We start from the raw sequence: 278,239 nt of genomic DNA, 5'->3' as shown, positions 1-278,239 counted from the left end.
TCCTCTTGGAGAATGCCACGGTGGTGGCCTATGTCAATCTTCAGGGGGGAACCAGGAGTCATCTGGTGGCGCAGGAGGCAGCTCTGCTCATGGCCTGGGCAGAGCCCAGATGTCTCATCTTCAGGACATCTTGGCTTCCCACATAGCAGGAGTGGAGAATGTTTAGACGGACTTCCTCAGTCATCATGTGCTAGATACCGGAGAGTGGTGTCTTGGTCCCGCAACCTTCGAGTTAGTTGTGCAGACTTGGGGTTGGCCAGTCATGGACCTGATGGCCATGAGTGTTAACACTAAAGCCCCCATTCTTCAGTCGGCGCAGGGATGCTCAGTCCGAGGTCTGGCTGCTCTGGTACGGCCTTGGCCAACGGCGGGCCTTTTGTACATGTTGCCGATGGTGGGCAGAGTTCTTCAAATTGCTCTGCACCCCAGCTGCATGATCCTGGTGGCCCTGGACTGGCCCAGGCACCCAGTTACGTGGATCTGGTTTGTCTTCTCGTGGCAGATCCTTTTTCACTGCCCCTTTAACCCGACCTTCTGACTCAGGGCCCCTTTCCAATGATCGATCCGGGTCCCTTTTGTCATATGGCTTGGCTGCTGAGCGGCAAACACCAAGGTATGAAAGGTTATTCAGCTAAAGTGATCTCTACTCTCTTGGAGACCCGGAGGGGTTTTCCTCTTATCGGGCTTATGTGCGTGTTTGACACTTTTTTTTTGAGGAGTGGATTCCTTTCACACCTTTTTGCCTCACATCTTGGAGTTCTTGCAGGATGGCCTGGACAGGGGCCTGGCCTTGTTTTCTCTCCAGGTTCCACTTACGGCTTTGTCTGCTTTTTGTGGGTTGCTGCTGGGTAGGTACTTAACATCTATTCTGGATGTGGTTCGCTTTTTGAGGGTGGCCAAATTGCTTCGGCCTCGGTGTGGCCTTCTGTTCCAGCTTGGGATCTCAATCTGGTCCTGTTCATGCATGTGCGCTCTACCTTTGAGTCCCTGGGTTCCTGCTCGTTGAAGGACCTTATTCTTACAGTGGTCTTTTTGGTGGCTATTTCTTCTGCAAGATGCATTTCTGAGTTGCAGGCTTTTTCTTGTAGGCCTCCCTTCCTGAAGTTTTCTAGGGAGCTTGTTGTGCTGCGGCCTGTTCCTTCTTTTCTGCTGAACGTGGTTTCACTTTATCATGTCAATCAGTCCGTAATCCTCCCAGTTTCAGGTTGTCGGGATGGCTCTTTAGAGCAGAGGCAGTTGCGCAAGTTGGATGTCTGCCGGGTCCTTCACTCTTATGGTCAGTGGACCCAGGCCTTCCGGAAGTTGGATCATCTTTTTGTCTTCTTAGCGGGTCCTTGTAAGGGGGATGGCGCTTCCAAGGCTATTATTGTTCACTGGATCAAGGAGACTATCGCTTTCACATATCTTCTTCAGAAGATGTCTGTTCCAGAATTTCTGAAGGCTCATTCCACTCAGGGTTAGGCAGCTTCTTGGGCTGAATGTTCGCTTGTGTCTTTGTAAAGCTGTGGTTTGGTCTTCTCTGTATTCCTTTGTATGTCATTACCATGTGGAAGTTCTTTCCCCTCGTTAAAAGGTGTCATGTATGCAGGTAAATTAGGGAAATCCCTTTTCTTCAAATTCACTGAGCTTTGGAATAACCTCCCTGCCCAGCTGCGGAACCTAGGCTCATTCCAATTATTCCGAAAGCATCTGAAAACCTGGCTTTTCTCTAAAACTTAAAGCTATCTATTTAAAATGTAAAGCTAGCTATCCTCTTCATAATCTCTTATTTCTTATTATGTCCTTCCCTCATTTATTGAATTACCTGTAAACCGTGTCGAGCTCTATCTTTATGGAGATGATGCGGTATACAAACTTAAGGTTTAGTTTAGTTTAAACCTGTGGTTTGGTCTTCTCTGTATTCCATGTGGAAATTCAGGCGTGTCGGGATGTGGTGTTTGGTGAGCGTGTTCTGGTGGCGGCCCTCCGGGGGGTCACACTCATGATGGCTGTACTACACATCAGTGAGGCTGTACTAGTCTGGAAAGGTGATAAAGGAGGAGAAATTAGGTTCTTACCTGCTAATTTTCTTTCTTTTAGACTTTCCAGACTGGTACAGCACCCCACCCTATCTGTCTGTCTGTTGTTCTTTCGGTTTTCGCGTGAAGAGTGGGATTTTTTTGCGAGTTCTAGTATTTTTCTAGGGCTGGGGAGATAGCAAGAACAGCAGCTTTGGCTCAGCTGGCGAGCTGTGGGGACCTTTGTTGAAGGGGCTTCTCTCTGCATCTTCCAACAGTATTGCCCTATGTTCATTGTTACTCCTGTTCAGAGTGTTGATACTGTTATAATTAGCACTGTTGAGTTCTTCTTGGCTATTCGGCAGACTGGTCAGATTAGGGGGAAGCACAACTACTTGTATTGCAACCAAAGGTTTTTGTCTCAGTCTCCACCTGCTGGTAATAATGAGGTATTACCCATCAGTGAGGCTGTACCGGTCTGGAAAGTCTAAAAGAAAGAAAATTAGTAGGTAAGAACCTAATTTCTCCTTTTTGGTATTAAAAAACGTAAAAAACAATCCAAGAGGGGGCAACATTGATGACACGCTTTTGAAAGTGAAACAACGTACAATTCATGATCTGCAAACTCTATATCCAAAAGGTCTAAATACTGATATAGACTATACTGTATTCCTATGATTTAATCCTTTCTGCAATATCCAAGTATTTTTAGTTTACAGTCATAAAGCATAGAAGTACTTGTTCCAATTTTTATACATTGGATAAAAAATTGTAATCCACCTATTTCCTGCTCTTTAACTTACATAGTAACATAGTAAATGACGGCACATAAAGACCTGAATGGTCCCATCCAGTCTGCCCAACCTTACCCTCTTTTTAAATTACTGATTTTAATTTTAATTTTAATTTTCCTTCTTCTTAGCTATCTCTGGGCCAGAACCCAAAGCTCTGCCTGGTACTATGCTTAGGTTCCCATCTACTGAAGTCTCTGTCAAAGCTCAATCTAGCCCATCTAAACCATCCCAGCCCATCCCATCCTCAACCAAAGACCATGCAAGTCTGCCCAGCACTTCTTCACTATTTACCATTATTTTCTGATTTGAGATCCTCTGTGTACATCCCACGCTTTTTTGAACACCCTTTTCCTCTCCACTTGGGAGTGCATTCCAGGCATCAACCACCCTCTCCGAAAAGAAGAATTTCCTTACATTACTTTTGAGTCTACCACCCCTCAACCTCAAATTATGTCCTCTGATTTTACCATTTTTCTTTCTCCGGAAAATATTTTGTTCTATGTTAATACCTTTCAAGTATTTGAACGTCTGAATCATATCTCCCCTGTCTCTCCTTTCCTCTAGGGCAGTGTCCCGCAAACTTTATCGAACTGCGTCACATTAAAGGTAATGGCCGTGGCTCGAGGCACCTGAAGGTGTGCGGATATCGCTGTGATGACATCACACATATGCGTGACAACCTTGATGTCCACGTGTGTGTGAAGGCCCTCCAGGCGGGCCCTAAGACGCCAATGGAGGGAAAGGGGGGTGCCAGAGAGAAGAATAAGTGCTGGCGCCCACTGATTGCATACAGGACGTGCCTCTCGCCATGAGACACACATCCTGTAGGCAGTCAGCTGGTGCTGGCACCACTCCTCCCCAGTGTACCTGAAATCTCAGGAGGCACACAGTTTGAGATACACTGCTCTAGAGTATACATGTTCAGAGCTTCCAGTCTCTCCTCATAACGTCTTTTGGCGCAAACCTCCTATCATTTTTGTCGCCCTCCTCTGGACCGCCTCAAGTCTTCTTATGTCCTTCACCAGATACGCTCTCCAAAAGGGAACACAATACTCCCTATGGGGCCTCACCAATGACCTGTACAGGGGCATCATCACCTTTTTTTCTTCTAATGCAGGGGTAGGGAACTAAGGTCCTTGAGAGCCGTATTCCAGTCAGGTTTTCAGGATTTCCCCAAAGAATATGCATTGAAAGCAGTGCATACAAATAGATCTCATGCATATTCATTGGGGATATCCTGAAAACCCGACTGGAATACGGCTCTCGAGGACCGGAGTTCCCAACCCCTGTTCTAATGGTTACGCCTCTCTTTATACAACCCAGCATCCTTTTGGCAACAGCCACCACCTTGTCACATTGTTTCTTTGCCTTTAGATCTTTCCTCATCCATATATATCAGCCTCTCACCTCCCAGCACATACAGCTCCTTCCAATTACTAATCCCCAAATGCATTACTCTGCATTTCTTTGCATTTAATTTTAGTTAACATAGTAGCATAGTAGATGATGGCAGATAAAGACCCGAATAGTCCATCCAGTCTGCCCAACCTGATTCAATTTAAATTTTTAAACTTTTTTTCTTTTTAGCTATTTCTGGGCAAGAATCCAAAGCTATACCCGGTACTGTGCTTAGGTTCCAACTGCCGAAATCTCTGTTAAGACTTACTCCAGCCCATCTACACCCTCCCAGCCATTGAAGCCCTCCCCAGCCCATCTTCCACCAAACAGCCATATACAGACATAGACTGTGCAAGTCTGCCCAGTACTGGCCTTAGTTCAATATTTAATCTTATTTTCTGATTCTAAATCCTCTGTGTTCATCCCACGCTTCTTTGAACTCAGTCACAGTTTTACTCTCCCCCACCTCTCTCGGGAGCGCATTCCAGGCATCCACTACCCTCTCCGTAAAGTAGAATTTCCTAACATTGCCCCTGAATCTACCACCCCTCAACCTCAAATTATGTCCTCTGGTTTTACCATTTTCCTTTCTCTGGAAAATATTTTGTTCTACGTTAATACCCTGTTAATACCCATAGTACAGTGTCTCCCCTTAGAGTGATATTCTCAATGTCTTCAATTAAGTCTGACATGGACACAGACTTAATTGAAGACATTGAGAATATCACTCTAAGGGGAGACACTGTACTACTTGGGGACCTCAATATGCCTGATGCAGACTGGAGCACACTTTCAGTGACAACCAGCGCTAGTAGGAGGCTATTAAACTCCATAAAGGGAGCCCGTCTCAAACAAATGGTAATGGAGCCCACTAGGGCCCAGGCAATCCTCGACCTGGTACTCACCAACGGGGAAAGCGTCTCAGAGGTCTCAGTAGGAGATACGCTAGCCTCCAGCGACCACAACATAGTATGGTTCAATCTTAGGAAAGGCTTCCCTAGATCAAACACGAAAACAAAGGTACTCAATTTCCGCGGCACAGACTTTGCACGCATGGGAGATTTTGTCCATCGGACGCTGCAGGACCAAGTGGAGACTGATGATGTAGAAGCTAAGTGGTTAACACTGAAATCAACCATACATGAAGCAACTAGCCGCTTCATAAAATCAGTAAACAAACGACAAAGAAACAATAAACCCCAATGGTTCACCGCAGAGATCTCGCACCTTGTTAAGGAGAAGAAAAAAGCATTTCTTTCCTACAAGCTTACGGAAACAAGAGAAGCTATCATGGAATATAGGACCAGATCTACAGCGGTCAAAACAGCAATTAGGGAGGCCAAACTTCGTGTGGAAGAAACTCTAGCAAAGAACATTAAGAAGGGGGACAAATCCTTCTTCAGGTATATTAGTGATAGGAAAAAGAACACAGACGGGATAGTACGCCTTAGCAAACTGGATGGCAATTACGTGGAAGCAGATTCAGATAAAGCTGAACTACTAAACGAATACTTCTGCTCGGTCTTCACTTGCGAGGCACCAGGACATGGTCCTCAGTTAGAGGCTAAGTCAAGTGCGGACGACCCGTTTCAGAATTTTGAGTTCACACCAGGTGAAGTTTACAGCGAACTGTCAAGACTAAAGGTAAATAAAGCCATGGGACCAGACAATCTGCACCCAAGAGTGCTCAAAGAGTTGTGCGATGTCCTGGCAATAGCGCTAGCCGCACTCTTCAATCTCTCCCTAAGCACGGGGAGAGTACCCTTGGACTGGAAAACAGCCAACGTCATTCCTATGCACAAAAAGGGTTGCAGGGCAGAGGCTGCGAATTACAGACCGGTGAGTCTCACATCAATAACATAGTAACATAGTAACATAGTTACTATGTTATTGATGTGAGACTCACCGGTCTGTAAGTCTCACATCAATAGTAACCCTTTTTGTGCATAGGAATGATGTTGGCTGTTTTCCAGTCCAAGGGTACTCTCCCCGTGCTATGTTACTATGTTACTATGTAAGCTAGACTTGGGAGAGTCTATGGACATCGTGTACCTGGATTTCAGTAAAGCATTTGATAGTGTCCCACACCGCAGGCTGTTGAGCAAAATGAAATCGATGGGGTTAGGAGAAACACTAACTACTTGGGTCAATGATTGGCTAAGTGGAAGACTTCAAAGGGTAATGGTTAACGGTACCCTCTCTAAAACATCGGAGGTGACCAGCGGAGTACCGCAGGGTTCAGTCCTGGGCCCACTCCTTTTCAACATATTCATAGGGGATCTGACTCAGGGGCTTCAGGGTAAAATAACATTATTCGCCGACGACGCTAAACTATGCAATACAGTAAGTGAATGTAATTTACAGGATAGTATGGCACAGGACCTGCTTACATTGGAAAGATGGTCCTCGACCTGGCAGTTGGGCTTCAACGCTGGGAAATGTAAGGTTATGCACCTCGGTAGCGGTAATCCATGCAGAAATTACACCTTGAATGGAGAAACTTTAACTAGTACTTCGGCGGAACGAGACCTAGGAGTACTCATCAGTGCAGACATGAAAACTGCCAATCAAGTGGAGAAGGCTTCATCTAAAGCAAGGCAGATGATGGGATGTATCAGTAGAAGCTTTGTCAGCAAGAAGTCTGAAGTCATAATGCCATTGTACAGAACCATGGTGAGACCTCATCTGGAATACTGTGTACAATTCTGGAGGCCACATTACCGTAAAGATGTGCTTAGAATTGAGTCGGTTCAACGGATGGCCACCAGGAGGATCTCGGGTCTCAAAGGACTCTCGTACGAGGAGAGACTAAACAAACTACAGCTCTACACTCTAGAAGAACGTAGGGAGAGGGGAGACATGATTGAGACATTTAAATACATCACAGGACGTATCGAGGTGGAAGATGATATCTTCTTTCTCAGGGAACCCTCTGTCACCAGAGGGCATCCACTCAAACTCAGGGGCGGGAAATTTCATGGCGACATCAGGAAGTACTTCTTCACAGAAAGAGTGATTCCAGCGCAGGTGATCGAGGCCAGCAGCGTGCTGGACTTTAAGAATAAATGGGATACCTATGTGGGATCCCTACAAGGGTCGAACGGGAACATCAGTCGCTATGTATAGACTTAAGAGGATGGGTCAGCAGACTTGATGGGATGATCGAGACCTGCATCGTGTTGGACTTTAAGAATAAATGGGACTTTAAAAATAAATGGGATGCCTATAGGGGATCCCTAAGAGAGTCAATCTGAATAAATAGTCACTAGGTATAGACTTAAGAGGAAGGGACAGTAGGGTGGGCAGACTTGATGGGCTATAGCCCTTTTCTGCCGTCATCTTCTATGTTTCTATGTTTCAAGTATTTGAATGTCTGAATCATATCTCCCCTGTCTCTCCTTTCCTCTAGGGTATACATATTCAGGGCTTCCAGTCTCTCTTCATATGTCTTCTGGCGCAAGCCTCCTATCATTTTCGTCGCCCTCCTCTGGACCGCCTCAAGTCTTCTTACGTCCTTCGCCAGATAGGGTCTCCAAAATTGAACACAATACTCCAAGTGGGGCCTTACCAATGACCTGTACAGGGGCATCAACACCTTCTTCCTTCTACTGACTACGCCTCTCTTTATACAGCCCAGCATCCTTCTGGCAGCAGCCACTGCCTTGTCACACTGTTTTTTCGCCTTTAGATCTTCGGACACTATCACCCCAAGGTCCCTCTCCCCGTCCGTGCATATCAGCTTCTCTCCTCCCAGCATATACGGTTCCTTCCTATTAATTCCCAAATGCATTACTCTGCATTTCTTTGCATTGAATTTTAGTTGCCAGGCATTAGACCATTCCTCTAACTTTTGCAGATCCTTTTTCATATTTTCCACTCCCTCTTCGGTGTCTACTGTGTTACAAATCTTGGTATCATCTGCAAAAAGGCACACTTTTCCTTCTAACCCTTCAGCAATATCACTCACAAACATATTGAACAGGATTGGCCCCAGCACCGAACCCTGAGGGACTCCACTACTCACCTTTCCTTCCTTCGAGCGACTTCCATTAACCACCACCCTCTGGCATCTGTCCGACAGCCAGTTTCTGACCCAGTTCACCACTTTGGGTCCTAACTTCAGCCCTTCAAGTTTGTTCAACAGCCTCCTATGAGGAACTGTATCAAAGGCTTTGCTGAAATCCAAGTAAATTACATCTAGCATATATCCTCGATCCAGCTCTCTGGTCACCCAATCAAAAAATTCAATCAGGTTCGTTTGGCACGATTTACCTTTTGTAAAGCCATGTTGCCTCAGATCCTGTAACCCATTAGATTCAAGGAAGTACACTATCCTTTCTTTCAGCAACACTTCCATTATTTTTCCAACAACTGAAGTGAGGCTCACCGGCCTGTAGTTTCCTGCTTCATCCCTGTGACCACTTTTATGAATAGGGACCACATCCGCTCTCCTCCAATCCCCAGGAATCACTCCCGTCTCCAGAGATTTGTTGAACAAGTCTTTAATAGGACTCGCCAGAACCTCTCTGAGCTCCCTTAGTATCCTGGGATGGATCCAGTCTGATCCCATCGCTTTGTCTACCTTCAGTTTTTCAAGTTGCTCATAAACACCCTCCTCCATGAACGGCGCAGAATCTACTCCATTTTCTCATGTATCTTTGCCAGACAATCTCGGTCCTTCTCCAGGATTTTCTTCTGTGAACACAGAACAGAAGTATTTGTTTAGCACATTTGCTTTCTCCTCATCACTCTCCACATATTGGTTCCCAGCATCTTTTAGCCTAGCAATTCCATTTTTCATCTTTCTCCTTTCACTAATATATCTGAAAAAAATTTTGTCTCCCTTTTTTACATTTTTAGCCATTTGTTCTTCCACCTGTGTTTTGGCCAAACGTATCTCTCTCTTGGCTTCTTTCAGTTTCACCCTGTAGTCCTTTCTGCTCTCCTCTTCTTGGGTTTTTTTTATATTTCACGAACGCCAACTCTTTCGCCTTTATTTTCTCAGCCACTAGGTTGTTTTTATTGATTTTCTTCACATAAAGGTCCGTAGCCATTTTTATCGCTTCTTTCAGCTCAGACCACTGTCTTTCCACTTCTCTTATGTCCTCCCATCCTAACAGCTCTTTCTTCAGATACTCTCCCATTGCATTAAAGTCCGTACGTTTGAAATCTAGGACTTTAAGTATCGTGCGGCCTCTCTCCACTTTAGCCGTTATATCAAACCAAACCGTTTGATGATCGCTACTTCCCAGGTGAGCACCCACTCGAACATTAGAGATACTTTATCCATTTGTGAGGACCAGATCCAATATAGCTTTTTCCCTTGTGGATTCCATCACGATTTGTCTGAGCAGAGCCTCTTGAAAGGCATCCACAATCTCCCTACTTCTTTCCGATTCCACAGACTGAACATTCCAGTCCGCATCCGGCAGGTTGAAATCTCCCAACAGCAGAACCTCCTCTTTCCTTCCAAACTTTTGGATATCCACAATCAGATCCTTATCAATTTGCTGCGATTGAGTCGGAGGTCTGTAGACTACACCCATGTAGATAAAAGTTCCATCTTCTCTTTTCAGAGCGATCCGTATCACTTCTTCCTCTCCCCAGGTCCTTTGCATTTCAGTCGCTTGGAGCTACTCCTCTACCTTTTTGACCATCTCTGTCCTTCCTAAAAAGATTATATCCCGGTATGTTTCCATCCCATGCATGTGATTCACTGAACCATGTCTCTGTGATAGCGACAATATCTAGATATGCCTCTAACATCAGGGCTTGCAGATCATGAACTTTGTTGCTTAGACTGCGAGCATTTGTTATCATCGCTTTCCAGCTATTTTTCAGCGATAATCTCTTTTTTCGAATGGATTTTTGTTTCGTTTCACTTTCCGTTGCAATACTAAGAAATGAGTTGCTGATATTGTTTATGTTGCAGTCTTTACTAATAGCATATATTTTCTTTTGCCGGGGGTGGTCTCTATAATTGTCCTTCGTACATACACCACCCCCACCTTCTAGTGTAAATGCCTAGAAAAATATTGTCTAAATTTCTCTGCAAGGTTTCTTTTTCCTGCTGTAGTAATATGTAGCCCATCAGTGCAATATAGCTTCTTGTCCTTCCATGTATTTCCCCATCCTCCTATGTACCTGAAGCCTTTTTGATGACACCAGGCTTTGAGCCATCTATTAAAGTCCTCTGTGTTTTTCACTCTTTGCTCTCCCTTTCCATATGCAGGCAGTATTTCAGAAAAAGCTAAAGTCTTTACAAGTTTCATGCCCTCATCAAGCTCTCGAAAAGCTTTCTGTGCTGCAAGTGTGGTGTTGTTGGCCAGGTCATTTGTTCCTAGATGGATAACAACATCAGTGTTAAAATCTTTAGTTTCTTCCTTAATTATAGTCTGTATTTGCCTGGAACTCCTGGTAGCTGAGGATCCTGGAAGACATTTCATTATTTTGGTCTCCTCGCCTTGTGTTCCAAGGTTAATGCCTCTGATGATAGAATCCCCTAACAGTAATAATTTTCTGTTTTTGGCCTTTTTATTTGTGCTTAGGGTGCGCTTGTTCTCTTGAGTTACCTTCATTGGTTCCAGTCCTACCTCCCTTCTGTTTTCTTGAGTATCGCAGTGCACTAGTGGAGCGAAGGAATTCTGTAGGGGTAATATTTGTGAAGGTGGATGTTTCTGTGTTACATGTCGCAGTGTTCCTGAGCCTACTGTGACCCATTTATTCTTTGTTTTATTCTTTGAGGTAGAGGTGGTGAGTTGGTATGATTTTGTGAAGTGATGGAAGCTGCTTTAATTGTATTCAATTCTTGTTTAAGTTTGCAGAGCTCCTCCTTAATACTAGCAAGTTGAAGACAGATAGGGCAAGCCTTAAGCCTCCAAATAGTATGTCTTGGAATTAAAGCACCACAGTGATTGCATAGAATAAAGGTCATCTTGATTGGTTGTGAAGTGACTTGATTGAGTAGTCCTGATTATTTGGGTCTCTATATATGGTGGGACTATAAGTCTTACCCTTATTCCTATGAAGGGAAAGAGGAAATACGATTTAACAAAGGAAAGGCAAGGGTTTATTTTTTTTGTGTTTTTTAAGTAAGAAACAGAGAGGAGAAGAGCAATTAAGCAGATATAATGCTGAAAAACAGTGAAAAGAGCAGAATATTAAATGCTGAGTAACTTAGCTTTTAGAAGTTCACAGGGCAGCCTTGATCACAGCACTGTCCCAAAGATATTGCCAGATATTAGACCATTACTCTAACTTTTGCAGATCCTTTTTCATGTTTTCCACTCCCTCTTTGGTGTCTACTCTGTTACAAATCTTGATACCTTCAAAAAGGCAAACCTTTCCTTCTAACCCTTCAGCAATGTCACTCACAAACATATTGAACAAGATTGGCTCCAGCACCGAACCCTGAGGGACTCCACTACTCACCTTTCCTTCCTTCGAGCAAATTCCATTAACCACCATCTTCTGTATTCCCTCTCATAGATGTTTTTCCTATACTATACAACTATGCACATTGTTTCCAATTGCATCTTTTCTCACAATTCTTCCATAATATATAACCATCTACATTGTGTTTTGTTATATTCTCTTATTCCTCACAGATGATTTTTCAATACTATATAACCATATACAGTACATTGCATTTAGTTATATTATTTTTCATCTCATATACCATAGACCAGTATATTCCCCCCACAACACTAATGCTCCCATTACACATCCAAATTTCTGTCAGGTCTTCCATTGTAATCAATAACATGTCTCCATTGTATATCATGTTTTGAAAACTTTCCATGGGACCACACATTAGGATATTATTCCTGGGCAATTTTTTTTATTTCTTTTTTCCCCCTTGTTTTAACCGTTTATTTTCAAGCACATTTAACTCAATTATTTTTGTTTATCCTGTATTCAGGCTTGTCTTTCTCTGGTGCCTTGCACGTAGTCTAAACAAATGACGTAAGCACGGTTTCAGCTTTTGGTTTCAAGTTTCATTTTCAACATTCACCCTTTAAAGCCACATTCATCTTGTTTTACTTTTCTAGTCAGCTTATTTCAGTCTTATCTTACAGTCTTCCTTTATTTTTGTTTTGTTTCTTTTGTGCCTCTCACAGAGCTACATCTCTGACGTCAGCACTTTCTTAGATCCGGGTTTCAGCCCTACTCATTTTTCGCGCCCTTCACCATGTCACAGGGATGTTTTTCCTTTTAAGAAGGTGCCACGTCAACTCAGTTTTTTCACTTTTGGTTTTACTGTTCTGTATGTTGAACTACAAGTGCCACTGCGACCCAACTTCTGTAAGTTTTTGGGCGTTTCTAACACTAGTACTTCCGCTTTTCTCATATACAATATCGACCTCCCCTTTTCAGCACATTTCAAATTTGCTCTTGTTATATTCCAATTTAGGGTTTTTTTCCCCATGTCTGACATATTGTCCTCTGTGTCTTTTACTAACATTCATTTTTCAATCTAGTCAATAGCTGTTCTGGCGCTTGTGCCTTCCTCCTTTTAGACATTTAGATCATGCAGAGTAATATCTTTTTTGTGAGTTTTTATAAAGGGGTGTGTTAGAGGCATGTTTTGAACGGGCTTATGCCTTGGACGTTTTGCAGGAACAATCAAACCTTTAACAAAATGTCCAGGGCTTTTTTTTTTTAGATGTTTAGAGCTAGATTTAATTTAATTTAATGTGGTGTCTTAATCTCCCAAAGGATTCGAAATGGTTCTGTTTTAAAAATGAATAAAGATCAAAAAGGTGTCCAAACTGACCAGATGATCACTAGAGATTAAGGCATGACTCCCCTTACTCCCCCAGTGGTCACCGACCCCCTCCCATCACCCAAAGGAATGATAAAAAACTATACATTCTAGCCAGTATTACAAGGGGGTGCTGAAAAGTTCTCAGCTCAACCAACTTCCAAAATTCTGAGCATTTTGCCACTGTAGCTGAAAAGAGTGTTATCTTAATTCATTAAGTGTCAAGTTGCAGGAACAAAATTCTATGTTTTGACATTGTTTCAAGATTATTGATTGAATTGTATCCACGTCCTTCTTTTCTTTGTTGAGCTGAGAACTTTTCAGCACCCCCTCTTACAGCTTCATATGGACACACAGACAGCTGAGCCCAGCAGAGTGGCACTCTAAGGGGTACTGCAGTGAATTTCACATTTAAAAGTTCCAGGTACATATCACTATAACTTGCTTATATTGTATAGTGAGCCCTCCAAAACCTACTGTACCTACATAAAGATGACACCTGCAGGCATAAGGACTATTGTTGTGGTGGACAGATGGGTACAGTAAGTTTTGGGTGGGTTTTGGAGGGCTTACCATATATAAGCAGGTTATAGTGACGTGTACCTGGGACTTTTAAATGTGACATTCACTGCAGTACCCCCTAGAGTGCTCTTCTGCTCAGATATCTGTGTGGCCAGTTTGCTAAGCATGCTGGCTGCTTGAAAGTCCAAAAAGCTTGCTATTGTGCGTTTTCATATGGATATCTTTACATTCGAGAATGGCCAAAAAAGATAGACGTGCTAAGGACCAAATGTCTACAGAGGTCATTTAAAAAAAAAAAAAAAAGATAGGCATCTTGTTCTTTTGGACACTTTCTCTACTGGATTTCAGGATGTCTTTCCCAAAACGTCCAAACACAGACATCCTATCAAAAATGTTCCTTTAAGGCTCTATGTCCATCAGTCCTTTAGGAGGAGTACAAGCTAGAGGACTAAGAGACTCTAGTTGAAGACAAAGAGTGGGATTCAATCCCAATAGATATCTAAGTTATTAAAAGTTTGTCCATCAGACCTACTGTAGTGTAGATACTCGAACCTTGGCTTTACATTTACCCATAATAAAAAAAAGTATCTTGAAAAACTTGAAATATGGCACTCTCAGCAAAATACCGTCTCCTCAGGTCTCCAAGGCCACACCTAGCAGCTGCACATCATTGTGGCATCAGAACTTTATAAGAGCAGCAAATGCCCCTGATGACATCAGAAGTAGGCCCAGAGCTTAACTGTAGGAACGCCGACTCACTGCAGCCACGTGTCATTTGGCCACATGATGGAAAATGGCCACAGCTCCCCCTCGCTACAAAACACCCAGGTATGCCTTCTCCCAGTAGAAGGTTTTTTATTCAAGAGACATTTAGATAGAAGCAGCTTGAAAAGGAAAAGAACTATTTGGAATTCTTTGCCTTTAGAGTTTTAGTCCAAAGCTTCTTACATAATGACTACCCGATTATTAAATCTATCAAATTTCTGGGAGTTACACTAGACCGATATTTAACACTAGCAGAACACACAAACTTAGTGGTACAAAAATGCTGTTTTACATTGTGGAAATTAAGAACCATAAAAAAATATTTTAATCCTTTATTGTTCAGACTATTGGTGCAGACATTAGTTTTATCTATTTTAGACTATTGTAACATCTATTTTAGACTATTGTAACATCTATTTAGGAGCACCCAAAAAAATTCTAAGGAAATTAAGAATAATTCAGAATACAGTTGTTCGATTGATTTTTGGTTTAAAAATGAACAACCCTATTAGTCCATATTATCGTTTCCTTCATTGGCTGCCTTTGGAGGCAAGAGTATTATTCAAATTTTCCTGTATCTGCTTTAAGCTGATATCGGGATTGTCTCCAGCTTACTTTTTTCATCATTTTGTGTTGCATAGACCATCAAGAGAAACTAGCAACTTCAACTTATTTGCTTATCCAAAAATTAATGGGTGTAGATATTAGACCTTCTTAGATAGGACCCTAGCATTTCAAGCTGATAGGCAACAATCTTGGTTAGGTAAATGTATTTAGCAAGTTATGTTATTCTATTGCAGTTTTCGGAAATTAATTAAGACCACTTTGTTCGATAAGTTTATTACTTAATGAGTTCTATTATTGAAATTCTATTTTTCAAATATTTGTATTTTTTACTGTATTATTGTATTTCACTGATTGTCCAGCTCTTTTTAGTGTAAACTGCCTAGAACTTTTGGTTATGGCGGTATAAAAGAATAAAGTTATTATAATATTTTGTAAAAAACATAAAACTTTTATTTAATACATTTTTATTAATTTTTTAAAATGTAGTTTGTATTGTAACATTCGTGAAACTTTGTATACTGCTTGGGACCACCTGGAATAGGCAGTTAACAAATGCCTGAATTAAATTACTCACTCTGATCTCGCAAATTCAAACCTTTAAAAATTGTCTCTATCACTAATGGCAGCTATGAAATCTCTCTCCATTTATTGAAAAGATGAATCTGACCACCGTGGTCCAATGACCAGTGTTCCCGCTAAGGTGCGCTGGCCTGCGCGCGCGCACAAAATATTACATCGCAGCGCAAAGTTTCTCTTCACAGCGCACACACGCGTCGCAAAGGTAAGGGGAGGTAAGGTAAGGGGACGCATTGGGGGGATTGCACTTCCCCACAATTGCCATGCTTCGGTTCCTCTTCTTCCTTCCTTCCTCCCCCCCCCCCCCCGCGGGACCCTGCGGCACCATCAACTCTTACTCCCTCTAATGTCGGCCCTGCAGCTCCAGACTTCCTCGCACCTTCTCCCCTCCCCCTTTGGATCGCTATTATTTTAAATGTTATAGCCGCGGAGCTGTATCCATCAGTGGAGATGTCTAACCTCGGCCTGCCCCGGAACTCTTACTGCAACAGTGACTTCCTGTTCCTGCCTAGACGGGCGGCTGCTGCAGTAAGAGTTCCGGGGCAGGCCGAGGTTAGACATCTCCACTGATGGATACAGCTCCGCGGCTATAACATTTAAAATAATAGCGATCCAAAGGGGGAGGGGAGAAGGTGCGAGGAAGTCTGGAGCTGCAGGGCCGACATTAGAGGGAGTAAGAGTTGATGGTGCCGCAGGGTCCCGCGGGGGGAGGGGGGGGGGAGGAAGGAAGGAAGAAGAGGAACCGAAGCATGGCAATTGTGGGGAAGTGCAGAGCTGCAGGGAAGAGTGTTGCGGTACCCAGCTGGAGGGAGAAGGAAGATGAGGGAGGGAATTAAAGGAGATGCCAGGGCTTGGAGCATAGGAGGAAGGTATGCCAGTCTAAGGGAAAAGGAAGGGGGAGATGTGAGAGCATGGAGGGGGAGCGAAAGATGGAAGAAAAGGAAAGGAGAGAGATGCCAGAGAATCAGGGAAGGGGAGATACCAGACTATGAGGAGAGGTGTGGGAGAGGGAAGGCGAGGAGAGAGATGCCAGACCAATGGGGTGAAAGGAGAGATGGAAGGGGGAGGCATACAGTTTCTGGAAGGGGCATAGAAGGAGAGAAGATGCCATATAGGGGAAGAGAGACGGCAGACAGTGAATGGAAGGAAGAGAGTTACAAGAAGATGAGGAAAGGAGAAACCACAGAAGACAAAGGTAGAAAAAAATTTCTATTTATTTATTGCTTTAGGAGACATGTGTCACTGTTTCTGTGAAGCATTGTATGCAGAGTCCAGCTTCTTGCTGGTTCAATTTAACCTTTGTCTATGTATTTTTATTTTATCCCCCCTTTTACAAAACTGTGAAGCATTTTTAGCACCAGCCTTGGTGGTAGCAGCTCTGATGCTCAGAATTTTATGAGCATCAGAGCTGTTACCTCCGTAGCTAAAATCCACACTACAGTTTTGTAAAAGAGGGAGGGGTTAGTTTGTGATTACATATTCCTTACTAGGCGAAGGTGTTTTCTGTGTTCTGTGTGTTCGAAAGACATGGTTTTCTGTTAGGATTGACGGTGTAGGATTGATCTGTGCTGGTCTGGCTTGTTTAGTTTTACAATGGGTGTATTGATGTACTGCTCACTGCAATATGTAAGATGCTGCCTTTTCCTAGGTACTCATGTGTGACGTGTGGTTTGTTACTAAAAATCATGTTTTTCTTACAGATGGGGGGGGGGGTGCCAAAAAATGATGGGCCCCGGATGTTACATATGCTAGGTACGCCACTGTATGTAAAGATACCAGAAAGCTGGCGTAGCAAAAACTTCTAAGTTTTGAGTATTTAACCCTCCCACAATCTCACGGGCACTCGTTTCAAGTTTATTGAGATTTTGATTTAAACGCAATATCAAATATTTTCAATGCGTATAACAAAAATAAATTTGGGGAAATAAATAAAACCATTTGAACCAGTGTTCCCGCTAAGCTGCGCTGGCGTGCGCTGGCGCACAAAATATTACATCGCAGCGCACACGTTTCTCGTCACAGCGCACGATCGGAAGAGGCGTACGGCAGATGGCAGGGCGGCGAGAGGAGAATCGGGCGAGTTGGCTCATAACTTGCTGGCGCCCGATATTTTTGGCTCACGGTGAAAAAAGTTTGCTCACAACACCCGCCCGCTTAGAGGGAACACTGCCAATGACACGGGGAAAAAATTTATCACCAGTACAGGCAGCGTCCCGTTGGACTGGAGGACGGCTAACGTCATTCCACTCCACAAGAAAGGCTCAAAGATGGAGACAGCAAACTACAGACCAGTGAGTCTAACATCGATAGTGAGCAAACTAATGGAAACTCTAATCAAACACCAATTAGATAAGATCCTGGATGAGGAGAATCTACGGGATCCCCGACAACATGGATTTACTAAGGGGAGATCCTGCCAATCCAACCTGATCAGCTTCTTTGACTGGGTAACGGGGAAGCTGGATATTGGGGAGTCCCTGGACATAGTATACCTGGACTTTAGCAAAGCATTCGATAGCGTACCACACCGCAGGTTACTGAGCAAGATGAGTTCTATAGGATTAGGTAACACATTGACGAAATGGGTTGGGAGCTGGCTTGGAGGTAGGCTCCAAAGGGTAGTGGTGAACGGCACCCCCTCCGAAATGACGGAGGTGATTAGTGGAGTACCACAGGGCTCAGTCTTGGGCCCAATACTATTCAACATCTTTATAAGAGACTTGGCAGAAGGGCTTCGAGGTAAAATAACATTATTCGCCGATGACGCCAAACTGAGTAATGTAGTGGGCAAATGCACAACAGACGAAGATTCAGTGCCCGACAACATGATGCACGACCTACTCCTACTGGAGCGATGGTCTAGGACATGGCAACTAAACTTCAATGCCAAAAAATGCAAAGTTATGCACCTGGGCAGCCAGAATCCATGCAAGTCTTATACCCTTAATGGCGAGATCCTAGCAAAAACGGTAGCAGAACGAGACTTGGGGGTAATCGTCAGTGAGGACATGAAGTCTGCCAATCAAGTGGAGCAGGCTTCGTCCAAGGCAAGATAAATCATGGGCTGCATACGAAGGGGTTTTGTCAGTCGTAAGGCGGAAGTCATTATGCCATTGTATAGATCCATGGTGAGGCCCCACCTGGAGTACTGTGTGCAATTCTGGAGGCCGCATTATCGCAAGGATGTGCTGAGACTGGAGTCGGTGCAAAGAATGGCCACCCGAATGGTCTCGGGACTCAAGGATCTACCATACGAAAAACGGCTTGACCAATTGCAGCTATACTCGCTCGAGGAGCGCAGAGAGAGGGGGGACATGATCGAGACGTTCAAGTATCTTATGAGCCGCATCGAGGCGGAGGAAGATATCTTCTTTTTCAGGGGTCCCACGACAACAAGAGGGCATCCGTGGAAAATCAGGGGTGGGAAACTACGAGGTGACACCAGGAAATTCTTTTTCACTGAAAGAGTGGTTGATCGCTGGAATAGTCTTCCACTACAGGTGATTGAGGCCAGCAGCATGCCTGATTTTAAGGCCAAATGGGATCGGCACATGGGATCTATTCACAGGACAAAGGTAGGGGAGGGACATTAAGGTGGGCAGACTAGATGGGCCGTGGGCCCTTATCTGCCGTCTATTTCTATGTTTCTATGTTTCTATTACCATAAAATGAGCGATAAGGGGGGAAAAGGAGATGGCTGACAGATTTAACATGTTCTTCTCATCAGTCTTCACAAGCAAGGACACATCCAATATACAGGAATCTGAAGAAATCTTTAACGGAGACCCAGAAGAAAAACTATCGACATTAGAGGTAATCCTCAAAGATGTCCTCCGACAGATAGACAGATTGAAAACCGACAAATCTCCGGGACCGGACGGGATCCACCCAAGGGTATTAAAGGAACTGAAAACCGAAATAGCGGAAATACTCCAAAAAGTTTGCAACCTGTCCTTGAAAACAGGGGTGATCCCGGAGGATTGGAAAATAGCAAATGTCGCACCTATCTTCAAAAAGGGATCGAGAGATGATCCAGAAAACTACAGACCGGTGAGTTTGACTTCAGTGCTGGGCAAGATGGTAGAAGCACTGATTAAAGACAGTATCTGTGAGCATATAGAAAGGAATAGGCTAATGAAAACGAGCCAACATGGCTTCTGCAAAGGAAGATCATGCCAAACAAACTTACTACACTTCTTTGAAGGGATAAACAGCCAGATGGACAAAGGGGACCCCATAGACATCATATCTCGACTTCCAAAAAGCCTTTGACAAGGTACCTCATGAGCGGCTACTTAGGAAACTGGAACCACGAGGTGGAAGGGGACGTCCATAGATGGGTTAAACACTGGTTGGCAGACAGAAAGCAGAGGGTTGCAGTGAAGGGCCACTACTGGGGCTGGAGAAGGGTAAAGAGCGGTGTCCTACAGGGGTTTGTACTCGGGCTGCTGTTGTTCAATGTATTTATAAATGACCTGGAAGCAGGGACAAAGTGCGAAGTTATAAAGTTTGCAGTTGACACTAAACTCTATAGCAGGGTTAAAACTATAGGAGAATGTGAAGAACTGCAAAGAGACCTGACAACATTGGAGGAGTGGGCGAATAAATGGCAGATGAACTTCAATAGAGAAATGCAAGGTCATGCGTATAGGAAAAAAGAACCCGAGGTTCAGCTACAAAATGGGGGGGGGGGGTCAGTACTGGGGGAAAGTAACCTTGAAAAAGACTTGGGAGTGTTGGTGGATACAACAATGAAACCAACGGCGCAATACACGGCGGCCTCAAGGAAAGCAAACAGAATGTTGGGTATTAGGGTATTACAACAAGAACGAAGGAAGTCATCCTGCCGCTGTATTGGGCGATGGTGCGCCCACACCTGGAGTACTGTGTCCAATATTGGTCACTGTACCTTAAGAAGAATATGGCGATACTTGAGAGGGTCCAGAGGAGAGCGACACGAATGATTAAGGGTATGGAAAACCTTTCATACGATGAAAGGTTAGAGAAACTAGGGCTCTTCTCCCTGGAAAAGCGGAGACTCAGAGGAGACATGATAGAGACTTACAAGATTATGAAAGGCATAGAGAGGGTGAAGAGGGACAGGTTCTTCTGCATACTGGGAACTACAAAAACAAGAGGGCACTCGGAGAAATTGAAAGGGGACAGGTTTAGAACCAATGCTAGAAAGTTCTTCTTCACTCAGAGGGTGGTGGATACCTGGAATGTGCTTCCGGAAGATGTAATAGGACAGACTACATTAAGGGGTTTCAAAGAGGGACTAGATAAATTCCTGAAGGATAAGGGGATTGAAGGCTACAGATAAAGGAGGACACAGGAGAAAAAAAAAGGGAAAAAGGGGTTTTCAAGATATAAAGGAGTATGAATCAAAAGATCACTCTACATGTCATGGACCTGATGGGCCGCCGCGGGAGTGGAGCCACTGGGCTCGATGGACCCTTGGTCTGACACAGCAGAGGCAAATTCTTATGTTCTTACCACCCCGTCCCCGTGAGCTCGCCCCCATCCCTGCTCCGTCCTTGTGAGCTCAGTCCCCATCCCTGCCCTGTTCCCCCGCATGCTCAGTCCCCATCCCTGCCCTGTCCCCGTGAGCTCAGTCCCCGTCCTGCAAACTGTCTGATCCCATCCGCACAAGCCTCAAACAGTTATGATTTTACACTGAACTTATTTTATTAAAATATAAAAAGACATTATTCTATACAATTGTCATTGTATAGACACAAATAATACAGAGCAAGGATCAACAAAACCCCTGTCTCCCCTCCCTTTCTCAAATATCCCCTCCACTATTGTGAAAACTGAACAAACCAAATTACTACAGAATGCTACATAGAAAAATCAAGCTAACAGAATACCACAGTTACACATGACAGGAATAGTGTTAGGTGAGAGCAACTAGGGCAACTGCCCTCTGGTCAGAGAGAGAGCCTTAAGCCAGCTGGAAGCTAAAGAAGCACAGCCTGGGCTTTGTGGTCCCCAATTATGTCTAATACCAGCTCTAGCAGGAAACATATTTCAAATCTGAAATATTCTAATCACAAAATATAAAATAAATTTATTTTTTTCTACCTTTTGGTGTCTAGTAATTTTATTCTTCAAATCACATTGGTCTCAGGCTTTGGTTTTGGGTTCCTTTTGTCTTCATCGTGGCATGGCTGGCTCTTGAAGGTATAATAGGCGCAATTTTTTTTACCACAGGAACAAGACTTTTCACCGCTTCCATGGGGTGGTGAAAGGTCTTGTCCCCAATGCCATTCCTGCGGGGCAGTGAAAGGTCTTATCCCCATTCCTGCAGTAAACCAGTTGCAAATGTCACCATTACTGAGGATTTACTGTGGTGACCCACGGTTTACCGTGGTAAACCGTCCCCTTGTCATTCTCTAGTCCATGCCATGATAACATCACGACTAGATTGTGGTAATGCCCAGTACATTGGTCAAACCAAAAAGAATTTGCATCAGCTCCAACCAATTCAGAATGCTGCAAGCAACATGACCACAGCAAACACTACACTACCAGTACCTTGCAAGGCTAAATTTAAAATTCTTCTTTGATTTTCGAGGTCCTCAGACAAAATGAGCCAGAATACTTAAATTTAAAGTTAGCCATCTATACATGTTCATGTTAATTTATGAGCTTAAAAGTTACAGATTTAGGCCTGCCTTTCATCTGCCTAGATTTATGAGCCTAGAAAACCAGTGCTAAGTTCTTAAATCCCCTAATATTAAATTAAATCTTGTTGCCACCCACTTTTTATGCTCCTAAATTTAGAAGTTTAGTTAAATTTTGAATATAAACAGACACAGACAAGTAAATTTTCCAAAAAAGCCAATTTAGGAGCACAAGTCTCAAATTTAGAAGCATAAATCCTTTAAACTATCAAACCCTACTTTGCTGATCAATTATAATGCTGGCTTTCGAATTAGGGGTTTTTATTGCAGGCCATTGCAGTAAAAACTCTGACACTCATAGAATTCCTATCAGTCAGAGCTTTTACAACAGTGACCGGCAATAAAAAAAAAACCTAACGCGGCTTGATAAAAGGGGGAATAAATTTGCACTCCCTATATCTTCACTGTAATGAGCTTTATTTTAGCATTAATAAAGCATTTGTCAAAATCTGCTGTATGCGGTTTTAGGTCCTTCATCAGTTACTTTGCAAGAAGCAGAAGTGGATATTCTCTCTAATTCCCTTTGTAATATATCTGGATGGTATGATGGACTACTTACTTTCAATATGCTTTGTGCTGGTTATGAAGAAGGTGGTGTTGATTCTTGTCAGGTAAAAATAAATTTGTATTTATTTATTTAGATTTAGCCAGTCCCTTTTTCAGTTATTCCTCAAGGTGAGTTACATTCAGGTATACTTTGTATTTTCCTGTCCTTGGTCTAGGCAGCCATTCTCTTCGCAGTGCTTGGGGCACATCTAGTCCCATCCAGTTTTCAGGGTATCCACAATGCATCTGTGCTTGAGAGAGATTTGTAAGTACTGCCTCAGTCACATGCAAATTTAACTCATGAATATTCATTGTGGATATCCAGAAAACTTAATGGGAATATGTGTGCCCTAATGACTGGATTGGGAATGGCTGATCCGATGAGTTCTTTTACTAAGCTGCGGTAAGCACTAACGCATGCTTAACATAAGTATTGCCATACTGGGACAGACCAAAGGTCTATCAAACCCAGTATCCTGTTTACTAGTGCTGCCTGATTTCTGATTCGTATCGATTCACTTCGGCCGATCCGGTGACCGACCCTCCTCCTTGTGCCTTCCTAAAGTAGGAGCCTCTTGCTAGCCTGCCGCTGCCACTCCTGCTTTAGGGAACGAGGGTCAGTCAGGAAGAGCTGCAGAAATCCTGATTTTTACCTTTTTTCTGTGCTTTGGCGCTCTTTGCTGCATCCTCCGGCTTCCCCCCGCCTGCCCGCAATTACCGCAGCCTGCAGAGGATCACCGGTGCTCTAAGCGATCCTTGCAGGCTACCACCGTCCTCAGAAGCATGTTCCCTCTGACGTGGTCCCGCCCCTCCTCAGATCGCGTCAGAGGGAACGAGTCAGAGGGAAGATCGCGTCAGAGGGAACGAGTTTCTGAAGATGATGGTAGCCTGCAAGGATAGCATAGAGCACTGGCAATCCTCTCTGCAAGCTGTGGTAAGAGCGGGAGGCCCGGGGGTGGGGGGAAACTGGAGGATTTTCAAAGAAGGGGGGGGCCTGGTCTACAAGTACAAGGAGGGAGGTAAGGGAGAAGGGGTATTGCTGGATAGGAAGAGCAGGGAAGGGAAGGGAGAAGGGGTATTGCTGGACAGGGGGAGTAGGGAAGAGAGAAGGGGTACTGCTGGACAGAGGGAGTAGGGAAGGGAGAAGGGGTACTGCTGGACAGAGGGAGTAGGGAAGGGAGAAGGGGTACTGCTGGACAGGGGGGAGGTAAAAGGAAGGGAGAAGAGGTGCTGCTGAACCTGGCAGAAAGGGAAGGAAAGGTGCTACACACTGGAGGAGAGGGTGCGATGGTACATGGGGAGAGAACATGTTGGGTTGGGGGGTGGGAAGGAGGGAAGAGGCAAGGACTCTCGAGAGAAGAGGCAAGGACAGAGAGAGAAAGCGTACAGGAGGCAGAAATTATTGGACTCATGGAGAGGGCGATATGGATGGGGAGGCAGAAAGGAGTGAAGGAGAAATGTTACACTGGGGAAGGAGGGAGAGATGCTGGATGAAAGGGTAGTTGAGAAAAGGAGAGTTGGTGGATCTGGGGATGGTGGGTTCCATCACTGCAGCTGTGTTGATGGAGATGAAAAAAGGGAAGATGCCAGACCTCTGGGGGGAGGGAAGGGAAACAGAAGGAGAGGACAGAGATGGAAGATGGATGGTTAGCACGGAGAAAGGAGGAGACCCAGAAGACAACCAGATCCTGGAACCAACAAGATTTGAATAATGATCAGACAACAAAAGGTAGAAAAAAATAATTTTATTTTCTGTTTTGTGATTACAATATGTCAGATTTGAAATGTGCATCCTACCAGAGCTGGTGTTAGACTGCAAACGTGAGCTAGGATTTAACAGAGAAAGGAAAAGTCTTTTTGTTTATTTTGTTTACACCACAGCGCCAGAGTGAGTAGGAGAGGGCAAAGGGGGTGAAAAGACTATAAAATAAACCCACCAGGATATTCGAAAAAAAACTACCCACTTGGGCAAGAAAATCGAATCAAAAAGTTGATTTGATAGGCTGAATCGAATCAAAAATTTTTTTTCTGAATCGGGCAGCACTACTGTTTACAACAGTGGCCAATCCAGCGTGTGCTCAGGCATCCTGAGGTAATTTTAGAATCAGTGCACACTACCAACATAAAATTTATTTTTTAGCGCTGGGGATAGACAATGGGCCTGTTTTGTGTTAATTAATTAGTGCAGCTACATTGCCACATGCTTATTAACATGTGAGAGCACTTAGGCCCTGATTCTCCAAAGTGCCGTCCCGATTTTAGGCAGCTGTAGGCGTCCTACAGCTGTCTAATCAGCCAATCGGGATGCACGTTTTTTAAAAAAAATGCTCCCCAGGCAGGCCTGAAGGCGCCTCCGGGAGCCTAGGGAGACCCGCAAGATGCCTAAGCTCGCCTAAAGGCCTTAGGCGAACCTACGCGTCTCCCTAGTAGAGGAGAAGCTTAAAATGTAGGCCAGCAAAATGCTGGTCTACATTGTAAGTAGACGCGGCCGCTATACTTATCGCGGCAAGGGATCTCTCTGCCGCGATAAGTATAGCGGGCCGCGGCCTGTCCGATCGCTGGCAGGAAGGGTGCCCAATCTCTCCTGCCCGAAGACGCACCCTCCCTCCCCCCCCCCGACAATATCGATCGCTGGCAGGAGGGTGCCCAATCCCTCCTGCCCGAAGACGTACCCTCCCCCCCGGCGCTAACAACCCCCAAACCTCCACCCCACCAAACTAACCTGTTCTTACAGCCAGATGGGTCTTGCCCGTCCAGCCGGCAGGCACGCCGGGTCGAAATGAGGCGGGCCCGCCCCTTCCCGGCCCATTCCGCCGAAGTCTAAGGCCTGATTGGCCCAGGCTCTAGAAGCCTGGACCAATCAGGCCTTAGGCATAGCGGGTCCGCCCATCCCCACTTAATCTAAGGCCTGATTGGCTTTTGTTGGCTGGGATGGACCACATGGCGGATGGCTCCTATGACCTTTGGAAGGTGCTGGCAAAGGTGTCAGCATATTCTATTTCAGCCCGCTGAGTGTTCTGGGTTTGGCAGTGGGCTGGTGATTTCACCTCCAAGGCAACTCTGGCATGGCTACCTTTTCAGAGGAAGTTGTTTGGCATGGGTTTGGTTGACCTCAGGAATTTAGTAATGGACCATCACCCGAAGACCTTGCCGGATAGTAGAGCACGCCCAAGGGTGACAAAAATTTAGTGACTACAGGCAAGATTCTCCATCCTCTTCGCAGAGATTTTCTCAGGGTTCCAAACGTCAGGCGAGCCCTATCTACCGCCACCCTTCCTGCCTGACCTACCTGTACGACCCAATGACGCCAGGGAGCTGAGAGCCCCTCTGTGGATAGGGGGTTGGTGCTCAGAGTTTCAGCCTGCCTGGATGCACATTTTTACAGTCCAGTGGATCATGGAATTTATTCAGTTGGGCTAAAAGCTGGATTTGCCCAGCCTTTGTCAGACTGGTTCGTGGCGGGAGTCCAGACACAGCGAGCTCACTCCAGGTTGCTGGTTCAGTGCTTGATGGATATTCAAGCAGTAGAGTCTGTGCCATGCGAACATTCGGGTTCAGACAGATACTCTGTTATTTTATTGTTCCTAAGAGAGGATCAACAGATTGGAGTCTGATTCTGATTTGGCAGCACTTCCATCTGGTTCTCAAGCTTCCTTGGTTCTGGATGGAGACCATGTAGTTGGTCCTTACAGCAATGGCTCTGGGGGAATTTCTGGCCTCCCTGAATCTTACGGAGGTGAATGTGCACATTCCCATTTTTTCAGATCACCGCAGGGTTCTACAGTTTCATGTGCTGGATCAGCATTGTTAGTTTTTGGCCCTGCCTTTTGAGCTGGTGACAGCACCCTAGACCTTCACCAAAGTGATGGTGGTAGCAGCAGCTCCTCTGAGGAAGATGGAGTTGCAGGTTCACCCTTATCTGGCTGTCTGGTTGCTCAGAGCGCCCTCAGAAAAGGGGTGCACTACGATAGTGACAGTGCTGTGCGTACTGGAAATCCTGGGCTGGACCCTAGCGCAGTAGGCATTTCAGGTGTTTGAGAGGTGCTGGGGCAGCCCCGCTTCGACCTCATGGCTGTGGCACAAAGCAAGATGGCTTAATGCTTCTTCAGTCGCAGATCCGGCTCAGAAGCGAGAGACTTGATGCTCTAGAGCAACTGTGGCCTCCGGAGATTCTTTTTTCTGCCTTGGCCACTGATCAGCTGGATCCTTCGGAGGATTGCAACTCACACTGGCCTTGTCATTCTGGTGGCGCCTGATTTGCATCGAAGGCCCTGGTGAGCGGATCTGATGCAGCTGCGGGTAGCATACATTCTGCACATGAGTGTCTTTCCTGACTGGAATGCTTTTCTGGAGGCCTCTATAGGGGAAAACACCCTCCAGGGATTCAAGACAAAGTTAGACAAGTTCCTGCTGAAGCAGAACGTACGCAGGTAGGGCTGGTCTCAGTTAGGGCACTGGTCTTTGAACTAGGGGCTGCTGTGAGAACGAACTGCTGGGCATGATGGACCACTGGTCTGACCCAGCAGCGCCAATTCTTATGTTCTTGTTTCCCAGGCCCAATTACCATGAAGGATCTGGGTCATTTTGCTCTGACGGCTTAGCTCTTGAGCGCGCAGCTTTGGGGGTGTGATTCCGATCGCCCTCAACTGCTTCTCGACGCTGAACAGCTTCCTTACTGGCTAATTCGTGGGAGCCAGTAAGGAAGCTGCTCAGCGCCAAGAAGCAGCGTCAAATTGCACTGCTGCTCGTGCTGCTGAGATGAAAAAAAGTGGATCCACGCAGCTGGTTAGCAGCAGGGCAGGAGTTCAGAAAGCCTGTCCTGCCTGCTGCACCTCCACCAGAGATTGGCAGAGGACCCGCTGCACCTCCATCACGGATCGGCAGAGGTATTAAGATAGGGAGGGGGGAGACAGAGGACAGAGTCTGGGAGGGAGAATGCAGAGCCTGACAGTGGAAGGAAGGAAGGGTGCTGGGCGCAAAGACTGACAGAGGAAGGAAGGAAGGAAGGGTGCTGGGTGCAGAGCCTGACAGGGCAGGACACTTGAATATTAAGCCGCCTGACTTATATTTGAGTCAACCATTTTTCCTCCTTTTTGGGGGGGGAAAAAGGGGGTTTCGACTTATATTCGGATCAACTTATATTTGAGTATTTAAGGTAGATGCAATCCCCACTTCCAGACCTCTTCCACATAATTTATGAAGAGGTGTTACTGAGCCTTGAAGGAGACCTGTGTGATTGCACTACAGGCAAAATAAAAAAATTAGCAAATAAAGATCAAAGTGAGAGCTAGGGCAAAACAGTTTAGGTAAAGATGCAGGTAATAATTAGCAATGTATTAAAAATATTTTATTTTTATTTGCTTATAATGTCATTTGAAAGCTGCTTGATGTTAATACAACTTTAATTTAATTCTTTATACTGCCGGGGGAGGGGGGGGGGGGCAACACCACTTATGTCAATAGTAAAGTTAGAATAGGGTCATTAAATCCAGTGGTGTATCTAGTATACAGTACATGACAGCCAGTGCTGATCATTTTTTAACAACCCCCTCTATATAAAAAAAAGTTATTTTTAGTAATAATCCATAAATCACACAACAAGGGTGCACCTAGGAAAAGGCAGCATATTAAACACTGCAGTGAGCACTAGAACACCAACACACAAATTGTAAAACTAAACAAGCCAGATCCTGCAGTCAATTGATCCTGTACAGTCAATGCTAGCACAAAATATAGACAGTAGATGTAAATTTGAAAAAATTGCTACAGAACAATTAGCACTTTACAAATTAACAAATAGAAATAAAACAAATAATGAGAAATAAGAAAATACCATTTTATTGGACTAATCCATTTTTCAATTAGTAATAATTAGCTTTCAGAGGCCAAATCTTTCTTCAACAGTACAGTATACTGCTGTTATGGTATCCTGTCCTGACCTGAAAGGGGTTTAGTTCCCCCAAAATCGCCTTATTTCCATTTCCTTTTGATAAACTTTAATCAATACAGTTACAATACTACTTGATTCTATGTAAAGCAACAAAATTTTTTTTTACCTTTTGTCATTTCTGCTTTAATCATCTTCTCTTCGTTCTCTTTCTATTCAGCGTTTGTCCTCTCTCCCTTCCATGCAACATCTGTCCTCTCTCTCTTTGCCCCTTCCACCCAGCCTCTACCCTCTCTCTCTCTCTATCCCTTCCATCTACTGTCCACCCTTTCTTTGCCCCTTGCATCCTGTCCACCCTCTCTGCCCTTTCCATCCTGTGTCCGCCTTCTCTCTCTCTTCCATATGGCATTTTCCCTCTTACTATGTCCCTTCAATAAACTGTATATCCTATGCCCTTTCTCTTCTTTGTACATGATTCATTTCAGCTTCAACCCCTCTCCATTTTTTTGTCTCCACCTCTCCCCTATGCTCTGTCATCTCTCTTCTTCTTTCCTTCCCTCCCCCATGCCCTGGCATCTATCTCTCCCTTTTCCTCCTTGCTCTGGCACCTCCTCTCCTTCCTTTCCCTCTGGTCTGGCATTTTATCTCTCCTTAGTTTCCCTTCCCTCCATGTCCTGGCATCTTTATCTTTTCCTTCCATCTCCCTCTCCCACTCTATTATCTGGCATCTCTTCTCCTTCCTTACTCCATTTCTTTCACCTGGCCTGGCATCTGTATCCTTCCCCCCCCATATGCCCTGACATCTCTCTCTCCCCTCCATGGTCTGGTATCTCCTTTCCCTCCTTCCCATGGTCTTGGTATCTCTTTCCTCTCCTCTCCCTTCCCTGTCTTCCTTCTCCCTCCTTCCCTCTCCCCAACAGGTACAGCAGCAGCATTTCTCTTCTCCCCCCCTTGGGTGCAGCAGCAGCATTTCTCTTCCCCCTCCAATTGGGTGCAGCAGCATTTCTCTTCTCCCCTCCCTCCCACTTGGGTGCAGCAGCATTTCTATTCCCCCCTCCCTCCCAATTGGGTGCATTTCTTTTCTCCCTCCCCAATTGGATACAGCAGCATTTCTCTTCCCCCTCCCCCCCCAATTGGGTGCAGCAGCATTTCTCTTCCCATCCCCCCATCTCACACACCCATCAGTAGATTCGCTACAGACAGACTAAGGCAAGTTATAAGTTTTCCTCTGTTGCTGACCTATCTCTCATAGGTCAGCAATGGAGGGAAGCTTACAACTTGCTGCTCTTGCTTGGTTTGGGCCTTCCTTGTTGCCGTGTCCTGCCTTCGCGGAAGCAGAAAGTAGGCAGGACCCGGCAGCCAGAAAGGCCCGAAGTAAGCAAGAGCAGCAAGTTGTAAGCTTCCCTCCGTCGCTGACCTATCTCCCACATGCTCCGGGGCTCTAATAGTACCACTGTCTGTGCCAGCTTCCCTTCCCTACCCCCCTTTGGGACGTAACTTCCGGTTTCAAAGGGAAGAGAAGGGAATCCAGCATGCACAGTGGTACCGTTAGAGCCCCAGAGCACGGGTTCAAGTCGCTTGCTGCCATTTAAAAAGAAAAGTCAGGCAGGAACTTTAGGCATCTCTTCAGGCTGTGCTGAGTCAGCCCAAGGAATCCCCAAGCTGGTAAGAGAATTAAAAAAAAAATGTTGAGTGGCAGCAGGATTCACGACAGATGACAGCCGGGCGCTCACCTAAATTAGCCGGGCAGAGCGCCTGGCTAAAAAGCAGTAGGGAGAACACTGCATACCATATTGTTTCTTATACCCTACAAATATCAACTGGGAATCATTGCAGCTTACATAAAAGATTTATAAGGTTAGTAACATAGACATTATGAATCATAGCAAGACTATAATGAAAACATGCATTTTAGCACCTTCTTAAATTGAAGATAGGAGGAGGTCCAACGTAAGCAGGTCAGGAGGGACGAGAGGGCTCCTGAAAAGGTACCTCTGCTGCTGGTGCAACTGGTTTAGAAGAAACCGATGCACCCGCCTTCTGCATCCAATCAGCTGAGTCTGAAGAATACACTTTCCAGAGGAGCCCCCAAAAAGTTTGGTGACAGTTCACACCGTGTGCACTGCAGGGCCCTGCCGAGGGGCTCATACTGCCCTAAAGAGTCTCCAGACTCAGAACACAGGCATTTGGACCATACTCCAGTCAAAAGACTTCTGCATGGATTGCTTGCAGAAATTGAAACTGTAGGGGGCTCTAACTCACTAAGGTAGGAGGAGCACATAGCTCAAAAAAGTGTTTGGATTTCTGCAGCTCCTGGATTGCTGGAAGGGATTGAACATCTAGCATATGTAATCAAACTATCTCAGCCAGACATATGAACCAAACTACCTCAGTCAGACATAGAAAAACACACACCACATTCATACACCCCTTGATCAAAGAAGTAAAACAGAAAAAACTATACGATGGCCCCCTAGCCACTGAAGCAGCTAAACTAGATAACCAAATCTCCAATCTACTGATAACGACCCCAGACTACAAAATGTTCAGAAAAGAAATAAAAACTATACTCTTCAAGAAATTCCTGAAACAGTCCTAACATTAAACTTACCGTCCTTCCTCCCTCCCTTTTCCTGCCACACAGAAACCACATGACCTACTCTTTACCTCTCTAGAAATGACAAACGATCTTCCATTGTAACCATTTTTAACTCTTTTGTAATCCGCCTTGAACCGCAAGGTAATGACGGAATAGAAATCTCTAATGTAATGTAATCCGGAAGGGATGTAACAGAAATACTGTAGATAACTATCAGAGTACCATACATACTCGTGTAAATGTCAAGGACAGGTTTTGGAATAAAAAGGGCCAAAAAGCTGTACCCAAGTACTCTCCCTTTCTCACCTGGGTCCAGCATGCATCTCTCCCTCCCCACAAACAATGGTTCCAACATTGCACTCACTCTCTTCCTTACCTCCACCCATGGATCCAACAAGGATTCAAAGGTGGAGGAGAGAAACCAACATCTCTTCACTCCCATTATTCTATTCTTTATAACATTTATAGCCCACTCTAACCTCCAATTGGATTCTAGGCAGATAATATTTTAAAAAAGATACATCAAGGCAGATAACAATATTAAAAAATAATGCATCAAAGTTCTCATCAAATTAATAAAACAATTAAAATAATGAGTTTTAAAAAGTTTTCTAAAGATATAATATGAAGAAATTTTCCTTAATTTATCAGGAAGATCATTCCAAAATTTGGTTCCTACATATTAAAAAGGTTAACTCAAAGGCACCAAATGAATATATTTACTTGTTGAATAACTGAGCTTCAAAGTATGCTGGAAATGAGAAGCAATCCTACTTACTGGAAAGGATAAATATCTTAATAAACCTTCAGGTCCCATACCATATAGCACAGTTACTTACCGTAACATGTGTTATCCAGGGACAGCAGGCAGCTATTCTCACATATGGGTGACGTCATCGACGGAGCCCGGATGCGGAAGCCTCGCAAGCAGACTTGCTTGTAGAAACTAGAAGTTTGAGTCGACCTTACCGCGCATGCGCGAGTGCCTTCCCGCCCAGCGTAAAGCGCGTCTCAGTTCAGATAGCTAGCAGAGAAGCCAACCAGGGGAGGTGGATGGGTTGTGAGAATAGCTGCCTGCTGTCCCTGGATAACACCTGTTACGGTAAGTAACTATGCTTTATTCCAGGACGAGTAGGCAGCCTATTCTCACATATGGGTGACCTCCAAGCTAACCAGAATGGGATGGTGGGAGTGTTGGCAATTTAGGAGAATAAATTTTGTAATACTGGCTGGCCAAACTGGCCATCCCGTCTGGAGAAAACATCCAGACAATAGTGAGAAGTGAAAGTATGAACCGAGGACCCAGTAGCAGCCTTGCAAATTTCCTCAATAGGGTTAAGGGTAATCCAGCCTGGGTATAGCAGAAAGAAATACAAGCAGCCGTCCAGTTGGAGATGGTATGCTTAGAGATCGGATGTCCCAACTTGTTTGGATCGAAGGAGACAAAAAGTTGAGGAGTTCTGTGTGGTTTGGTGCATTCCAAATAAAACGCCAAAGCACGTTTACAATCCAGAGTATGAAGAGCTGATTCTCCAGGATGAGAATGAGGCTTTGGGAAGAACACTGGAAGAACAATAGATTGGTTGAGATGAAATTCTGAAACTACTTTAGGGAGGAATTTAGGATGAGTACGGAGGACCACCTTGTCATGATGGAACACAGTGAAAGGTGGATCAGCAACTAAAGCTTGCAGCTCACTGACTCACTGGAACACCATTTTCCAAGTGAGATACTTCAGATGAGCCTTGTCAATTGGTTCAAATGGAGGCTTCATCAATTGAGCAAGGACAACATTGAGGTCCCAAACCACAGGAGGCGGTTTGAGAGGAGGTTTGACATTGAAAAGTCTTTTCATGAATCTGGAAACCACCGGATGAGCAGAGAGGGGTTTGCCTTCAATAGGCTAATGGAAAACCGTAATTGCACTGAGATGGACTCTGATCGATGTAGACTTGAGGCCAGAAGTGGTAAGTGCAAAAGGTAATCCAAAACAGAAGATAAGGAGGAATGTTGAGGCTCCTTATCATGAGAAAAACAACACGTAAAAAATCTAGTCCATTTTTGGTGATAGCATTGTCTAGTGATAGGTTTCCTAGAAGCCTCTAAAACGTCTCTTGACAGGTTGAGAAAACTGAAAAGGAGTTATGTTGAGAGGTACCCAGCTGTCAGGTGTAGAGACTGCAGGTTGGGATGAAGCAGAGATCCCTGACTCTGTAAGCAGAGAAGGAAAAACTGGTAGAAGGTATGGCTCCCTGCTGCTGAGTTGAAGTAGAAGAGAGTACCAAGGAGCCACCGAGGAGCAATCAGAATCATGGTGGCATGATCGTTCTTTAACTTGACCAGTCTTGAGAATGAGAGGGAATGGAGGGAATGCATAGAGGAAGAGATTCGTCCATTCCAGAAGTAAAGCATCTGCCTCGAGGCGATGAGGAGAGTATATCCTGGAGCAGAACTGAGGGTGTTTGTAGTTGTGAGGAGCTGCAAAGAGGTCTATCTGAGGTGTTCCCCACTGTGCAAAAATGTGATGAAGAGGCAAGGAATGGAGTGTCACGAACTCAAGTTGTCCGCCAAGCAATTCTTCGCCCCTTGGATGTAGACTGCTTTGAAGAAGGTGTTGTGGCGGATTGCCTAGTCCCAAACCTTCAGAGCTTCTTGACAAAGGGAGGCAGATCCCGTCCCTCCCTGTTTGTTGAAATAATACATGGCGATTTGGTTGTCCGTCCAAATGAGGACTATCTGGTTGTGAAGATGTTGAAAAGCTGTGAGAGCTTTGAAGATCGCTCTGAGTTCCAACAGATTGATGTGACATTGACGATCTGTACTGGTCCAGTGGCCTTGTGTACCGAGACCATCGAGATGAGCGCCCCAAGCGTAGGTCGAAGAATCTGTCGTGAAGACCTTCTGATGGAGGGAGGGGCATTTGAAAAAGCAAGCCTGGAAGAGAGCATCCACCAATGGAGAGACTGCTTCAATGAAGGAGTGACTGTTATGTGTCGAGAAAGTGGGTTGCAAACCTGCGTCCATTGAGATGCCAGGGTCCACTGAGAAATTCTGAGGTGAAGTCTGGCAAAAGGAGTCATGTGTATTGTGGAGGCCATGTGATCTAGGAGTACCATCATGTGTCTCGCTGAGATGGAAGAGCGGAAATACAATGTATGACAAGAGTTGAAGGAGAGCTTCCAGACATTGTTGGGGAAGGAGTGCTCTGAGTTGGACAGCGTCCAGAACAGCTCCAATGAATTGTAGATTCTGTGAGGGCTGAAGTTGGGATTTGGGAAAGTTGATTTTGAATCCCAAACTTTGTAGGAACCACATAGTCCGTTGGGTCGCTACAATAACCCCTTGAGACGTAGAATATTTGATGAGCCAGTTGTCTAGGTAGGGAAATACCTGAAGACAATGGTTCCGTAGAGGTGCTGCTACCACTACCAGGTACTTGGTGAACACTCTGGGAGATGAAGCCAGGCCAAAGGGCAGCACTCTGTATTGATAATGCAGATTCCCCACCCAAAATCTGAGATATTGATGGGAGGCCGGATGAATGGGAATATGAGTGTAGGCCTCCTTGAGATCCAGAGAGCATAACCCAGGGGTAGGGAACTCCGGTCCACGAGAACCGTATTCCAGTCGGGTTTTCAGGATTTCCCCAATGAATATGCATTGAAAGCAGTGCATGCAAATAGATCTCATGCATATTCATTGGGGAAATCCTGAAAACCCAACTGGAATACGGCTCTCGAGGACCGGAGTTCCCTACCCCTGGCATAACCAGTCATTCTGCTCAAGAAGGGGATAAAGGGATGCCAGGGACAACATTCAAATTTTTTCTTTGACCAGAAATTTGTTGAGAGCCCTGAGATCCAAAATGGGCCACAGATCGCCCGTCTTCTTCGGAACAAGAAAGTAACGGGAGTAAAACCCCCCTGTTCTGCTGTTCCAAAGGAACTGGTTCGATGGCATGGAGACGAAGCAGAGCTTGAGCTTCCTGAAGAAGGGCGGTCTGGGATGGACTGGAAGGATACTCTCTTGGAGGAAGCTCTGGTGAAACCTGAGTGAAATGAAGAGAACATCCTTCCCTGATGATGGACAGCACCCAGAGGTCGGATGTAATTGTCATCCATCGGTGGTAAAAATAGAAACATAGAAATAGACGGCACATAAGGGCCACGGCCCATCTAGTCTGCCCACCCCAATGACTCTCCCCTACCTTTCTCTGTGAATAGATCCCACGTGTCTATCCCTTTTGGCCTTAAAATCAGGCATGCTGCTGGCCTCAATAACCTGAAGTGGAAGACTATTCCAGCGATCAACCACCCTTTCAGTGAAAAAGAATTTCCTGGTGTCCCCGTGCAGTTTCCCGCCCCTGATTTTCCATGGATGCCCCCTTGTTGCCGTGGGACTCTTGAAAAAGAAGATATCTTCTTCCACCACGATGCGGCACGTGAGATACTTGAATGTCTCGATCATGTCACCCCTCTCTCTGCGTTCCTCGAGTGAGTACAGCTGCAACTTATCCAGCCTTTCCTCGTATGGGAGATCCTTGAGTCCCGAGACCATCTGGGTGGCCATTCTCTGGACCGACTCCAGTCTCAGCACATCCTTACGGTAATGCGGCCTCCAGAATTGCACACAGTATTCCAGGTGGGGCCTCACCATGGATCTATACAATGGCATAATGACTTCAGGCTTACGAAACTCCTGCGTATGCAACCTATGATTTGCCTTGCCTTGGATGAAGCTTGCTCCACTTGATTGGCAGTCTTCATGTTCTCACTGACGATCTCCCCTAAGTCTCATTCTGCTTCAGTTCTTGTTAGGATCTCGCCATTAAGGGTGTAAGTCTTGCATGGATTTTGGCTGCCCAGGTGCATGACTTTGCATTTTTTGGCATTGAAGCTGAGTTGCCAGGACCTAGACCAGCGCTCCAGTAGGAGTAGGTCGTGCATCATGTTGTCGGACATTGAATTTATGTCTGTTGTGCTTTTGCCCACTACATTGCTTAGTTTGGCGTCATCGGCGAATAATGTTATTTTACCTCACAGCCCTTCTGCCAAGTCTCTTATAAAGAGGTTGAATAGGATCGGGCCCAGGATCGAGCCCTGCGGCACTCCACTGATTACCTCCATCATTTCGGAGGGGGTGCCGTTCACCACTACCCTCTGAAGCCTACCTCCAAGCCAATTCCCAAACCATTTTGTCAATGTGTCGCCCAATCCTATAGAACTCATCTTGCTCAGCAACCTGCGGTGTGGTACGCTATCGAATGCTTTACTGAAGTCCAGGTATACGATGTCCAGGGACTCCCCAACATCCAGCTTCCTCGTCACCCAGTCAAAGAAGCTGGAGATGGAGATGACCTCCTATGGGGGAAGAGAAGTCAGAGACAGAACGATGGAGGTTATGCTCTTTTGTAAACAGTCAAAAAGGCTGTGAAGCCTTAGGTGCAGCAGAAGGTTGAGATTTTTGTTGCTTCTGAGGCTGTTTCTTAGGAGGAGGACGAGTGTAAGGAGCCGCCCTTGGAGCAAAACGCTTCTGGTAAATGGGAGGAGGACATGTAGAGTTGGCTTTGGCTTAGGTCTGACAATAGAAGCGAAAGATTTTTCATGTTCAGACAATTTCTTGGTGGCTGCCTCGATAGAATATTCATCGAAGAGGTCATTGCCTGCACAAGGAATATTAGCCATGCGGTCCTGAAGATTAGGGTCCATGTCAATGGTACGAAGCCAGGCAAGGTGACACATTGTTACAGAGCAAGCAGCCACCCGGGCAGACAACTCAAAGGCATCATAAGACGAATGAAGTAGATGTAGTCTGAGTTGTGATAGAGAAGCGAAATTCAAAGTGTTTTTGAGTGTCTAAATAGGTAAAAAATTTAGGCAAAAGAGCAATAAGGAACTCAAAATAGTTGACAAAATGGAAATTATAATTGAGGACTTTAGATGACATCATGGCATTTTGATAGATGCGACATCCAAATGTGTCCATAGTTTTCCCTTATCTTCCAGGAGGAACTGTGGCATAAACCTTGGAAGGATGGGACCTCTTCAAGGAGGACTCCACAAGTAGAGATTGACGAGATAACTGTGAATTCTCAAATCCATTACAATGGAGTATTTTGTATCTGGAGTCCAATTTTCCTGGAACAGCTGGAATTACATAAGGAGTCTCCAGGCATTTGGTAAAAGTTTGAGACAAAAGCTTGTGAATAGGAAGCTTGTGACTCTGCTGGAGGTTGAGGAAGATGCATGACTTCGAGATACTTCTTAGAGTATTTGGAACCAGCATCCAGTTGAAGGTCCAAGTCCACAGCCATCTGATGAAGAAAACATAAGAACATAAGAATTGCCATCTTCGGATCAGACCCTGGTTCCATCAAGTCCGGTGATCCGCACATGTGGAGGCCCCGCCAGGTATACCCCATATCACTGTATGCTTCTCAAGGGAGATGTGCATCTAATATACCCTTACCTGTATCACTCTATGCCACTCTTAAGGAGATGCCATATAAGAAAAAATTGTTCCAGTTAATACTAATCTCCAAGGGTCATAAGGAGAAAGTTAGATACTCGATCCTCAGAGGGTGAAATTACCCACAGGTTCAAGTGAGCAGCTCTCACCAGAACCCCGATCTTCACTGGATCACAGGCGTATCTTATTTTGTCTCTTTTTAACTATATATATTTCTTTAACACGTTTCTTTTTTATCCATCAATTATTAGTTTAAATGATTCAAACGGTTTACTTAACTTGCTAATTTATAAAGGGGAGCACCTCCACCAACATGTCCATGTTTCACACGCTTTCCTCAGGGTCGAGGCTCCCTATTATATTCATGCACATAGTAGAAATCGCTCCATTCGAATAGATCATGCACTATGTGCATGAATATAATAGGGAGCCTCGACCCTGAGGAAAGCGTGTGAAACATGGACATGTTGGTGGAGGCGCTCCCCTTTATAAATTAGCAAGTTAAGTAAACCGTTTGAATCATTTAAACTAATAATTGATGGATAAAAAAGAAACGTGTTAAAGAAATATATATAGTTAAAAAGAGACAAAAGAAGATACGCCTGTGATCCAGTGAAGATCGGGGTTCTGGTGAGAGCTGCTCACTTGAACCTGTGGGTAATTTCACCCTCTGAGGATCGAGTATCTAACTTTCTCCTTATGACCCTTGGAGATTAGTATTAACTGGAACAATTTTTTCTTATATGGTACTGTTGATTATTCCAGTTGTTTGCATAGCCATTATCTTGTTGTTCTACTCTTAAGGAGATGAGCATCTAGTTTACCCTTAAATCCTAGAACGGTGGATTCTGCAATTACTTCCTCTGGGAGAGCATTCCAGGTGTCCACCACTCGCTGCGTGAAACAGAACTTCCTGATATTTGTCCTGGACCTGTCCCCCCCCCAGCTTCAGTCTATGTCCTCTTGTCCGTGTCACATTGGACATTGTGAATAACTGCTTTCCCTGCTCTATTTTGTCAAATCCTTTCAGTATTTTGAAAGTCTCGATCAGATCCCCTCGCAGTCTCCTCTTCTCAAGGGAGAACAACCCCAGTCTCCTAAGTCGTTCCTCGTAGTCCAGGTTCTCCATACCTTTCACTAGCTTCGTTGATCGTCTCTGCACCCTCTCTAGCAGTTTTATATCCTTCTTTAGGTATGGAGTCCAATGCTGGACGTAATATTCCAGGTGCGGCCTGACCATGGCTCTGTAGAGCAGTATTATTACTTTCTCTGATCTATTCGTAATTCCCTTCTTTATCATGCCTAGCTGATCTGGTAATGCTTTGCCTCGAGAAGGACTCGAGGTCGTTGAGGCAGCTTGGGTCGAAGATGAAGCTTCAGCTGGAAAAAAGGCCTCAAAAGAATAGGGAGACTTGGACAAGGCTATGAAAGCTGCTGAGTCCTTAAGGTGTGGAAGTGGAGACCTCGAATGGGGAGTTGGCGGTCTAGTAGAAGTAGGTGTAGATCGAGGCTTAGTTGAAGAAGGACGCTCCTTAGAAGAACTATGCCTGGAAGGATGCCTCGATGAAGGTCTCGATCGTCGATGAGAACGGTGCTTAGAAGCAGATCTCGAAGATCAAGGAGACTTCGCCTCGGAGACAGTAGCAGCCGATGCCACCAAAGAATGGATAGTAGAGAATGACACGGGGAGCAATCCCTGCAGCGAACCGCTGCGTGGCTGCGGTTTGGCTGCGGGTTATGGTGACCTCATTAGCAAATCGCCGCAGACGCGGGGACAAATCCTTTCACCGACCGCAAAAACGGTGAATAGATTTGTCCCCGCAGGCCAATGTCCCCCCCTCTAGGAACCGCAATTTACCTGTGTTTTCACCGTGCTCATTTGTCAGATCAACCCTTCCTGCCAATAGAACCCGCCCCCCCCCGACGATCGCCCTCACTGGTAGGAGGGTGCCCAACCCCTCCTGCCGGCACCCCCAATGGCCCCCTATATCGCCAATAGGAGGGTGCCCAACCCCTCCTGCCGGTCCCTCCCCCAACAAACCCCGCCATCCTGAAACACCACCCTTAGTCTTACTTTCCAAGTTGGACCGGACAGCTCCTCGCTCGTCTGGCCAGCAGGCCTGCCTCCGTCCAAATGAGGCGGGCCCGCCCCTCCCCTCCCCTGCCTAACCCACAGGATCCTAGGGCCTGATTGGCCCAAGCACCTAAGGCCCCTCCTATAGCGGGAGTGGCTTTAGGTGCCTAGACCAATCAGGCCCTAGGATCCTGTGGGTTGGGCAGGGTAGGGGCGGGCCCGCCTCATTTGGACAGAGGCAAGCCTGCTGGCCATACGTGTGAGGAGCCGTCCGGTCCAACTTGGAAAGTAAGACTAAGGGGGTTCCGGGGTGGGAGGGTTCGTTGGGGGGGGGGTCCAGCAGGAGGGGTTGGGTACCCTCCTGCCGGCGATCTTAGGGGAGGCCATTGGGAGGACCGGCAGGAGGGGTTGGGTACCCTTCTGCTGCGATTGTCGGGAGGGCCGTTGGGGGGGTCTACAGGAGGGGTTGGGTGCCCTCCTGCCGTGATCGCTGGGGGGAGGGGAGACTTGCAGCCGTAGCCGCGGTCATTATGCTAATCACGGCAGGGAGATCTTTGCCGCGATTAGGTACAGCGGCCGCGTCTACTTACCATATAGGCTAACATTGTAAGCATTTAAAGTACATGTCGTGTTTGTTTTTGCATTGCTAGCCCCAGGGGTGGTGGAAGATTAGTGATTGAAAAACTGTATGAAAAATAACTATTTTAAATTTAGTGATCAAAATGTGTCAGTTTTGAGAATTTATATTAATTAATTTTTTCTCTGCGTGTTTTGTTTTTGTATAGTTATTAACTAATATTTAACTAAGTTTTAAAGTTTTAAAGAATGTTTCCTTTATACGTAAATAAAGAAAAGTGAATGGGATTGCAGTGGCGGTGACGGGGCGGTAAAGAGGATGGTGAGACGGGGACGGGGCGGTGACGGTGGGACGGGGCGGTGACGGGGATGGTGAGACGGGGACGGGGCGGTGACGGGGACCAATTTTTTCACCGTGTCATTCTCTAATGGATAGGACTGGAGGCTGTGGATCGAAGTTCCAGAGGCTTGATGGAGGAACCCGATGCACTCCCAAAGACTCTACTCCTTGTATGGAGTGTGAGGATTCCTGCCGAGGCACTTGCAAAGAATCTGCTCCTTGCTTCACATGCTTAGATGCCAGACCAGACACTCGCAGAGACTCTGCTCCCTGCATAGAGTGTGTAGACTCAGACTGAGGCATAGGAAGAGGCTCGACTTCGCTGGAGTCTGCAGAATGCCCAGGCTGGATTAGAGTCGCTAGCTTCGGTCCCATTTTGGTGAGGAACTGAAGAAATTGCTGCTCTAACATGGTCTGGAAAGAAGCCAGCAAAGATGGATCCGTATCTGAAACCGGACCACCTGCCTTGGCTGGAGGTTACATCAAGGCAGTGGAAATGTGCTTCGACTTAGAAGTCTTAGGCACCTTAAGCACTACCGGTGGAATGGTCTGCTGAGCTATCTTACCTGAGGAAACGGGGGAAGATGTAGCAGATGTTGAAGAGCCGCTGCAAACAAAGGTCTGATGAGGCTCGAAGTCGAAGCGGTGGAGGCAGGAGGGCCCTCGGTCAAAGGTGAGACCGAGGTGGGCTTCGAAGTTGAAGATGTGGATGAATCCATCTGGAAGAGCTTCTCCACTGAAAGTTGACGACGTTTAAGGGCTCGAGGTTGAAGATTAGCACAGCATTCGCACGATTTTGGATGATGTGGCCCAAGGCACTTGAGGCACCTAGTGTGAGGGTCCGTGAGAGAAATCGAACGTTGACACTGGCTACACTTCTTGAAGCCTGTCGCTGGTCGGGACATAGAAGGAAAAACAGCCGCTGCAAGGTTGTAACCCCTGGGCTGCGGCCGAGCGGCCTGCCCTGGCAGCCAAACGGAAGAACTAAAAATTTATTTATTTTTTTAACTGGAAATAAAATAAAGAACGTACGAACAGCGATTCGTGAAGAAAAAAAACGTGCAGAGAAGGCACGAAGTGAAAAGTTAAACGCAGAGAGTCAAAGACGGACTTCTTGGCTCTGTGGAAAATTGAGAACTGAGGAGATGCGCCCTACGCTGGGCGGGAAGGCACATGCGCAGTGCGGTCGACTCAAAACTTCTAGTTTCTACAAGCAAGTCTGCTTGCGAGGCTTCTACATCCAGACTCCATTGATGATGTCACCCATATGTGAGAATAGGTTGCCTGCTTGTCCTGGGATAAAATATTTTATATACCACTTTAAAATTTTCTCAACCAATACAATGGATTTAAAAATGGAGTCACCCAATCATATTTATCCAGCATTAATTTCTCTCTCTCTCTTCATCCCTCCCAGTACATAGTCCCTCCCCTCTATCCCATCCCACTTCCTCTAACTCCATTTCCTGTTTCTTATATGGATGGGACGAGTCTGAGGGAGCACTTCAGAGCAGGTGGCCTAGGTGTATTGCTGAACTGGTGTTGCTCTGTAGAAGACAAGGTTGAAGCTACATGGCAGGGGAGAAGGGGAACTGAGGCCTAGATTCTCAAAAATTTGCATGAAAAACTGATGGGCCACTGTCACAGCCATTATAGTAAAAAAAGCGAGTCATTCTCCCAAAAAAATGTTCAGGCAAATGAGGTTGGCGGAGAGTAGCAAAGATTCGCTAAATTTACATATGCCCATCACCGGTGATTGAGATGGGGACATGCGTTGAATAAACAAGCAAAAAAAAGAAAACCCAAAAACAAATCTAGCCACCGAAGTCAAGACCTCCACCTGACAACGGGAGAGATACCCACTAGAGCAGTGTTTTTCAACCGCTGTTCCGCGGCACACTAGTGTGCCGCGAGATGTTGCCTGGTGTGCCGCAGGGCCGCCGGGCCCGGAGCTGACAGGGGGCCCGAGGCAGGGGCGCCAGTAGCTCGCCAAGGCAAAGTGAGTCGATCACCCAGGACTCACTTTGTCTTGCCGATCTAATCTATCGAGCCGATAAGTCTTCTTCTCCCCGACGTCAATTCTGCAGTCGGAGAGGAAGTTCGGGCCAGCCAATCGCTGCCTGGCTGGGCGGAACTTCCTCTCCGATTGTAGAATTGACGTCAGGGAGAGCATGCGTCGGCGTCGGCTTTGGGGCCTGTTATCCATTGGTGGGTCCTGTTCCCCGATGGCAGCGGCAGTGGCAGTGGCTTGGGGAACGACAGGGAGAAAGAAAGAAAGGGGGCAGGCAGGGAAACAGAAGGAAAGAAGAGAAACAGAAAAAAAGAAAGAAAGGTCAGGGAGAGAGGAAGAAAAAGTTGGGGGAGGGAATGAGGTGTGGAGGAGAGAAAGCATATAGGCTGATAGAAGGGAAGAAAGATTGGATGCACAGTCAGAAGAAGAAAGTGCAACCAGAAATCACCAGACAAGGTAGGAAAAATGATTTTATTTTAAATTTAGCAAAGTGGAGGCAGTATTACCACAGTTTTCAAAGGAATTTGCCCAAATAACTTAATAGTTAACTGGGTAAATTCCCAGAGATGAAAACTTCCCTTCACTTACTATGCACAGTTCTGAATTTATATCTGCTGTCTATATTTTACAATATGGTCACCTTTTACTAAACCGCAATAGTGGTTTTTAGCGCAGGGAGCCTATGAGCGTCAAGAGCAGCGCTGGGCATTCAGCGCAGCTCCCTGCGCTAAAAACTGCTATTGTGGTTTAATAAAAAGGATGGAGGGTATATTTGTCTATTTTTGTATGCTATAAAAACCAAATACAGAGAGAGACTGAGAGCTGTTGACGAAGAGCTACGTGTGTGTCTTTCTTCGATTCCAGCCAGAATATCAGCTTTGTGTTCAGCCAAACAGGCCCAGGTTTCGCACTGAATAAAGTATTTTATAATTTTTATTTCGTAATAAAGTAATTATAAAATACTTTCTTTGTGTTTATTTGATTCCTATTCAAGAGAATTACTTTATATATAGTCAATATAGGCAGAGAGTTAAATTTTTTAACATTTTCTAATGGTGGTGTGCCTCGTGATTTTTTTCATGAAACAAGTGTGCCTTTGCCCAAAAAAGGTTGAAAAACACTGCACTAGAGAATGACATGGGGACAAATTTTTCTGTCCCCGCAAAAACTCAATTTTTCCGTCCCTGCAAGTTTTGTCACTATCCCTGTCCCATTCCTGTAAGCTCTGTCTTAACTGCACAAGCCTCAAACACTTATGATTTTAAAGTGTTTGAGGCTTGTGCAGATGAGGACAGAGCTTGCATGAATGAGTCAGGGACAGGAAAAGAGCTCACCGGGATAGGACGAGTTCCCGTGGGGACGGGGTATTTGTCCCTGTGTCATTCTCTAATACCCACTCTCTCCTGCCACCAAGTAACAACCCCCCCCCCCCCCCCGGCAGCTGGAGAGATGCCCACTGTGAAGTGTACAGGCACAGTGGTTAGAGCTATAGCCTCAGCACCGAGGTTGTGGGTTCAAACCTCATGCTGCTCCTTGTGACCCTGGGTAAGTCACTTAATCCCCCATTGCCCCAGGTATATTAGATAGTGTGTGAGCCCACCAGGACAGAGAGAAAAATGCTTGAGTACTTGAATGTAAACCACTTAGGCATAAATGGTATATAAATACTAAAAACAAATAAAATTATTTTCTTTATTAGATTTGATGGCTTGCTTTCAGAACTTTTCAAACTGAAAATATTTGTAACCATACAGAGAATAATTAGACAAATATTTGAGGGACTCTATTGGATATGTCAATATATTTTTTTGTGAATCTATGCATGTATATGACCTTATGATTTTCCTATATATTGATACAGATTGGATATATCAAGTTACCATATGGTAAAAACAACCCTTTTTTTTTTCAGGGAGATAGCGGAGGACCTTTTGTGTGCTATATTACAGAATACAGTGCATTTTATCAGTTTGGCATAACAAGTTTTGGGTATGGTTGTGCCCAAGAACACTATCCTGGAATCTATGCCCGGGTGTCCAACTATGAAAACTGGATTAAAAATACTATCTTAAATATTACCATCCCTTTTGGCAATATTGGTAAAACAGATGTAAATAATGCTAACTACGTAAAGACAGTCCCTTTTCTGGTTCTCCTTGCTGTTGGTTATGTTATTTTATTATGAAGGGAACTCTAGTGCACATTTTGTTCTAAAGTGTTTATTCTTATATTTAATAAAATAAGCTATTGTTTAAAAGTAAGATATTTGATTTTTAAAAATATAACAACTATTTATAAAATGAAAAACAAACCTGTTAATTCAAATCCATTTGTTTTACATTATATAAGAACTGAAGTTTCTGCTTATTTTTCCTACCATTTTCATTGTGTCAATTAAGTAATGCTTTCTTTAAATGACCATAAAAGTATGAAGCAAGAGCAAAAGTGGAAATGTCCAATCAGAATGGTGCACAAAAAGTGTCTTTCAACTCATCTGATAAATCCAAATGTCTTTATTCATCCAAAATAACTCATTCATCCAAAGTAACTCAATGGCTCGACATGATCATGTTTCGGCCACCTGGCCTGCATCAGGAGTCTATAAATTATATACATAAATAACGGTTTGATCGTTGTGTTTTAGAGCATATTTATCCAATTGATACCCAAAGACTCCTAAGGTATAATCTTTTTTTGTATCTTTTCATTTTTGCTTTTTTAACAAATGTATGTCCCTTTATTGTTTTTATTGAACAAGTTTATATGTGTTTTATACAATACAGGTTTTTTATACCCCCTTTCTTAAGTTTTTTCATACATATATTATTCTTTCCATCCATTATGTGTATCAACACTGGTGTTTATTTATCTCATAATACTGTAAATAGTTTTATCCTTTTTTATATGTCCGCTTATTCATTGTTTTATATTTTGGCTCATATTTTTAACATATTCTCAGTTGGTTTGTGACACATACTCTCTATCTTATTGAATCCATAGGTTATTTATTATATTTTCATTATATATTTTTTATTGGTTGATAATCAATAGTTTCAATGCAATTTTCCTGTAAGCATGATTAGTTATATCTTTTTAGTGTATTATTTATGTAGAGTTATATATTTGGTTAATTTATATTTTGTATAAAGCCTTTTATGTTTTTTATAATCTGTGCAGATATGGATAGGTCTTTATTTTTAACCATGCTGGTCTTTATACGTGTTTGTTGTTTGGTATTCTTTGCTGTTCTTTTACAATATATTTTACACATAACATTTTCTATATAATATCATTCATATTTTTAACATTTGTTGGTTTTGGTTTTATATATGATTATGTTTATTTAATAATTATTATTTATGTATATAATTTATAGACTCCTGATGCAGGCCGGGTGGCAGAAACATGATCATGTCGAGTCATTGAGTTACTTTGGATGAATGAGTTATTTTGGATGAATAAAGACATTTGGATTTATCAGATGAGTTGAAAGACAATTTTTGTGCACCATTCTGATTGGACATTTCCACTTTTGCTCTTGCTTGTTTGATTTTTGTGGATTTGTTTCCCCTGTTTTAGTGTGCATAAAACTATGAACCAGCCCAAATGTTGCAGAGGAAAAGGAAATTTAAAAGACAGGGTGCACAGCCATAATAAAAGGTGCAAATGTTTTATTCTGAAAACAGTTAAACCATAAGTGAAACGGTTGTGGAGAGAACAATTCACATGACCAGATGGTAAAGGGAAAGCAAACAGTCAGATAAACAATTAAAAAATAGATACTTTGGGAAAATAGGCAGCCTTGATGCTTTCACAGTAAAGCAGCAGGCACTTTCTATGATTTCACTTCAATATGAAAGTTTATAAAACTAGAAGGATCTCTTACCAACATTATTATAAACTCTAGAAAAGGGCAAGTGCATTCTTCAGAACAAAAGGGAGTCCCAACTTTTTTTCTACCATTTTACTCTAAATTAATTTGGCTATGAGACACCCCAAAATAAAAGTCTCGCTTGCAAAGTTAATAAAGATATCCGATAGACTAATGTCTAAAAATTACTTTTAATAAAAAAATATCATCTATTCAACTTTAATTATAAAGCAAGTCAGTTTAATTATAGTATGTCTTGCATAAATACACAAGAATTCAAATTTATGTCAGTTTTTAAGCTGAACTGAATCATGACTGGACAATTTCCAATACAAGAGTATTTGTACGGTAATCATTAGTCCAGGTTCAGAAAAGAAAGTTAATCACTTATCTACAGATGAATACAAGTTGAAAATTAGTTATGAATTTTGACAGATAATTAGACTATTTTCAACTCATTCCCAATTCCCAAAAGGTTAAATAGGTTAAGGCAGTCAAAATTTAAATTGTAATTTTAAGCTCACGAATGAAATGGCTTAGAATAACAAAGATATACTGGGATCTGTATCTGCATCAGCTGCTTTCCTATTTTTTAGACAGCAGTCAGAGCTATGGGTACTTTAAGAAAGGACAGAAAGTAGTAAACAAAGACACTATAAAGGGGCAAAGATTATATATGCAATAACTTTTCAAAACAGATTTCTCAAAAAAGATATTTTAAATCTGGATTTTTCATCAATGTGGCAGGTAAATGCAAAAAAATAATCTGAATTAAAAAAAAAATTGTCCCCAAATAATTATGCTCCATTGCTGATGTCATAGTTAAACCCTGTGTTGGGACAAACAAGAGACACTAACTGCATGAAGATGCACCAGCTAGGTATATCAGATGAGAAAGATTAGATGGCAGCCTTTGGGGGAGAAATAACGAACATTAGAAACACACAGAAAATACTCAGTTTCGAAAGATTAAGTTAATTGCAAAAATATATCAGTCTAAAATTTTCTTCAGAACACTTATAAGTATACCATAATGTACAAAATATTATAGCAAAAATTACTGTATTTTTTTTTATAAATCTTGGATAGCCTAATTACAAAATCCCTTTGACAATGTATTCAACTCACATAAGCCTTTGCTGAATTATTCATACAGCTTCTAGTCTAGAAATATACTTCTCAAAAGAACTAGTTTATTCCACAGAATAAGCAATGAATTTTCAATCCTATATATAATCACACAATTTATTATATATTTATAGAAATTCCATCACACTCAGTAGCAAAGAACAAAATGTATAATGGCATGCTTTCTTTCTATATATACATATATATGTATGCATATATGTATATAAACAAACACTTTGAACTTGTACCCACTCAACCAAAATCTTGGCTTGAAGTAACTTGGCTAGTAGATTATTTTTATGTTTAATTTGTTTTGGATGTTCTCTAGAAACAGACCTGAAAAATAGTTATGTTGCCTAATAGAAAAATTTTGTGTTTTTCTTAACATTGAAAAAACGACCCTGGTAAATATGGCTACCTGTACTCTCTCTCTTTGCCTTAGTGCCTCTATTTCCCTCTCTTCCACTACAGAGTATGTCATATTTCTGCATACTTGACGATAAAGATGAAGTGTGCTAAATGACAGATAAACATAAATAGGGAAATTAAAGAGCTTGCCAGCTAAGTAAACATTTATAGCAACAGATTAGCTCTCCTTTTTATCTTATAATTCATAGGCAGAAGCCAAAATATTTACAGATAAATTTGAGAATAAAACAAAGAAATTAAAACCTATATGGTTATATATATACTGTTATACATTTCAGTTAATGGCAGAGATTCTTATTTTTTATATTCTTGTATTAGTTAGCTTATGTTCCTAACTTAACCCTGAAAACTGCTCATCACAGATTTGAAGCATAGAAATTTGCATTACTTATTACTCCAGACATGATCTGGGGCTTCATTTGAAGTAGCCACTTAGCGCAGCAAGAGCTTTTCTCAGGTCTCTTTCATTTTTGAACTTTGTCCCCCAACATGTTGCATATTGATTCTTTACTTTCTTTTAAAGTTGTGAAATCTAGATTTAAAAAAAGTTCTCATGTTGACCTTTCGCTTTAAGTTTTTAGAAAATTCAGTATAAAAAAATAACCCTCTCAAACTCAAAGTCCACAAAAAAGAGATTTTCTCCATGGTCCCTTTTTCTTACACTGTTTTATGACAGTAAAGATCTTTTAAAGTCTTTAGCTCTTCAATCAGAGTTTTGTTTTGATTTTCAAGAACTGCAACTCGATTTTCCAAACATTTAACATATTCTTTCTTCTTTCTGCGGCATTCCCGGGCAGCTTCCCTAAAATAAGAAACAACATGTTATTAAAAATATGTTTCTTTTATTTTGGACACAGAAATTCAATCTTGCCCCTGTCAACATCTTAACCCCTATATCCCGGTTCAGAAAATGTATTATCTTGGGATGTTTTCAATCATTATCATATAACCTGGCTCTGCTGCTTCCCTTTGTCTTCCACAGAAAAATCTTGGGACTTCAAAATACTGTACTAAGAAAGCACGTTAATTAAAAATGGCAAGACAATATAACATTCCCAAAAAAGAAATTAGGTTCTTACCGTGCTAATATCCTGTCTAGTAGAGGTATATCATTCTAGGCAGTACAGAGAATGCTGAAAAGTTCTCAGCTCAACCAAGAAGAGAATGACATGGAGCCATGAAACTTACAAGTTATTCCACATATTCACCCCTAAATTTAACATACTTGGCATATCATATCTGAAGTTTCTGTAAAACTTCCAAAAATACTGTCTGGTCACTGAAATACTGCTCCATTGCTCAATCACCTCCGAATCACTTGAAATTGTTGCCCTTTCAAACTCTTTTTAAGGTTTGGAAACAGAAAATAATCAGGTGGAGCAAATCTGGTGAGTACAGTGACTGGTCTTTGCACAAAAACCCTAACTGTGTCAAAACATCCATTGTTTTGCCAGCAAACAGTCGGCACAGCAAGTTATAGTAGTATTCTGTATTAACTGTTTGGCCCTTGGAAAATAGTCATTACAACGCCTTCCTGATCCCAAAACACTGTAGCCATGACCTTTCTTGCTGAATTTTGGGTCTTTAACTTCCTTGGCCTTGGAGAATCTGAGTGGAGACATTGCATGGACTTGTCTTGTTTCAGGATAATGATGTAACCATGGGCTCCTATTATGAAGGCGCGTTAGCGGTTTAACGCACGTAATAGCGCACACTAAACTGACAGATGTGCTAGCCGCTACCGCCTCCTCTTGAGGAGGTAGTTTTTCGACCAGCGGGAGAGGGGAAGAGGGGGGGTTAGCGCGTGATGAAAAGTCACATGCGCTAAACCTGCTAGAGTGGCTTCATAAAAGGAGCCCCCATGTTTCATCAACAGTAACTAGTTATTCCAAAAGGCTGGCACCAGCTCACTGAAAATGTTGTGAAATCAACTTGGAAGTATTCACTTGACACTTTCTCATCAGCATTCAAACATTTGGGCACCCACCTGGTTGGCAGCTTCTGCATACCCAGCTGCTCATGGTTTATAAACCCACCACATTTCCTGGATATCTGTAGTGTCTCAGCAATTGTTTTAGCTAATATTTACCTATCTGCCAAAATCAGATCATGGACATGCGGCCTCTTTTACAAAGCTGCGCTAGCGACTGCCACGTGGCATCAGCCCCAAAGCCCTTTAAATCTCTATGGGCTTTGGGGCCGTTAGTACAGCGCAGCTGCTAGTGTAGCTTTGTAAAAGAGGTCGATGGTCAACAATTTCTGGAGTTGACACAATTTAAGGTCTAACTATCAATAAATCATAGTGACAATACAATCAACAATTTATGAAAATATCACTCACCAGCAGTGGACTTAATTTCTCAGATCTCACATTTAATCAAAAGGTGGAGAAAAAGCCTCAATTAATATATCACGTAGCAACCATTGATGATTTTTAAGCTAACGTTTTTGTCATCGGCAAAAAACTCACCCCACAAAGAATGTCAGGATCTAGAGAAGTATAAAACCACTACTGTGCACAGTAGAAAATAGTATTTTTATGGTTTTTCATTTTTTTATCATTAGTTTATCAAAGCCCATATTTTAAAGGCATCTTTATCAAAAAAGCCCAGATAAGAACATAAACAGTGCCTCTGCTGGGTCAGACCAGAGGTCCATCATGCCCAGTAGTCCGCTCACGTGGCGGCCCATTAGGTCCAGGGCCTGTATAGTAACCCTTCTATCCCCTTTCCTTCAGGAAATCATCCAATCCCTTCTTGAACCCCAAAACCATACTCTGTCCTATCACGCCCTCTGGAAGCGCATTCCAGATGTCCACCACCCTCTGGGTGAAGAAGAACTTCCTAGCATTGGTTTTGAATCTGTCCCCTTTTAATTTTTACGAATGCCCTCTTTTCTTGTAGTTTTTGAAAGTTTGAAGAATCTGTCCCTCTCCACTTTCTCTATGCCTTCATGATCTTTTAAGTCTATATCATATCCCCTCTAAGTCTCCGCTTCTCCAGGGAAAAGAGCCCCAGTTTCTCCAATCTTTCAGCATATGAAAGGTTTTCCATACCCTTTATCAAGCGTGTCGCTCTCTTCTGAACCCTCTCGAGTATCGCCATATCCTTCTCCCATGTCTTTCTGCATCTTTGGTCTCAAAATCTCCACGTTGAAAGTTTGTACACCACTTCTTCACTTTGGAGTATGATGGGCGTTTGTCACTTAGGGCTCCTTTTATCAAGCCGTGCTAGCAGTTTAACACGCGTAATAGCAGGCAGTAGTTTTTGGCCAGTACAGGGGGTTAGCGCGTGATGAAATGTCACGCGCGTTAACCCCCGCTAGTGTGGCTTGATAAAAAGGAGCCCTTAATGTTTGCATCATACATTCATGGTTTTCCTTTGGAGTTTTCTTCTGCAGGAATAGGAATTTCACGATGGCTCAGAGTCTACACTTGAAAATTCCACACTTTTTGTTGACATGGTTCAATCAATGATCTGAAACAATGTCAAAACATAGCATTATGATTCTGCAAATTGGAAGTTTGTAAAATAAAATAGCTCTCTTCACCTACAGTGGCAAGTTGGTTGGGCTGAGAATTTTTCAGCACCCAGATGTAGGGTAATTCTCCCCATGCTCATGAGCCCTGCAGAAGGAATCAATTCCAGGTTTTCAATTCTTCTTCCTTCTGTAGAGGGCTCTACTGCCCCCTTCAGTTTGCACCAAAGTAGGAGATACCCCTATATAGGAACATATAAGATGGAGGGGTACAGGGAGACTTGCCAAACTACAGATCTGTTCTGCTCTGAAAGTATAACAAACATGTTAAACATTTTAATTGAAAAAAATCAAAACATTAAAAGAACCAATCAAACATTTATGGAACTCAAACATTCCAGCAATGTGTTATAACAATAAATAATTCCCCTAACTCAAAGCAGATGACTATTTTTTTAAAAATGGCACTTTTTGTGCCAATAGCTATATAGGTATGGTAATCTTGGATTGTTATGCTTAGTGCATGTGTATTTTTACGTTTTTATGTATGTAATTTTGGAAACCGCTGAGATTTTGGCGGTATAGAAACTTTTTTTTTTTTAAGTTTTAAATATTTATTGAAAAATTGCAAATACAAGTGTATCAATGAGCAATACAACCATCATCCCATAAAGACAAATCCCCATCTCCTAACAGTCATACTGGAATCCTTCAGTACAAGGCTAAACAGAACAATCCAAGACATAACCTTCCCTGCCCCACATCCCCCTCCCCCTTCCTATGTGTGTGCAACAAACAAAATACAAAGCTCAACAGGATGAGACTATTAGGGAGTAAATGACCACTTAATATATGGGTTCCAAACTTTAAGAAAAAGATAGAGGCTACAATGCATTAAAGCTGTCAATTTGGACATTCGGAAAATAAAAGCTAATTTCTCCAATAAGTGCTGCCTGGTGGGTGAGTGTATCTGCTTCCACTGCACAGCCAACAATAATCTACTAGCTGTAAACACATGAAAAGCCCGGGTCTGACAAGAACGGGGCAATGCCCCATGAGGCATATGCAATAAAGCACTGCCCATAGATTTATGAATGGGCTTGCAAAAAATTTCTGAAAGGATATCAAACACCATAGACCAATATGGGACCACTTTTGAACAATCCCACCAAATATGCAAAAACAATCCCCGTTGCCCACATTGCCTCTAACACAAATCAGAGGTCTGCGAGTACATACTATGCAATCATACAGTAGTAAGATACCACTGGTAGAGAATCTTATATCCATTTCCCACCAAGGAACTAACAATAGTCTATGTGGTTTTCTTTCAAAAAAGAAGCTGGCAAGTATAAAAAATAACTTTAAAATCAAATCTGTAAAATCCAAGATGGCCACTGAGTGCCTGTTTTGACTAAAAATAGCCCAGGAATACCACAGAAAACCTTCAAAAACAGAGACTTTAGGATTTTAAGGGGGAAAGCACAGGGCATGCAGGAAAACCACCTAAAACCCCTTTTTTAAAGACCCCCCCCAAAAATCTCTGATTCAAGCTATTAGCTTGTACTCACAGAAACATCTGCTGACAGAGAAACACTGCAGCCTGTAATCACTGTGACATGTGCTGAATGAGAGAAACTGCAGACAGAGCTGAAAATAGCTCACAGGGAGATCCTTTGCCTCAGTGAACTGGAAATCTGGATTTCAAGTCTTCTGACTGCCATACCGGCCTGACCACCATGGCCGGAGACCTCCACCATCCTCGGACATGCCGCACAGATGCCCGGTGGAGGAATGCAGTTTGGCTCTGATCCCGGTCGCACCTCCACAGAACTGCTCAGCCTGCGCTTTACCCACTAGCGGATGAACCTGGGGTGAGCAAGCTCTCAAGGAAACAGTCCTTGATCCTCGGTCTGATGTGCAGGCTGTCTAGGGGGAAAAGCAGGGAACCCCCTAAAAGCAGACTTTTTCTAAAGGTCTGTGATCTCCCGCAGTCAAGGATGTCCCCATAGGGAACCTCCATAGCACGGGTGAAAAACGCAAACAAAAAACACTGAAACTATGTGAAATAAAACAAGAACAGAAAAGATAGACTCCTACATCCTGGCTTGTAGGAAGGAAGACTGAGGAGCTAGGTTACTTGCACAGTGATGAGAGGGAGGGGTTTAAGTCTATGAAATTCTGAGGCTTCCTACAAAGTCCTGGTGGGTAGAGGGAAATAACCCACTGGCTCTGGAATAAAGTGGGATTGTACAAGAAGCAGCACCTGACTGTGAATGAAGGGATGCGGTTTGACTTCTTCATAACCATACTGCTTCAGAAGTTTATACCACAAACTTCATTCCACTGCCTTGCATCTCTCTCTACCTATAGCCTTCTCTGCCAAAGATACAAGCACAACTCTATATTAATGTACTTTCAGAAATTACAGAATTCTTTAAGTGAACTCAGGGTTAATCCTAGCGTGATTTTAAAGTGCTTGAGGCTTGTGCAGATGAGGACACAGCTTGCAGGAAGGGGGCACGATCAGAGCTCATGGGGACAGGATGGGGAGAGATCTCATGGGGACAGGAAAAATTTGTCCCCATGTCATTCTCGAGTCTAGTGAATACCCAAGCAATACAGGCTGCGAAGAGCTCCTCAAACAAGGAGTTCGGGTGCAGTAGATTCCCTCAAAATTTGGAGGAAGAAGGGAAGATTCTCAGTTATGGCAGGGTACATCCTTTGGGTCTCTTCTAGCACCACCTGAAACTTGCAACATTCCAGGTGAGGCTACATGGAGTCAGATTCACTTCTTTTCAGCACAGTTACTTACCGTAACAGTTGTTATCCAGGGACAGCAGGCAGATATTCTCTACATGTGGGTGACATCATCTACGGAGCCCCGAGCAGACAGTATTGCAAGCAAACTTGCTTGAAGATCTTGAAGCTTGCGAGTGTACCGCGCATGTGCCTTCCCGCCTGAGTCAGGGCGCACGTCCCCTCAGCGTGGCCTCGGTTCAGATAGCAAGCAAAGAAGCCAACCAGGAGAGGTGGGTGGGTTGTGAGAATACCTGCTTGTTGTCCCTGGATAACACCTGTAATGGTAAGTAACTGTGCTTTATCCCAGGACAAGCAGGCAGCATATTCTCTACATGTGGGTGATCTCCAAGCTAACCAAAAAGGGACGGAGGGAGAATTGGCAATTTAGGAGAACAGATTACGCAAAACTGACTAGCCAAACTGACTGTCCCGCCTGGAAAAGGTATCCAGACAATAGTGAGAGGTGAAGGTATGAACCAAGACCAAGTGGCGGCCTTGCAGATTTCCTCAATAGGAGTTGATCTGAGGAAAGCTACAGACGCCGCCATCGCTCTGACCTTATGCCCCATGACCCGACCCTGCAGAGGGAGACCAGCCTGAGCGTAGCAGAAAGAGATACAAGCAGTCAACAAGTTGGATAAGGTTCGCTTAGACACGGGATGCCCCAACCGATTTGGATCAAAAGATATGAAGAGTTGAGGAGCAGTCCGATGAGCCTGAGTATGTTGCAAGTAGAAAGCCAACGCACGCTTACAGTCCAAAGTGTGACGTGCCACTTCTCCAGGGTGAGAATGAGGCTTAGGAAAAAATACTGGAAGAACAATGAATTGGTTGAGGTGGAAATCCGAAACCTTAGGCAAGAATTTAGGATGGGTACGGAGGACCACCTTATCACGGTGGACATCCACCGGAGGAGGTTTGAGTGGAGGATGAACATTGAAAAGACTCTTCATAAATTGGGAAACTACAGGATGCATAGAGAGCGGTTTCCTGTCAAGCGGCTGATGAAAAGCATCAATGGCACTGAGGTGGACTCGAATAGATATTGATTTGAAACCAGACCGAGACAAGTGCAACAGATATTCCAGGATGGAAGACAAGGTGGCAGACTGCGGCTCCATGTGGAACGTAGCGCACCAAGAGGAAAATCTGGTCCACTTCTGAGAATAACACTGTCGAGTGGACCGCTTTCTGGAAATCTCGAGAACATCCCAAACAGATTGAGAGAACTGGAACGAGGCAATTAAGTGACGAGGTACCAAGCTGTCAAGTGCAGAGACTGCAGGTTGGGATGAAGAAAAGAGCCTTGACTCAGAAAGAAGAGAAGGAAAAACCGGAAGAAGCAGAGGCTCCCTGGCACTGAGTTGAAGCAGCAGGGAGAACCAGGTTTGTCTGAGCCACCGAGGAGCTATCAGAATCATGGTGGTGTGGACGGACTTGAATTTGATGAGAGTCTTCAGAATCAGAGGGAATGGAGGGAACACATAGAGAAACAGGTCCGTCCAGTCCAGAAGGAAAGCATCCGCCTCGAGCAGGTGAGGAGAATAAATCCTGGAACAGAAACAAGGCAATTTGTGGTTGAGGGGGGATGAAAACAGATCCACTTGTCGGGTCCCCCACCGAGCAAACACCTGATGCAGAGTCAATGAATGGAGGGATCATTCGTGAGGTTGTAGAAGGCGTCTCAGTTTGTCCGCCAAGCAGTTCTGCTGGCCCTGAATGTAGACGGCTTTGAGAAAGATGACAGGGAAAAAGACAGGGAACCCGTACCCCCCTGCTTGTTGACATAATACATGGCCATTTGGTTGTCCGTTTGGACAAGAATCATGTGGCCGTGAAGCAGATGAAGGAAAGCCTTGAGGGCGTTGAAAATGGCTCGAAGCTCCAACAGATTGATGCGACAGCACCTTTCCTCACTGGACCAAGGCCCTTGTGTCCGGAGGCCGTCGAGGTGAGCCCCCCCAAGCGTAGGCAGATGAGTCCATCGTCAGGATCTTCTGTGGAGGGGGTGAATGAAACAGAAAACCTCTGGAAAGATTGGAAGAGAGCATCCACCAGCGGAGAGATTGTTTCAATAAAGGAGTCACCACAACCCAGCAAGAGACCGGATCACGATCCTGACGCCACTGTGAGACCAGGGTCCACTGAGGGACGCAAAAGTGAAGTCTGGCAAAAGGCATCACATGAACGGTGGAGGCCATGTGCCCCAGCAGAATCATCATGCTCTTGGCCGAGATGGTCGAAAGAAGAGACACCTTCAGGCAAAGGTCTCCTGACGAGGCCGAGGCAGAAACGAGTGGAGACGAAGCGAATCCCACACCGCTCCGATGAACTGGAGAGATTGGAACGGACACAACTGGGATTTTGGGAAGTTGATCTCGAAACCCAGACGTTGAAGGAACAGAACAGTCTGTTGGGTCGCCGAAATAACCTCCGGTCGAGACGGTGCTTTTATGAGCCAGTCGTCGAGGTAAGGGAATACTTGAAAACCCTGTGTCTGCAGGGCTGCGGCAACCACCACAAGACACTTCGTGAACACCCTCGGGGAAGACACGAGTCCGAAGGGGAGAACACGATACTGCAGATGGAGATTCTCCACCTGAAATCTCAAGAACTGGCGAGAGGTCAGATGAATTGGGATGTGCGTTTAGGCCTCTTTGAGATCCAGGGAGCATAACCAATCCTCATCCATTAGGGGTTACAAAGTCGGCAGAGAGAGTATGCAAAACTTTTCTTTGACCAGGCATTTGTTGAGAGCCCTCAGGTTCAGGATGGGACGCAAGTCCCCGGTCTTCTTGGGAACCAGAAAATAACAGGAATAAAATGCAAAGTTCCACTGGCACACAGGGACCTCCTCAACGGCCTGGAGACGGAGGAGAGCCTGAGCATCTCGAAGTAGAAGGGGAAGTTGCCCCCTTTAGGGGCTGAACTGGAGGTACATGCCGGAAGAGAAGAGAGTACCCCTCTCGAATAATGGCGAGAACCCAGGAGTCGGTTGTTATCAACTCCCACTGACGATAAAAATGACGGAGCCGACCCCAGATGGGCAGGGGGGAACGCTGATGGACGAAGGGCACTGGCATGCTCCGACTGGAATAGTCAAAAAGATGGCGCTGGCTTCGCCGCCGCAGGCGTCTGAGGTTTAGAGGGATGCTTCTGCTGAGGCCGCCAAGGAGGCGGATGGGAGAGAGCCAGGGTGGACTTCTGCGGGTAGCATAGCGGGGGTGGCTCGCACCTTAGGCCACACCAGGGAGGCAAAGGACCACTCGTGCTCCAAAAGATGTTTCGTAGCCGCCTCAATCGAGTCGTCAAAGAGCTCATTCCCCACACAAGGAAGATTTGCCAAGCGATCCTGCAAATTGGGGTCCATGTCCACGATGCACAGCCAGGCCAAGTGACGCATCGCCACCACAAAGACCATGACCCAAGATGACAGCTCAAAGGCGTCGTACACGGCCTGGAGCATATAGAGACGAGTTTGGAATAACGTCTCCAGAACTCCGGCTGATGGCGAGTGGGCAAGTCAGAAAGGAAAGACTACAGGACCTTCAGGCAGTGCTTGAGATAGGAGGTGAAAGTAAAGTTATAATTAAGGACCCGGTTCGCCATCATTGAGTTCTGGTAGAGCCAGCGACTGAATTTGTTCATCGTCCACCCCTCCCTGCCTGGGTAGGGGTTAGACTTTTTCAGCGAGGATTCCACAACCAGGGACTGATGGGAAAGCTGCGCCTTTTCAAAGCCCTTACACGGGACCGTCCGGTATCGAGATTCCAGTTTGGAAGGGATGGCAGGAATGGCATAAGGGGTCTCCAGATTCCGGAAGAATGTCTGTTTAAGAACCTGATTCAGAGGAAGACACAAAGACTCCCTATGAGGATAAGGGAGCTCCAACTCATCCAAATATTCTTGGATGTACCGGGATTCAGACTGGAGGTCCAGCTGAAGAGCCTTACCCATGTCAGAGACAAATCTCGCAAAGAAGGAGGTCCGAGAAGAAGGACCTCGTGCAGCGAGGAAGACCCAGAGTGTTGAGCCACCGAAAAGGAAGGGGACGCTTCCCTAGAATACATAGCTGGCAAGTCCGAATCCCGAGAAAAGGACAACGATGAAGTCCTGCTCCAAGGCCCTGGTGAGGTCGAAGAATGCCCGTGCTACATCCTACTGGGAGAAGATCCTGGGGTTTGAGGAACCGGAGAAGAGACCAACTTACCCGACGGCTTCGAGGGAGGGGGTCCTCGACCTACCTTGTACCGGAGAGACATAAATGGAGGTCCACCTTCGAGAATGAGAGGTGTGTCTTGACAGCACCAATGCCTCGAAGTGCCTTGAGGTCCGTGGGGTAGGGGACCTACCCTGTCGAGGTGAGTCCCTTGGCCGCTTCAAGGGGGGTGCCTCGAGGATGAAGCAGACTTCGTCAGGTGTTTCGAACGAGGCACATGGGCCGGTCTCGGAGCAGAAGGGGAAGAATCACTAGAAGACAGCTGGCGAGACCGATCCCGAGGGACCTCGAGTGGATGCCCAAGCTGGCCTGCTGAGATCAGGGTCGAGGCAGGGGCAAGCTGGCTCAAGACAGAGGAGATCTGAGTCTTCAGGATGGCCTTCAGCATGTCCTTGAACATCGGTACCGACACCAGGTCATACAGGTGCAGCAGTGCGCTCCAACGAGGGCGACCTCGAGGAAGAGTATTCCCGTTGTGTGGAGGCACGCTTGGAGGAAGGTCTAGACGGGGCTTGGACCACTGCACCCCCCTGAGACCCCAAGGAAGGCTTCTTCACTAGCGAACCTGAGGGAGGAAGAGGAGACTTACCCATAGCCACAGCTCTCGACGGGGCAGCCACCGAAGCCTTGGTGGAAGAGGGCGACTTTGACGAGGTCGAGGCCTTTGAGGCCAAGGGCGACTTTGACGAGGTCGAGGCCTTCGAGGCCAAGGCCGAAGTCGAGGCTGGTGTCGAGACCGAGGTTGCACAACCGAGGGATCCATGGCCCCAAAAAGGTCGATGATCTTCGCCCATCTTCTACAAAGCGCCCATTGCTGAAGGGTAGCACAGCGCGGGCAGGATTCAGTCCGGTGATCGGCCCCGAGGCACTCAATACACCAACGGTGAGGGTCAATAATAGAAATAACCCGACCGCACTTAGTGCACTTTTTAAATCCAGTAACAGGCTGGGACATAAGGCCAAAACCATCGCCGCAGCCGCGCGAGGTCTGTCTGCCCAGTCGGACCCGGAGCCCCGGGTCAACGACGAACTGGATGAAGAAGGACTAGTTGTAAATTTTTTTATAGGAAATGCGCCGCACAGCGGCTGACCCGATTTAAAAATAAAAAAGAAGCAAGCCGCGGTGCAAGATGAAGATCACGCAGAGCAGAGGAACAAGGCTTTTGACTTTGTGGAAAATGAAGAACTGAGGAGACGCGCACCATGACTCAGGCATGAAGGCACACGCGCAGTACACTTGCAAGCTTGAAGATCTTCAAGCAAGTTTGCTTGTGAGACTGTTTGCTCGGGGCTCTGTAGATGACGTCACCCACATGTAGAGAATATGCTGCCTGCTTGTCCTGGGATAACTACTTGTAGCAGGATGACTTTGTATGCTTGTGATATAGAAATCTATATATATATTTCAAACAGATAGGATTACCTGTTTCAGAGCTTTGTTATTGTTGCATATCAATGCAAATTGTTCTGTTTTCCTAAAATTAATTTTCTTCAACTCCTAGAAAATTGTTTTCAATACATGAAAAGTACTAAAGGTAAACTCTCTTGGTTCACATAAAATCCAGAGTTTACTTTTGGAATATAACCTCCACAAGTTAACACCATTTTATCCTGAGAGAAATAAAGAAGTAGAAACTATATAAAATAAAGCTATTTAATGCCCCAAATTCTAATATTGAGAAAATAAGGCAATATGAAGAAGGCAATCGAGAAGGCTTTAAACTGAAAGATAGGGGAAAGCCGACAGTCGACCACCGGTCGATGGCACGGATAGCAGGATGCCCCGACGAAGAAGCCAAGGAAAACTACTCCTACACAAGAGAAGACGACCTCACGGCAAAAAAGGGAGAAAAAGCAGGAAGGGACAATTCAGACATAGGAGGGGACGACCACACAGCAAACAAGGGTGATAACACAGGAGCAGTAAAGGATATCGTAATTGAAACTACAGGGACGGCCAAGAGTAGAAGGTCCAAAAAGGTAACACGTAGGGAACTTAGATGTATGTATACGAATGCTAGAAGTCTAGGTAACAAAATGGGGGAACTAGAGACAATAGCAAGACATGACATATTGGATATCATTGGCATAACAGAAACATGGTGGAATGAAGAAAACAAATGGGACACAGTACTACAGGGATACAAGCTGTATAGAAGAGATCGAGTAGGGCAGAAAGGTGGAGGTATTGCTCTATATGTTAAGGAGGGAATAGATTCTGTTGAAATGGTTACAACAGAAATGAAAGAGAAGCTTGAGTCACTCTGGATCAAGATTCCTGGTCAATTTGGAGCAGATACGAAAATTGGCCTTTACTATCGTCCCCCAGGACAGGCGGAGGAAACTGACTCAGAAATGATGGAGGAAATCAAACAAGAATGCAAGACAGGCAATGTAATTATATTGGGAGACTTCAATTTCCCAGGGATAGACTGGAAACTAGCAACCTCCAACTGCGGCAAGGAGGCCAAGTTCCTGGAGGTGCTAGGGGATTGCTTCCTGGAACAAATGGTAAAAGAGCCGACAAGAGGCAACGCCACCTTGGACTTGGTCCTAAATGGCCTCACGGGACCGATAACAGTAGTGGAAGTCATGGTTCCACTGGGAACGAGTGATCACAATGTAATTAACTTTAAACTTGACATCGGGAAAGGGAAACATGCCAAAACCTTAACCACCACATTGAACTTTAAAAAGGGTAAATACGACAGCATGAGAGCCATGGTAGAAAAACGACTCGAAAAGAAGGTGGATAAACTTGAAACGGTAGATCAGGCATGGTCCCTACTGAAAAATACTATCACAGAAGCACAAGATCTCTACATTCCGAGGATTTCCAAAGATCGGAGATCAAAGAGCAAAAGAGAACCGGCATGGCTTACCAAACAGGTGAAGGAAGCCATAAAAGAAAAGAAGGACTCTTTCAAAAAATGGAAATACATAAAGACAACCGAAGCCTGGAAGAAACATAAAGATGATCAGAAGAAATGTCACAAGGCGGTGAGGGATGCAAAACAGGAATATGAGGAAAAAATAGCCCAGGAGGCCAAAAACTTCAAGCCCTTCTTTAGATACGTGAAAGGGAAAAAACCTGCAAAAGAGGCAGTCGGACCCTTGGACGACCAGGGAAGAAAAGGGTACATCAAGGAAGATAAACAAATCGCAGACAAACTAAATTCCTTCTTTGCGTCCGTCTTTACGAAGGAGGACACCTCAACAATACCTGAAGCGGAGAAAGTGTTTGCAGGAGATATAGAAGACAGCCTCACCACAGTTGAAGTGGACTTAGACCAGATATACTATCAGATCGACAAACTTAAAAAGTGACAAATCCCCTGGACCGGATGGAATTCACCCGAGAGTCTTAAAGGAATTGAAGGTTGAAATCGGAGAGTTATTGCAAAAACTTGCAAACCTGACAATCAGAACTGGACAGATACCGGACGACTGGAGGATAGCGAACGTCACCCCAATTTTCAAAAAAGGGTCGAGAGGGGAACCGGGCAACTATAGACCTGTGAGTCTTACGTCTGTCCCCGGCAAGATGGTTGAAGCACTGATCAAGGATAGCATGGTCCGGCACTTGGACGCACACGACTTGATGAAACCCAGTCAACACGGATTCAGGAAAGGGAAATCATGTTTGACGAATTTACTCCAATTTTTTGAGACCGTGAACAAGCAAATTGATAGTGGGAAGTCGGTGGACATAATATACTTGGACTTCCAGAAAGCGTTCGACAAAGTTCCACACGAAAGACTTCTCAGGAAACTACAAAGCCATGGTATAGAGGGGGATATACAAAGATGGATAGGCAAATGGCTGGAAAACCGAAAGCAGAGAGTGGGCATAAATGGGAAATTCTCCGACTGGGAGAAAGTGACTAGTGGTGTACCCCAGGGCTCGGTACTTGGACCGATCCTTTTTAATATTTATATCAATGATCTGGAGGAAGGAACATCCAGTGAGATCATCAAGTTTGCAGACGATACAAAACTATGCCGGGCGATCAGATCGCAGGAGGATAGAGAGAAACTCCAGAGCGACTTGTGTCGGTTAGAAACATGGGCGGAGAAATGGCAGATGAAGTTCAATGTGGAGAAATGCAAGGTAATGCATTTAGGCAATAAGAATAAGGAATACGAGTATACAATGTCAGGTGCAACTCTGGGGAAGAGTGAACAAGAAAAGGACCTGGGTGTACTGATAGATAGGACCCTGAAGCCGTCGGCACAATGCGCGGCAGCGGCAAAGAAGGCAAATAGAATGTTGGGCATGATAAAGAAAGGAATCTCGAGTAGATCGGAGAAAGTTATAATGCCGCTTTATAGGGCAATGGTCAGACCACACTTGGAATACTGCGTCCAACATTGGTCTCCCTACCTAAAGAAGGATATAAAACTGCTGGAGAGGGTGCAGAGACGAGCAACAAAACTGGTGAAGGGTATGGAGAAACTGGAATATGAGGACAGACTTATAACACTAGGGTTATTCTCCCTTGAGAAAAGGAGACTGCGTGGGGATATGATCGAGACCTTCAAAATACTGAAAGGAATCGACAAAATAGAGCAGAGAAGATTATTTACATTGTCCAATTTGACACGGACAAGAGGGCATGTAATGAAGCTAAGGGGGGACAGGTTCAGGACTAATGTCAGGAAGTTCTGCTTCACTCAGAGAGTGGTTGACACCTGGAATGCCCTCCCAGATGAGATTATTGCGGAATCGACCGTCCTAGGCTTCAAGAGCAAACTAGATGCATATCTCCTTAAGAGAGGCATGTAAGGATATGGTGGACTATAAATTACGACAGGTGTACACCTGGCAGGGCCTCCGCGTGTGCGGATCGCCGGACTTGATGGACCGAAGGTCTGATCCGGAGATGGCATTTCTTATGTTCTTATGTTCTTATATATAAAAATAATGCCCCACAGCAAGACATTAAACACCAAAATCAGACACCTCTGGAAATAAATTGAACAAACTCAACAGTGAGAGAGTAATAATAAAATTTCACTGGGTCAATATTCAGCCTGTTGCGATAAGCAGCTTGCAAGCAACTTCCAGTAACAGGTTGACAGTTAACCCCAGGTATTCCATGACGAGGCATGCATGACTCTCAATGCAGAATATATGGGTATGTCCACTAATCCAGAAGTTAACTGGCTGCCAGCTGATATCCAGACTGGTGCCCAGTTAACTCACTACACTGACAGCTGTTTTGCTAGTTTTAGAATAGATTTGGACATATTCTTGGAAGAAAAGTCCATAGTTTGCTATTGAGACAGACCTAGGGAAAGTCACTGCTTGTCCTGGGATCAATAACTTGGAAATGTTGCTACTATCTGGGATTTTGCCAGGTACTTGTGACATGGATTGCCGCTGTGGAAACAGGATACTGGACTAGACCATTGGTCTGACCCAGTATGGCTATTCTTATGTTCTTAAGCTGTCCTAACTTTATATACTTAGTTAGCAGACATAATATTGCCACTAACCAGTTAAGTTATCACTCCACCCTAACTCTGTCCTCAGTCTGCTCCCAACCTAACTAGTTAAGGAATTGCTGGTTAGAGGTATTATTCAGAAGTACTAACCAGTTAAGTGCTTCTGAATATCAGCAGTTGTCTTAGCAGGATTTAATCAGGCAGAAAAACCTCTCCTGCCTGGTTAAATCTTTTTGAATATTGACCTCAATGATACTAGGATGACATGAAAACCATTACAGAAAAAAATATTTTATTGCTGTATTAGAGCTTTTAGAAATATAGAAATAAAAGCCAGAAAATAAATTACAAGCAATAGTAGTTTTCAAGTCCAAGTGATTTGTTTAAATTTTAAATTCTTGTTTTCTTTCCCATTTATTAGGAAGTTGTTTTTATACCTTATTTGTTGTTTAATACCTTATTATTTATACCTTATTTTAAAACAATATAAAAGATGATAATGTATAAATTTAGTTCAATAAAGAAAATCAGCTCTCAACTTGACACCAACAACTTTTTTCTTCTTATGGAAGAACATAACATAATCAACAAAAAATAAATCCTCACCATAAATACCAATAATAAAAATATAAATAATAGTGCTCAGTAGAAAAACACCACTTTATACCGGCAACGGCATATAATAAGCAGTGTACCACACATCATTGCACCCATCCTGCCTCTATAAATACTAAAGATCTCAAAGTCAATCAACAATGTAAAAGAAATTGTACTTATCTTGATTCAAGGTGGGCTTTGTTGTCACAGTAGGTAGTACAGTTGTTTAATAAGCTGTTCTGTTGTCCGGTAATTCCAATAAAGTGATGGAACATATCAGTGAAAAAAGTGTCTAAAAAATTTCACATTCAAATCTCAAAAAATGTGGATTAAAAAATCCAAAAAACATATGTTAAATATTAGGCATTATCCTAGAACAAGCAGGCAGCATATTCTCACTGATGGTTGATGTCACCGACGGAGCCCTGGTATGGACCACTTTAAAAGTGCATTGCTACTTTAAGAACTTAGAAAGTTCATGATAGCCCACACCGCGCATGCACAAGTGCCTTCCCGCCCGGAGGCGCGCGGTCCCTCAGTTTCTTACTTTCCGCGGAGCTAAGTCGCTTGTCAACGGTCATTGATATTTTTTGCTGCTTTCCCGCTCATGCGGCTTTTTTCTGACTTTTTTGTCAGCTTTTGTTTTCTTTTAGTTTAAAGTTTGAAAAAAGAAAAAAAATTTTTTTTTAACTTTTTCTCTTTCGCGGTCGCGGCCCGGCGGGGCCTGTTCCACGCCTCAAACCTTGACTTCTGATTTTGCCAAGGACATTTTTCGATCCATGTCCCATCCACAAATGGGTTTTAAAAAGTGCAAACGATGTGCTCACCCTATTTCTCTCACTGACCCGCATCGCTGGTGTCTCCAGTGTTTGGGGCCAGACTACATGGCTGATTCGTGCACCCGTTGCTCTTCCCTTCAAAAGAAGAACCTCAAGAATTATCAAATTCAACAGTGTTTGCTTTTCGGGTCCAATATGGAGGGAGATTTGGCACCAGTTCCGGCGTCGGAATCCATACTGAAGTCAACGTCGCATCACTCAATGTCGCTGGAATCCACCTCTATGTCGCAGCCAGTGGGTAAGCCGGCTAAGAAGCCTTCCCCCACACCTTCGGGCACTCAGGTCACTTCCGCAGTGAGCCAAGTCCTGCAGACCTCGAGGCACTCTAAGAAACACTCGGCTCCGATTGAGATGAGTGCCTTGTCATCGGCCTCCTCATCTCCGGAGCGCAGAGCAGCACTGAAGCTACTAGTGAAAAAGCCAGTGGTACCGGTGCAGACTCTTAAGCAGCAAATACAAGAAGTGCTGCAAGTCAAGCTAAGGGAGCAGTTACAAATCTTACTCCATGTCATGGCGACACCAGCTCCTCCGGTGCCGGTCCGGTCTGAGCCTTTGCTATCGGCATCGACCCTTGTGGCACCGGTTCGGTCTGAATGTTTGCTGCCGGCACTGACCTTTGCGGCACTGGTGTGGTCTGAGCCTTTATTGTTGGCATCAACTTTTGCGGAACCTGTGTCTACTGCCTCAGCATCAGAACGAAAGCCTTCTTCGGTGCCGGCGGGCTTGCTTCAATGTTCGATGTCAGATGCAGCTCGATATCGTTGTTCTTCACACACATCTCACGAGACGATGTCGGTCAAATTGGGGAAATCATTGAAGAAGATGAAACATGTTGAGCCATCGACATCCAGTTCTCGACGTTGTCTTCCACCGACACGGAACTCGGATCTCTGGGAAGATTCTGAAGAGCCTATTTTGACTGAATGAAGATCCTTCTTCTCAAGAGCCTGTTGAAAAACCAGAACAGACATCTTTCTCCAAATTTTTGAGGGAAATGTCAGAGACTCTTTCTATCCCTCTGGAGGCGGATTCAAAGAAATCTAAAGCATTTTTAGATGCATTAGATTATGAGCAGCTACCTAAGGAGTTTCTTAAGCTCCCCTTCATGATATTCTAAGGGCGACATTTTATAAAAATCTTGAAGCTCCTTTGACTGTTCCTGGGGCTCCTCAAACTTGATTCCCTTTATTGGGTGGTTTCAATTCCGGGCTTTGACAAGCCTCAGCTCCCTCATAAGTCTCTCCTGGTGGAGTACACTCTTAAAAAATCTGCAGGGGCCAGTGTTTACACTTCTGTTCCTCCTGGCAGAGAAGGAAAGACAATGGACCGATTTGGCAAGCATTTATTTCAAAATGCCATGCTTGCCAACCGGTCCGGCAATTATGCTTTCCATTTTTCTTTTTATTTTAAACACTTAGCCAAGCAAGTGTCTACACTACAGAAATATTTACCTGAGCGTAAGGTACCTTTTTTACAACAGTACATTTCTAGTTTGCTGCAACTGAGAAAGTTTTTTGGTACGCTCTGTTTATGACACTTTTGAGCTCACATCCCGAGCTGCAGCCATGTCTGTAGCTATATGGCGCTTAGCTTGGCTTAGGATGTCTGAGCTGGATGTTGACCACCAGGATCGTCTGGCCAATGCTCCTTGTTTGGGCGATTAACTTTTTGAAGAGTCTTTAGATACCACCACCCAAAAGTTATCAGCTCATGAAACCAGGTGGGATACTTTGGTTAAGAAGAAGAAAAAGCCTCCACCTGCTCGTCCTTTCAGACAACAGTCTTCCTATCAGCGTCATTTTGCTGCTAGGCCTCTGCAGCCATCTCAGTCTCAACCTCGCAGACAAAGGCAGCAGCAGCAGCAACAACCACGTCAACAACAGCAGAAACAACAAGCTGCGCAACCTAAAGCCACACAGCTTTTCTGACCTGTTTCTATGGAGCATAGCCAGTCTCATCATTTCTCAACCTTTACCTCAGCCCATCGGAGGTCGTCTTCAGTTGTTCATCAATTGTTGGGACTCATAACCTCGGATCTTTGGGTCCTCAACATCATTCATCAGGGTTACTCTCTCAATTTCCAGACTCTTCCACCAGACAATCCTCCAAGAGAGTCTGCTTTGGACGCTGCTCAGTCTTCCCTTCTTCTGCAGGAGGTGCAATCCTTTCTTCTCCTGAATGCCATCGAGGAAGTTCCTCTCGATCAAGAGGGCCGTGGATTCTATTCCCATTACTTCTTAGTACCCAAGAAGACCAGAGGACTGAGACCCATCTTGGATCTCAGAGCTCTCAACAAATTCTAGTAAAGGAGAAATTCAGGATGTTTATCCTCTCCTCAATCAGAACGACTGGCTATGCTCCCTAGACCTCAAAGAAGCCTATACACATATCCCGATTCATATGGCTTCCAGCAAGTACCTCCAGTTTCAAATTAATCGTTGTCATTACCAATACAAGGTACTTCCCTTCAGCCTGGCATCTTCTCCCAGAGTATTCACGAAGTGCCCGATTGTAGTGGCCGCATCTCTCCGATCACACGGCCTTCAAGTCTTTCCTTACCTGGACGACTGGCTGATCAAGGCTGTTTCATCTCAGGAAGTGGTCCAAGCAACATCTCAGAACATTTCTTTTCTTCAGATTCTGGGACTCGAAGTCAACTTCCCCAAATCACATCTCATTCCGACTCAGCGTCTTCAGTTCATTGGGGCAATCCTAGACACCACTCTCATGAGAGCGTGTCAGATCGACTTCAGACTCTCATCCATCTCTGTCAGCAATTGCTTCCTCTTCAAACCATCTCTGCCAGACACATGATGGTTCTTCTAGGCCACAAGGCTTCCACTGTCCATGTCACACCACTGGCAAGACTCCATCTGCGCACTCCCTCAGTGGACTCTGGCTTCTCAGTGGTCTCAGGTGACAGATCGTCTTTCACAACACATATCTGTGACATCTCTTCTGCAGTCGCTTCAATGGAACAGACCTTGTAAATCCATTCCCATTAATAAGATTTCTCGCTCTTCCGAACGTTTAGATATTAAACTAGAACCTTTGTTCTCTGATTCTCTAAATAAACTTTTTAATATAGGCCTTATAAACATCCGCTCTATCAAATCAAAATACCATTTGATACATGATATCATTATACAACAAAATTTGGACATACTTTGTTTAACAGAAACTTGGCTCACCACTGGTGAAGAAGCCTATTTATCCTATGCTTGTCCTCAAGGCTATTCATTTTTCTTTAACCACCGTAATAATAAAAGAGGAGGAGGATTAGCAATCATCTTCCGAAACTCATTATTAATACAGATAGATTATTCCCAAGCTAATTCTACAATTGAATTCTTACAATGTTCCTTATTGACCAAACCCAGAACGGATATATTACTAATATATTTACCACCCCCACTATCTACTGATATTATAACCCATCTTCAATTTTTACTTCTTGATTTCAGTAGCTCTTCTTTAAACCCTATTATATTGGGAGACTTTAATATCCATTTCGACGAACCAAATAATAATAATACCAAAACTATCTTATCACATTTAAATCAACTGGATCTTCACCCTGTAATAACCCAACCCACTCATCAGGCTGGTCATACATTAGATATGGCCCTAATATCAACAAATTCAAAAAATAAACTTTTCTTGAATAATTGTGTTCCTGTTCCATGGTCCGATCATTACTTACTATCGTTAACATATAGTTCTGTTCATTGTACAAATCAACCAAAACATCAGATAATAAATTTTAGAAACTATAATAAAATTTCTGTTGAGTCAATTCTTTCCTCTTTTGAACTTGATTTTTCGCAATCCAATACTAATTCTCCAGAAGAATTAACTAATTTATGGAATATAGCCCTTTCTACATTCTTAGAAGATGTGGTTCCACTGCAAACAAAGAAAATTTCCACACGTAGCATTCAGAATCCCTGGTTTTCAACAGAATTAACTCTTATTAAGCAACAGGTCCGATCACTAGAGCGTGCATGGAGAAAAAATAAAACCATAATAAATCTACAATTATTTAAAGAGCAAACTGCATACTACAAAACAAAGATAAATCAAGCAAAAAGGAATTATTATTCAGAGAAAATAATTAGGGCTAAAAATCCATCGATTCTATATAAAATACTAAAAAGAATAACATTCTCAACCAATAAGGAGAAATTAAATGAAACAAATAATATTCTTACAGCCCAGAAATTGGCAGATTACTTTTCAGATAAAATTAAAACAATCAGAAAATCTTTTATACAAAATCAACAAGGTTCATCCGAACATGAGCAGAATAGATCGGACTCTTTGACTTCCAAATGCTCCAAATTCAAACTTCCGAGTCAAAAAGATATTGAGATGACTTTTAAAACCATTAATGTTAAAAGCTCAAAAGCAGATCTTATCCCTCCTTTTATTTTGAAGCAATACTTTCAGATTTTTGGACCATTTATTCATACTCTAATTACCGAAAGTTTGACCCAAAGTATAGTACCAAGAGAATGGAAAAAATCAATTATACGTCCAATTATTAAAGATCATAATGCAAGTAATACAGATCCAAGTAATTACAGACCCATATCTAATATTCCCTTTCTGGCTAAGCTAACAGAAAAGATCGTCTTCAACCAAATCTCTGACTTTGTAGAAAAGACTAATGTTCTCCATCCCAATCAAACGGGTTTTAGAGAACACCACAGTACTGAATTAGCATTAATAGGTTTGACCACATCTATCCATTATTTCCTTGATCACCACCAAACTACTTTACTAATCTCACTTGATCTTTCGGCTGCTTTTGACACAATTGATCATCAACTTCTCATAAACAGACTTCAATCTATTGGGATCACAGATCAAATACTTTCTTGGTTTATTTCCTATTTTACAGACCGCTCTTCCTCTGTTTTTTACAAAGATTCTAACTCTAAATTCACATCAACTACTTTCGGTGTTCCACAAGGGTCTATTCTTTCGCCTTTATTATTCAACATCTTTCTATCACCATTAATTACATTGTGTCAATCTATAGGTTTCCATGTCTTCTCATATGCAGATGATATTCAGCTTTTACACCCTATAGACACCAACAACATATCTGCCATCCAGGAGATCAGTAAGAAACTCGATAAGGTCTATCAATGGCTGAACACAAACAAACTGGCCCTTAATATAAAAAAGACAAACCTAATGATCTTTCCATGGAAAGAAAACCCGACGTTAATTGCTCCCATTACTATAGATAATGTTCCACTACAGATAGTTAATAACGTAAAAATCCTAGGAGTAATTTTTGATCCTAAATTGAACTTCCACGATCATATTAGCTATATTGTTAAAACGTCTTTCTATAGATTACGACGGATTAGATCTATCTCAAAATTTCTTTGCTCAAAATCACTGAATATTCTCATTCATTCCTTAGTAATAGCCAAACTTGATTACTGCAATGCTCTCTTTAAAGGAATAACACTAACTGAACTTAAACGTTTACAAATTATCCAGAATGTTGCCATAAAACTCATAACTAAATCTAAAAAATTCGATCATGTTACCCCTCTGCTAAAAAACGCTCATTGGCTTCCTGTCATTCACCGAATATCGTATAAACTTTGTCTACTCACGTTCAAGACATTACTATATAAGACACCTGCTTTCATTTATAAATTGTTAATACCGTACCAACCAACTAGAACATTAAGATCTATTGATCAAAATTTACTTACAGTTCCTTCATTAAAATATATAAACACAAGACGACAATTCATTTTTTCTGTAACAGCCCCACAAACCTGGAATGCTCTTCCAATTTTTTTACGTAATGAACAAGACCTGGTAAAATTTAAAATACAATTAAAAACATTTTTATTCAATGATGCTTTTAATACTTAACTTAACCATATTCAAATCAATAATCCCAATATTTTTATACAAATCGTTTTAATGTTTCCCCTTTTGTTTTTTCCTATGTATTTCTTTTATTTAACAAATGTATTTCTTAAACCCCTCTTTCCCTATGTATTGTAGTTTATATTATCCATTGTAAGTATTTAAAGTCTGTATTGTATGTATTGTATGTTTTCTTTTAATTATTATTATGTACATCGCTTTGAATTTGATAAAGCGATTAATCAAAAAAATTAATAAACTTTGAAACTTTGAATGGTGGATGACCTCATCCAATTTTTCCAGAGGTCTCCTTTTTCACTTGCCCCCTCATCACAAGATCATCATGACAAACGGGGCACATATGGATGATCTGCAGACTCAGGGTCTTTGGTCCACCAGACAGCGGAAATTTCACATGAATTTCCTAGAACTCAGAGTGATGTTTTATGCCCTCAAGGCTTTTCAACATCTCCTCTTTCCTCAAGTCTTCCTCCTTTACATGGACAATCAAGTAGCAATGTACTACATCAATAAGCAAGGAGACCCAGAAAATCTGGTCTTGGGCGACAGCTCACAATCTATTCTTAAAGGCTGTCTACATTCAAGGAGAGAATTCGCTAGTAGACAACCTCAGCAGGATTCTTCAGCCTCACGAATGGACTCTCAACTCTGCAACTCTCCAGTCCGTATTTGCTCAATGGGGCACTCCACAGGTAGACTTATTCACAGCTCCTCACAATCACCAGCTGCCCCAGTTTTGCTCCAGACTTTGCTCTCTTCTCCGTCTGGCAGCGGATGCTTTTCTTCTGGATTGGACGGGTCTGTTTCTATATGCATTCTCTCCACTGGAAATGGAAGCCGAGATGAAGCGAGAATGCAAAAGTGGTAACACGATTATTATGGGAGACTTCAACCATCCCGGGATAGATTGGAGTCTTGGAAGCTCAAAATGCGCCAGAGAGACCGGATTCCTGGAGGCTATACAGGATTGCTTCATGGATCAACTTGTTAGAGAACTGACGAGAGGGAATGCCACTCTGAGAGCTAAACCTAAATGGGCTAGGGGGACCTGCGAAGGAAGTGGAAGTAGTGGGACCGTTGGGAAACAGCGATCACAATATGATCAAGTTCACAGTTGAAGTAGGAATACTGAAGGGAAAAAGAACCATAGCGACAACTTTTAACTTCAAGAAAAGAGACTACAAAGCGATGAGAGTAATGGTAAGGAAGAAACTTAGGAGCACCTCAAAGAAATGGCAAAATGTAGAACAAGCCTGGTCTTTATTCAAGGACACGGTGATCGAGGCGCAAAATCTGCATATCCCAATATTCAGAAAAGGGTGCAAAAAGAATCGAACAAAAGACCCAGCGTGGATAACCAAAGAAGTGAAGAAAGCGATACGTGATAAGAAGAATTCATTCAGGAAATGAAAAAAAAGGCAAAACTGAAGAGAACTGGAAAGAGCACAGGAAGTATCAAAAAGAATGTCACCGTGTGGTCAGAAAAGCAAAAAAGGAATATGAAGAAAGGCTAGCCAAGGAAGCACGAAATTTCAAACCGTTCTTCAGATATGTTAAAGGGAAGCAGCCGGCTAGGGAAGAGGTGGGACCGCTGGATGACAGAGACAGAAAGGGAGTGGTGAAGGAAGAGAGAGAAGTGGCGGAAAGACTAAACATGTTCTTTTCGTCTGTATTTTCAAAAGGAGGACACATCCAACATACCGGAACCTGAGCAAATCTTCAAAGGAAACCAACCAAATAAATTAACATCCATGGAAGTAAGCCTTGAAGACATACGTAGGCAGTTAGAAAAATTAAAAACCGACAAATCGTCGGGCCCAGACAGAATCCACCCTAGGGTACTGAAAGAACTAAAGGAGGAAATAGCGGAACTACTACAGCAAGTTTGCAATCTATCCCTGAAAACAGAAGTGATCCCGGAGGATTGGAAGATAGCCAATGTTATGCTCATCTTTAAAAAGGGATCAAGAGGTGACCCGGGGAATAACAAACTGGTGAGTCTGACCTTGGTTCTGGGGAAAATAGCAGAAGCGCTGATAAAAGACAGCATCGATAAGCATTTTGAAAGAAATAAACTTCTAATCACAAGCCAACATGGCTTCTGCAAGAGGAGATCATGTCTAATGAACTTACTACACTTCTTCAAAGAAATTAACAAACGGATGGACAAAGGGGACCCCATAGACATCATCTATTTAGATTTCCAAAGAGCCTTTGACAAGGTACCCCATGAACGCCTACTTCGAACTGAAGAATCATGGGGTAGAAGGAGACGTACATAGATGGATCAGGAATTGGTTGGCGGGTAGGAGTGAAGGGCCACTACTCGGAAGGTAACGAGTGGTGTCCCACAGGGGTCAGTGCTCGGACCGCTGCTATTCAATATATTTATAAATGACATAGAAACAGGGATGAAGTGCAAAATAATAAAATTTGCAGATGGCACCAAACTATTTAGTGGTGCTCGGACTAAAGAGGACTGCAAAGAATTACAAAGGGACCTGAACAAGCTAGGGGAGTGGCGACGAGATGGCAGATGAAGTTCAATGTAGAGAAATGTAAAGTATTGTATGTAGGAAGCAAAAACCCGAGGTACAGCTATACCTCGGATGGGAGGGATGTTATTGAGTGAGAGTACCCAGGAAAGGGACTTGGGGGTAATAGTGGATAAGACAATGAAGCCATCGGCATAGTGCGCAGCAGCCGCTAAGAGAGCAAATAGAATGCTAGGTATAATCAAGAAGGGTATTACAACCAGAATGAAAGAAGTTATCCTGCTGTTGTATTGGGCAATGGTGCGTCCGCATCTGGAGTACTGCGTCCAATATTGGTTGCCGTACCTTAAGAAGGATATGACGATACTCGAGAGGATTCAGAGGAGAGCGACACGTTTGATAAAGGGTATGGAAAACCTTTCATACACTGAGAGACTGCAGAAACTGGGGCTCTTTTCCCTGGAGAAGAGGAGAATTAGAGGGGATATGATAGAGACTTACAAGATCATGAAGGGCATAGAGAAAATAGAGAGGGACAGGTTCTTCAAACTTTTGAAAAATACAAAAACGAGAGGGCATTCAGAAAAGTTGAAAGGGGACAGATTCAAAACCAATGCTAGGAAGTTTTTCTTCACCCAACGGGTGGTGGACACCTGGAATGCGCTTCCAGAGGGCGTGATAGGACAGAGTACAGTATTAGGGGGATTGGACAATTTTCTGAAGGAAAAGGGGATAGAGGGGTACAGATAGAGGACTACTACACAGGTTCTGGACCTGTTGGGCTGCCGCGCGAGCAGACTGCTGGGCACGATGGACCTCTGGTCTGACCCAGCAGAGGCACTTCTTATGTTCACTGCCTCTCATGTTGAGAACACTGTTCAAGCTTAAGAGAGAAGCAGCCACCATGATTCTCATTGCTCCACGGTGGCCCAGACAGCATTGGTTCTCCCTTCTTCTTCAGCTCAGTTCCAGGGAACCCATACTTCTTCCAGTATTTCCTACTCTGCTTACTCAGAATCAGGAATTGCTTCTACATCTCAACCTGCAGTCTCTACACCTGACAGCTTGGTTTCTCTCGGGCTGGGTTCTCAAAATTCTCCTCTCTCAGCCTGTCCATCAGATTATTGATGCCTCCAGGAAACCAGCCACACAGCAATGTTACCAACAAAAGTGGACTAGCTTTTCTTCCTGGTGTCTTCTTCATCATCATGACCCAACTACCTTGGCAATGGAATTGGTGCTGGATTATCTCCTTTCTCTGTCTGACTCTGGACTTAAATCTACACCCATTAGAGTCCATCTCAGTGCTATTACTGCTTATGAACCAGTACAGGGAAAACCTCTTACTGCTCATTCATGAAAAGGCTTTTCAAGGTGAAACCACCTCTCAAGCCTCCACCTGTCATCTGTGACCTTAATGTGGTTCTTTCCAGTCTGATGAAGCCACCATTTGAACCAATGACCACAGCTCATCTCAAATTTCTTACCTGGAAAGTAGTCTTTCTTATTGCACTCACCTCTGCCAGGAGGATCAGTGAGTTACAGGCACTAGTAGCAGATCCACCCTTCACAGTTTTCCATTATGATAAGGTGGTTCTGCGTACACATCCAAAGTTTCTTCCAAAAGTTGTCTCTGACTTTCATCTCAATCAATCAATTGTTCTACCAGCATTTCTTTCTAGGCCTCATTCTCATCCTGGAGAAGCAGCCTTGCATACTTTGGACTGTAAACGAGCTTTGGCTTACTACCTTGATCGCACAAAGCAACACAGAACTTCTCCCCAACTCTTCATCTCATTTGATCCAAATAAGTTGGGGCATCCTGTTTCTAAGAGAATGATTTCCAACTGGCTAGCTGCCTGCATCTCATTCTGCTATGCTCAGACCGGACTGGCACTGGAGAGCCATGTCACAGCCCATAAACTTAGAGCTATGGCAGCTTCTGCTGCTTTCCTTCGATCCACTCCCATTGAGGAAATCTGTAAAGCTGCCACCTGGTCCTCAGTTCATACCTTCACTTCTCATTACTGTCTGGAGTCATTCTCCAGGCGGGATGGGCACTTCAGCCAATCTGTATTACAAAATTTATTTTCCTAAAGGCCAACTCTCCCACCATCCTATTAGAAACATAGAAACATAGAGGCAGAAAAGGGCTATAGCCCACCAAGTCTGCCCATTCCAAAGTATTCGCTCCCGAATTTACTCCCTTAAAGATCCCACGTGAGCATCCCATTTACTCTTAAAATCTTTCACGCTGCTGGCTTCAACAACCTGCAGTGGGAGTTTGTTCCACTGATCCACCACTCTTTCGGTGAAGAAGTACTTTCTGGAGTCTCCTTGAAACTTCCCTCCTCTGATCTTCAGCGGATGCCCTCTGGTGGTCGAGGGACCCATAAGACAGAAGATATCATCTTCCGACTCAATGCGACCCGTGATGTACTTAAACGTTTCAATCATGTCTCCCCTTTCTCTTCGTTCCTCAAGTGAGTACAGTCGCAACTTCTTTAGTCTTTCTTCATACGTTAGATCTTTTAGCCCCGAGACCATCCTGGTGGCCATTCGCTGAACCGACTCGATCCTCAGCATGTCTTTACGGTAGTGTGGTCTCCAGAATTGAACACAGTACTCCAAGTGAGGCCTCACCATGGATCTGTACAATGGCATAATGACTTCAGGTCTCCTGCTGACAAAACCTCTGCGGATACAACCCATCATTTGTCTTGCCCTGGAGGAAGCCTTCTCCACTTGATTGGCAGCCTTCATGTCATCACTAATAATCACTCCTAGATCACGTTCTTCCTTGGTCCTAACCAAGGTCTCTCCATTTAGTGTATAAGTTCTGCGCGGGTTTCTCTTGCCCAGGTGCATTACCTTGCATTTTTTAGCATTGAAGCCCAACTGCCAAGTCGTTGACCATCTTTCCACCAGTAGTAAGTCCTGTGTCATATTGTCAGGTAATAAGCTGTTGCCTACAATGTTGCAAATTTTGGCGTCATCGGCGAACAGTGATACCTTTCCCCTAAGTCCTTGCGTCATATCTCTTATGAATAAGTTGAATAAAATCGGACCCAAGACTGCTTGGGTTAGCTTGGAGGTCACCCATCAGTGAGAATATGCTGCCTGCTTGTCCTGGGATAAAGCACAGTTACTTACCGTAACAGGTGTTATCCAGGGACAGCAGGCAGATATTCTCACAACCCACCCACCTCCCCTGGTTGGCTTCTTAGCTGGCTTATTTTAACTGAGGGACTGCGCGCCTACGTCAGGCGGGAAGGCACTCGCGCATGCGCGGTGCGGGCTATCGCGAACTTTCTAAGTTCTTAAAGTGGCAATGTGCTTTAAAAGTGGTCCGTACCGGAGCTCCGTTGGTGACGTCGCCCATCAGTGAGAATATGTGCCTGTTGTCCCTGGATAATACCTGTTACGGTAAGTAACTGTGCTGTATCTGCAATATGGTCCATTTAGAACTCATCTATAATCGACCTCTTTTCTTAACACCGATCGTGTTTTGCTTCAACTTTATCAAGAAGAAGAACTCAAATTCTGTCTATCAGGCAAAATGGCAGCAGATGTTGCCTGGTAGACGGAATTTGAGTTCTTCTTGATAAAGTTGGAGTGAAACACGATCAGCGTTAAGAAGAAGAGGGGTTGATTATAGATGAGTTCTAAATGGACCGTATTACAGATGCTGACTAGTATTTAACATTTTTTTGGATTTTTTTAATCCACATTTTTTGTGATTTGTATGTAAAATTTTTTGGACACTGTTTTCACTGAGGGGATATTCCATCACTTTATTGGGATTACCGGACAATGGAACAGCTAATTGAACAACTGTACTACCTACTGTGACACCAAAGCCCACCTTGAATCAAGATAAGTAAAATTTCTTTTACATGTTGATTGACTGAGATCTTTAGTATTTATGGAGGAAGGGTGGGTGCAATGATGTGTGGTACACTGATTATAATATGCCGTTTCCTGTATAAAGTGGTGTTTTTCTACTGAGCACTATTAATTTATATTTTTATTACTGATATTTATGGTGAAGCTTTCTTTTTTGTTGATATTTATGAAGTGAGAAAATCCTGTCTTTAAACTTATTCTTTTTTTTTTTTTTTTTAATTCTTTATTAATTTTTCATCTTACAACAAGTACACAATACTACATCATATAACTGTTACAAATCACTTGATAATCATACAATTCTAAAAAAATAAGAATATCAAGTTGAATGCTCCTTAAATAACTTATTTCAACATGCACTCAGGTATCACAGAACAGCAAGACAACCACCACAGAAATTTTCATATATCAGTGGAGAAAAGACCTCAGCATCACAGAAGGGAGAATAAAAAAGATCATTCCTCTGGACATAGCAGCTTCAAAATAATTTTTGTAAGTGCAGACACAACCTCGGTCTCAAAAACTCCACTTTTATCTATTAATTTTTGCTTGAGTAAATTTAAATTTAATAGTCATTTTGTAATTATTTTGTATAGAACATAAGAATAGCCATACCAAGGGCTAGATGCACTAAAGCAGGGATCTCAAAGTCCCTCCTTGAGGGCCACAATCTAGTCAGGTTTTCAGGATCCCCGATGAATATGCATTGAAAGCAGTGCATGCACATAGATCTCATGCATACTCATTGGGGAAATGCTGAAAACCCGACTGGATTGTGGTCCTCAAGGAGAGACTTTGAGACCCCTGCACTAAAGTAACCGATCATCCTTAAACCGGTTTGCCGACCGATCGTATTTGCCGACCTGATGCACAATCGGCTCACCACGTAGTTTTCCGTATGATCGCTCTTCTGGCATGCAAATAAGGGCATTAATATTAAAACTAGCCATCCGACTGATGCTCTAACTTTGAATGCCAGAATAAGATTGGAAAAGCCGACCTCTCGGTAACTGTGTTATTGACAGGTCTACCTGGTTTTTTCTATGGGCACCCCTACCCCTACTCCTTCCTGCCGTGGCACCCCACCCCCACCCCGCTGAAATTACAGCCCTGCCATACCTCCTCCCCAATACCCACCCACAACCCCGGTACTAAAAGAGGCAGGAGGGATGCCTACTCCTTCCTACCGCAGCGCTACCCCCCCCCCCCCCGGGGCCAGGCACCCTAACCCTCCCCTCCCATTCATTAAAAAAAAAGACTTCCGATGACGTTATGTGGTTAAGCACATGCTGAAAAGCACTGCTCCCGTCCTCATATACCCTATCATCACTTTCACTCCTCCAATTTGCGGGCGACAGTTTCAGTGGCACAGCTGGTGTCCCTGCAGTAGGATTTGTAATCGGGGGTGTTCTGGGTGGTTCCAATGGCTTCCAAACCCGTTCAAAAAGATCGGGAGCGAGGTAAGCCATAAGACCCCCAAGATAGCATTGGACGCTAATCCACCCAGCCCGTCGGCCTGCCCTGCGTGGACTGCAGAGGTGATAGCCGAAGTCAAAGCAGAAGTGGAGGCGGCCCTAGATCAGAAATTGCAACAGTTCTTGGACAAAATAAATACAGCCCATGAACGTCTCGATAGCATGGGATTGGAGCTGGATGATGCCCAACACAGGGTCAGGTGCTTCAGAGGATCGCTTGCAGCCCCTGGGAGCGGGTGCCTCAAAATTGGACAAACAGCTAGCAGCTCTTACCCAGAAGGTGGACGACCTCGAGAATTGGGCTAGGCAGAATAATTTGCGTCTCATGGGCCTCCCGGAGCACATTCTGGATGCAGAGCTGCCGGTTTTTTTGGAGACCTGGATCCCTCAGTCACTTTCCTTGGACTCCCAATTGGGAAAGTTTTGGGTGGAATGGGCGCACCGGCTGCGGCCTCGTGGTCCTGAGGGCTCCCGCCCCCGTGTGGTGATCTTTAAATTGTTGAATTTCACCCACAAGACTGCGATTTTGCAAGCTATCAGAGCGGGTCGAAGTTTGTGACATGATAATAAAAACATTCTCTGTTTCCAAGATTATTCCACAACTGTGGTGGAATTTACTCCCATCTGTATGCTAACAAAGTGAAATTTGCTCTCCTTTATCCGGCCAAATTGTGTATCAAGAGAGAGGGTCGCACTCAAACTTTTGACTCCACGGCCACTGCACTCACTTTTGTGAATACTTTGGGGATCATTGTGGTTCCGCCAATGGACAGGAGGAGCCCTTGGGGGCCACAGACACTGTTGCGATCCCTTAGAGTCCCGTCTCCTCAGGACTCAATGGTATGGTGGTGGTCTGTAGTTGGGTAATATGCCTAGTGTGTGTGGTGGGCAGGATTGTTTGGTGGGTCAGTATCACAAAGTTTTGCAGCAATTTCTTTGGAACAATAGGAAACCCAGATTGACTCTAGTGCAACTTTCTCTGCCAGTGGGGAGATGTGGCCTGGCATTGTTGGATCTGAGAAGATATAATATTGCCTGTCTTCTTCATCTGGTCAACTGGATTAAGCATACTACCTACTACACCCCTGTTTCTCTTCAACAGCAGTTGATGGTACCTATGCATCTGTTATTTTACCTTCATGCAAAAAGGCCTTATCGGAATTTCCCTACTCGTTCTCACCCCTTGTTGAAATCTATGCGACAGTGCTCTGTAAGCGAATGGATTTGCTTTTTACTTCCACGCTCCTTTTGCCCTTATGGGGGAAATCAAGACTTGGACCTGGATGGCACCAAACTTTATTTGTAGAGATAGACTGCCCTTGGATTATGCTAAGTGTGGGATGTGGTGTCTGAGCATGGCCTCTTCTTTCCTGTCAGGACCTTCAAACTCGGGGCCTCTTGCAGGCTCAAGACTGGTTTTCTTCATTCTTTGGAACCCACCACCTTGAATGAGGACATGGAGGATATGGTCAAGGAAACATTGACTGTCTCGACAGCCCAGAACCAGTTTGTCTTTTCATCAGGTCAGTCTAGGCAGTTTCAGTGCTCCTTGGGACTATGATGCTGTGGCGCTAGTGTGAAATCAGGATCTTGCCTCCTCTGAACAAATCATTGGTGAAGGCTTGCGTCTACTTATGAAACATCTCCCATGAATGACTCATTCCGTAATCCTGCAAGAACAGCAGTCTGTTGCTCTAAAACAGTGTATCCCAAACTTTGTGTCGTGGCACACCACTGTGCCTCCTGAGATTTCAGGTGTGCTGTACACTGGGGAAGAGGAGAGGTGTCGGATGACTGTTTACAGGATATGCCTCTTGCAAAGAGAGGCACGTCCGGTAAGCAATCTTTTTATTTATTTGCGCGTCGTCTAGTACAAGCTGCTCGATTCCCCTGGCCGTTCGCTCTCCATCTTCCCTCCTCTTTTGCAAAAAAAACATTCTTTGTCTTGAGGCGCCCAAGGTGCGGGATTGGCCCTGGCTGTCTTGCGTGCGCCGCCCATTAGATGCGGGCAGGCGCTGATGGCAGCAGCGGTGCCCAGTCATTGGCCCAGCTGTGAAAATTGTCCGGTAACCGCTGTTTGCGCCCTGAAGCCGCAAACTGAGGCACAGACGAAAGGGAAGGCTAGCGGAGTGTGTAGAGAATGTATTGCCCGGTACCAGCCCCTGAGGGAAGGGGTGGCCCACGGAGCCTGGCAGCCAATTTATGAAGGTGAAGAAAAGTGGCGCAGAGCCGGGATGTGATGGTCACAGGTTTTGACTATTTCCCTTGTGGCATCTGTGTGGGAATTGCCACACACTCACCAAAACAACAGCTTTTGCTTGCATTTTCCAGTGTTTCTTTTGTCAGCGAGTTCAGTAAAGTTGTAATTCTTCCAATACCAGCCCTCAGCTGAATGAAGAACACCTGCAGAAATGGTAAAAATGACAAAATTAAAAAAAAACCCTTTCCAGGCTTACCTGCCAAAATGTCACAGAACCTACAGCTATATTCACTGTAGAGCTCATCTAGCCAATCATGATGAACTCATATCTAAGTCTTTTCAGGGAAGCCAAGGACAAGCCTCTGTATACCGGTTCTTCCAAGGGAGCTCAGAACGATTTACATGAATTTATTCAGGTACTCAAGCATTTTTCCCTATCTGTCCCGGCAGGCTCACAATCTATCTAATGTACCTGGGGCAATGGGGGGATTAAGTTACTTGTCCAGGGTCACAAGGAGCAGCGTGGGTTTAAACTCACAACCTCAGGGTGCTCAGGCTGTAGCTTTAACCACTGTGCCACACTCTCTCCACTCCCCCGACGCTGGCACCTCTTCTCTCTGCTGGCCCTTCTCTCCACCGGAGGTCTCTTCTCATGCTGATGCCAGCACACATCCAGGTATCTCGAGCTGGGGACACTAGGTTTAGTGTGCCCCGGCTCGAAAAAGTTTGTGAGACACTGCCCTACTGGCCCATCTGGAAAGCCTCTGCGCATGCACGGATGCTGACGTGATGATACCACACATGCATGTGATGTCATCACGGCAACATCCGCGCACTTCTGGATGCCTCAAGCCGTGGCCACTACCTTTAGTGTGCCCCGGCTCGAGAAAGTTTGAGAAACACTCCTCTAAAACATTGGTGGTAGGATGATGCTGAAGAAGCTTGTGTACCTCTAACAGGCTGCCTATTGATAGTAGTCTGTGCTATATGTAAGATGTGCTGGAAATTGAATCCACAACCTGTGGAAGATGAGTACAGGACTTTTACACAGTAAGCCACAGCTGCTTCCACGCTGAGAAATCGTTTGAAGTTGTTGGCGGTACAATGGAAGCAAGATGCTGAAGAAACAGAGAGTTCATCCAACAGGCTGTATACTGATTGGAGGCTTTGCTATATCATGCCTTAAAATATTGGTTTAAAAAACAGTGTTCCTCTGAGAGGCTGTATACATTATATTACATTGGTATCTTCTATTCCGCCAATACCTTTCAGTTCTAGGCGGTTTACAAGAGTTGGCCTGGGCATTTCCAGGGAGAATATATGGTTAATAGATGTAGTATGCGTTGGGATCTGTGGAGGGTTGATCAGGTTTAGTTAGATCATTTGATAAATTTCTTGAATAGAAAGGTTTTAAGTTCTTTCCTGAATGCTTTGTAGTTGGGCATTATAGTCAGCAGATTGGAGAGGTGGCGGTCTAGTTTCGCTGCTCTGGTGACTAATAGTCCATCGTATATTTTTTTGCTTTAATAGCTTTGATTGGGGGGTGGGTAAAGTGTGCATGAGTTCTCCTTGGGCTGGATGTGTTTTTCCTGTTTAGGCGGTTGCTCAGATAGCTTGGTCTGTCTACCCTGATGGGAGGCTTTGCGATGATATGCCTGAAAGCACGAAGTGTCCAAATGTTTATAGAAGGTGTGCTTGAGAATACCATTCATAGGAAGCTTCAACAAGTCCTTAGGAGGATGTTTGATCTCCAAGTCCTCCATGTACATTGGTTGAAGAAGCAAAGAGAGCCTCTGACAGGTTGTACACTGATGGGAGGCTCTGCGATATCATGCTCGAAAACATTGACTGAAGAATCGGAGGGTTCCTCTGATAGGCTGTAGACTGATGGGAGGTGGGTGAAGACATTGATGGAGCAGTGGCGTTCTGATGTCTAGAAACATGGCTCAATGATGATGAGTGGTGGTGTCGAAGCCCACCCACACTTGGTATGGAGCGACGCTGAGGCTGGACCTGTACTGAAGAAGTCCACATGAGAGTGAGCCTGTTAAATAGGCTCCCAAACTCTAACTGAAAAAAAGCATCGATCTGGTTGGTTCCGTAACTGACCGATGTATGAGGGAATAGTTGAAGAAATGCAACCTAACCCCTACAGACATGGTAGCAGAGATAATCCAACAGCTGCCAGGTAAAAATCAGGAAGAGGATATCAATGTTACAGAATAGGCAATCCCCTATTGAATGAGAAATGTCCAAGCAGCCTGAAGACAGAGCTCATTCATTTTTATTTATTTTTTTAAGGTTCTTAATAGACCAATGAAGTGAAAAAAATTAAAGTTCATATGGGATTACTCATCAACAAAAACAAAGGGAAAAATATAATTTTTTAAAGATGGTTTTAAGGAAGGTTTGGACAAGTTCCTGGAGAAAAAGTCTGTTATTGAGAAAGACATGGGGGAAGCCACTGCTTGTCCTGGATTGGTACAGAATATTGCTAATCCTTGGTTTGGCCACCGTGACCTGGACGTGAGAACGGGCTACTGGGTTTGATGGACCATTGGTCTGACCCAGTAAGGCTATTCTTATGTTCTTATGTACCCTCTGTACGACATCATACCACTGAAATATGGGAAGAGAGAATGAAACTGCTTCTGAAATGCCTGTCCCGATATTTGGGACTTGAATACTCATACTGGTGTCGCTGTTATGATCAGGAGCACTGATACCAGAAGTCGCAAGATTGTTGGCGGTATATAAGAATAAAGTTATTATTATTATTATACCATTGTTCTCAGAATGAATATTCTTCGGTACCCTTGACAGCATCAGTACCATCGACATCAACCCCCAGTAGATACTGATGGCAGATGTAAGACACTGATATCCCTTAGGCTTGGCTGCAGGTACTCAAAGTGTCGCGTCTCGCCTAAAGAGGGTGCTAAGAATGAGTTGCAACCCTTCTTAAATTAGGCGAAATGCAAGGTGATTGCAGTAAAGTCGGTATGAATGCTTTCAATGCCATAATGACATGCGACATAGTCTTCTGTTGTTCTAGAAGACAGGTGAAGATTCCCAAAAGAAACAAGACATCGATGAGGAAGCCGCCGCAGCCAAAATTTAGTCAGAGGCTCAGGAGATGGCAAGAGACCTCACTGACAAGAAGCTTGTGAGGGAAATAAAAAACTAGTATCTTTTGGTTTTTTACCGAAAGAAAATTAAAAGAAATAAGAATTAGAAAGAAAAAATACAAGTAAATGGGAAGGGAAGGCAACAATACGAAGAAGAGCATTTGAAAAGCCGACTTCTTAGCTCTGCGGAAAACAGAAAAATGAGGAGATGTGCACGCAGCGTCAGACGGGAAGGCACTTGTGCAAGTGTGGTCAGTTGCAAATTTTCTACAGTTCTTAAAGCAAAAATGTTTTTGCAGTTGTCCGCATCGGGGCTCTGTGGACGTCACCTATACGTAAGAATATGATGCCTGCTTATCCTGGGTAAAGGCCAAATGGCTCATCTAGTCTGCCCATCTGCAGTAACTATTATCTCTTTCTCTCTCCGAGAGATCTCACGTGCCTATCCCAGGACCTTTTGAATTCAGACACAGTCTCCGTCTCCACCACCTCTTCCATGCATCTAATACCCTTTCTGTAAAAAGTATTTTCTTAGATTACTCCGGAGCCTATTACCTCTTAACTTCATCCTATGCCTTCTCATTGCAGAGATTCCTTTCAATTGAAAGACTTAATTCATGTGCATTTAAATTACGTAGGCATTTAAATGTCTCTATCATATCTCCCCTCTCCCCCCTTTCCTCCAGAGTATACAGATTGAAATCTTTAAGTCTGTATCCATACACCTTATGATGAAGACCACATACTATTTTAGTAGCCTTCCTCTGGACAGACTCCATCCTTTTTATATCTTTTTGAAAGTGTGGCCTCCAGAATTGTAGCGGGGTTGCTGAATAGACCGCCGCTGAATCCAGCCATTTTCTTCGGGAACCAGCCCTAGAGAGGCACACGAGCACCGCGCTGCCCCTCCCCCGAACCAGCGGGGTTGCTGAATAGACCGCCGCGTCAACGGCACGCAGCTAAGGCGCATGGCAAAGGCACATGGCAAAGGCGCGTGCACCTTAGCACACACCTTTGTGAAGCGTCCTCAACTACTACCGACTGTCAGCTAAGTTTCCCTCTTTAAGGTCCAGCCATATCCAAGTTATAATTGCCAGTTCTTCCATACATTTATAACTGTTAGGAGCTTAATTAAGCGCTAGTAGCATAAATAACCATTAGAGACATAATTAACTGTCAGAGGCAAGCCTAACTGTTAAGCTGCATGAGTAATTGCTATATACACGCGCAATTATTAGTCGCTTGAACTAGGACTCCCTATAGGCCCTCCTAAAGAACCGCCTATCAACCAAGTATAATTATTAGATACACATACCCTCTATCTGTTAACCACATGAATAACTGTTAGCCACATTCTTAACTATCAGAGACTGTTAATTGCATGTACAACTGTTAGTCACATGTACAACTGTTAACTGCATGAACAACTATTAGTCGCATGTATAACTATTAGACACTAAAGTAACTGTTAAGCGCATATGTAATTCTTAGACAACTAGTTAGTTGCATGTATTAGTTGCATCTGATCAACCGCACGAGTCAACTGCAAGTGACACATTAATCAGTCGCAGGAATAACTATTAGAAACATGGGCAATTATTAGTTGCTACTACCTGGACCTCCTAAGAACTAATCCCACCTGGATCAGCTAGCCAGGACTCTTTGAACACTTTCTCCTCCCGGGTCACAATAAATTAAAAAAAAAAACCCAAAACAAAACGCCAATCAGCCAACCAATTTAATTCAATAATCCAGAATTGTACCCCTCTATTCAACCACATATTCACAAATCAAGAATTCTAGGGAAACAAAAACATCCCCTGCTTCAGGACATCAGGAATATTCAATCTACCTCCCAATCATGAATCTCCTACTAATCCTATTGATCTACCTATTAAGCGTTAACATCAAAGACGTTCACTCTCTCTACCCTCAATTACAATCCATCCACCACCCAGTTCTATCCTTCCCCCACATCACCAACCTGCAAGAAGACACTACAAATCATATTAATGTTATCTCAAATAAAAAAAGACATCACCGTACCCTTAAAAAAAAACAAGGGAAATAAAAACCATCAAAACCACTAACTCAACAGTAATTGCTGCAACCACCTCCATCCCATGTGCATATCTTAATACCAGATCTGTTAGAAATAAGGCATTCCTCATAAATGACTGGATCACCAGCAAACAAATAGCCTGCCTCTTTCTAACTGAAACTTGGTTACTGTCTGAAGATGATCCTATTATATCTGATCTTCTACACAATTTCAAAATCCTTACGTTAAACCGCACAGACAAAAAAGGAGGAGGATTAGCCATAATCCTTAAAGAAGGATTCGAGTTCGAACTTCTGGATTCTAAATTGACCGACAACCTAGAAATCCTAGCCTGTAAAATCAATACTACCCAGCTAGAAGAATCCTTATCCAGCATACTATTCTACATCCCGCCTAAAAGCTGGCCCAAAGCCAAAGAAGACTTCTGTGAATTCGTCCTGCACAATTCTATTAGCCCCAACTACAACATCATCACAGGGGACATAAATTTACACCTAGACGAAGAGAACACAATAGAGCTTAAAAACTTCCTAACTCTACTCAACTACAACATCCCCGTACCCACACAAACTCACGAAAAAGGCCATCATTTAGATCTGTTTGCCATGTCCACAAAGGAAAACCTTGACCCAATCATCTCTCTGACTGAAGGCACCTGGCATCACGACATCTGGTCCGACCACTTCACCTATTATTTTAAGCTGATCTGGTCACACCAAAAATCTAAAACACGTCCGATGATAAAAAAAGAACATCAAACAAGAGGTTATATTAATCCAGAAGAATATTGGTCAGAATACGAACCGCAGACAGTAATAGAGGAAGGAATAGACTTCTGGGACCACTGGAATACAACTAGCACATCCATCCTAGATAAAATCGCCCCCATACATAAAAGCAATGCAAACAAATACAACAAATGGTTCGACGCCGAACTACTAAAAATGAAACAAATAGCTAGGCGATTAGAAAGAATTTGGAATAAAACAGGAGAACTGACAGACCGCAACAAATGGAGAGCCTACATAAAAACCTACAAACAACTGATAAAAGACAAACGCAAAGCGTTCTGCTCTACCAAAATTAACCTATCCTGCAAAGGTTCACAAGGAATCAATACAAAAGAGTTATTCAACAGTCACAAACCTATTTGACATCACCCGCCACACCACACCTGAGCATAACACGAAGTTACCCACTGCAAATGACCTAGCTCTATATTTTGATTCCAAAATTAAAAACCTAAAAAATAACTGTATAAGCAATAATGATGTAACAATCATCCCCAGCAACTACCAAATAGCTAACTCATACGACAATGAAATACCTACAGACATGATCTGAAGTTCCTTTCTAGATCCAGAATGGAATACCTACACCAAACTATACAACAAATACTCTAAATCTCACTGCATCCTAGATACGTGCCCTCCGGAGATTATGAAAGCAGCACCACCAGAATTCAAAATATCACTATTACACTACCTAACCTAACCTATAACCTAAAAAATGGGACTTTCCTCACTAACAACGGCCACATAATAATAACCCCCATCCCAAAAAATAGAAAAGAATCCTCAGCGCTAATAACCAACTACAGACCAATAGCATCTATCCCATTCATTGTAAAAATCATGGAAGGACTAGTACACACCCAACTAATGGATTACCTTAATCAATTCTCTCTCCTGCATGAAACTCAATCCGGCTTTAGACCCCTATTCAGTACGGAGACAGTAATTGCTGCCATCCTAGACTATCTGCGCCTATTATTTAGCAAGGGCCTCAACGCCCTGATCATGCAATTCGACATGAGCTCTGCATTCGACCTGGTAGACCATGAGAAAATGATGCAATGCTTAGACACCATTGGTATCAGAGCTGCGGTACTGAACTGGCTTCGTGGCTTCCTCACATCCCGTTCTTACCAGGTACGCTTTAACAACGATCACTCCGACACCTGGAGCAACTCATCCGGAGTGCCACAAGGGTCACCGCTTTCCCCACTGCTTTTCAATATCTACATGTCCTCATTAGGTGTGAAACTAACCCAACTAGGAATAAAACTATTCAGCTACGCAGATGACTTTACGATCATCATCTCATTTGCCAACTCTATCTCGGAAACCATTCCCAAGGCATCCGATGCCATAAATGAGATGGAACAATGGATGACAGATTTCAAGCTCAAACTCAACCCAGAAAAAAAAAAAAAATTCTTCATTGTCTCCCCTCACCCGCTTGACAATAAAACCCCATTATGCATCAATAAACTCAACTACCCTATCCAGCCCACCATGAAGATACTAGGTGTTACTCTAGACTAATGCCTAACAGTGGATTCCCTATTCAGAAAAGGTTTCCTTACTCTCTGGAAACTCAGAACCATTAAATCATACTTCGATACGTCAACATTCAGAATCCTAGTGCAATCCCTCATACTGAGTCAACTTGACTACTGCAACATCGCCTATCTAGCAATCTCACAAAAGAATATGAGACGTCTCCAAATAATGCAAAATGCTGCGGTCAGACTTATCTTCGGGCTGAAGAAATTCGACCACGTGACACCCTACTATTGGCAGCTGCACTGGCTACCAACGGAAGCCCGAGTAAGGTTTAAATTTGCCTGCCTCTGCTTCAAAGTACTATACGGCCTTACCCCCAAGTACATAACGGACCTTTTCTCATTTTCTAATAACAAACTCAAGAGAAACACACACTCAAAATTCATTTCCCTTCCAGTTAGAGGCTGCAAAATGAAAAAATACCACGAACACCTTCTCTCTCACCAAGCAGCCCTATGGGGCAAAGACCTAGACCAACTGCTTTCGCCCACTACTTACGGGGAATTTAGGAAACGCCTAAAAACATACCTGTTCCAGAAATACCTAAACAATTGACCCGCTCTTCCCTCTCCCTCCCCTTCCCTATTCCACCAGAATTTACAGCACTGTTATATATATAATTACATTACATTACATTACGGATTTCTATTCCGCCTATACCTTGCAGTTCAAGGCGGATTACAAAAGATTTGACTGGACATTTTCCAGTGAAGATACAATTTTTTTTTTTTTTTTTTTTTTTGACAGAAGAGAGATAGCTAGATACATTCCTAAGGGGAATTAGGGGTTGGATAGTAAAATGACAGTGCCGAACTGTGTGATATGGACAAAGAGAATATAGTTAGAGTAGGTAAGATTACCATCTAATTTTTGGGGTCTGTTTGCTTGGAAGGTGTTTAGGTGGGTTATTTGGGGAAGTAATATCTTGAGGTAGGTGAAGAATGGTTAAGATATTTGGATGAATTTTTTGAAAAGCTGGGTTTTGATTTCTTTTCGGAATGTTTTGAAGTCGTCCGATGTTATCAGCAGATTGGAGATGGTATGGTTGAGTTTTGCTGCTTGTGTTGCCAGAAGGTTGTCAAACAATTTCTTGCGTAGTGTGCCTTTGAGTGGGGGAAAAGTAAAAGGGTTTGGGGTTCTTCTGTGTCTTGAGGTGGAGATCTGGTTTAAGCGGTTGTTTAGGTAGGAAGGGGAAGAGCCATGTAACGCTTTGAATAATAGGCAGTGGAATTTGAATTGAATTCGTGCTTGTATGGGTAACCAGTGGGAGTCTAAGAAGGCAGTAGTTATGTGATCATATTTTCTGAGTGAGTAGATCAGTCTGAGGGCGGTGTTTTGTATGGTCTGGAGTCTTTTTATCATAGTGGCTGGACAAGGAAGATAGAGGGAGTTACAGTAGTCCAGCAGACCTAAGACTAGGGATTGGACAATTAGTCTGAATTGTGCTGGGTTGAAGAATTTTCTGATTTTACGTAGATTTCTCATGGTTAGAAAAGCTTTCTGGGTCGTCTTGTTGATTTGGGACTGCATTGTGCAGCATCTGTCTATTATAACTCCTAGGAGTTTTAGTTCGGGTTGTATTGGGTATTTGGTGTTTTTGATTTTCAGTTCTGTGATGGTAGGCGTTTTGGCCTGTTCGAGCAAGAGGAATTTTGTTTTTTCTGAGTTTAGTTTTAGTTTGTGATCCATCATCCATTTTTCTACTGTATCTAAGGTTGTTTCCAGCTTTGTTGTGGTGGTGGTATCTGATGGGTCGAAGGGGAGGAGTATGGTGATGTCGTCTGCATAGCTGAAGGATGTGACATTTAGGTTATCTAAAGTGGCTCCTAGGGAGGAGAGAAAGAGGTTGAAGAGCATAGGTGAGAGTGGTGATCCTTGTGGAACTCCGCAGGGGTTTGCCCATGGCTCTGATTTTATATCATTGTACTTTACCCTGTAGGTTCTTGATTTGAGGAACCCTTGAAACCAATTGTAGACCTTGCCTGAGATCCCTATGGTGTCGAGTATTTGTAGTAATATGGTGTGGTCAACTAGGTCAAATGCTGCGGAGAGGTCTAGTTGTATTAACACCATCTTTTTTCCCTTACTGATGTGTTGCCGGGCTGTATCTAGAAGTGAGACAAGTAGTGTTTCTGTACTATGGTTAGTTCGAAATCCTGATTGTGAGGGGTGGAGTAAGTTATGTTTTTCCAGGTAGTTAGTGAGGTATTGAGCTACTAGACCTTCTATTATTTTAACGTATATTGGTATTGAAGCAATAGGTCTGTAGTTGGCGGGGCTATCTATTGGGCCTTTGTGATCTTTCATGATTGGGGTGATTAAAATCTCTCCTAGGTCCTGTGGGAATTGGCCTTCTGTCAATGTGGTTTGAATCCATAGCATGAAGTTAGTTTTGAATGTGATGGAGGCGTTTGATAACAGGTAGGTGGGGCAATTATTTAGGTCGCTGGAGGCATGGCTGTATTTATTGTATAGTCGGTTCATATCCGACCAAAGTAGGATTGGGAAGTTAGACCAGCTTCTGTCTGCCACAATGGCTTCCCCTGTTGATGGGTTTGTTGTTATCTTTTCGAGATGGGTGTGTGTGTTGATGAATGCGGTTCTGATGTTGGTGATCTTGTTTTTGAAATGGTCTGCTAGGTGGATTGCTGTCGGTGGGTGGATTCCTTGTGTGGCAAGGTAAGGTTTGGTATCAGTGAGGTTCTTTACTAGGTTGAATAGCTTTTTTGTGTCTGGGGTTTTTGTGCCTATCATTTTGGAGTAGTAGGTTTTCCGTTTTTCCTTGAGTTTGGTTTTGTATTGGTTAATTTGATTTCTCCATGCTGTTTTAGAGTGTTCAGAGCTCTTATATATAATCTGTTATCTTCATCTTATCGTAATTTTACGTTGCTATTTATTCCCAACAGGTCCTATCGGACATTACCTACTAAAATGTACATCTTATATTTTTGATCAGCAAATTGTATTTCTATATTATTGCCTCTTAAGGTCTCTGCTCTCTATATTTCCTCTGAATATCTGCTTATTGTATTTCGCTGAATGTCCAGCTCTCTTGATTGTAAACCGCCTAGAAGTTGCAAGATTGTGGCGGTATAGAAGAATAAAGTTATTATTATTATAATTATTATAATTGTACACAATATTCTAAATGATGTCTTACCAAAGTCTTATACAGGGACATCAATATCTCCTTTTTCCTATTGGCCATACCTCTCCCTATGCAACCTAGCACCCTTCTAGCTTTTGCCATCACCTTTCAACCTGTTTGGACACCTTAAGATCACATACAATCATACACAAGTCCCGCCCTTTTGACATGCACATAAGTTCTTCACCCCCTAAACTGTACCATTCCCTCAGGTTTTTGCAGCAAAAATGCATAACCTTGCATTTCTTAGCATTAAATTTTAGCTGCCAAATTTCATAGTATTCTTCAAGCTTTGCCAGGTCTTTCTTCATGTTATTCACACCATTCAGTGTGTCTACTCTATTGCAGATTTTGGTATCATCTGCAAAGAGGCAAATCTTACCCAACAACCCTTCAGCAATATTGTTCATAAAAATGTTAAAAAGAACAGGCCCAAGAACAGAACTTTGAGGCATATCACTGGTAACATCCCTTTCCTCAGAGCAATCTCCATTGATCACTACCCTCTGTCACCTTCCACTCAAGCAATTCTTTACCTAGTCTGTCACTTTGGGACCCATCCCGAGGGCACTCAGTTTATTTATTAGACGTCTGTGTGGAACACTGTCAAAGGCTTTGCTAAAATCTAAATACACCACATCTAGTGCACACATCCTCTATCCAATTCTCTGATCACTCAGTCAAAGAAATTGATCAGATATATCTGATAAGACCTACCTCTAGTGAATCCATATTGCCTCCGATCCTGGAATTCACACCATTCTGTGTTTTAAAAGCATTTCCATTACCACAGAAGTCAGACTTACCGGCCTGTAATTCCCTACTTCTTCCTTATTTCCACTTTTATGGAGAGGGACCACATCTGCCCTTCTCCAGTCCTCCAGTACCACTCCCAACTCTAGAGACTCATTGAAAAGGTCAGTCAGCGGAGCTCCCAGAACTTCCCTAAGTTCCAGATATTTTTTGCCTGTCTTCCTCTTTCTGCGATCTTTTGTAGTTTATGAAGGCTAACCTCTTATGCCTTACCTTCTCAGCTACTACTTTTGAGAACTCAAGTGGCCTTCTTTTCCTCTTACTTTTACTTACTTGCCTCACAAAAAGGTTTCTCACCCTTACAATCGCTCCTTTCAGTTTTGCCCACCGCATTTCCACTCCTTCCAGACGTTACCATCCAGATAATAATTCCTTGACATAAACCCCCATCCAAAGTTAGTTTTTTTTAAAGTCTAGAACCTTTGCTTTTGAAAGAGCCCTCTCTATACCCATATTAATATTAAACTGTACTGTGCAGTGATCACTAGATGCCAGATGATCACCCACTGTAACATCAGAAACACTTTCCCCGTTTGTAAGCACTAAGTCCAGTATGACCCCCATCCCGTGTGGGTTCCATTACCAACTGTAACATACATAGTAACACAGTAACATAGTAGATGACGGCAGATAACGACCCGAATGGTCCATCCAGTCTGCCCAACCTGATTCAATTTAAATTTTTTTTTTTAATTTTATTTTATTTTTTTTAATTTTTCTTCTTAGCTATTTCTGGGCAAGAATCCAAAGCTTTACCCGGTACTGTGCTTGGGTTCCAACTGCCAAAATCTCTGTTAAGACTTACTATAGCCCATCTACACCCTCCCAGCCATTGAAGCCCTCTCCTGCCTATCCTCCACCAAACAGCCATACACAGACACAGACCGTGCAAGTCTGTCCAGTAACTGGCCTAGTTCAATATTTAATATTATTTTCTGATTCTAAATCTTCTGTGTTCATCCCACGCTTCTTTGAACTCAGTCACAGTTTTACTCTCCACCACCTCTCTCGGAAGCGCATTCCAGGCATCCACTACCCTCTACGTAAAGTAGAATTTCCTAACATTGCCCCTGAATCTACCACTCCTCAACCTCAAATTATGTCCTCTGGTTTTACCATTTTCCTTTCTCTGGAAAAGATTTTGTTCTACGTTAATACCCTTCAAGTATCTGAACATCTGAATCATATCTCCCCTGTCTCTCCTTTCCTCTAGGGTATACATATTCAGGGCTTCCAGTCTCTCCTCATACGTCTTCTGGCGCAAGCCTCCTATCATTTTCGTCGCCCTCCTCTGGACCGCCTCAAGTCTTCTTACGTCTTTCGCCAGATACGGTCTCCAAAACTGAACACAATACTCCAAGTGGGGCCTCACCAATGACCTGTACAGGGGCATCAACACCTTCTTCCTTCTACTGACTACGCCTCTCTTTATACAGCCCAGCATCCTTCTGGCAGCAGCCACTGCCTTGTCACACTGTTTTTTCACCTTTAGATCTTCGGACACTATCACCCCAAGGTCCCTCTCCCCGTCCGTGCATATCAGCTTCTCTCCTCCCAGCATATACGGTTCCTTCCTATTATTAATCCCCAAATGCATTACTCTGCATTTCTTTGCATTGAATTTTAGTTGCCAGGCATTAGACCATTCCTCTAACTTTTGCAGATCCTTTTTCATATTTTCCACTCCCTCTTCGGTGTCTACTCTGTTACAAACCTTGGTATCATCTGCAAAAAGGCACACTTTTCCTTCTAACCCTTCAGCAATGTCACTCACATACATATTGAACAGGATTGGCCCCAGCACCGAACCCTGAGGGACTCCACTAGTCATCTTTCCTTCCTTCGAGCAACTTCCATTAACCACCACCCTCTGGCGTCTGTCCGACAGCCAGTTTCTGACTCAGTTCCCCACTTTGGGTCCTAACTTCAGCCCTTCAAGTTTGTTCAACAGCCTCCTATGAGGAACTGTATCAAAGGCTTTGCTGAAATCCAAGTAAATTACATCTAGCATATATCCTCGATCCAGCTCTCTGGTCACCCAATCAAAAAATTCAATCAGATTCGTTTGGCACGATTTACCTTTTGTAAAGCCATGTTGCCTCAGATCCTGTAACCCATTAGATTCAAGGAAGTACACTATCCTTTCTTTCAGCAGCACTTCCATTATTTTTCCAACAACTGAAGTGAGGCTCACCGGCCTGTAGTTTCCTGCTTCATCCCTGTGACCACTTTTATGAATAGGGACCACATCCGCTCTCCTCCAATCCCCAGGAATCACTCCCGTCTCCAGAGATTTGTTGAACAAGTCTTTAATAGGACTCGCCAGAACCTCTTTGAGCTCCCTTAGTATCCTGGGATGGATCCCGTCTGGTCCCATCACTTTGTCCACCTTCAGTTTTTCAAGCTGCTCATAAACACCCTCCTCCATGAACGGCGCAGAATCTATTCCATTTTCTCGTGTAACTTTGCCAGACAATCTCGGTCCTTCTCCAGGATTTTCTTCTGTGAACACAGAACAGAAGTATTTGTTTAGCACATTTGCTTTCTCCTCATCACTCTCCACATATTTGTTCCCAGCATCTTTTAGCCTAGCAATTCCATTTTTTATCTTCCTCCTTTCACTAATATATCTGAAAAAATTTTTATCTCCCTTTTTTACATTTTTAGCCATTTGTTCTTCCGCCTGTGCCTTCGCCAAACGTATCTCTCTCTTGGCTTCTTTCAGTTTCACCCTGTAGTCCTTTCTGCTCTCCTCTTCTTGGGTTTTTTTATATTTCATGAACGCCAACTCTTTCGCCTTTATTTTCTCAGCCACTAGGTTGGAGAACCATATCGGCTTCCTTTTTCTCTTGTTTTTATTGATTTTCTTCACATAAAGGTCCGTAGCCATTTTTATCGCTCCTTTCAGCTTAGACCACTGTCTTTCCACTTCTCTTATGTCCTCCCATCCTAACAGCTCTTTCTTCAGGTACTTTCCCATTGCATTAAAGTCCGTACGTTTGAAATCTAGGACTTTAAGTATCGTGCGGCCGCTCTCCACTTTAGCCGTTATATCAAACCAAACCGTTTGATGATCGCTACTACCCACTCGAACATTAGAGATACTCTCTCCATTTGTGAGGACCAGATCCAATATCGCTTTTTCCCTTGTGGGTTCCGTCACCATTTGTCTGAGCAGAGCCTCTTGAAAGGCATCCACAATCTCCCTACTTCTTTCCGATTCCGCAGACGGAACATTCCAGTCCGCATCCGGCAGGTTGAAATCTCCCAACAGCAGAACCTCCTCTTTCCTTCCAAACTTTTGGATATCCACAATCAGATCCTTATCAATTTGCTGCGATTGAGTCGGAGGTCTGTAGACTACACCCACATAGATAGAAGTTCCATCTTCTCTTTTCAGAGCAATCCATATCGCTTCTTCCTCTCCCCAGGTCCCTTGCATTTCGGTCGCTTGGATATTGATCTTTACATAGAGAGCTACTCCTCCACCTTTATGACCATCTCTGTCCTTCCTAAAAAGATTATATCCCGGTATGTTTGCATCCCATCCATGTGATTCACTGAACCATATCTCTGTGATAGCAACAATATCTAGATCTGCCTCTAATATCAGAGCTTGCAGATCATGAACTTTGTTGCTTAGACTGTGAGCATTTGTGGTCATCGCTTTCCAGCTATTTTTCAGCGATAATCTCCTTTTTCGTATGGATTTTTGTTTCGTTTCTCTTTCCGTTGCAATACTAAGAAATGAGTTTCTGATATTGCTTATGTTGCAGCCTTTACTACTATCACATCTTTTCTTTTGCCGGGGGTGGTCTCTATAATTGTCCTTCGTACATACACCACCCCCATCTTCTAGTTTAAATGCCTAGAAAAATATTGTCTAAATTTCTCTGCAAGGTTTCTTTTTCCTGCTGTAGTAATATGTAGCCCATCAGTGCAATATAGCTTCTTGTCCTTCCATGTATTTCCCCATCCTTCTATGTACCTGAAGCCTTTTTGATGACACCAGGCTTTGAGCCATCTATTAAAGTCCTCTGTGTTTTTCACTCTTTGCTCTCCCTTTCCATATGCAGGCAGTATTTCAGAAAAAGCTAAAGTCTTTACAAAAGGTTTCACGCCCTCACCAAGCTCCCGAAAAGCTTTCTGTGCAGTAAGTGTGGAGTTGTTGGCCAGGTCATTTGTTCCCAGATGGATAACAACATCAGTGTTAAAATCCTTAGTTTCTTCCTTAATTATAGTCAGTATTTGCCTGGAACTCCTGGTAGCTGAGGATCCTGGAAGACATTTCACCCTGTGTTCCAAGGTTAATGCCTCTGATGATGGAATCCCCCAACAGTAATAGTTTTCTGTTTTTGGCTTTTTTATTTGTACTTAGGGTGCGCTTGTTCTCTTGAGTTACCTTCATTGGTTCCAGTCCCACCTCCCTTCTGTTTTCCTGAGTATCGCAGTGCACTAGTGGAGCGAAGGAATTCTGTAGAGGTAATATTAGTGAAGGTGGATGTTTCTGTGTTACATGTCGCAGTCTTCCTGAGCCTACTGTGACCCATTTATTCCTGGGCTGTTTTATTCTTTGAGGTAGAGGTGGTAAGTTGGTATGATTTTGTGGAGTGATGGAAGCTGCTTTAATTGTATTCAATTCCTGTTTAAGTTTGCAGAGCTCCTCCTTAATACTGGCAAGTTGAAGACAGATGGGGCAAGTCTTAAGCCTCCAAATAGTATGTCTTGGAATTAAAGCACCACAGTGATTGCATAGAATAAAGGTCATCTTGATTGGTTGTGAAGTGACTTGATTTGAGTAGTCCTGATTATATGGGTCTCTATATATGAATAGTGGTCCCTGGGGTTGGTGGGACTATAAGTCTTACCCTTATTCCTATGAAGGGAAAGGGAAAGAGGAAATAAGATTTAACAGAGGAAAGAGAAGGGTTTATTTTTTTGTGTTTTTTTATATTTTTTTTAGTAAGAAACAGGGAGGAGAAGAGAAATTAAGCAGATATAATGCTGAAAACCAGTGAAAAGAGCAGAATATGAAATGCTGAGTAACTTAGCTTTTAGAAGTTCACAGGGCAGCCTTGTTTACTGGTGCAGTGTGGTATGGTGCAGTGGTTAGAACTACAGCCTCAGCACCTTGAGGTTGTGTGTTCAAACCATGCATTGCTCTGTGTGATCCTAGGCAAGTCACTTAATCCTCCTCTGCCTCAGGTACATTAGATAGACTGTGAGCCTGCCAGGACAGATAGGGAACATGCTTGAAGTACCTATATGTAAAACCACTTTGAATGTGGTTGTATAACTACAAAAAGGTGGTATATAAGTCCCAATCCCCCCTCTCTTCATTTAAAAAAAGCTGCAGGAACAGTTCTCCTTGTAGAGAATCCAGAATCTCCCTACTTCTAGAAGACCCCGCATTAGGGATACCCCAATCAACATCTGGCATGTTAAAATCACCTATTAGCAAGACTTCTGAATGTCTACTATTAAATTTCTATCTACATCTTTCATCTGTGAAGGAGGCCTCTATATCACACCAATGTAAATATATTTACCATTCCCTCTTTCCAAATTGATCCACAGTGCCTCTTCCTTACACTGCAGATCCTGCAATTACGTGGCTTTAATATGATCTTTAACATACAACGCTACTCCTCCTTTTCTTCCTACCCTGTCTTTCCTGAAGATTATAGCCCGGTATAACTACATCCCAGTCATGGTTCTCTGTGAACCATGTCTCTGTGATTGCCACTATATCCAACTCTTCTTCCATCACAGCTTCTACATCCAGAATTTTGTTTCCCATACTTTGAGCATTAGTATATACTGCTTCCAAGACATTGCCCCCTTTTCCCATCCGTGTAGAGGTATTCAGTGATTTACTTACCTGAGGGCTTATACTCACCCAGGAGCTTTGATCCCCCTGCCCCATCGTTTCTCATTTAAAGGCCTCTTCAATAGATTAGCCAGTCTTCTGGTGAAGACACTTCTTCCCTTCTGTAATAGATGCACACCATCCCTGCTCAGCAGCCCTTGGAAGATCATCCCATGGTTCAGTAAGCCAAAACACTCTTGACACCACCATCCACGTAGCCACGCATTCATCTCCAGGATGCGAGCTTCTCTGCCCTGCCCTTTACCCTGGACAGGTAGGATGGATGAGAATACCACCTGCACACCTGACTGCTTCACCTGCTCTCCCAGAGCCACAAAGTCACTTTTGATACGTTCGTAGGGGTAATATTGTTAGTGTCAATGTGGTTTAGCAGTATCGGATATAGTCATCAGGCTTGATGAGTCTCGGCAAGCAATCCATAACATCTAAGATTTTGGCACCAGGCAGATAGCATACCTCTCATGACATCATGTCTGGTCTACAGATGGATGTTTCTGTACCCCTTAGAAGGGAATTGCCAACTACCACTACCTTACGCCTCCTAGTGGTCATGGATCCAGTTATTTTTGGGATTTTAAGTTTTGGTCCTTCCTCTCCTTGGGATGCACTCATCTCCTCCACTTCCAGGACAGTATATCGGTTCTTCAGTTCAAGGGCGGGAGGAGTCACAATACCAATCTTGCAATGTTCCGTAATCTGAGTCCAGCTGCCTTCCCTCAGCACAGAGCTTAAGGTCCTGTCTCAGACGTTTAGGCATTTGAGCCAATCAAGGCCTTATGCTCCTCCTTCTGTGTCCCTGGATACAGAGGGAGGAGCCTAAGGCCCCTCCCATTGCATCACATGATGCACCAGGAAGTATAAGGCCCACCATTTTGGAGTGGTGGGCCTCGAAGCAGGAGGCAACGGGCATTCCTCCTGCTGTCAACTTCTGAGACAGGTATAGAGGAAGTTCAGTGGGGTTTGGGGGAGGCTGGGGGGGAGCATACGGTGCAAGGAGGGAGTGGGTATCCTTCCTGCCAATGTTTTTTTTACGAAGGGGAGGGGATGTTTCGAGGGGAGGGGGGCAGGAGTCCTAGCACGGGAAGGGGGCATCCCTCCTGCCAATTTTCACTGGTATGGGGTGGGTGAGATGTTTTCTGTGGTAGGTGGGAGTGAGCATCTTTCCTGCCTTCATTTCGGTTTGTCGAGGGGGTTGGTGGAGAGGGCTATCATCGGCAGAGAGGAGGGACAGAACAGTTTTATTTTTTTTTATGGGGCACACACAGCATCTGTGTCATTAAAAAAAAGAAAAAAGCCCCAACAGCTGAGTGATATGAGGCTGGCTTCCCCTGCGACTTAGAACTTCCCCCAAACCAGCTCTCAAGAGTGACTAACCAGACGGGACCTCTGTGCAAATAATTTGCATACAAACTTTTTGGAACATCAATTTGTGTTCCAGAGTCTGCCAAAAAAAAAACAGCCAACAGTGACCGTGTTTTGTGCATCTAGTCCTGAGTCAAAACAATGGTCCATCTAGCCCAGTATTTGCTTCCAACAGTGGCCAATCCAGGTAACAGGTATCTGGCAGAAAACCACAGCAACATTCCATGCTACTGATCGCAGAGCAAGCTATGGTTTTCCCCCATGTCTATCTCAAAGGAAGGAAAGAACTGCTGTAATTCCTACTTTGAGCAGACACATTCTTTCATATGTAAACCTTTCAGCACAGTATTATATAGCCCATGTATTGGATCTTTTCACAAACACACAAGACTTGCCCAAATGGAAATGCATAGCCTATTTGCAAAACCCTTTCAGATTTCAAGATAAATTCCACAAGCTGCTTAGAATTTTCCTTCTTTATAAGATGATCCTTTCAAATTCCAAGTTATTGGCTTTAGAAAGCATAAATTGTTATGCAAAACTGGGCTTTTAGTACATCTCTTGATATGGTAACATGCAGATGGTCTTGCTGAAAGCTCCACTAATCTACAAAACCAATACTATTTTGGCCAATAAGGAATTGTTAATTACCTCTGAAATTCAACTCAATTTTGTATAAAATATAAAGAGCTCATGCTCAATCGAAGAAAACAATCATATTCTCCAGTTTCATGTGCCAACTCAGGGTTAGACTCTAAAAGTAAGTTAGAAAAATTTTGTTGTACTATATTACAAAACTTTGTAACTGTAAATATAGCAATGTTACTTACCGTAACAGTTGTTATTTAGGGACAGCAGGCAGTTATTCTCACTAATGGGTGACGTGATCCAACGGAGCCCCGATGCGGATGCTTCACAAGCTTGAAGAAAAACTCAAAGTTTCGAGTTGCCCGCACCGCGCATGCACGAGTGCCTTCCCGCCCAGACCAGGGCGCGTCTCCTCAGTTCAGATAGCTAGCAGAGAAGCCAACCCAGGGGAGGTGGGTGGGACGTGAGAATAGCTGCCTGCTGTCCCTGGATAACAACTGTTACGGTAAGTAACACTGCTTTATCCCAGGACAAGCAGGCAGGTATTCTCACTAATGGGTGACCTCCAAGCTAACCATAGTGGGATGGTGGGAGAGTTGGCAACTTAGGAGAATAAATTTTGTACTACTGTTTGGCCAAACTGTCCATCCAGTCTGGAGAAAGTATCCAGGCAATAGTGAGAAGTGAAAGTATGAACCGAGGACCAAGTGGCAGCTTTACAAATCTCCTCAATCGGTGTCGATCTGAGGAAAGCTACAGAAGCTGCCATAGCTCTGACCTTATGGGCTGTGATTTTTTTGTCAAGGGGCAATCCAGCCTGGGCATAGCGGAATGAGATGCAAGCTGCCATCCAGTTGGAGATGGTGTGCTTGGAAACGGGGCGTCCCAACTTGTTCGGATCGAAGGAGATGAAAAGTTGGGGAGCAGTTCTGTGAGGTTTGGTGCGTTCTAGGTAGAAAGCCAAAGCACGCTTACAGTCCAGAGTATGAAGAGCAGATTCTCCAGAGTGAGAGTGTGACTTCGGAAAGAACACTGGCAGGACGAATGATTGGTTAAGATGGAATTCCGAGACAACTTTCGGGAGAAATTTTGGATGGGTGCGGAGAACCATCTTGTCATGATGGAAGACTGTAAAAGGTGGGTCCGCGACCAGGGCTTGGAGCTCACTGACTCGTCGAGCGGAAGTGAGGCCAATGAGAAACACCACCTTCCAAGTGAGGTACTTCAGGTGAGCCTTGTGAATTGGTTCAAATGGAGGTTTCATAAGCTGTGAGAGAACAACATTGAGGTCCCAAACCAATGGAGGCGGTTTGAGGGGAGGATTGACATGAAAAGGTCCTTTCATGAATCTGGAAACCATAGGATGAGTAGAGAGAGGTTTCCTTTAAGAGGCTGATGGAAAGCAGCAATTGCACTGAGGTGGACTCGTATGGAGGAAGATTTGAGGCCAGACTGAGACAGGTGCAGAAGATAGTCCAAAACTGAAGGCAAGGAGGAATGTTGAGGCTCCTGACGCTGAGAAACACACCACACAGAGAATCTATTCCATTTCTGGTGGTAGCATTGTCTGGTAGTAGGCTTCCTTGAAGCTTCCAAGACGTCCCTCACAGGTTGGGAGAACTGTAGAGGGGTTACATTGAGAGGAACCAAGCTGTCAGGTGTAGAGACTGCAGGTTGGGGTGAAGTAGAGATCCCTGATGCTGTGTAAGCAGAGATGGAAAAACTGGTAGAGGGTATGGCTCCCTGCTACTGAGTTGAAGTAGAAGGGAGTACCAAGGTTGTCTGGGCCACCGTGGAGCAATCAGGATCATAGTGGCATGGTCTGACTTCAGCTTGACCAGAGTCTTTTCAATGAGAGGAAATGGCGGAAACGCATATAGAAAGCGACTCGTCCAGTCCAGGAGGGAATGCATCTGCCTCGAAGCGCTGAGGGGTGTAGATCCTGGAGCACAAGTGAGGCAGTTTGAAGTTGTGGGGGGCTGCGAAAAGGTCTATCTGAGGCATCCCCCACAGGGAGAAGATGTGATGAAGGGGCATGGAGTTGAGGGTCCACTCGTGAGGTTGTAGAAGACGGCTCAAGCTGTCTGCTAAGGCATTGTCCGCCCCTTGAATGTAGACTGCTCTGAGGAAAGTGTTGTTGCAAGTCGCCCAATCCCACACTTTCAGAGCTTCCTGGCAGAGGGAGGCCGATCCCGTGCCTCCCTGCTTGTTCACATAGTACATGGCGACCTAGATGTCTGTACGAATGAGGACAACCTGGTCGCGAAGGAGATGTTGAAAGGTCTGGAGAACTTTGAAGATCGCCCTGAGTTCTAGGAGATTGATGTGGCACTGGCGGTCCGTGGTGGTCCAGTGACCATGGGTGCGGAGGCCGTCCAGATGAGCCCCCCAAGCATAAGTCGACGAGTCGGTCGTGAGGACTTTCTGATGGCGGGGGGTTTGGAACAACAAGCCTCTGGAGAGATTGGAGGATAGCATCCACCAGCGAAGAGACTGTTGCAGAGCAGGAGTGACCTGGATGTGTTGAGTCAGAGGGTCAGACGTCTGGGACCACTGAGGCGTCCTGAGGTGAAGTCTGGCAAAAGGAGTCACATGTACTGTAGAGACCATATGGCCTAGCAGGACCATCATCTGTCTTGCCGAGATGGAAGGTCGAGAGGACACTGAATGGCAGAGGTGAAGAAGAGCCTCTATGCGTGGGGGAGGGAGGAACGCTTGGAGTTGAGTTGTATCCAGGATCGCCCCGATGAAGGGGAGAGTCTGAGAGGGCTGTAAGTGGGATTTTGGGAAGTTTATCTCGAATCCCAGATGTTGTAATAGCCAGATTGTCTTCTGGGTCGCGAGGGCGACTCCCTGGGACGTGGAATCCTTGATGAGCCAGTCGTCCAGGTAGGGAAACACCTGGAGGCCGTGGTTCCTGAGTGCTGCGGCTACCACTACCAGGCACTTGGTGAAGACTCTGGGGGATGAGGCCAGGCCGAAGAGAAGCACTCGGTATTGAAGATGAAGATGTCCCACTCGGAATCTGAGGAATCGGCATGAGGCTGGATGAATGGGAATGTGAGTGTAGGCCTCCTTCAGGTCCAGAGAGCATAACCAGTCATTCTGCTTGATGAGGGGATATAGGGATCTAATCTAATCTAAACCTTAGGTTTGCATACCGCATCATATCTACATTCATAAAGCTCGATGCCAAGGTCAACATACGAAACTTTTCTCTGACCAGAAACTTGTTGAGCACCCTGAGGTCCAAAATGGGTCGCAGATCGCCGGTCTTCTTTGGGACAAGGAAGTACCGGGAGTAGAACCTCTTGTTCTGTTGGTTCCGAGGGACCGGTTCGACAGCTCTGAGCTGCAGCAAGGCCTGGGCTTCCTGGAGAAGAAGGGTGGTCTGCGTCAAGTTGGAAGGATACTCTCTTGGAGAATGTTCCGGAGGGACCTGGTGGAATTGAAGGGAGTATCCCTCCTTGACGATGGAGAGGACCCAGAGTTCGGTGGTGATGGTCGTCCATCGATGGAAAAAATGGTGAAGGCGACCTCCGATAGGTGGAGTTGCTGAAAAAGGTAGAAAGACAGAGGTTATGCTCTCTTTGAGACAGTCAAAAGGGCTGAGGAGCATTAGGAACAGCAGATGGTTGAGGCTTTTGCTGATGTTTCTGAGGATGCTGCCTCTTCACAGGCTGTCGGATGGGGGGAGCATGTTTCGGGGGGTAGCGCCGCTGGTAGATCAGTGGCGGGCATGATTGACGAGGAGGAGCAGGCCTGGGCTTCGGACACAGGATGGACTGGAATGACTTCTCATGGTCCGAGAGCTTCTTGGTTACCGCCTCGATGGACTCATCAAAGAGGTCGGTGCCAGTGCATGGAACATTGGCAAGCTTGTCCTGGAGGTTGGGGTCCATGTCGATTGTCCTCAGCCACGCCAGCCGGCGCATAGCTACCGAACATGCTGCGGCCCGAGCCGCGAGCTCGAAGGCATCGTAGGAGGACTGCATAAGCTGCACCCGGAGCTGGAATAACGAAGCCAGCGCCTCCTGGTACTCGAATTGTGCCCTAGGGTCCACGTAGGGCAAGAAATTCTGGAGTACGGACAAAAGGAACGCCAAATATGTTGTGAAGTGGAAGTTGTAATTCAGGACTCTCGAGGCCATCATGGAGTTCTGGTAAACTCTCCTGCCGAACCGGTCCGTCTTTCCCTCTCTACCAGGTGGGACGGAGGCGTAGACCTGGGGGGGTGGGACCGCTTCAGTGAGGACTCCATTAGCAGGGATTGGTGGGAGAGCTGAGAGCCATTGAACCTCTTACGATGAATAGTGCGGTATCTGGTGTCCAACTTACCCGGCACCGCGGGGATCAAATAAGGTGTCTCAAGACACCGTGCAAAGGACTGGTCCAGTAGCTTGTGTAAGGGAAGCTTTAGGGACTCCGTCGGTGGTTGAGGGAGGCGCATAGTCTCCAGGTATTCTTTTGAGAATTTGGACCCCGTATCCAGGGGGATGTCCATGTCATCAGCCATTTGTTGAAGGAACGAGGAGAAGGACAGTTGGTCGGCCGTTGCAGGGCCTCGAGACGGGCTCGAAGAGGTCGAGGCCTCCGGATCCATTGGGGACAGGGATCGAGACGGTGAGAGAGATCCCATTGTGTCCTCGAGCTCCGGCATCGGTGGAGGAGTAGTGGTCGGTGGTGAATACTCCAGGTATGCTTGCTTCCGATGAGGTGAGGCTGCCTGGCGAGTGCCTCGAGGAGTGCCTCGATCGGTGATGCGGACTGTGTCGAGAGGTTGGCCTCGATGGGCGAGGCGAGTAGGTCTTCGCTGAGGCCCCCAGGTAGTGGATGGGGCTGGAAGCGGTTGATCGAAGCAGGGGTTGTTGCCGTCCAAGACACCGAATACAGCGGCGATGAGGATCCGTTAGCGAAATCGCGCGCTGGCACTTGGCACACTTTTTAAAACCGGTGATAGGCCGGGACATAAGCCGAAAAAGCTCCGCCGCAAGATCGAAGCCGCGGGGCTGCGGCCACGTGGCCTGCCCGGTCGAATGGGATGAAGAAATTTTTTTTTTTTAAACAATAAAACACGATGAAAAATCAGCGATTAAGATCAAATAAAACCAAAACCGCGGACTTAGAAGGCACAAGTGAAGAAAACTTCACGCAGAGAGTCGAAGATGGACTTCTCAGCTCCGCGGAAAAGTAAGAACTGAGCAGATGCGCCCTGGTCTGGGCGGAAAGGCACTCGCGCATGCGCGGTGCGGGCGACTCGAAACTTCGAGTTTTTCTTCAAGCAAGACTGCTTGTGAAGCGTCCGCATCGGGGCTCCGTTGGATCACGTCACCCATTAGTGAGAATACCTGCCTGCTTGTCCTGGGATAATAAATAATACAACTTTGTATTTTTACATTATAAATTAACATTTTTGTATATTGCTTGGATCTGTTTAATTTATATTTTTGAATGGGGAAAGGGATCTCAAAAAAATCAGCACAGGGAACTGGATAAGAGAAGAGATGAAAATTACAGAAACGAATTTGAAATCTCAGAGAACAAAAGGAGAAAGAAGACTGGGAGGAGGTGAAGCAAGTGTTGCAGAATACCATAGAAACCTAGGATCACAGCAGAAAGGATATGGATTAGGAGAGAGGATGTAGGCCATGTTTCCCTTTAGATTCCATCAAGGACAGAGCAGGTAAATGTATATGGTCAGCCATCCTTCTACATGAACCACTTAGTTCACATAGGGGAGGTGGGAGAAGGAATTATGAGGGCAATTTTACACATCCCTGCAGGGGGAGGACAGTTAAGAGGGCAACTACACATACCCAAGAGCAAATAGGGAGAATAAATCTACCTCTCTTCCTCCCACATTTATCAATGCTACATAACACACATACACAATAGTAATCCCCTTTTCTCATATTGTGGCAGGATGCTTGGGCTAAGCCGGAGTGATCCACCCGGGGCCCCGTGCCACAAGGAATAAAGGTTTTGTGACCTGCACTCTGCCAGTGGCTCCCACTGATGTGTTCTGGATATGCTTTTACCTGAGTGCATAAAATAAGTTCGCCACACTGAGTTTCAAAAACAACCAATGCTCAGTTTAATTAGTGTGCATTAATTAAATCCAAATTCATGTCAGATGGCAAAAATGAGCAATTCACAACAAAGTCTTGTGCTTTAAGGCTGCCAACAATTCAAAATAAGAACCTATATTTTCAGGCTCTGACAATCTTATAAACTTTTCCAAACAGAGAAGAAAAAACTCAACACATATGGGGGGGGGGTTTCCCTTCCAAATCCAGTGCTAAGGCAGCAGCCCCGCCCTAGGCTTGCCGGTAGCTCTGCTTTCCAGAAAAAAAACCATCAGGCTAAACTGAGATACTACTCCCTCTCTGTAAGGCTGCACTGCTGCAGTCCTTTATGGCACAGTTGGAGAATAAGCAGTACTGGAGAATATAATTTTAACCCCCAGATAAACACTAAAACTTAAAAATCTTTTTCTTTCTCTGGAACCCTTTCCAGAGTTCCCATTCTCTGGAGATATCAATTTGGAAAGTCCTGTTCAGGTTTTGTAACCACTTCCCTGGGTCACACAGTGTATAAGCAGAAAAAATATAAAGAAACATAAAAAGGCAAATCATTGGCTTTTATTTTCTCTTGGTCACTGTAAAATAGCAAAAATAACCTTCTCAATACTTCTGGTCCTCTCCTGCATAAATACAGGCTCAATTATTTGAGAGAAAAAAAACATTTAAAAAACCAAGCTTCTCTTAATGTCCCACAAATTGCATGAAGCTTCTGGCTTTACTTATACTGTTCAGCTGAGTCCGTTTCAAATGGCATTACTCATGTGCCCTGGGCTCAGGTTTCAGCACAGAGAGAATTAAACACAGTCAGCAAGCAGAGCAGCAAACTTTCTTCATGGTAACTTTGAAACTCTGACCTGCTTTACACACTGTGCTACAATGCATGGCTTCTAGCATAGGCAATTCCTCAGCAGGAAAATCTCCGTCCTTACTGTTATCATTCCATCAGCTCCCAGGTCTCCTCCCCTGGACTCTCCAGCTATTGCTCCTCGGCCCTTCTCCCAGCTCTCCTTGCTATCAGGAGTAAAAAGGGTTTGCTTTACCACGCCCACCTCCCTTAGCTAACACAGGAGAATTCTTAAAGGCACCATCCCCCCTCTATCAAGGGTTCCTCCCTGCTCTTTCCTATTGGCACAGGAAGAAAACTAAAGGCTCTTGGGATGTGCAGTTTTCCATACTGCAATGTTTCTGGTTTAAACCTAGGTTCTGTGGAGGGACTAGGGACCTGCTGGGCGCTTGGCACAGGATTTCTATCACACTACATAGGGTCCCTGCCACAATACACACCCTTGCCACTCATCCCACTTTGTTTATCCCAACCAAAACCTCTGCTACATTTGATTTATAAATACTCACTAGATGGTCAATCTTCCAAAGAATAAAATGTCTAAAGGAAAAAGACAGATCAAAACATTTCACAATGCAGGGCCAACTACCCTATTTCTCCAAGCATCTTGGCCCTCTTCTCCTGCTAACCACACTACACATAAATTAAATTTAAAAGGCCAACTCAGTCAAATTTTACAAAGTGTTTTGGGGAAAACTCCCCCAGTTCTGTAGTAGGCATACCTCTCCAAAAATAGAGATGAAGATCCACCTGGATTTGCAATTTTTGCAATAAATATCAATCAGCCAATCTAGTTGTGTATTGCTGGCACACATTAGTGAATTGTACATACTGGTTTGCTGCAGATACCTAGACTATTCTTCCTTATATTGTACTTTTCTACCCCTGAGGAAGACTCTTGAAACATGGCTATTGACAGATTAGGTTTCTTACCTCTGCTAATCTTCCTTCTTGTAAATCTCCTCTGGAGGCTGAACTAGAGGGTTCTTGTATGTCTGATAGCTTCAGCTGCAGGGCAACTAAAAGATGATCCCTCCCCTTTGGGTTACCTGCCCAGGAGCTTCCTGTCTTGCTCAGTTAGTAGAAAACCATGAAGATCTATGACAACAGGAAACTGAAGAAAAGAAAGAGAGGGCGCGGGAACTCCCACTACCAGTGAATTCTGCTCAAGAAATTATTATATGAAAAACTACGGCCAAAAAAGGCCAACTGGAATCAAACACATAATGTAAACATTATAAAACTGCAAAACACAGGAAATGTATGAAACGTAGACAGCCTGAAGATCAGAAGGGGCACCCCCCCATCAGAAACCCCCCCAACCCTTAAACCTTACAAAGGGGAATATGCATGTAATGCTTAGTGAGGCTGGTCAAAGACAGAAATGCAGCTTATCAGTTATTGAAGAGGCGACCTGCGAATTGGACAAAACAGATGGGTGGGATTTCAGCTTCCAGAGGAGATTTACAAGAAGGAAGATTAGCAGAGGTAAGAAACCTAATCTTTCATTCTTGTGTAATCCCAATGAAGGCTGAATAGAGGGACGTATCAAAGCAATCCCAAATCTTCAGGGGGGGGGCGATGAGCCTACCACCAGAACAGAAAGCCAAAGGCCCCATCACCCTTAGCGGCCACATAAAGCCGGTAAAGCCTGGAAAAAGAATGAAGGGAAGCCCACATTGCTGCCTGACAAATCTCAGGCGAGACCGCATGAGATTCAGCCCACTAGGAAGCCACTCCTCTGGTAGAGTGAGTCTTCACCCCAAGGGGAGGCTTCTTTCCCGCCGCCACATAGGACACGGAATGGCCGTACAAAACCAACGCGAGATGGTAGCCTTGGAAGCGGGCCGACCCTTGTGCGTGGGGTCCACCAGGACAAACAGAAGGCCCGACAGACAGAAGTCGTTAGGGGTCTCTAGGTATCTCAAAAGGAGATGCCGTACATCCAGAGACTGCAAAACATGCTCCTTAGACAAGGAATAAAGGCTGGCAGCCGAATTTCCTGGTTGACGTGGAAACCACTTCTGGAAGAAAAGAAGGCACAGTCCTTAATATCACCGCAGACTCAGTGATGCGAAGAAAAGGATCTCTGCACGACAAAGCCTGAAGCTGTGATACTCGCCATGCCGATGTGACTGCCACCAGAAAGACGGTCTTAATGGTAAGATCTTTCAGAGAGATCCCATCCGGGGGTTCATAGGGTGGACGAGTCAAGGAGTGGAGGACCAAATTCAGGTTCCAGGATGGGCAAGGCAGGCACAAGAGAGACCTCAGTCTCCTGGTCCCCCTCAAGAATAGGACAACATCCGGGTGAGAAGCCAGAGAACCCCTGAATGAAGAGAGACCTAAAGAGGAGAGTCCTGCAAACTGAACACGCAGAGAAGAGACCGCCAGATACTTCCTGAGGCCATCCTGCAGGAAGTCCAGAACATGAGCCACCAATGGTACTAAGTGGTCCACCTGAAGCCCCGCACACCAAGCCTGAAAACACCTCCAGGCTTTTGCGTAGGCTGATACCGGAGATTTCCGCTTGCTCTGCAGGAGCGTGGCGACAACCAGAGGAATAACCCCTGGCCATTGAGCATGGGTAATTGGACGCCAGCAGACTCATAAAGCTGCAGTTGCCAATTAAGCTGCTAGCTTTCACTCAAGGTGTGCAAAATAACAAAAACATGGAAAATGACGCATTAACGCAAGGTTTACCAAAATACTTATTTATTGCTTTTATTTTTCCATCATGGAACTCAAAAGGCTAGTTGCGTTAGCGGGAGGTCGTTATAGTTGCCAAAATGCTGGCCTTCTGATAACGATCTCAACCCAATACTTCGAAGCTCCCCAATATATACCTTCAGTCCAGTGTGACATCATTGGCTGTGGGCCAATCAAAAACAGAGGTGGTCTTTAAATTTAGACAAAGAAAATTCCTTTACATGTTTAAAAGTTTCAGAAATCATATTTGTTTTTTACATTCATCCTTGAATACACATTAATATTTTATAACATATCCAATATTCTTTTTGTCCTTTTCAAAAAGGTATATTAAGAGAACCTGCATTTGTTAAAAAGTGCTGAGAAATTCTCAGCTCTCCCTGTCAGCCTCAGAGAAAAAGGAGAAGGAGGGGCTGTTTCCCCCTCTCCCTGAAACCTAACAGCTTCAAATTTCATTGGCATACAGATTCTGAAGCCTTCCTATGCTGGAGACTGTTACAGCAGTGTCTGACTCTAATTATTTCCAGATGTTGCTTTAGGATTTTTCCTTAGTTTTCCTTATATAAAACATTTCACTTTAAGTACCTCTTCTTTTACAAATCATTCATATCACCACATATCACATATTCAGGGGCCCCTCCATCCATTCATACCATGTATTTCATTCATATTTAATACATGTTATATCTCAGGTTGGGATACGTAATCCAATATGCTATTCCTAACCAGCCTAAGGCACATCTGGTATCAATTAGAACCACGAGGCTAGAAGCGGGAAAAACCTGAACAAAGACTAGGGATATAGGCTGAACACAAAATGGAGTTCACTGCCTCAAGATGGAGTTCATGTATATCCAGATTTCCTTTATGATCTAGCTTAATAGCAAAGTATATAAAAAGAATATTATTATGCTTTTCCTTAATATTAATCTGTAGTGTGTTTTTCTGGCCTTGGCTACATCCATATTCAGATTTTTATTCACCAATTTTTCGTACGCTTCTATTGGGTGTAGCCTTAACTAATACATATGCTTGTATCTGACTAGAGTTACCCAGAATCATATGAAAAGCAGGCGCTTTTGTAGAAAAACACAAAATACTTCACTATCATGTCCTGACGTCCATTCCATTACCGTCCCATAGACATCACCCCCTACTGGCCACAAGCCACTACCGCTCACCATCAAAGCTGCCCACTCAAGTGCAAGGCCGTAGGACCAAAGCAGTCCGGATCTTGAAGTGCAATCGGGCCCTGTGTGAGCAACCTCCGATGGCAAGGATAACACAGACCTCTCTCCAAGCTCAGCCTCACAAGGTCTGCGTACCAAGGTCTTCTGGGTCAATCCAGTTCACCGGGCCCCTGTGAGAGTACACCCGGCGCAGTATGCGCCCTATCATGGGCCATAGGGGAAAAACTTACAGAAGGCCCCCTGTGGGCCAAGGTTGAACCAGAGTCAGGTCCTTCGTTGCCAACCTCTCGTCAGCAGATGGCGAATCTGTCTGCCTTTCTGTTCATTGATGACACCATCAGATCAAAGGTGGGACGACCCCGGCGGCGCATTATCCACTTGAACGCCAGTCCTGACGGACCATTCTCCGTCCAGAGTCTGACTGAGAAAGTCTGCCTGAACATTGTCTACACCGGCCACATGAGCCACGGATAAAGCCAAGAGATGACGCTCTGCCCAAGCAGAGAGCATCCGAGCCTCCAAACCCAGCATGGAACTCCTCGTGCCCCCTTGACATAGGCAACAGCCATCGCATTATCTGAGAACACACGACAGCCTTCTGGTGGAAATTCCCTTGGAATTTTAGCAGAGCCAACCAGATCACTCATAGTTCAAGTTGATTGATCGATCATCTGCTCTCCCTTGGCGTCCATCAGCCCTGGACCGTGATGGACATTCAAACTGCTCCTCACTGGAGAGACTCGCGTCCGTAGTCAGGGTCAACCAATCCAAGACCCTTAGAGGGAGCCCTTTGGTCAGAGTGACTGGGTTCAACCACCACAACATACTGCTGCGCATCGCTGCCAACTAAGGCAGCTGTATCCCCAGCGCATCTCTCAGAGAATTCCACCGTGTCAGAAGTAAAAACTAAAGAGGATGCAGGAGAGCTCTTGCCTACGGAATCACATCTATGGTCGCCACCATGAGACCCAATACTTGCAGGTACTGCCAGGCCGTCGGTGCTGGGACTGCTAACATGTCCCGAACCGCACTCCTGAGTTTCAGTTTTCTGGATTCCGGAAGAAACACTCAGTTCAGACCCGTGTGGAACCGGATTCCCAGGTACTCCAATTCCTGGGTCAGCTCGAGGCGACTCTTCTTCAGATTGATCACCCATCTGAGACGTTCCAGCAAAGACACCACTTGGATAACTGCCAAGCAGCCCAGCGCCCATGAGGGAGCTCTGATCAGCCAGTCATCGAATGTACTAGCACACCCAGAGATCGCAAATGGGCAGCCACCACCACGATCTTGGGAAAAGCTCTTGGCACTGATGCCAAACCGAAAGGGAGCACCGCAAACTGAAATGCCTCCTCAGAACATGAAACCTCAGAAACCTCTGATGATCTGGGAAAATCGGGATATGGAGATATGCTTCCATGAGATCAAGGAAGCCAAAAACTCACCGGGTGCCACCACTGCTATGACAGAACGCACTGTTTCCATCCAGAACTCGCAAGAATGCATTCACTGCTTTGAGGTCCAGAATTGGTCTGCAATCAAGTAACTCCCGGAACCCAAGACGTTCCATGGGATAGGCTCTATGGCCACCAGATCTAGTAACAGGTGCACTGTAGAGCTCACCTTGCGGCCCCTGTCCGGATTGCCCTCGGAAGACGTGAAGAAGTCCGCCGGCGGCCGGACGAACTGCAGTTGAAGACCTTCCCTGAGTACCTCTGACCCACTGGTCCAAAGCCATTCTAGAAGGAAGGCCGAAAGCCACCCCCAATTTGTAGAGGTCTCACCAGAGCCCTGGCTTCATAATTTTCTCTTGGAAGAGACAGAAGGTCGAGAGTTGGAAGACTGTTGGCGTGCTGAACCTACACAGAGAAGTCTGTAGGACCCTCCGAAATGCTGTCCCACCACAGGGGGTCTGGCGTACTGTGAGGTTCTCCGGAAGGGATGAAAATTTGGCCATCCCGACCCCCTGGTCAGATGAGATCGAGGGCCAGGAAGCGCTTTAGGCTTACAGTCCTGCACACTTGCCTAAGGTCATACAAACCCTGGCCAAACAGCAGCAAACCTTTGAATCACCCAACCACTGGTGAATCTATAAAACTCTCCTAGCAGAAACTGAATAAGCTCCCAGAGCTTAGCAAAAACTTTCAAAATATCATAGAGTGCGTATGCCAAATAATTCACTCCAACAACCAGGAAATCGAGATCCCGAAGGACAACCTCCTCAGGATCCTGGCAAAGTTTAGTGTGACATGCCCGGGCCACAAAGGAAGTGGCCACTGCAGCTCGCACCCCCATTGCAGTGGAATCAAAAATACGCTTCATGACACAATCCAGTCTTCAGTCCTGGACATCCTTCAGGACAACCCCTCCATCCGAGGGTAAGGAGGTACGTTCAGAGACCTGAGCCACCACCGAAGCCACCCTCGGTGGGACTAGGCGCTTGGAAAATTCCGAAGCCATGGGATACAATTTAGCCATGGCCCTAGCGCACTTCAGGGAACCCTCCGGGGCCTCCCAAACCTCCAAGAGCATTTCTGCCAAATCCGTGTGATCCAGAAATGAAGCGGAAAGCAGGGGCTTAGAACTCATGACAGAGCACTCCACCTGAACTGCTGAGTCTAAATCAAGTTTCAATGTCCGCAGGGATTCAGAGAGAAGATCAGGAAGGTGACTGGACTTAAATAAAGAGCCTGTGCACTGTCTGATCCTCCCCCATTTCAATGGCAGCCAGCAATACACAGTGCAAGCATAGGGAGCTCAGTACCTCAGGAGCTGATTAAACTGGATTTTTCAGGTCTTCTGGCCATCTCACCTTTCCTGTCACCTCAGATCACGACCACCAGGACTCCTCAGGTAAATCGGGGAAGACACACAGCGCGGTTCCGATCCCGGCATACCTCTTCGGAACCGCAGCAGCCCGCGCTCTACCCCTTTGCAGATGAACCAGGGGAGAGATGGCTCCCGATCCTGGAGACCCGATCTAATCGGCAGGCTGTCCAGAGGGTTTACTGCAGTTTCAAGCTTACAAAGCACCTTCCAGAAGCAGACAAAATATAAATTGTATGCGATCTCCCGCTGAAAGATCACTCACACAGAGTTGATCCGCAGCGAAAATTTTTTTTTAAAAACCCCACTAGGAATTGAAAACAAATCACGAGCAGAATTAAATGATTTCAACCATACAGTGAAGCTGCAGGAATAAAACTGGGCAAGACAGGAAGCTCCCGGGCAGGTAGCCCAAAGGAGAGGGATCATTTTTTAGTTCCTTGTAGCTGAAGCTATCAGACATACAAGAACCCTCTAGTTCAGTCTCCAGAGGGATTGCACAAGAAATTGGGTTTATGTTAGATCAAGCTAGTTTCTCTGAATGCTTCTAATGTGTTTGATAGGCATACCTTTTTTAGAATAGAATTCCATACTTAGGGTACATCTCCAGTTGATCCCTCCCCTCCAACAATTACAGCCACAGGGTTTCTTTTACCCTTTTAATCCCTAAAAATGTACCCCCCCTTTTTTTTTTGTTTTTTGTTAAAGTGGCCCTTTTGGCAATAATGACCCTCATATTTAGTTTGGTTTATTTTTCTACTACCCCTTTTACAAAACCACAAAAGCAGTTTTTAGAACCTGCTGGCGCACTGAATGCTGTGCGCTGCTCCGATGCTCATAGGAAGTCTATGAGCGTTGGAACAGCAAAGAGCATTCAGCGCGCCAGCTGGAACTAGAAACTGCATTTGTGGTTTTGTAAAATTAGGGGGGGGCCCTTAGTTTGGCAGTAGTAAGCCCATCTGGGTTGGCTGTCAATCATTCCCAAATGCAGCCCAACTGTTTGTCTTACAGATACAGTACAGACTGGATATTTTGCTGAAGATTATTATTTTTTAATTTTACAGTAGGTTAGAAAAGGCAATTTTATTTATCCAGAAGAACAGTTGTAACTTTTACCAGGAATTTGAAGGTTTTTGTGTTTGGATGCAGAAGGAACAATGAGATGGCAATTAATATATCAAGCATTTTTTTAACTTTTCATCTCAAATTTAAATTTTTCATTTATGATCATTTTAATTTTATTTGGATTCCTAGAGGCATTAACCCCTTGAAGAACCAAATATCTGATCAGAAATTTGTGGTTATAGGCCTAGATGCTGAAAAGGCCTTTGACCGTGTCGAATGGCCTCTTCTGTTCCACATCCTAGCCTGGTTTGGGTTCATAGATAATTTCATAAAGATGGTCAGGATACTATATTCCAATCCTACTAGAATTAATATCAATGGTATAATGTCCAATACTTTTCATCCTTCCAGAGGAACCAGTTATGGGTGCCCATTATCACCTCTATTATTTGATTTGGCTCTTGAACCTCTGTTACTGGCCATTTGACATGCTGCTTCTGTAACTGGTTTCAAATTAGGTGATATTGAAATTGTCAGCTTATACAGATGATATCTTACTATACCTCACTCTGGATCCCATCCCCTCTCTGCTTAGTACTATAGCAGAATATTCTGCCTCATCAGGTTATAAGTTGAACACTATGAAAACAGAGGTAATGGCCATCAATTGCCCTGAAGTTAAAATGGAAACTACTGATTATGGTTTTCAATGGTCAGACAAGAAGCTTAAATACCTGGGTATGTTTTTTGTCCCCACCATAGAAGAATCTAGATCATACACCGCTGATTATATTTTAAATATGGTTAAAGATCTTACTACCAGATGGTCACCTCTTAATCTCACCTAATGGGGTTGCTTAGAAACCATAAAGATGATGATCTCTCCAAAAATTAATTATGTGCTCAATATGCTACCTTTCCTTTTTCAGAAGTCATTTTATTCTAAACTAAACTAAACCTTAAGTTTATATACCGCGTCATCTCCACGGAAGTGGAGCTCGACACGGTTTACAGGAATTAAAACAAAGAAAAGGAACTCCAATGGAAGGAAGAAGGGCTTGGTAAACAGGAAGGAAAGAGGGGACTTAGAATAATGTGGGGGGGTAGTTACATTTTGGAGAAAAGCCAGGTTTTCAGATGTTTTCTGAAGTGTTGGAGGGAGGTCGAACTCTGAAGATGGGCAGTAAAGCTGTTCCGCAGCTCGGTGATTCTACTCTTGAAACGCTCCTTACCAAGTTTTTATGGAACAACAAACAACTGCGCATTGGTGTTCATAAACTCAAGCACTGGAAAGTTAGATACAAAGCGCTGATAAAGACAGCTAAGAAAGAATATGAAGAGAAACTTGCAAAAGAGGCAAAAACTCATAGCAATTTTTTTAGGTACATCAGAAGCAGAAAACCTGTGAGGGAATCTGTAGGACCGCTGGATGATCAAGGAGCAAAAGGGGTCCTCAGGGAGGATAAGGCCATAGTGGAAAGACAATGAATTCTTTGCTTCGGTCTTTACAAAAGAAGATGTAAGAGATCTACCTGAAATGGAAATGGTTTTCAAGAGTGATGATGTGGAGGAACTGAAAGAAATCTCGGTGAATCTGAAGATGTACTGAGCCAAATCGGCAAGTTAAAAGGTGATAAATCACTAGGACCGGATGGTATACATCCCAGGGTACTAAAAGAACTCAAACATGAAATTGCTGACCTGCTGTTAGTGATCTGTAACCTGTCGCTAAAATCGTTTGTAGTACCTGAAGATTGGAGGATGGCCAATGTTATGCCGATTTTTAAAAAGGGCTCCAGGGTAGATCCGGGAAATTATAGACTGGTAAGCCTCACTTCGGTGCCAGGCAAAATGATAGAAACGATTATAAAAAATAAAATTGTGGAACACATAGACAAACATGATTTAATGAGACAGAGTCAGCATGGGTTCAGCCGAGGGAGATCTTGCCTCACAAATTTGCTTGACTTCTTTGAAGGTGTGAACAAACATGTAGATAAAGGTGAGCTGGTTGATATAGTGTATCTAGACTTTCAGAAAACTTTAGATAAAGTTCCTCATGAGAGGCTCCTGAGAAAATTAGAGTCTTGAGGATAGGTGGCAAAATTCAGTTGTGGATAAGGAATTGGTTATCAGATAGAAAACAGAGGGTAGGGTTAAATGGTCATTTTTAACTTATTTATAAATGATCTGGAAATTGGAATGATGAGTGAAGTGATTAAATTTGCAGATGACACTAAACTGTTAAGAGTTGTTAAAACGCATGCGGATTGTGAAAAATTGCAGGCAGACCTTAGGAAATAGGAAGACTGGGCATCCAAGTGGCAGATGAAATTTAATGTGGACAAATGCAAAGTGATGCACATTGGGAAGAATAACCCAAATCAGTTACCAGATGCTAGGGTCTACCTTGGGGGTTAGTGCCCAAGAAAAAGATCTAGGCATCACTGTAGACAATATGATGAAACCTTCTGCCTTATGTGTGGTGGTGGCCAAAAAAGCAAACAGGATGCTGGGAATTATTTTAAAAAGGGATGGTTAACAAGACTAAGAATGTCATAATGCCCTGTATCGCTCCATGGTGCGACCTCTTCTGGAGTATTGCGTTCAATTCTGGTCTCCTTATCTCAATAAAGATATAGTGACGCTAGAAAAGGTTCAAAGAAGAGCGACCAAGATGGTAAAGAGGATAAACTCCTCTCATATGAGGAAAGACTAAAATGGTTAGGGCTCTTCAGCTTGGAAAAGAGACGGCTGAGGGGAGATATGATTGAAGTCTACAAAATCCTGAGTGGAGTAGAACGGGTACAAGTGGATCGATTTTTCACTCCGTCAAAAATGACAAAGACTAGGGGACACACAGAAATACTTTTAAAACCAATAGGAGGAAATTCCTTTTCACTCAGAGAATAGTTAAGCTCTGGAACGTGTTGCCAGAGGATGTGGTAAGAGCTGATAGCGTAGCTGGTTTTAAGAAAGGTTTGGACAAGTTCCTGGAGGAAAAGTCCATAGTCTGTTATTGAGAAAGACATGAGACCAAAATGATTTGAATAATGACCAGACAGCACAGTTACTTACCGTAACAGGTGTTATCCAGGGACAGCAGGCAGATATTCTTAACACATGGGTGACGTCACCGACGGAGCCCTCGGTACGGACCTTTTTAACTAGAAGTTTCTAGTTGGCCGCACCGCGCGTGCGCGAGTGCCTTCCCGCCCGACGGAGGAGTGCGTGGTCCCCAGTTAGGATAAGCCAGCTAAGAAGCCAACCCGGGGAGGTGGGTGGGACGTAAGAATATCTGCCTGCTGTCCCTGGATAACACCTGTTACGGTAAGTAACTGTGCTTTATCCCAGGACAAGCAGGCAGCATATTCTTAACACATGGGTGACCTCCAAGCTAACAAAGAGGGAGGTGGGATGGTTGGCCATTAGGAAAATAAATTTTGTAACACAGATTGGCCGAAGTGTCCATCCCGTCTGGAGAACGCATCCAGACAGTAGTGAGTAGTGAACGTGTGAACTGAGGACCAAGTGGCCGCCTTGCAGATTTCCTCGATGGGCGTGGAGCGGAGGAAAGCTACAGAAGCAGCCATAGCTCGGACTCTGTGGGCCGTGACAGTTCCTTCCAGTGAGAGACCGGCCCGAGCGTAGCAGAAAGCAATACAGGCAGCAAGCCAATTGGAAAGTGTCCGTTTGGAGACAGGATGACCCAAACGGTTGGGGTCGAAAGACAAAAAGAGCTGAGGGGCTGTTCGGTGAGCTCTGGTACGATCAAGATAGTAAGCAAGGGCACGCTTACAATCCAGCGTGTGCAACGCCTGTTCCCCAGGATGCGAGTGAGGCTTAGGGAAGAAGACGGGTAGCACAATGGACTGGTTGAGGTGAAAAGCTGAGACCACCTTGGGAAGGAATTTAGGGTGGGTACGCAGAACAACCTTCTCATGGTGGAAAACAGTGAAAGGTGGGTCGGCAACCAGTGCATGCAGTTCGCTAACCCTCCTGGCAGAGGTGATGGCAATTAGGAAAAGCACCTTCCAGGTAAGAAGCCTGAGTGAAGTTGTGGCAAGAGGCTCAAACGGAGGTTTCATGAGAGCTGAGAGAACCACATTCAGGTCCCAGACGACAGGAGGAGGCTTGAGAGGCGGTTTGATGTTGAAGAGCCCTCTCATAAATCTGGAAACCAGAGGATGAGCCGTGAGGGGTTTTCCGAGAATAGGCTCGTGAAACGCAGTGATGGCACTGAGGTGGACTCTGATGGAGGTGGTTTTGAGGCCAGCGTTGGACAGCGAGAGCAAATATTCCAAGACAGGTTCCACCGCCAAAGAGGTGGGTTCTTGATGATGCCGGAGACACCACGAGGAGAATCTGGTCCACTTCTGATGGTAACATTGGAGAGTGGCCGGTTTCCTGGAGGCGTCCAAAATGAGGCGGACCGGTTGAGATAGATTCTCTGGAGAGGTCAGCCCGAGAGAAACCAAGCTGTCAGGTGGAGGGAAGACAGATTGGGATGCAGTAGAGACTGATGCTGCTGTGTAAGCAGAGTAGGAAACACAGGAAGAGGAATGGGCTCCCTGGAGCTGAGTTGAAGCAGGAGGGAGAACCAGTGTTGACGAGGCCACCGAGGGGCGATGAGAATCATGGTGGCGTTGTCCTTGCGGAGTTTGGACAAGGTCCGCAACATCAGAGGAAGTGGAGGGAAGGCATAGAGGAACCGATCCCTCCAGTCGAGCAGGAATGCATCCGGAGCCAGACGGTGAGGAGAGAAGAGTCTGGAACAGAATTGGGGCAGCTGATGGTTGTGAGGTGCTGCAAAGAGGTCCACCTGCGGAGTGCCCCATCGAGCAAAGATGGAGAGCAGAGTCGGAGGGTCCAACGTCCACTCGTGAGGTTGAAGGATGCGGCTGAGATTGTCGGCCAGAGAGTTCTGTTCGCCTTGGATATAGACCGCCCTGAGAAAGAGATTGCGGTTCGTGGCCCAGGTCCAGATGCGCAGAGCCTCCAAACAAAGGGGGCGAGATCCGGTGCCGCCCTGCTTGTTTATGTAGTACATGGCGACTTGATTGTCTGTGCACAGGAGGAGGACTTGAGGGCAGAGAAGATGTTGGAAAGCCTTGAGGGCGTAGAACATGGCTCTGAGTTCCAGGAAATTTATGTGATGACGACGCTCCTGTGGGGTCCAAAGTCCCTGGGTGCGTAGGTCGCCTAGGTGAGCTCCCCATGCGTAGGGGGACGCATCGGTGGTGATGATCATAGAGTGAGGGGGCAGATGAAAGAGTAGACCCCTGGAAAGATTTGAGGAGTTCAACCACCATTGGAGAGATTGCTGAAGAGATGATGTCACAGAGATGGGATGAGAAAGAAGATCTGTAGTCTGTGACCATTGGTTGGCGAGAGTCCATTGAGGTGTCCTGAGGTGGAGTCGCGCCAGAGGAAGGACATGCACTGTCGAGGCCATGTGACCCAGGAGGACCATCATCTGTCGGGCAGGAATGGAGGGATGCATGAGTACCTGACGGCAGAGATGGAGCAGGGTCTGCTTGCGATCTGAGGGGAGAAAGGCCCTCATCAGCGTGGTGTCCAGGACTGCTCCGATGAATTGAAGTCGCTGGGTGGGAAGCAGATGCGACTTGGGGTAGTTGATCTCGAACCCCAGGAGGTGGAGGAGAGAGATGGTGTGATGAGTAGCTTGTAGCACGAGTTGAGATGAAGGTGCTTTCACCAACCAATCGTCCAAGTAGGGGAACACCTGGAGGTTGTGAGACCTGAGGAAGGCCGCCACCACTATCAGGCATTTGGTGAAGACTCTGGGGGAGGAAGCGAGGCCAAATGGTAGTACTTTGTACTGGTAGTGGTGGTGTAGTACCTGGAACCGCAGGTAGCGGCGAGAGTTCTGATGGATGGAGATGTGAGTGTAGGCCTCTTTGAGGTCCAGGGAACATAGCCAGTCGTGTTGAGAAAGAAGAGGGTAAAGTGTGGCAAGGGAGAGCATCCTGAACTTTTCCTTGACTAGACACTTGTTGAGGTCCCTGAGATCGAGAATGGGACGGAGGTCTCCCGTCTTTTTGGGTACAAGGAAGTAGCGGGAGTAGAATCCCTGACCCCTTTGATCTGGAGGTACTTCTTCGATGGCATTGAGAAGGAGGAGGGATTGAACCTCCCTCAGGAGGAGGGGGGTTTGAGAGGAGTGAGAAGCAGACTCTACGGGAAGGTTGTCCGGTGGAAGAGTCTGGAAGTTGAGAGAGTAGCCGTGGCGGATGATGTTGAGGACCCACTGGTCTGACGTGATGACTTCCCAACGGCTTGAGAAAATGGTGAGACGACCCCCTATAGGCTGTGGAAGAGGCAGCGAGGGTGGATGACTGGCTATGCCCTGGAGAGAAGAGTCAAAAGGGCTGAGATTGTTTAGCAGGCTGAGAAGGCTTAGAGGGTTGAGTGGCCTGAGATCGAGCCTGGGCATGGTGCTGCTGTTGGCGGGGTCGCCGAGATTGTTGAGGAGGCGGATTGAGTGGCCTGGCTGAGAACCTCCGCTGGTAAGATGATTGAGGCCGATAGGGTCGAGCAGGCGGAGCCTTCTTTTTCGGCTTGATTAGGGTGTCCCACCTGGTCTCATGGGCCGAGAGTTTCTGGGTGGTGGAATCCAGTGACTCTCCAAAGAGTTCATCCCCGAGACAGGGGGCGTTGGCCAAACGATCCTGGTGGTTGATGTCCAGGTCGGAGACTCTGAGCCAGGCTAATCGACGCATGGCTACGGCCATGGCAGAGGCCCGAGAGGTGAGCTCGAAGGAGTCGTAGATTGAGCGGACCATATACTTTCGCATCTGGAGAAGACCAGAGATGTGTTGTTGGAATAACGGGACCTTGCGCTCAGGAAGGTACTTCTGGAGGGCAGACAGTTGTTGGACCAAATGTTTCAGATAGAAAGAAAAATGGAAGGAATAGTTGTTTGCCCTGTTGGCAAGCATGGCATTCTGGTAAAGCCTCTTGCCAAACTTGTCCATGGTCTTACCTTCTCTGCCAGGAGGGGTAGAGGCATAGACACTGGAGCCCTGAGTCTTTTTTAAGGTGGATTCCACCAGAAGGGACTCATGGGGCAATTGAGATTTGTCGAATCCAGGAATAGGAATGACACGGTAAAGGTTGTCCAGTTTACGGGGGGCTCCCGGTACCGTGAGGGGATTTTCCAAGTTTTTATAGAACGTTTCCCGTAGGATGTCATGCACGGGAAGCTTGAGGAACTCCTTAGGAGGTTGTTCAAAGTCTAAGGCCTCTAGAAAGGCTTGAGACTTTTTTGAGTCAGATTCTAGAGGAAGTGACAGGGCAGCAGACATTTCTCTCAGAAATTTAGAAAAAGAGGACTGCTCTGGTTTGGAGGTGGCATCGGGTGCCGATGGTTCCTCATCAGATGAGGAGGGATCCTCCTCGGTACCGAGAGGAGTGTCCTCCCATAAGTCAGGGTCCCTGACCTCTGGTGCATGTCGAGACACCGGGGTGGAGGGCGCGGTATGGCGAGTCTTGGACAAAGACTTTCCAGAGCGCACCGAAACGGTACCAGGGGAGGAAGACCGGCGTCTATCTCGGTCCCGAGAAGAGTGCCGTACCGCCTGGTGCCGAGGAGGATCCAATGTGGCCTGAGAATGAACCACTGGATCGCTATGAAGTTGTTGGGCCGAGAGGATCGGCATGGAGGTGTTCACCGGTACCGAAGGGGTGGACACCGGGGGCTCGGTACGGGGCTCGGGCCGGTCTGGTACCGGAAGGAGCGGTGCCAGGATAGTGGGCAACAGTTGTTCAAGTTGTTTCTTCAACTGCTCCTGGAGTTGAGCCTTTAAGATGGCCGAGATACGGTCATCGAGGGGTGGCATCGGAACCGCTTTCTTTTTCTTCGGTTCCTTAGATGCCGCTCCACGCCCCGGCGATGAGGAGGCCGATGACGAGGCACTCACCGAGATCGGGGCGGAGCGTTTGCGGGACCGGTGCGATGCCGGTAAGGACGGTGTCGCCACCGTAGCTGGAGGGCGCTCGAGGGAAGAGGAAGGCTTCTTAGCCGGCTTACCTGGCGCCAGCGGCGCCGATGCGGGGTCGGTCGGTGTCGAGGTCGACGGTGCCGATTTTTGAGGTACCGCCGTTGAAGGTGAGGAGTCCATCTCCGACTCGGTACCGAAGAGAAGAGTTTGTTGGATTCTTCGGTTTTTAAGAGTTCTCTTTTTAAGAGTGGCACAGCGGGTGCAGGAATCCGCCCGATGCTCCGGACCCAGACACTGCAAACACCAATTGTGTGGGTCAGTTAAGGAGATCGGGCGTGCACACCGCTGGCACTTCTTAAAACCGACCTGCGGGGGCATGAAGGGGAAGATAGCCTACGCAAAATCGAAGCCCGAGGCCTGTATACTGGCAACAGGCCCCGCCGGGGCAAAACGAAAGAAAAAGGGAAAAAGCAAAGTTTTTGTGTTTTTTTTTTTTGCAAATCAAAGAAAAAATAAACCCGAAGGTAAAGAAAGAAAAAATAAGGAAAAAAGCGCGAGCGGGAAGGCAAAAAAGTGGTTTCAACGGCCGTTGAAAAAACACACGCGTCTTCTTCGCTCCGCGGAAACGAAGAAACTGGGGACCACGCACTCCTCCGTTGGGCGGGAAGGCACTCGCGCACGCGCGGTGCGGCCAACTAGAAACTTCTAGTTAAAAAGGTCCGTACCGAGGGCTCCGTCGGTGACGTCACCCATGTGTTAAGAATATGCTGCCTGCTTGTCCTGGGATAAAACAAAGGTAGGAAAAATGATTTTATTTTCAATTTAGTGATCAAAATGTGGCCGTTTTGAGAATTTATATCTGCTGTCTATATTTTGCATTATGGCCCCCTTTTACTAAACCGCAATAGTGGGTTTTAGCACAGGGAGCCTATGAGCATCGAGAGCAGTGCAGGGCATTCAGCGCAGCTCCCTGCGCTAAAAACCGCTATCGCGGTTTAGTAAAAAGGGAGGTGGTATATTTGTCTATTTTTGCATAGTTGTTACTGAGGTGACCAGTGTTCCCTCTAAGCGGGCGGGTGTTGTGAGCAAACTTTTTTCACCGTGAGCCAAAAATATCGGGCGCCAGCAAGTTATGAGCCAACTCGCCCGATTCTCCTCTCGCCGCCCTGCCATCTGCCGTACGCCTCTTCCGATTGTGCGCTGTGACGAGAAACGTGTGCGCTGCGATGTAATATTTTGTGCGCCAGCGCAGCTTAGCGGGAACACTGGTTCAAATGGTTTTATTTATTTCCCCAAATTTATTTTTGTTATACGCATTGAAAATATTTGATATTGCGTTTAAATCAAAATCTCAATAAACTTGAAACGAGTGCCCGTGAGATTGTGGGAGGGTTAAATACTCAAAACTTAGAAGTTTTTGCTACGCCAGCTTTCTGGTATCTTTACATACAGTGGCGTACCTAGCATATGTAACATCCGGGGCCCATCATTTTTTGGCACCCCCCCCCATCTGTAAGAAAAACAAGATTTTTAGTAACAAACCACACGTCACACATGAGTACCTAGGAAAAGGCAGCATCTTACATATTGCAGTGAGCAGTACATCAATACACCCATTGTAAAACTAAACAAGCCAGACCAGCACAGATCAATCCTACACCGTCAATCCTAACAGAAAACACACAGAACACAGAAAACACCTTCGCCTAGTAAGGAATATGTAATCACAAACTAACCCCTCCCTCTTTTACAAAACTGTAGTGTGGATTTTAGCTACGGAGGTAACAGCTCTGATGCTCATAAAATTCTGAGCATCAGAGCTGCTACCACCAAGGCTGGTGCTAAAAACGCTTCACAGTTTTGTAAAAGGGGGGATAAAATAAAAATACATAGACAAAGGTTAAATTGAACCAGCAAGAAGCTGGACTCTGCATACAATGCTTCACAGAAACAGTGACACATGTCTCCTAAAGCAATAAATAAATAGAAATTTTTTTCTACCTTTGTCTTCTGTGGTTTCTCCTTTCCTCATCTTCTTGTAACTCTCTTCCTTCCATCCACTGTCTGCCGTCTCTCTTCCCCTATATGGCATCTTCTCTCCTTCTATGCCCCTTCCAGAAACTGTATGCCTCCCCCTTCCATCTCTCCTTTCACCTCATTGGTCTGGCATCTCTCTCCTCGCCTTCCCTCTCCCACACCTCTCCTCATAGTCTGGTATCTCCCCTTCCCTGATTCTCTGGCATCTCTCTCCTTTCCTTTTCTTCCATCTTTCGCTCCCCCTCCATGCTCTCACATCTCCCCCTTCCTTTTCCCTTAGACTGGCATACCTTCCTCCTACGCTCCAAGCCCTGGCATCTCCTTTAATTCCCTCCCTCATCTTCCTTCTCCCTCCAGCTGGGTACCGCAACACTCTTCCCTGCAGCTCTGCACTTCCCCACAATTGCCATGCTTCGGTTCCTCTTCTTCCTTCCTTCCTCCCCCCCCCCCCCGCGGGACCCTGCGGCACCATCAACTCTTACTCCCTCTAATGTCGGCCCTGCAGCTCCAGACTTCCTCGCACCTTCTCCCCTCCCCCTTTGGATCGCTATTATTTTAAATGTTATAGCCGCGGAGCTGTATCCATCAGTGGAGATGTCTAACCTCGGCCTGCCCCGGAACTCTTACTGCAACAGTGACTTCCTGTTCCTGCCTAGACGGGCGGCTGCTGCAGTAAGAGTTCCGGGGCAGGCCGAGGTTAGACATCTCCACTGATGGATACAGCTCCGCGGCTATAACATTTAAAATAATAGCGATCCAAAGGGGGAGGGGAGAAGGTGCGAGGAAGTCTGGAGCTGCAGGGCCGACATTAGAGGGAATAAGAGTTGATGGTGCCGCAGGGTCCCGCGGGGGGGGGGGGGGAGGAAGGAAGGAAGAAGAGGAACCGAAGCATGGCAATTGTGGGGAAGTGCAGAGCTGCAGGAGCTGTTATAGCCGCGGAGCTGTATCCATCAGTGGAGATGTCTAACCTCGGCCTGCCCCGGAACTCTTACTGCAGCAGCCGCCCGTCTAGGCAGGAACAGGAAGTCACTGTTGCAGTAAGAGTTCCGGGGCAGGCCGAGGTTAGACATCTCCACTGATGGATACAGCTCCGCGGCTATAACATTTAAAATAATAGCGATCCAAAGGGGGAGGGGAGAAGGTGCGAGGAAGTCTGGAGCTGCAGGGCCGACATTAGAGGGAGTAAGAGTTGATGGTGCCGCAGGGTCCCGCGGGGGGGGGGAGGAAGGAAGGAAGAAGAGGAACCGAAGCATGGCAATTGTGGGGAAGTGCAATCCCCCCAATGCGTCCCCTTACCTTACCTCCCCTTACCTTTGCGACGCGTGTGTGCGCTGTGAAGAGAAACTTGTGCGCTGCGATGTAATATTTTGTGCGCGAGCGCAGGCCAGCGCAGCTTAGCGGGAACACTGGAGGTGACATTGCATAAAGTCATCTGCCTTGATCTCTTTGAAAAAACCCTCGAATATAAATGATAATTAACATTTTTTCTGCGTATAGTGTGTTTGTGTTTTTTTTAAATTTTATTGTTGGTAGATCATTTTGACTTGGTCATTTTAAAAGTGCTTGCAAGCCCAAAAAGTGGGGGCACCCCTGCTTTAAGGCCTTGCCTTTCTCTTGGACCCCGCAGGGTGAAATTTATTTATTTGGTTTAATATCCCGTCCTCCCAGGGGAGCTCAGAACGGGTTACAAGTTTACATACAAGGTGTTGGCAAGTTTATACAAGGTGTTGGCTAACATGGCAAGCCAGAACGTTGTCTGATGGATGGCAAAACGGTCAACAAAGCATGGCAAAACACAAAATAACATAACATAGTATGGTGAGACATAGCATAACATTGTATTACAAACATGGTTAACATAGTTGACAAACCTAGTATTTATACGAGGGCTGTTCAAAAAATATCAGACCTTAATTTTTCTTGCATACACAAATAAAGCTAGGGAGGCGTGATTTGGTGCACATATGTAGGCGACCCTAATGTGCATGCTTGAATTTTTTCCCGCCTACAGAAGCTGTCAGTTGCCGGCAAACCGCCGATGAGTGAGGAAGTGTAAGTGAGCGCTGTCCAATTTTCATTTTTGACCAAATGGCAGAAAAAGTTGAATAACGCTACTGCATTAAATTTTGTGTAAAGTTTGGTGATTCCCAAGTGGAAATGATCCGCAAGATTCAACAAGCCTTCAGGGAAGAAGCAATGGGCACCGGACGAAGCAATGGGCACCATACAGATAAAGGAGTGGTACAACCGCTTCAGAGATGGCAGCATATCAGTGGAGAATGAAGCATGTTCTGGTAGGCACTCAACATCCAGAAATGAGATAGTCATTGATCAAGTGAGGACTCTGGTGACGCAGGATCATCGAATCACGATCAGAGAACTTGCAGACGAGGTGAGCATCAGCGTTGGATCCGTTCATTCCATTTTTACTGAGGATTTGGGCTTCAGGAGAATTTCAGCGAAGTTTGTGCCAAAGCTGCTAATGATCGAGCAGAAGCAACTCCGTTTGGAGATCACATGGGACATGCTGGAGACTGTGAACCGTGATCCCAACTTCCTCAGCACAGTGATCACTAACGATGAGTCCTGGGTTTATGGGTACGACCCTGAAAGGGACCAGATTTCAGTCAAGAGAAATCATGCAGAATGTGACGGACCAGTTGCGAGCAATCTCAAAAGAGTTCCAGCGCTGCTTCTGACAGTGGCAGAACCGTTGGAAGAAGTATGTGGCAGCCCAAGGGGACTACTTTGAATGAGATTAGTATAAGATTGTTGAATCTGAATACATGTATTTTTTATGAATAGAGGTCTGATACTTTTTGAACAGCCCTCGTATATACATGCAAAGCATGGCAAACCTAGTATTATATATACAAAACATGGTAGATATAGTATACAGGTGTGGTTAACCTAGCATGATATGACAGTATGGTATGTTAGAAGGTAGAACCTAGCATGGTAGATATGGGATGGCAAACATTGTGTAGTGGGAATAGCATGAGAATGTAACATAGTGTGGTAATCACAGCATGAAAAATACAATGAAAGAGTGAAAGAGAAAGGTGTACCAGGCCATGGTGCGCCCTCACCTGGAGTACTGCGTCCAGCACTGGTCGCCGTACACGAAGGAGGACACGGTACTACTCAAAAAGGGTCCAGAGAAGAGTGATTAAGATGGTTAAGGGGCTGGAGGAGTTGCCGTACAGTGAAAGATTAGAGAAACTAATCAGAAACTAATTAGAGAAACTCAAACAGAGATTGAGAGGGGACATGATCGAAACATTCAAGGTACTGAAGGAAATAGACTTAGTAGATAAAGACAGGTTGTTCACCCTCTCCAAGGTAGGGAGAACGAGGGCATTCTCTAAAATTGAAAGGGGATAGATTCCATACAAATGTAAGGAAGTTCTTCTTTACTCCGAGAGTGGTAGAAAACTGAAACGCTCTTCCAGTCTGTCGTGGGGGAAACACCCTCCAGGGATTCAAGACAAAGTTAAGACAAGTTCCTGCTGAACCAGAAAATACGCAGATAGGGCTAGTCTCAGTTATGGTGCTGGTCTTTGACCAAGGGCCGCCGCGTGAGCGGACTGCTGGGCACGATGGACCACTGGTCTGACCCAACAGCGGCAATTCTTATGTTTTTATGATAAAAACGTGGCAAAGCATTGTCTGACAAAGCGTGGTATGGTTGAACATAGTAGATAGAACAGTGGGATCTTGCATAGAGGCTGCATATTATACTACAGGAGATGACTTGGTAGGGTAGAACATTATATGATGGGTAATATAATGTACAACATTTCACGGTATGGTGGGCAAATCACATCAGTATTTGAGACTTGTGACAGCGAAAGGCTGATGTTCTTTGTAAGGTTTAAGTATTTGGGTAGGTGTATTCTCAAGGGAAAAGGTGGATTTTTATTGCTTTCCTGAAGTTCAAATGACCTAATGATCTTATGTAGGTAGCTAGCTTGCTCCATAGGTAGGTAGTGCGTGTAAGATCTTTTTGGGGCAGTCTCAATGTGGAGGGTGCATCCCAAGAGTGTGCATAATCATTTTTCTTCTTGTGAGCAGAGCAGTTGATTTGGGGGATAGGGTAGTAGTTTGTTTGTCAAATAGGCTGGTACCATGTCATGGAAGAGTTTGTAGGCTTTTGAATATATATCATTTGTTGATAGGCAGCCAGTGGGCAGTGCACAGCATTGGGTCTCATATGTGAAGATTTTTCAGGAGTCGGATAGCGGCATTTTGTAATTGTTGTAGTCGATGGTTTTTTTTGTAGTGAGTCCATTTAGTAGCATGTTGCATTAGTCCATACGGGAGAGGATGAAAGTATATAGTAGTTGAGTGATGTCCAGCTCTGAGAAGTATCGTCTAATTTTTCGTAGCTGCCGGAGGTAGTAGAACGAGATAGATACTACCTGGGAGATATGACTTTCAATGATCATCCCTAGGTTGCATACTTTGTCTTTGGCTGTTTAGGTGGCATATTCCCAGGAGATTGACAGGCGTGTAAGTTTGGGGGGTCATCTCTTATCAGAGGAGATCGGTTTTAGCTGCATTTATTTGCAGCTTGTTTCGGGTCATCCAGCTTTTTATTTCCGAGAGGCAGTCGTATAGTTTGGAGATTTGGGCAAATTTATTTGGTATTTTAAGGCAACGTCTATCACCGGTTTGATATAGAGGTTAAAGAGCAAAGGGGACAGGAGGGCACCCTGTGGTACTCCATATTTTATTGGTTTAGGTCACGATAGGGTAGATTTAAGTAGGACACTTTGGGTCATATGGTTAAAGAACAATGAGAACCATTGGAACGCATGATCATTTATTCCAGTAGTTGAGAGTCTAGCAAATAGGTAGTGGTGATCAATGGTATCGAAGGTAGCACTGAAGTCTAGAAGGACCAGCAACCCATCATTTCTTTTGTCTAGTATGTTCCAGCAGTCATCAATAATGTCTGCTAAGACCATTTCCTGAATCCAGATTAGTCTGTCAACAAAGGCCAAGAGTTGCAATAGTACAGTCTTTTCAAGGACCTTGGAGACAAAGGGAAGGTTGGAGACTGGTCTGTAGTTGCTGGGTTCATTCGGATTGAGTTTTGTTTTTTTAAAGATTGGTCTGATGATTGCCGATTTCCAGCTTTGTGGTACCATTCCCGATTCCGGGGAGGAATTAATTAGTGGTAGGACTGATTTGAGGAAGGCGTCTTTTGTGGCCATCAGGAAGTTTGATGGCCTTGGGTCCAGGATTGATCCAGAGGGCTGTAGGGTGGTGATTGTTTTTGCTAGGTCTTCGATGAGTTGCCAGTGCAAGGCAATTGAGGGTTTCAATTCCTGGTTCTCTCATAGAGGTGGGGGTTGTTCTGGGCATTTGCTGAGGTATGGGGTGTTGAATCCAGATCTGCATGTATACAATCAATTTTTTTCTTGGAAGTAGAAGGAGAAGGTTTCACTATCCAGGTTGGTTTGTAGGTTTTTTAAAAATTTCCTTGTGAGGCAGTGAGCAAGTTTTTTTGTTAGTGTCAAGAGGTTCTTTGATCTGATTTGAGTTTTCTGAAGGAGGTTAATGTAGTAGTAGTTTGGGTTTGTTTGTTTTTTTTTGCATCATGGATTCATAGTTTGTACTCCTGTAGTAGATTTTCCAGTGAGCTTTGTCCTTTTTATCTTTAGATTTGCACCAATTCCTTTCAGCTGTTCTCTCTTCTTTTTCCTGAGGTCATCTGTAAACCAGGGGGAGGAGAAGTTGTGAGCGTTAGGTTTTATTATTTTTAGTTTCTGCTAGGTCTTCATATAGGGTCTTAATCTGCATGTGCCAGTTTGACGTGGCTTCTTCGATGGGTGTCTGTTCAATCTTAGTTGTTTCAGCTATTTTAGAGATGCCGGATGATAGCTTTTCTAGGTTGACTGAGTTTGGGTTGAGTATCTTCTTGAGTGGGATAGTGGTCGGACCAGAGTACTGGTTTGAAGTTGTAGTGCTGGATGTGAGGGTTGGTGGGTTGATTTTTTTTTGTGTGAAGATATTAGGTCAAGGGTATGGCCAGCAGTGTGGGTAGTTGAAGTGATGATCTGGTGGAAGCCTAGGTCTGATATTGTTGTTATGAAATCAGCAGATGTCCCAGTTATGTCGGGATAGTTTGTGAAGTCGCCAAGGATAGTGATTTGGGTTCATAGTCAGTTGCGTGCGAGATACCAGCGCGCTGACAATAGAGGGCAGACAATTCAGCGCAAGACACCAGCGCGCCACGGGAAAACTTAGTTTTAAAGAGCTCCGAAGCGGGGTGTGAGTAGGGAAACCCCCCCCCCCCACTTTACTGCATAGTGTTAACGCTGCTGTTGGGGGGGATTGGGGGGTTGGAACCCTCCATTATAGAAAAAAAAGAACTTTTCCCGATTTTTTTCGGGAAAAGTTCCATTTTCTCTATAATGTGGGGGTGGCGAATGTGTGGCTTTTGGTATGCCCAGTGGAGAAGGTGAGGCATTCAATGGCATTTAGTGTGATAGTGTTGATCAGCTTTGGGAAGATGTTTGATTTTACAACGGCTGCTACTCCTCCTCCTTTTTTGTTTGTATGAGAGCATGATAAGGCTTGATAGCCTGAGAAGCATATCATACCTAGTGTAACTCCATCATTATCTTTCAGCCAGGTTTCAGTAATCATGAAAACGTCCCACTTTTTTTTTTATGAGGAGGTCATTTAGTATGATGTCTTTGTTGTTTATTGCTCTTGCATTTATGAGGGCAAAGGATAGGTTTCTTGTTTTAGGGATGATTGGGGAAGTGGGGATCGATATTAGGTTGTTAGGGTTGTGGTGGGAGGTTTTTTTTTCTGGGGGCAGATTTTAAGGTCACCCATGATGACTGAAATAACAAAGCACATAACAGGCAAGATTGTTTCAAATTTTTGGAGGTGAAATATTTAAGTTATTGCATTTACATTTCTGATTATGTTATCTTTAGTATGTTCAAGTTGGATCTGGATCAGGTGGAGGATATTAAGGATGATAGGATGGGTGTGGGTATATATGTAATGTGATCTTAGAGGGTGGGTGAGCCTATCTCAAAAAAGCTCCTAGTAGTTAGTATTTTCTTTGTCAAAGAAGAATTCCTCAAAAGTAAAAGTTTTTATCCCAAAAAGAGGGGAGGTAGAGGGAGATAGTTCTGGGTTCAATGCAGAAATAGGTAATGACTACAGTTAACAACTGAATGCAGTCTTGTTTGCTTGTGTGAAAAAGCCATTTCAGTGTGCTACAGTTGGAGCTGGTTAATAAGACAGGAAGACAGTTTATAGGGAGATTGAGTAAGAAGCGACATGAGTAGAACTATAAACAAAATTAACATTTCAGAACAACACTGGTCAGAATTATACAGTTCACAGAATAGTATGCCAGCTACTTTGTAGAAGTTTTTATCCCAAAAAGAGGGGAGGTAGAGGAAGATAATTCTAGGTTCAAAGCAGAAGCAGGTAATGACTGCAGTTAATGACTGGATGCAGTCTGGTTTACTGGCAATCTATGAAATGCCTTAACAACTCAATAGGAAGAAGGGAATCAAATACAAGATCACTCCCGTTTCCATGAAGAATGGCTCTCTGCATAATATAAGAACATAAGATTTGCCGCTGCTGGGTCAGACCTCTCTCAAAGATGTTAATGCCTACACTTCAGGAGATGTGACCTTAATAAGTTTTCTCTTATACTAGAAGTTGCAATGCTCTGGTGTCTGCAGTTTCTGTGCTAGAGGAGAAATTGACTCTGGCCTCCCTGGTGGAGAAGTATTTCTTGATTGTTCTCCTTCCAGGATGAACCACAAGGATTAATCTAGAGCTGGGAGCTGCTGCAGATACAACGAAGGCTTTGGAGCCTTTGCATTTCAACAACCATTTTAGTAGGCTGCAGAAGCCAATCAAAGTCAATATGGACATTCTATGGGAAGCTAATAAAGATGTATATACTTCCCTCCAGTAAATTGTGCAGGTACTCTGAAAATGGTGAAATCCGAGCAAAAGTTGAAATCCAGGTTGTAGAACTGACTAAAAAGGAACTATTTGTAAAAATGGAAACTCAAATAGGTGATAGTAAAAGAATGGAGTTGGCTGCAGTTAAGGAAAGGGGTTATGCTATGCTGTATATTTTGACCATATGGAAAAATCAATCACACCAAAATAATTTGAGATTTATAAACTTTGACAGATTGCCACTAATGTCTTCCCTGGAAATGATTAGGAAATATCTGTGAGAAGTTTTGCAATTTTCTAATGAGACTATACCATCTATAGTGAGGACACAGTATTTGTTGAAAATAGAGCTGGAAGTTCAGATCTCGCCCAGGGAGAGGTATGGAAGTACTGGCTGTTACAGCATTCTTGGAAAGCTCCCTGCAAATTGTTACGGCTAGATTCCTCAGGCATTTTCAGGAGCAATTCCTTAGTTCTTCTACTGGTATACTCACTGCTTTATCTTAAATGACCCCAAAACGCTATAATGATTTTCGGGAATTGCATCAGAAAGATCTTGGTCATTGGAGTGTCATATATAGCACAGTTACTTACCGTAACAGGTGTTATCCAGGGACAGCAGGCAGATATTCTCTACATGTGGGTGACGTCATCAAAGGAACACCCCTAGCGGACATTCTCGCAAGCAGACTTGCTTGAAGATCTTCAAGCTTGCGAGTGTACCGCGCATGTGCTTTCCCGCTCGACTCAGGGCGTGCGTCTCCTCAGTTCAGATAGCTAGCAAAGAAGCCAACTCGGGGAGGTGGGTGGGTTGCGAGAATATCTGCCTGCTGTCCCTGAATAACTGTGCTTTATCCCAGGACAAGCAGGCAGCATATTCTCTACATTTGGGAGACCTCCAAGCTAACTAGAAGGGACGGTGGGATGATTGGCAATTTAGGAAAACAGATGTTGCAAAACTGACTGGCCAAAATGGCCGTCACGCCTGGAGAAAGCATCCAGACAGTAGTGAGAACCGAGGACCAAGTGGCATCCTTACAGATTTCCTCAATCGGAGTCGAGCGGAGGAAAGCAACAGATGCCACCATCGCTCTGACCTTATGGCCCGTGACCTGACCCAGCAGGGAGAGACCAGCCTGAGCGTAACAGAAAGAGATACAAGCGGCCAACCAATTAGAAATGGTTCGCTTAGAAAAAGGATGCCTCAAACGATTGGGATCGAAAGAGACAAAAAGCTGGGGAGCAGTCCGATGAGGCGCAGTGCGCTGCAAGTAAAAAGCCAGCGCATGCTTACAATCAATAGTATGGAGAGCCGTCTCACCAGGGTGAGAACGGGGCTTTGGGAAAAACACCGGCAGAACCACGGACTGGTTGATGTGAAAGTCCGAAACGACCTTAAGGCAAGAATTTAGGATGGGTACGAAGAATCACCATATTATGATGGAACACAGTGAAAGGAAGGTTCGCCACCAAGGCCTGCAGCTCACTGACCCTACGAGCAGAAGTGAGCACAATAAGAAACACAACCTTTCACGTGAGATACTTCAAGTGAGCCTTAGCCAGCGGCTCAAAGGGCGGTTTCATCAAGTGAGAAAGGACCACGTTGAGATCCCAAACCACCGGAGGAGATTTAAGGGGGGGGGTGAACGTGGAAGAGACCTTTCATGAACTGGGAAACCACAGGATGAATAGAAAGCGGTTTCCCGTCGATCGGTAGATGAAAGGCAGCAATGGAGCTGAGGTGGACTCGAATCGAAATGGATTTGAGACCAGCGCCAGATAAATGCAACAGATAATCAAGCACAGAGGACAAGGAAGCAGATTGAGGCTCCAGACGCTGTGTAGCACACCAAGAAGAAAATCGTGTCCATTTCTGCTGGTAACATTGTCGAGTGGACCCCTTCCAAGACACAGGGGGGGAAAGATGCCGGTTATCGGGAGGGGGGGTGCTCGCAAATCGAGTCAACACTCGGTTTGCGAGTCAAAAGTTTGCTGAGTGTTTTGCTCGTCTTGCAAAACACTCACAAACCGAGGTTTGACTGTATTTGGTCACCCAATCAAAGAAATAAATCAGATTTGTCTGACAAGACATGTCTCTCGTAAAAACATGCTGCCTTGGGTCCTGCAGTCCATTCGATTCTAAAATCTCAACATTCTCTGCTTAAGAAGCATTTTCATTAGTTTACTCACTACTGAGGTCAGACTAATAGGCCTGTAATTCCCAACCTTCTCCTTACTTCTGCTTTTGTGAAGAGGGACCACATATGCTCTTGTCCAGTCCTCCGAGACCACACCAGACTAAGGAAATAATTAAAAAGGTGAGAACCACCAGAACCTCTCTGAGTTTCTTGAATACCCTTGGATGTATCCCATCAGGCCCCATCACTTTGTCTACTTTTAATTTAGCTAGTTCCTCACAAACATTGTCTTCTGAGAATCTTTCCCGGTCTACTACACATCCATTCCCATTTGCGTTTATTTTTTGTGGCCATATTTGTCCTCTTCACCCTTGAGCCTCATTATTAGAGAATGACACGGTGAAAAAATTTGTCCCTGTCTCCACCCTGTCCCCGTGAGCTCGGTCCCCGTCCCGCCCCCCGTGAGCTCAGTCCTCGCAAGCTCAGTCCCCATCCCCACAAACCATCTGATCCCATCCACACAAACTAACTCCCTTCTGCGTTCCTATTTTCCCCATTTCTAATATCTCCCCTCTGTATCTGTATACTTCCCTCCTGTGTCAGGCATTGCCCCCCGTGTCCATATACCATCCCCATTTATCTCCCCTTTATGTCTCTGTCCCTTTGTCCCCATGCACATAATTTCCCCTCTGTTTGTTACCTTCCTGTATCCAGATTTCCCCTCTCTTCTTCTTCCACACCAATGTGTCTCACTCCTCTCCAACACCATCTAGCTTCTTTCCCTCTTTCTCCCCTCCCCCCCCCCCCCGCTTCCAGCATCTGGTTCACCAGCCTGTCCTTCTCCCCTTTCTCTTTCCTGCTGTGAGTTCAATATTTGTCTCCCTCTTACTTCATCCCCTTGGCCCAGCATCTCTTTCTTTTCCACTCCCTCCTTCCTACTGTGAGGGAACACTGCTGTCTTCATCTCCAAAGCCTGGAAAGCTGTGTGTTACATGACAGATTTCAGTGCCGAGTTGTGTCTGGCAATTCATCTCTCTTCCTCCCCCTCCTACTACTCCTGCCCGGTCCCCCCTTCCCTTCCCCTCCCCATGGACCCAAGTGCACCATTCCAGTTGAGTCAGTCTGAGAACCCAGCTCTGAGCCCAGAATCGGCAAGTGAGGCACTCAACCGTGCCACTGTGCATCAGAGAAAGAATGGATGGCCACAGATGAGCCCTGGCCAATTTTGCTTTGGTATCCTTTTTTCCTCCCAAGCTCTATGGGAAACTCTTTCCTCAGCAGCAGCCCCCTCCCTCCTTCTCGCCTGCCACGATCTGCGCATCTTCCCTCCCTCTCTTGCCCTTAACTTCTCTGGCAAGTTTTCTCTTAACAAGCAGCTGGAACATTTTCTGAAGTTGCGTGCAGCTGGCTGGCTGCCTGAAACTTCTCCTCTGCGCTGACACAACTTCATGTTTCCGGTTGCATCTGAGGAGAAGTTTCAGGCAGCCAGCCAATTAGCCGCACGCAACTTCGGAAAATGCTCCGGCTGCTTGTTAAAAGAAAATCCCCAGCGAAGGTAAGGGAGGGCGATGCTCGGACCGCACGATCGGCTTTTAAGTATTTTGCGACATTCCCTCAATTAACTGCGGGACAAGGCCATTCACCGCTCCACGGGGCGGTGAATGGCCTTGTCCCTGTACCCACGGCGACCAGGTGTTTTTTCATCCCCCATTTTGGCGGTCACGTGTCATTCTCTACTCACTATGCCATTTTGACACTTTTTCCTATCACTTACATATCTAAAAAATGTTTTGTCTCCCAATTTTACCTTATCAGCTATTTCTTACATTTGCATCTTTGCTTTTCTGACAGCTTTTCCCACTTCTTGCAGTTTTTCCACATATTTTTTTCTGTCTTCCTCTTTCTGCGACGTCTTATAATTTATGAAGGCTAACCTTTTTTCGCTCACCTTTTCAGCTACTGCATTTGAGAACCAAAGTGGCCTTCTTTTCCGTTTATGTACTTTCCTAACAAAGATTTGTTGCCTTTAGACTAGCTTCTTTCAGTTTCGCCCACTTCTTTTCTACTTCATTCACCTGTTCAAATCCAACTAACTCTTCCTTGAGGTATTACCCCATCTTGAAAAAGTTAAGTTCTTCTGAAGTCTAGAACCTTCAATCTTAAGTCCTCTCTTCCTGCATTTTGATATTGAACCTCACCATTCATTGATTACTAGATGCTAAATGATCACCCTGTAACCTTAGGAACATTTCCCCCATTTGTAAGCACCAAGTCCAAAATAGTTCTATCCCACGTGGGTTCTGTTATTAATTGCTGGAACATTTCTTCCAGTAGCAAATCCAAGATCTCCTTGTTTCTAGATCCCACAGTAAGGACAGTCCAATCAACGTCCAGCATATTAAAATTACCTACCTGTAGTACTTCGCCTTTCCTAGCTATCTTGTGAACGTCTTCAATTAAATCTTCTGACTGTGAAGGAGGCCTGTATATACCATGCAAATACATTTTCCATTTCCTCTTTCCAGATTACCCTCCGGTGCTTCTTTACCCATGTCTCACAATTCTGTCACTTTAATATTATTTTTAACATATAACGCTATTCCTCCAGCCTTTTTAGCTACCCTATCCCTCGTGAATAAATTATAGCCAAGTATAACTATACCCCAATCATGGTTCTCCGTGAACCACATCTCTGTGACCACTACTAAATCCAATTCAGCTTCTACCATTACAGTCTCTAGATCTGTAATTTTGTTTCCCATACTACAGGCATTGATATACAAAGCTTTCCAGCTATCACTTTGTTTCATTTCAAAAATGGTATTTGATGTAGTACTTACTTAATCTGTCTAGATAGTTTCTTTTCTTTGTTCAGATTGAAAAAATGGTGATTCCTATCTGGTAGTTTATTTCCTTGAACTCCCTAAATATTGTGGGCTAACAGATGTATCCTAGTGGTTTTCTTTTGTGAATTTCTTTTTCTGATTTACTGTATTCTATATGTTTCTTTTATGGTTCACATTAAATAGTGATCAGGTACTCTACGTATTTCCCTATCTGACCCAGCAGGCTCAATCTAGCTATCATACCTGGGGCAACAGAGGCTTAGGCAACTTGCTCAGGGTCACAGGGCGGGAACTGGGATTGAACCTACAACCTTAGGGTGTTGAGGCAGGTGTAAATACAATGGCTTCAATGAAGTGCTATTTCTGATGCTTTGCCTTTGACATTTTATTAAGACACATAGGTTCCCATGTATCCTTACAAATAAGCACATAACCCCCCCCCTCCCAACATCCTTGAGAGCTGAACTACTTCTTGAAACATGGAAGTGAAGAAAGTGCTGTCATTGTTCAGAACTTTAGCCTCTGAGCTCTGAAAGAGCTATTCCATCCAAGTGCAATCTGATGACGTCACCATTTCCAGTTAAACATTGCCGGAAGTGGCGTAAGATGCTTTGAGATCTTCCGAGGTATGAGACTTCGGTTATCCCTACTAAGGGCCATTATTTTGGTATGCAGTATCAGATTCTTAAATAGTGCTTATATACCACATTGTGCCTGAAGAAGCTCTACCACTTTGAAAGTGAGCGAAACAGAGATCTTCCGTTGTCGTTGTTTCCAACTGGCCAGGCTAAACATCTGTACCCGAGCTAAGTACCATAATGTTACTTTTAAGCACTAGTATAACAAAACACAGTAAAAAGAAAAAGGAAATGTTAAAATAGGAGATTAAAGGACCGGTGATAGTTCGCAAGCCAGTTATATGCCGTGACTTGTTCAATTGGCAAGATAACAGCGAACACGTGAGATCCTAATAATAATCTCTTTATTTAATTTCTTTGTATTTATATGATTTTCTAGCTCAAACATTAGCCTATTTTTTGGATGATTTAAGTGTGTTCCACAAGTGTTAAGAAGGGTCACCATCTGTGTGCCTGCTGTCTATAGATAACACCTATTGCAGGTAAGCAACTTGGATTTTTCCTCTTGTGATATGTTGTAATCACCAGAGAAGACCAGTCCTTCAAAACAAAAAACTTAAACAGCAGCAATGTTGAATAGAACATAAAAATGGACCTGGCACAGACTGTATTTCGGCCACCAGCCCTGCATCAGGAGTCCTCAAAATAGTTCACTCAACAAATAGCACATTAAAATGGAGCTTGTGTAGGGTCTTAAAACTGAAGTCAAAGCTCACAATAGTGGTGGTGTAAACACCTCCAGTTTATATAACCATATAAATATCATATAATTTAAATTAAAATCACCATCAGCTGAAAGAACCATCATCAAAAATCCTTAAACTCAGAAGCATCAGTGATACAATACAATACAAGGCAGGCAAATTAAGAGGAAGCTAGGACATGATGGAAGATAAAGACCACAGGGCCTATCCAGCCAGCCCATCCATACCATTACTGAGCTTTACAATCCCTCTTTCTCCAAAGATCCTCTAAGTTTCCCATGCTTTCTTGAATTAAGATACCATCTTCATTCTCCATTAAGATTATATTCAAAGCAGGCATTCTTCCCATGAAAAAAATTTCTTTAGATTTCTCCCGATTCTACCCCATCCAATCTCATCCTATGATCCCCTTCATTTCAGAGCTTTCTTTCTATTGAAAGAGGACCACCTCCTGTAAATTTAAACTATCAAAATGTTTAAATCTCTCTCCCCCTCTCATTTTTCTTTCAAAGTAAATGCATTTAAATATTTAACTCTGTCCTCTTATGCTTTATGAAAAAGAGATTAGGTTCTTACCTTGATAATAGCTTTTCTAGTAGTTAGGAATGGTATGCTAAATCAAAGGCCTTGCATCTGCTCCCACAAGTCTGTTGCAGGAGATACTGATCACTTTTTTCAGTACCTCCTCCTTTTCCCTGCTCTCTGCTGCCTCCGGTCAGTTAGTTTCAAAGTTGGTGACAGCCCTACAGGAGAGAACAGGAGGAGAATGGGGAGACCCCCCAACAAGACTTTGATCTGCACATAAATATAAACATATAGCTCAAATATACCATGGAGAGAAAAGGAACAAACAAAATATATTAGCAAAAGGCCATAAGAAACTGTGGAACTCTGGGGAAACCCCAAGTAACTATATTCAAACAATATACAATGTCTTCCAATTTATGATAGCTGGTAGAAAGGTCAGAGTAGCAGGAGGTCCAGGTAGGCGTATCAACAATAATGGGCATGAGGTATAGCATACCATCCCTATCTACTGGAAAATATATTAAACTAAACTAAACCTTAAGTTTGTATACCGCATCATCTCCACAATCGTAGAGCTCAGCAAGGTTTACAGGAACTGGTATAAAGAAGGAAGTCCAAAGTGAGGGTTACAGGAACTTAGTATAAAGAAGGTCTAGACTCAGAGCAGGGATCTCAAAGTCCCTACTTGAGGGCTGTAATCCAGTCGGGTTTTCAGGATTTCCCCAATGAATATGCATTGAAAGCAGTGCATGCACATAGATCTCATGCATATTCATTGGGGAAATCTTGAAAACCCGACTGGATTGCAGCCCTCAAGGAGGGACTTTGAGACTCCTGCTCTAGAGGGACTTAGTATAAAGATGAAATAGGGAGGAAGTATTACATTTTTGAGAATAGCCAAGTTTTCAGATGTTTTTGGAATAGCTGGAGGGAGCCCTGATTCTGAAGTGGGATAGTAAGGTTATTCCAGAGCTCTGTGATTCTGGAGAGGGATGTCCCTAGTTTTCCGCCTTTTAACGAGGGAAAGGATAATTTGAATTTTTGGGTGGATCTGGTGATATCAGGGTTCGAGGAATTCCAAGATAGTGGAATAAGGGGAGGAAGGATGCCGTGTAGGATCTTAAAAGTTAGGCAGGCGCATTTAAAGTGAACCCTGGAGATTACTGGAAGCCAGTGAAGTTTGGACAGAAGCGGGGAGACATGGTCAAATTTACTTTTTACAAAGATTAGCTTAGCTGCGGTATTCTGGATCCGCTGAAGGCTTTTCTTGGTTAGACTTAAGTAGATGGAGTTATAGTAGTCCAATCTGGAAAGGATGATAGATTGTACAAGGATAGCAAAATGTTGTTGTTGGAAGCAGGATCTCACTTTCTTCAGCATGTGAAGGCTAAAAAAGCATTATTTTACCAAGGAGTTCAGGTGATCATTGAAGGATAGTGTAGAGTCAATGATGATGCCCAGAACTTTGCTTGAGATCTCAAGCTGCAGTGTGGTGCCAGAGGACAGTGAGATGAGGGTGGGTAGCTGATCTAATTTTGGGCCGAGCCAAAGTAGTTTTGTTTTGGACTTGTTCAGTTTCATTTGTACAGTAAGGGCCCAGGATTGGAGGTTCGTTATACATACTGTTATGTTCTCAGAGAGGTTAGTGAGGTTTGAATCGGTCTCGAGGAGGACAAGGATGTCATCAGCATAAGTGTAAAGTTTTCCAGGGGGATAGGTGGAAGAGTTTCAGGGATGATATATAGATGTTGAAAAGAATAGGGGACAGAGGTAAACCCTGAGAGACTCCACATATCCGTTTCCAAGGAGAGGACGTGGTGCCATTCATGTTAACAGTGTAAGAGCAGAAACATAAGAATTTCGAGAACCAGTCTAAGACTGTGGAGTTAATGCCTATCTCAGAAAATTGGAAAATTAGAATATCATGATGGATAACATCAAAAGCTGCAGAAAGGTCAAATTGTAGTAGAACAGCAAACTTATTACGAGAATGTAGTTGTTGAACCTTTGAGATTAATGAGGCCAATAGGGATTCGGTGCTGAAGTTGGGTCTAAAGCCATATTGGTAAGGTAGGAGAATGGAGAATCTCTTTAAATAGGATGAGAGTTGGGTAGATATGATGGACTCTAGCATCTTGATCAGGAGAGGAATATTTGCTATTGGGTGATAGCTGGATGGTGTGGAAGGGTCTAGATCAGCTTTTTTCAGCAGTGGGGTCAAGGCAATATGTCCCTTTTCTGCAGAAAATAGGCCCAATAGTAAGGCAGAGTTTATAAGTTTGGTGAGTGATGAGATGGCCTGTGCGGGAATTTTCTCTTATAGGTAAGAGGGGAATGGGTCCAAGGTACAGCTGCAGGATTTCAGTTTGAGGCAGAGTTTAGAGACCTGGGATTCGGATATATGCTCAAAGACAGTCCAGGATCTGTCAGCTGGAATAGGGTTGGAGTCGGCTAGGGTAGGGTTGGAGTCTGTGGGCACCAGAGAGTTGTAAGAGACTGCTGGTGGGAAGGAGCGTCTTAAGGTAGTGTCCTTTGCGTTGAAGAATTTTGCTAGATCGTTGGCTGATGGAGAGGAGGGGAGAATGGTGGAATCATTTTTAGAGGTTAAGGAGTGCCAGATGTTAAACATTGCACTACTCTGGTTTTTGGATCTGGAGATTTTATCACCGTAGAAATTCTTCCTTGCTTTTTTTTTTAGTACTGTATTGTAAAACTTAATATTGACCCTCCAGGACTGTCTATCCGCAGGGGATTTAGATTTTTTCCATTTACGCTCCAGTACTCGACATTTCTGCTTCACTTCTCTAAGATACGGAAGATACCAAGGGGTCTTACGGGAGTAGGAGACAGTTTTAGCAGATAGTGGGGCAAGGGAGTGGTAGGTAGTTTCAGAGAGAGTAACCCAGTTGTGCCATTTGATTTCTGGATCAACAAGCTTAGGACAGGAGGAGGAGAACTGGTTGAGAAATTTGGTCCAGAACAATTCGCTCGCAATTTTTTTGTGGAGGGTAATGGAATTTGAGGTACAGGGAGGGGCCCCAAGGTGCAACATGAAAATGAGGAGACAGAAAACCCCTAAGAAGTGGTCGGACCAAGGGACATGTTCCCAGCGAGCATCATCGGCTAAAGTTTTGTAATCGGTAAGGTCGAGGAAACTGATGATGTCTAGTGTGTGCCCCTTTTCATGGGTTGGAGAGGATGCAGGGTAGGGGAAACCTAGAGAGGTGTGGAAATTATTGAATTCAGTCGCATCCTTTCTGGTGATGTCGTCTAGGTGGAGATTAATATCACCAATGATCAGTAATCTTTGAAATTTTAGGAAGGCGTTTGTTATGGTCTTGAGGACGAGTTTGGAGGATTTATTCCAAGGGGTTGGTGGACGATATAATAACAGGATACCCAGCGGGTGAGGGTGGAGTTCATTGTTGACTGAAGCTAGCATATATTCTAGTGAGGTGTGGCTAACCTTTTCGAGGAGCTGGACATCAAAGAATGATTTGTAGAGGAGTGCCAGGCCTCCTTTTCAGTTAATTCTGGGGGAGACCTTGATAACCGTGGGAACAGAGTTCATTTTGTGTAAATAAGTCGTCTTTTGCAATCCATGATTCTGTGATCCAAGGTCAAAATCCTCAAGTAGGTCCTTCAAAATTTGAGTCTTGTTGCATGCGGATCTGACATTGCAATAAAGTGTCGGGACTGGGGTGAGAGAGTCAGAGGCAAGGCTGGGTAGATTGGCAGGGGAAACAGGCTTTAAAGAGGCGTGATTGACTCTTTGAGGGGTGTTTTTTTTTTTTTTTTTTTTTGAAAGGATGATTTCTGGTGCGCATCAGCGTGGAGATTCTGAGGCCAGAACAAGTATTACTAACATTTGTGGAGTCAAATAAGTTGGGAGAGGGAGGTTTCGAGCAGAGGGTGGTATTGAAAATTGAGCAGAGTAAGAGAAGAAGGAGCCACGGAGGTGGCTTCATGGTGAGAATTAGGGGAAACCTTTGGGAGGGCTGGGAGGCAGGACCTATTTGTTTCACGAGTAAGTAATCTTGGATCAGAGGAAAGGCTTAGCGTCAATTCAGGGAGAAAACTTGGGACTTGTTTATTCTCTGAGTGGCAGTTTAAATCGGGAGAAAAACTTAGCAACTAATTGCTTCTAGTAAGACAAGAACGGAGGTGAAACTTAAACATCTATTAGTTTCATGTGACAGCATAATCAGAGGTAGAACTAAACATCTAATCAAGGTAAAACTTAGCACTAAGCCCAACTTAACATCTATTAGTTTCGTGTGAGAGCATAATCAGAGGTGGAACTTAGCATCTAAGCAAGGAAAAAACTTAGCACTGAGCCCAATCCTTAGCACTGAGTACAGTTTAACATCTAATTAGTTTCATGTAAGAACTTAATCAGGTAAAACTTAGCATTAGGTCTAATCAAGGTAAAACTAAGCATTAAGACCAATCCTTCGTGCATAAGTGGCGTCGGGCGGAGGAAGGAGGGACAAGATGGAGGGAAGCTTCCTCCTTCCTCTACCTTGGAGAGTCGCTGGGGGAAAAACTTTTGTCGGCCCTCAAATGGGCTGAAGAGGAGTTAAGCTCGATCGTTCCTGCACGGGCAGAGAAGCTTTTGACGGCCCTCAAATGGGCTGGAGAGGAGCAGGGGCTCAGAAAATGAGCAGAGACAGGTCTGATCCTTCCTGCACAAGCGGCGTCGGGTGGAGGAAGGATGGACAAGATGGAGGGAAGCTTCCTCCTTCCTCTGCCTTGGAGAGTCGCTGGGGAAAAATTTTCAGCGGCCCTCAAATGGGCAGAGTTAAGCCCGATCGTTTCCTGCACTGATGGAGAAGCTTTCGGCGGCCCTCAAATGGGCTGGGAGAGGAGCAGGGGTTCAGAAAACGAGCAGAGGCAGGTCTGATCCTTCCTGCGCGAGCGGCGTCGGACAGAGGAAGGAGGGACAAGATGGAGGGAGCCCTGAGATTATCTATTCCCAGAGAATCTCTGCCGAGGACTCTGAAAGGATCTCTGGGATGAGGACAAAAGGTGTGAACAGCATGAGCCTCAAAAAGAACCAAGGGCTTGCCCTTTAGAAGTCATGGGCTTGCTGTCCGGAAGCGACTTTGAACGGTGGTCCTGGACACTAGCCATGAGGTCATCCAACCCTTAGCCAAACAGCATGTTGCCCCTAAAAGGAAGCCTGCTGAGCATGGCTTTGGACATGGAATCCCCAACCCAATGTCTGATCCATAAGATTCTGTGGGCAGACACAGAATAAGCCGAGACCTTGCCCACTACCCTCAGCAGATCATACAAGGCTTCAGCCACATAGTCCACTCCTACCAACAACAACTGGGAAGGAGATCAGGAGGTGCACTACCTGGATCACGTAATCTTGAGTGGCATGCTCAAGCAACAAAAGAGACTGCCGCAGCAACCATCATTGCCAGCAACAAGGCCTCAAACTGCCTCTTGAGCAACATATGAACAGTCTGCAATCCTAACATAACATATGAATTGCCATACTGGGACAGACCGAAGGTCCATCAAGCCCTTTCCAACAGTGGCCAACCCAAGTCCCAAGTACCTAGCTAGATCAGAAGTAGTACAACAGATTTTATGCTGCTTATCCTAGGAATAAGCAATGGATTTTCCCAAGCCATCTCAATAATAGCCTATGGACTTCTCTTTTACAAAATTATCCAAACCTTTTTTTAAACCCTGCTAAGCTAACTGATTTCACCACATTCTCTGGCAATGAATTCCAATTACACAATGTGTGAAGAAATATTTTCTCCAGTTTGTTTTAAATCTACTATTTAGTAGCTTCATCGCATGTCCCCTAGTCCTAGTATTTTGGGAAAGTGTGAACAAGCAAATTTGTCCTTGTGTCATTCTCTAGTCCACAGCAGCACTCAGACCCTGATTCACTTTGCCCAGTGTCGCATCGTCTCTGACCAAGGCATCTCTCCTTGGGAGAGAGGATAAGCATCCAGATCAACATCTTCATGAGCCCCGTCTGACCAACTGTTGGGTGTCCGAAGAACACATGAGCCTCTGTGAAGCTAATGCATGCAAACTTGATAATGCATTGATCACTGCTGGAGAATCGGACAGAGATTGGTCAATAGCGATAAAGTCACTATCTTTAGTCCACCTAGCCCTTGCAAAGTAGTGCAATCCCAAAGTAGTTTTCCACCTAGGAGTTAACAAGGTGCTAATGTGTGAGATTTCAAAGGCTACAGACCAAAATTTTTATTCCCTCCCCTGTCACAAAATTCATCCACCAGCAGTCAGCTCCTATTAAGGTACCAGCTAGGATGCTGCTGAAAATTCATATTCAAACCAATTTGGCCCTGAATAGTACCCCAAATACATTATTCGTATTTGACTGAATAGTGGTTTAAATTCAAATATGAATAATCCAGGGCTCTACTGTTCACACTTACTCTCCCACTGCACCTTGCAAAACCCTTTTTAGTTCCTCTCTACTCACTTGCTCAACCATAGCAAGCAGAGATTGCCTATTCAGCTTAGCCTCTTTGTTGAAAAAGTACGGCAGAATCAGGCCCATATTCTCAAAATTCACCGTGTCTTTAACAATCGATGTTAAACCAGTTTAAATGTTTAGCATAAAAGTATTTCAGCTATCAAAGCCCAAAATGGCTAATCGTGGTCTTTTCTGTGGTTTGTAGCAGTCTATGATAATCGTATATAAATAGATTACAATAAACTCTCCAATATTAAAATGAGAACTCCGATGGATGCCTAGATGATGCACAAAATGAAGCACCAGTTTTTAATGCTCTGAAATCTCTGAAAGTGGCAGTAGTGTCAGAAGTGCCAGTAGTGTTAAAAACAAGTGCCCCGAACTGCAGTTTTTTTTTGTTTTAATTTTTAATGGTCACAGAAGTTGTGCGTGTGTTACACATATACAATATTTGTCCCCATAAAAAAAAGTCGTACCAGAACCACCCTCCCCATCTCCCCGAACATTAAAAAAAAAATAATTAAAAAAATAATAATCGGCAGAAGGAAAGCTCACTTCCTTCTGCCTCAGCTCTATGGACTCCCTACACCCCCGAAATTGAAGATCAGCAGAAAGGTGGGCCTTTCTGGTGCATCCTGGGATGCACTGGGAAAGACCTGAGACTGATTGGCCCAGGCACCTAAGGCCCCTCCTACTTTTCAGAATCACCTACTCAATAAAGTAATACTGATCCAGACAGACAATCAGGTGGCTATGTACTACAAAACAAACAAGGGGTACAGGATCTCACCCACTTTCCCCCTTTAAAAGCTATAAAGATCTAGAACTCAACAATTCTGCAAAACATCTTTCTCACGGCTGTCTATCTAGCAAACAAAACACTCTAGCCGACAAACTGAGCAGATTCCTTCAACCTCACAAGTGGTCTCTCAACTCGTCAATTCTACATCAGATCTTCTCGACATGGGGAACTCCATAAATAGATCTCTCTGCATCGCCAAGCAATCACAAACTTCTCCACTTCTCTTTCAGACTATACTCTCCTCATCATATGGAGATAGATGCTTTTCTTCTGGACTGCACAAACAAATTTCTCTATGCATTTCCTCCAATTCCTCTCATACAAAAACTGCTGAAAATCAAACAGAACCAGTCACATTGACCCTCATAGCTCCACAGTGGCCGAGACAGCCCTGGTTTCTGCTTCTCCCATTCCACTAGAAATTTTTCCGACTTTGCTGACTCAGAACGGAGCCCTTCTTCATCCCAATCTACGTTCTCTATCTCTCACAGCCTGGTTCCTCTCTCCCAGCATATAAATGATTGCACCCTCTCTGCTCCAGTATCAGCAATCATAGAAGCTTCTAGGAAACAGTCCACTCAATGTTGTTACTGTTTCAAGTGGACTCGTTTTACCCTCCAGACTCATGTCCTCTGTCTTCCGATCTGGATTACCTTTTGCATCTCTCCAACACTGGTGATAGCAGTGCTTTTAAAATACCTCTGAACAATAAAACTCAAGCTATGCACCCTTTGGTTTCTTGATTTATGAAAGGCCTATTTCATTCTAAACCTCAGATCAAGCCTCCTCCAGTTGCTTGGAACCTCAATGTTGTACTTTCCACTTTAATGAAGCCTCCATTTGAACCGCCTGCAACTTCATTTCTCAAACACCTCACTTGGAAAGTGGTTTTCTTAAACTGCATTACTTCTGCATTTCAAATCAGTGAACTTTTTTAAGTACTTGTCTCAGACCTGCCTTATACAACATTCTATCATGACAGAGTTGTCCTATGTACTCATCCAAGATTCCTCCCTAAAGTAGTCTCAGAATTTCATCTCTGTTTCTTCCCAAGAGCACATTCCCATACAGGTGAAGCTGCGCTCCATACCTTTGGTTGCAAATGTGTATTGGCATATTACTTAAATTGCACTAAGCCTTACAGAAATTCCACTCATCTTTTCTTGTCATTCGATCCTAACAGGCTAGGAACCAAAAGATCAAGCTCTACATGATTAGTGGAAAGAGAGTGTTATCTCTTTCTGCTATGCTCAGGCTGGGCTGCCGCTGGAAGGTCGTGTCACAGCACATAAAGTTAGAGCAATGGCAACTTCAGCAGCTGGTACACCGTTGAAAGCGCACAGGACATTGGTGCACCGACAATCCCGCCCTGACATTTGCATGCAGGACAAATGTGCGCTATCGCTTCTGCTGGTTTGAGGCCTTTCCATTTGCATTCTAAGGGTTTTGGGGGGAAACCCCCCCCCACTACACTTACAACTCCTTGTGCTCCTGCTGGGGGGGTGGGGGGAACCCTCCCCCCCACTACACTGAAAACTCCCGTTTTCAGTCTTCGGGAGTTTTCAGTGTAGTGAGGGGGAGGGTTCCCCCCACCCCCCCCAGCAGGAGCACAAGGAGTTGTAAGTTAAGTGTGTGTGTGTGAGGGGGGGGGGAGTTCCCAAACACACACACCTTCGGAGCGCAAAGGGGAAGGGCTGAAAGCGGCAGAAGCAGCGGCACACATTTCTCCCACGTGCAAATGTCGGGGCAGGATGGTTGGCACACCAATATCCGGCTTGCTTTTGACGGGTTACATCAGTAACTCACCTAAGTTCCACCATCATTGAGGACCCTTGTGGGTTTGTTAGAATGACAACTCTTTTCGGAGGGCGGTTTATTCTTTTTCCCCTGGTTATGAGTTGTGAAGCTTGAGGACCCTCCCTTCACTAATTATTTAATTTTAAAATTGCTTGACACAGTGGGCTCTCCTGCTGCTGCTCTATTTAGGACAAGAAAAGGGAAACGATTATTTCTTTGGTTGAATATGTTCTTCAAAGCATGGCATCAGACAAGCAATAAATTCCTGCACAGCACAGCACAGCTTCAACTGCTGGCAGACATACTATGAGGTAGAATCTGTAGCATTTGTAGTAAGACATACACTCCCAATCATTTCAAATGAAGAGCCACCACACTGTCACCAGCTTTGCGCTGAAAAATAACGCTCTTATTTTTAATTGTTGTTTCCTATCCTAAGACAAGAAACTCAATGGACCTCTTCCAAGAGTAGGAGATGATTAAGGCATTAGCAGCAAGCCCCACTTCCCCTGAAGGGGACTTCAATAGTCAGGGAGTTGGAGGGAAAGGAGGATCCAGTACAACTAAGAGTAGCTCCCTCAGACTGGAGCAGTCCAGTTGGCCGCAGCCTTCTATATCTTTCTCTTTGGCTTCTTAAAAAGAAAGCAAGAACTTAATAGGGGATTGCCAGCTACAATTAAGGGAATTTTTTTATATACCATCTTTCTGTGATTCAAAGTGGTTTACATATTATATACAGGTACTTATTCTGTACCTGGGGCAATGAACTTACCCAGAGTCACAAGGAGCTGCAGTGGGAATGGAAACCAGTTCCCTTGATTCTCTGGCCACTGCACTAACCATTACACTATTCCTCCACTAAAGGTTTTTTGATCCAGCTCCCTTACTAAAATGCTACCAAACCAGATCGCATAGATTATCTCACCTACCTCATCTCCTAGATACTGAGAAACAGTGGCTAGCTATGGACAGAGCCCTTTATAGGGCAATGTCATTAAACCAGTGGTTCTCAGTCTCCATCTGCTGGTAAGAGTGTATATCCACACATCTGGATTGGTCTGGAGAGACAATGAGAAATGAGACGGCCTAACATTATCCTCTCCTGTAGAACTTAAATCTATCCAATCTATTAAATTACTGGGGGTAATCTTCGATGGGAAACTATCTTTTCAAAATCAAATAAGTTCTGTGGTTAGGAAATGTTTTTATTGGCTTCGTATGATTCATTCTCTCGCTAAGTTGCTTGACCATTCTTCTTTATTAGTCATCTCATGCCTGGACTATAATAATGCCCTCTATAAAGGTATCACCAAGAAAGAAATTAGGTGTTTATAAATTGTCCAAAATATTACAATAAAATCATCTTCAATGCTAGAAAATTTGATCACGTCACTCCACTTTTAATTAAAACACACTGGCTCCCCATCGAACACCAAGTCACCTATAAGATTATGCTGTTGACATTTAAAACTAAACTTCCAGGTCAGCCAGAATTTATAAATAGATTCTTGATTCCTCACTGCTCTCAGCGTTCACTCCGATTCTCTAACCAAAACCTGCTTTCAATTCCCTTGCTAAGGCATATCAATACCATGAGAACCAATATCTTCTCTGTCACGGCCCCCTCACTCTGGAATGCAGCTCCTAGCGACTTAAGAGAGATTACATCCCTAGATAAATTCAAATCCAATTTAAAAACATTTCTTTTTAAAGATGCTTTTGCAGTTTGATTGTCCTTTTAAGGATGTTTTTAGCTTATTCTAGCTTGGCCATTTTGGCCTCTATGTTCGTTTTCTCCTCCTTTCGTTTTTCCCATGATCTGTTCTTTACTATCCAAATATTGTAGTTCCTCCCCATCTCCTCTCATTCCAGTAAGTCAAGTCTATTTGTTTGTCTTTGTTTTAATGGCCAGTGTCAAGTACTTTACTCAAAGCCAACAGTTTTCTTACATCTTAAGATACAAGGCTTTTAAATAACACTAGACAACTAGACAGCATTTTCTAACATAGGAGCCAACTTTCAAAATGTTTGGGGGTACTCAACTCAGCAAAAATTTCCGTTCATATACAGTCTCTCTTCCTCCCCAAATTATCACCACAATTTACCCAGGGCTACGGAGTTGGAGTCGAGGAGTTGGAAACAATTTTGGGTACCTGGAATCGGAGCTGTGGGTACCAGAAACTGAGGGGTCGGAGTCAAAGGATTTATCTACCGACTCCACAGCCCTGAATTTACCATCCTACTTCCTTCTGTTTATGCCCATTCTCTTTTACTGAACTGTAACATATCCAGACAGCCTAAGAATTAAAAGACTTCATACAATTAAAACTCAAGTAAACCTGCTTTGTTTCTTCATTGAACTGAAATATAGATAATTTTTTGGAGTTCAAAACAAAGTAGGATTTATGGAAACAAACATATGTAATCTCTTAAGTTTCACTATTTTTTTTTCTTCTTACAATGTCCTAGCTATATTAGGAAGCACTAAAAACATTAAATTAGAAAACCAAAACAACAACTAAGAAAAATCTGGTCTCAAAACTCAAATCCCCTGTCCAGCTCTGAGATATGGATAATAAATAAGCTGCAACTCCCATCTTAACTCCTGTTCAAATTATTTTAATAATGAAAGATCTTTGGTTGGTCATTTAACAACAGGATGTCCAGCTCTTCCATCCCTCTCTTACACTTCTCTTGAATAAAGATAATAGTAAATTTGGAGATCAAGAGCATAGATACTCAAGGTACTACAAAATTTTAGTTAAGTACCTCTTGAACATATTCATATAAGAAAAACTGAAGCTTTGGGAAAATTGATGCATTCTCTTGAGCACGTTCTCTAGATTTTCAGTTTCATCACGTGGAACCCCAGTGACTTTAAACAAAAGGAACCATTAAAGCCCGAGGTGTTCTCATTTCTTCTCCAGGTGCAATGCACACACTACAATCTTGTATTTCCTAATCATGGAACAAGAGCACAATTTGCACAGATTGTTTCAAAATCACTATCTTCTTCCAGACTGCATCCATACTCACATTTTTGGTTTGATAGTGACTGGCCTTCTCTGCAGCAACTGCTCTCTTACTAGGGCCATTTTCCCAGTCACCACTATCACCAATATCAGCGTACTTTTCCAGTTCCACTATAGCACTGTCCATTTAAGCTAATCTAGACTTCTGCTACATCTCCAGTACTCTCATTTAAACTTTGTGAGGATCTGGTTTCAAAATGTCAAAATTTCAGAGATCTTGGCTTTTCTTTGCGTTAACCTGGAAATGTTGTAGCTAATCTTACTGTATGATCTGTGAGCAACCACTATTCCCTGGGACTCAAATACTCATCCATATATGCCATCATTTCCATTTTATCCAACAGAGTTATTTAAGAGATTTAACTCGCATATGCACCACAAAGTGATCCACTGACCCCAGAGACACTTAAAAAAACCCAAAACAAAAGACCCTTCTTTAGAGAAATATTACTATATGAAATTTCCTGAGGAAACGAAAACAGAGTTACTTCAATATGATAAAGGGGATGGAATGCCTCTCATATGAGGAAAGACTAGAGATTAGGGCTCTTCAGCTTGGAAAAGAGACGGCTGAGGGGAGATAGGATCAAAATCTACAAAATCCTGAGTGGTAGAAGTGGATCGATTCTTTTTTACTGCATCAAGATTTATAAAGACTAGGGGACACTCGAAGTTGCAGAGTAATACATTTAAAACCAATAGGAGAAAATATTTTTTCACTCAGAGAATAGTTAAGCTCTAGAATGCGTTGCCAGAGGATATGGTAAGAGCGGTTAATGTAGCTGTTTTTTTAAAAAACATTTGGCAAGTTCTTGGAGGAAAAGTCCATAAACTACTGTTGAGAAAGACAACTGCTCGCCCTGTTGAGAAAGACACTGCTCGCCCTGGATCAGTGGCATGGAATGCTGCTACTATTTGGATTTTGCCAGGTACTTGTGACTTGGATTGGCCTCTGTGAAGACGGGGATACTGGGCTAGATGGACCATTGGTCTGATCCAGTAAGGCTATTCTTATGTTCTAAAATGTGATTATTCAGGTCAATAGCTTGACTTCATCAAATCATGTCTTTCTTTAATTCAGCAAAGAGAAAACTACTCACTAGCTCCTTACAAAAAACTAAAAAAAAAAAAAAAAATTAAAAATTATAGCCAAAAAATGATGCAATCAAGAGCGCACAAGCATATGGAACACATGCCTCTACCTGCAAAAGAACATCAAGCAACTGGGAGCAGAGAAGTAGCAGTGTTGGGTCACACAGAGGAGTGAATACAGCATATCATCAGCTATTTCTTTGGTCTCTGAACCTGCAGCATCAGACAGCTATTCCAGAGAGCCTGATGGTGGGAAGAACAAAGAAGAAATGCAAAATCATTTGGCCTTGAGAGCAACCCATAGGCCTAGCTATCTAACCAATGAAGCAACAAAATATTAGTTGGTTCTAAAATTAAACTGCATACAAAAATACCTGATGAATATTTGTTGAGAATAGCCTGAAAACCAGGTTGGTCTATGGCCTTTAAAGACCAAGATTATGTACTTCTCATGTTTCCTATGTCCATTAACCCTTTACATCCAAATCAGAAAGCAGTTTTCTATAACACACACACACACTATCAATTTTGGAAATTGAGATTTCCTACATTTTTCAATAAATATTTAAATCCTGCACATCTGCCAATACTTTTTTTTTTTTATAAGACGTTCCTGCTGACAGGATGAAAACAAATAGCCCCTTTTCCAGGCACAGTATAACTTGTGTTGTGTGTGACAAATCAAAATGCAATTGCATTTAACAGTAAGAGAGAAAGTAACCTGCCCAACAATTACTATTTGACTGCTTGTCATTTCTACACAGGGAAAGAATACTGTATATTTCTCCTTGTTTCTTTCTTAGGTTTACAATCTTCCTTTAGTAGCACTACACACATCTAGGACTGGTTTAGATACAAGGAATGCCTGTTTAAATATTTACTTCAAGTAGTTAAACAGTAAAGAGTGCTAAAAGAAACTGTTTTGGGAGGTAAAGTAGCAATAGATTCTGTATAGGTCACTGTCACTTATCCAAAGAGTATCAATGGCTTATTTTCTAAAATAATGCATTGAACTGGGACTGCCAGTGAAAATATCCTGTCCAATAGGCATGGAAAAGTCAGTCGAAGATCAAAGATCCTTGAGCCTTGAACCTTCTCTACATCATAGAAACATGATAGCAGATAAAGGCCAAATGGCCCATCTAGTCTGCCCAACTTTATTTGACAGTGCCCAAGTAGTTGTATTCATTATTGCTGTCTTCATCATCCTGGCCATAAACAGGTCACTATCAATCACATCAATTGTTTAATGTTCTCCATGAAAATGAATTAGTTCATAGATAACAGAGTTCAGTGCTAAAAATGACACTTTGGATTAAAATAATCTTGTATAATTCATTCTCCCTAACCAGATGTCTGATTTTCTCTCTTTTGGATGCTCTATGGGATTGCAGGAACAACATTTACCCTCCAACTGAGATCAAAATGTAAAACCTACACTTGGAGATAAAGCAAAACTTCTGTGACAGTCTTCAACTGTCGTGATCTACAAACAGATTAACAAGACAGCATTTCCTAACATGGGAGACAACTTTTCAAAATGAGCACTCGAATGTGAGTGCTCAGTACAAATTACCAAGTCCATATACCGTAAAAAAAAATTAAAGCATGGTAGGTTGTGAACACAACTTGTCAGGCTGTCTTTAAATGAAGCACACAGTAGGTGGTGCACACATTGTGAAGATTTGTGGATAAAAGAAAAGCTGAGGGTAGCACTGCAAGTCCCACCAGTCTCTCTTCCTCCGAAACGCCAACTCATCCTGCTCCCAACCCATATTCTCCCCTTCCCAGCCAGTCCTCAATAGTCCCTGTTCTCTACATAACCCTATGTGCACCATACACTTTCTTTTCTCTCAGTCTCTCTACTTTTTTCTTGGTTCCTCCCCATCTTAATGTCTTTTACCTCCTCATCTGCTTATTCTGGGGGGTTTTCCCTCACTTCTTTCTCCTAATGCAGGCTGACTTTTGTTTTGGGGTAGGATGTTTAATACCCCCCATCTACCTACTCCACTCCCCCATTCCATACTTCTCTGCTCTCTACTTCCTCCTGATCTGCTTTGCCACCCACCAATTCCCCCCCTCATTAGGTTTCCTGTAACTGTACCTAAGTCAGTGCCTCTCCCCTGCAGGTTAGGCTTCCCAATCCCTCATGCCTCTAAAGTTCCCCCCCCAAAAAAAATTCTTCCTGATAAGTGTCATATTCCTATTCCCCCTTCCCAGAAGCCCAAACACCTTTCATATGCAGAACTCACAAACTGAAATACAATAGCAGTTCCACATCCAGAAAGACCCCAAGAGCTGCTTGACCTTCTGCATGCACAAACCTTGGAAGTTCAGCAATCAGTTGCTCCACAGCCCCTAGGGCCACGTTTGCATGTGGTGCTTTCTGCTCTCAGACTGAAAATCTAAAAGATCACATGCTGAGCAAGAAATAAGTGAACCCAAAGGCATGAATTCTTATGAACCCACTGTGTGCCAGTACAACTGCTCTAGAGGTCACAAAATAAGTGTCTGGCTTGGGGCACCAAGTTAGCAACGAGTCTAATGCCTTGTGCAAAAATGGAAACTGGCACCTTGTCTGCCAGAACAAATCGATTCTGGAAGAGATCAAACCAGCTATGTCACTCGAAGCCAAAACGATAAAGTTACAACTGTCTTATTTTGGTCACACTGTCAGAAGAGAAAGATCATTGGAAGTGGACATTATATTTTGGAAGATCAAAGAAACCAGGCAAAGAGGGTGACCTGCAATCAGATGGCTGGACATGTTGAAAATAACCACAGGCATGACCCTGAAAGGACCTTACCAAACTAGCACAAAATCTCTTTTTAGATCTGGAATTCATCAAGTCACCAGGATTTGAATATAAATCAATGGCACCTAAGTAACTTGGTGGTAACAGGTTTGGCACAATGCTCCCTTCCTTTATTAGTGGTGACTCCAGTATAACATCCTTTGTATTCTCTCTCCTTTTACTAAACATCTTCTTCTTTCTCCTCTATTCTCTGCAACGCACCATTATCTTCCCGTTCCTTCCTTTCCCTGACCCACATGATGTGGAAGGATATGAGGACGGCACACCACTATAGCAGTACCCCTGTCATTCTTGGTGCCCTGCACAGCCATACAACCCAAAAGTTAGCCTTTAGCATAGCTGTGCTGGGAATGAGAATGGAGAGCCAGGGCTTATTAGATGAGCCAAGAGAAAAAACAAACCAAGGACTCCTTATCCCCTTCCAAGCTCCAGCCATCTCTTCCTGCCATGCTAAATTTCTTTGGGATGATACAGCAGAATGAGACCACTTAATCCAAAACTACTGTCTCCTAAAAGATGTGAGAAGGAAATGACTTCTTTTTGTGAAAAAAGGGAGACTGTGTTGCTCTCTATTCCCCTTTCAATTTGAGGCTTAGACATAGGTCTCTGCATTTCAGAGCTGCCAAAGAGAAGCAAATTTAAAGATATTTTTCAGACTGGCATTAAATATTGGAACAATTCCCTCCTGCTCCCCCATATCAATTCTGGTGACTACAGGGCTGAAGGAGAAGGGCAAAATATAGTTATAGCCCAGCTGCCACAAAAATCTTTACTAAAACTTAATTTTCCAACCTTTGTGTCTGTAAATTAACTTCAAGTCTCTACTTGAACTTGATTTTCTTCCATTCTTCCTCCCATGTCATCAGAATTTATCTTTCTTCCATTACATTTGTCTCTCCATAGTTTCACTCATCTCACTTTCTTCTAGTCTTACTCCATCCTCCACTTCTCACCCTATTCTCACCTTCAGGTCTCTTCTCTCAAGAATGACACCTCCCTTTCCTTCACCCACACAGCTACTCTCCATCTTTCAGCTCCTCTTCAATCTTCAGCTCGTCTCATCTCTGCCTGCTCTTTTTTCTCCCAGCCACCAAAGACCCAGAACTGAGCCAACTGGTCAAAACATCTACCTCCTACATGCACTTTAGGAAGCTCCTAAAAACATTTATTTTCCCAAAATTCAGCAGACCTTCTTAGATACTTTTGGAAGCTACCTCAAATGCTAACCTAGCTTGTCATTTATGACATAGCTCACCCGATACTGATCTGCTATACCTCCTTTGTAAGGTTCATCTGTCTACCTCTGAACGTTACAGTTTACCGCTGTTGCCAAGTTATATGGTAGCCCCTTGTCATTAATCTTTCTGCCTCTTTGTAAATACATACTGTCAACCACCTTTGTAACTCCACTGCTATCTCCTTCCCAAGTCTTACTGTAGCTCACTGACACTGGTCAATTTTTACTCTGTTGTAAACCACAAAGAACTGCAAGGCTTATGTGATATATAAATAAAAATGTATGTTATCATGTCTCCTTCTGCTAGCAACCTTCTCCCACACAGCCCATGCTCTATCCCTCACAGCCTGCGCCTACTCCTCTCCAACTATCAGTCCTTGTTCCCATTACTCAGCCTCTTTTCCATTTTCTGCCTCTTCCAGCATTTCATAACAGCACTCTCTCTCCTAACCAGCGACTCCTTTCTATTTCCTTGCTCCCTTTATTCCTCTCTCAATATCTCTGTCTCTTTTTTTACCTAAACTGCTATTTGGTGTTACTTAGGCAACACAGGTAAAGTTGTCATGCCAATAAAGTTAACTGAATTTGTCTGTTCCTTTAGTAAGTGTCAGCCTGCTACACTTGCCTTCCTCATTGGCTGCTGCTAGGCTAAAGCAGTTCCCTCCTCCCCTGCAGTCTATTGAAAAGACATTGGCCAACAGTTTGCAGGGGGATGTGGAGACAGTAACTAGGATAGAGAAGCACTTCCTTCCTGTGGTTTCTTGTAGCTCTGAAGCATGCACCTTGATGCCCCAGATCTAGACTTACTGGGAAAAATATTGGGGGTGCTCAGAGCTTGGCACCTATGCTTCTTAATACAAGAGGAATAAAATATAACTTGCATTGTTTTTCCAAAGACTTCAGATTTCACAAGATAGCACTATGCAGATCACATACCTGTTTTTCATTAACCTTATTTCTCGTTTGAGTTGTGGGTCATCTGTCTTTGTCGTTGGAGATGAGAGTGAGACTGGAGAGGTCATCACCACAGTTTGAGGAAGGGAAGTGGTGGTTGGGGTGGTACGAATTTGGTACGTTTGCATATCCCCTGAGGCAGCTAAAATAGCAAAAAAAAATAAAATAAAATAAATAAATATATATATAAATATATAAATAAATAAATAAATAAATATATATATATATATATATATATATATATATATATATATACATACACACACACACATGTATTAATTGGCTGAAAATTTTTTTTGAAAATCTACCCCCTTTCTGAAACATTTTGGTTGTGGCAAACTGAGGTGATTCAAAGAAAGTTTAATATATGGTAGAACTGTTGGATCTTGCAGGGTTCCTTAATTGTATGTTCAGCACAGCTACTAGAAAGCTTATCTTCTATTTCCCTTACAACTAATCTTTATCAAAATTTACTGACAATGAGGAGACAATTTCCAAATATTAAAGGCACTTCACCACTAACGACACCCACCGTGAGATAATATGCCTGCCATTTATGGCATGCTCAGAAAGGTTCCCTCCTGACCCTTTCCCAAAACATGCATCTCTGATCCCCTTAACATTATTGATGCCCTTTAAGCACTCACTCTGTACTACCACCTGGTTGCTGGGTACAAGAATCTGCTGCCCATCAGATGTCTGTGCATACTGTAGTATTGTGGTTCCTGGCTGACTGCTTCCAGCATTTGTCATCGTTAACGTCTGTAAACCCTGTACACCATCTGTACCCGGACTGGCCAGCTGTAATGCTCCATTTGGAGCAATGGCAACTTTAAGGGGGAGGAGGAAAAAGAATGTATTAAAAATGGGAAAAAAATTACTACTTTATAGACGATCTGAATATGCACAATCCTTTCCTTAAGGTTCAAATATATTTCCTTTACAATATGAACTCATAAGAACATAAGACTTGCCTTACTAGAACAGACCGAAGGTCCATCAAGCCCAGTATCCTGTTTTCAATAGTGGTCAACCCAGGTCCCAAGTACCTAGCTAGATCTCAAGTAGTAAAACAGATTTTATGCTGCTTATCCTAGGAATAAGCAGTGGATTTCCTCAAGCCATCTCAATAACAGCCTATAGACTTCTCTTTTAGGAAATTATTCAAACCTTTTTTAAACCCCACTAAACTAACTGATTTCACCACATTCTCCGGCAACAAATTCCAGAGTTTAATTACACATTGTGTGAAGAAATATTCTCTGGTTACTGCGATCTTGTGTGGTGCAGACTCAATTTAGAGTTTCTTTTACTAAAATGTATTACATAGTTAATGTGGGAATTATTGTGTACTGTTAGTGCACACCTGCATTAACATGTGGTTTGAGGGGTGTGGCTTGGCATGCGCGATACATGGACGTGTGATCGTGTCGCTCCGTTCCCCAGGCAGCAATATATAAAATAATATACCTTATATTGAAGAAATTTCAAGTTTCTCTTGAGTCGGGAGGTATATAAGAATGGCGAGCACAAGACAGGGAAAGATTGATTCAGTTTTCGCGAATGCTGGCACGGCAAAGCGCCTCAAACAGGATATGGTTGCCGCATCTAAAGACCCGCTTCCGGATGAAGAGGAAAGTGGGAGGAAAGAAATAATGGCTGAACTGAAAAAAATCTTGCAACAAATTCAAAAAAACGCGGAAAGCATCCATGAAGTAAAAGAAGAGGTTTTAAACATAAATAGACATAACATAAGCAATGCCTCTGCCGGGTCAGACCCGAGGTCCATCGCGCCCAGCAGTCCGCTCACGCGGCGGCCCAACAGGTCCAGGACCTGTGCAGCAATCCTCTATCTATACCCCTCTATCCCCTTTTTCAACAGAAAATTGTCCAATCCTTTCTTAAACCCCATTACCGTACTCTGCCCTATTACGTCCTCTGGAAGCGCATTCCAGGTATCCACCACCCGCTGAGTAAAGAAAAACTTCCTAGCATTTGTTTTGAATCTATCCCCTTCCAATTTTTCCGAATGCCCTCTTGTTCTTTTATGTTTTGAAAATTTGAAGAATCTATCTCTCTCTACTTTCTCTATGCCCTTCATGATCTTGTAGGTTTCTATCATGTCTCCTCTGAGTCTCCGCTTTTCCAAGGAGAAGAGCTCTAGCCTCTCCAGTCTTTCAGTGTATGAAAGGTTTTCCATGCCCTTAATCATTCGTCTCTGGACCCTCTCAAGTATTGCCATATCCTTCTTGAGGTACGGTGACCAATACTGAACACAGTACTCCAGGTGCGGGCGCACCATTGCCCGATACAACGGCAGGATGACTTCTTTTGTTCTGGTCATAATACCATTTTTAATAATACCCAACATTCTGTTTGCCTTCTTCGCGGCTGCTGCGCATTGCGCCGTTGACTTCATTGTTGTATCCACCAATACACCCAAATCTCTTTCAAGGTTACTTCCCTCTAATACTAATCCCCCCATTTGGTAGCTGAACATCAGGTTTTTTCTCCCTATATGCATGACCTTGCATTTCCCTACATTGAATTTCATCTGCCATTTATTCGCCCACTCCTCCAGTTTGTTTAGGTCCCTTTGTAGGTCCTCACACTCTTCCGTAGTTCTAACCCTTCTACAGAGTTTAGTGTCGTCCGCAAATTTTATAACTTCACATTTCGTCCCCGTTTCCAGGTCATTTATAAATATATTGAACAGCAGCGGTCCAAGTACAGACCCCTGCGGAACTCCGCTCGTGACTTTCCTCCAGCCCGAGTAGTGACCCTTCACTCCAACCCTCTGTCTCCTGCCTGCCAACCAGTGTTTAATCCATCTGTATACGTCCCCTTCCACCCCGTGGTTCCATAGCTTCCTAAGCAGCCGCTCATGGGGTACTTTGTCAAAGGCCTTTTGGAAGTCAAGGTAAATGATGTCTACAGGTTCCCCTTTGTCCAACTGGCTGTTTACCCCCTCAAAGAAGTGCAGTAAGTTTGTTTGGCACGATCTTCCCTTGCAGAAGCCATGTTGGCTCGCTTTCATCAGCCCATTTTTTTCGATGTGCTCACAGATGCTATCCTTTATCAGTGCTTCTACCATCTTGCCTGGAACCGATGTCAAACTTACCGGCCTATAGTTTCCCAGGTCTCCTCTTGACCCCTTTTTAAAGATAGGTGTAACATTTGCTATCTTCCAGTCCTCCGGAATCTCTCCAGTTTTCAGGGATAGGTTGCAAACTATTTGGAGTATTTCCGCTATCTCATTTCTTAGTTCTTTTAGTACCCTAGGGTGGATTCCGTCCGGGCCTGGTGATTTGTCACTTTTCAATCTATCTATCTGTTGGAGGACATCCTCATGGCTCACCTCTATTGCTGACAGTTTTTCTTCTTGGTCACCATGGAAGATCACGTCGGGTTCCGGTACACTGGATGTGTCCTCGCTTGTGAAGACTGACGAGAAGAATTTGTTTAACCTGTCGGCTACCTCTTTTTGCTCCTTTATCACTCCCTTTTCGTCTCCATCATCCAACGGTCCTACTTCCTCCCTCGCTGGTTTCTTCCCCTTAACATATCTGAAGAATGATTTGAAGTTTTTTGCCTCCCTGGCCAGTTTCTCTTCGTATTCTCTTTTCGCTCTCCTAACCACTTGATGACATTCTCTTTGGTGTTTCCTGTGTTCATTCCAGTTTTCCCCAGTTTGGTCCTTTTTCCATTTCCGGAATGATTTTTTCTTGTCTCCTATCGCTTTCTTCACCTCGTCGTTTATCCATGCGGGGTTTTTTGTTCGGTTTTTTTTGCACCCTTTTCTAAATCTGGGGATGTACATATGTTGTGCTTCTTGCACTGTGCCCTTGAATAGAGACCAGGCTTGCTCTACAGTTTCTGTTTTCCTTGAGCTATTTCTAAGTTTTTTTTTAACCATTGCTCTCATAGCATCATAGTTTCCTTTCTTGAAGTTGAACGTTGTCACTGTGGTTCTCTTCCCTTTTGCTGTACTTACTCCTAATTTGTACTGGATCATGTTGTGATCGCTGTTTCCTAGTGGTCCTACTACTTCCACTTCTTTTGCAGGTCCCCCTATTCCGTTTAGGATTAGGTCAAGAGTGGCATATCCTCTTGTTGGTTCCTTGACAAGCTGCTCCATAAAGCAGTCCCTCACAGCCTCTAAGAATTCTGTTTCCCTCGCACAGTTTGAGTTTCCAATATTCCAGTTTATTCCGGGGTAGTTAAAGTCTCCCATTACTGTCACATTCCTGTTGTTGCCTTCCCGCCTCAGTTCTGCTGCCAGATCTTTGTCGTTTGCTTCCGTTTGTCCAGGTGGACAATAGTATAGACCCAATCTTATGTCAAGGCCACTTTTTCCTGGTAATTTTACCCATAATGACTCCAGTCCTTCCGCCTTTGGTTCTATATCCACTCTGGACGAGGGAATGGTGTCTTTTATGTATAGTGCTATTCCTCCACCCTTCTTGTGGGTCCTGTCTCTTCTATAGAGTTTGTACCCTGGCAGCACTACGTCCCACTGGTTATCTTCATTCCACCATGTTTCCGTGATTCCAATGATGTCTAGGTTTTCTTTTTTGGCTATGACTTCTAATTCTCCCATTTTGGTCTTTAGGCTCCTTGCATTAGCGTACAAGCAATTTAAGTCCTGGTCTTTTCTTTTCTCTGCTGGTTTTACATGTGTTTTGCTCCTCTTACCATCCCCTAGTTGGGCTGCCAGTCCCTCATTTCTGTTCCTTTCTTCCTCATTTTTTGGTGTATCTTTTCTGATCTTTTCTTCCTCATGTTTTGGTGTATCTTTATTATCTGCAACCTGATTTCCTGATCTCTCCTGTTCCTCTAATTTTATCTGTTTGCCCTTTTTGTTGGTCAACAGCTTCTGTTGTTCGTCTCTTGCCTGTTCCCAGCATTTTTCCCGCTCAGTATCTTCTTTGGATACTCTTGTCCGAACCGTCGACGTCAGGTCGATTATCGGCTTTCCCCTTCTTCTCAGTTTAAAGCCTGCTCAATTCCTCTCTTGATGTTGTTTGCTAGCAGTCTCGTTCCTGCCTTGCTCAGGTGTAGTCCGTCCCTCCTGAAGAGCTTGTTCTTCCCCCAAAAAGTTGTCCAGTTTCTTACAAAAAGGAATCCTTCTTCTTCGCACCATCTCCTCAACCAAGCGTTTATTGCTTGTAGCTCGGTCTGCCTCTTCACGTCTGCCCTCGGTACTGGCAGAATCTCTGAGAATGCTATCTTCTGTGTCCTCAGCTTCAGTTTCCTTCCTAGGATCTTGAACTGTTCAATTAGCGTAGTCCTGCTGTAATTTCTCCTGTTGACATCATTTGTTCCCACGTGGATTATCACTGCTGTCTCTTCTGTTTCCGCGCCATCCAGGATCCTCTCGATTCTGTCGGAGATGTCCTTCGTTCTTGCTCCTGGGAGACAGGTCACTAGCCGATCCTCTCTCCCTCCTGCTACGTGACTGTCCACTTCTCTCAGGATCGAGTCTCCCACGACGACTGCAGTTGGAGGCAGTGAATCAGAAAATGACCGTTTTAGAATCCAGAGTGGAGCAGGTAGAAATGGCTGCAGCACAAACAAAGGAAGATAATAAACTTATCAGAGAACTGCAGAAGAAACTGGTGGACTATGAAAATCGTGGAAGGAGGAAGAATATTAAAATTATTGGATTGGGAGAAAATTTGGAAGGAGAAAATCCGATACAATTTTTGGAAAATTTACTTCCAAAATTACTTCAGTTAAATACAAGGTCCCCTTTAGAAATCGAACGTGCCCACAGGATTCCTTTTAAACGGTCAGCTGGAAATTCAAAGCCTAGACCTCTGATCTTTAAGTTGTTAAGGTTCAGCCAAGCAATGGAAATACTAAATTTGGCAAAAGCAGACAGGAATTTAAACTATAAGGGCTCTAAGATTATTTTTTTGCCAGACTTTGAAAAAGGCACTGTAGCTGTGAGACAGCAGTTTCTTCAATTAAGAACACAGCTGAAGGAAAAAGGTTACAAGTACGGGTTATACTACCCGGCAAGAATGAGAATTTCTTTATTTTGATCACTTTATTTTGATGACCCGGAAAAACTGAAAAACTTCCTTACAAATCCAGAACCTATGTCTATGTGAAGCTGGTCAAGAAAGAAGAAAGAAGACAGAAGAAAGAATAAGTGAAGCAGATTGATTGTAGATTGTATTAAAAAAAAAAAAAAAAAATTTATTTTAGATCCTGCTAATATATTTTAGTTAAATAAAATATCAGGGTATGTTGGCAAAGGGTGACATAATAAGATATTTTAATAAGTAGTAGATATGATATAAATGAACAGATAATCTTAAAGAGAAATAGAGATATATGGAATTAAATGAATTTGATATGAATTTAAATATTTTAAGTAATAAGTTATGTCTTTTAGAGATTTCTAGGTATGGATGGGGATCATTAATTTAACTAATAATAAAATATAGTGGGACAAATATTAAAATATGAGGATAACATTGAGTTATGAAATTTAATTTGAATGCTTTTATAGGTAAATGAATTTTTCTTCGGATGATTATTTAATGTTAATATATTAATTGATTTATAGGTATGATAATATTTGGATTGAATATATTTTTAATAATATATGAGTTGAACTATTTTTAAAGATTGCCTGGGGGGAGTGTGGGGTTACATTTCCTATGTGCGTTGCAAGTTTATCCATGTGGAGGGAGGGTTTGGGAGGGATAGGGTTGGGGGGAGTATTAATAATTTATTTAATGATGAATTTGGGAAAGAAAGAAGATGGGCAGTTGAATATTTGGAGGGAGGGTTTGGGAGGGATAGGGTTGGGGGGAGTATTAATAATTTATTTAATGATGAATTTGGGAAAGAAAGAAGATGGGCAGTTGAATATTTGGAGGGAGGGAGTGGATGGGATAGGGATTAGGGGATTATTGAATATTTGTTTCAGAATACATTTGGAAAAGAAAAGAAATGAGAATTTAAAAGATTTACTATTGGAAGTTATGAATGCATGGGTGTCTGATCATTTGACAATAATTATAAAATATGTTATTATTAGAATTTATATATATTTTAATGATGATTAAGTTTTTTTCGTTGAATGTAAATGGCCTCAATCATGTGATTAAGAAAAGGAAAATGTTAGATTTCCTTAAGAAACAGAACTCGGACATATATTTCATACAAGAGACACACCTATCAATTAATGAATCTAGGAAGCTGGAAGGAGGGTGGATTTCAAAATGTTTTTTTGCTCCAGCGAATGGGAAGAAGGCGGGTGTGGCAATATTAATAAGTAAGAAATGTTTAGCAAATTTTCAAATGGTTGCTGCAGATCCCTTGGGAAGGTGGGTACATGTCAAAATGAGCATGGGAAATAATACCCTTGATTTGTTTAATTTGTATGCTCCAAATACTAACCAAATGGAATTTTTCAAAAATATGCAAAAATTATTATTACCACTGGCTGCTTCTAATTTAGTGGTGGCTGAAGATTTTAATGCTGTAATGGATCCGATAATGGATAAGAGTCCAAGTAAAATTTTAAAATCATTAGGTTTAGATAATTTGGTTCAATCTTGTGATTTAATAGATATATGGCGTATTCTTCATTTTAATGATCGGGAATTTTCTTTTTGTTTTCAAGTGCATAATTATTTTTCAAGGATTGATTATATATTTGTTTCAAATAAAATAGCTCAGAAAGTGAATAAAGCCATCATAGATCCGGTAATTTTATCTGATCATGGTGGTGTATGGATTGAAATACAATTGGATGAGCAAGTGGATACAAAGCCGATTTGGAGATTTGATAATGCTTTGATTGCAGATCTAAAATTTATTGATGAGTTTAAATCAAAAATGATTGAGTTTTTTCAAATTAATGATTCTGGAGATGTTAATATTGAGATGGTATGGGATGCTTTTAAAGCAACCATGAGGGGATATATTATTTCATATTCAGCCTATGTTAGAAAACAAGCTAAGAAACAATTTTATGATTTAGAAAAATAAATTACAATTTTAGAAGAAAAATTAATTAATAGGTGGGAACAAAAGACATTACAAATGTTATTAAAAGCTAAAGCCAAATATAATGAGTTATCTTCAAAGCTTGTTAGAGAGGATTTGTTCTATCAGCAAGCTCAGTATTATGGAAATTCAAATAAGGCTGGGAAATTATTAGCAAATTATCTTAAGGCAAAAAAAAGGAGGACAAAGATCGTTGTAATAAAGGATAATAAGGGGGATTCATACACTAAAAATGAGCATATTTTACAACAATTTCTTGCTTTCTATAAAGATCTATATTTTTCAGAAACTTATAGAAATAAAGAACAAGATGGTTTAAATTTTTTAAATTTACTTATTGGTCCAAAAATTCCTGAACATATAAAAGGAAGTTTAGAAGAACCTATATCTCTAAAAGAATTAGAAGAAGCATTGAAATCTCTTAGAGTTGGATCCGCTCCAGGTGGTGATGGTTTTACGGTGGAATTTTATAAATCATTTCAAAATAATCTTTTACCATATCTGTTAAATTTGTATAAGTATCAACTGACTAAAGGTTGTATTACAAGTACTATGGCAGATTCGGTGGTTATTGTTTTACCAAAACCAAACAGAGATCCTACTTTGGTATCAAATTATAGGCCTATTTCATTAATAAATGTAGATGGGAAAATTCTTGCTAAAATATTGGCTTTAAGATTGGCAAAAGCTCTCCCATATATTATAGATACTCACCAAACAGGATTTGTTGCAAGGAGACATTCTTCACATAACACTAGATTAGCGTTTCATACTTTAAATTTAACAAAAACAGTAAATGATCCGACTTTTATGGTCTCTCTAGATGCAGAAAAGGCCTTTGACAGGGTAGAATGGAATTTTATGTATCAGGCATTGCACTGGTTTGGGGTGGGATCTGGGTTCATTCAAATGATTCAGACGCTGTATAGCTCTCCTGGTGCAAGATTATACATTAATAACAGTTTATCAGATAGATTCGACTTGCAAAGGGGGGTTAGACAGGGTTGTCCCTTATCTCCATTGCTCTTTGATGTTGTTTTGGAGCACCTGTTAATTGCTATTAATCAAGCAAAGGGGATACAGGGTATTCCTTATTCAAATTGGGAATATAAACTTTCTGCTTATGCAGATGATATTTTACTTTATTTGAGGAATCCAGTGACCACCATACCATGCCTACTTGAATTGATAGAGAGATTTGGAAAATTTTCAGGATATAAGATTAATTGGAGTAAGTCTGAAGTTCTACCGCTCAACGTTCATTGTGTCAAAGGATTATTTGATTCATTTACTTTTGTATGGAAAGACGAGGGTCTAAAGTATTTAGGTATCCTAATAAAGAATAATGTTGAGGATACAGTAAAGGAAAATGAAAAACTTTTACTAAAAAAAGTTACAGATATGTGTGAAAAATGGAATCCATTGCATTTATCATGGTGGGGGAGAGTTCAAACTATTAAAATGATGATACTGCCTGTTTGTTATCAAATGAGTATGATACCAGTTTTTTTTCAGGGGTCATTTTATAAAAAGTTAAATGGTATTCTTACGAAATTTGTTTGGTTGGGTAAAAGGCCAAGAATTGCTTTAGTATCTTTACAAAGATCAATTATGGAGGGAGGGGTAAATTTTCCAAATTTTTATAGGTATCATCAAGCCTATATTCTACGTCAGAGTATGTATTGGATCCTCCCGGAGCTCATGGAGAATGTCCCAGATTGGTTATACTTGGAATGGCGACTCCTGTTTCCTTTACTTAGTATAAAAATACCTAGAAGATATAGAGAAAATAAAATATTTGTTGATACATGGAAAACGTTAAGGTATGTAAGTAACTTGTCACCTATTCCAATAGCTAAATCATTATAATCATCAATCCATTTGGGTAAACTCCAAGATCAAAATTGGCGGAGCTCAAATCGTTTGGAAGCAATGGATTATTGGAGGTATTCGTACCTTGAATGATGTTATTTTAAATGGATCGCTGCTTAGTTTTTCACAATTGCAACACAAATTTGGTCTAAATAAAAATCAAAATTTTAAATGGTTGCAACTGAAGCAGGCTATTCAATAGGGGTTCCCTGAATGGAAGAATCTTAATAATCAATATAGTTTAGAATTCCTTTGCTTTCAGGTGGATTTCTTGGGTCACCAAGCCGCACAGTGGTATAAATTGCTAAGTGAATATTTGAATAAAAAAAAGAAAACTGGGTTGAGGGATATTTGGAGCATTGAGATTAAGCACCAAATTTCGGCATCTCAATGGCCACGAATTTGGTCTTGGAGAATAAAATCGACAATGTCGGCATCTATGAGACAAACATGGTTGTTTTTGTTGCATAGAGTGTTTTGGACCCCAGTTCGATTACAGAAAGTAGATAATTCTAGGTCTAATAGATGTTGGCATTGTAATCAAGAAGCAGGGACTTTAAATCATTTAATTTATTTCTGTCCTTGTATTAATGCATTTTGGAAATCAATCTGGCCCCAAATTAATTTGCTATTAGAAAATCATGTTGCCCTGTCCTATAATACAATTTTATTTGGTACCTCAATGAGATATAAAAGTCAAATTTCAGTGTCCAATAATAAGTTATTATTAATATTAACAGGAGTTGCCATTCAGCACAGAACTAGGAATTGGAAAGATTATACAAGTCTGAATTTTACATTCTGGTGGAATACAGTGTGTTATATATATAGAATGGAGAAAGCTCTTGCAGTACAGAATGGGAATTATAATAATTTTAAAAAGATATGGGGGCCATTAATGACATATTCAAATGATTAGACACCTTTACAAGTATGAATGAATATATAAGGAAAAAGATATAATATGGTAATGATTAAATTATAGAAATGGGAGGGATGGGGGGTGGGATATTCTATAAGTTTGTAAGATTTATGTTTAAGAATGTACAAGTGATTGTGTATAATATATTGTATAAAATTGTAAACTTGTTGATTGAAGTAAAAATGAATAAAGAACACTTAGGCCCGGATTCTCAAAAAGCTGTAGAAAATTAGTCACCGGCAGGTGCCTAAATTGTGCCTGTGGATGACTAACTTAAGAGAACAGTGGAGGAAAGTGTGGCATAGTGGTTAGAACTACAGTCTTAGCACCCGGAGGTTGTGAGTTCAAACTCCACATTACTCCTTGTAACCCTGGACAAGTCACTTAATCCTCCACTGTCCCAGATACATTAGATAGATTGTGAGCCTGCCAGGACAGATAGGGAAAATGGTTCTAAATGGAGCGATAATTGGTCGCATATAGAAACCAATTAAACCCAAATAAAACACATTTGCCAAGCTGCAATGAACTTTTTACCTACAGGCTAATGATCTCTTCGCCTATTACCAGATCCGTCACTATGTTCAGTCCCTCCCAGTGGCTGCCCTTACTGAAGTCTGCAGGGAGGCGCTTTCGGAACTCTTCAGCCTTTCAGCCCAACAGAGGATTCCTCTACGATTTCATATTGTGGGGATCCGGGATTGCCAACCAAGTACGAATCTGGATATATTAGTGACAGCGTGGGCTGAGGACTTGCATTGCCAGTTGACTGCTCAACAGTTACAACGGGTCCTGAAGAACATTCAGAAGGTGTCACCCAATATTACTCACTGGGAAATGCAATTGAAAATTGTTCTTAAGGAGCAGGACGCTGAGAGAAGCACTCCCGTCTTTGAGGGGGAAAATTTCTTCATTTTACCCTTAAACAACGATATTCTTATGCCTAAAAGAAGAGGGAAACCGAGGGGTATCCCTCTACCTACCCCGGGCTTCTCGACGCCTTGGCAGACTGTGATAACAGCATACACAGTCCCTACCTCCACATCGGGCGTTTCCGCTGCTGTGGAACGGGAAATCCACAGCTTGGACAGCGAAATGTCACTCTCGCTGAGCCCGCGAGGACCGCACACCCCTCCCATTCCCGGAGAATCTTTGCTGCAGCGGAACTGGCAAGAAGACTCCCCCGGAGTGTGGGGTGAGGATTGCTCTCTCTCCGAAGTTGACCCGGAAGTGAAACACGCAGCAGATACGCTGATCCCGACGTTGGAGAGGCAGCGTTCTGGGGGAGAGGAGCCGTCGGTGGCCAGCGGTGGGGAGGTTGCAGGGGCCCAGATTTCCATCGCTGGAGTAGGAGCCGTGCCTAAGTCGGCTGGTGTCTCCCTCCTTGGACCGTTGGTGAAACCACAGGCTGTTACCCTGGACTCCATTTGGTCTGCAATTGAGAATCTTCACCTGGTATGTTCTAACTTTGTTACTATGACTCAGAATTCTACCTCCAGGATAAGCTCCTTAGAGACTATTACCCAGCAACACCAAGTGGAATTAAAAAATTTAGACAAAGCAACAACAGAGACTAAGAATTTAATTACCAAACAAACAACAGAAAAAATGATGATTTTGAGGAAGATTGAAAACCTGGAAAATCAGCAGAAGAATTTAAATTTGAGGATTCTTAATTTTCCGGTTGCCAAGTTTATGTCTCCTCAAGAACTCTTTAAGAACTTTATGTTGAATGTTTTAAATGTACCTGAAGTAAGTCTTCCCCCGATACAAAGAATTTACTATATAAAACAAGTGCAGAAAGAAAAAGCTACAGCAGATGAAAATGCTCAATTAGATGTTTCTGCTATTCTGCAGTCTTCTGATATTGAAATTCAGGGAAGAGCAACTTTATTGGTCTCGTTGGTATTCCTTCAGGATAAAGAGATGTTGCTGAAATTATATTTCAATTTAAAGCAGATTTCCTATTTGGGGGAAAGGGTATATATATTTCCTGATGTTTCGAGGTGGACGCAATCCAGAAGGAAAGAATTTCTGTTATATAGATCAAAGGTGATTGCTTTGGGGGCAAGTTTTCAGTTGCGATTTCCTTGTAAATGTTTTATTTCCTATCAGGGAAGTAAATATATATTTTTTGAACCTACCCAATTAGGTTTTTTCCTTGAAGGTAAAGGTATCTCTACACAGTCCAAATGATACAGGTTAATAATGCGGTTAATTTTATTTTGGATAGGTAAGATCTGACTGCTCTATTTCTCAAAGTTTTCAGTTTCCTTTGTATATTTCCCCTTTCCCGAGGGGTTTTACTTTCATCTTGTCTCTTCTCCCCTAGTTGTGGACTGTATTATATGATTTATATGGATGTTTAAATTTCAATTCTTAGTATGTAATATGACTAAGAGAACAATATATTTCTGTATTTCTTTAAACATCTTGTATAGGATGCATTAAAATGATAAATAAATAAATTAAAAAAAAAAAAAAAAAAAAAGAAAATTGTTCTTAGACTTTACATTCCACAGGAACATGCAGCCCGGATGGGGATTACTGCGTCGCAATCTTGCCTGAAATGCAATCAGGCTCACGCATCTTTGAGTCACATGTTTTGGGCCTGCCCCGCAATCCAACAGTTTTGGAGACATCTTGGCCTATATATCACATCGCTTTGGGGTAGGCGATGGCTTCCGCAACCGAGGGCGTTATTTGGATTTTATAATATAGCCTCGCCCAAACCCAGGGGAATGTCAGCATTTATCTCCAGAGCCCTTTTGATGGGAAAAAAAGCCATCCTCACCAACTGGCTCTCCTGTGATCCCCCGTCATATGCACAATGGAGATCCCTAATGATAGTAGTGCACACAACACTGGAGAGACGCATGGTGGCAGACTTGACTCTTGGCACGGGTCGCAAATTTTGTCAGGTGTGGGAGCACTTCTGGCAGGACCTCACACTGTGTGCTCGCAGTAGACTTTTGAATCTTTAAGATTTTATTCCCACTCTCAGCTGTTGGACCGGCCATGGATTCTTGGGGAGGGAGGGATGGGAGGGGAACTGATTATATTGTTGAAAATGTTATTTCCTGAATGGTACTACTGTTTGTATTTGCTTCTTACTGCTGGAATAATAAAAATCATTTAAACATAAACCCAAATAAAAAAATAAAAAAAAACATTAGGCGACTTCCAGAACCAGAACCTAGTGACATTGATGCCCAGAAATGGGTGTTTTTAGGGGAAACACCAGGCTTCAGTGTCACTAGGAGACATTAGCTACGATTCAGCAAGGACCCTAGGTGCTGGAAATGTAGGCCTGTAGGACCCTGGCCTACATTTCCTGCGCCTAGGGTCCCTGGGTGCTGCGACTCTGGAAGCGGTGCCTGCTGTGGATTGACATGCGGCAGGCGCCCATTTTGTAGGCACCTGCCACGGCAGGTACCGTTTACAGAATCAGGGTCTTAGTGTATACTAATTCCCTTGGTTAACTAACAAACATAGAAAAGAGTTGCTACCGTGTTTTAACCAGTAATGCAACAAACAACACAAAACAGTTAACTGTACCTCAGTTAAGGTGCAGCATGTGTATTGTCTCTGCATTAACTTTTATTGGCTACTCACAGTGAGCCCAGAGGCTTTGCAATTACTGTTAATTTTGACCATCAACATGTGGTAACTACATAATTTTAACACAGCTCAGTAAAAGAGGGCCTTGAACCAGTTACAGGAACTTTAGTGCCTTTAGAATTAAGTATATTTGAGGAAGATGAATACCCACTAACAAAGAGCACCTATGAGGGCCAAGGACACATCTTTATAAACTTGGGCACAATGCTATGAAACTAGAGATCACTTGGATTCTGGAGTTCAAACCCAGTCCAAAAGTCTCTCTCTCCAATTTTTAACTGTTTTCCATGATTCCTTTATCCTATCTTTATCTGCTATCTCCTTGCCACCAGACTAAAGTCTGGTGGCACACAGATAGCTTGCCTTTTATTATGCCTACTTGTCAGGAGTGGTAGGTTTCATACCACAAATCCATTTCACTAAGTCATATGCCACCTTAAACAAAAGGCTACAAGCAAGTAAACTTCAGAATCTGGGCAAACATTACAAATCATAAAGACATACTGTACTGTCCAGTGCTAGTCTGGTATATCGATGTTGGAACAGACATAGAAGAGACAGCAGAAACGCTGATACTGTCCTCCTCTCCTTTCCTGTCCCTTGTATCTTCCGAAGATAGATCTTTCAGGATTTTTCTATGAGAAAATGGTTTTACATTAATGTTGCTGCTTAAAAAACAACTATTTTCTCCCCTCAGCCATTAATTCCCCCCCCCACCCCCCCCCCCCCTCCTCCGTAGCCAGGTTGCTTCTGCAGAGCATAAATACTCTTGAAGTCCCAAAACCATGAGATGCTTATAGCTCTAAACCATTAATTTTCATATTACAGTATAGAAATGGGTCTCACATATGTACAAGAACTGCCACTCTATCAACTTTAACCAGGTTGCATATCTCCATCCCCCTAATCACGCCATCAACTAAAGAGCCATAGCGCCTCAATACATCCAAACCCCATCACTGGTGAAGAAAAGGAAGCAAACCCAGGACTTCTCTATGAAAAGTCACAGGGCTGGTGAATAATTTCACTGAAGAGGCACAAACTCTATTATAGCAGGAAATTTCAAAAGGATACATTGGAAAACTAATCATTCTTTTAAAATATTTCTTAGTTCTAAGTTTTGCACCTGTAAGATGGGCGTCGAGCCAAGATTCCACGAGTCTTTTGTGAAGACCCTATACTATCAGATGAATCCTGAGAATCCTCACTCTCCGATAAAGATGATACCTGGAAAATAAAACCTGTTTCAGCCTTCTTGAGCCTCAAATAAATTCAAGTTTTATTTCAATTGTGAAGTCAACTGAAAAGTTAAGCATGTGCATGAACAAGCATTATACTATTTTTTTTTAAGGTTCTTAATTTATAACAATAACAAAGAAAACAGTTCAGAGGCAAATATGCACGGGAGAGAACCGATTCATCAGCCTAAAGAATGTTAAAATGCAGTTATTGCCTTAACATATGTTAAATATATTACCTATTCAATATTACTTATTGCTACCAGATTAGATACATAGTTCTAAAAAGGCCTATTGGAAATATACTGCACTGGAAATAGGAACCTGTAAGCCAAGACTTAGAAACCAAAAAGAAAAGTCACTGCTTACCAAAGCAAAGGTTTTACGGGAGACCTGCTAGTCAAAATATCAGATACTTCACTACTCAGCAAGCCAACAGAAGGAAAGGGGGAACAAACCAAATAAAGGATAGGACACCATACATGACAAGGCACTGAAGGATACTGGTGATATCATAATAACCACATGGCCAAAGGTCAACTGGTTTGTGATGTCGCAGATCAGCAGGCTAGGTAAAAAGCCTCTACTGAGATTGCTTGTGCAACCTTCATCTGACCCAAGAGCGCCAGCATCTGAAGAAAATATCAATGTAGTCTTGAAAGCTCATATACTATATCATCTCTAGATATTTTCACATTGATCAAATGAATGAAAAGTTTTTCTGTGAACAATGTGGTTATGGGAACTCTTTTTCATAAAATATTAGTTCTGTATCTTGTGATTGCTGTCTTCTATATACCTTATAAGAAGTTTTCATGACAAAGTTTGCTCACCCAGATAGAAGATAAGAAACAGGGGCAAATATTCATGAAAGAGTCAAACAAAATAAGCTATTTGAGCTCTCAAACAGCCATGTTCTAAATTCAAATAGGCTAATAACTGGGGATTTTATGCAAATCTTTCTCTAAGGCACAGAAAATATTATCTACTTCTTTGCAATGAATTCAATACACCTTTTTCAGAAATACTGACCCTCAAGCATCTTCAGAATGCTCAAAGAGTTAGTGTAATTTAATAGAAAGTCAAAATGCTTGCCCGCATTTAAATTACAATTCTGACTCATCTGCACATGTTTTGAAACCCAGCTTCATAGAATATAGTGGGAAAAAGTTAGGATCATGAAACTTATAAGGGCAACAGTAATCAATTATTGTACCATATACATCTAATACAATATAACTGCTATCCCTATTAATTCTTTGGCATTCTTTTCTAGTTTTTCTGCATGTTAGGTGATGAGCAGTACAGCAAGCAGACAAATGTAAGTAGAAAGCAGCACAGATACAGTGTTTAGTTTCAATCTGTTCTATTAAAGGAGCATGTCTTGCAATATAAACAGGAGTACAAAATCCAGAAATAACATTAACAAAGCAAAGGAAGCCTAGTAACTTATGGCCCACTTCCTGTACAGCAACCCAGTAGAACAGTGGTCTCAAACGCAAACCCTTTGTGGGGCCACATTTTGGATTTGTAGGTACTTAGAGGGCCGCAGAAAAAATAGTTAATGCCTTATTAAAGAAATGACAATTTTGCATAAGGTAAAACTCTTTATAGTTTATAAAACTTTCCTTTAACAGTTAAAAGGAAAGATATATAAACTATAACGAGTTTTACCTTATGCAAAATTGTCATTTCTTTAATAAGGCATTAACTATTTTTTCTGTGGCCCTCCAAGTACTCTATTTTTTCTGCAGCCCTCACATTTAAAGTTTAATATATTTTCTTTCTCGAAACTGACACATCTCAATCACTATATTAAAAATAAAATCATTTTCCCTACCTGTCTGGTGACTTTATTTTTCTGTGCTTTCAACTGTTTCCAGGGCCTTCTTGTCCTTTAACTGTTTTTCTCTCCATCTTCACTTTATGCCTTGCATCCATCTTTGGCATTAACTTAATGTTCAATTTTTCTGCTTTCTTTTCAAAATCTATGTTTCCACGTCTTACCTTCCCTTCCTATCTCTCTCTTCTTCCGTCCTATTTCCATGGTCTGGCATCTCTTTCCTTCCTTTCTCTCCCTCCCTCCTTCCTACCTTTCCCCTGGTCTGGCATCTGTCTCCTTCCCTTCCCCCATGCCCTGGCATCTCTCCCTCCCCCTCCATGGTCTGATATCTCCTTTCCTTCCCTCCCTTCCCATGAACTTGGCTTCTCTTGTTCCTCTCCTCTCCCTTGTCTTCCTTCTCCTTCCTTCCCTCTCTTTCCCCAATTGGGTGCAGCAGCAACAGAAGCAGCTTTTCCCTTCCCCCTTTCCTGTGCAGCAGAAGCATTTCTCTTCCCCTTTCCCTCCCTCTCCCTGTACAGCAGCAGCAGCATTTCCCTAGGGTCCCCTTTTCCTATGCAGCAGAAGCATTTCTTTCCCCTCCCCTTCCGTTCTCTTCCTTGTGGAGCAGCAGCATGTCTGGCCGGCTCAGTTGATTGTTCCGTTCAAAGCCACGGGTGGCGGCTCCTCGCGAGATCCGCGCCTGCATCTGAAGCCTCTCTGATGTTGTGACGTCAGAGAGGCTTCCGATGCAGGAGTGGATAGCACGAGGAGCCGCCAACCCACGGCTTTGAAAGGAACGATCGACTGAGCCGGCCAGACATGCTGCTGCTCCAAAAGGAAGAGAAGGGGGAAGAGAAATGCTGTTTTGATCGCGTCCAGACTGCGGGCCGCAAAATAGCACCTGGAGAGATGCATGCGGCCCGCGTGTTTGAGACCGCTGCAGTAGAACTATGTAGAATGATATGTCCCGCAAAATATCCCAGCAAAGCATCCCTCTTCCCCTCCCTCCCTAATCCATGCATCCCCAAATTGGAAATAACCTCTCAAGACCAAAGCCAAAATATCAAGTCAAGTCATTCAAAATCAAACTTCTGGCTCTATGTGGCAGCGAGCAAAGGTATGGATCCCAGAGTGGAAGAAAGGTTCTTTTTCTCTTGGAAGACAAACGAGCTTCTTCAGTCTCAAAGAGCAGCAAACAAAGTTGGTTCCGCCAATGCCAGAATCCCAGTGGAGAGTCCTTAAACCAAAACTGCATTATACATCTGTGTCCTACCATACAAGCTTTTTGAAATAAACTCCTACCCTTCCCAAACACTCCACATGAAGCAGCCTAGATACATTTAAAGGCTCCCTGAAAAGTTCTCTCTGTAAGGATGCTTTTGAAATCTAAATTTTGGCCACCGGCAACATTAGACTTCTTTTTCCTATAATCCGATAAATTCCTTCACTCAGCCTTATTCTTGGCTTTACTTTTACCCCCCTCTTGTTTGTTCAGACTTTACACATTCTCCTGTCCTATAATCATTGTAGTTCTTCCCTTTTTCCCTGAGTTTCTGTGTTAGTTTAGTTGTTCATGCGAGTCTGGTCATATATGTTATTGTGTCCCCCTCCTTTTTTAATACTGTACATCGCTTAGAAATATTGATAAGCGATTGAATCACATTTTAAATAAAACTTGAAACTTACCAAACAAAACCCCCAGGGAAGATGACGACACTGGGATGCCCCATAGGCCTCCCAAATAGCACAAGATTTGATCCCAAAAAGATTTAATCAAGGGGCAGTGCCATAATGTATGGGAGAAAGAATTGCTCTCATGTGCACATTTTTATTGCAAATAGAAGTAGTAGTCAAATCCAAGTAGAAGGCCTGCACTTGAATAAAGTATGCTTTATGTAAGATTCTATAAGTACATTCTTTCCAAACAGAACTGGTTATATATGAGGGTATATGCATAATGGCTTGACGAATATCATTGTCTTGCAAAGGCACTCCTAAATCAGCACTCCATAAGAACATAAGCAGTGCCTCTGCTGGGTCAGACCAGAGGTCCATCACGCCCAGCAGTCCGCTCACATGGAAGCCCATCAGGTCCAGGGCCTGTATAGTAATCCTCTATCTATACCCTTCTATGCCCTTTTCCTTCAGGAAATTATCTAATCCCTTCTTGAAACCCAAAACCGTACTCTGTCCTATCACACCCTCTGGAAGTGCATTCCAGGTGTCCACCACCCTTTGGGTGAAGAAGAACTTCTTAGAATTGGTTCTGAATCTGTCCCCTCTTAATTTTACCTAATGCCCTCTCGTTTTTGAATGTTTGAAGAATCTGTCCCTCTCCACTTTCTTCATGCCCTTCATGATCTTGTAAGTCTCTATCATGTCCCCTCTAAGTCTTCGCTTCTCCAGGGAAAAGAGCCTCAGTTCCTCTAATCTTTCAGCATATGAAAGGTTTTCCAAACCTTTTATCAATCGTGTCGCTCTTTTCTGAACCCTCTCGAGTATCGCCATATCCTTAAGGTACGACGACCAATATTGGACACAGTACTCCAGATGCGGGCGCACCATCGCCCAATACAACTTAGTTACCAGATCTGCAAATGATTTTAGGGCAAAATATCCCAAATAATCCTATGCAGGTGGGAAACGGACAATGGAACTTCAGCATCTTCTGCAAACCGTTCATGCAATTTCTTGGTGAAGCCAGTAGAAAAACCTTCAGTCTGCAAGACTGTCACATAATGTGTTAATTGAATGTAATCACAGAAATCCCCCGGTCCCACCACCAGAGTATTAGTAAGCTCTTGATAAATCAAGAGAACCCTCCTCATCTAGGACCTGAGCTAAGGAGTACATGCCTTTAGTGCCCCAATTCCGAAAAACCCCATAGGTTGTGCACGAGGGGAAGTCCAGATTCCCCTGCAAAGGTAGTAAATTAGTGGCTGTTGGATTATAATGAAGAGTTTTCAACAACTGATGCCAGGCCAGTCTCAAAGGGCAAAGCAACGAGCTGGCACAGGTCAATACAGGTAGTTTAGAATGGGACAGATGGAGCAAATAGAGTAACTGTAATGGTTGAAAGAACACCTGTTCAAATGGCAATGGGGTGAAACACTCCAACACCCAATCCCTAAAATGTCTAAGCTGACAGGCCTAATTGTATAAACGCAGGTCAGGGAGACCCATACCCCCTCTGTCCCTAGGGCCTAAAAGCTGATCGAATTGCAATTTTGTTTTTTTACCCCCACCCCCCAACAGTATTTAGTTATCTGCCACCAAGGGCCCTGCCAATCCTGACCTCGTAACCATAAAGGAAGAAACTGGAATGCATAGAGCCATTTGGGGAAGAGGACCATGAGAAAAAGGGCAAGACGTCCTTCCAGGAACAGAGGCAAAAACTGTCATAGTAGATGACAGCAGATAAAGACCCGAATGGTCCATCCAGTCTGCCCAACCTGATTCAATTTAAATTTTTTATTTTTTCTTCTTAGCTATTTCTGGGCAAGAATCCAAAGCTTTACCCTGTACTGTGCTTGGGTTCCAACTGCCGAAATTTCTGTTAAGACTTACTCTAGCCCATCTACACCCTCCCAGCCATTGAAGCCCTCCCCAGCCCATCCTCCACCAAACGGCCATATACAGACACAGACCGTGCAAGTCTGCCCAGTACTGGCCTTAGTTCAATATTTAATCTTATTTTCTGATTCTAGATCCTTTGTGTTCATCCCACGCTTCTTTGAACTCAGTCACAGTTTTACTCTCCACCACCTCTCTCGGGAGCGCATTCCAGGCATCCACCACCCTCTCCGTAAAGTAGAATTTCCTAACATTGCCTTTGAATCTACCACCCCTCAACCTCAAATTATGTCCTCTGGTTTTACCATTTTCCTTTCTCTGAAAAAGATTTTGTTCTACGTTAATACCCTTCAAGTATTTGAACGTCTGAATCATATCTCCCCTGTCTCTCCTTTCCTCTAGGGCACAGGTGTCGAAGTCGGTCCTCGAGGGCCACAATCCAGTCGGGTTTTCAGAATTTCCCCAATGAATATGCATTGAAAGCAGTGCATGCACATAGATCTCATGCATATTCATTGGGGAAATCTTGAAAACCCGACTGGATCGCGGCCCTCCAGGAGGGACTTTGACACCCCTGCTCTAGGGTATACATATTCAGGGTTTCCAGTTTCTCCTCATACGTCTTCTGGCGCAAGCTTCCTATAATTTTCGTCGCCCTCCTCTGGACCGCCTCAAGTCTTCTTACGTCCTTCGCCAGATACGGTCTCCAAAATTGAACACAATACTCCAAGTGGGGCCTTACCAATGACCTGTACAGGGGCATCAACACCTTCTTCCTTCTACTGACTATGCCTCTCTTTATACAGCCCAGCATCCTTCTGGCAGCAGCCACTGCCTTGTCACACTGTTTTTTCATCTTTAGATCTTCGGACACTATCACCCCAAGGTCCCTCTCCCCGTCCGTGCATATCAGCTTCTCTCCTCCCAGCATATACGGTTCCTTCCTATTATTAATCCCCAAATGCATTACTCTGCATTTCTTTGCATTGAATTTTAGTTGCCAGGCATTAGACCATTCCTCTAACTTTTGCAGATCCTTTTTCATATTTTACACTCCCTCTTCGGTGTCTACTCTGTTACAAATCTTGGTATCATCTGCAAAAAGGCACACTTTTCCTTCTATCCCTTCAGCAATGTCACTCACAAACATATTGAACAGGATTGGCCCCAGCACTGATCCCTGAGGGACTCCACTACTCACCTTTCCTTCCTTCGAGCGACTTCCATTAACCACCACCCTCTGGCATCTGTCCGACAGCCAGTTTCTGACCCAGTTCACCACTTTGGGTCCTAACTTCAGCCCTTCAAGTTTGTTCAACAGCCTCCTATGAGGAACTATATCAAAGGCTTTGTTGAAATCCAAGTAAATTACATCTAGCATATGTCCTCGATCCAGCTCTCTGGTCACCCAATCAAAAAATTGAGATAAGCGCTGCGCAGTATAATGAAGAAGTGAAGGTATGTTCACCCAGTATAATTTGGGTGAATCTGCGGGTAAATTGATGCCAAGGTAGCTAAAATGTCCCATTCAGCGTAACAGAAAATCAGCACCCCATTGTTATTGTAGCTCTAATGCCTCAGATTTCTCCATATTTAGCTTGAATCCTGAGAAATCCCCATATTCTTAAAACTCTCCAACAAATGGACAAGGATAATCAAGGTTGAGTAACATGGACCAATAAATCATCTGCAAAAACAGCAATTTTAAAAGTACGAGGTCCTAAGGTGAAAACAACTATTTCTGAGTTAGAAAGAACCTCTCTAACAAGAAGGTCCAATGTGAGCACAAAAAGTAACGGTGAGTGGGGGAAACCCTGTCTAGTGCCCCAGCAGATAGGAAAGAATTCAGATTGTATCCCATTAACACCACCCTAGCCTAGGGATCATGATAAAAAGCTCTAATGGCTTCCTGAAAGAAACCCTCAAAGCCATAATGTTCTAACATGCCGAATAAAAACTCCCAATGAACCCTATCAAAAGCCGCTGATTAATAGGGAGGCGTATCCATTCTATTGAAGCTAAAATCAACCAAATATTTTTGACTGGTGTTCTACCTTGGACAAATCCCTCCTGAGGGTGAGTTCAATCTGTTTGCTAATATTTTAGCCCGTAATTTCACCTCGCAACAAAGAAGGGAGATGAGTCGATAAGACTCTACTTTGGTAGGATCCCTGCCTGGTTTAGGAAAGACTACAATTTGCACCTGTCAAAGCGATGGGGGCAAGTATCCCTACTATATGTGATGGTGGTTCACCAACGGTTTCAAAATACATTATTAAAAGTTTGTAAAACTCTGCCCAGTAGTCATCAATGTCAGGTGCTTTATAAAGCGGGCTCTGCTGAATCGCCAATAGCATTTCTTCCTCACAGAGAGAAGCATTAAGCAGGCTCTGGGTTCCCGCAGCCAAACATGACAGATTAAGTCTAGAAAGACAGGTACTGCTGAGAAGACCCAATGGGCATTCCTCAGCATATAGACCCATATAATATTCCTGAAAAGTCTATATTTGTAGCATACCCTGTCTAGAGCATATTTGATGAACACGTGAATCCAGTCAATCTTTCACCAACCAAGCCAATAATTTACCAGATTTACTGCCAAAAAAGCTGGTATTAGTAATATTTCATAGATTTAACCACCCGTTGGCGAAGGAGTTCATTAAGTTGAAATTGTACTGCTATGAGTTGCGCCTTATGGTCTGGATTAGGTTCCTGCCTGTGAAGCCTCAACGCCGCTATGAGCTGCCTTTCCAATCTTAGAATGGCCCTTTCTTGCATGTGTTTTTTGTGTGGAGTAAGCAATGATATCTCCGTGTAAAACTACTTTCGCAGTTTCCCAAAATATGGTGTGATTATCTTCATGCTGGGCATTAAAAGTGTGATATTGTTGCTACTGTTCATGAATGTACTCTTTAAATTTAGAGTCAGTGTATAAATCCAAAGAAAACCTCTATTGAAACGGAGCCGAGGGATCCGCATAGAGATGTATCATTAGCCAGATAAAGCCTATGATCAGATATTTCTGTAGGACCTATGTGAGCTTCCAGAACCTTTGAAAATAAAGTGTCCAAGCAGAGTAAATAATCTATTTGAGAATGGATATTATGGGCACATAAACAATGAGTGCAATCCTTTTCCAAGGGGTGCAAAACCTGCCAAACATCTAGCAGGTGAGTGCATCACATAATAGAGGAATCCCCTTGGTTATATCTATAGTTTCTGAGGGTCTAGAGGCGGACTTATCCATAGTGGGGTCAGATACTCTATTGAAATTTCCCTCTTTGATGTAAGGACAATTCAACAAAGTGGCCACAATACCTTTGAAAAAGTTCTTGTCATAAGTGTTAGGTACATACAAATTACAGAGTACCAACTCTATCCCATTAACCCTTAACCCAAATTATAACATAGCAACCAGAAGGATCTATGTGAGAGTGCAATTTTTGCACCAACAAATCTTTGCGGAATAGTATAACAACTCCTGCTTTCCTAGATATGGCAGGGGATTTTATGTAGTCCCCCACTATGTTCTAGAGTTGTCAGGTGGGTTTCCTGGAGCATGGTGATAGAGGCATGATGCCTGTTCAAACTTTGAAGTATTTAGGTCCGCTTCATAGGTGAAGAAATACTACCTACATGCCAGGAAAACACCATAAGTGTTGCAGAACTTATAGGCCGAGCCATAGAAGAAAGGAGCTATGTGATGATTTATACACGTCAAATGAGGACCGTCCCAGCCACCAGTCCCCATCACATTGTAGTAGAGCCAGAAGAAAAATAATCCAACCTAAATACATTATCAAATAATATACAAACAAACCAGGTCATTTCCAATAAAGTCACTCTCCCACTCACCATATCCCAATCAGACTACCCCCCCAAACCACCCTCCATCCCAATATTACAGCCAAATTGTTGGCCAGGGTCAGCATATGTCCCCCTCTCTCCCCCACACCTCCAACCCGGTATAAATCATACCACACTAATAAGGCAACTCAGCCAAGATAACAAGGAGCCTTAACGTATTGAGGGGAGCTCCAATGCTTCCCTCAAATGTATCTCATACCCCAGCTCCACCAATATATTGTTAGTCAGGAACAATTGTTCATACAAGTAGATGACTACCAAGAAACAGTCTAACAATGCAGTTATCATAAGAACATAAAAAGAGCCATCTCCGGAACAGACCCTAGGTCCATCAAGTCCGGCAATACGCACACGCGAAGGCCCCGCCAGGTGTACTCTGGCATAGTTATTAGTCCCCAATCACTCTAAGCTTCTCATAAGAGATGCGCATCTAGTTTACCCTTACCTATGTCACCTTAAGCCACTCATTAGGAGGTGTACCTCTAACTTACCCTTAAACCCTAGAACGGTGGATTCTGCAATTACCTCTTCTGGAAGAGCATCAGTGAGAAAAATGGCCTAGAGCCCTGCTGAAGATGGCAGAGGTAGTTGAAATAAGCATAACATTGTAACATACAAAGCTATAGGTCATTAAAGATATCAGGAGGTGTATGCCGCAATCCGGAGGACTGCTGCATCTCCCAAATGTCCTAAAATGAAACAATCAGGAGCTCTTTAGCATTCAAAAGTGCTATTACCGTATTTTCACGCATATAACGCGCGCGTTATACGTGTTTTTACAAACGGTGCATAACCTTGCGCGGTATACGCGTGAGCGCGTTGTACAAAAATTTTTTTACATAGTTTCCCCCCCCCACGTCCGATTCACACCCCCCCCCGCAGGACCACTCGCACCCCCACCACGAAGGACCGCTCGCACGCACCCGCACCCCGAAGGACCGCTCACACGCGCTCCCACCCGCACCCGCATCCCCACCCTGAAGGACCGCTCGCACGCACTCCCACCCGCACCCTGAAGGACCGCTCGCACGCACTCCCGCCCTCTTGCCCCAGCCAACCGCGGCACCCCCGACACGATCGGGGAAAGAGGGAGCTCAAGTCCTCTTACCCCAGCCAACCGCGGCACCCCCGACACGATCGGGGCAAAAGGGAGCCCAAGCCCTCTTGCCCCCGACTCCCCAACTCCCCGACAATATCAGGCCAGGAGGGAGCACAAACCCTCGGGGCCACGGCGACCCCCTACCCCCACCCCGCACTACATTACGGGCAGGAGGGATCCCAGGCCCTCCTGCCCTCGACGCAAACCCCCTCCCCCCAACGACCGCCCCCCCAGCCGATCCGCGACCCCCCTGGCCGACCCCCACGACACCCCCACCCCCCTTCCCCGTACCTTTGTGTAGTTGGCCAGACAGACGGGAGCCAAACCCGCCTGTCCGGCAGGCAGCCAACGACGGAATGAGGCCGGATTGGCCCATCCGTCCCAAAGCTCCGCCTACTGGTGGGGCCTAAGGCGCCTGGGCCAATCAGAATAGGCCCGGGAGCCTTAGGTCCCTCCTGGGGGCGGGGCCTTGGGCACATGGTCGGGTTGGGCCCATATGCCTCAGGCCCCGCCCCCAGGAGGGACCTAAGGCTCCCGGGCCTATTCTGATTGGCCCAGGCGCCTTAGGCCCCACCAGTAGGCGGAGCTTTGGGACGGATGGGCCAATCCGGCCTCATTCCGACGTTGGCTGCCTGCCGGACAGGCGGGTTTGGCTCCCGTCTGTCCGGCCAACTACACAAAGGTACGGGGAAGGGGGGTGGGGGTGTCGTGGGGGTCGGCCAGGGGGGGTCACGGGTCGGCTGGGGGGGGCGGTCGGAGGTTCTTGGGGGGGCAGTCGTTGGGGGGAGGGGGGTTTGCGTCGAGGGCAGGAGGGCCTGGGATCCCTCCTGCCCGTAATGTAGTGCGGGGTGGGGGTCGCCGTGGCCAGGAGGGTTTGGGCTCCCTCCTGGCCCGATATTGTCGGGGAGTAGGGGAGTCGGCGGAGCAAGAGGGCTTGGGCTCCCTTTTGCCCCGATCGTGTCGGGGGGGGGCAAGAGGGCTTGAACTCCCTCTTGCCCCGATTGTGTCGGGGGTGCCGCGGTTGGCTGGGGCAAGTGGGCTTGAGCTCCCTCTTGCCCCGATCGTGTCGGGGAGTCGGTGGGCAAGAGGGCTTGACGTTAGAGAAAGGGCGAACTGCTGGAAGAGGAAGCAGCGCAGGCACAGGGCTCACGGAAGGGCCGGGACCGCAAAGAGAAAGCAGCAGGACACCGGTAGGAGCTTCTACATGATGGGGGGGGGGGTCGGGAGGCTGTGGGGGTGCGAGCGGTCCTTCAGGGTGGGGGTGCAGCTGGTAGTGCGTGCGAGCGGTCCTGCGTTGGGGTGAATCGGACGTCGGGGGGGCATCAGGTTTTCAGGGTGGGGACAGGACTTCAAAGGGGAGAGGAGAGTCGGGCGGCGACGGGAGAGTCGGGCAGCATGCGCGGTATACGGGTGTGCGCGGTATATAAAAATTTCTGCACATAAATTTGTGTTTTCCGCGCGCTATACCCGTGTGCGCGTTTTACACGGGTGCGCGTTATCTACGTGAAAATACGGTATATCCATTCCCAGTAATCAAAAAGGAAAATGGCAGTCTACATGTGATATGAGCAAAACTGTAGTCCAAACGGGCCGCTAGCACACAGAACAGTCTAAGGTCAAGCAAAAATTCTGTCAAGAGCAATATGCTCAAGAAGTGTCCCCAGTCAGTAAGATGTGGTGCAAAGTTATGTATTGTTGCGCTTCGGAACATTTAGTGACAAAGTGAGCACTTCCAGCATAAGTAATCTGAAGTCTAGCCAGAAACAGGTGTGCAAAAGGGACCTTTGCTGTAGCCAATTGGGAGCACAATGGCGCAAATTCTTTCCGCATTGTGGTAATTTTGCTTGAATAGTCTTAAAAGCACAGTACCTGCTGTGACTGATATTCCAGGGTAACCCCTGAACGCAGGACCTTTAAACTCAGTTCTTTATGAGCGTAATTGAGCAAGCGAAAAATCACTACATGTGGCTTCTGGTTCTGATCTTTCTTCATGTCCAAACGATATGCCCTTTCGACTTGCAAAGGGTCTAGGTCTTTCAATAGAGCCAGCGACTGTGTGAGCCATGTCTCCAAAAAGCCTCGGAGGTTTTGATCAGGTAAAGTTTCTGACAGGCCAATTAGCCTTAAGATATTACGGCAGCTCCTGTTCTCTAAATCGTCCACCTTTTCCTCCAATTGAGTGCAGATTTTACTGAGGCATTGGTGTTCTGTTTGTATGCACTCCGTGTCAGCCTTAAGCATGTCCAGACACTGGGCAACAGTCGAAACATCGCTGCTCAACTCTGTGACTCTCTCACCCACTTCCGTAAACTTTATCAGCACCAGTTGCAGTTTGCAATCCAGGGAGGACTCCAAGGTCATCGATATTTCTGTAGTAATTTCTGCTGTCCATGTGGCTCCCACCGTGAAAGAGGACTCAGGGCCGTCCACCATCTTAGGCTTAACTCCCCAAAGCCAGTCACAATCTTTTAAAAGATTTTTAGCAGCCATTACTCCTGGGATTAAAGAATAAGGTTCAATACCAATGCCAGGAGTCTTGAAACGTCCAAATCACCAAGTTGCCCCAAATTCAAAGAGTTTAAAGGGTTGAAGCTGTAGAGAAAGAGAGGAGCTGAGGTAACTAGCAGCCACTCAGCACCATGGCATCACATGACCCGTCCCCAGATACAGTGTTTAATGTAGTTTTATCTTTCTTTTTTTTTTTCTTTTTTTTAAACCGTCTAGGAGTATATGGTATACATATTTTTTTAAATAAAATAATAAACAAACAATTGAAAATAGAAGGGAAAATTACACACAAAATGATTCTAAATACCAACTTGTTATGGAAATTACCACCCCAGGGATATTAAAAGTCTGAAGTCAGACCTGAAGCAGACATCGCAAAAAATTCATGTGAAGCACCATATAGAACATTTGAAATCAACAAGAGGGCTAAATGGAATTGGAGAAGCATTTTCTGACCAAGCAAAGTCCGATTCTTTCAGTATTTCAAATGCTGGGGGTTGAGGGAAGAAGCAGGATAACCCTGTTTCTCTCCTTTCAGCAGAACCTGGCCCCTAAGAAAGTGGGAAACTCTCCAACCCTGAGATGTCCTATCTGTCTGTCCAAATTAGATTGTGAGCTCTTCTGAACAGGGATCATTTATGAATGTTAAATGTACAGCACTTTGAATGCCTTTCAGTGCTATAGAAGTGATAATAGTAGTAGTACAATGGTCTGTGTGTGGCACACTCTTCACTCACACCAACCCATCCTCTCCCTTTTCCTATCCTTACTCTCCCTCCTCTTGAGCCTTAAAGCATGAGGACCCTCCCCCCCACACTACTCTTTCATTGCAATGGAGCCCAGACTTTGGGGGATATGAGCTGGGGAAAGAATGTAGTTAAGCCAATTCAAAAAAACCTGGGTTTCAAAGCCAGAGGCTACTCTCATCCCCACTGTTGTTACTTAATTCCTGAAGATACTGCCACTTTCCAGAGAGAAGAAAGGAAAAAAAAGGATCTGAGCAGCAGGAAAGCTTACCAAATAAGAAGAGGGAAAGACTGAGCTACAGGAAAAGAGAAAAAGGAAAGAAGGCTTGCCTAGGTATAAAAAGCTGAACTGTTCTGTGAGCTGGATCTGATCTGAGGACAAATAATATTGCCAAGGGTCACAACTTGGAAATCCCTACTATAAGATTTACTTATGGCATGATAACTAATACACTCTGGTTATGCTCCTATTCTCTGTACTATAAGCACTTATTTGAATTAAAGTCTTGCAGAGTTTAACAGAATACAGGCAGTACCATTTATATTTATGTCAACTTGCTATACCACCCTTCACAAAATGTAAACAATTCCTTCACTCCCTCCCACTTCCAGTCCTACTGTACTAAGACAGCACAACAGCTGAAAATCAAGACCCTTGCAAGAAAAGAGGACTGTGGGTGCCTTGACCTCTCTAGAATAAAACATAGAAACATGGCAGCAGATAAAGGCCAAATGGTCCATTTAGTCTGCCCATCCGAAGTAACCATTATCTTTCTCTCTCTGAGAGATCCCACATGCCTATCCCAGGTCCTCTTGAATTCAGACACAGTCTCTGTTTCCCCCACCTCTTCCGGGAGACTGTTCCACACCATCTACCACCCTTTCTGTAAAAAAGTATTTCCTCAGAATAGGTAATTGCTTGCAACAAACAAACTCAATCTTTTGACTCTACAAATCAAAGGGACATCAATTGAGATTCCAAAGGCTAAAACAACTAAAAACACAATGGATAAGAAATACCACAAACTCAATTTGCATTCTAATAAAATAGGAGGTCTTGATTCATGCAGTGGCCCCACATTTTCCCACAGCTTTCCACAACACCAGGATCATTGGGTAATACCATTCAAATGAAAATCTGAAACCTGAATTTACAATATAATGAACAGAACCAGAGCGATATCAGATAGATGGAGGAACAAACATATGTGAAGAGATTATACATAATATATAAGGTTTTCAGGATTCTTTAAGTACTGAAGGCAGCTTACCTCTCCATGAAAAATGAATGAACCTGAAAAGGCCAGCTGTAAAGACCACCACCACTGAAGGTCATCCAGAAGCTAAAAGCAGCCATCCAAACCTATTATCACTAGTACAGTTTAAAGTTCTAGTATGAATACAATCTAAGGTGTCCACTTTTTCTGCAGGCATGCACTCACATAAACCTTACTCCTTAGAGCAAGCACAGGAAATAAACCACTCTCCATGCCCTCCTTAAATACCCTCATTGTCTAAAAGAGAATCGCATCAGTTGATTAATGTCCTGCAGGTAAGCACACCTTCAAATGTAACTTTGTGGCTTAACATGGAGCCTCAGATAGTCACAGCACGTGTAAGCCTATTCTGTGATATGACATCATAAAGCTTTGTCAAAGAAATGTATTTTTGTAGATCACAAAGATCCTGATGTAGCATAGCTGCACCCTGCAGCTCCTGTAGTGATGCTTTATCAGTCTTTGCCAGATAATTTTCCCTGTATTGCACTGCAAAAAAATGAGGCACACATTCATTTTCTGATGATGTAATATGGAGCTGAAATCTTAGTTTACAAGTTTATAAATTTTTTGTCTATCCCAAGTATCTAGACAGTTTACAATAGATTAAAGTTAAAAATATATTATACATATATATATATATATATATATATAATCTTAAAAAAATTAGGAAAGGAGAAAATAGACTAACAGGAAACAAGTGGGGAAGCTGGGTAAGGGAAGTAAAGTTACAATTAAATTGAGTTAGAAAGACTAGCTAAAAGGTGTTAATGTCTGATTAAGAGGGTGCTTAGGACAATGGCCTGCTTGAATGGGACAAAGAAGCCAGAGACTAATCCCATCACCATGCTTGCAGGTATCACACCCTCCTTAGCAATTAAATTAACCATTGTTTCAAACAGTGTACAAATTCTAAACAGAAAGATACTGGGAGATACAATATTTTCTCTATTCAGAATAAGATTCCAAGGTATAAAAGCCTGCTCTCTGCTCTATCAATCTATCTATCTATCTCTGGGCTCTCTGGTTCTTTCTTTCTTTCTTTCTCTGGCTCTCCCTAGAACTGCAAGCTTCCTTCTGGACTCTGTAAGGCAGGGAAACTGCGTTGCTCTCTGCATAATTGTAATGCTTTCTGCTTAATTGTAATGCTTATAAATATTGCTTTTCTGCAAGACTATTTCTATAATATATTCTTTATGCAAACACCTCTGGCTATGCCTTCTTTATTCTACTTTCTGGTGAGTCATCTGTGAGGGAACTGTACCTGGGACCTGGCGTTGGTCAGTGCGCATTTCACTTAACCCCTACCACCATACATTGGGGGGGGGGGGCCACTAACTGAAACTGACAAGGACAAGGAGGGAAGCCTTCTCAGAGATCCTGCCAGTACCGAGGGCGGATGCAAAGAGGCAGACCAAGCTGCAAGCAATAAACGGTTGGCTGAGGAGATGGTGTGAAGAGGAGGGTTTCCACTTTGTACGCAACTGGACAATTTTTTGGGGGAAGAGCAAGCTCTACAGGAGGGACGGACTGCACCTGAGCACGGCTGGGACGAGGTTGCTGGCACGCAACGTCCAGAGCGGCATAGACTTGGCTTTAAACTGAGAAGGGGAAAGCCGACAGTCGATCTGACCTCGACACATCGGACCAAAGTATCAAACAAGGATACTGAACCAGAAATTTGTAAAAGAGGGCTTGGGACTGAGTGGGAACTTTTGGGAAAAGGACGCAATGCAGGGAGCCAAAGCACAAATGAACCTAGCAAGCAGGATTAAGAGAGAACAACAGGAGCCAGAGGGTCATCCAAACATGGGGAAGCAGGCTGAGGACGACATAGACACACCGCAGGATGGGGATGAACATAACATGGCTCGTGGGCTGGCAACCCATGAGGGGGTCGGCAGGAGCGCCAAACCACGAGGAGAACCAGCGAGGAAGGCAAATAACCGGGACTTAAATTGCCTATACACTAATGCTAGGAGCCTAAGAGCCAAAATGAGAGAACTGGAAGTCATAGCCAGTACAAAGTACCTGGACATAAGTTGGTGGGGGCGTATTGTTACGTATAAAATGATAATCCTTCCTAAGTTTATGTTTACACAGCTTCCTGTGGCGATTCCTGGGTCTCTTCTGGCCCAATGGCAAAGTAAGTTGGGAAAGTTTATTTGGGGGAAGGATATTAGACAACAAAGGTCGACAAAGTGTAGAGAGGAAGGGAGGAGGGGTTAATTTGCCTTCCTTACGAGTTTATTATAAGACTTAGAATACCTCCTCTTTATCCGATTGGTGGATTTAAATGTGGGTATTAAAAAAGGATTTCCTGCGAGTCTCTTTGTTTGAAAGTACCCCTGACACAGTTCTCAGCACAAAAAAAAAAAAAAAAAAGGGGGCCCTTTTGTTGAATTTGGAACACAGCACCAGATGAATTGGCTTGATCCACAATCTTCCAAAAATAAGTTTAAGAATAAGCAACAATATTTTTGTATAGTTTTGCTACCTCTGTTGTCTGGTACTGGACATTTTTTCTGGTCAGTTGGATGGTTTTTCATTAGATAGTGTTTCCATACACCGACTTGAGTATTATTGTTGTTGTTTAGAGTTTTTTTTTGTTTTTTTTTTTTAATTCTTTGTGCTTTTTTATCCACTATTTTGATTTGGTGGTTAGGTTGTCAGTGACAGTAACTGCTATATCCCCTATCTTTAAACATTAGTCTTGTTTGAGGTGCTTAGTACTACTACTACTACTATTTAACACTTCTATGGCACTGTACATTTTGACATTATTAAATAGACAGTCAGAGGAGGAGCTTACAATCTAACCTGGACAGAAAGACATGACATAGAAGGTTGGGGATGCAAAACCCAAAGTGAGAAGAGTTAGGAGTTGAAAACAGTGTCAAAGAAGCAGGCTTTTAACTTGGACTTGAACACTGCCAGAGACGTAGTCCACCATAGGGATTCAAGCAGTTTATTCCAGGCATACAGCACAGCAAGACAGAAAGGACAGAGTTTGGAGTTGGCAAACGAAGAAAAGAGCACAGATAAGATTGACTTACCCGTTGAGTAGAGCTCATGGTGGGGAACACAGGGGGAGAGACGTAGAGAGATATAATGAGGGGCAGATGAATGAATGCATTTGTAGGACAGTAAGAGGAGTTTGAATTGTATTTGGAAATGGATGGGAAGCCAATGAAGTGCTGAGGCATTACCTTCCACTTTCTGCTTTTACTGTATTTGGTGCTGTGGTTACAGGTTAACTAATGGTATTTAGCAGGTATATTGTTGCATATATCCCTACCTATATATTTTTGATGTCTGTCCAAATAAAAAAGTACTATACAATGATGCAAGTAATGCACCACTTTCAACAGTGCAGAACTCATGAGTCTCCTACCACTTGTCATGTAAGCCAAATCCTCAATATCAGTACAAATACATTTTTAATTCGTCTCTCTCCAAGAAATTACCTGCACTATATGATTTTGAGGTGAGTGAATTACTGATGAGGACTGTGCAGTCTGTATGACACCCTGTACCTGGACATGATCACCAGCAAGCTGTACTGCCATCAGTGGTGCTGATCCTCGTAGTGACATCTAAAAAGAAACCATGAAGGATTTCATATTCAGAAAAACAATAGTTACAGATCCAGAAACAGTCATACATTCCATGTATTTGACAAACAATGGGGTTGGGGAATTCCAAAAATTGTTGAGTTTTTTCAATCTTTCTTTTTACCCTTAATAAAAACAAGTTCAGTAACTAAAAACCCAACATATACTAAACAGGATCCTTCCTATTTCTCTATACTTATCCTCAAAACCAGGCCATATGGTCTAGCTCAGCGGTCTCAAACACGCGGCCCAAGGGCCGCATGTGGCTCTCCAGGTTTTATTTGCAGCCCACGGTCTGGACTGGATCATTCTCTTCTTTTTGGAGCAGCAGCGTGTCTGGCCGGCTCGTTCCATTCAAAGCCGCGGGTTGGCGGCTCCTTGCACTATCCACTCCTACATCGGAAGCCTCTCTGACATCACAAATTCAGAGAGGCTTCAGACGCAGGTGCGGATCTCGCAAGGAGCCGCCACCCGCGGCTTTGAACGGAATGAGCCGGCCAGACACGCTGCTGCTCCAGCGGCGTACCAAGGGGGGGGGCGGTCCGCACAGCTGGCCACCCTCCACTGTTCTCCCTAGAGTGCGGCTCGTCTAGAGCAGTGGTGCCCAACCTGCTTCCCTTCCCTTCTCACCGCTGCCATCGGGGAACAGGCCGGCACCATGCTCTTTGATCTCCCTGCTTCTCTCGCCGCCCGACGTCAATTCTGACGTCGAGAGGACGTTCTGGCTAGCCAATCGCTGCCTGGCTGACGTTAGAATTGACGTTGGGCGGCGAGGGTTGGGCGGCCCCGTGGAGAAGAGAAGCATGGAGATCTCAGCCTGTTCCCGATGGCGGCAGAAGCAGCAGCCTATTCCCCGGCGGCGGTGGCATGGGGGAGGGCAAGAAGGAAGAAAGAAAGAAGGGGGGGACAGGGAGCCAGAAACAAAGCAAAAAAATGGGACACAGAATCAGAGAAAAACAGACATAGAAAAAGAAAGAAAAAGTTGGGGGAGGGAATGAGGTCTGGAGGAGAGGAAGCATACAGGAGGCTGAAAGAAGGGAAGAAATATCGGATGCACAGTCAGAAGAATAAAGTGGAACCAGAGACTGATGAAATTGCCAAACGAATGTATGAAAACGATTTTATTTTCGATTTAGTGATTGAAATGTGCCAGTTTTGAGAAAGAAAAGATATTAAACTTTAAATGTGAGTGCTGCAGAAAAAATAGAGTACTTGGAGGGCTGCAGAAAAAATAGTTAATGTCTTATTAAAGAAATGACAATTTTGCATAAGGTAAAACTCTTTATAGTTTATATATCTTTCCTTTTAACTGTTAAAGGAAAGTTTTATAAACTATAAAGAGTTTAGTCTCATGCAAAATTATCATTTCTTTAATAAGACATTAACTATTTTTTTTCTGCGGTCCTCCAAGTACCTACAAATCCAAAATGTGGCCCTGCAAAGGGTTTGAGTTTGAGACCACTGGTCTAGCTTCTTTGGGCCCGATATTCAGCCTGTAGAGGTAAGCGGCCATGTGTGGCTCTTGGTATTAGATATTCGGGTATGTCCACGGACCCAAAAGTTAACTGGGAACCATTTAAAGTGCAATATACACCAGTACTGGTACACTCTAATAATCTTCCGTTAACATAAAATCAAGACTAAACAAACATAAAAGATACATAACTGACATGGATACTGCTTCAATAAAATTCAAGTACTTAAAGATATTAGCAAATTATATTACATTACATTAGTGATTTTTATTCCGCCATTACCTTGCGGTTCACCATTAACATTACTAATATAAGTCTAACTTGGAAAAATATTAGAAGCGTTGCTGAAAGACAAGATAGTGAAATTCCTAGAATCAAATGTGTTACAAGATCCAAGACAACATGGCTTTACTAAAGGTAAATCGTGTCAAACAAATCTGATTGAATTCTTTGACTCGATAACCAGAGAATTAGACTGAAAAAAGTGCACTAAAGCCTCCGACATGGTTACTCTTTAGAGGCTCTTGAAAAAACTTGACTGGCTGAAGTTAGAACCCAAGTGGTGAACTGGATTAGAAACTGGACAGACACCAGAGGATGATGATTAATGGAATTCACTCGGAGGAAGGAAAGATGAATAGTGGAGTGTCACAAGGGTTGCTGTTGGGGCTAAGTCTGTTCAATATATTTGTGAGCGATATTGCCAAGAGGTTAGAAGGTAAAGTTTGCCCTTTTGCAGATGATACCAAGATCTGTTAACAGAGTAGACATCCCAGAGAGAGTGGGAAACATGAAAAAGGATCTGGAAAAGTTAGAAGAATGGTCTAATGTTTTGCAACTAAAATTCAATGTAAAGAAGTCCAGTTATGCACTTGGGGAGTAGAAATCTGAGGTAACCGTATGTGGTGAGAGATTGATATGCACGCATGGGGAGAGGGACCTTGAGGTGATGGCATCTGAAGATCTGAAGGTGACAAAACAGTATGATAAAGCAGTGGATGTAGCCAGAATGATGCTGGGTTCTATAGAAACATGCATAATCAGAAAGGAGGTACTGATGTCTCTGTACAGGTCATTGGTGAGGCTCCACTTTGAGTATTGTGCTCAGTTTTGGAGGCCGAATCTGGCTAAGGATATAAAGAGACTTGAAGTAGGAGTCCAGAGAAAAGCGACAAAAATGGTATGGGGTTTGCACCAAAAGACATAAAATGACTGAATCGGAATACTCTAGAACAGTGTTTCTCAACTTCTTCAAGCCATATACCCCCTAAGCCTAACAAATATCCCTGCCCAAGCTCTGCCCCTGACCCCACCCCCATAATAATAGTACTAATTGTAATGCAATTTCTTCCATCCATTTTTCATATACACACAATATCTAATTAATACATAATGGTAGCCACAAAATTTAAAAAACACAAAGCATACTGTATGCACAGAAAATGTTAATTATCACTTATATTTGGGGGGGTTTCAAAGAGGTCAAAGCAGATGACTTTAAAATATGCAGTCAGTAACAACTATAGCAAACGAGACAAATATAGCGCAAAATATAGACAGCAGATATCTTTAAAATATGCAGTCAGTAACAACTATAGAAAATGAGACAAATATAGCACAAAATATAGACAGCAGATATCTTTTTTTTAGTATAAACTTTTTTTATTCACCAACATGAAAGATATACACAGAACAGAGAGAACACAATTATTTTCTCAGTACAATGCCACAATACAGATTAACATGGTAACACCCAACTAGAAATCCCAGATATCAGCGAGAGTCCAGGCCTGTACTCTGATAGCCTGGAGCCCTCCAAATCCATACTAGACACAACCCCCCAACCGCTCCATCCCAACACCCCCCACCCCCAAAACCCCTCCCTCAACCCACTGGCAAGACGGGGTAACTGGCTTCCGCAAGCGATTGACCACCTGGCTCTTTATCACAGGGGGCAGAGTATCCAAATAAGAAGCCCAAACAGACAGAAAAAGCTTGCTCCGAGATCCAGAGAACCGAGCGGACATGGACTCCCAGACCATTAAAAGATGCAATTTATTGCGCCAATACCAGATGGTGGGCGGGGAGTCCTGAAGCCAATGAGTAAGAATACATTTCATTCCCACAATATATCCCTTACGAATGAGCTGGCTATCCCCTGCAGAAAGGCCGCCTAAATAGCCCTCCGCCAAAAAAATAGTCCCTTCCACCGATGAGGGGAGCCGATAACCTACCAAAGATTCCAAATAACAGCGGACCTCCATCCAAAAGGCAGAAATTGATGTACACAGCCACACCCCATGTGCCAAAGAATTATCAACCCAAATATGCAGTCAGTAACAACTATAGAAAATGAGACAAATATAGCACAAAATATAGACAGCAGATATAAATTCACAAAACCGACACATTTTGATCACTAAATTGAAAACAAAATTATTTTTCTGACTTTTGTTGTCTGGTGATTTCATGAGTCTCTGCTTGCATTTCCTTCTGACTGTGCATCCAATATTTCTTTCTTTCTGCCTCTGTATGCTTCCTCTCCTTCGGACCCCATTCCCTTCCCCAACCAATATCTCTCTGTCCCTCCATGAATCCAACTTTTCTTCCTCTCTCCTCCATCCCTATTGGCAATATGTCTCCCTCTCTCTCTCTCTCTCACTGTTCATCTATCTTGAGAGATCCAGGCATTTCTCCCACCTCCCTCTACTGCTGCATCCAACATTAATCCTTCTCTCATCCCCTGGATCATGTGCAGCATTTTTCACCACTGCCCACCAGCACCATGCCCATTTCTCCTTCTCTCACCCCTCTCAAGCACAATGCCACATTTCTCCCTCCATCACTATGTCCAACATTCCTCCCCCTTGTATCCCCTTCAATTTGTCCCTCTGTTCCCTCTCCACCACCATATCCAACATTTCTCCTCTCATCCTTCTCTTTCCATGCATCTCTACCTCTCTCCTCTTTCTCTCTATGCCCAATTTTCCTCTTTCTTCCTTTCCCTCTCACTCACACTGATGCCCAACAATTCTGCCTTTCTATTCCCTCCTGTCCCAAGTAGTGCCCCCTTCCCCTCCTGTGTCCCATGTTCATGTCCCTTCCCTTCCTTCTGTGTTAAGTTCGTGCCTCTTTCACCGCCTTCCAAATTAAGTTGCACGCACCCCTCTCTCCCAAAGCCGACCTGTCCCACCCACAGAAGCGGATCCCTACCTGCCCGCACCCCCATCTCCTGAAGCCGACCCATCCACAGAAGCCGATCCCTGCCTGCCTTGTCCACTCACACCCTTCCCGAAGTTGACCAAACCCGTCCACAAAAGCCAATTCCTTCCTGCCTGCCCTACCCACATCCCCCTCCCCGAAGCCAACCCTGTTACTTTATTGGTGCCGGATTTGCTCCATTCTCCCCCCAGCAGCAACTCCATGCAGGGACAGCGCGTGCGATTAACATGCTGCACATGGCTGGCACACAAGCCTTCCCTCTGGACTGTAAGTGTGCTTTGGCTTTGTACTTGCAACACATTCAACCACATAGATCTGTCCCTCAACTTTACAGCGCCGAAGAAGACCTCTCTCGCTGGGTGCGGGAAGCAGTTTGGAGGTAAGGACACCCCACCCCGCCCGTCGCGAGCCCAATTAGCTTTAAAAGGGGGGATACGGAGGACGCTGTGTGGGAACCAAGAAGACAGCTGGACACTCACAGATGCTAGGGAGAGCCGTATTTAGCACAGGCCTTTAAAAATATACAACAGGATGGGGTGTTTAAAAAAACGAAGTATCTTCGCTGCATAAGATGCACCGACATTTCCACCCACTTTTGGGTAGGAAAAAAAGTGTGTCTTATGGAGCGATAAATACAGTATTTCCTGGAGCAGAATTGAGGCAGCTTGTTGTTGTGGGGAGACGCGAAGAGACTTATCTGAGGAGTCCCCCACTGAGAAAAATGTGATGAAGAGGCGAGGAATTGCGTGTCCAATCATGAGGTTGTAGAAGATGACTCAATTTGTCCGCCAGACAGTTATTCTCTCCTTGAATGTAGACAGCTTTCAGGAAGGTGTTGTGAAGGATTGCCCAATCCCACACCTGTAGAGCTTCCTGGCAAAGAGGGAGAGATCCTGTTCCTCCCTGCTTGTTGACTTGGTTATCCGTCTGAATGAGGACTACCTGGTCGTGAAGAAGATGTTGAAAAACTTTGAGATCATTGAAAATCGCTCTGAGTTCCAATAGATTGATGTGACACTGACAATCCGTGCTGGACCAATGGTCTTGAGTATGGAGACCATCCAGATGAGCCCCCTTAAGCGCAAGTCGAAGAATCTGTAGCAAGGACCTTCTGATGAGGGGGCGTTTGACACAGTAAACCTCTGGAGAGATTGGAAGAGCGCGTCCACCAGTGGAGAGACTGTCTCAACGAAGGAGTCACTCTGATACGTTGAGATAGCGGGTCGCAAGCCTGCACCCACTGAGATGTCAGGATCCACTGAGGAATTCTGAGGTGAAGTGTGGCAAAAGGAGTCACTTGAACTGTAGAAGCCATGTGACCCAGGAGAACCAAGGCTGCCTGATGGAACCACGACTAAACTAACACTAGCGACAGCTATGTGGGGAATTTAAAAGCATGCAGTGAGCTGCCGTTAGGGAGAGGTACAGCTGAGCCAGCGATTCCATCAGGCAGCCTCAGGGCTTTGCTAGGCCGGCCCGCCTCTGATGATGCAACTTTCTCTTTCATCGGAAGCGGGCCGGCCTAGCAAAGGCCCAAGGCTATCTGATGGAATCGCCGGCTGAACTAACACTAGCGGCAGCTGTATGGAGAAGTTAAAGGAAGGGAGAGATATAGCGCCGGCACCATGTATAAACAATGGCAGAAGGAAATTGGGAGGCATACAGCGTCACATACCCCCCTACAAGCAGCTCGAGTACCAAGAAACACTGTTTTACACAATTAAAGCAGTTTACATGGGGCAATGAAGTATCAAATGACTTATCCAGAGACACAAGGAGCTGCAGTGATAATCAAATTCTCCACCTCAGGGTGCTGAGGCAACTACTCTAATCACTAGGCCACTCTTCTATTTTAGACCCTATATGGAAATGCTCCTGAAAGCTTCCCAAAATTCACCAAAATATTAGGCAGGTTCATAGGTAGGACACCACAATTCTGACCAATTGCCTCTATCATTTCCATCTATGAAAGGTATAAAATACATAAAATCTTAGTACAAATCTTAACTATCATACTGCAAAAGTTTGGAACTCGCTTTCTGAGAAGATTCATGTTACTACGATGGAAGCAATATTCCATAATTACCTGAAACATGGGGCTTACCCCTCTTTTACTAAGCCCAATAGCGTAGATTTAATGGGTGTCAGAGCATTTGCAGTGCGGCACTCACTCCCACAGCTTAGTTAAAAGGGGGCCTTAATGAGATCTAGATTTCTCACTAAAGGTCTACTTGGTGTAATTATAATGTTATCTGTAACCTACTACCTATGACATAACTACCATATTTCTCTGAAAATAAGACTGTGTCTTATATTAATTTGGGGTCCAAAAAACGCACTAGGGCTTATTTTTGGAGATATCTTATTTTTTCCATGTACAACAATCATCTCTCCCTTCTCCTCCATCCCAATTCTTCCTCTTTCCTTTCTCCCCCCCCCTTCTCCCCCATGTGCAGTATCGTTCCTCTCCACTCACCCATTCCCTTGTGCAGCATCTTTCTATCCCTCCCTCCCATCCCTCTCTGCCGACCCTCCCATCCTCTTGTACGGCTGCGATGGTTAAGATGGGCTGGAGTGTGCTTTGATGGAGACTCCAGTAGATGGAATCTATGCACATTACTGGGCAGGGCTCTGGGTTTCTGGCCCAGAAATATCTAAGAAAAAGGACGATTTAAACTAAATTAATCTATGGAGCATATATGGTTGGGCAGACTAAATAGACCACTCGGGTCTTTATCTGACGTCATTTACTATCCCTCCCTCCCATCCCCCTCTGTAGCAGAACCCTGCCAACACTCCCACTGTGAGATTGACATACCTCCACTCCGAGGCCGTATGTCAGTCTCAAGGTGGGAGGTTTGGCGGGGCTCTGCTGCACAGGGGGATGGGAGAGAGGAATAGAAAGATGCTGCACAAGGGGATGGGTGAGAGGGGGAAAGATGCTGCACAAGGGGGGGGGGGAAAGCACTGCCACCTGTGAATCGGGCAGCACTAGTGTCAGGCGTGGAGTCGGGGGTCGATCTTATTTTTGGGATAGGTCTTATTTTCGGGGAAACACAGTATCTGTAAATTGCTGCTTCAGAAATATCTGATAAGGATGTAACCTGATTTTTCTCATATAGTCTGTGTAACGTTTATGCTACTTGTAACCTACCTAGAACTCATGCTCTGGGAAGATTTGGCACATAACTTAACTAAACAGTACTGGGAAACTTAACATTATTTGATTCAAACCAGTCCACCTTCCATCCACAACTGTATACACTGAGTGCAGTGCACTTCATAAAAATATCTCGTTCATAGACAAGAAACACGCTTTATGTTCCTTTACTACCTCCGAATTTTTTTTTTAAGAATAGTTTTTCCATGTTGTGCAAAGGGGAACATACTGAGAGCATGAAACCCCCAGAGTTAACAGTGGTTGAACATGGACAAAGTAAGGGCAGCCGGGCCTGGGTCTTGGGTTGGGAGGCGCGCAGGGAGGAGGGGGAGAGGAAGAGGAATTAGCAGCACACCAACAGAGAGGCACAGCCCTTCCCCGACAGGGACCTGTGCGCGCCTTGCTCTAGGAAACCCGGGACAGCCGGCAGCCCCCATCGCGCCCTCCCCGGGTCTCGTTACCTGCGTCTCTTCGCCCGCAGCAGGAAGCAGAGCACGGAGTCGCGGGCCTGCGCCGCCACCGCCTCCTCCCAATCCTTCGGAACTCGCCACGAACCGGACCCCCAGCACGTGGACCGCTAAAACGGCGAAGAGAACGCACTGAATGCGGGGCTGCTGGAATCCTCCTCCTCAGAACGCTGCCCGCATCCTCCAACCGCAGCCCGCTGGATCCTCCCGCCTCAACCTCCGCCTAGGCCGCGGCGCGACGTCATGCTGCCAGGTGACGTCACGCGCGAGCGAGCCGGCCGGGAAGGGGGGGGGGGGAAGCACGTAGGAAGCCTAACTGGCCGGCCCTGCGGGGCCCAAGCGGAGGTGGCGGCTGAAGCAGGTTTGATTGGTTAGTTTAGACTCGATTAGGGAACTCTCTACAGCCAGAGCCATAAGTCTCGGGCCACACCCAACCCACTCTGCATATGTGACTTATGCTATGCTTATTCGTGGTGGAAAACCTGGAAACGGGATTTGCAAAGTAGGGCCACAGGAGAGGACAGAAACATTAAGAAAAAAAAAACAAAACAGGCTCGTCCAATTGTTTTACAGGGGCCACATTTAATATTTCATAAGATTCGGAAGACCAAGACACGTGCGCAAGCAGATGTCTGTATTTAGCAGGACATGGCTTCCTTTTAGACTGGCCTCTGCTGGCAACCTTGGCGTCATCTTTGATTCCAACTTCTCATTCAACAAACTGCTACGGCCTGTTGGTTCTATCTCTACAACATCACCCAAATTCGCCCCTCCTCTCAGCACGTTACCCAGCCCCTTGTCCAACTCATAACCTCAGGCTTAGATTACTGCAATCTACTTCTAACTCTTCAGCTGTGCCACCTCTCTCTCTTCCCCCCGCCCCCCGAAAACTGTGCTGCAGGACTCATTTACCAACCTCACTACACTCAGCTTACCCCTCTTCTTAAATTGGGTCACTGAGGCCAGGGTTCTCAAAAATCCACATTAAAAACTGGACGGTTTTGATAGGGAATTTAAAAAAGCAAGACATTCTCAAAAAACCACACATGCAAATGAGGTCAGCGAAGATTTGCTAAATTTGCATGTGCCTATCACTGGCGATAGCAAAGGGAACATGCGCAGAAAAAAAAAACACATCAAGAAAAAAGCAAACCAAAAACACAACAGCCAGACAGATGTTCAATCTCTCCTGCTGTCAACCAACAACACCCCTAGCACCGGGAGAGATGCTCACACTCTCCCGCTGCCCTAAAATCCCCGCCCCCCAGCAGGGGAGATGCCACTCTTACCTGCTGGCAAGTGACCTCCCCCTTACCTCAAAATAAATTATCCTCTTCCCAGCTGCCTGCATCATCTAAAATGGGCCTTCCCCTCCCCGTGCATCTTGGGATGCACCGGGGAGGGGCCTGAGGCTCTGATTGGCCCAGGTTGTATAAGGCCCATTAGCTGATATTGGCAGCACTAAGATGCGCTCGCGGTTTTAGCGCGCACTAAATGCTAACGCCTCCATAGAACTTGCATTAGTATTTTTCGTTTAGCATGCGGTTTGCGTGCACTAATCTTAAGCGTGCTAAAAACGCTAGCACACCTTAGTAAAAGGAGCCCTAAGTTTACAGCACTTCCCCTAAAGAAGCCTGTTAGTGTGTAATGGACTTGGCCTCCGTTGGGTTAGAAAAGATAAGTGCTTTTTGCTTGTTCTATTCAGCATACCATATACAGCCTTGCTAATGAATTGATCTTGAATGGTTGCTCGCTCTTTTTCATATTCAAACATGAGAGTAAATGAAATTGAGATTGATTGAATATTTAAGTTGATTGTAAAAATTAAATTAATTAAAAAAAATAATATTTAACAATATAAAAAATTAAATTAATGAAAAACAGAGGTTTTTGACCTATGATAGTACCCTAAACCCCAGATTGATGTCTTTCTATTGACTTGACTCCAGGGGTTCTTTGAGGTCTTTTCTCCTCTGTTCAGATAGTACTGTGCATCATATATAATTTAGTGTTCTACTTTGTTTATCTCAAAATAGCATTCAAGCATACGTGCATAGTGTGTGTGCATTAAACCCCTGTGCGCAGCTACAATTTTCATGATACCAACAATATTTATGCACAGACTAACCTTCCAGCACATGCGCATATGTATGTGCCTGCAATTACAAGTACCTGTGCAGTTCTTTGTGTACAAAATACAGTTTGTGTTGGCACAGAACTATGTTCACATGATTCTAGCGTGAATACATTTTGTGCATGCAACTTATTTACACAGTATTTGGTTACTGCATCGTGGCACAAAATTCTTCACTGAACGATAATAGTGTGCCATTCCACCACAAAGTTACAACAATGGTCCCTCAGGTGATACAATATTAAACCAAGTAGATTTTTAAAAAGGGGGTCACGTGATGCTGGAGACCTAAACAGACGTATCTCTCTACAGCTCCATTTTGAAAACTCTTTCTAAACCCCAAAATCACAGGCGAGACTGCCAGTTTTTATACCCTTCGGTGGCTCAGGGTGTGGAGCACAGGTCTGCGAATCAATAGCTCGTAATCTGCTACTATGTCACTAAAACCACAGAGATGAGTGAAAGACAAACCTAAGGTGCCGGATTCCAAGATGGCGGAGCCACATAAGGTGCCTATATTAACCTTATAAGAGGCGGCGGTTCAAGAGCTTACACGGTCCCTGATGTTAGTCATGGAAGATAAACTAACTAAAATCCAATCTTTCTTGGAAGAAATGAGAGAGCGTCTGGATTCTCAAACAAATCGCCTGCAGCGAGCTGAAGACCGCATTGCTCAGCAGGAGGAGTGCATTGACAATTTTGAGGAGCGCATTAGAACTCTAGAAACCGCCAATAAAATGCTGAAAGAGTGCACCAAAGGCCAAAAAAACAGAGGACATAGGAATAACCTACGATTCTTCGGGATCCCTGCACCCGGCTTGAGAACTGGCTCCCTACAGTTTTCGACATCCAGGCCCCCATGGCCCCGGTGCTGATCGAGAGGGCACACTGGGTGGGGCTCCGCAGAGAAGACGAACAATGTCTTCACCCTGTCATTGTGCACTTTCTCAACTATGCTGTAAAGGATAGGATCCTATTTTTTGTACTGTAAGGGGAAGGAGCTTCAGTTTGATGGTCATAAAATTCTCCTTTTTCAAGATTTTCCCCCACAGGTCTCCTATCAAAGGTGCGCCATGGCTCAGTTCTGTAATGACCTGTTTAAATGGAATATATGCGTAGCACTTCTATATCCTACTCGCGCTCGCTGCTACAATAATAAGGTCACCTACTTGGACACTCCACAGGCTTTGGAGCATTTTATCAAGAAGCTCCCCCCGTGCTGGAGCCTAATCGGGCGGGAGAGTAAACTTTCTTGGGGTAGATTACTTTTTGGATAACCAGCTCTCTCTCGGTCTGGGGTCCGGTGGCCTTACAACATGAAGCATTGTCGCCTCTTGGGGGACTCTGTGCGGCTGGCTTTGAGCGCCTGATGTGCCTCCCTGGTGTCAGAGCTAACCTCAGAGCACAGGACCTCTTAATCTGGCATGCCTTGCTCCTGGTTACACAGGGGATTTGGTGTTGATTCCTACTCTGGTGCCTAACTTTTTACAGTTGATCTATAAAAATAGCGGGCCTACCATCCTCATGGTTGACTGCACCTGGAGAGTGCTGCTGGCTCCCGCATAGTGTTGGGGAGGCCGGAATGCCCTCTGCTTCGTTCCCCAGGTTGATGGTTGCGGTTTCATGGCGGGTGCGCTTTTAGAGGGACATCTGCTCTTGTATACTTAGCTGGTATTCCTTTCACACTGCATCTAATCCTTGCTTTGATGTTATAGTTTGTTCAATGTTCTGCACTTTTCTATGATTGTATTGCTTTATTGTTATGGAGGTTTTCAATATCTACGTACTGATGTGTTTCTTTTGGATGTTGGGGGTGGCCCGGAGCTGCTGTATCTATGCTATTATACTGAGAAGGGGTAAGCTGTATAGTCTGGGGGGAGCAGGGGGAGGGTGGGTGGTAGGGGGAGAGCAAGGGAGGGTTGTATGTTTGGGGTGTATGTATGTATGAGTTGCTGGAGTGTGTGTGTTTTGCTTGGGATTCTACTGTATCAGTGTGGGTTTCATGTGAGGACTTGGTGGCTGACGGAAGGGCAGTCTTGCTCTGAAGTATGTAGAAGGTGGGATTTAGCTGGGACATCCCCTCTTTCTTGGTTTACCAGGTATGGCTACTTATTCTGCATTCTCCATATTATATTTATTGTCCTGGCTAATTTGAATGTCATATCATTAAATGTTGATGGTTTCCACTCCCCTGTGAAAAGGACCAAAATCCTCACCTATCTGAAAAAGGAGCAGAGTGACGTGGAGGGGCATAATCAAAAGAAAAGTCTAAGTCCGTTTTATCCTAACTCACAAGTCATCCAAAGTCAGAAAACATCCATTTTCAAAAAATACATCCAGCATTTTTTTGTTTGTTTTGAAAATCATCCAACTGTACGTCCAGCAGTCTGATCATCCAGACCACTAAGTCATAGAAACAAAGAAACATAGAAGATGACAGCAGATAAGGGCCATAGCCCATCAGGTCTGCCCACTCTACTGACCCACCCCCAAGTCTACTATCCTAGGGATCCCTTGGCTTAACCCTCTAAGGGATCCCACATGGGCATCCCATTTGCTCTTAAATTCTTGCACGCTGTTTGCCTCGATCACCTGCACTGGGAGCTCGTTCCAAGGATCAACCACTCTCTAGGTGAAGAAATATTTCCTGGTGTCGCCATGAAATTTCCCGCCCCTGAGTTTGAGCAGATGTCCTCTTGTGGCTGAGGGTCCTTTGAGAAAGAGAATCTCTTCTTCCATCTCAATACGGCCGGTAATATACTTCAAGTTTCAAGTTTAATAATTGATTTGATTAATCGCTTAATCATATTTCAAAGCGATGAACAAATTAAAATTACAATTTCTGGGAAACAATACATAATAACATTCAAAATTAAAAAATTACCATTACAAACTTATATACACAAGGAAGGGGGGGAGATGAAATACAAAATCAATATAGAAAAGTAGAACAAAAAAAGGGAAAATACAAAATGAGTAACAAAAAAAACCAAACAGTATAATATAGTACAATAAAATAATCTGAGCTGCGGTGAGTTTCATTAATTATCAAAAGCGTCTTTAAAGAGAAATGTTTTTAAGTTACTTTTGAATTTCTCAAGATTCTGCTCTTCCCTTAAATAAATTGGAAGGGCGTTCCATAGCTGAGGTGCAGTAACGGAGAAAATGAATTGTCGTCTTGTATTGATGACCTTAACATCTCGATCATGTCTCCTCTCTCTCTACGTTCCTCGAATGAGTACAGCCGCAAATTTTTCAGCCTTTCCTCGTACGATAGATCCTTGAGCCCCGAGACCATCCTGGTGGCCATCCGTTGTACTGACTCTACTCTCAGCACATCTTTTCGGTAGTGTGACCTCCAGAATTGCACACAGTATGCCAAATGAGGCCTCACCATGGTTCTGTATAATGGTATTATGACTTCAGGCTTCCGGCTGACGAAACTCCTGAAGCCTGAAGTCATAATGCCATTACACAGAACCATGGTGAGGCCTCATTTGGAAAACTGTGTGCAATTCTGGAGGCCACACTACCGAAAAGATGTGCTGAGAGTCGTTCATCTTTATACCACATTTTCATCCAAAAATTCATCCAAGTCAAAAACGCCTAGAAAAAGACCTTTTGCACATGAGAGGAGCCAGAAAAGTAAGGGACTGGATACCCAGACATGGCAACAGAATAGTGGAGCACCTTACAGGGCACTGCTGTGAACTTCACAAAACGAGTGCCACATGAACACCCCACAACAGTTCCCTTATAGGTCGTGGTGAGCCCCCCAAAACACCCCCAGAATCTATTAGACCCACCTATTTACCACTCCAATAGCCCTTAGGCTGCAGGAGCCACTTATATGGCAGTACAAAAGGGTTTGGGGGTTTTCTGGGGGGTGCACATGTTTGTCCATAAATGCAGTGATTAGAGTGGCTTATGGGCCTGGGTCCTCCTCTCCATGGTTCACTAACCCACCCACTCCCAAGACCACTTAAGCCACCTCTGTGCAGATCTACTAGGCTTTCCTATGCCAGGTTGCCAGTGCTGATGTTCTGGAGGCAGATATGTAAAGTTGTTATGACTTTTTTTAGGGGGGGGTCAGTGATCATTGGGGCTGTGTGTGGGGGTCTGTACTTTGTGTCTGCAGTGCTTATCTGGTCACTTTGGATACCTTTTGTAGACTTAGACCTGGTTTTAGATGGCCTAGGTCACAACATCCAAGTTCCGTTTAGGCAGTGTTGTAAAACCTTCGGTTATACATGTAGTACGACTAAGTCTAGGATGGCCCATGTCCCGCTCCTCCTAAAATGCCCATTTTAACTCTGGTCATTCAGCAGCACTGTGAAGGCCTAAGTCGTTTTTAAATACGTCTAAAACCCCGTTCGATTATCGGCATTCGCGGGCGGGAGGGAGCGATGCTCGCAAATCGAGTCAACGCTCCGTTTGCGAGTCATGATTTGCGAGAATGTTTTGCTCATCTTGCAAAACACTCGCAAACCAAGGTTTGACTATACAGTGGAACCTTGGTTTACGAGCATAATTCATTCCAGAAGCATCCTCGTAAAACCAAAATACTCGTATATCAAAGTGTTTCCCCATAGGAAATAATGGAAACTCGCTTTGATACGTCACCCCCCCCCCGAGGCCAGCTGCGCTGCTCCCCCCGCTTGCAAAGGCCCCCCCCCACGCAAACTGGCACCCCCTGCCCGACCAATTGAACTCACCCCCCCGTCTGGCACCGGCACGCAACCCACAGGACATGCCGGTGCCGCTTGAAGATCTTCCTGCTTCTGCCGGCTTTGAGCATGCATCTGCGCATGCTCAAGCCCTTCTAATTCTCCCTCTCGCCGGCTTGAGCATGCGCAGATGCATGCTCAAAGCCGGCAGAGGCAGGAAGAAGATCTTCAAGTGGCACCAGCATGTCCTGTGGGCTGCGTGCCGGTGCCAGAAGGGGGGGTGAGTTAAAGTTGGTCGAGCGGGGGGGGGCTGGAGAGCGATGCAGGTTCTCGGGGGAGTGCTCACAAATCGAGTCAACACTCGGTTTGCGAGACAAGCTTTGCGAGAATGTTTTGCTCGTCTTGCAAAACACTCACAAACTGGGTTACTCGCAAACCGAGGTTTGACAGTATTTATTTTAATGATCTTGCTCTTGTTACAGTGTTTTATTGGCACCATTGTTGTACTTTATCTTTTGTGGTATGCTTATTGCCTCAATAAACATGATTATACAAAAAAAAAAAAAAAAAGAGGCAATGTCCAACTAGCTCAGTACACAAGCAAAAGTAAAAGCAGCAGGAAAGCCAGTAAGCCCAGCCAAATTTTATTAGAAATAAAAGTACAAAAGGTGGTCCTTAATTATGTGCGTTCAGACTTTTTCTTAATAATTGTCCATCAGTCCAACTTGTTTTGGTGTATCGTCACCTTCATTGGGCAATTATATATTTGCTAATAAAGCTACACTATACATATGCACATCTACCTCCAAACTAAACTACATCAGACACAGACAAAAATAACTTCACCAGGGGAGAAATAAAAATTAAAACACCTTACCCTCTTTTTATAAAGACGCAGTAGCGGCTGCTGTACAGCATATGCTCCGATGTCCATTAAATCCCTATGGGCATCAGCACAATTACTGCAGCAGCAGCCACTACCATGACTTTGTAATAGCCCTTAATGAGTTATATAGCTTCAGAAATAATAGTATGGAGAGCCCACACTGGTGATACTGAAATTAAAATGAAAATTCTATTGAATGAAAAAGAGAAATAAAAATCCATTCTGAAGAGGCTTATGAGGACAACAAAACAAACAGATCACAAAATAACACCTCTTGGACTATGCAGAGGATCTACTGGTAGATATCTCTGTCAAATTCAGTCCAGTAATCAGTTTTCTTAGGACCCAGTGGTTAGAACAAGGTTTAGAAAAAAGGTCTTTTGTTCATCTCTACTCATAAATACAATGCTTTTCAGACTTGTGTGGGTTTATTCACTAGAAAACCTTTATAGTGTGACCATATGGCTCCAGAAAAAAGGGGACGGATTGAGACATCCGGGTTTTACTTCCATTGAAAGCAATGGAAGTAAGGAGAACAGATTTAGACATCTTGGTTGCTTTCAATGGAAGTAAAACCCGGATGTCTCAATCCGTCCCCTTTTTTCTGGAGCCATATGGTCACACTACCTATACACCTCCCAGAGAGCTCCTTTCCTCAGTTAAGTCACTCTTAGCATTACCTTTCTCCACTGCCAATTCCAGACTTTGTTCCTTTCATCTAGTTGAATCCTATGCCTGGAATAAATTACCCGAGTTTGTCCATCAAGCCCCTTCCCTTGTTTAAAAGCAGACTGAAACCCCACCTTTTTGATACAGCTTTCAATCCTTAACTTTACTCCTCTGCCCTCCAACCCAGCCAGCTAATTAACCGTTCCCCTTAACTGTATCCATGACATCTTGTTTGTTTGTCTTGCCTGTTTAGATTGTGAGCTCTTTGCAGCAGGGAATGTTTTCTTATTCTTTGTGCATCTGGTAGCACTATAAGAACATAAGAACATAAGCAGTGCCTCCGCCGGGTCAGACCATAGGTCCATCCTGCCCAGCAGTCCGCTCCCGCGGCGGCCCAAACAGTTCACGATCTGTCTAAATCACCAGAAGGGGCCCCCATGCCTCCTTGGTTTCCTAATTGAGTCCTATCTTCCTATCAAAGTCCTAGCCCTCCGGTCTTGCACCTGCACGACCTGGTTGGGTTTCTACATTTATTTTCTGGTTAGCTTTCTCAGTATCCCACGATCCCTTTATCCCTCAGGAATCCATCCAGTCTCTGTTTGAATCCCTGTACCGTACTCTGCCTGATCACTTCCTCCGGTAGCGCATTCCAAGTGTCCACGACCCTCTGGGTGAAAAAAAACTTCCTTGCATTCGTTTTGAACCTATCTCCCTTCAGTTTCTCTGAATGCCCCCTCGTACCTGTTGTCCCCTTCAGCCTGAAGAATCTGTCCCTATCCACCCTCTCTATGCCCCTCATGATTTTGAAGGTCTCTATCATATCATCCCTGAGCCTCCTTTTTTCCAGAGAGAAGAGCCCCAGCCTATCCAACCTCTCAGCATATGGGTAGTGTTCCAGCCCTCTTACCAGTTTCGTTGCTCTCCTTTGGACTCTCTCAAGTACCTCCATGTATTTCTTGAGGTACGGCGACCAATATTGAACGCAGTATTCCAGATGCGGACGCACCATCGCTCGATACAGTGGCATGATGACTTCCCGCGTCCTTGTAGTTATGCCCCTCTTTATGATGCCCAGCATCCTGTTGGCTTTTTTTGAGGCCGCTGCGCACTGTGCAGATGGCTTCAGTGATGCATCCACCAGCACACCCAAGTCTCTCTCAAGATTGCTTTCTTCCAACAATGCCCCCCCCAATTTGTAGTTGAACAACGGGTTCTTTTTCCCTATATGCATAACCTTGCATTTTTCCACATTAAAGCGCATTTGCCATTTGTTTGCCCAGTCTTCCAGCTTGTCTATGTCCCTTTGCAGGTCCTCACACTCCTCCCTGGAGCTAACTCTGCCGCACAGTTTGGTATCATCTGCAAATTTTATAACCTCGCACTTTGCCTCCTTTTCCAGGTCATTGATAAATATGTTGAAGAGTAACGGCCCCAGCACCGATCCCTGTGGCACACCGCTCGTGACTCCCCGCCAGTCAGAATATTGGCCCTTTACTCCGACCCTCTGCAGTCTACCCGACAACCAGTGCTCGATCCATCTGTGCACATCCCCTCCCACCCCGTGGGAGGGGATGTGCACATCTATTACTATAGAAATAATAGTAGTAGTAGTAGAAAACTCCAGATTGAGCACCATATTTTTAAATTGGCATCAGGCTCGTGTGATATATCAATAGCTAGAAGAGCATTTTAATGGGTTCTTTTTGGTTGCTCTAATCTATCTATTCAGATATGTCAAAGATGCTGAGACTTTGGAAAAGAAAGGCCACAGAAATATTCTGTAATTTGACTAGAGAAGAAAATTAAGCTCTGATTTCTTTGAGGAACTACACCGACAGTCATCAAACTGATAAGGGTAGTGCAATTGTAGTGATGAATAGATGGGATTATGTTGTAGAAATTGGAAGACAACTGAAAAACACAGATTTTTCCTTTCCTCTTTCTACAAAAATCCTACAGAAAACAATTGATTCTTTTGGGACTATGCTGTAGAAGCAAGGGTTTTGACACCAAAAGAAAGAGATGTTTTTAAACTGTTGAACCTCCTATTATTCTCACTATATATGTTCTACCAAAAACAAATACACAAATCTCTTGCAAATCCTACTGGTTGACCAATAGTGTCAGCCTTACCAAACATCACCAATTTCTTTCTAAGGCCCTTTATTCCCAAAGTGAAATCATATGAATGGGACTCTACACATATCATTAACATAATGAAAATCAATGTAGATCCATTTGGGATTCTTGTGATTACAGTTGATAGCAAGTTTCTACTTTACAGTATATACCAACATTCTGCAGAATGAGGTACTATTTAATTCTTAGGTCAGTCCTTAGTAACAGAAGTTCTAGGATCACCACAGAATTCATAATTTAAGTAGCCAGTTTTACATTACAAAAAATATGTTTTTTTAAGTTTGATGTTTTTATAACAGATAAAATGAAGTGGGAGCCCAACATGGTCCCTGATATTGCTGATTAGAGAATGACACGGTGACAAATTTGTCCCTGTCCCCGCAGGAACTCAATTTCCCGTCCCCGTGAGTTTTTTTGCTGTCTCTGTTCCTGCCTCATTCCTGTAAGCTCTGCTTAACTGTGCTGGTTAGTTTTGATGCCGAAAAGGCGTTTGATAGGGTGAGGTGGGATTTTCTATATGATACTTTAGTGACCTATGGTTTTGATGGTTTTTTTGTATCGGTGGTGCAAACATATGCTTTTCAACAGGCTAGAATAGTGTTGAAAGATTTCAAAACGGACAGGTTCCTGATTTCTAGGGAGACGAGACAGGGTTGCCCCTTATTGCCGTTGTTTGTGCTTACCCCCTAATTCGGGATATTTATGCGATGCCATCTATAAAGGGAATTGACATCAAAGCTACCTCTTTTAAGTTTATCGGCCTTTGCGGATGATATTTTAGTACATCTTACAGATCCTTTGCCTTCTTTGACAGCCTTACTGGACTTGATAAAAGAATATGGTGAATATGCAGGGTTTCGCTTAAATGTGGATAAATCGGAGGCATTAGCATCCTTTGCGGCAGTTCAGGCCCTATGGGGGAATGGATTTCCGTTGACATGGGTGCCCAGGCAGTTTGTGTATTTGGGGACTTTGATGACTATGCAGGTTCCCCGTTTGTATCGTCTTAATGTGGATAAGCTTCACCAACAGATGGAGCTCTTGCTGGAGACATGGAAGGCATTGCCCCTTTCTCTGATGGGGCGCATTTGTTTGGTTAAGATGTTCATCTTTCCCAAATGGCTGTATGTTTTGCAGACTCTGCCGTTGTGCTTGCTAAAGAAAGATTTACGCATTCTTTATAAAGGGGTTACTCGTTTTTGTTGGTCGGTTAAGAAACCTAAATTGAAGGTGTCTCAGTTGTTGGGGAATTGGCATAGGGGAGGATTAGGATTACCGGATGTGCATATTTATAATTGTGCGTGTCTGCTTCGTCATTTGGGAGATTGGGTGAATATGACTAGCAATTATACCCCTCTTCTGATGGAACGTTAATTTTTTGCTCCCTATGATGTGTTTGCATTACTGCATAGTTCTCGGAGGGCGCTGTCCCCTTCTATCAGATCCAGTGTATTATTTAGCGCATTGCAAGCGGCTTGGTGTTGGCTTGTGCATGCCTTGGGAGGAGATCCGACGGTCACTGATCTCTTGCCCTTGCGGGGAAACCCGGCCTTTCCCCCGGGAAAGGAATCAAGAGAATATCGGTCCTGGAGAGCGAAAGGAGTTACAAGTTTAGAACATATTTGGGGGGATGATGGGGAGCTGTTGACATGTGCAGATTTACTAGCTAAGGTGGGGGAGAACTGGGGACCGCAGTTTGTATGTCATCAAGTAAAACACTATGTGAGATCCCTCAACAGAGCACAATTGAGTTTGCACTTGGGGGCCAGGCTGCGGGGGGAGTTTGCTCAAGAGGAGGGGACATCTCTTACAGTCTCTAGCATTTATGCTAGTTTGCAAGATTTACAACATGCCAGGGACTACCAGAGCATCAAGGGAAATGGGAAAAGGAATTGCAGATTAATCTGGGACATTGGGATGTAGCCTGTACTTTGAGGGTGACACCTGGGGTGACCCCGTGTGCTTGGTTGTGGGAAACATATTATAGGGTGACCTTAGTTGCTTATTACACTCATACACAGATGTTTTATAGTGGAGGTCTTCCTACACCACTATGTCATAAATGTGGGAAGGGGGATCATAATTTGGGACATGCCTTTTGGTTCTGCCCCATTATTCAGCGCTTCTAGAGGTGTATAATCTCTTATATGTCAGGGTTAATTGGGAGAGTCTTACGCAGTACCCCGGCCCACTTTGTCTTGGATTTGCCAGAGGCTTTTGGCCATTTACCTAGGGGGCATCGAGCTTTGTGTAGGAAGATGAGTTTACTGGCTAGGAAATGTATTCTTCAGTGCTGGACGGTTCCGGATCCTTCGGCATATTGGCATTGGCGGAACCAATTGCATCAGTTGGTCATTTGGGAGGCACGAGATGCCGGAGGGTCTAGGAAACGAAAGATGTTGTTTTTGAATATATGGAAGCCTTATCTGCAAGTCTTACATCCTAAGGATCGCAGTGCGGTTTTAAGATGGGTGTCCTAATTTATTAGTTAGTTGGGTTGGGAGAGTAATGGTGAGTACTGATGGGGCAGGGTGGAGAGTATCATTGGGGGGGGGGAGGAGAGGGGGAGGTTTGAGGAGGGGAAATGGGGTGTATTGAAGGTTCTGGCAATTAGTCAAAGATAGGATAAGTGGCTCAGGTGGGGGGAAGGGGTGGAGTGACATTTTTGGGGTTCATAAGAGTACAGGGCTTTGGAGTACCTTTCCACCCTCATTAATCTCACTTGCCCTATGTAGAGAAGGAAGGGGAGGGAGTTTAGTTGATGTTACTCTTTTATTGTATATGCTTGTTCTATTATTGTATATGATGCATTATTATTTGTACTGTGAACCCTTGGGATGCGCTGTATTTTCTGTGTTTGCATCAATAAAAATTATTTGAACCTAAATTTGTCCCTGTGTCATTCTCTATTGCTGATCTGTATATTGAAAAATTTGAAGAGAAAGAAAGATCATTATTTTCTAGGAACCCACTGACAGAAAAATTGTTACATTTTAGAGTTTTCATGTAAGAAACTTGAAAAATAATCTACCAGTGAGCCAGTTTCTAGTTTCTATGACTACAGAAATTATATACTACCTATGAAGAGTTTGAGATGTAGAGAAAAAAGGATAGTTTGAAGAATGTATAACTGGAACAAACATGAGAGCAAGAAAGATGGACTGAATAGATAGAAAGGTGAAAGCAGTAACAGAGTAGTGTATTCAATTCTCTCACACTTGGCCAGTGATATCTGAAAGATTTTGAGGAGACACTGGTACCTACTATAGAGCTTTGAATGTTTTAAAGACCATTCACAGATTGTAGCACACCACAGGGAATGGAATTTAAGAGATAAATTAATACCACACCTAAAATTTAGAACAAAATGAACATAAGAACATAAGAATTGCCACTGCTGAGTCAGACTAGTGATCCATCATGCCCAGCAGTTCGCTCACGCGGCGGCCCTCTGGTCTAAGACCAGCACCCTAACTGAGACTAGCCCTACCAGCGCACGTTCTTGTTCAACAGAAACTTGTCTAACTTTATCTTGAATCCTTGGAGGGTGTTTTCCCCTATAACAGCCTCTGGAAGGGCGTTCCAGCTTTCTACCACTCTCTGGGTGAAGAAGAACTTCCTTACGTTTATACGGAATCTATCCCCTTTCAACTTTAGAGAGTGCCCTCTTGTTCTCCCTACCTTGGAGAGGGTGAACAATCTGTCCTTATCTACTAAGTCTATCCCCTTCATTACCTTGAATGTTTCAATCATGTCCCCTCTCAATCTCCTCTGTTCGAGAGAGAAGAGGCCCAGTTTCTCTAATCTTTCGCTGTACGGCAGCTCCTCCAGCCCCTTAACCATCTTAGTCGCTCTTCTCTGGACCCTTTCGAGGAGTACCGTGTCCTTCTTCAGGTACGGCGACCAGTGCTGGACGCAGTACTCCAGGTGAGGGCATACCATGGCCCAGTACAGCGGCATGATAACCTTCTCTGATCTGTTCATGATCCCCTTCTTTATCATTCCTAGCATTCTGTTTGCCCTTTTTGCCCGGTGGGAATATTGATTGCATTAATATTCTGCCTGTACATCTAATAATGTGATTTATGTAATTGTCCGTACCTGTAGCTTATTATATATTAGGAAGGCCACTCAAATGCTGTGATAAAGCCCTTCTGAGCACAAAAGTTGTATTACAAACAATCATCTGGAAGCACCATTGGTCAAACATTGTGAAGACAATATAATAACTGAAGAATTAAAAGTGTGTGTTCTATGAGTAGTAGTGGCCACATGGCAAGGGGGTGATCTTAAATACCTCCTGACATCAATTCTGACATCAGAGATGACGTTCAGGGCCAGCCAATCGCTGCCTGGCTGGCCCGGAATGTCCTTTCCGACGTTAGAATTGACGTCGGGCAGCCAGAGTTGGTTGGCCCGCGGGAAAAGAAGCAGGGCGAATTCGGCGCCGGCCTGTTTCCAATGGCCAGTGGCCTTTCCCCGGCGGTGGTGGCAGCAGTATGTTTCCCAATGGCGGTGGCATGGGGGAGAGCAGGGAGAAAGAAAGAAAGGGGGGGAGACAGGGAGCCAAAAAGAAAGAAAGAAAGGGGGGGGGGGACAGGGATCCAGAAAGAAAGAAAGGGGGCAGGGTGAAAGAAAGAAAAAAATGAGGCACGGGGAGAGAGAGAAAAAGACAGACATAGAGAAAGAAAGGGGGCATGGAGAGAGAAAGAAAGAAGGGTGGCAGGGTGAAAGAAAGAAAGAAAGAAATGGGGCACAGAGAGAGAGAAAGACAGACATACAGAAAGAAAGGGGGCATGGAGAGAGAAAGAAGGGGCAGGGTGAAAGAAAGAAATGGGGCACGGAGAGAGAGAGAAAGACAGACATACAGAAAGAAAGGGCATGGAGAGAGAAAGAAGGGGGCAGGGTGAAAGAAAGAAATGGGGCACGGAGAGAGAGAGAGAAAGACAGTCATAGAGAAAGGAAGGGGGCATGGAGAGAGAAAGAAAAAGGGGACATGATGAAACAAAGAAAAAGTTGGGGGAGGGAATGAGGTCTGGAGGAGAGGAAGCATACAGGAGGTTGAAAGGGGGGAAGAAATATTGGATGCACAGTCAGAAGAATAAAGTGCAACCAGAGACTGATGAAATTACCAAACAAAGGTAGGAAAAATGATTTTATTTTCAATTTAGTGATCAAAATGTGTCCGTTTTGAGAATTTATATATGCTGTCTATGTTTTGCACTATGGGCCCCTTTTACTAAACTACAATAGCAGTTTTTAGCACAGGGAGTCTATGAGCGTCGAGAGCAGCGTGGGGCATTCAGCGCAGCTCCCTGCGCTAAAAAACGCTATCGCGGTTTAGTAAAAAGGGAGGGGGTATATTTGTCTATTTTTGTATAGTTGTTACTGAGGTGACATTACATAAAGTCATCTGCCTTGACCTCTTTGAAAATCTGCGGAATATAAATGATAATTAACATTTTCTCTGCGTACAGTGTGCTTTGTGTTTTTAAAATTTTATTGTTGGTAGATCATTTTGACTTGGCCACGAAGGTAAGGGGGAGGGAGGGAGGGGAGCTGCTGAAAGACATCTAGTAATCCTTGCAGGCTTGACTGTGCAGGGAATTATTTTTGTAAAATCATGTTTTGTTATGTGACTGGCATTATTTAGACTTTAATTTCTATGAATGAATAGAATGAAAATGATATAAAATTACTTGCATGTTTTTATGTGCATGCGCTGAAGGAAAGTGGAGAGAGAGTGGGCTGAGGACACTGAAGGGAAATGGGGAAGAGAGAGTGGGGAGAAGACGCTGATTTATAAATTGACAATTGTACAGAATATTGTTTCTTTTTATACTTTAATATAATAAGTTCAATATAAAACAATTCAGGGCTTGTGTGGATGGAATCAGGTAGTTTGTGAGGATGAGGACTGAGCTTACGGGGATTAGTCCAATAAAATGGTATTTTCTTATTTCTCATTATTTGTTTTATTTTTATTTGTTAATTTGTAAAGTGGTGATTGTTATGTATCAGTTATTTCAAATTTACATCTACTGTCTTTATATATTAATATTATCCCAGGACAAGCAGGCAGGTATTCTCACTAGTGGGTGACGTCATCCAACAGAGCCCCGATGCGGACATCTCACAAGCATACTTGCTTGTAGAAACTTTTAGAAGTTTCGAGTTGCCCACACCGCACATGCATGAGTGCCTTCCCGCCCGATGCACCGGGCGTGTCTCCTCAGTTCTTTCTCTTCCGCGGAGCTGAGGTTTGCCTTTGAAACTCTCTGCGTGAAGTTCCTTTACTTGTGCCTTCTGTGCCCGCGGTTTTTGAGTTTTTTTCTGGGCTCATTATCGTTGGTTCACGTTGCGTTTTATTGTTTTTTAAAAAAAAATTTCTTTCGATCGTTCGACCGGGCAGGTCGCGTGGCCGCGGCCCCGCAGCTTCGACCTTGCGGCGGAGCTTTTTCTGCCTATGTCCCGGCCTGTTACCGATTTTAAAAAGTGTGTCAAATGCCAGCGCGCAATTTCGTTGACGGACCCTCATCGACGCTTCAGTGTCTGGGGCCTCAATATCTTCCGAAATCGTGCTGGCCTTGCTCCACTCTTACAGCACGTGCTTTTAAGCGTTGCTGTATTTTGTGGGAGTCGCTGTTTAGCATGGAGGCGTCCCCGGTGCTGCCCTCTTCACAGAGCACCACGCCTTCGACTTCCAATTCAACATCTTTGGCCTCGAGTCTGCTCTAGCCTGCCTCGTTCGTGCCGGCTTCGACTCAGACGCCTGCTGCGGTGCCTTCCGCTGTCTCCTCAGGTCAGGTAGCGCAGCCTCCCATTCCTCCAGTGGTGCTCAAGGTGCCCAAGGCCTCCAAGTCCAAGCCCCCTGGCGGCCAAGTTAGTGATGTCCGTGCGGGAGGTCCCATTGCTGATGCGGATCCCTCTTTGCCGGCTTCGTTCCATACCATGATGGAGAAGCGAGTTGTCGAGCTCTTTACCAAGATTGGACCGACGCTTCTCTCCCACATCCAGCCTGGGCATGCGGAAGCCTCCCGCGAGGTTGAGCCGCCTCTGGTGCCTCCTCGGCGCACACTCTCGCTGCTGGGAGCAGAGTCTCAGCGAGTGTCTGGTCTGGCTTCGGGGCATGCCTCGCAAGGAGCAGAGTCTTTGCCCATGCCACCTTTGGAACCGGTACCCTCGATGCATGGCTTGCCTGGACCGGAGCCTTCCTCCGCTATGCCGAGCCTCGAGCCTTAGGGAGCGCCTCGGGGGGCCTCGTCTCAGCCTCTGCTGCTTCGATCCACAGCCTCCAGTCCCATCTACTCAGTGGCTGCCTCGTCTGGGCTTCGCTCGCCTCGACGCTCGAGGCCTGCTTCTCGACACAGCTCCGGTTGTCGATTGAGGCATTCATCAAGGCATTCATCAAGACACGCCTCGCCTCGTCGAAAGCAACCTTTTCGGGAGTTTTCCCCGGAGTACTCGCCTCCTCCTCCGATGCCTGAACTTGAGGACTGCGGGGGTTCGTTCTCTCCTTGCCGGTCCTCGACCTCGGCAGACCAGGCCTCCTCATCTTCTCGAGGCCCGGCCCTGGTGGACCAGTTGTCATTCTCGTCCTTCCTGAGGCAGATGGCGGTGGATCTGGACATCACCCTGGATTCAGGTTCCAAGTTTTCTAAGGAATATCTGGAGACGATGCATCTTCCTCAACCTCCTGCTGAGTCTCTTCGTCTGCCTCTACATAAGCTTCTGGACCAGACTTTCATGAGGTGCTTCGAGACCCCATACTCCATCCCTGCGGTCCCAGGGAAGTTGGATGCTAGGTACTGCACGGTGCACCATAAGGGCTTCGACGGGGCACAGCTCTATCACCAGTCCCTATTGGTTGAATCCTCTCTGAAGCGGTCTCATCCCTCCCAGGTCTATGCCTCCACTCCTCCTGGCCGGGAGGGCAAAACCATGGACAGATCTGGCAGGCGCATCTACCAGAACTCGATGATGGCTTCTCGAGTCCTGAATTACAGCTTTCATTTTGCGACCTACTTTGAGTTTTTTCTATCCATTCTTCAAAAGTTTTTGCCCTATCTGGACTCTCAGGCTCGCTTAGAGTACTCGGAGGTACTGGCATCATTGTCCCAACTCCGCCTGCAGATGATGCAATCATCTTATGACGCTTTTGAGCTCTCGGCCAGAGCGGCTGCTTGTTCGGTGGCCATGAGACGCTTGGCGTGGCTTCAGACCATTGATATGGACCCGAATCTCTAGGACAGGCTGGCGAACGTTCCCTGTGCGGGAGCGGACCTTTTCGACGAGTCCATCGAGGCGGCGACAGAGAAGCTGTCCAAACATGAAAAATCTTTTCAATCTATTCTCCGCCAGAAACCCAAGCCTGCTATCTCTCGTCTGTCTCGTCCGCCTATGATTTATCAGAGGCGCTACCTGCCGAAGCAGGCCCCCACCATCCGGCCACCTGTGAAGAGGCAGCACTAACAGAAGCCCCAACAAAAACCTCAGCCTTCTGCTGTCCCCAAGGCTCCCCAGCCTTTTTGACTGTCTTGTAGGGAGCATAACTTCCATCGTTCTGCCCTCCCCGCTTTTTCCCATCAGAGGTCGTCTCCATCATTTTTACCGTTGATGGACGACTATTACCACCGACCTCTGGGTCCTTTCCATCGTAAGAGAGGGATACTCTCTTCAGTTCCATCATGTTCCTCCGGAACATCCTCCAAGAGAGTATCCTTCCAATTTAACCCAGACCGCCCTTCTTCTTCAGGAAGCTCAGGCTTTGCTCCGGCTTCGTGCCGTCGAGCCGGTCCCTGTGGACCAACAGAACAGGGTTTTTTACTCCCGTTACTTCTTTGTTCCGAAGAAGACGGGCGACCTGCGTCCTATTTTGGACCTCAGGGTGCTCAACAAGTTCCTGGTCAGGAAGAAGTTTCGCATGTTGACCCTGGCTTCACTCTATCCCCTCCTCGAGCAGAATGACTGGTTATGCTCCCTGGATCTCAAGGAGGCCTACACTCATATTCCCATCCATCCGGCCTCCCGTCAATACCTCAGGTTTTGGGTGGGACACCTTCATCTTCAGTACAGAGTGCTCCCTTTTGGCCTCGCTTTGTCTCCCAGAGTCTTCACAAAATGCCTGGTTGTGGTGGCTGCAGCACTCAGGAACCATGGTCTGCAGGTGTTTCCCTACCTCGACGACTGGCTCATCAAGGATTCCACGTCTCAGGGGGCTGTCCGGGCCACTCAAAGGACAATCTGGTTTCTGCAGAGTCAGGGATTCGAGATCAACTTTCCCAAATCCCATCTGCAACCTTCACAGTCTCTCCCCTTCATCGGAGCTGTTCTGGATACTATTCAACTCAGAGCGTTCCTTCCTCCTCAGCGCCTGGCAGCTCTTCTTCATCTTTGTCACTCAGTCTCTTCTCGTCCGTCCATCTCGGCGAGACACAAGATGGTGCTCCTGGGCCACATGGCCTCTACGGTTCACGTGACGCCTTTTGCCAGACTTCACCTGCGGATTCCTCAGTGGACCCTGGCTTCTCAATGGTCGCAGATCTCCGACCCTCTGACTCGTCACATTCAGGTCACTCCTGCTCTGCTGCATTCGCTTCGCTGGTGGATGCTCTCTTCCAATCTTTCCAGAGGTTTGCTGTTTCACATGCCTACCCATCAGAAGGTCCTCCCAACCGACTCCTCGACCTATGCTTGGGGGGCTCATCTGGACGGTCTCCACACCCAGGGCTATTGGACGAGTGCGGATCGTCTGTGCCATATCAATCTCCTGGAACTCAGGGTGATTTTCAATGCTCTCACTGCTTTTCAGCATTTACTTCACGACATAGTGATCCTCATTCGTACGGACAATCAGGTTGCCATGTATTATGTCAACAAGCAGGGCGGCACGGGATCGGCCTCCCTCTGCCAGGAAGCTCTGAAAGTTTGGGATTGGGCGATTCGCCACAACGCTTTCCTCAAAGCCGTCTACATTCAGGGGGCGGACAACTTGAGTCGTCTTCTACAGCCTCACGAGTGGACTCTCCATTCCACGCCCCTTCATCAAATCTTCTCCCTGTGGGGAACGCCTCAGATAGACCTCTTTGCAGCTCCCCACAACTTCAAACTGCCTCAGTTCTGCTCCAGGATCTAGACTCCTCATCGTCTCGAGGCAGATGCTTTTCTTCTGAACTGGGGGAATCTCTTTCTGTATGCGTTTCCTCCATTTCCTCTCATTCAAAAGACTCTGGTCAAGCTCAAGTCCGACCGGGCCACCATGATTCTGATTGCTCCTCAGTGGCCCAGACAACCTTGGTACTCCCTCCTTCTGCAACTCAGCAGCAGGGAGCCCTTCCTTCTGCTAGTGTTTCCATCTCTGCTTACGCAGCATCAGGGATCTCTGCTTCATCCCAACCTACAGTCGCTTCACCTCACACTATTGTCTGGATACCTTCTCCAGACGGGATGGACAGTTTGGCCAAACAGTGTTACAAAATTTGTTCTCCTAAGTTGCCAATTCTCCCACCATCCCATTGTGGTTAGCTTGGCGGTCACCCACTAGTGAGAATACCTGCTTGCTTGTCCTGGGATAACAGTTGTTATCCAGGGACAGCAGGCAGCTATTCTCACGTCCCTCCCTCCTCCCCTGGGTTGGCTTCTCTGCTGGCTATATGAACTGAGGAGACACGCCCGGTGCATTGGGCGGGAAGGCACTCGCGCATGTGCGGTGTGGGCAACTCAAAACTTCTAAAAGTTTCTACAAGCAAGTATGCTTGTGAGATGTCCGCATCGGGGCTCCGTTGGACGACGTCACCCACTAGTGAGAATAGCTGCCTGCTGTCCCTGGATAACAACTGTTACGGTAAGTAACATTGTTTTATACATGTATTACTGTTTTTGTGGTGTTGTGGTGTTGCATTATATGCAGAGTCTGGTTTCTTGGCAGTTCAGTTTAACTTTTGTCTACATATTTCTATTTTTAGTTTGTGATTATTCCATATTGGGCGAGGGTGTATCTGTCTGTGTGTATGAAAGGGACATGGCTTTCTGATAGCATCGATTGTACAGGATCAATTGACTGTGCAGGATCTGGTTTTAGTTTTACAATGTATGTGTTGGTGTTCTAGTGCTCACTACAGTGTTTAAGTTGCTGCCTTTTTCTAGGTACACTCTTGTTGTGCGATATGTAGATTGTTACTAAAAATCATATTTTTCATATAGATGGGGGGTGTCAAAAAATGATGGGCCCCGGGTGTCACATATGCTAGGTACGCCACTGCTTGCTATACATCTTTTGCCATTTTTGCTTCTGCCTGTGCTTTCACTATCATGATTTCTTTCATCTCTCTCAGCTTTATGCATTCTTTTTTGTATTCCTCTTTTTGTGAATTTCTTCATTTTGAGAACACTACATTATTTCCTTTATATTTGCAGCCACCTTCTTGGAGAACCATATAGATTTTCTTTTCCTCTTGCTTTTAGTTCCCTTACATGAAGATCTGTTGCTCTTTGTATAGCTCTTTTCAGTTTAGCCCATTGTCCTTCCACTTCCTGTATCTTCTACTAAGCTGCCATCCCCTCCCTTCAAGTACTTCTCTATTTTGCTGACATCTTCATTTTTGAAATCCAGGACTTTGAACTTGATGTGACCAGACTTCTTTGTACCACTTATCAAACTAGGGTTGCCATATGGCTCTAGAAAAAGGAGGATGGATTGAGACATCCAGGTAATAGGACACAGTACTACTCGACAGGGTCCAGAAAAGAGTGACTAAAATGGTTAAGGGGCTGGAGGAGTTGCTGTACAGTGAGAGATTAGAGAAACAGCCTCTTCTCCCTTGAAAAGAGGAGACAGAGGGGACATGATCAAAACATTCAAGAAAATGAAGGGAATAGACTTAGTAGATAAAGACAGGTTGTTCACCCTCTCAAAGGTAGAGAGAACGGGAGGGCACTCTCTAAAGTTAAAAGGGGATAGATTTCGTACAAACGTAAGGAAGTTCTTCTTCACCCAGAGAGTGGTGGCAAACTGGATTGCTCTTCCGGAGGCTGTTATAGGGGAAAACATCCTCCAGGGATTTAAGACAAAGATAGACAAGTTCCTGCTGAACCAGAACATACACAGGTAAGGCTAGTCTCAGGACACTGGTGTTTGACCTAAGGGCCGCTGCAGGAGCAGACTGCTGGGTACGATGGACCACTGGTCTGACCCAGCAGCGGCAATTCTTATGTTCTTTTCCATTTTGAGCAAATATTTTGCACTATGGTTTGGTGGAGTCTAAGAGCTTCAGAAATTGCTTTTTAACTGTTTCCAGACAGATATTTCAACAACTTATTTTCTCATCTCTTCTGTAATTTCCTTTGATTGTGGCATATCATTCTTGTAGAAACTTTGCGGTGACTTTCATTCTCATCGTAAGTTTCCATTTATAGTGAGGTTTAGATTCAACAAGACCGACTGCAATCAAGCCTGGCTCTGTTCAGTCAGTTGAACCTAATTATCAATTAAAATATGGTAAATTAATTGATTAGCTAACAGGGCAGTTACTTTTTCACATGGGTGATATGGCATTGAACAACTTTGCTCTAAATAAATGAAGTAATTAAGTAATGTAAAAATTGTCATTGGTTTACTTAGGTTTCCTTTGTCTAATATTACATTTTGTTTACTTAGGTGCTTGGACCTGTGCTCTTTAAAATCTTTATAAACGATCTGGACATAGGTACGACGAGTGAGGTGATTAAATTTGCGGACGATACGAAGTTATTCAGAGTAGTGACGACGCAGGGGGATTGCGAAGATCTGCAACATGACATAATCAGGCTCGAGGAATGGGCATCGACATGGCAGATGAGGTTCAATGTGAAGAAGTGTAAAGTGATGCATGTCAGTAACAAAAATCTCATGCACGAATACAGGATGTTCAGGGTGGTACTTGGAGAGACCTCCCAGGAAAAAGACTAGGGAGTTCTGATCGACAAATTGATGAAGCCGTCCACGCAATGTGCGGTGGCAGCAAACAGAATGCTAGGAATGATAAAGAAGGGGGATCATGAACAGATCGGAGAAGGTTATCATACCGCTGTACCAGGCCATGTTGCGCCCTCACCTGGAGTACTGCGTCCAGCACTGGTTGCCGTACATGAAAAAGGACACGGTACTACTCAAAAGGGTCCAGAGAAGAGCGACTAAGATGGTTAAGGGGTTGGAGGAGCTGCCGCACAGCGAAAGATTAGAGAAATTGGGCCTCTTCTCCCTCGAACAGAGTAGATTGAGAGGGGACACGATCAAAACATTCAAGGTACTGAAGGGGATAGACTTAGTAGATAAGGACATGTTGCTCACCCTCTCCAAGGTAGGGAGAACAAGAGGGCACTCTAAAGTTGAAAGGGGATAGATTCCGTACAAACGTAAGGAAGTTCTTCTTCACCCAGAGAGTGGTAGCTGGAACGCTCTTCCGTAGGCTATTATAGGGGAAAACACCCTCCAGGGATTCATGACAAAGTTAGACAAGTTCCTGCTGAATAAGAACCTGCGCTGTTAGGGCTAGTCTTGGTTAGGGTGCTGGTCTTTGATGGACCACTGGTCTGACCCAGCAGCGGCAATTGTTATGTTCTTTGTCTAATATTACATTTTGTTTAAAGTTCAAAAGCCATTTAGTATGACATATGCATTAATAGGAAACCATACATCTTCTCTCATCCTCCAAACCCATTACCTGCTCCTCCGATCAGTTTCCCACTCACCTACTCGGTGCTATCTCACCCTCTGTCATCCCTCCTGTCACATCCTCAATCTCTCTCTCTCCACTGCGACTTTCCCTGATGCCTTCAAACATGTCATTGTCACACCCCTCCTCAAGAAACCCTAACTGGTACCCATGTGTTCAACTAGCGCCCCATCTCCCTCCTCCCTTTCTCATCCAAATTACTTGAACGTGCTGTTCACCGCCTTTGCTTGGACTTCCTCTCATCCCATGCTATTCTGGATCCACTTCAGTTAGGCTTTCGCCCGCTGCATTTCACAGAAACTGCCCTTACTAATTACTTGTTCTTGACCAGATCCAAAGACCTCTACTCTATCCTCATCTTTCTCGAGCTGTCTATCGCCTTTGATACTGTTGATCATCGCCTATTCCTTGATACGCTGACTTTGTTGGGATTCCAGGGTTCTGCCCTCTTCTGGTTTTTCCTCTCTCTCCCATCACATCTTCAGTGTATGCAATGGTGATTCCTTCTCCATAGCCTTCCCGCTATCGATTGGTGTACATCAAGGCTCTGTCCTGGGAAAATATTCTGTTATCATTCATATACAATATTAATAAAAAACCCACCCCCCTCCCTCCCCAATCCATATGCAAAAAATTAAAATTGGGAAAAGTGTAAATCATTCAATATAATAATTTAAAAATGGCCTCCACACATCCTTAAATTTCTTATAATAGCCCTTCTGAACTGCCAACGCTCTTTCCAATTTAAACACATGGCACACTGAATTCCACCAAAAGCAATGGTTTAGCCTTGTACAATCTTTCCAGTTAAACGTTATATGTTGAATGGCAACCCCGGTCAATATCAACAACAACTTATTGTTTGCAGATATTTGAGGCTTAGCTCTCATCATCATGCCAAATATAATTGTGTCGTATGTCAATGCTACATAATTTTCCATTAATTGATTTATTTGATCCCAAATCGAGATCCAAAAATTTTTAATGAATGGACAATGAAACAAGTGATCTAAAGTTCCAGCTTCAAGATTACAATGCCAACATCTATTAGACCTATAGTAATCCAATTTTTGTAAACAAACAGAGGTCCAAAATGTTCTATGCAACAAGAAAAACCAAGTTTGCCTCATAGAAGCAGACATTGTACACTTCAACCTCCAGGACCAAATACGTGGCCATTGAGATGCATTAATTTGATGCTTAATCTCAATGCTCCAAATATCTCTAAGACCAGTCTTTGGTTTCTTATTTATATATCCAGATAATAATTTATACCACTATGCGGCCTGGTGACCCAGAAAGTCTGCCTGAAAGCATAGAAAATCTAAACTAAATTGATTATTAAGGGATTTCCATTCAGGGAACCCTACCTGAATAGCCTGCTTCAGTTGCAACCATTTATAACTTTGTTTTTTATCAAGACCAAATTTTATTTGCAACTGTGAAAACTCCAGCAGTTTACCATCTGATATAACATCGTTTAAGGTACGAATACCTACTTTAATCCAATCCTTCCAGACAATCTTAAAACCGCCTATTTTAATCCTGGAGTTTAGCCAGATATTCTGATATGTAGATTTTTGTATTGTTAAAGGTGTTAAATTATTTACATATCTCAAAGTTTTCCATGTGTCCATTAATATCTTATTATTCTTCCGCAGCCTAGGTATTTTAATACTGAGAAGATGACGAAGCCTGATAGGAAACATGAGCCGACATTCTAACCATAACCAATCAGGTAGTTTTTCCATAAGTTCTGAGAGGACCCAATACATACCTTGATGCAAGATATAGGATTGATGGTACCTATAAAAATTTGGAAAATTTACCCCACCCTCCGCAATTGGTTTTTGCAAGGTCACTAGAGCAATTCTTACTCTTTTACCCAGCCAAATAAATTTAGACAAGATACTATTAAACTTTTTGTAAAAAGGCCCCTGAAAAAAACCTGGTATCATACCCATCTGGTAACAAACCACAGGCAGAATCATCATCTTTACCATTTGGACTCTTCTCCACCAAGACAAATGTAACGGATTCCATTGCTCAAATAGGTCTGTAACTTTTTGTAATAAAGTTTTTTCATTTACTCTCATTGTCTCTTCAAATGTGTTATTTATCCAAATACCTAAATATTTTATTCCTTCCTCTTTCCATATAAAAGGAAAAGAATCAAATAATCCTTTTACACAATACACATTTAAAGGAAGAATTTCTGATTTATTCCAATTTATTTTATATCCTGAGAATTTCCCAAATTTTTCAATCAAATCAAGTAAACACGGAATAGTTTCAGGATTCCTCAAATGAAGTAGAATTTCATCTGCATAAGCAGATACCTTATATTCTTTTCCAGAATATGGAATACCCTGTATCTTGTTGAATAGCTAATAAGGGTTCAAGTAATATATCAAAAAGTAAAGGAGACAGAGGACAACCTTGTCTAACCCCCCCCCCCCCCTTTGCAACTTAAAAAATTCTGAAAAATTATTGTTAATATATATTCTAGCAACAGGGGAGCTATACAACGCTTGAATCATCTGTATAAATCCTGAACCCATAACAAACCACTCCATAGCCTGATACATAAAGGCCCATTCTACCCTATCAAAAGCCTTCTCCGCATCTAAGGACACAGAATATTTTCATGTGACATTTCTTTTAAGGTATAAAGAGGTGGAAGGGGATGGGAGTTATTTCTTTTTCTGTTGTATAATATGGAAGATTTTAAAGTGATATTGTCTTATATATTGTTTAATATTTTGCTATTCACTTGTTGTGAATTATAAAAGGAATAAAGAATTATTAAAAAAAAAAAAAGGCTCTGTCCTGGGACCACTCCTTTCTCAATCTACACTTGGAGCGCTAATCCCCCATGGCTTCCAGTATCACCTCTATGCTGACAATTCCCAGATCTACCTCTCTGCGCCAAATATCTCTACTGAAACCTAGACTAGAGTCTCAGCCTGTCTGTCATCAATGAAGATAAGTGAACTGTGTCTCTTGTTCTTTTTCCTTTGTTCCCTGTGTCCCATTTTGAAAAATTACATTTTGAGAATTTGTGGAGTTTTTTGCCTATGAAACAGAATTAGAACTGCTAAAAAACTCATTGGGTTGCCGTCTGGTATTATGAATGGTTGGGGGACCTCTGACGGCAGGGGGACTGGGAATTGCTGTTGCCATCCTTCAGTTCAAAGTGTGGGGGGTGTTTACGGGGTTGGAGGACCTTTAGCAGTGGGAAGGACTGGGCATCTTTCCTGCCATCCTTTTGTTTAAAGGTGAGGGGGTTGTCAGGAGGGATCAGGGTCTTTTTTTTTTTTTAATTGGGGGGGTTCTGAGCCATCAAGCCTTACTTGCCTGTTAGTGCTTGAGCCAATCAGCACTCAGGCACTGACTGGAAAGGCTACAACAGCTCAGACCCTGCCGGAAAATTTTGCCTCAAATGTAGCACAGTGAGGTTATAGAAACACCCATTAATGAAAGAGAATCGCCCAGAGTGCTCATTTAAATATCGATGAGCTCATTTTACTACTACATTAATATTTAATAACCTTGTTATACATTTGCAAGGCAGAGTTAGAGTATGCCAGGACGCTCAGAAGAGACCACGAGTCATTTTGATAATTTGCCGGTAAAATACTTCCACGCTAAACATGCTGGAATCAGTAGATTTTGAGAATCTTCCCCAAAGATTGCCCTCTGACAAACTCTCTTAACTGAGCACAGAAAAAGAAGGATGTGTTGCTGATAATTTATACAGGAAATCTAAATTAACATTTGTGTTTGCTGGCTACTGGAATGTTTGCTGACAAACAAATTCTTCTATTTCTTAAAACGTGTGCATAGATCAGTTATTAAAGCAGAAGCACTGCTTATATTTATAAAAATAACTTTTAAAACCACAAAAATGTTGTAATGTTAGCCTAGTTTATTTTCTGGTATGTAATTTATTATAAATATTACTTTTATGAGCATGCAAGTTTTTGGGGTCCTTTTACTAAGGTGCACTAACCGATTTAGCACATGCCAAATGATTAGTGCGCTAAATGCTAACGCATCCAAAGAATGGGCATGCATGCGCTAATCATTAGTGTGCGCTAAGTTGGATAGTGCGCCTTAGTAAAAGAGGGGGTTTGTTTGTTAAGTCTCTTTGTCCAAGACCATTCTTCAGCTGCTGCTGTCTGTGCTGTATTCTTGCCTTAGATATGCGTTAGGCCTTTAACGTGCGGTATAGCGTGCGCTAGACGCTATCGCCAGCATTGAGCTGGCGTTAGTTCTAGCCGCGTAGCGCGGGGTTAGCATGCTAATCTGCGTGCACTAAAAACGCTAGCACACCTTAGTAAAAGGAGCCCTTAGTGTGAGACCTGCATAGGGTCTCATTTTAAGTTGCATAATGATTGGATGTCTGAATTAAAGAGGCATTTTTCAAAAATATAAACAAAAATACTCCTCAAACAAAAAAATAAAATTCCATAAACAAACTAGGGAAATAATCAGTTTAAGAATTATCTGGAATAATTGTCTCAACCTCCCCATTTTCCTGATACATGTATCTACAGCAGATATTACACCCACATTGATCCTCTAACACCCTACATTATAAAAGGCCACCTTACAGCTAATAAATATGATAAATTCCCCCATTTTATATTTGCCAAAGTACACCACCACATCAATAAGTCAAGTCAAAAGAGTTTACTGCAAAAGCTTCAAGTTTTTTTCATATATGTAAACAAAAATTACACAGGTTAAGTAAAATAGTCCGTTACACCAACTCAATTTTTCCTACATAGATGCCAACACAGTATCATTTGCAAACATTCCAGTTTAAGAAAACAATTTTATAATGAAAAGCAAAGTGATTAAGGTCTTATTAATTAAAAAAAGGTTTGCCATTTTATAGATAAAATAAGTTATGTTACAGTAAGAATATATGTTATTCCAGAGCTTCCCAAACTGTCTCAACCACAAATGAGGTTGCAAGATCCATATTTTGAGTCATGATCTGGGTAGATTGTACATAGAGATGTTATTGGCTCATGCCTCTTAGGGTTGTATGTTTCCTGTGATTGCAATTATGTGGTAATAGCAGGATTAGTCTCTTGAATATCAAGACTGACTTGATCCACCATGCAGTTACTGATCAAGAGCATCCAGAGGGCTGCTGCGAGTTTGCATTCTCCAAGAAATTAAAAATTAGGTTTTTATCTCGATAATCTTCTTTCTTGTAGATGTGTCTAGTAGTCCTGAATGCTAGGGTTATGCACCTGAAATCTCAGGTTGCTTGCAGAATATCACTCATCTTTCAACTCTGTCTCCTTTCTAATAGGCTTGCTTCTGTCCCTTTAGTTTGTACAAAACCAGTCAGACATCATTGGAAGAAGGCCAACAGGGAGAACTTCCCAACACTATAAAGTACTTCCCCCAAATTCATGGGGGGGTCCATTGCAGGAACCCCCGTGAATTAAAAAAAAATGCAAATGCGGTTTTCCACCTGTCAAAAAGGCAGGAGAGGGCAGCTGGAGCGCCGGTGGGTGAAGAAATTCACTCACAGTCGCAATCCATCACTGCAGGAACTTAGTTTCCCTGTCCCATTGAGTTTTGTTGCTGTCCCTGTCCCATTCCTGTGAGCTCTGCCTTAACCGCACAAGCCTCAAACACTTATGATTTCAAAAATGTTTGAAGCTTGTGCAGATGATGAAGCTTGCAGGAATGGGGCAGGAACAGGAAAAGAACTCACCATAACGGGAAAATGAGTTCCTGTGGGAACGGGGAAAAATTTGTCCCCGTGTCATTCTCTATTCAAGATTTTATATGGGAATCATGCCCTAAGTCAAGAGATCCATCTGAACCAACCTAAGACCTTCAGCTCTTGCAGATGAACTAGGTCTGAACACCATAGTTTGCAGGGCCAATCGGGCGCTGGTAGCCTTTGTAATTTTAGGAGGCTTTACATTATTACATGTTTTATTTATGTTCGATTTGTTGTACTGGATGTGATTCTGTTGTGACCGGCCTTGGGAAAGGTGGGGTATAAATAAATAAATACAAATACACTAGGACAACCATCCCTGGATGACTTACAATCCTGTGAATGACTTGACCTAGCATGGACCATGAGGGGAAACACATACAACAGCCCCTTCTGCAGCAACGGCTGGACCAACGCGTCCAACCCTGCGCTTCTGGACTCGTATCTTCATCTGTAAAAGCAATTCCTCCTTTGTGTCTGCTGCTGAGGCTATGAGATCCATCAGTAGATGCCCCTACCTCTGAACAATGATGTCTAACACTAGTGGGGGACAGCGACCACTCCCCTGGGTCAAGCATCTGCCAAAAGATAGTCTGCCTGAACATTTTCCACTCCTGTAAAATGTGCGGCTAAAAAAGCCTGCAGATGAGCCTCTGCCCACCGAAGAGGCGGAGCTTTTAGTCATAATAGGGCGCACTTGGTGCCTCCTTGTTGATTGACATAGGACACTGCAGTAACTTTGTCCAAGAATACCCTGACTGCCTTGCCTTCCAGAGACTTCTCCAGGGCCTGCAACGCCAGCCGAATGGCTCCGAGTTCTAGGCGATTTATGAACCACTTCTGCCGAGTCACCCTGAATTGGGCGACTATTGCAATGGCTCCCCCAACCGTAAAGGCTGGCATTGTTTGTTAGAATTTTCCAGGAGAATATATGGAGTGGCATGCCCTTTGAAAGGGAAGCTATCTGCAGTCACCACCATAAGCTGTTCCTCACTTCCAGTGTCCACAGAAACAAGTATGTCTGAGGAGACCAGTGGACCACCTCTATGGCTGCTGCCATCGATCCTGAGACCTGCAGATAATACCACGTCATTGGAGCCTGACTCTGTAGTCTTCTGGAGCCTTTGCGTGGTTCTTGAAGAAAAACCTTCTCTACAACCATGTTGAACAGAACTTCCAGGTACTCCAAGTGCTGGGTTGACACCAAATGACTCTTCTTGAAGTTGTTTGTCCATCCCTATCAACACATAAACTGTCACCACGATCACTACATGACAGAGGCAATTTCATTCCAAGTTTAGCTCCCAAAGTTACGTTCTGATGGATTTATCTATACCAACTAGAAAAGAGCTGAGGATGCAAACTAGGAGGGCTGCGGCCTTCTCATGCGCGGGTCCAGTAGCATGGAATATACTCCTGGATTATGTACAGCAGCAAGGGTGTTTGAGCGTGTTTAATAATTATTGTTTTTAATGATGTTCTGTCATCTTAAATACGTTGGTTTTTTTTTAGTCAATACAAGTTTTTATGACTTTGTATACCGCCTAGAAGGTTGATTGGGCGGTGTAAGAAATTTTAAATAAACTTGAAACTTGCTAAAATGACATCTGTTTTGCCAAATGAAAGATGGGTGTTGAGGAGAATGAAAATGAAGATGCCTACCCTTGTTTGTATAGTTTGGTATAAAGAGGTTGTGGTGGGAAAAAGTGCAATGGAGCTATCAGTTTATAAGATGATGTGATGATTTAATTTTTGATGTTTATTTCATGAGTGTTTTTGCTTATTAAGATGGTATTGCATATTTATGGTTATGTATTTTTAGTGTATACCTCTGTATTTTAGTATGTATGTGTCTTTGGAATCCGCTTTGTACAAAGCGGGTTATAAATAAAAACCATAAACCATCCCAAGTCCTGCAGGAGTTGGACCACTCTCGAGACTGCCAATTTGCACTCTTCCTTGGACGAGCCCTGATTAGAAAATCGCTCAAATATGAGTATACTTGGATCTCTGCCTTGTATAGGTGCACTGTCACCATCACCACCAAGGCACCGTGGTAAGGCCAAAGGGAGAACAGAAAATTGGAAATGCTGCTCCAGTACATGGAACTGCAAGTACCTCCTGTGAGCTGGAAAAATGGGAGTGTGGAGATATTCCACCATCAAAATCGAGGAGGAAAAAAATTCCCCAAGCAGCACCGCCACAATGACTGAATGGTCTCCATTAAGAAGCGTACTTTCAGCACAGCATTAACCAACTTGAGGTCCAGAATTGGCCTCCAGTCATCTGAGCCTCTTTTTGGCACTATGAAGTATATGGAATATTTGTTTGAGCCAGTCTTTGTCCGGAACTGGCTCCATGGCACAAAGATCCAGGAGCCTTTGTGCCATTGTCCAGACTCTTAAGGGCTTTCTTTGGCTGGTGAGCCAGGGAATCTATAAAGAGGTCCAAAAGGAGGGCACATAACTCAATCTTGTAACCTTCTCAAATAACCTCCACAACCTGCACCTATCTGTGCCCAAACCATCCAGTACGCCAACAGCCTGCCCCCTACCTGGGGGGATGCAGCTGCTGATCTGCTATCATTGTGCTGCCTTTTGCCTCCACTGAACCTCTGTTGCGACCACTGAATGGACCTCTGTATCACTTGGCCTCCCACATAAGAATTTAATCTTCGAGAGCCTCAAAAATTCCTACATCCCAAGCTGCCCGGGGTCTGCTGTCCAGCAAAGCCTTAGGGCAACAGTCCGTAACACTGGCCATCAGGTCGTCCAGACCCTTTCCAAATACCAGAAACCCTCAAAATTACTTTTTTAGACCCCCCCCCCCCATTTTCCCCATAAGCTCTAATAGCCTTACTGTGCCATGTGCCTGCCTCCCTCAGCTCAAAAGTGCATCTGGAACAAATGGAGACCTCTGACTCATAGGTTCACTCTACGAACCTAGTCCTCGGGCTGCCAGTCAGACCGAACCTCAATCCCTGGGCAATCTCTCGCTGCAATGGGGGAGGACCACCACACAGCAGGCCCACTCCCTGTCCCTAATCCCAGTCAAGCTGGGCCTTCGCTTGAGCTCTTGATAAATCAGTGATGTGAGCAACTACTCAGGGGACAGCCTCCGAGCTCCAAAAATATTACAGCAGGATGGCTAGAGAGGTGTCCCTGAGGGCTAATCCTGCTAGCAGCAGACTTCCACCACACAAGTCTACGTCTTCTCCCAGGCAGAGGTCCTAAAGGGAGGAAACCTATGGGCACCAAGCCTCAAACTTAAAATGACAGGAAAATCCCCAAAAATAATAAAACTGCAGAACAGATCAGAAACATATCTGAGCAACTTGCTTGCATAAGAAAAACTGAGGGGGTAGGAGCAAGCCTACTGGGAAGGAGGTGGAGTTGAAAGATGAGTAATATTCTGGAAACAACTTTTGGTTTCAGATGCATAACCCTAGCATTCAGGGCTACTAAACACATTGCACTAGAAATGTATTTATTTAATCAGATTATTACTAGCATAGCTTGAAAATACTCAAAAGTTTTCTAACAATGCTACCCCCTTAAAAAAGGGTAATCCCAGGAACTTTTTTGTTTTTTTGTAAGTCACCATTTAGGTTTCCAGGAATTTTGAAATAAAAAGTGTTTTATCACATTTGCTTACTCAGATGCAGAGGAAAGTAAGTCAGCAAACTAGCTACAGATGAGACTTTACCACATGGATACTTTTTTTTTTTTTTTTTTTTTTATAAGCTTGCAGTTTCTTCCTGTTCCTTCAGATCTACAGCTTAGCTGGATCCTGGTACCGAGGCTTCATTCACCACTGCTCAGGGATTTTTTTCCCCTCTATTCTACATAACCCTTTCAATTTACTTTAGTCTGGGCACTGCAGTATAGCCATGTGCTGGGTGCTTCACAAGAGTGCTCCTTTTAGAACTCTGCCACCATAAGCCTTGAATCAGACCACTTGGGTGTCACCCCTAAGCCATGGTCATAAGTACTTCCCCCTACGGGGCCTGTGAACTCTGCCTGATAGCATCCACATGAGCCACCAGATGAACCCTGGAGCTCCACATTCCCTTCAGAATGAGATAAGGATGAGGTTATCTGAATACACATGTCATGTAAATTACAAAGTAGCATTATATAGTGGGGCTGGCGGGGTTCATTTCACATCTGTAAAAAGCTGCAGAATAAAAGGATTGTTAGGAGTGGGTTTGATATGTTTAAAGATAGATGAAAAATAGAGAAACAATGGGTGTCGATACTCAGCTGGCAGCAGTATTTTGCTGCCACTGGCATTATTTCTGGATATTCAATGCTAGGCTTCGCCACAGAATATCCAGTTTCTGCACAGCAGGGTAATACACAGCTGATTAAGTTGATATTCAGAACATAAACAGCCATGGGTTGCTGCGTAAGGGTAAGACTGTTTTAGGTGGTTCTATTTATGTTCTTGTCCTGGTTATTTAAGTGCTGACCACTTGGCACTTAATGGCCAAGTGCCGACGCTGTGGCCAGTATGCCCTCAAAATAGTTGGTTTTTACTTAGGCGCTGCTAGTTTTCAGCAGCAATAATCAGTTAAGTGCTGCTCAAGGGGGGGGGGGGAGAATGGATCAGCGCCGGTAGCCTCGGGGGGGGGGGGGGGGGGGGGAAGGAGGTGGAACCAATCAAAGCGAGTTTCCCTTACTTTCTATGGGGAAACTTGCTTTGATATACGAGCAATTTGGTTTATGAGCATGCTTCTGGAACGAATTATGCTCGTAAACCAAAGTTCCACTGTATATTAAAATGAATGGAAGTGAGGGTGTTACCTATTGAGCACCAATGCAGAAAAGATGAGCACAATGCTAGACCTTGGATGGCAGTAGGGCAGGGGTGTCCAACCTGCGGCCCCATGAAGTATTTTGTGCGGCCCTGGTCGAGGGTGATGCAGTGTTTTCCTCTGCTGCCCCCAGGTGTTTACCGTCTTGCCGGCTCCCTCCTCTGTCTTGCTGCAGCGTTTGTGCGGCCCCAGAAATATATTTTTCAGCCAGTGTGGCCCAGGGAAGCCAAAAGGTTGGACACCCCTGCAGTAGGGTTTGAAAGGATTTAATGCCAGTTTTTTTTTTTCTTTCCGCTGTACAGTACAGTTCCTGCAACTTTTATGGCAGATCAGGAAGTGAAGGTTCTGTGCACAGGTCTCAGCAGAAAAGAAAAATTGTATCCATTTAATAAACTGAAATGTTAATCTGTGCATAAATATTGGCATCACAAAAATTTTATACACAATAAATTTTTTCAGGACTGATATTCATCCACAGAATAACATTCCAATACATGCACAGATGTGTGCCAAAATTAGTTTTGCTGACATGTGCCTTTGCTACAGAACCTTGCGTGCATGTATCCAGCAAGCCTGATTAGCACAGAAATTCTGTGTTTCAAATTTGCCTAGTGCATTGGTGGGCAAAACTTTCTCATCAGCTGTGGCACATGGCTTTACCGCTTGGCTTTCTGCATCTGTTACCTCTCTCCATTTAGCTCCTTTGTGACTACTTTGAAATTTCTGATCTGAATATTTTCCACTCTTGGTGCTGAAGCTTCCTTTTATTACAGTAATCATGTACAGGTCTGGTCTGTAAAAATGTTTCCTTGCTTTTTCCCTGTGATGAGTATGAAACTCAAAAATGATTATTTAGCATGAAATTCTGTAAGACATCATTCATCAAATGTCTCAGTACCCACACAGATATTTAGCATAAGCTGACAACACTATCAAACGTATTATCTACTGCAGAAAAAGTGAAGAGCAAGGTTTTATCGGTAAAAAGGGTCAGAAGTTAAGCACCACAATAAACCATCACACACATACGACAGACAATATGTAACATTCCTACGAGGGCAACAGTGGGGCTGACGGAATCACAACCAACCCAGGAGTGTTCCTTATATAGATTTTATTTTATCAACTGCGACTGGACTCTTGTGAGGGAATAGTTTTCCAGACTATACCACTGCATCAATGCTCTGATTATCTGGATACTAAAAAGAGATCTTCTAAACAACCTAGGAATACAAGACATTTAAAGTACCAAACGGTCCTTCTGCGGTAGTTTCCTCATTCATCCTGCCACACTTTGTAGCTGTGAAAATCAGCACCACCTCACTACAGTAACAGAACCTGTAATTTGTGTAGTCGGATAACAGCAGCCTTAGCTCATCCTGCAATGACAGATGAAGGGAGCATAACTCTCAAACCTATGCATTAGGATGGACCATTAAAAATATTTCAGCTACAACAGTTGACCATCAAAGATTCTTTACAAATTATTTTTTCTCTCCTACCCCAAAAGGTGTTTCTTAACCTATTAAGGGGGAGGGAGTAAACAACATGAGCTACTGTTAAGATATATTATTTTATTAATTCCAGTTATTAGTAACTAGGTCTCTGCATAAAATGGGATTTATGCTAAAATAGAACAAGTTAGTGGTAAAACCCCTTCTCAGTTGAAAACTACATCCCTTCAGCCTACTGAAGTTCTGATGCCTGGTTCATTACAGAATGTACAACCACATGCTGACATGATTCATTGGCACATGTATCTGGTATTTGGTTATGTATCTTTATGTCACCAAAATTCATCCCTTCCTCTCTCAGCACATTACCTGAACCCTTGTCCACACTCTCTTAATCTCATACTTAGATTACTGCAATCTACTTCTAACTGGTCTCTCACAGTGCCACCTCTCCCCCCTGCAATCTGTGCAAAACTCTGCTGCATGACTCATTTTCTACTAACCTCGCTACACTTGCGTCACCCCTCTCCTTAAATCACTTCACTGGCTCCCTTTCTACCTTCGCATATAGTTCAAGCTCCTATTGCTGCCCCTCAATATCTTTCCTCTCTTCTCTCTCCTTATACACCTCCCAGAGAACTCCGTTCCTCAGATGAGCTGCTGTTAGCTGTACCCTTCTCCTCCACTGCCAATTCCAGACTTTGTTCTTTTCATCTAGCTTTTCCCTATACCTGGAATTAATTACCCAAGTTTGTCCACCAAGCCCTTCCCTTGTTTAAAAAGCAGACTGAAAACCCACCTTTTTGATATAGCCTTCAATCCATAATCCTACTCCCCACTGCCCTAGTCAGCAGATTCAATGTTCCCCTTAACTGTATCCATGACATTCTGTTTAGATTGTAAGCTCTTTGAGCAGGGACTGTCTTCTTTGTGACTCTGTACAGTGCTGCATACATCTGGTAGTGCTCTTGAAACGGTAGTAGTATTAGTAAAGTAAATAAAAAGTGAAAAACTAGGAGGAGGAAAATATTTTTAGTCTTTTGCATCTTATCACTAAATACATTACAAGTATTTAACACTTAATGGAGAATAGCAATAAGCTATGAAGTTTTGTTAAGCTCAAAATAATGGCTGAACTCTACCACCAAGTTTAAAAAAAAAGAAAGAAATGGTATTACTTTATCAGATTTGTTTTTTTTTCTTGAAGCCCTGGGCCAGGTAGCAGAGATGAACCGGAAAAAGGCACATTTCAGCCTAGTTCAAGGATAATGGGCAACAGAAATATAGTTTTTTCCCAGCTCTACTAAGAAAATTTCCTCTGTAGCATTTTGGAAAAACTGGCAATAGACTGGAGACTGCAAAGTGAATGCAGTTTCAGGATGTTAACTTAAAGATTTCTCAAGAGTCAGAGCAAACTTCCAAGGATTCAACAAAGACCACCCTTTAAATTCTACACTAATTTACACAAGTAATTTGAAAATAACTGAAGTTTGAGTTTCTAAATTTTATGAGAGGTTTATACATTTTCTCTTCCATGTGGGTTTGAAAAATTCTAGCATCTCTACAGGCAAGCTTCTGGGCAAGTTGCATATCAGCAGCACATTTTACACTTTTAAATGCAAACTAATATGAAAAACAATCACAAGCATAACAGTTCTCTGCATAGTACAAAGTTGCTTCTGAATGCGCTTTGCTTTTGTGTTGTGTCTGTTTTATATTTTGATGAAATCAGTGATTGAAATGCTCTGGCCAACTCATGCTCCTGTGCCTCTCAATAAGCAAAAAAAAATGTACTTCTGGGGGAATTTTGTTCTAATGCACAATGCAAAATTTGTGTAGAATTCTTCTCCTGTACAAAATTCTACAGAGGGGGCAGGAGGTAAAGGCAATATACAGTTTCCTCCCTACCCTGTAAAACACACCCTACATTTGCTTTCTCTCCTCCATTCCCCTCGACTCATCTTATGCTGATCAGCACAAGAGGAAAAGCGCTGCACTTTGGGTCACCACCTCCTCCACTATTCAAGGCCCACTGCTGAATTTGAACCACAGGCTTGTATGGTGCCCTGTGTGGTTCAAATTTGTCAGTCCGTTCCAAGTGGTAGAGGATAAGGAGGATGTAGTCCAATCATATATAGCTTTTCTCCAGAACTGAGAAGAGGGCAAGCTCAGGAGAGGTGACATGAGAAGGAATTAAAAAAATAGAGCTATTAGTGAGGATCTTTGGGAGGGAGAGATTGAGGAAAAGCTATAGGAACATGTGCTGTGGAAGGCAATTTTCAGAAAGCGCATGCTAAAGGATGCATGTCCTGGAGGGGGTGGGATGGGGGAATGGTGGATTGAGAAGTGTGTGAGCCAATGGAAGAGGGATAAAGTTTAGAAATGGAAGGATGGAACCTGAGAGACAACTGGGATGAAGGGGGGTCTTGCTTGAGGACAGGAGAAGAGGGAAAGGAGACTGGGGAGTGTCCAAAGTTGCCAACATCTCTTCCCTTTTTTCACACTCCTTCCTTGTCAGTCATCTCTCATATCATATCTGTCCTCCACTGCCACCATCGCCCTACCTCCCTACTTGAGCCCAGCTGCCCTGAAGTCCTGTAAAGCAGCATGTACTGTGAGAGAATCTCTGAACACAGGTGCATTTTAGCTCTGCTGGGTTGTGCCCCTGAATTCTGCCATCCTAGGTGGATGGATGCCTCTTCTGCCTAGTGGCAGCCTCAACCCTGTAGGGAGATAAAACTATGTTGGAGAGGTGGGGGGGGGGGTGAGAATCCTTGAGAAAAGAAGAAAGCTGCCAGGAACCAGGCCTTTTTATGAAGGAGGCGAGCTAACCAATTTAGCATGCGTTAAATGCTAAGGCATCCATTATATTATATGGGCACCTTAGCATTTAGTGTGCGCTAAATCAGTTAGTGCGCCTTAATAAAAGGACCCCTAAGTTAGTATTTTATAAAGGTCATTCTGCGCAGACCACCCTTTACAGAATACTAGCAGCAGGGATCACCAGGTGCCTAACTATGAATGCCAATTATTGAATTCCGCCCCTCCCCCCCCCCATGTGCATTACCTATCCCTATCAGTGAAGGCACAATGCAGTAAAAATAAAGAGCAGTTCTATAACTGGACACGCTTAAGTGGCCCCTTTATTAGCACTTTGTGCACAAATGCATGATATATACTATTCTATGAAGCAGCATGTATGTAAGTGCTATAGCACCTAACTGCAAGGGGGTATACATGTGGGTGGAGCAAAGGTGGACCATGGGCATGTCATCAATCGACAGAGGTAACTTGTAGAATAAAAGCAGTCACACGCATTGCTTGGCATACTAGATGTGCCAACTTATACCAGCTATTGACCTGGCATAAGTGGTGATGCCTAAATTTTGGTGCACCAAAGTGGCTTTAAGCTAGTACAGTATTCTAAAATAACTTAGGTGCACCCAGATGTTGTTACAGAATTATCGCTTAGCATAACATTGTGGTACCAAGTTATAAAATATCCCTTTATTTTTTCCACAAAGGAAAAAACTAAGTAAATGAGAAAACATCCGAGCTAAGAGGCAAAACTGAATGTACCGTCCCGTGCTGCCACCTCAAGAATTGCCAGATAATGCAGGTGGTATGAACATGAAAAAAACCCAGCAACTGCTGTAGACGGGGCAAGCCAGAGAAAAGAGGGGCCACCACCATAAGAAGATGAGGTTTCAAAGAAAGCTGCAGCATTGCAAAACCCAAGAGAATCCCAAAAAGCAAAAATAGGAGTGCATCATTACTAAGCAGAATAGTATAACAGAGCTGGGGAAGGTTGAGACCAAGGGCCATGTGTATCTCATAATGAACTTGAAGAATCTAACATCCAGGTAAAGTATGATCCAAAATGTCTCAGTCCTTTCATTACTATGTAATTGCTTTATTACTTTTTCTTGATTTAACAAATCTGTACTCTCACACCAGTGCTTTTGTCAGGTACATCACACAGGTATGACATAAAAAAACAGCTGCACCAGCAAATTGCATCATAGCTCTTACCATCAACATCTTTAGCCACATTATAAAAATGTATTAGGAGACACTATGATAAATTAAAATATGACAAAAAGGAAAAAAAACACAGTCAATGTGTTAATGGATTAAACACTGTCCAGCAAGATGTTAAATTTTTTAAAAAAATGCATATCTAATGTAAGTTCATATAAATAAAAGAGAGATACTTTCATACATAATTACACAGCTTTGCAGTCTGACAGTGGTAAAGATTCTCAATTGCAATTAGGCCTAAAAACAATCTGGTTTTGCAATCAAGAGTCCACAATGAGCTCATTAAATCAGTTAGATGAATCTCAAATTGGAATACTTTTTTAACTTTACAAATTCTCTCTAATTTTAAGGAGCTCTTGCCCCATGATACACCTAGAAAAAGACCATTAAAAAAATAAATTTAGTGCACAGCTGCGTCCAGCAATGCAGCCGTCAGGACTGTGGACCCAGGCAGCTCTTCTGCACATTGCGTCTGTAACCTTGACTCCAAGAATGGAGACAAACATCTGGTGAAGCCAGGCAGGATCATGGTTGACTGATTACTCCCCCTGAGTAACACTTTCAGTCATTTTCCACATTTTACTTTTACACACAATTACACAGCCATGCTAACACCTCACAGACCATAGTTATACCTACAAAACATAAGTATAGGATGCTTAGACAGTCTACTAATGAGCAGAAGAAAAAGGACAGAGAAGTGAAATTGGCAGGGAGTTTAGGAAGGGGAACTAATTCAGTGCTGCCATCACCCCAGCCCCTCCCTCCCACTTAGGGTTACCATATTTGTTAAGAGGACACCTGACCTGCCCCTGCCTCCTACTACTCATCCCTAAATGGTCCTCTCCCCAGTACAGCCTCTCTTTCCAGCCCTCCACTCAGGCCACCTGTAAGTCTCCCCTGTCCCCAGAACCTCCTCCAGTGCTGCACTTTCATAAAACTTTGGTCAGCCAGCAGCATTAGCAACAAAGTCTTGCTGCTGTCGGCCTGCCCCAGAAGTCTTCGCTCTGCAGCATCCTGCCTTTGTGGGAACAGGAAGTGTTGCAGAGTGAAGGCTTCCGGCATGGGGGCTGGACTAGAGAGAGTGAGTCCAAAACCCAGTCTAACTCCCTCCAGTCTAGGAAACCTTCCAGACACTCGGACAGTTCGCTAAAAAGAAGGCATGTCTGGGTAAATCTGGACGTCTGGTAACCATATTCTCACTACACCGATGGTAGGATGTCTAACCTGCCCAAGTTTGGATAATTCAGCTAAAAGCAAGCTCTGGAATAACTCAAGCAGCTATACAGTGAGGGTCCTAAAATACCACAAGCTTGCAGCCCTCGATATAGTGATGTACACAGGGAACTCTTCTGGGGATTTTCAAGCATTGATGAAAATTTTGAAATTTACAGGCACTGATGAACTTTGTATGAAGAAGCATGCTGTTTTTGAATGGACTTTGCAGATAAATACATTTTCTAAGAGATTTTGCACAACTGTTTTCTGTGTTTCTTTTTATACAGCATAGTTCATAAGTATTATACGGTGTGGTTTTTGTTTGGAGTGGGTTAAGTAGCTTTAGCACATTTTGTATTTTCATGTATATTTTGGTGGAGTTTTTCCTTGATCTGTGATTGAAAATGAGCCTCCTTTATATAGCTGTTGCTAAGTTTGCAGGTCTTCTGTTTTGATTGAAGTCTTTTTCGCCACCATTTTTTCTTGTATCATGTGGTTATTGTGGCTCTTTCCCTCTAACACTTGTAGGATATTTGCATTGATTTTCTGTGATTTTTATCCTACTCTCTCTTTATATTTAAGAGGTCCTAAAATACTCCCAGAGAAGGGCCCAAGCCTATCATCTCCCCCCCCCCCCCCAACTACTATGAGTAGTTTCTAACTTAATTTCCCTATTCTTTTTACCCAGTGCTCAGGGGAACAAAACTATTTAATATACTTTAAATTTATGGAAAATTCTCAGACATAAAAAATGAACAGCAGGCACTTCATCTTGTGCCATGAGGCATAGCTGGTGGAGTTCGGCCTGCTTGTTGGACTGCATCATCTTGAAGCAATACAAACCTATAGAGACACTGACCTGTATTGTAGGTGGGCCTGACTGCTGGTAAGCCATGCCAAAGAGGCCTTTGAGAGGATCAGAGTGTGAACGCTTGCTCCAGAAAGATAGCCATGATATGCAGCCTTTGTTTTAGACTTGTGAGTTTTTCTTATGGTCTCTGTCATTGCTTACTTTTATCATGTCTATTTTGATGATTATGGGATATGGACGCTGTAGATTTGCAAATCCAATTCAGAACTTTTAGGAGTCACCGGCTTTTACCTGTTGGAAACTATGGTGTCACATGCCACCACTGAATGTACTGGATATAACTAAGAATCATATTAGTAAATCCCTGTTCTATTTGAAATAAAATACTGATTGTGGTTAAATTGCTTTCCGATTCTTAACCTGAGTTTTTTTGTACTACTGTCATGGCTTTTACCTACTGCTGGCTAACTAATTAATGCTTACTGATTATGTGGGGTTTCTTTTCATAGCTTTAAGGAGTCTGGGAGGGTGGTATGTTTATTCTAATTGTTTGAGGTTTATGACATTAATAGTAATATGCATGATACTGAAGAGGTCCTGTTACTAAGCAGTAACTCCTTAAATGTTTGTGTGGTTTACAGGAGTAACTTATAATTTCTCCTTTACTAAGGGAGCTGGCCATGGCACCCATACACATTACATTGTTTTTTCTTAATTATCTAAGTTTCCCAGTCCCACCAGCATAGCATCAATATTTATCTTGCTTCCTTTGTGTGCGCCTCAGAGTCTTGGGGCTTCAGTCAAATTTTTTCCTACCCAACTCTTCAGAAGGAGGAATACACTAAATTTGATATTTCATCCATTAGGTTTTAATACTATGAGAAGTTCCCACAGAGTGGAACCTGTGCTTTAGTCCAATCACTATTTGATGTCATTTTCACCCACTATACTTCCCCATGGTGCCTTGAATAAAGAACTGCAACTATTATGCCCTTTTTGCCAATTTAGACTGTTTAGCCAAGAAGTGTAGTGTCATTTATTATTGCTGAATCTTATTCTCTCTGGAGATGTGGTTACATAACTGGTGCATAGCCCTGGAACTTGAAAACCACTGCTTTTTCAAAACAGACTGGGGGATGCAAGAATATTAGAGATTCCTGGTATGCCTGTTCTATTCATGCTCAGAAAAGGGAGTTATGGAGGCTGGAGAGACGAGGAAATGTACTAAGGGAGCTGCCAAGTTGCCTTGGATGCCTATAGGAAGATTGCAGAAGCAAAATTAACTGTTTTATGTGGTGAATAGATCACTGGAATTGTTTATCCTGGTCTTTAATTTAGAATATGAATCTGCCTCTGAGGTACTAGCTAATTATTTAAAGAAAAAGGAGCCCGATGTTTATGATCCTACAGTGGCCAATAGGAAGCCCTGTTATAACAGGATCCTGGGTTGGCTTCTCCTTGCTGGGGCCGGATGGGGTTTGCCAGATCTTTACAGCACTAAATTCCACATTGTCGCCATTAGACCCTTGTCCTACCAGTTGGATTAAAGCTATTAAGGAGGAGGCTGACCCCCTTCTCAGCTAGGTTCTACTACCTATCTTTGATGACAGGGCTGCTAACTGATCCTTTAAAAAGTACCACTGTATTCTCTGTTTTGAAGAGTTCTAAGCTTGCTGCTTACTTTATAGTATACTATTTCCCCCATCTATAAGTTTGGCCAGGAGTTCTTCAGTAGCTATAGGCCTACTGAGATTCTTTCATATTCTAACTGATCAGCACCATGGTTTCCAGGCACAGTATGGGGTAGGAATGTTGTTGATCTCTATGATTGATACCCTTGTATGGGGATCTAAGAAGCCTGATATTCTTGGACGAAACAGCAGCATTTGATTCTCTATTCAATGTGCTGTTGCACACTTTGGGCACTGGAGTGACTATTCCTCTGTAGTTCTCTTCCTAATTGACCATTCATAAACAACAGATCCAGGTGGGGTACAGATCATTAGCTGATGCCCTCTGGTGAAGGGAACTTTTACAGGAGCTTGCCCTTGTTGGTTCTGCTGTTTAACATCTCTGTGGTTTCTTTGTGATATAATTTTTATGCTTATATGATCTATGCCCTTTTTTCCTTAATTGGCGTTCCTTAGCTTTTCTATATTTGTAGAGCGTGGTATCTTGGTTGAAAACCCATGGACTCCTTATAAATTATAATAAGCCTGAAGCACTTTTTTTTTTATCAGGCAAGATAAATCCTTTGTACATTCTCTAGTTTTGATTATGGGAAATATTAACGTTAAAAAGAGGAAGTTGTGTACTTGGGGGTGATATTAAATCAGCATCTTACTATACGATCTCATTAACAGCGTAAGTACATTGCGTTACAAAATGTGCATTTTGTGCCATATGCATGACTCTGACCAATAATGATTTTCATACTAACTTCAGGCAATGTTAATGCCTTGCCTGGATTGCAGCAATGCTGTTTTACAAGGCCTGCTGGCCTCTTCAATTTGCACTGAATACTACAGCTAAGCTTGTAATATGTATCTAGATATGAACATGTTATAATACTTTGATAAAGATTCTTTGGTTGCCTCTCTTATCAAGATTTTATAATTGGCTGAACTATTCAATCTCTCTCAGAATCTCGTTCCTGAGTGTTTATATGCCCTCTTGCCTGTGCAGGTGTCTAATCTTCCAATCCACTTGGGGTCCTTGGAAGTAGACAAAATTCAGGTGACTAGAAATTGTGCTTTTTCTTTTTATACGCCACAATTGTCTAGTAGATATATTAAGATTTTTGTTTTAAAAAAAATTATGGATAGCTACAGTATATACTCGAATAGAAACCCATCCAAATATAAACTAAGATAACATCCCCCCCCCAAAAAAAAAAAAGGTTGACTTGAATATAAACTGAACTTGCATCACTCTTACAAGGTTACTGTGGGAGTGAGTGGCCTAGTGGTTAGAACTGCTGCCTCAGCACCCTGAGGTTGCGAGTTCAATCCCAGTCTGCTCCTTGTGACTCTGAGCAAGTCACTTCATCCCTCCATTGCCCCAGGTACCACAGTTAAGATTGTGAGCCTGCAGGGACAGATAGAGAAAATACTATTCAATGTATTGTAACCACTTTGGGTGAATCTCTTTGTGAAAAGGCTGTAAATAAACATAACAACCACTGTGTGAACTCACATCAGCCATTTTAAGTAGCGAGAATGCATGGGGCAGGAGCATAGGAGGATCGCTCTTACCCTGGCTCACCACTGGACAAGCAGGGCTTAAGGTAGGCCCGGTGAGAGGTCTGTGATGGGTCAGAGGGGGAAGACTCAAACATAAACAGAGACTTCCATTTTTGGGCCATTTTCTTTTGCCCCAAAATCTAGGTTTATACTTGAATACATACAGTTATTATGCTATTTATAAGAACTTTGCATTTGTATTTTAGGCTACCTCAATGTTGTCCCATTCTTCTTTTACCTTCTATCTAATTTATTTTGTGAACCACTTAGATATTTAAAAAAAACAACATGAAAACGTGCAATGTATATCACTTATAGCAGTGCTTTATAAGGCTTTGAAAATCCACTTATTTCAGCTAGACTTTGATGCTTGATCTCTGTGCTGTTTGAGTGGTATATTGCACTGGTTAGGCATGTGCTTTGGGTTTGTCTGCAACTATTAACTTGTTGCTTCCTGAATTAGTTGTATTTATCATATGCTATAAAGGTTTGATTGCTACTCGCCTTGAACCATGGAGATTTGAGAGTGATAAAATGCAAGAATAAATAAATAGAATCTATCCTGTGCCAAAAACACTAGTTGTGGGACAAAGATGGCAGACTGACAAAAAGTTTAAAATAAAAACATTACAGAACACATCAGAAAGTATCTGAAGAATAAGCCTTACAGTGGTACTAAGGCAAGTCATCATGATATGGTTAAGAGATCCTTAATTTAAAAAACTATTTACATATAAAATCATTTTAATGGAATTAGATGTGCATACCAAAAGACATGGCTGGGGAAAATGCTTGTGACATTAGCAAAATAATCTATTCATACAAGTTCAACCTACTCCAAACACCTACATATGATCCTGATTAATTCTGTTCAACCTATGTCTAGCTAATTAAAATGCAACGAAGCAAACAGGTCATAGCATCTGAAAGTTAGCACCATACTGGATTTGCTTCTGCTCTAGAGTTCAGCATTCCACAGTCACAAGGATTACCCCAATGGCTTTTGTACTACACAACTGGCATGTAGTATAGCCTCACATTATGATGGGTAGAATGATATAACAAGCTAGCTTGGGCTCGTCAAGCTCTTGCATAAAAAGTCAACATGAGCTTACTACACAGTAAGTGCATTCAAGTTAAGAGAAGAAATGATGGGTTCTTTCCTAGACACACAATGTTCTACCATCCCACTTCAGAAGAAAGCCTGCAGGTCACTAGAACAGCCAAGTCTTCATCTGCCATTCCAGTTTATTTTTAGCTAAAATTATTTACTTGAAGCAGTTCCTTGTCTGACCATAAAAACTGATGAATTTTGTGCAGGTGTCTGCATTTAGAAGATGTCCAATGCACTAAGCAGTTAGATCTCTGCCAATCTCTCAGTTCCTGACTATACTAATAAGCTTCTCTTTATTCACATCTAAATCAAAGCAGCACATACCAACTTTCTGGGCCTTCTAAAGCCTCTTAGCCTTGTTTAAATAAGCAAAGCTCATTTTTCAAAGAACTGCTACCACCACTGCAAGTCTCTGCCCGATGCATATTTGTACACAATGGTCAGAGACCAGAAGATACTAAAAGAAGATTTTAACCTTCCAGCACTTGCATAAAGAAACATGTATGAAGGAAGATAATAAACTAGTATCATATATGACCAATTACGAGGGGTTCTTCTTCCTAACATCTGTTTAAGTATTTTAATCCTATATTTTTGACAGTGTGGCCTAGTTATACCAGTGCCAGTGAAGCTCAGAACGCTAACATGATCCTTCTCAGGCAGAGTGAGAAGTCTGGACTCAGGGCAATAACAACATTTCCCTGTCATCTGCTTTATCTACATGTTGCTTATTGCCCTACTGCGTATTCTTAGTTATGAGTATTACTAATCGCATACCTACACTTTTCCCCGCTATGTAATACTAAGAAATACTGCCACTGTAGAATATTGCCTAGAGCCTTTTAAGCATCGTTTTACTCTGGCCAACTTAAACAAGTAAATCAGAATAAAGCATACAAATGCATTCATTCAGAATGTTTTTCATATTTGATCCAACTGAAAATCACCTCACTCTTAACATGCTGGGATATTTTAAAGATGGTAGATCCCAGAGACTTGCCCCCCCCCATCCCATTCCTCAAACTGCAGCTCAATGTGCTCTCAAGACAGGCAAAATACAGTAATATGCTTCAAGACAGATGGATTTAAAACAACTTTTCCCAGCTCTTTAGCATATATATGTTTCACACTAAGTAGGGGCACAACCGTCTGTTTAACCTTTGGGATCGCTCTTAATATAGGGCAGCATTTCATCTATCTGTAGGTGGCAGCAGTACAACATCTGTCCTAAATGTATCTGTGGCCGAAGCAAATTATTACCCATGTGAGGACTGAAGTGAAGCCAAGACTGGATAAGCTATGTGCCAAATCTCAATGGTGGTTGAATCTTCACATCGTAACAAAGGAACTAATGATATAAATCTGTTTCCCACCAGCTAAAATTCCATCATGTGAGCAACAATGCGCTATTTCTTCTGTGAGCTGGGAAGTCTAGCAGTGCAATTCTTGTACACAAAAAACGTAATGCTCTCCTACTAGCAAGGAAGAACCTCACTGCAGTAACAATCCTGTCATGGCACTTTTAGAAGTAGCTCCCAAATGCTATGAATGTAAATACACCAAAAAGCAGAGGATAAAGCCGTGGGATACACAGCCTCTCTTTAATCTCTCATGTCTCCAGAGGCCAAAACCCTGCCAGCTATTATGATGCCCCCAATTAATTCCATTTTAACCACAGCATACAATGAATCCTAGAATTGACAGGAAGTAATGCAACTTTATGCTACCTTCAGATCACTAGGGACACTCAGTGTTATCGATTTGGCTCTGCATGCTTACTGTTACTCCAAATCTTTCTTCCTTGATCAGAATGGACAATAGAGCTCCAAAGGCACTCTAAGCAAACTGTTTCACTTATAGGCAGGATATGGTACATTTGGTTTGTTTATAGCTATTGCAAAACTTGTGCACTTCCAGTAATTCACCCAGATCTCCAGCACAAGAGTACTCATCCTGTCCCAAGATGCACCAGTGTGCTAAGGAGAGTATTCCTTCATCCTAAGGAACAAAGAATGCACTAAGAGGTATTTTATATTGAGAGAAAGATACGAGACAATGTGCAATTGTCAACAGACTACCACAGCAACATCCCATAGTCTCTTGGCATACCTGCTACTCAGGCATAAAAGCACCAGATGAATATTTGCAAACAAAGGAATGTGGGTTGTACACAACCAACTAGTTATGCAAACCTTGGCCAAAGTGTGCGCGCACATCCTATTACCTACCCATTGTCCTCAGGGGAAAAAAACAAGGGAGACAGAGAACAAGTGAACAGTTGCAAAGTGCTCCCCAGTGCTGTAAGGCATGTTGGGCTGGAGACTGACAGCTATACAAAGCAAAGCCTCATGAGAGGAGAATAGCCATAAGGCATGAAGCTGACATATACTGTAGGGAAACATATAAAAAGTGCATAGTTTTCAACATAAAACAAAGGGAGGGGAGAGTTGTTTTATTATTGTGTTTATGAAGATCAATATTAATCTTGCAGCAATGGAATGAGTTTGTAATGCCTGTCTGAATATACTGCAAGACTTTTGATTTCTTTTATGTTTCTTCAGCTTAGGACATGCTTCCAGTAAGCAAATATAGCTGCATTCTGGGCCCTGGGCCTTTCCTCTAGAGACAGTCAACAACTATTCACCAAAATACTTTGTGCTAGAAACCTTAAAATTGCAGCCCTGGCTGATCCTTCCCACCCCACCCACCAGTTTTCACACTTATCCATTCAATATGCCACCCCCACCCAATTCCCCATCTGTAAGTCAATTCTGTTATATTAATATATATATATATATATATATATATACACACACATCTTTAAAATATAGGCAAACTTCTTTTTCAATGTAGACGCGGCTAAAGAAACTGGTAATTCTAAAAGATGAATTGGTTATTGCGTTTGGCAATGGCATCGTATTGAACAAGCAATGCCATCCTATGTGAACAGAGCAATGCACTGTTAAGACTGAAGTAGCCACATAGGATACTGGACAAATACACAGGGGACTTCAGACACCCTCCCTTTCTGATAGTTTCCCATACCTACTAAACAAAACCCCAATGCAGAATCTTAAATCAGTACAAGTTGATTAAAAATACATACTCTCCCCCCTCCCATTATACATACAGCATGTGTAATAACACTAAAGGATAACACAACCCTTTGAGTGATTTTTGTTGCTCACATCACATTAGTTCTGTACTGAGCATAAAGCTAATGTATGGTCCAGAGTTGTCTCTCTTGCTGTTGTGATGATCCTCGTGGAGAATTTTAGCTACTACTGATGTGACCCAGAAAGGTGCACCCGTTTCCTCCAACAGGATCTGACACCAGAAACGAAAATGATATAATCCTAATTAATGAATCAAAATCAACCTGATCCATTTCTGTGACCCAAGCGAACAAGGGAGGTTAGATGTTGACCACTTGGTGGTGGTGCTGTAGGAGACATGAATGTTGTGCCCTGGCCCATTACATGTTATAGGCCACGTAGATGGGGTCCAGCTGATCAGCCAAGAAACTGTCCCGCAGATGCATGCGTTGCTTCTCTCCTCGGGAGTTGATGGGAATGATTCCTGGATCCACCACCACTACCACTCCCACAATCAAGTAATGTTCTTCCAGAACCACATTGGTAACCAGAGGGACTAAGTCCAGGGCTTCCTGCTCTGAGCCACACAGTTCCACCACCACCACAAGCAAATTGGTCCAGGTGAACACAGCACTAGAGTTAGGGGAAGAAATATAATAGGTCAGATCTTGATATCATTTCAAAAACATTTTGTCAACATTCAGGGCTATATTTAATGGACTTTATCTATAACTAATTGACCAGCAATATAAAAAATTCTGACTTCTAATGAGTCAAGCAAAAGCAACTTATTGCATCTGAGAACCATCTTAAATTTCAGTAAGCTCAATTCATTTCAACCAAATATACTTACAGGGGAATATATACATTAATGCAAGTAATCAACTGGCAACCACCAGCAAATTGAAAAAAAACCAAAAAACCCCAAACCCTACTCTATTAGTTCTTTCTTCCTTGGAAGTCTATTAGTGAATTATTTGGCAAAAACAAATATGGCCACTAAAACCCAGATGAACATTGGAAGTTCTCATCTTATGTCAAAGGGGAAAATGCTAACTATAACTGGCCTAAAATGTCTACCATCCCACTGCACTCTTGGCAGCTTATTTTTTTAAACTAGTCTCAATACTTTATTTCTTAAAAGCTATGGAACAACTGCTGTCATCCACCTATGGAAAATATCAGAGACTATATTATTAACATGCTGAAAATATTTTTCACTTTATCTATTGTAACCAACACATAACTATTTAGTCTAAAAAATGTTTTGGGAGGAACCTTCAAGGCAGATACTAGGCTAAGATCATAAATTAAGGATTTCATTCTTTCAAACAGCATGGGGCTATAATGCCATCCTATTCAAAAAATGAACAAAATGGCAGTGCAAATTTCCCTCACACCCCACACAAACCCCAGTACAAAAAAGGTACAGCATGGGGTGCAGCACCGCAAGCTTCCCTCACATCCTACACAACAAAGTTGCTTGCCAGTAAAGCACAGTTACTTACCGTAACAGGTGTTATCCAGGGACAGCAGGCAGATATTCTTAACGTATGGGTGACGTCACCGACGGAGCCCCGGTACGGACAATTTTTACTAGAAAGTTCTAGTTGGCCGCACCGCGCATGCGCGAGTGCCTTCCCGCCCGACGGAGGAGTGCGTGGTCCCCAGTTAAGATAAGCCAGCTAAGAAGCCAACCCGGGGAGGTGGGTGGGATGTAAGAATATCTGCCTGCTGTCCCTGGATAACACCTGTTACGGTAAGTAACTGTGCTTTATCCCAGGACAAGCAGGCAGCATATTCTTAACGTATGGGTGACCTCCAAATTAACAGAGAGGGAGGAGGGATGGTTGGCCATTAGGAAAATAAATTGTGTAATACAGATTGGCCGAAGTGCCCATCCCGTCTGGAGAAGGTATCCAGACAGTAGTGAGTAGTGAATGTGTGAACTGAGGACCAAGTGGCAGCCTTGCAGATTTCCTCGATGGGCGTGGAACAGAGGAAAGCCACAGAAGCAGCCATAGCTCTGACCCTGTGGGCCGTGACAGCATCTTCCAGTGAAAGAACGGCCCGAGCATAACAGAACGCAATGCAGGCAGCAAGCCAGTTGGAAAGCGTCCGTTTGGAACAGGACGACCTAGACGGTTAGGGTCGAAGGACAAAAGGAGCTGAGGAGATGAGCGGTGAGCCCTGGTACGGTCAAGGTAGTAAGCAAGGGCACGCTTACAGTCCAGCGTGTGCAACGCCTGTTCCCCAGGATGAGAATGGGGCTTAGGGAAAAAGACAGGCAACACAATGGACTGGTTGAGATGAAAGTCCGAGACCACCTTGGGAAGGAATTTAGGATGGGTACGCAGAACCACCTTGTCATGGTGAAAAACAGTGAAAGGTGGGTCAGTGACCAGTGCATGCAGCTCACTAACCCTCCTGGCAGAGGTGATGGCAATGAGGAAAAGCACCTTCCATGTAAGAAATTTGAGTGAAGTTGTGGCAAGAGGCTCAAACGGAGGTTTCATGAGTGCTGATAAAACCACATTCAGGTCCCAGATGACTGGAGGAGGCTTCAGAGGTGGTTTGACATTGAAGAGGCCTCTCATGAACCGGGAAACCAGGGGATGAGCCGTAAGAGGTTTTCCGAGGATAGGCTCATGGAACGCAGTGATGGCACTGAGGTGGACTCTGATTGAGGTCGACTTGAGGCCAGCGTCGGAGAGAGAGAGCAAATAGTCCAGTACGGTTTCCACCGCCAATGACGTGGGATCGTGATGATGAAGCAGACACCAAGAGGAGAACCGGGTCCACTTCTGATGGTAACATTGGAGGGTGGCCGGTTTCCTGGAGGCATCCAGAATACGACGGACAGGCTGAGATAGATTCTCTGGAGAGGTCAGCCCGAGAGAAACCAAGCTGTCAGGTGGAGCGAGGACAGATTGGGATGCAGTAGAGACTGATGCTGCTGTGTAAGTAGAGTAGGAAACACAGGAAGAGGAATGGGCTCCCTGGAGCTGAGCTGGAGTAGGAGGGAGAACCAGTGTTGGCGAGGCCACCGAGGGGCGATGAGAATCATGGTGGCTTTGTCCCTGCGGAGTTTGAATAACGTCCACAACATCAGAGGTAGTGGAGGAAAGGCATAGAGGAACCGATCCGTCCAGTCGAGCAGGAATGCATCCGGGGCCAGACGATGAGGAGAGAAGAGTCTGGAACAGAACTGGGGCAGCTGATGGTTGTGAGGAGCTGCAAAGAGGTCCCCCTGAGGGGTGCCCCACTGAGCAAAGATGGAGCGGAGTGTGGGGGGATCCAGAGTCCACTCGTGAGGTTGAAGGATGCGGCTGAGATTGTCGGCCAGGGAGTTCAGTTCGCCCTGGATATAGACAGCCTTGAGGAAGAGACTGCGGGCCGTGGCCCAGGTCCAGATGCGGATGGCCTCCTGACAGAGGAGGGGAGATCCGGTGCCATCTTGCTTGTTTATGTAGTACATGGCGACTTGGTTGTCTGTGCACAGGAGAAGAACCTGAGGGTAGAGAAGGTGCTGGAAGGCCTTGAGGGCATAGAACATGGCCCTGAGTTCCAGGAAATTGATGTGATGTTGACGCTCCTGAGGGGTCCAGAGTCCCTGAGTGCGAAGTTCTCCCAGGTGAGCTCCCCATGCATAGGGGGAGGCATCTGTAGTTATGATCATGGAATGAGGGGGTAGATGAAAGAGTAGACCCCTGGAAAGATTGGATGAGTTCAACCACCATTGAAGAGATTGCTGAAGAGACGATGTCACAGATATGGGATGAGAAAGAGGATCGGTGGTCTGTGACCATTGGTTGGCTAGAGTCCATTGAGGTGTCCTGAGGTGGAGTCGCGCCAGAGGAAGCACATGGACCGTCGAGGCCATGTGGCCCAGGAGGACCATCATCTGCCGAGCTGGAATGGAGTGATGAAGGAGCACCTGGCGGCAGAAGTAGAGCAGGGTCCGTTGGCGGTCAGAGGGGAGAAACGCCCTCATGAGCGTGGTGTCGAGAACGGCTCCAATGAACTGAAGTCGCTGTGTGGGAAGCAGATGCGACTTGGGGTAGTTGATCTCGAACCCCAGGAGATGGAGGAAGGAGATGATGTACTGAGTGGCTTGTAGCACAAGTGGAGACGTAGGTGCTTTTACCAACCAATCGTCCAAGTAGGGGAACACCTGGAGGTTGTGAGACCTGAGAAAGGCCGCCACCACAATAAGGCACTTGGTGAACACCCTGGGCGATGATGCGAGGCCAAAGGGTAGCACTTTGTACTGATAGTGGCGGTGCTGTATCTGAAATCGGAGGTAGCGACGTGAATTCAGATGGATTGGAATGTGAGTGTAGGCCTCTTTGAGGTCCAGGGAACATAGCCAGTCGTGTTGAGAGAGAAGAGGATAAAGCGTGGCCAGGGAGAGCATTCTGAATTTTTCCTTGACCAGACACTTGTTGAGGTCCCGGAGATCGAGGATGGGACGAAGGTCTCCTGTCTTCTTGGGAACCAGGAAGTAGCGGGAGTAAAATCCCTGACCCCTTTGGTCTGTGGGAACCTCTTCGATGGCATTGAGGAGAAGGAGGGATTGGACCTCCCTTAGGAGGAGAAGGGACTGGAGGAGTGGGACGCAGACTCTATAGGAGGGTTGTCTGGTGGAAGAGTCTGGAAGTTGAGAGAGTAGCCGTGGCGGATGATGTTGAGGACCCACAGGTCTGATGTGATGACCTCCCAACGGTTGAGGAAGAGGTGGAGACGTCCTCCGATTGGCTGAGGAAGAGGTAACGATGGTGGAAGACTGGCTATGCCCTGGAGAAAGGAGTCAAAAGGGCTGAGATGGTTTTGACGGAGGAAGAGGTTTGGCAGGTTGGTGAGATTGAGAGCGAGCCTGAGTGTGTTGCTGTTGACGAGGTCTGCGAGGCTGCTGTTGGGGCGGGTTGAGAGGCCTGGCCGAGAACCTGCGCTGGTAAGAGGACTGTGGTCTATAAGGACGAGCAGGTGGAGTCTTCTTTTTAGGTTTTACCAGAGTGTCCCATCTGGTCTCACGTGCTGAGAGCTTCTGGGTGGTCGAATCCAGGGACTCCCCAAAAAGTTCATCCCCAAGACAGGGTGCGTTAGCTAGACAGTCTTGGTGGTTGATGTCAAGATCAGATACCCTCAACCAGGCCAGACGTCGCATGGCAACAGCTATGGCAGACGCTCGGGAGGTCAGCTCAAAGGAATCATAAATAGAGCGCACCATGAATTTCCGCAGTTGAAGGAGGCTGGAAATTTGTTGTTGAAAGAGTGGAACTCTGCGTTCAGGGATGTATTTTTGTAGGGCGGATAGTTACTGTACGAGATACTTCATATAAAATGAGAAGTGAAATGTGTAATTATTCGCCCTGTTGGCTAGCATGGCATTTTGATAAAGGCGTTTGCCAAACTTATCCATCGTTTTGCCTTCTCTGCCAGGAGGGGTGGAGGCATAAACACTGGAGCCCTGAGTTTTCTTTAATGTAGATTCAACTAGGAGAGACTCATGGGGCAATTGAGGTTTGTCAAAACCCGGAATTGGGATGACCCTGTATAGGCTGTCAAGCTTACGAGGAGCTCCGGGGACAGTGAGTGGATTTTCCCAATTTTTATAAAAAGTTTCCCGCAGTATGTCATGGACGGGTAACTTGAGGAACTCTTTGGGAGGTTGTTCAAAGTCTAAGGCATCCAGAAAGGCCTGGGACTTTTTGGAGTCGGACTCTAAAGGAATAGAAAGAGCCGCCGACATCTCCCTGAGGAATTTGGTGAAAGAGGATTGCTCAGGCTTGGAAGTGGTATCGGGCACTGAGGGTTCCTCGTCTGTGGATGATGCGTCCTCCTCGGTACCGGGTGGGGATTCTTCCCATAAGTCCGGGTCCCTGATATCAGTGTGCGCACGCCGAGATGTCAGGGTGGAAGGCTCGGTGTGGCGGGTCTTAGAAAGCGACTTGCCAGAGCGCATGGAGACGGTACCGAGAGAGGAAGACCAGTGTTGACCCCGGTCCCGGGAAGAACGGTGCCATTCTGGGTCCCGGGGAGACCGGTGCCCTTCCTGGTCCCGAGGAGGATCGACCTCAGAGCGGGTCTGTACCACAGGACGAGAACGGAGTGGTTCAGCCGAGAGGATTGGCATGGAAGTGTTGAATGGTACCGAGGGGGTGGACACCGGTGGGATGGTGCGAGGCTCGGGTCGGTAGCAGGTGCTGGAGTTGTTGCTGCAGCTGTTCCTGCAATTTGTCTTGGAGTATGGCCGCGATGCGGTCATCCAGGGGTGGCACCGGTACCGCTTTTTTCTTTTTCGGTTCCATAGGTGCTGCTCCACGCCCCGGCTATGAGGAGGCCGATGACGAGGCACTCACCGAGATCGGGGCGGAGCGTTTGTAGGGTCGGCGTGAGGCCGGGAGGACCGGCGTCGCCACTGTGGCAGGTGGGCGCTCAAGGGAGGTGGAAGGCTTCTTAGCCGGCTTACCTGGTGCCAGCGACCCCGAGGAAGGATCGGGCGTCGTCGAAGTGGTTGGTGCCGTCTTTTGCGGTACTGTCGACGTCGCTGCAGGTTCCATAGCAGATCCGGTACCGAAAAGGATGTTCTGCTGGATCTGCCGATTTTTTAAGGTGCGTTTCTTAAGAGTGGCACAGCGGGTGCAGGTGTCAGCCCGATGCTCTGGACCCAAACACTATAGGCACCAATTGTGTGGGTCAGTGAGAGAGATCGGGCGTGCACACCGCTGGCACTTCTTAAAGCCCGGTTGAGGGGGCATGAAGGGAAACACGGCCTCCGCAAAATCAAAGCTGGAGGCTTGTATGATGGCAACAGGCCCCGCCGGGGCCGGCCTGAAAAATAAAGAAAAAAACAAAGTTGTTTTATTTTTTACAATTTAGAACGGAAAAGAAACCCGAAGGGAAAAAGAGAAAAAACAAGAAAATAACGCGAGCGGGAAGGCAAAAAGGAAGTTTTCAACGGCCGTTGAAACCACATGCGTCTTCTTCGCTCCGCGGAAACGAAGAAACTGGGGACCACGCACTCCTCCGTCGGGCGGGAAGGCATTCGCGCATGCGCGGTGCGGCCAACTAGAACTTTCTAGTAAAAAGTGTCCGTACCGGGGCTCCGTCGGTGACGTCACCCATACGTTAAGAATATGCTGCCTGCTTGTCCTGGGATAACAAGTATTCTCCATAGACAAGACTAGTCGGGAACACACGAGGAAGACGAGATGCAATAGATCCCCCAAAGCTCAGAACACAAATTTGGAGCATATGCAGCCCTTCCTACACGCTGCAATCCCCTACGAATATAAATTATAATTAGCATTTTTTCTGCGTACAGTGTGCTTTGTGTTTTTTAAATTTTGTGGTTACCATTATGTATTAATAAGATTATATTATGTGTATATGAAAAATGGATGAAAGAAATTACATTACAATTAATACTATTATTATGGAGGTGGAGTCTGGGGTGGATCTTGGGCGGGGGTACTCGATTGGTATTTGCTAGGCTTTGGGGGTACTTGGCTTAAAGAAGTTGAGAAACTCTGCTCTAAGCGAACTGGACCTTGAAACAGGAGATTTGTGTGCACTGGTAGCCTGAGACATTTGTCCTTTTGCAGGCACATCAAGTTTCCATACCATGGTTGCTGTGGCCAATCCAGAGCCACTAGGATTACCTGCCCTTGATGGATCATTATACAACGAATGACTCTGCCTATCATGGTCCACAGTGATAACACATACAGCAGGTCTTGCGCTGGATCAGGGTATTTAGGCCTTCGCTTCCTATCTTGACTGTTCTGCTGAAAAATGTCCGCTGTCACCATGAGGTCGATCACTAGGTGCTGCCAGCATCTCACTATGCAGTCAAACACCCTTTGGGACAGTGACTATTCTCCTGGGTGTAAAGTCTTCCTGCTGTGATAGTCGGCTTGTACATTGTCTACTCCTGCTACAAGTGTTGCTGATAAAGCTTGTAGATGGAGCTCCACCCACTGAAACAGTAGCAGGGCCTCCCAATTCAGAGAAGCATTCTTGGTGGCTCCTGCATTGTTTGAGAACATAAGGACTGCTATGCTCTCCAGGGTCTTCTCTAGTGTCAGCAAAACTAGGCAAATGGCCTTTGAAACGGTTTATGGACCACTTCTTCTGTGATAGCGTCCAATGGCCTTGGACTCTAGGCAATGCCTAGAAACTGGCATCAGTCATCAGGAGAACCGAAGAGGAAGTTTGGAGTAGAGAATGACACAGTGACAAAATTCATCACCGTCCCCGTCCCCGTGGGAAACCATCTTCATGTCATTCTTTAAGGAGAGAGGGAAGAATCAGAGTATAATTGGGCACAACCACTGACCCGCAAGCTTTGCTTTGAAGAATGCTGTGTAGAAGGACTGAGGTTGAAATAGACACTAGAAAATGACATGGAATTATTTCCTGCGGTTATCCGCAGGGACAGGAACGGTGATGAATTTTGTCACCGTGTCATTCTCTAGTTTGGAGCGGAACTCATTTTTTCTGGGGACTTCAGCCTCAGCCACTAACTCAAGCTCCGTCGAGCTTCTAAGGATTTTGCCAGAGGTTTCTGGAGCGAATCCTTCTGAAGAGACCAGTGGGACAACAAGCATGTTGGAGTGGCCACATATGTGCGCTTGCCCACAGAAGCACCTCTATGGTCGCTGACATGGAGCCCAAAATCTGGAAGTAGCACCACACTGTAGTGCTGCTTCTGAAGGCTCTTTTTGAAAGCAAACGTTATATAATCAATAAATGATTGACAGTTGGTTGAATGATATAATATAAACCAGTTTAATAATCTGTGTGACCAGGTGTATTTGACAGGCATCACCAGGAATCTGCGATCTGCTTTGTCAGCTTTTTTTTGCGTGGTTCTGGAAGAAAGACACAGCTCTCTGCTGTGTTGAAGTATACTCCCAGGTACTCCAATTTCTGAACTGGCTCTAAGTGACTCTTACGGAAGTGTACAGTCCAACCCAGATCCTTTGGCAGCTGGAGTATTCCAGTAACCGCCCATTCCCCGTCTCGTTTGAACGTGGCCCCGATAAGCCAATCGTCAAGTAGGGATGCACCTGAATTCCCTTTTTCTGAGATGGACCACCACCACCACAATAACTTTAATGAAAGTGCGAGGCGCTGTTGTCAACCCAAAGAGCAGGGTAGAAAACTGGTAGTATCTCCCCAAAACATGGAATCTTAAAAATCTTCTGTGCTCTGGATAAATCGGAATATGGAGGAAGGCCTCCTTCTAATCCAAAGAAATTCTCCTGGTGCGACTGACACAATGACTGCTTGTACTGTCTCCATGTGGAACTTTTGCGATCCCCCAGCCTTACTGATATCAGATGGGGCTAAGCCCACTGCTTCTGCCCCTTAGCATATGGCACATGGCCGCTGTTCAGCTAGCTATCCATTGCAAATCTGGCATGATATAGGGGTATGTTCACTAGAAAAGTTCATACCTAGTGTTTTCTATTCAAATCGGGGTGTTTTTGAGGAAGGTGGAGGCTTTTTATCCATATTGGGAAAATCCAAGATGGCTGCCACTAAAATATGGTCACAGCAAAAATGGCCCAAGAAAAAAACCCACCCAAATGTCAAAAAATTCTGGGAAGGGGATTTTGGAGGAAAAGGATATTAAATACAGCCCCATAAAACCTTAAATCACTCCTCCCCCCCCCACAATTTTCCATTATTTATATAGGCATACTGACTGATTGTGTGTGTGCTGAGAAAGCCTGCTGTAGCTAACACAGAAGCTGGGAATTGGATTAGACACTACCTCACTTAGCCATCCAGATCGACATGCTGAAATCTTCAGGCTTCCAGTTAGATCTGACCGAGACCTCAACTCCTGTGGATCCACATGCAAGTGTGTGTGTGTGGGGGGGGGGGGGGGAGGGGCATGGCCTTACAGAAGTGACCAGAACTGAACCCTGCCACATCATCTTCCGAAGAAAACTGAAAACCCATCTGTTTGACACTTAATCTCCTGCATCCTCTCTTCTCCCCTTCCCCTCTCCTCCTTCCCTCTCCCCTCTCTTTAAAGTCACCTTGAGCCTGTATAGGTATGAGCGATGCACAAATAGATTAGATTAGGAAGGGATTTCCACAACTGGCACCTGTTAAGCCCTGCTGGACCTAAAACTGGGGCCAAACATCCTGTGCTCAAGTACCTGATAAATCAGGATATGAGCTAGCTTCAAAGGGAATGGACCCTGATTTGAAAAGGTTCAAGCAGGCTGGCTGGACAGAACCCAAAGGTTACCATGTCAGCAGCAGACTTTTCATACAGAGTCTGTGCCCTCTCCCAGGCAGATCTGCCCCCAGTATATAACTGGGGGTCCTCTCCAGCACCAAAAACCTTGGACTCGGAGAAACAAAACCCCAAGAAATAATAAATGATCAGAGATCATAAATACCCTTCTCAATTCTCTTGCAGAAGGAAAAACTGAAGAGGGCTCCACAGCACTGGAGGAGGCAAAGTTGAAGAATGTAAATTTCATTTTCCTGCAACCAACTCGAGTATGGGATATTCACCTACTGTCAGGACTTGTATGCTTTGTGTAACAGAATTTATATTACTAGAATAGAATGGGGAAATTAGGTTCTTACTCATTAATTTTCTTTCTGTTAGCTTGTAGACCGGTATAGTTCCTTACGGGTGGGTATTATACCTCACTCCAGCAGGTGGAGACTGAGATCAAAACTTGTATATCAGTACAGCTTCCCCTCAACCAGGGCCGGATTTTCCTATAGGCTAACTAGGCTTCAGCCTAGGGTCTCAAGATCAAGAGGGGCCTACATTCAAATTGTTAGCAAAATTAAAATTACATTATTCTAAAAACAGTGAACACTAAAACACTGAACCGAAAATAAGGAGAAATTCTACGCTTCGGGATCGGAACCGGCTCCGGCCGCAATGGGGCGCCGACTCGGCTTCTCCCTTTCTTTTTCTCGCCCTAGGAGGAGGATTGGGGAGGGAAAGACGTCAGTCCGGAAACAGCTGGGCAAAGCCCAGCCCTGCGGGGAGAGAGGCAAAACGTGGATCCGTCAGGACAGGGCGGCCCAGACTGGCATCAGGGGGGGGGAGGTTCAGTGGAAGGGGGACGGGAGGCAGGCAGGCTGGTATCAGAGGGGGGTGGGGGGGTTTAATGGAAGGCAGGCAGGCAGGATGGCATGGGGGGGGTGAGATGAGGAAGGACGCACTGGGGGCACTATGGACATAGGAAGGGGCAATGTTGTGTGTTATGTTTGATTAGTTATTGTTACAAGTACTATATATGGTGCTGAGAATAAATGTCCAAATAAGTGTTCTTGACTTTTTTTTATTTATTATCCTTGTCACATTTTTTATAAAGGTTAGTACCAAATAACAACATGTTTCATTTAACATATTGATATATATCACAGTAATGATGTATTTTATTTTCTCTCATGTAATTTATAAACTTAAAAATGGGAGGTGAAAGGGCCTCATAAGTGGAATAGCCTAGGGCCTCTTTTCATCTAAATCCAGCCCTGCCCTCAACTAATCCAGTTGGCCGAATAGCCAAGCAGAACCTAGGAAAATCCTTAACTGAAAACAGTATAACACACTCCAAACAGGAGTGGAGAAAACAACAAATACTTATAAAACCACTGTTGGAACATGTGTAGAACATAATCCTGGTATAGAAAACATCCCCACAGCTCACCAGCTAAGCCAGTTGAGCCATAGCCGCTGTTTTTACTGTTCCCCAGCCCTAGAAAAATTCTAGAACCTGCAGAAAAATTCAAAATCTGCACGCGAGCAAAAATCTGCAATCACCGCACAAAGACAGATAGGGTGGGGAACTATACCGGTCTACAAACTTACAGAAAGAAAATTAGCAGGTAAGAACCTAATTTCTCCTTCTGTATCGCTTGGTAGACCGGTATAATTTCTTGCAGATGAGATATACCAAAGCAGTACCCATCAAGGGCGGGACCCCTGAAGGGCCGAAACCAGAACACGTTCACCGAATACTGCGTCCTGATGCACTTGAACATCTACACCAGTGGTCTCAAACTCAAACCCTTTGCAGGGCCACATTTTGGATTTGTAGGTTCTTGGAGGGCCTCAGAAAAAAATAGTTAATGTCTTATTCAAGAAATGACAATTTTGCATGAGGTAAAACTCTTTATAGTTGATAAATCTTTCCTTTTGGCGAAGTCTTAATAATAATATTGCAATTTATAGCTAAAGAGACATATGATCAAGAAACTGTTTTATTTTACTTTTGTGATTATGATAAACATACCAAGGGCCTCAAAATAGAACCTGGCGGGCCGCATGTTTGAGACCACCGATCTACACGGTAATGTCTGACAAAGGAATACAGAGAAAACCAGATTGCAGCCTTGCAGATATCCACTGGAGGCACTAGAGAAGACTCAGCACAAGAAGCTGCCTGACCACCAGTGGAATGAGCCTTGAGAAATTCTGGAACAGGCAGATTCTTCAGAAGATAAGCGGAAGCAATAGTCTCCTTGATCCAGCACACAATAGTAGCCTTAGAAGTGCCATCCTCCAGACGAGGACCCGCTAGAACAGGGGTGTCCAACCTGAGGCCCCGTGAAGTATTTTGTGCGGCCCCGGTCGAGGACGATGCAGTATTTTCCTCTGCTGCCCCCGGGTGTTTATTGTCTTGCCGGCTCCCTCCTCTGTCTTGCTGCAGCGTTTGCGCGGCCCCAGAAACATTTTTTTGGCCAATGCAGCCCAGGGAAGCCAAAAGGTTGGACACACCTGCGCTAGAAGGACAAAGAGATGATCTGATTTCCTGATCTTCTGGATCCTCCGCACATAAGAGTGAAGGACCTGACTGACATCCAACTTGCGCAGCTGTCTCTGCCTGGAAGAGCCATCCCGGCTCCCCAACACCGGGAGGACCACTGCCTGATTGACATGAAAAGGAGAAACTACCTTTGGCAGAAAGGAAGGAACAGTCCTCAAGACAACCCGCTCCCTAGAAAACTCCAAGAAGGGAGCCCTACAAGAGAAAGCCTGCAGCTCTGAAACACATCTAGCTGAAGTAATAGCCACCAAGAAGACCACTTTAAGAGTAAGGTCCTTCAAAGAGCAGTCGCCCAACGGTTCAAAAGGAGGGCGCACTAGAACTGACAGAACCAGAATCAGATCCCAAGATTAACAGAGGGTCATACGGGATGCTTGAGCAACTTGGCCGCCCGCAAGAAGCAAATCACATCAGGAATGGCAGTCAAACGCTAACATTTCAATAACCCCCAAAAGGCTGATAAGGTTGCAAGCAGAACCTGGAGAGAAGACCAAGCCAGTCCCCGATCCAGGCCATCCTGCAAGAACTGTAAGATGTTAGGCAGGGAAGCGCAAAAAGAGGCCACGCCATGTGCATCACACCACTCCTCAAATAGACGCCAAACGCTCACATAAGCCCGAATGGTGGAAACCCTCTGGGACCCCAAGAGAGTTGAGATCACTATCTGAATACTCCGTCTTACCTAGGCAACCTCTTTCAAGAGCCAAGCCATAAGACAAAAAGGACCCGGATCAAAGATTGGAATGGGACCATGAGTTAGGTTAGCCAAGAGAGGCAGAGGAAGAGGATCCGCCACAAGATGCCTCACCAGATCCGTGTACCACGGTCATCGAGGCCTATCCAGAGCCACCAAAACCACAAAGCCCGGATGGCAAATTATGAGGAGAAGAACTCTATCCACTAATGGCCACGGAGGGAACACATACAACAGCCCCTCCGTTGGCCATGGTTGGACCAGAGCATCCAAGCCCTTGGCCTGACCGTCTATGCGACAACTGAAGAAGTGGGGTGTTTTGGCATAGACACTTGTAGCCAACAGGTCCATGAGGGGCTGACCCCAAGACTGCACTATCAACTGAAAAGCCATTAGGCTTAGACACTACTCTCCGGGATCTAGCACGTGACGACTTAGGAAGGCCGCTTGAACATTCTACACTCCAGCTATGTGGGATGCTGATATTTCTAGAAGATGCAACTCTGCTCAGACCATGAGCAGAGTCGCCTACTATGCCACCAAAGTGCTCCTGGTGCCCCCCCTGATGACTGACATAGGCCACCGCCATGGCATTGTCTGACAGAACCCTGACTTGCCCATCAGAAAGGACTGGAAGGTGAGCAATGCCAGACAGATGGCTCTGGTCTTCAAGATACTGATCGACCATGAAGCCTCCTCCGTGGACCAGGTGCCCTGAGTTGAGTGACCCAGACACTGAGCCCCCAAACTGAGAATACTGGCATCCATAAGCAGCACCGTCCACTGTGGCGTGCCAGACTCGCCCCTTGTACAAGATGGGGGGTCTGGAGCCACCAAAGAAGACTGCCCCGAGCTAAGCCTGTAAGCGGAAAAGGGTGATCCTGACTGTGCCTCTGAGGCAACCACCTCCAAAGAATAGCATGCAGAAGAGGACGCATGTGGGCCCGCGACTACCTCACTACATCGATGGAAGCTGCCATCAACCCCAAGACTTGGAGGAAATCCTGCGCCCGAGGACATCAGGACGCCATAAGCAGGTGAATCCGAGATTGCAAGTTGCTTACCCGGGCCTCCAAAAGGAAGACCTTCCTCAAGGAAGTGTCGAAAAGCACCCCTAGCTATTCCAGGCGCTGAGATAGAGACAACCGGCTCTTGCAAGGTTGACTACCTATTCCAACAACTGCAGAAACTCCATGTGCTCTCCTGGAACGATTATGCTCGAATCAACCAGTCGTCCAGGTAGAGATGAACAAGAATGCCCTCTTTTCACAATGCTGCCACAACAACCACCATCACCTTGGTGAACGTCCGTGGAGCAGTGGCCAGACAAAAGGAAAGTGCACAGAACTGATAATGGTGCTCCAAGATTGCAAAGCGCAGGAAGCGATGATGGGAGGCCCGAAAGAGAATGTGCAAGTAGGCCTTGGACAGATCTAGAGAGGTCAGAAACTCCCTCGACTAAACCGCCAGAATCACTGACCGCAGAGTTTCCATGCAGAAGGAAGGCACGTGAAGAGCCCTGTTGACCTCCTTCAAATCCAGGATGGGCCGCAAGGTCCCTTCATTCTTTGGCACCACAAAGGAAATTGAGTACTAACCTGTGCCCCACTCCTGTGAGGAAACTGGAACCACCGTGTGGAGATCTAACAATCTTTGAAGGGTCTGGCGAAAGGCCTGCTGCTTCCACACCACCTGCAAGGGAGGAGCGAGAAACCGGTCTGGCAAGGAACGGGCAAACCCCAGAGCATAGCCGTCCCGAAGCAGCTCCAGAACCCAGAGATCAGACATTATGTCTGCCCACTGTGGATAAAAATCCCACAGCCGGTTGCCCACCGGAACCAAGATGGGCACTAGCAAGGAGTCATTGAGCAGGACAGACGGCAGAGGACATGGCGGGGGCACTACCAGCCCCCCGGTGGGCCCCACGAAAGGACTGCATGCGCTGGAAGAATCTGCCTCTAGAGCCCAGAAGATGGAAAAAAGAGGCAGCCCCTCTACTAGGGTGGAAGCAGTGGAAATCACGCCCACACGTAGCGCCACCTCAAGCCAGCGTCCCAGGCCTATCCTCAGGCAAGCGAGGCTCTCTGGAAACAGTGAGAGTCTAAACCAACCTGTCCAGGTCCTCACCAAACAAGAAAGATCCTTTAAAAGAAAACTGTGGCAACTTAGCTTTGGACACCTAAACCGCCGACCAAGTGTGAAGCCACAAGGTACGGCATGCTGCCACTCCAAATATATGCAGGTCTTATGCTTGCATCTTCTTCCGCCTACATTTTCAAGCAGGTCTTACTCTCGATTCTCCTCTGATTTGTCCTCATTTTGCAAGAGGTCATACATGGCATCTGAGAGATAAGAAGCACCTAACTCCATGTAGGCAACTGCTTGCTTTAGCAAGTCCCAAGCAGTGTTCCCGCTAAGCTGCGCTGGGGTGCGCTGGCGCACAAAATATTACCTCGCAGCGCACAAGTTTCTCGTCACAGCGCACACAGTGTAGAGCACAGTTCTTCAACCGCCGGTCCGCAAACAAAATCTTGCCGGTCCGCGAAGGATTCGGTCCCCGCCGCAACGAAAGGCCGGCGTCAGCTGACTTGCAACTTCCTGTTGCAGTCGCTGTGCCGGGACTCCTGCCTTCGCCGGGACTCCTGCCTTCCACCGCGTTTGCCTCCTGCCTTGTCTCCGCACCTCCAGACCAGCAGCGGCAGCTGTGTATGCTTTTAACTTCGGCACAGAGCTGCCCCTAATCAATAGTTTAGCGCGGTTTCATAAGGCAGCCTCGGGGCCTTTGCTAGGCCGGCCCACATTGCATCATCGAAGCGGGCCGGCTATCAAAGGCCCCGAGGCTGCCTCATGAAACCGCGCTAAACTATTGATTAGGGGCAGCTCTGTGCCGAAGTTAAAAGCATACAGAGCTGCCGCTGCTGGTCTGAACTCTTGGGCCGCTGAAGGAGGGCCAAAAGCAGCTGTCCTGGAGGTTTCCCTTCCTCTCGCCTTTACAGGTTCCTTTTTTCCACCTTTTTTTTTTTTCCTTCAAACGGCAACGGGCCCCAGCATCGACATCAATCAAGTAAGTTCCACTGTCAATCAAGCGGTTCTGCTCGGCCAAAGCTTCCCCTGTGACATGAGCCACCCTCAGGGGAAAGAAAGTGACCCACAAAGGTGAGGGGAAGGGGGGCAGATGATGGAAGTTGGGGGGGGGGGAGAGAGAGAGAGAGAGAGAAGGGGCAGATGATGGAATGGGGGGGAGGAGAGAGAGAGAGAAGGGGACAGATGATGGAAGTGAGAAGAAGGGAGAGAGAGCAGAAGGCAGATGGATGTCAGTTGAGAAGGGAGAGCAGATGCTGAATGGAAGTGGGGAAAGAACACATACTGGATGGAAGGAGGAGATAAATAAAGGGGGAAGAAAATAGTAAGATAATGGAGGGGTGAGGGAAAGGGGTGACAAGCTGTGTGTAGACACAGTGAAAAGAGGGAAACGGGACTAAATAGTAAGAAAGAATTTAATTTAGATGGAGGCAGAAAATAGAGAAGGAAGACCAGAGAAGAAAAGGGAAGAGAGAGCAGAGAATGATCAGATCTGAGTGGAGGAAATGAGAAGAGAGATATGCTAAAAACCACAGGGGGGAGGGAAGGATAGAGATGCCAGACCATGAGGGGAACAGAAGGAAGATGATGGATGCTAGACCAAATTGGGGGGTGGGGGGGGGCAGGAGGAGAGATGGCAGGGAAAGACAGACAGTGAATGGAAGGGGCAGATGCTGGACTGAAGAGACAGAGAAGGTTATCATGCTGCTGTACCGGGCCATGGTACGCCCTCACCTGGAGTACTGCGTCCAGCACTGGTACTTTAAGAAGGACACGGTACTACTCGAAAGGATCCAGAGAAGAGCAACTAAAATGGTTAAGGGGCTGGAGGAGTTGCCGTACAGCGAAAGATTAGAGAAACTGGGCCTCTTCTCCCTTGAGCAGAGGAGATTGAGAGGGGACATGATAGAAACATTCAAGGTACTGAAGGGAATAGACTTAGTAGCTAAGGCAGGGAGAACGAGAGGGCACTCTCTAAAGTTGAAAGGGGATAGATTCCATACAAACGTAAGGAAGTTCTGTGGTAGAAAGCAACATATTTATTTGGCTCATAACTTGCTGGCGCCCGATATTTTTAGCTCACAGTGAAAAAGGTTTGCTCACAACACCCGCCCGCTTAGAGGGAACACTGCGCCAAGTCTCAGATTTACTGACAAGTACATGCTGGGCCCAATGAAAACACGCCTGAGCCACTAGCCTGCCACACATTGCCGCCTAGACCGACAGACCTGTCATATCAAAACTCTGTGTAATAAGGGACTCCAACTTACACTCCTCCGGGTCCTTCAAGGCCGCACCACCCTCAACAGGCATGGTATGCCTCTTAGAAATGGCCGAGACCACCATGTCCACTACAGGATGACATAAAAATGTCCCTATCCCCTTCAGGAATGGGATACAGGCGGGCCATGGAGCGTACTAAACGCAAAGGGGCTTCCGGCACCTGCCATTGTGTGAGCATTATATCCTGAATATCCTGATAGATAGGAAAAGAGCAGATCCCCTTAGGGAAGTAGAGCAGATCCCCTTACACAAGTGGTCCACTGTACGCGGGGGCTCCGACACAGTGTCCTCAAAGTGCAAAACCGAGGAGACCTGCAGAATTAACTCAGGAAGGTCGTCCCGTTGAAAAATGCGCACCACAAAGACATCTTCGCCAGCTGGGAGATGCTCGAACCCCTTGCTGGTAGAATCCGACCCCCCAAGAGGATCCTGGAATTCTCCCAAAGGGTCCAAGTCCTCATCAATAACATCTTGCTCCTCTAGGTAAAAATCCTCATCCCAAGAGAACCTCAGGCGTTGGGATGAGATAGGAATAGAGGGAGGCGAATCCGCCGCTGTGTGGGGCCGCACCGGGGAAGACATCGAGGGTAAAACCCCCCCCGTGACCCCCAGAGTGGACATGGAACCTCTTGCCGCCAGCACATAAGATTGACAAAGTGCTAACATAAATTCAGGGGGAAAGACCCCCGGCAGCCCTAAGGGACTCCCTGCCCCAGCAGGGGACCCTGTCATACTTTGCCCCTGTATTTCCAGAACAGGGGGAAGGTTACCTGAGGTAACAGAGGAAGGAGGAGGTTCCCGCCAAAAATGGACCCGAAACCGCCAAAATCGGAGTTCCTGCAGCCTACCGCGTCTGAACAGCCTGAAACTTTCCTGACTCTGAGGCTGAGGAACCGACCAATGGGAAAAGGGAATCCCCAGCTGGACCGGTGGTAAGGGAATCCTTTCGCCTTGCCCTTTGGTGGCTGGGGAACTCTCTGCGTAGGCGTCGGGGGAAGCCCGGACTTCCCCGCAATCTGAAGCCGACTCACGAAGCACCATCAGCAGGGCGCCCTGGCCGCTGGCATCCGCTGCTGACGAGGCTGCCCCACTACTCCGGCCTGCACAACGCTTGCACAGGCTGGCCACGAGTATGTTGCGTGTAGATTACAATGAGCACTTTTCCCCTCTAAAAGTGCTCATTGTGCCGGAAAACGCCCTAGCTGAAAGAAAAAGTGCCAGTTAGTTGAGAAAAACACAAATAAAGAGGCAGTTTTACAGGGAAATGACCCCTGTAGAATGGCACACCTCAGGATTAAAAAAAAAATAATAATAATAATTCAGAAGAGACTCCACAGCTCTCTAGTTGGAGGGCTGACCAACCAGGGGGCCAGGCCGCCTGCTAAGGCACCTCTACAAAAATATGAGGAGGTGGAGGAGGGACCCAGTATGAGACCCGCCGAGTTTAACACCCCCGAGGTCAGACGGATCCCCAAACAGGACCCATCCAAGCTCTATCCGGCACAAAAGGGGAACCAGGAGTCCAGAAACAAAGTTCCAACAGGGCTAAGAGGGGATCCAAAATTAGCCTTACCACCTGCTACCGGAGACTGAGGAAGACTGTACTGATATACAAGTTTTGATCTCAGTCTCTACCTGCTGGTAGCAGTGAGGTATAATACCTATCCGTAAGGAACTATACCGGTCTACCAAGCGATACAGAAGTTTGACTTATATTAGACACCAAAGCTACTATCAAGAGGCTGAAGGGTGGTGACAATTTTCATTTTATTGGGTGGCAGGTTGGGGAATTAGTTGAGGTAAATTTGATTTAAGGGAAGGTGGGGGGGGGGGGGTTCAAACCACATTTGGAATTTCACTTGTTATACTGGGAGATTTTATGTTCTGCTCTATTTGATCTTTATTTATCTGTTCAGTGATATATTGTTACACTTCCTCTATGCAAAAGCAATAAACAATTATTTCCCCCTCCCCCCCCAAAAAAAGGTTTGAATAAGTTCCTAAAAGAAAAAAGTCCATAAACCATTATTAAGATGGACTCGATAAAATCCACTGCTTATATCTGAGATGAGCAGCTGGTTGATGTAGTGGTTCCACATTTTCAGAAAACTATCGACAAAGTTCCTCATGAGAGACACCTGAGAAAATTAAAGTCTTTGGATAGGAGGCAATGTTCTGTTATGGATTGGGAACTAGTTAAAAGACAGAGGACAGAGAAGAGAGTTAAATATAAATTCTCTTAATGGTGGATGGTACATAGTGGTGTGCTGCAAAAATCTAGGTTCCACATTAGAGTCATAACTGAGGAAAAGGAATTAGGGGTCATTGTGGAAATATGTTAAAATCTTCTGCTTACTGTACAGCGGTGGCTAAAAGAGCAAACAGTGTTAAAAACTAGTATTAAAGGAATAGAGAATAAAAACAGGGAAGACTATAATGCCTCTGTATTGCTTCATGGAGAGACTATATCTTAAGTAGTGTGTGCAATTCTGATCACATTTCAAAAAAAGTGCGGTAGAAGAGAAAAGGTACAAAAAAGGGGTGTTAACATGATTAGAGCTTGGAACAACTCATATGAGGAAAGGCTAAAAAGGTTAGGGCTCTTCAACTTGGAGAAGAGACTACTGAGGGGAGATATAGTAGATGTCTATGAAAATCTGAATGGAGTGGAATGGGTAAACAAACTATTAAAAAGAACAAAGAGTAGGGGACAGTCCATGAAGTTACAGCACATTTAAAATTATGAGGAGAAAATAGATTTTCACTCCTTGCTTAGTTAAGTTCTGGAATTCATTTCTGGAGCAAAAATGGCAAACATTTAATGTAGCTGGATTAAAAAACGATTGGACAAATTCCTGGAATTAGACCTTGGGAAAGCTACTGCTTATCAATGAGGTTAAATAGCATGGAATCTGGGCTAGATGGACTTTAGTTTGACTCAGTATGGTAACTTACTTATGTTCTTACATATATTTAAGTCTTTTGGAATCCTGCTAGGTACTTGTTACTTAGATTGGCCACTGTTAAAAACAGGATACTGGATTTGATGGACCTTCAATCTATCCCAGTATGGCAGGGGTGTCAAACTCAATCACATAAGGGGCTGAAATCTGAAAAAAAGGCTGTCGCGGGCCTAATTTTTTTTTTTAGATACTTAGGGGTCCTTTTATTAAGGTATGCTAACCAATTTAGCATGCACTAAATGCGCACCTTAATAAAAAGACCCCTTAGTCTTAGCAGAAGTATAGAGTTACAACCTCTCCAACCCATGCCAGCTCTGTGATATAAACAAAATAAATACAAAAGACTTTTCCTCTCTCTTTTAGGTCCTAGACAGGCATGGGGGTCAAATTTTGGATTAGGCAGTCTGTTCTGATTTTGTGTGTATGTGTGTGCTCTTGTTGAGGCTGTAGTGAATGAGAGGGTGTGCATTATTATTCAATAATATAACTGCAAGGGCCTGGTAACAAGGGAGTAGGGGTGGGGATGAGGGCAGAGAAGGTTGAGAAGCATGCAGGCAGCTGGGTGTTGAAATAATAAAAACTGTTCCCTGGAATGCATGAGGCCTCCTGGACACACCATTATAATAAATGAATAGAAAATGGAATGTGTGCCTCTCTTTGTGTGCCTCCTTCCCTTTAGGAAACCCCCAAAATACCTTTTCTCAGCTGCAGGTCTGCTTGGGACCTGACTGCAGGTTCACACGGCATCATCCGTAGGTTCACGCAGCCTGCAAAGGATCGCTGGTCAGCAGTAGCAATCCTAGCAGGCTGCTGTAGCCTCAGCTGCATGTTCCCTCTGGTGCGGTCCCGTACGTCAGAGGAGGGGTGGGACCACGCTAGAGGGAACGTGCAGCTGAGACTACGGCAGCCTGCAGAGGATCGCTACTGCTGACCAGCGAACCGCTGCAGCCCGCGTGAATCTACAAATGATGCGGCACTTGTACCGGCGGGCCAGCTTTGGGGGAAAATTTGAAATTGGCTGGAAGGCCAAATTTCAGTACCCCGCGGGCCAGAGTTTGACATGTCTGCAGTATGGTGATGCTTATGTACCTGTTTGCCAAGCTACCTCCTGCATATTCATTAGGGACATTCAATTACATTTTGGACCTGTACTTATAAGGGCTGATTGATAAGTAATGAGAATGTGTCTGGTTTTCTTTCCAAGAAGTAGATGTTGCAACACTGTGCTAGTTCTTGTGAAGCTCTTGTGAAGTTCTTGTGAAGCTTGTCAACATTTCTGAACCTGCAGTTAGACTGCTTTAGTCTTTATTGTTGGATCACAGTGAAAGGAGAACTTCATATGTTTCATCATGGCAGATGAGGAAGATATGTCTGTGAGTACGCCAAAGGTGTGTGATTGAACTGTGTGTTAAACTTGGAAAAAGTGGAAATGAAACTCTTGAAATGTTATGGCCCTGAAAAAACAATTTCATGGAAAGAAGTCCTCTTCAGATGAAGTGAAAAATACCACAGCTGCAGCACTAAAAGTGATGTTGCAAAACAGTCTGCTTTACGACTTTGAAATGCTGCAAAAAACGTATTGAATATGAAATATGCTACTTTGAAAAAGAAAAAAGTTCAGATCCTGTGGAGTCATCTGATTCTGAATTTAAAAAAAAACCTAGTCATTACTTTTCAATCAGCCCTTGGTATGGCTTAAAAAAGGACACCATCCCCAAACTGCAACTTAGGTCTATCTATATGCATAGTCCTCTCTATCACATTGGTAGAACTCTGAAAAGACTAAGACATCTAAAATTACTGAAAATTTTTTTGTTTGAAATTAACTTTGCTCTTTTCTTCCTGTATTTCACATTCAATGAGTTTAACATATCTATACTCTAAAATGGCATTCAAGGCCTGTATCTCTGGCAAAGTGGTTAGAGATTAAAACAGGAAAGCCAGAGTTAAATTCCACCAATTCTTCTTGGGACCTTAGGCAAATCATTTCACCTTGCACTTGCCCTCAGGTAGAAACTTAAACTGTAAACACTCCAGGGATAGGGAAATAGCTATTATACCTAAATGTAACACCTTCAGCTACTAATAAAAAAGGGTGTAAGCTAAGTATGAAATATCATTCCTGTGCCCATCCCTTAGCTATCCATTGCTGTGCCAGTCCAGAGTTCTTACCATTCTGCTATGCTCCTGTGTGTGCGAGATACCGATGTCTCAATGTCTGTTGGATGGTAACGCAGCCCTCTTAACTCCAGTGTCTCATCCAGAGCCCCAACAACATAAAGCGCATCATGTCGATCTGTGGAAAGTGACATGCCAAGTGAGATTATTAAATACTGCTCACTGTTTACAAAAAGAGTCGTTTCTCCAATATTCTTTTTATACCCTTCTCTGATTTGGATCTGTTTTCTTGGCAAGAATGGTTTCAAGGGTAATTTCTTGGTATTTTGGGATCATCCTGCTGCCATACAATATTAAGGAGTATTACTGAAAAAGGGCCACTGCTTGTTACCTCACTGCCCTTATCATACCTCCGCTGGCATCTGTAAGCTCTGTCCGACGAACAAACCCAAGGTATCCAGTTCTGGCCCAAAGTGTCTCAGTGTCACCAAAGCTGAGCTTTGTGTTGAAATGATCCGCCTGGAGACTTTCATTATCATAGATGGTATAATATCCACTGGCAGTGTGGGGGCTGTTCACCCAAATCTAGATAGTGTAAACCAAAAGGAAGCCAGCTGTTATTCACTCTCAAAAAACTTGGAGGGAATTCACATGCATTTTTCATCTTCAGGTTTCTCAAAAAAACAGAATGATGATTTAGACCAGGGTTTTTCAATTGGTATTCCGCAGGCAGGGGTGGACCGACTTTTTGTGCAAATGAGCACTGCTCAAGGATCCAGATTACCAGGGGGCCCAGTGCCTTCCCCTTTCTAAACCAACATTTCTCCCACTCTCTTCCCTCTCCTGGTCTACCTTAAACCATGCCTTCAAAGAGACTCCTCAGTAGCAGCAGTAACTCAGAGTCGCTGCTAGCAGTTTCCTGGAAACCTCTCTTCCGCCTTGACCTGCCTCCTTCTGATATAACTTCCTGTTTAAGAGGAGGCAGACTGGGACAGAAAAGAGGCTCAGAACAGGCTGTAAACAGCAGCTGTGAATTACAGCTGCTGCTGGGGAACCTCCTTGAAAATGTGGTTTAAAATAAATGGGAGAGGGGTTGAAGCGAATTTGCACCTGGGGTGGTGGGGGAAGGAAGAAAGAGAAAATGGTGGAACCGTAAGGAAGGGAAGGGAAGAAAAAAAAATGCTGGACCCTTAGGAGGGAGTGGAACTAGTTACTATATGAAATTAGATTGGCTTCAATCTATGAAATGTTTAAGAAACTGTTGCAGACTTATTTATTTCAAAAATTCATAGCAAAAAAATAATTGATAACGAATTAAATATAAACTGTAATTCATAAAGCAATGGCTCGTTCTCTTTGGTATGTAAGCCATGCTGAACTGATATGGCTAGAAATAATTAATGTTATATAAAAATACTGGACCTGGAGAGTGAAGGGAAGTTAGGGAAGAAAGAGAAATATCATGGACCTGTGTGATGGGCCTCAGGGGAAGGAGGGAAGAAAGAGGAGTGATGGATTCAAGGGGGTGGGAAAAATAATGGATTCAAGGGGAAGGGATAGACCTCAGGAGAAGGAGAGAAATGATAGACCTGAAGGTGGAGGGGAGAGGAAAAGATGTTGGGTCAATGGGGCAAGGAGGGAAGAAACTTGCAGTTGTCAGGCTATAAGAGAGCGAGAGAGGGGGATGAGGGGGCACCAAACAATGAATGGAGGGAGGGGAGAAACTGAGAATGGGGGAATCATGAGGGAAAGGTCATGAGGGTTGTCAAGGAGATAAGTGATAGGACAATATGTACAGAGGGTAAAAATGATGTAATGGGGAATGGAGGAAAGAGAATGGATTAGGAGAGAAGCAATGAGACAGGAACTGGGAGAGCTAGGGGGTGAGAGGAGGCAATGCAAAGTTGAAGGGAGTTGAAAAGTTAAAAGTAGATGGAGGGCTGCAAGGTGAGAAAGCAGTTGAAACTGAGTTGACAGACAGAAAAAGAAAGGGAGGAAAGAGCTCAAAGATAAATATGTCAATAAGAGAAAACAAGACAGGAGAAAAGAAATGGACAGCACCCCTGGAAAGAGCAGAAGACAGACAGAAAAGTAGAAAAGAAAAATTAGGATTAACATGATATGAAAAACATTCAGAGAAAAAAAATGCAGAAAAAGGAGAAAGTTCTTCCCTTAGACCAACATACACACAAAGAAAGAGGCATTGCATTATCAAAACAGGCCGGCCTAGCAAAGGCCCCGAGGCTGCCTGATGAAACCGGGATAAACTACTGCTAGTGGCAGCTGTGTGCCGAAGTTAAAAGCACACAGTGAGCTGCCGTTAGCAGTGACAGGAGAGGTATTACTGGACAGGGAAGGGAGAAGGGGTATTGCTGAACATGGGGAGGAGGGGGAGGGAGAAGGGGTAATACTGGACAGGGAAGGAGAAGGGGTACTGCTGGACAGGGGGAGGTGAAAGGAAGGGAGAAGAGGTGCATCTGGAGCTGGCAAAAAGGGAGGGAAAGGAAAGGTGCTACACACTGGAGGGGAGGGTAAGATGGTGCATGGAGAGAGAGCATGCTTGGTTAGGGGGTGGGAAGGAGGGATGCCACTTGAGGGAAGAGGCAAGGACAGAGAGAAAGCGTGCAGGAGGGAGAAAGTGTTGGACTCATGGAGAGGGCAAGATGGATGGGGAGGACAGAAAGGAGGGAAGGAGAAATGTTACACTCTGGGGAAAGGGGAGAGGGCAGAGAGCGAAAAGTTGGACACATGGAGGGGGAGAGAGAGAGATGTTGGTTGGGGGAGGGAAGGAGGGCTTCAGGAGAAGCATGCAGGATGAAGAGAGAAAAAATTTTGGACTGGTGGAAAGGAGGGATAAATGTTGCACTGGGAGGGAGGCCAGAAAGGAGGAAGGGAAGGGAGATGGACTGCAGGGGGCAGAAAGGAGGAAGGGAAAAAGAAATGTTAGACTGGGGGGCAAGAGGAGAGATGACTAAAGGAAGGGAAAGATATCAGACCGGGGAATAGAAGGGAAGGAGGGGAGTTTGTTAGTGCTATAGAAATAATAGTAGTAGTAGAGAGAGATGCCAGATTATGGGAAGGAGCAGAGAGAGATGCCAGACTGGGAAGGGAGAAAGGAAGGAGAGAGATGTCATTGGACCACTGGTGGGGGAGGAGAGAGATGTCAGACCATGGAAATATGGAGGGAAGAAGAGAGAAATAGTGGATTTTGAGAAGAAAGCAGAAAAATGGAAATATTGAATGTTAAGTTAATGCCAAAGATGGATGCAAGGCAGAAAGTGAAGATGGAGAGAAAAACAGTCAATGGATAAGGCGGCCCTGAAAATATAGTTAAAAGAACAGAAAAATAAAGTCACCAGGCAACAAAGGTAGGGAAAATGGTTTTATATATAGTGACTGAAATGTGTCACTTTTGAGAATTTATATCTGCTGTGTATATTGTGTGTATATGAAAAATGAATGGAAAAAAATTACATTACAATTAGTAAAGAGGGTGGGATCTGGGGAATAGCTTAGGTGGGTCTAGGGTGGAGTTTGGGAGATCTGTGGTTGGGGGTACTCGGTTGATATTTGTTAGACTTTTCTGCTGGCATGCCCTACTGGCATTTCAGGGCCTGTCTGGAGGGCCTCTGCGCATGTGTGGATGTCATCTTGATGATGTCACACATGTGCGTGATATCATCATGGCGACATCCGCGCACTTCTGGATGCCTCGAGCCGTGGCCACTACCTTCAGTGTGCTCCGGCTCGAAAAAGTTTAAAAGACACTGGCCTAAACCAATCCTTCCAAACCACGAATCAATAATTCAAATAGAAAAATGGCACAATTTTGTATATCTTGGCTGCAGTGGAGAAATCTGAAACCCAGTGAATTCACTGACAGCTCATTAATATTTTATGTTTAAAGCATTTGTGCCTCTCAAAGAAAAACTGAACTTGTGTCTTTATCAGCCTCCAAATATCAGATGGGAGCTTAATGAGAAGAGTATGGAGGGAAAAAAAAAATCAAACAGATACAGATGTCAACCATCATTTTACCTCCCATTTAAATTCTCTTTTTTAAAACTAATTTACATTTCAGCATTGGTTTTTTTTCTGTTATGACAGAAAAAAAAAGATAAATTGTTAAATGCTACACATACCTCTCCAAGGTGTGAGTCCCCTAGAGGTCCTTTGGTCTCTGGATCAACGATAATGACTCTGACCCCAGGTAAGATCTGAGGATTTAAATGATGCAACCATAAGTGTAGGGAAGCAATATCCTATAAAGCACAGTTACTTACCGTAACAGTTGTTATCCAGGGACAGCAGGCAGATATTCTCAACAGGTGGGTGATGTCATCCACGGAGCCCCGGAGCGGACAGCCTCACAAGCAGACTTGCTTGAAGAACTTTTAAGAGCTTACGAGTGCTGCATCAGGCATGAGTGAGTGCCTTCCCGCCCGAGTTAGGGTGCATGTCTCCTCAGTTCAGATAGCTAGCTAAGAAGCCAACCAGGGGAGGTGGGTGGTTTGTGAGAATATCTGCCTGCTGTCCCTGGATAACAACTGTTATGGTAAGTAACTGTGCTTTA

At 44.2% G+C, this 278,239-nt stretch overlaps 2 protein-coding genes across 7 annotated transcripts in view; both read right to left on the bottom strand.

The window, feature by feature from the left end:
* Positions 1-46,227: 46,227 nt before the first annotated feature.
* ATF1 (activating transcription factor 1) lies at positions 46,228-201,390 on the bottom strand. 5 transcript variants are annotated; one of them, XR_004538768.1, is made up of 8 exons: positions 200,953-201,390; positions 192,488-192,616; positions 174,017-174,117; positions 173,395-173,525; positions 159,095-159,277; positions 158,430-158,589; positions 153,551-153,683; positions 48,787-48,803 (listed from the first exon to the last, which is right to left on the bottom strand). XR_004538768.1 is itself a non-coding variant. In XM_033937376.1 (7 exons), exons 2-7 carry the CDS (start codon positions 192,614-192,616, stop codon positions 48,659-48,661), a joined length of 780 nt encoding a protein of 259 aa, XP_033793267.1. In that variant the 5' UTR covers positions 200,953-201,389; the 3' UTR covers positions 46,228-48,658. The 5 variants fall into 5 exon arrangements, 4 of the variants coding, with proteins under 4 accessions (XP_033793267.1, XP_033793265.1, XP_033793269.1 ...); XM_033937376.1 differs by lacking the exon at positions 153,551-153,683 and having other exon boundaries at positions 46,228-48,803; positions 192,557-192,616; positions 200,953-201,389; XM_033937374.1 differs by lacking the exon at positions 153,551-153,683 and having other exon boundaries at positions 46,228-48,803; positions 200,953-201,384.
* A 39,689-nt stretch (positions 201,391-241,079) lies between these two features.
* The window catches only part of DIP2B (disco interacting protein 2 homolog B), a 443,690-nt gene continuing 406,530 nt past the window's right edge, over positions 241,080-278,239 (bottom strand). For both annotated transcript variants that reach the window (XM_033936084.1, XM_033936083.1), the window contains exons 35-38: positions 277,809-277,883; positions 274,077-274,251; positions 273,721-273,844; positions 241,080-251,341 (exon numbers count right to left, since the gene is read on the bottom strand). In XM_033936084.1, coding sequence (XP_033791975.1) covers positions 251,089-251,341; positions 273,721-273,844; positions 274,077-274,251; positions 277,809-277,883 — 627 coding nt within the window. In that variant the 3' untranslated portion in view covers positions 241,080-251,088. The remainder of the gene's footprint in view (positions 251,342-273,720; positions 273,845-274,076; positions 274,252-277,808; positions 277,884-278,239) is intronic.

This window comes from Geotrypetes seraphini, chromosome 3 (assembly GCF_902459505.1).
Source record: "Geotrypetes seraphini chromosome 3, aGeoSer1.1, whole genome shotgun sequence".
Taxonomy (NCBI): domain Eukaryota; kingdom Metazoa; phylum Chordata; class Amphibia; order Gymnophiona; family Dermophiidae; genus Geotrypetes; species Geotrypetes seraphini.
This window is presented reverse-complemented; position numbering and strand designations above follow the sequence as displayed.

Bases quoted from the DNA above. Each gene is read 5' to 3' on its own strand.
- ATF1 (XM_033937374.1), bottom strand. From the start codon at position 192,616: ATGTCACTACGAGGATCAGCACCACTGATGGCAGTACAGCTTGCTGGT. The intron at 173,526-174,016 runs GTGCAAAACTTA...ATTTTCTCATAG, and splicing joins GCTCGACGCCCATCTTACAG to AAAAATCCTGAAAGATCTAT. The intron at 158,590-159,094 runs GTGAGTGCTTAA...TTGCTATTTTAG, and splicing joins CAACCAGGTGGTAGTACAGA to CTGCCTCAGGGGATATGCAA.